Genomic DNA, 288,358 nt, shown 5'->3' with positions numbered 1-288,358 from the left:
CAAAGTGTATGAGATTTTTTTTCCTCTTAAGTTTAATATTCTTTAAGATACTAAGGGGAAGTAGATGTGACTCATGCAACTGAGCTCCCACCTACCACATGAGCGGTCCTGGGAGTGGTTCTCAGTGCCTCCTAAAAAGAAGGCCAGCTCACAACAAACAGATACAGCAAATACAGAACAACGAGGGGGTGGGGAGAAGTAAATAAAATAAATCTTAAGGAAAAAAGATACTATGCTGTTTTGCTCCAATGTGAGACTATTCCTCAAAAGATACTAAACATAGGATTTTAAACAATACACTGTTCTCTGAAATACTTTTAAATATTTTTGAGACTTAAAAACCATTATAGGATAAGTTGTTTCAGACAATAACAGACCAAAGTTACTTATAATTAGAATATAAGACCAAAATGTTTGGTAATCCAGTATTAGCTATTGCACTGATTACTCTTATTTGATAGAAGTATAATTTATAACATGACTATTTAGATTAATTATGGCTTTTTCATGTTTTATTGTCTAATTTCCTCAGCTAATAAAGCCATAGATAATGAAGCTGGCAGACAAGATCAATTTCTAGAGTATTCAAGGTCAATATGTCAATTAAGATTGTGGACTAATTCATTAGTACTGGGGAAAAAATGAACATGCTGAGCTATAGGAGATTGCAAGTCTGGTATATCAAACATCTGTATTGAATTATGGCAGCCTGAAGTTCTCTATTTTGTGAAGTGATTTAGAGGGGCAAATTACTTTTTCACTAATTTGACAAAGATGAAAACTTTCTACAACTGTATAACATAATATGGGTTCAAAGATCGCAGCATCACATAAATCAGGGAGCTATGATTCATGTATTGAGCCAAATTCTCCAAATATATAAGTTTTCTGTATAATTTAGCAGCAGTATAAAATTATTTCATTCATTCATCCATTCATTGGACAGGAATTTATAATTTATTCAATATGTTCTCTGCATAAAGCTCTTTGTTAGCCAACTGGGATACAAAACAAAAAGTAGAGGCTGGTCTTTGCTCTCAGATTACATATAGAAAGATGTTAAGCAACCGAGTACACAATTAGTTGCAAATTACAGTTGCCATTAGTGCTACAAAAGGAAGCCCTTTATGTTATGAAAGCTTATAATTATTATTATATAGAAACTTAAAATGAAAAAAGTGTTCTGAACATTGAGTAAATTTACAGGATTTAGCTTCTTAAGTAAGAATAGTTGAAGAAATATTTATTGAGTTCCAGTTACATTCCCATTATTCTATGGATAACAAAGATACCATGTGGCTTGGGAAACAAACATATGCACAACAAATTATAAGAGGCATGGAAACACTAATAAATGTAGAGTTCCATCTAGAATTGCAAAAGAAGACTTTAGAAAGGCAATACAGTCATTCATTTATTCAAAAATTCTTATTGGATATTTACTATATTCCTAACATTGTACTTGGTAGGGGGATTTTATGTCAATAAAATACAAGCTCTGACCTTAGAGGACTCACAGTCTAGAACAGTGGTTCTTAACAAAGGGCAATTTCGCCCCTCAGAGGACATTCGGCAATTTCTGGAGATTATTTTGGCTGTCACACTGTGGGGGCTGGGGGAGTGGTAGGAGATAGTATGGTACAGGCATCTAATGGGAAGAGGCCAAAGATGCTATTAAATATCCAACAATGCAAAGGGCAACACTTTCCCACCACCCCACCCCACCACCACTCCTGCAAGAATTATCTGGTCAAAAATGTCAAAAGTATCAAATTGAGAAACCCTGTCAGAAAGCAATAGAAAAGTAAGTAAATAATTACAATGTAGGATAATTAGTATTAAAATGGGACTATGTTTCTCCAACAGCAAAGTAGAGGATGGATTGTGATGTGTTAAAGAACAAGGCAAGATTACTTGAAATGTTCTTGCAAATTAAGGTGAGATCCTAGAAGATCCAGGTCTAGGGCTATCAAACCTGAAATAGTGAGGTTATTAAAACATGGATATAGTAGAAAATTCAGAGGTAAAAGAAAGTTTCATTGACCAATTAAATGGTAAAATTTGTGGAAAGAAAGATTTGAAGTGGATGAAAGTAAATGGCTATCCTAAGATCCTTTAAGTTTAGGTGATAGGTTATGGTGTTAAATAACAAACATGGAAACAAATGAGAAGCAGCAATTTTTAAGAAGATTAATAATAATGATGAAAATAACATCTATGTATCAGACTGTGCTAATCCAGCAAATTCTGAATTTGTCACAAGCCTTGACAGGGGTGGTACTATTTGTAGTAAACACTGCTGTCCCATTTTTAAGATACAATAGATTAAAAATTTGCTCAAGGTCACATTGATTATTAGTAGCAATATCCATATTCCATCTGAAATTTATTTTATTCTAACCCAAGATTTTCAAATGCTATGGTATATTGAATAAGCAAGGTTGGGACTGAAAATCCCAGTGGGATTTTTAGACTCTGGACCCAGACAACCTGGATTCCTCAGAAAAACAGATCTTAGGGTAAAAATGTGTTTACTACTACTCTATTAGGGAATATTACCTGATAAAGCAAATATGAGGAAAGACTAGAGTGAGTCATAGAAGGAAAGCAAATATTAAGTCAAGCATGCTTGTTTGTTGATCTTGCAGGAGGGTCTTTAAGAGGTTGTATGAACTCTTGTGTTTAAGGATAACCCATGTAGAAGTAAAAAAGGAGAATGAGCAATCTCTCTCAACTCAATTAATTCAAAGAGGGACCCCAATAAGCTTTACCTCTCTTCCACTTCCTGATTGCTCATGCATGGACACCATGGCAGTCTCAGTGGAATGAGAGATATCCTGGGATAGGAGGCAAAAGAGACACACATGGACAGAAGGCATGAACTGTGCCTGTGAGAAACTAATCATAAGGCAGCTGAGGACGAAACAAGTGCCCAAAGTCCCTTGAGACAAGGGCAGTTGAGCTGATATGCAATGGTGATTGAGAAGTAGATGGGGAAGCATCATCAAAATGGCTGTATAAGACATGTCCTTAAAAACCTTACCAGAGATTCAGTGAATAAAAGTACAAATCCCACTTGCTTGGAACTCTAGAGGCGGAAGAAGCTGGGGACAGACTCCACAGCTGCTAAATCAAAGAAAAAGGAAAATATCAGATAGTGTGATAGTTAAGCACATGTGTCATTTTGGCCAGATAATGGTTCCCAGTTGTTTGGTCAAGCAAGCACTGGCAAATTGTACCGTGAAGACAATTTGTGGACTTAAATCATCAGTGAGTACATTGCATCTGTGGTTGATGGCACCTACAATCAACTGAGATTGCCTTCAGCAATAAGAGACATCTCAGCTAATTAGTTGAAGGCCTTAAAAGGGGAAGTGATTTCAGCAGTCAGAAGGGAGAATTTCCATCTCTTCAGTCAACTTCTTCTGGGTACACATGGAGGAATTTCACTGGAGTTCCTGGATTCCCAGAGTGAGGTGAGACAATTTTCTAAAATTTAGTCATATTTATAGATATCTCCTGTTGGTTGTTTCCCTGGAGAACCCTGACTAACACAGCTTGGTACTGAGTCATTCTTCAGAAACAGAATATCAAAAATTGGATTTCTAAGTTGGTTCTGGGGGTTTTGCAATTGGCTCTCTACTCTGATTAGATTGAAAGGCACTAATGATTCTCATTTTCAATAATCAAGATGCCACTGACAGTCCATGGCATGAGTTGGCAACTGAGATATGCAAAATATCACCAATGAATATGGCAACTCACATGTGAATAAGAGAAAAGACACTAGGTAAGGGTGTCTTGACATCTTAATGGAATTTTATGGAGTTAAAAGTTATGATTTTGGCCTGTTGTTCCTAAATATGCTGGATACAGTTATAAAAGAAAGGAATGAGTTAAAGGCTTCAAATTTGCACTTAAATGTCATCTGATGATGTAAATATTTGTGTGTGCCATGAAAGAAAGCTTTGTTTCTTATAGCCACAGACATGAGATTTCTAAAAACCAGACACAGAGTATCATTATCTGAGTAGCAGAGTTGCAAAGGAAATGAAAATCTCAATCTTATAGCGTGACTGTTGTTAAATTGAGGGCATTGATTAAAAAGGAATGGAATCCTGAAATTGAAATGGAGACATATGGGTTAATAATGATGGCAGTGGGGATACTGAAACCTTAAATTCTGCTGAGTCTTTGCCAGATAAATTTGTAATGGTTTGTCCTGAGGAAACAGGCACCCTATCTCCAGTCTGTCTTAAGGAATCTGCCATCCAACTTCCACCTAAAGAGTTTAATCCTGTTTTACCAGATGAAACTGCAGTGGAATACCCTAAAGTAGCTGGCTTGAAAGACACTTTTAATACTTTTCATTACTCACCCTAAACACCCCTCCTTTCTTCCAGACCTATTAACTACGCTGAAGTCCCAACAAGCCTCCAAAGGTGAAGTACAAAGAGTGACCAATGAGAAAGTATGCTAAATTCCAAAAGAACTGCATGGGTATTCCAATTAATATGCACAGAAATCAGGGGAATATGTGTGGGAATGGAAGTTAAGCATTTGGGATAATGGTGGGAGTAATATAAAGTTGGATCAGGTTGAACTTATTTCTTGATATGTGCCAATTCAGAATAGATTCTGAATTCAATAGCTAGAGGTGTTAGAAAGGGCTCTAACCATTTCTTCAGGTGGTTCCCTGAAACATGGACAAAACAGTGTCAACATTATCTAAGACCAACTATGGTAGGAAAGGCCACTGGAAGCCACTAGAACTGCCCCTACCTAGCAAAATAGTAATTCAAAAGCAATAATGGATTCTTGGAGGGACTGCAAAGATCAGTGCCATCAACAAGGACATGAAAGAAGCAGAGGTGGTGATTCCTACCATGTCACCATTCAATTTTCCTATTGGGTCTGTGCAGAAAACAAATGGATCTTGGAGGATGACAGTGGATTATTGTAAATTTAACCAGGTTGTGACTCAATTGCAGGTATCATTGTTGTGATATTATTGCTTGAGAAAATCAGCACATCCCCTGTTATAAGCAGCTACTGATTTTGGCAAATGCTTTTTTTCTCAATTTCTGCTAATAAGGACCAAGAGAAACAGTTTGCTTTCAACCGGCAAAGACAGCAATATACCTCACTGTCCTACCTAAGAGTTATATAAACTCCCCACCTGTTTGCAGGGACATTTGTCATCTCTTTCTCCCACAGGACATTAGAGATCACATTCATCCATTATATTGATGATATTATGTTGACTGGATCTAGTGAGCAAGAAGTAGCAAGAACCCTATATTTATTGGTAAGTCACTTGTATGTCATAGGATTGGAGATAAATCCAAGAAAAATAAAGGGCCTTCCACCTTGATGAAATTTCTAGGTGTCTAGTGGTATGGAGCATGTCAAGATATTCCCACCAAAGTAAAGGATAAGCTGTTGCATCTGTAGATTCCCGTATCAACCAACATATTATTCAACACAGCATTGCTTCTGATCAAGGAACCCACTTTGCAGCAAATGTGTGGGAATGAGTCCATGCTCATGGAATTGACTGTTCTTACCAATTTCCCCATCATCCTGAAGCAGCTGAATTGACAAGACAATGGAATGGCTTTTTGAAGATGCAATCACAACACCAACTAGGTGGCAATACCATGTAGGACTGGGGTAATGTTCTCAGGAGGCTGTGTATGTGCTAAATCCACTCTATGGTGCTATTTCTCCCATAGCCAGGATTCCTGTGTTCAGGAATCAAGGTGTGGAAATGGGAGTGGCACCACTCACAATTACCCCTAGTGATCAGCTAGGAAAAGTTTTGTTTCCTCTCCCTGCAACCTTAAGCTCTGTTGATCTACAGGTCTCAGTTCCAAGAGGAGGAGTGCTTTCATCAGGGAACACAATAACAATTCCATTGATCTGGAAATTAAGTCCTCTACTTTCCCATTTTGGGCTCCTCATGCCCTTGAATCAACAGGCAAAGAAGGAATTTACTGTACTGACTGGGATGGTTGATCTTGAATATCAAGGGGAAATAGGACTACAGCTACAAGAGAGGCAAAGAAGAGTTTGCCTGCAATACGGGAGTTTTCCCTAGGGCATGCCCTGTGATTAAAGTCAATGGAAAACTACAACAACCTAATCCAGGCAGGACTAACAATGATCCAGAAACCTCAGGAATGAAGGTTTGAGTCACAGCCCACTCCCCCACCTCCCTCACCCCCGCCCCAGGCAAAAAACCATGACCAGCTAAGATGCTTGCTGTGATGGTAAAGGGAGCATGGAATGGGTAATGGACTAAGGTAGTGATAAATACATACTATGATTATGTCACCAGTTTCAGAAATGAAGATTGTAATGATCATGAATATTTCTTCCTTAAGTTTGTTTATGCACACAAAACAAATATCTTTGTTTCCCATCATATTCCCTTACCATGTGACATAAGTTATAATAGTTTCACGTAGTAGCATTTAAGTTATAGGATGCTTTCCTAGTTTGTCTTTTGTGGACTTCAGGATATGCAAACAACTGGTCTCTGCTGAGAAAGCATCTCTTATGATGCTTGGATTTGGACATGTTTTCAGCCTTAGAACTATAAGCTTTTATCCCAAATAAATTCTTTTTATAAAAGCCAATCCATTTCTGGTATTTTTGCATTGGCAGCTTTGGCAAACTAAGACAGAAGTTGGTATCAGGAAAATGGGGTGCTGCTGCTTGCAATTAGTCCAAAGGTACTTGAGCTAATAATAAATGCAGCAAAGTCATAAGGACCAAGATCAATATGCAAAAATCAGTAGTGTTTCCATACAGTAGTAATTAGCAACCTGAGGAGGAAATAAAGAAAAATCCACTTTCGATAGCACCTAAAAGAATCATATCTAGGAATAAACTGAACCAAGGACATGAAGGATTTGTATACAATCCACTACAAAACAGTGCTAAAAGAAATCACAGAAGATCTAAATAAATGGAAGGGCATTCCATGTTCATGGGTTGGAAGATTAAATATTATTATGTCAATTCTTCCCAAATTGATTTACAGATTCAATGCAATTCCAATGAAAATTCTGCCTGCCTTCTTTGCAGAAATGGGAAAGCCAATTATCAAATTTATTTGGAAAGGTAAGGGGCCCCAGATAGTGGAAATCATGTTGGAGGATCCACATTTCATGACTTTAGAGTTTATTACAAAGTTTCAGGGTCAAAGCCGCATGGTATTGGGGCAAGGATAGACAAATTGATGCATGGAATTGAATTAAGAGTTTAGAAATAGACCCTTACATCTATGGCCAATTGATTTTGACAAGACTGCCAAGTTTACTCAATCGGGAAAGAATAAACCAAATGTGGCATATACATACAATGCAGTATTTTTCTGTGATAAAAAAGAATGAAGTCCTGATGCATGCTGTATCATGGATGAACATTGAGGATATTACATTGAGTAAAATAATCCAGACACAAAAGGGCAAATATCATGAGAGCTTATTGATATGAACTATTCATAATAAGTAAACACACAGAGTTATAATCTAGACCATAGGTTACTGAGGATATACTGGAATTAGAGAATGGGAAATTGATGCTTAATTTGTATAGAAGTTCTTTTTAGGTTAATTGTAAAGATGTAGAAATGGATAGTGGTGATGGTAGCACATTATTGTGAGTGTAATTAACAGCATTGAATTATATAAGTGAATGTGGTTAAAAGGAGAAACTAAGTCATATATGCTACTAGAATAAAAACTAGAAGAGAAAACATAGGACTGTATAACAGTGAACCCTATTGTAGATGAAAGACTATAGTTAAAAGTATAAGAATATTCTTTCATGAATTATAGCAAATGTACTACACTAATACAAGGTATAAATAATTGGGTGGTTTATGGGGAAAAAACACCCAGTGTAAACTATGGATGATAACAGTACTAGTTTAATAATTTTCAACAACTGTAACAATGGTAACTAATATTTTTTTAATTAGTACAATGATCAAAAAAGTGTTATCATCAATTATAAGAATCGTTTCACACCAATGCAAGGTGTTGGTGGTGGGATAGCATATGAGAATCCTGTATTTTATGCATGATTGGTCTGTAAATCCAGAACTTCTCTAATAAAATTTTTAAACAAAAAAGTAGCTGAAATAGCTGTTCTGTATAAATTACTGCCTGAATAACTTTGGGTAAATTACTTCTCCTCCCAGTGTCTTGACTACCTCATCTATATAATAGAGAAATTTATACTACCACCTCACAGTGTTGTTGTCAGGATTAAATGAGCTAATATATATCAACCATTTAAAACAATGCCTGACACAAAACATAAGCACTAAATGCATTATTTGCTATTAAATGACTATCATCATCATTGTTAAGACAATGGATGAGAGTGACACGCAAGAACTACCTAAATCTAAGAGCAAGGTCTTGGTATTGATAGCAGCTGCCTTGGCACTCATAACAGAAGCATGGTGTTCACTTGTTGAACATAAAAAATCTCACAGAATGCTCACATCTGTCAAAGTCAAGTTGTGACCATGATGAACTGAGACCAAACAAAAAATATCACTTCATAATCCTGTCTAATTACAAACAAAACAAGGTCACTGTGCTGACTACAAAGTACCAAACCTCTTCTGGTAAATATGAGGGATTGTGTTTTTTCACCATTTAGAGCTTAATCTCAGTCTAATATCATCAGCCTCAATCTAAAATCTCAGTCAGGAATCTTCTTCTAGATAAGATTTATTAAAATACTGAATCATAGAATCAGATGCTAATGGCATCCAATCCAGAGTCAAACCCTTTCTCTTTGACCCCTCTGCCAAATCACCTAACAGAAGTCCAAATCTTACAATAAGTCCTTTTTAACATTCTCTTACTAAGATGCCTCACAGCTCCCTATGGTATGTGTTCTTCTAAACTACAGAGAGCATTAAACCCAACTAATCCAACTGCAGTTGTGTTCCTGGTGATTTCTGGCTAAAGTTCCTTAGCATTATCACCATGACCATTGTAATCACCACTTTCACTATCATCACCTAAAGCTGATGACAGTAGATTTGCTACATATTTGTGAAGTTTTAGCATTAAGTTTTAACTGAAACCACAATAGTAGAAGAAATTACATAAGGAGATAATGTCAAATAGCAGAAGTAATTTGCCAGAGATTGAACGAGAGAAAACACACAGCACTGAAGGTCCAGGTTTCAAATAAGAAGGATTAATCACTTTGTTCAATGAATAAATATGAGAAGTTTGTCAGAGAAGAAGAGCGTTAAGAGTATTTGAGTAAATGGATTTAATAGAAAACAGATTAGAGTGAGTTTAGTGGTAAATGGGAGATGGAGAAATCCGTCTTTTCAAAGGTATGAATATATTGATGGTTGTACTTATGAATCTTTTCTTGTGAAATTGAAACTTAGTATGGTATTATATACTGCCTAAGAGTTACCTCCTGAAAGCCTCCTTTTACTCAAATGCAGCTTCTCTCTAAGCCAACTCTGCATATAACCTCACTACCTTCCCTCCAGCATGGGACGTGACTTCTAGGGATCAGACTCCTTGGCAGCTGGGGCTTATTAGCAAGCACCAACTAGTAAAGCATTTGGAAAAAGACCTTGCCCAAAAGGGGGAAATATTTAATACAAATGAATTTTTATGGCTAAGAGATTTCAAAGTGACTTGGGAGGTCATTCCAGAGGTTACACTTACGCACATCTCAGCAGGATTTCATTGACTGCCACAATAAACAATGTCTCAAACACTGGGCTCCTGAGGGTGCTAGAGACATCTAGACACTATAGACAGGACAGAAAATCTTAGGAATTCGGCACCCTGCCCATAGGTCTTACTTTGAAATATATGCTCCCCAAGGTAAGAGAGTTAGACTCATATATAATATCCCTACGCATGACTCTTCTGCCTCTTTTATTTGAACCTATATTTAGCTCTCTATTTGTTAAATATATGTCCCAGAGACTTAAATTTTTGGTCTGTTTGTATGCTGATTGAGCCCTGAATCTCAGCAGAGTTGAGACACCTACCCTCCAGTTCATTGGATTCACCCAGATCAACTAACAAAAGAATGATGGACAATGCCCATCCCCAAAAATAGAGTATTTACAACTGCAAGCAAGACAGTTCCACCCATCTTCCCCAAGGGATCTAAGCACACTCTCGGTCAGAAACAATCCTCAAAATTGAGGAAAGAACAACCATAAGGGGGAATGCAACTATGGATTTAAGTAGATCTGATTATTCTAGCAATGGATGAACTTGTAAAATTATATAAAGGAAGTAGCCACCAGAGGTTCCAAAGGGAAGGAGACGTGGAAATGGTTATAACATCAGGCATTTTGGGGACATTGGAATTGCATTGCATGACATTGCAATCAATGACAGATACAGGCATTATACATTTTGTCAAAACCTATAAAATTATGAGGTGCAAAGTGTAAACTTTAATGTGAACTATAGTTCATGGTTAGTAGCAATGCTTCAATATGTGTTCATCAATTGTAAAAAATGTACCACACTAATGAAAGATATTGTTAATGGGGGAAAGTGTGGGAGGGGGAGTAGGTTGGGGTATACGGGAATCCTTTATATTTTTGATGTAACATTTATGTAATCTAAAGCTTCTTCAAATAAAAAAAATTAAAAAGTATGAATATTGAGAAAAGGACAGAGAAGGGGTTTAAACTTGAGGTAAATATAGAGTTGATGGGTATTATACATGACATGGAGAAAAAAACATTTTAATTTGCTTTCAGAAAGGGTCTGTGGGAGGGGGAATTTGCAGATCCACACAATTATAGGAAATTGGGAGTATTAAGGTCATAGAGTATGTGGGTCGAGGAGAAATCTAGAAAATGCATGGAAAACTCACCCAGGAAAGAAGTAAAAGCATTTCTTTCTGTGAAAATGAGAGGAATGAAATATAGATAAGATATTAACATTGATAAATGTGAGGATTCTGTGTTAGGGGAAGAGGGAAGGCAGTTAAGGAATTTTATTACTATTGACTTCTGTTTTCTAAGTCAAGAAATAGTCCAGGCATAGGCTGAAAAGAGTGTTGTTGGGAGCTTGGTAAAACTGGGACAACAGCCACAACAACAACAAAAAAGGAAACTAGATCCAACAAGGAGAAAAGAAAAACAGACTATCAGACATTATTAAGGATGTAATTAAGGCAGAAGTTTCTATCCCAATAACCTTCTTGGGCCCAATTAGCATAACCATATAACATTTCTCTAGTAGTGCTTTGCAACTGAGATCAGAGCAAGATAAATCAAACCCCAGAACTGAGCTCTGGTGACAATGACAGGTTTTCCAAGGAAGAACATAAAGAGAAACAAGGAAATAGAAAGTCTGATAAGAGCATTTTGAAACTGGTGATTAATGGGCTCAGGCTAGGTAAAGAGGTGAAGGGAAACCAGCCACAGAATGACCAATTAAGTGATCTGCAAATCCAAAAGATCATGGGGGTGGGATTGAATGCCAACCTCCGCCGCAGTGTCAGTGAGGGAATTGGAAGGTTGGAAAGATGGAGGATTTCAGATAAGGAGATTGAGATATCAAAAATAGAAGAGGTGTGAAAAATAATAAAATGAATCTAATGATAAAGAAATTTGGCATTGGCGGGAGGAGGGGGGATGCCATTGGAGAAGAGGGTTTTAAGGAATCTAGGGGGTAGGTAAGATGTTACATGTTAGCAGAAAATAAACTTCAAAAAGATTATGAAATAGTAGTCATCCTAGTTTCACTGGGAAAATAGCATTTCTACTATATTATAACCAAGAAAAAAAAAAAAGGAAAACAAATCCCTCTAATAATTCACATTATAATTCAGAAAATTTACAATATTGTGTGACTGTAATGATATCATTAAAGTGTGAATTATTTTTAAATATTTCTTACCTTCTACACATAGACATGATCTTGTGTAGAAAGTGCCCAATAGGTTTGCTTCTATCTAGAGCAGCCACACATATGGGAAGAAGCCTCATACAGCTATTACATGTTCTAGAAAGGAGCTGATCATACTGCTGGTATTTACTGATAGAACTTTAAAACAGATTCAAACGTTTAAAGAAATTACATTGTCAGTGCAGTGGTATATGATTCTTTGGGGCTTTTCTATATTTGTGATTCTAAATAAGGAGAATGACTGGATAAATTTGGTATCCCTGTTAATATATTTCATAGGTAACCTGAAGTTTTATTTAGCCCTGTATGTAAATTCAATGTTCTCATTCTTCACGAAATTTCATTACACCTAATCATTCTTCCAGAATGTCTGGCAGTTTTAGGTAATTTGGCAGGAAAGAAAATAAACCTACACATATTTTACTTGACACAAATAAGACTGCATTCTTCATTATTATCACAAATTTTTTAAAAATTGTATTTCCAAAGAGAGGTTACCTATTAGGTCCCTGGGAAAATATGTGGGTGTTAATTCTTAACATGTTACCAATACCAGTTTGATACGGTTATGAATTCCAAAAATAGCTATTGGATTAGGTTTGTAATCTGATCTGTACCTGGGCATAATTAAGTTATGATTAGGGCTTTGACTGGTCTATGTCATTAGGGCATTGTGTCCCCATCCCTTGGTGGATGGGGACTCACAGATAAAAGATGTAGAAAAGGCCTGAGTTGAGGGTTTTTGATGTTGGAGTTTGATGCTGAAGCCTTAAGCTGAAGCCCCAGGAAGTAAGCACACAGAGGAAGCCTGAACCCAGGAAGCAAGACCCTGGGGGAGAGGAACCCAGGAAGCCTGAACCCTCACAGACGGCAGCAGCCATCTTGCTCCGACACATGTAAGTAGGCTTTGGTGAGGAAAGTAACTTGTGCTTTGTGGCCTGGTATTTGTAAGCTCCTATCCCAAATAAATACCCTTTATAAAAACCCACCAATTTCTGGTATTTTGCATCAGCACCCCTTTGGCTGACTAATACATTATCTCTACTACTTTTGGTAAGCTATTACTTTAAGATCAGCCTTTTTTTCTTGCTGCTGATCATAGGCAATAATCAGATCACTGGGATTAATCAGAACCACTAAAATGAGATGGCAAAGAAATGCCAAATACACCAACCAGAGGATATATTAATAAAACTTGAGTTTTCTGGGCAGTCCTACTGTGACATGTAGAATTTTCTTTTTAAAAGTTAGGTGATTTAAGTAGTGCATAAAGTTTAAAAATAGAACAGTCAATATTTTTGCATTTTTTTCTTCTAGAATTTCTAGATAATATTATAACCAACTCATCTAGCTCATCTCATTAGTTTTTAATATGGTATCCAAAAGTGGACCAATTTTTTCTCATTTCTCTTGGGAACTAGAGATAATAAAAGCACAATCCTCATTAACACATATATTAATTAACCCTTGGTGGGTGGGGACTCAATGCCCTAATGATATGGCCAATCAAAGCCCCAGTCATAACTCAATCATGCCCAGGTACAGACCAGATTACAGACATAATCCAGTATCTACTTTTGGAATTCATAACCATATCAAACTGCTATAACGTGTAAGTACTTTTTTTCTTAATTTGAGACTTTCATTTCTAACTAATTTTCCTTGGGCCTATATGCCATTCTGATACCCACTACTCTTCATGAGAGATTAAGATCTGTTTACTTAATTCACACTGAAAACAGACTACTTGCATTTCAAACTTCTGATTTACCTGCACATCTGACAGACTTGTCATTTATTGCCTTGGATTATACTCTTTGTTTTACCTAAAGCATTTCCTTTTTCTCAAGCTCAAACATAAATAATGAGGTTGAACCAGGTGTTCTTTGGTAGCAACCTTTTTTTAAATTTTTATGTGTTATAGATTTCAGCCCTTACTGCTGTTTCTCAATTTCCACATGCCAAAATTCAGATAATCCAAAATTATGAAGAGATCATGGGTGAGTGGCTAGAACTCTGCAAGCAAAATTATCAGCACTACTCTTAGGTAACTATTGAACACTAGAAACATGTGGCTATTCTGAATTGAAATGTCCTTTTAGTATAAAATACATGCCAGATATTGACACATTAATATGAAAAAATAACATAACATCTCATTAATATTTTATATGTACTATTAGATGCTGAAATGAAAATATTTTGTTATTCTTGAAAATATATTATTAAAATACCTTGACCTGTTTCTTTTTACCTTTTTTTAGTATGGTTATTAGAATAAAGTTGGATATGTGGCTCACAGACCCTTCTTAAGAACCCCTGCTCTAAGGAATGTTAGAGATGCAAGGAGCTAAGAGGGTTTTTTCAGCTTCATCAGCTTCAGCTTCATCAGACATATTTAATATGTTATTACTGCACAATGATACATTATGCTACAAGTAGGGGAGGGACTGTAGTCTTAAATATTGTGTTCTAATCTGAAATATTAAAAAAATTTAGCTCTTCTTAATCCATACCTTTAATGAACTCTTATCAAAATCTTGGCTACTTTCATAGAGAAAAAATAAGCAAAACTTAAGTAAATGGTGGAGTAGGCGGTAGTTTCCCTCTCTCCATTGTTTCAACATTTAATAATGACCCAACTGGTTGACACCTGAGAAGTAAGATATTGCGTTACAATAGCTTTTACTTTGTTCTCTTCTAGAGTCGCATATAGTATAACAATGGTATTAAAAACTACATTGTGTCTAATGATTCAGGGAGTTTCAGAGTTTAATTTTATAATGGTCTACATACTTGCTTTTATGGAAAATGCAGTATTTGTTGAGAGAACTAGTCTTAAACTTTCATCTAGGTTATTACTGTCCATTAGAACAATAATGTGAAAACAGTGATATGTTTTATACACTTTTGTAAATCAGAAACTTTTGGGCCACTAGATCTGCTTCTGCTAGTAGTGTGGTTAAGATAATGTGATAGGATTGCCTAAGGCAATGCCAGATTTTCCCCATAAAGGCATTTGTATCACTAGATATTGCAGGTTAGTAGAAATTTTAAAATGAAAAAAACAAATCAAACTTTACAGGCACTTTCTCAACTCATCACCATTATAACCATTTTAAAACAGAATAATCTGAGAAGACATCAAAAGAACCATCTGTTAGAATTGTTTTAGAAATGTACATTTTCTGACAGCAAAACTTCTGAGCTGACCCAACAGAATCTGAGAATGAGAGTGGCAGATGGCTCTTAGAGACTGCACTTCATATCATTTTTCCTAATCTGTGGATGTATAAGAAGTTATAAGCAGAAAAAAATAAACTCCAGGAATTGATGCCTTTATTTCTACATATAAAAGACTTAAATTATATTTTAAAAGCCTGAGTTAAACTTACACACCCTATAAGTTTTAAATTAAAGAGCACATTTGTGCCTATTACATTGTTTTGGTTTTGGGTGGCAAAAGTATCCAGTATGTGAAAGTGCCCCAATATCTTTTCTTACCCTTCTATATTAGGGCATAGTTTAGTAAAAGCTCTACATGTGTTTAGAAAGTCTCAAGTGCTTTTTGGTTTGTTTCTTTTTGGAACAGATCCATAATTTGGACAAATATATAGTATTTTGGTCTTGCCTAAGAAAATAATTATGTGATTTTTTTTTTTAGGTCAAAATTATTTGAAAACTGAAAAAGTTTTTTTCACACATTTTTAAAATTAAAGTTAATAGATCACGTAGAATGTTACATTAAAAAAATAAGAGATTCCCATATAACCCACTCCCCACCTCCATCGTTTTTGTAAATTGTATTTTTTTGAAGATACATACATTACAACAAGGATTATATTAAAAAAAAAGAGGATCCCGTATACCCCCCACCTCCCTACCCCACTCCTCATATTGAACCTATAGTTGGTACATTACTAAAGTATAATGCAAATGTGAAATTTCAGAAAATTCAGTGGCAAAAGAAAGTCCAAGAGAAGATGATTACTTTTGACCGTCCTCCCAATGATTAATGAAGACTTGTCTTCTGTACTGCCATTGATATCTGATGTTATACATCTTGGACAAGGTTAAATTTTGCAAATGATGTCTTCAAGAAGAGTAAAGTAGATACTAATCAAGAATTGGATATGAATGCCATTTAATTATCTTTTTAGTCATAGAATTCATGTAGTCGTCACAAAATCTAAAAATTCTACTAGGTATGAAAGACAAATTGGAATTGAATTTGCATTTTATCTGGGACACCAAAATCTTGCTGCAGCAAAGGAACACAGAATAGCAGCTGGTTCCAGTTTCTAGGGATGGAAAACATTTTTTACAACTTGACTCCTAGTGGTTGAATGAGGGTTGGTTTGTTTTATAGGGCAGGGGGGCTTTATTTTGTATGAGTCAAAGGTAATAAACTAGGGGCTTGATTGGCTATCTGGATCAGTTGTGGAGATTTCAAATTTCAAGGGATAAAGAGGAAACACAAAGGCATGTGTTTTTGGCTCTGAGGGACCTCCAGGGTTTTCTCTATAAAATTATATCATAGGTCTCAGGACTAACTATTGATCTGGTTTACTGTATAATTGATTCTGGAATACTGGTAAACTGAAATCCTGAAACACAATAGAAAATGGGCCAAATTACATAAACGTGCAACTAATAAAAGTCAAAATGAATAGTATACTTTAGAAAAAAATGTTCTCGTTAAAAGAGAAAAAAAAATAAGTTAAAATGAGATACAATTTTTGCCTATCCAGGTAACATATTTTAAACTGAAATTTATTTCATATAATATATGTTATATAAGTATATATTGTCAGTACGCATAATATGCTAAATAAAATAGTGTCTCTGGCAAGTATGGACCCATTCAATGTTCCTTTAAGAAACTAGATAAACTCCAATATCTCCAACCAGTTAAATCTCTAAGCCTCTACTTCCTTTACTTTTAATTTTAACCAAAAAGACAATGTTGTCCTCTTCCTTTACATTTGTTGTGAAATCTTCTGTCACTTTTATTTCTCCTTTCTTTTGGAAGTTGTCAGATTCTATAGTTCCCCTTCAGTATTTCACTCAACTGTAATGAAAATTAACCTCACAGTCAAAATAAAGGGAAAATAATGGAAGAAAAGAAGAAGGTAATAAGGTTGTAAGAAAACTGATGCCATACCTGGGAAAATCAGTGTCAAAATTGTGTTCATGTTAATCGTTTGATGATACACTATCATTAGCACAGCTGATGTAAATGTATCCTGAGTATAAGTAATTGTGCCTAAGAGAAACACAGGTGCGGAGTGTCCCTACCACCCACTTGATTGAACTTAGAGCCTTGTGAATGTCGTAAGACGTTATCACATTTCAGAACCTAATACTAAAATAGCTGTGCCTTTGATGACAAAAGGTGAGGTTGAAGCATGAATGGAAAACTGACTTATTTTATAATACCAAAAATAAAGTATTTCCATTCTAATAGAAATAATTTGTATCTCTCCTATTTGGTATATGAGGAAATTCCATTTTATGTCCCAAATGATTCTTTCCCTCTCTCTTCCTCTCCTCTATTCCCCACCCTCTTCTTTCCTCCTTAACCCCAGCCCAAAGTTTCCTTACTTAATTAATCATACCACAAGCAACAGTCTCACCTTTGCCTTAATCCAATAACACAAATCAATCAAATCAAATTTAGGCCTGAACACCAAAGTTTTATTTCATGCTCTGTAGAAAATAAGACTCAGGATACAACATCTATAATATCTCTTACATTTTTAAAGTGGCCGCCTTGAAAAATATTTCTTATAATTAGCCATATTCTCCTGCATTATTCTCAATCACCTTAAATTTAAATGTTATGCGCATGGACAACAACAAGCATTACTGAAACAAAAGTCTGTTGGGGATCTTCCCATCTGAATCATAAAAAGAGAGAAAGGGCTCACCCAAGCCAGATATCTAGTTTGTTTAATTCCTGGATTTTTCATAATAACAATATAATCCACTGAGGATAGTAGAACTCCTTAAGAATACATTGGATTTATTTTGTTATTAACTTAAGCATAATTTTATCTAAAACCAGGATAAATAATGAATTTCATACATCGGTTTCTGACATTACCTTAGCATTGGAAAGCCTTACAAAGGTCTCTCTAAGGATTGCCTCTGGTGGGGCCTATCAAGGCCAAAGATTTCCCTCTGCTAATTTATGCTGGTCTGTTTACCTGGGTATCACAGTCTTCCATGCCAGCCTGGGTTGAGGTATTACTTCTACGTATATGGTCAACATTATGAATTGTATAAATATATGTTCATATCAACAATTTGAGGCTGAGTCTTTGCCGATGGGTTTTAGCTTTTTCTAAGTTTTGCAATGTCAATCTCAGTTAATTATTACCATATAGGATTTTTTTTTCCCTAGATGCACAGCCAGGAAGGTGTTAAAAGTCTGCCTCTCACATTCTATTTATCTGGTTTTCTGCTTCCATAGTCTATCCTTTATCTGACCCTTGCTTCAGTGATATGTGACCTTTTAATTGGAAGAACCATTTCTTCCCAGATAAATGTAGATCCCACTCTGATCCAACAAAAACCTAGATATGAAGTCACTTTCTATTAATTGTATTAAATGTTTTCCCTGGCTGAAGGTACAAGGGTTTTGGTTTTATTTAATTGTCAAAAGTTTTGCTCATCAGAGTCTTGTATTTAAGATGCACTCAATAATTACTCATTGATTGAAAAGGAAAAAACTTTGATAAAGGGAATGCACACCATTCATTTTCTCCTCTAGTTTTTCAATGAAAAATTGTGGCATTCAACATAAATCCTATAATAGCACATGTGCTAAATCTAGATCTGTCTATATAGGAGTTTCTAGACTGCTAATCAGTAATTCAGTAAATTATTAAATTCAATTGAATATATCAGGATCGAATTAAAGGTCATCATTTTAACAAATATGCTACCATCTTCGCTGTGTTGTTAACAATATCTCAAAAAGCTGCTCTTCAAGTCTTAAAGTTCTGCACTGAAATTCATTTTAATCCAAGGTTAATTTAATTTTTCAAACTTTATATTTGTGTAAAACCTACTGATATCAAATAGGATTAGTGAGGCTATCATAACTCAGAAACTCTACACTGTCAAAGTGGAACCATTCTGGATTTTAATTAAAAAAAACTTTTATGTCTTATGAGGGACATGTGAAAAATTATCTCCTTACTGGCATTTTGTTTTACCAACTAATTTAATGCAACTGTTTTCCCTCAAAATCAATTTGTCACAAATTTTTATTGTATACTTGTAACATACAGCATAATACATTAGATAATAATGTTACATTATGGTAGTTTCTCCTTTTTGAGGAATTTCCAATATTATAAATATTTAAAAATCTCTAACATGCAACAGAATTTAATAATAGTTTTTTTTTTTTGGCGGGGAGGATCAAGTCTCCTAATAATCAAGTGGGACAAATAGAACTGTTGAAAAAGGCTTAAGGGAATGTTCAACAAAGGTAGAATTTGAAATTCTATGATTGATAATTTTATAAAAGGAGTGGAATAAGAGCAAAAAAAGTGATCACAGATCACATCATCACAAATCAGTCAAGAAACTAACCTTATAAAACACAGGGTCTATGGTGAGGAATACTGCAACATGATGGTGAGGTAGATGATAGAAGACATTAAAATCCAGGTATAATATTTTAAAATATTACTTTGTAAACAGAAGGCACACAGGGAAAAGCTGTATCAGGCATTATGAAAGTGAAAATTTCTTTAGAAACTCTATATTGCAGTCTAATCATGACTGTTATCATATATGTCCTCCATAATATGGAAGCCAAAATAACAATGGGTTATTAAGTAGCAAGAATTTATGGTGGAAACAGTCAAAAAGTGTTAGCTGTTTAAGTTAACAACCATAGTTAAAGGGGAAGAGAACCCAAGGTAGGCATAGAAGGAGCAGGTGAGACTTCAGAAAGAATACCACTATGCAAGACTTTTATGAAAACAGGAGCAAAAGAGGTTGTTTTCTTCTTGTGTGAGAATTTTTAATCTATGGCTTTATCATTACTATTGCTTTTATATTATGGTTCTAATGAACAAGCTAGCCAATAATTATCACACAGTGAATATAGTAGCCCTTCACATATACAGGACTCTGAAAACACATTTACCCTTAACAAGAGGTGCTTGTTTGGTAGAATGTGTTGGAAAAGCTGCAAATCTCATATAACAAATATTAGTCATTCTGTGTTGTTTTTCATCACAGATTGAAGAACCCAGGCAATTCATTAAACCACTTTTCAAGTTTTAAAATTGTTCCATGGGAGTTATGATGTATATTTCCAGAATGCCAACTTCCCAGGATTACTAGAAATACAAAAACAAATGATTAAATATTATTAAATGAACTGAAATCTTGGAAATATTTTTGGGTCAAACATCAATCTCTTAACACAAAGATTTGAGTTTTTGGAGTCAAAACGACATTGAAGAAAAAAAATTTTTTTTTTTAGTGTACTATGAACCAACCCTGAGACCAACACGGCACAAAAAGAGATTTGGTCCAGTCAAACTCACCGTCTAATGAGAAAAATAAACGAGAAATGATTAAAAACAAGGACTGATGGTACAAAATGAAAGGGAGTAAAACATTCTGAATAGACAGAGAAAAGTGACTGTTTGGGGAGATGTGAGGAAAGGCAAGTTACTAATTGACCTGGCTCTTAAGAATCAGGAAGAGTTGTTTTAATTTTTCCTTCTTGCTTTGCTTTGTTTTGTTTTTGTTGATGTTTTGGTCTGACTGGAAAGGAAAATTGCATACCAGGCAAAGGGAACAAGTAACAAGGCATGGCAAGGGATGTTTTAGTAATACCAAGTGGTTCCATGAAATGGGAATTTAGAAATTCAGAGGCTGTAGTGATTGGTAAGGATACTATACTTGAAATGGTCAGCTCATTCCCCAGATATTTCACAAAACTGTAGCTTTCTTGTCATTTGGGTCACAGCTTAAATATTAATTCCATTTATGTCTTCTTTGACCCTCTAATTTAAAGCAAGACCAGTCTTCCTCAGTCCTGTCACATCAATTTATTTACTTTCATTCAATTTTTCTTTCACCATGACACTTATGAAATTTTTATTTTATTTATGTATGTTTATTGTACGTGTCTTTCTACTAAGGATATAATCCCATGAGAGCAGGACTCCTATCATTATACTCACTGGAATATTTTCGGTGTCTAACCTAGAGATGTACCTTATATTTGCAGGAAAGCAACAGATGAACACATGAAAAGTTCATTTTCATATATCTCTATTCATTTAGAAGAGCTGCTATTTTTAAATATTCCTAAAATCAAGTCAAATGCTTAAAGAATGAAAGATATAATACCCAAAATATCACATCTCATTCAGCAAATGTCAATTTTCTACAAAAATATATATCTAGATGATTTACTTCATTAAAGAAAAATATATTTATGTTCAGAATGAATCAAGAATATGAAAAAAAAAAACTTGAGGACAATGGAAGTTGTTAAGTGAAAGCAAAAGAGACTTTATGCTGAAAACATACTAATTCTAAACCCTCTTTTTGAGTTTCAAGAATATTGGATGTTCACTAATTTCTTAATGGATCAAAGAACTTTTCTCCATGGGGAGAAAGAACTTTTAGTTCTTTCCCTACCACCCCTAAAGCCCAGTAATGTAAATCATATAATTATCAATATGTAGACTACTGCAAAACTAGCTACTCCTTCAGTATATACTGTAATAATCTAGTATGTTTTTCAGGACTCATTCTGGGGAGAGATTCCTCTCCCCCAAAGGTATGATGGTTTGAAAATATATCCACAAATTCCTTAACAATATGTCTGCAATTTCTTTGACAAGAATTTCTACCTTCAAGAAGTAGAATCTATGCCCCCTCCTCCCCTTGTATTTGGGTGGGCTTGTGATTTGCTTGCAATTAATGGATTTGGGCAGAAATGACACTGATTTCTGAGTGTGGATCATACAAGTTAATGAAGCTTCTGTCTTACTCACTGCAACATGCATTTGTGGGACCCTAATCATATAAGGGCTGGACTCTTCTGAGGAAACCAACCTTTGAGAAAGCCCAATAAATATGAAGAGATACATGTTGATGTACCAATCAAGAGTCCCAGTTAAGGTCCAAGCTGACAGCTAGCATGAACTACCAGGTTTGTGAATGAAGACACCTCTATGTGATACTCATCACTCAACCTCAAATGCTGAGCCTTTCTAGATGGGGCACCAGACAACCAATCCAATGTCCACAGAGAAAATGTGGAATGGGTATGGGAAGGGTAGCCATGGTGGCTGCTGGGTTTGGGGAATGGGAGGAAGAGATGAGATGTGGAGGCGTTTTCGGGACGTGGAGTTGTCCTGGGTGGTGCTTCACGGACAATTACAGGACATTGTAGACCCCCCCCCAGGGCCCACTGGATGGAACGGGGGAGAGTGTGGGCTATGATGTGGACCATTGACTACGGGGTGCAGTGATGTTCAGAGATACTTACTGGGTGCAATGGATGTATCACGATGATGGGAGAGAGTGTTGCTGTGGGGGGATTGGGGGTGGGGGCGGTGGAGTTGATTGGGACCTCATATTTTTTGAATGTAATTCATAAAAATAAATAATTTTAATTAAAAAAAAACAAACAAAAGGGCTTTACTTTATGCAAATAAACCACATGGTTAACATTGGTTAAAAAAAAAAAAAAGAAAAGAAACAGAGAAAAATGCTTTCTGCTGGGACCTTTCCAAATTCTTAATCCACAGAATCTGAAAGTATAATAAATTTTTTTGTTTTAAGTCCCCCGAGTATTGGTATAATTGTTTTGCAGTAATAGTAACCACAATGCAAGCTTTATCTGTATAAATGAGAGATTCATGAAAGCATGAATCTCAAGGGAAACCTCCTTCATGAGAACCTATTCCTGAATGACGAGTTACGGATTGTTGAAGAAGACACCATGTAGCCTAGAAGAACACTATCTTTTGGAAATTCTAAACAACATTTACAAGAGAGGGAATGATAATGCTCTACAAGACCAGGTACTCTTCAGAAACTTTAAGTGCTTAAGGACTTTAACGAAAACCAGATTTGTCTTTTGTACTTAGACTAAACTGATAATTGTTAACTGCCATTATTGTCACACATTTAATGTTTGACTTCTAAGTATATCTGCCTTTAAAATATGCTTCACAAGAGGGAGAAATGTATTTTTGAAACTGGCAAGCAAGTGGGCAAATAAACAAAGACAACAGTAACAGAAGATATGTTTCTCATGAGAATTGTTTCAACTAGAGTAAATGGTGTTTTTCCTATCACTCTGTATGGATAGCTGAATTACTTAAACTGAGTTTTTAGTGCAAAGGTATTTGAATTAGAATAAAAAATACCACTGCAATTCATTTATGAATGTTAACACTTCTTTTTGCCCAAATATGATCCCTGGAAAAGATAGGTAAGTATTAGTTTGGGTTCTATGTGGTTAAAAAGAATAAAAATTTTCTGTTCTACTTAATGTAGTTATTCTGAATAACATTTCAAGGCTACCAACAAATCAGAATATTCTTTTCTCTAACAGAATACAAAAATGATCAAATTATAAAGATTATTTAGTATTGGCACAACATTCCCAAATGTTAATCAATGTTAGTTAAAATAAACCATTAGTATTCTATTCTCTTTAATAAATTCTTTTTGAATTTTGCCATCAAAATTTTAAAACATTTCACCTTTCAATAGAACTTAATTTAGTAAAACAGCTATCATGTATATTCTGTGAAATATGCTTAGGTGCATTGTCAACTCTATAGAACTGTGCTGGCCAGTAGAAGTGCTATGAGAACCATAAATGAGAGCCACACATAGAATTTTTTATTTTCTAGTAGCCAGATTTTAAAAAATGAAAAGAAGTAAAATTTATTTACAATGGGATTTATTAGTTTAAAAGCTTACAGTTTCAAACCCAAGAAAAATATCCAAATCAAGCCTTCATAAGGAGATACCTTTTCCGCTAACTGCTATGGGTGATCAGGAACATGGCAGAGCACAAGGGCAATATCTACTGGTCTCTGCCTTCTCTTCTAGGCTCCTTGCCTTCGGCTTCTGGCTGCTCAGTCTGTGGCTTTCTGTTTCAGCTTCTATGAGACTGTCTCTGTTTCTGTGAACTTTTTACTCTGTATATCCATCCTTTTTACAAAGGACTCTAGTAAAAGGTTTAGGATCCACCCTGGGTCACTCAACCTAATCAAAGGCCCTTAACCAAAGTAATTTATTCAAAAGGTCCTGCCTACAATTGATTAGCTCTAAAGCCATGATCTTTTGAGGTCTATCAAGCTTCAAACTGTCACAATATCCAAAAGTTTATCATCTCAAACTGAGCCCAATATAAAAAAAAATTTTAATGACATATTTCATATTATTTTTTCTTATTATTAAGCTTTTGAAATATGATGTTTATTTTACACTTACAGCATCTATCAATGTGAGCTAGCCTTGTTTTATGTGGTCAAGAGCTATGCATGGCTAGTGGTTACCATGTTGGATAGTAGGGCTACAGAATATCCCCTAGTTTGGATAAAACCTCAGCTTTTGTGCATTTTTATCTTTATTTTCCCCCCTTATGACAAAGCACTAATTCTTTCAAATAACTCAAATAATATGTAAACATTTTATTTTGACTCAATTAAGGAAAAAAGGGAGAGGGAAGAATAGGTATAACCTGGGGGCAATTTGGGACATTGGAATTGTCCTGCTTGACATGGCAATGAGGGATACAGTTAATTATATATTTTGTCATAACCTACAAAATTGTATGAGACAGATTATAAACTATAAGGTAAACTATACTCCACAGTTAGTAGCAATGCTTCAATATGTGTTCATCGATTCTAACAAATGTATCACACTAATGAAAGATGTTGTTAATGACAGAAAGTGTGGGAGTGTGAAGGGGTAGGGAATATGGGAATGTCTTATACTTTTTATGTAACATTTATGTAATCTAAAGCTTCTTTAAAAATAAAAAAATTTAGATATTAATAATTTCTTTCAAATAAACCTTCCCATTAGCCTTAATTCGAAATTAGCATATGCTGTTTCAAATCAATATGCAGATATACCAAAAGTTTACTAAAACCAGAGAAAGAAAGACTAAAAGTAATGATTTAATGATAGGTTTGACTTAAATATCAGCTCCTTAAGGACGCATTCTCTAAATACTATTTCTTATTCTCCCCTCCTCCAACCCACCAGTCACTTTATCATGTAATCCTGTTTAACTTTTTCATGGTTCATATAACCATTTGAAAGTATGTTAATTATTTAAATCAATGTAACCATTTATTGTCTTTCTCTTTTATTATAATGTAGGCTCTGAGAAAGTTGACACATTTCTTCCCTCAAGCACTGCCACTGATTACTGACTGGAAGAGAGCATAACACATTGGAACTGCTCAATAAAGACTGGCTCATTGAATTAATAAATATCCTCCTTGCATTTTACAAACTTAGGCACTCTTCAATATTATTTATACTGAACAAATCAGCTGAAATATTATTGAGAAAATTTCACCTAAGAGTCATTTGCTTCCTAGACCCTGTCAAGGAAACAATGAAATTTGTATAGCAGTTCATATAGTAAAATGTTAATTTCCTTTAAAAGGAATAAATGCAAACAAAGAAAACTTCACATTTGTGGTTATAGGACCAAAGAAAAGCCAATCCCTTTCCTAAAAAGTATCATCTAATGCAATGCTATTACTCCAACATGCAAACATGTTTCTTGCTTCTTACTGAAAAAAAAAACTTTCAAATTTAATTAAAGTCAATGAGGAAATTAAAAGCTTAATGAAAGTAAGACTCTTCTCAGTGTGTTCATACTGTTATCAGCCTGTGATGTTGTAAAAGATAGGATTATGAGTTTATCACCTGGACAACCAAGAAAAGAGAGCAGATAATGAGGAGAGTTGTGAAAAACCTCCTGGTGAGAGAAATCTTAGAGTGAAAAACTGTTGAGCTTAATCAAGTCAATGGAGAAATTAAATACAAAAGGAATAGCTTCTGAGTATAACCACCTATTGTTTAAACCAAAGATGGAAAAATAATTTTAGAGAGACCTAAAGAAAATTCCTATTCAACATCAAACTTGGTGGGAACTCTAGGATAGTGCCCACCACCCCAGGCCATGCAATCTCTAAGTGACTAGAATTGGGTTGTGTCAGAAAATAAACAATATTTTCATTTCACTTTAAAAATCAACATTCTATGAACTAGAAATAGGGTACCCACTTCCAACCTTTCATACTCAGAATAAGAACACCCCTCACAGGTGTCAAAAGCCTTTAGGAACAGCAATCAAGAAAGTGAGGGGGATAATAGGACTGAACTTGCCTACACTTCACACCTATTTCAAAAGGAATGAAGAGTATCCCCCAGATATGCACAGACTCTCACCACTTCTACCTTTCCATACCACCACACCTGTACCCTTTGCTCTTATTATCTCAGACCACCAAAACAAGCCCCTGACTTCACCCCTCATTTCTCACATTTTACTCCATGAGCTTCTACATGTGGCCTGCTTATTCCTCATAGCCCAGTCTTTCACAATTCCTGAAACTTTGCCACTGTGCTCTATAGAACTCACAAAGGGCACCTATCTTTAAAAGTCCAGAATCTAGAAACTCTAATCTGAATGTTCCCTTATTCATCTTGCTCAAAGGAAACCTGTAACTTCTCTGAGTACAGTGCTTTCCAATTGGATGATTGTGTATTTTCTCCCTCTTAACTCATACCACTGGGCCTGTTGATGGCTATTTGTCTTCCCTACTCCTCATCTCCAGTTTCATATTAGTCCTTCTTCCTTCTCTCTGATATGTTCTATCTTTGAACCAAGCAAGGAGTCAATTTAACACACCACCCCTTTTTACAGCCACCTGCTGTCCCCTTTGGTATTGCCTCTCATTTTTCTGTCTCATTGTCACTTTCTCCAAGACCACTTCAACCTTGGTGACATTAATTTATATGAAGATGAGTCTTTCGACATTCTTACATCCCAGTATATAGAAATCTTCTCAAAGATCCTGTCCTCCACCATATGTTAGCCACAGTTCCATGGACATACACACAACATCAACCTCTCCATATTAATTACAAGGAATCACTTCCTCATTCCACTCCTTACAGCTCACTCCCTCCAGTACCTCAACTCCAACAATTCTTTCTCCACATACAATCTATTAATCCTATGATTTTTCATTTTCACCCTCTTCTATACTTACCCAATTTAAATACCACAGTTCATCATCATAATCACAGGTTAGTCTACTCCCTCAACTCTCTTCTTTGTCTCTTGATTCATTATATCAATTGAAAAAAGCCACAAGCCTAATAGTTTAATGGAATTCAATTCTATTAACTGTGCATTTGCAATCTATTAATGTACCTCTATATATTTTTTCTTTTTTAATATGTTTTTATTACAGAAGCTATGAACTTACAAAACAATCATGCACATATGTAGAATTTCCATACAACAACCCTTCATCAACACACCACACTATTGTGGAAGATTTGTTAAAGATAATATAAGATAATAATTTGTTACTGATAATATCATCAGACTGTTACCACTAATTATGGTCCATAGCATACATTTGGCATATTTTTCCATACTCTCCTACTATTAACACAGTATATCTTTGACATTGATGCAAGACTGTTACAGTATTGCTGTTAACTATAGTGCATAGATTACATTAATTGTATTTTCCCCATGCTTCTCCACCTTCCCATATGTATATATGTATGTGAAACAATACAAATATATATATATATATATATATATACACACACACACATATGTATTGTTTTCTAATCTCCTAGATAAGTGTATCATGCCTTTTCTCTCTTCAAACTTCCAATATTTCCCCTTCACATTCACTCTAAGTTGACAATTTACCTTCTCATTTTACTGAGAAAATCAAAGTAACTAGAAGGGAACTTCTAGAAATTCCCAGCCTCCTAGCAATTTCAGTACCCATTTATTCCGCCCTTCATCCAATTGGTATAGATGAAATCACACTTCCACCTAAAGCCCTCCACATATGGACAAGATCCCATGGCTTTTCACCTACTGAGAGATATCACTCTTTTTCACCATCAGCTTTACTTTCTCTGCCAAATTATTCCCATTTATATACAAACATTCATTTTCCCATCTTAAAAACAAAATGCTTTCTCTTGGCCCCATTACACCTCTAGTTCACAGCCCTTTTATAGAAAAATGCTTTGAAACAATTTACTTGCTCATTGTTTTCAATTTTTCTCCTCTTATTCTTTCTTAAGCCCAGTTTAATCAGGCTTTCCTTGCCACTAATTATGATTTCTGTGGCCTCCTATTATTTAACCCTTGAACCTAGGTGACACAGTTGATCATTCCCTCTTTTTGAAACACTTTCTTTGCTTGGTTTCCTAATTATAATTATAATTCGATGACCAACATTGTAGTATCCCAGTCTTCATTCTTAGATCTTGTCATTTCTCGTTCTGATTCACTGCCTTAGTGACTGCATCCTGTCTCTAAACTAACAACTTTCATAATTTTAAAGTAGGCCAGACATGCTTCTGATCATCTTACACATATATCTAACTGCTCACTTAACATCTCTTCTTGAGTGTTTAATGCATCTCAAGATTAACATATGCAAGAGCAAAATCTCATCTTCCCACCAAAAGTGCTTCTTCTCTTTTCCCAATTTCAGTGAAGACTACTCCAATCTTTTGGTTGTTCATAATAGAAAACTTGGGGTCATTTTTGACTTCTTACTTTATCTCATACCTTCATCTAATCCATAAACTAATCCTGTTGGGTCTTCCTTCAGATTCAGATTCTGGTCACTTGTCGCCTTTTCCATTGCTACCATCTTGCTCCAAGCTGCATTATTTCAATAGCCTCCTTACTGGTTTCCCTGTTTTGACCTTTACATTCCTATAGTATATCACCAACATGTAACAAGAATGAGTCCACTGAAATTCAAGCAATATCATGAAAACTTCAAAACTTCAATCTTTCCCCATTTCATTCAGAGAAAGAAAATGTAACTTAAAAACATCTAATATTTGCATTGCAGCTGCTATGACCAAGGCTTTGTTCCAAGTCTTTTCACATATACAAACTCATTCAGTGCCGCAGAAGCCATGTGAGGTAGGCTCAAATATTAATACCATTTAGCAGTCTAGAACTGAGGGTCAAACAGAATGACAATTTGCTCAAGGTTACAGGCCTGATAAATGATTTCACTAGGATTCAATGTTAGGAATCCTGGTTTTTGGATCCATATTTGTAGCCCTTACACTTTTTCAACAAAGTAGTTTAAATTAACAAAAAAGACCTTAAAGCTTCTATAAGTCTATGCCTGGGACACACCTCAGACCTCATTCTCTATGGTTCTCCCCTTCACTCACTCCTTCAGCCTCATTGTTATTCCTTGATTTCTTCGGTCAACCTAATAGTCATGCATTTCCCTCCCTCAACCCTATCAAACTTTCCTTTCCTCTTTGCTTACATATTATGACGGTTAATTTTTTCTGACAATTTTGCTAGATTGTCACATCCAATTGTTTGGTCAAAACTGGCCCTAGTTATTATTGTGAAGGTATTTTTAAATAGAGTTAGCATCTACGATCAGTCGACTTTAAGTAAAGAAGATAACTCTCTACAGTATGAGTGGCCCTCATTCAGTCAGTTGGAAGTCTTAAAAGCAAGAACTGTGGGTTCCAGAGTCAGGAGAATGTCTGCCTCAAGACTTCAACATCAACTCTTAGTAGGATTTCCATGCTGTCAGCTTCGCCTAAGGAATCTGGACTCAAGATTTCAACATCACTTTTACTAGAATTTCCAGCCTGTGCTACAGAATTTGGATATGCCAGTCCCACAACCATTACTCTCTCTCTCTTTTTCTTCTTCCCATCCCTCTCCCACTCCTTCCCTTCTTCTGTCTGTCCATCCATCCATCTATCCACCCATCCCTCCACCCTTGTGGTTTTGTTTCTCTGGAGAACCCCGATTATGAGTCATGGCCACCTGGTACTTCAAGATTTCTATTTTCTAGTTGTTGTGTACTGCATCATTCTATAGTTTATGACATCTTTTCCACTGCCCGTGTCTATTGTTCTCATAGTCCATTTAGTAAGTAATATCAAGGTGGTCGGGTGACATTTGAGTAGTGTTACCTGTCAGTACTTTGAGTCCAGAACTTCTATGATCAAGACAATGAAATCTACTGATCCTTCAAAATTGCCTACTTCTTTTCCATCATAGGGTCACTACATTTGCTATTACCTCCTCCTGGCATGGTTACCTCTGTATTTTTGCACTGTAGGCTCTAAGTTAGCATTCAGGTCTCTGCCTCTATGTCTTCACTTTCCCCTTCAACACTCTATCCCATTGCCTATTTTATTTTCTCCATAGCATAGTATTTGACATTTTCTTATTCATTTGACTATATGAACACTGGTTACCTCCCCTAGAATATAATTTCCATTAGCAAGGATTTTGTTAACTCCTGGTTTTCTAACCCCTAGATCAGAACTCTCTCAAAGCAGGTGATCAATAAATGTTTCTTGAATGCATGAATAAATCAATGATTTTGTTTCTCTTGATTCTAATGGGTGATAAAAGAGTAATCAGTATGGCAACCCCAGAATTTTGTCTGAATTCTGAATTTAGTAGAGAAATATTTAACTTTTCTTTAACACTGTTAGTTTGTGACCACTAAGTCTATTCCCTACTTATATGACATAAATAAGACACAAACAGTTGTAGCAATTTTACAAAAAAATGCTCAACCAACACAATCTTTCTTTTTGCTTCCAAGTCTTGCCCTTCAGTAGTACTAATTTTCTGTGATAGAGCAGTATGTTACTGTTTGCAGTCAAGTGTGTGTGTGTGTGTGTATATATATATATATATATATATGGTCACTATGTATATATACATCTATACATACATGCACACACATATATTCACATATATAATATACATATAAATTACATAAATATATGTATAAAACCTATATGAATATATATTTCATATGTGAATATATAATGTAGCAATTATATATTGCATATATTATATACTAAATATATATATATACACTAAATATATATATATATATATCTTTTGAATTACTTAGAACACTCTCCTTCCCATATGGCTATTTGGAAGAATGTTGTTCATTTTCTTACAGTGCAGGATTAGATGAATAGAGGCAAGCTGCCAGGCCAGCAACACATACACCCCACATGGGAAATGCAGATTATTAATAAATGCTATAAAACACACCCTGACACTTTGGTGTGTCATGCTTCAGCAAATTAGAAGGGCATCCTTATTTCTTAAGGGAAATACTGCAGCAACAATCCTTTACAAGTTATTCCATGAAGCTAAACCTGACACTCACTCCAATACACATGGGTGGCACAATAAACCCAAGGTTAAGGCATAGAATATAAAAATTCAAAAGAAGACACCATGATGAAGAAAACCACAGGTTTCTCAGAGAAACAGGACAAGACTAATTGTTATCAAAGATTCACTGGCCTTTATAATAATCATAATAACAGCAGCAACAGGAACAATAATAACATAATAAGTTTGCTTATAGAATCAATAAATGCAGGTCACTTATTTCCTTTTAATTTTATGTCTTCTTCTTTTCATGATTTATCTAACTCTTGTGCTATATGAGTCCTGGGTGATTGACAATTTTTAAAATTATTATTTTCTTTTGTAGATTTAAAAATTATTGTGACTTTTCCCAGATAAATTAAAATTTATGTTCACACAAAATATCTCCCCTGGAAGTTACCTTCTAGTCTTCTAGTGGGAAGGCAATAAAAGTATAAACAAATAAAATAATGAAAAAATATTAGATGGTGATTGTGTTAGTCTGCTAGGTTGCTTTAAACAATATACCAGAAATGGGTTGGCTATTACAATGGGGATTTATTATCTTACAAGTTTAGAGTTCTGAGACTATGAAAATGTCCAAACTGAGACATCATCAGGCAATATTTTCTCCCCAAAGCCTGGCTGCTGGTGACCCTGGACGCCTCTGTCACATGGCAAGGCACGTGGTGGCATCTATTCGTCTCTCCCTTCTCTTCCAGGTTTGGTTGATTTCAGCTTCTGGCTTCTGTGGCTTTCTCTTTTTTTCTCTCTTAATTACATTCTCTTATAAAGGACTTTAATAAGAGCATTAAGACCCACCTTGGGCAATGCCTTAACTGAAGTAATCCATGCAAAAGGCCTTACTTGCAATAGGTTAACACCCACAAGAATGGATTAACTTTAAGAACATAATCTTCTGGGGTCCATTTAGCTTCAAACCATCACAGTGATAAATATTTAAAAAAAAAAAAAAAGATTAATGGGGGACAAAATCAGTGCCTGTGAGAGAGACCTCTAGGGTCCTTAGTACTTTTCTTTCAATCCTTCAGTAACTACTGTTTCTGATTCTTCAGGGTGTAACATTTCAATCTATTGTCAGACATTTACATCTCAATGCCCATACAAAGCAGGTTTTTAGCATTGTGGGTAGGAGGAAAGAACATGAGACCACTGAAAACTGATCATGGAAATAATGAGAAAATTTACTATATATATATATTATGTATATAATGAATTTAGCAAGCACTGGTAAAGAAAATAAATTTCACAATTTTGCCAAGATCTCATATTGGGAACAGGAGTTTATCTACCATTTTGTGAGACATCAGTGAAATTTAAGGATACTGGTGATATAATAGGGGACCACTAGACCCCCAAGTCTCTATCGTGAGTACCCTGGTCTCTTTTGTATATGGAAAAGGTAAAACAAGTCGCAGCTGAGACCTGGCAGAAAACATGGCCTTGAGACATGTGGCCATAAAACCCCTCCTGGAAACCCCCCAGAGGAAAAAACCCACTGCCAAGAAGGCTGCCAGAAAGACCCAGCAAGACCCCAGCCACGAGATCCCATTTGGAAAAACAAGATCCCGCTGGGTCAAGGGAAAGCCGGGATACCCTCAACAGGCCTCACTATTGGCCCCTGGGAATTGACAGGTGGGTGGATGAGTCAAAACAGCAGACAGCTGGGGCCTCTCCCCCAATGTGATGAAGGGGGAGGAGGAAAGGTTTTAAAAAGCCTGACCTGGGGCCCCATGTGCCTCTCCCTGTGCAGCACGTCTCCTGTCCATGCCTTGAACTGTGTACTTTTCTTGTTTTCTTTTTTATTAATAAACTCTTTACTTCCTTGCCGACTCTCTGGTGTGTTCTTAAATTCTTTTATGTGGCATAACCAAGAACCTAGAAGCCCAGACCCAGAGCTTTCCACCAGCACAAAAGGATAGGAGGAGGGATGTTTTAATTTAGTATTAATGAAGTTGATAAAGGGATGACTCCTATGGGCTTAATTAAAAAGTACTGTCAGGAGAGGTGGAGGCAGGAATAAGTTTGCCATTTTTTTCCTTTGTTTTACTTTTCTTCTTTTTTATTTTTTGAGACATTTTCTACTTGTACTTATTTTGGTAAAAGAAATTTGTTTTTACTTAAACTCATTGTATAAGTGTGCCTTTTTATATTACTCCTCCTATTTCTTATTTTTGAGATTTATTTTCCATCCCCCATGCATATAGTCTCATTCTGCCATTAGAAACAATTCTAGTTCAAATTCAAGCACTGCTTATTGTACAATTCTCTATTCTTACCACTCTCCATTCGCCATAATAATTTTTCTTAATTTTATTGTAGCTTTTTTCATTATTTCTTCTAATGTAATTCTTTACTTTTATTATTATTAAAGAATTTATGTACTTTAGATTACATGAACTTTACATATAAAATATAGGGGATTCTTATATACCATACCCCCTCCCCATCCACACTTTCCCCCATTAACAACATTTTTCATTAATGAGGAACATAAGTTACAATCGATGAACACATATTGAAACATTGCTACTAACCATGGGCTATAGTTTATGTTATAGTTTACACTTTGCACCACACAATTGTATAGGTTTTGACAAAATGTATAACGACCTGTATCCATCATTGCAATGCATGAAGAAAAATTCCAATAGCCCAAAAATGCCCCATGTTATAACTACTCTTCCCTCTCCCTCCCTTCAGAACCTCTGGGGACCACCGCCTTTATAGCAATATTATGAGTTACTCTTTCTTAATTTTATTGTAGTGTATTTTCGTTTTAGCCTTTAATATAATTCTTATTGATATTTATTCCAAAAAGTATTCAAACTTATAAGTTTGATGGCCCGATAACCTGCTCTAATTTTACCACAAAACAATTTAAAATTCAGATATTGGTTCCTTTGTTCAGGGTGACATTACAAATTAGTTTTTAAACTCGTATTATAAGCCATTGTTTTTCTTTCTACAAACACATGTTGAATTATTTGAAAAGCAAAAATATAGGAAATGTTAGCCTTAAAAATTGCTGCAGTAAGAATTGCTCAAGCCTCAGAATTTTCCCTATACACCCTCTCATCACCACTACCCCCAAAGCATCTTAGTCATGCCTTGGTATTGCTAAGAGAGCATTCAAGTGAATTTCTGATCCCATTGTCATGAATATGGTCCACTCACAAGTCCTCTCAGGGTTTAGAGAGTTCAAAGCCTTTAAATCAGTCAATTTCTCTATCTCCCCACAAACCTTAAGCCCCCAAATATAATACATGTATGGTAAATGAGCAGGTCAAGATAATTAAAATGATTCAAAGCAAAACTAAAATCCTGATTGATTGATGTTTAAAAATGGGACCTTATTCTGAAAATTTATATTATGAGCTCATACTGACAGTTCTAACTAACTGTGCTAGCTAAAGAACTAATTGTACAGCTAAAGAATATTCAGAACCTTACTCACGGGAACAAAAAAAAAAACAAAACAACTTTGTATGCATATTTCATTAAATAACTCTACTGACCAAATTTTATATAAGGAAAACCCTATTGCTAAAACTTCCTTGCTAAAAAAGCAAGTTACCTTGAAACAAATATTTAATCATATAACTGAAGATCATCTACCCTAATTTTTATTTTTTATTTTATTTATTTTATTTATTTCTCTCCCCTTCCCTCCCCCTCCCCCTTTATCTGCTCTCTGTTTCTATTCACTGTGGGTTCTTCTGCATCCGCTTGCATTATCCCGCAGCACTGGGAAACCACGTCTCTTTTTTGTTGCGTCATCTTGCTGCGTCAGCTCTCCGTGTGTGCGGTGCCACTCCTGGGTGGGCTGTGCTTTTTTCACACGGGGTGGCTCTCCTTGTGCATTGGGCACCCCTATGCAGGGGCGCCTCTGCGTGGCACTGCACTCCTTCCCTGCGGCAGCACTGACGGTGGGCCAGCTCCACATGGGTCAGGAGGTCCTGGAGATTGAACCCTGGACCCTCCATATGGTAGACAGACACCCTAATTTTAAATTCACAAATTTATCTCCACCATTATTAACATGCTGATATTGTCAAAGCACTTAATATGAATTAATAAAAAAATGTTACCCTGTCCCAGTATTTCTCTCCTATACTTATGAATGTACTACTTTTAAGAAATTATAGGTAATTCACTTTGAATTCTTCTTTCTTACTTTTAAATTTTAATGGAACAGGTATATTAAATGAAGAACACATAAACACCACATGCACAGACATACTTAATTAGTCTCTAAATCACAAATCAGTAATATTGGTGACACAAAATTAGAATGCAGGTCCCTTTGTGCCAGACAAGTACAACATGTAAATAAACAACTTGAGCATGGGTTCCAGAATTTTATATTCCTTGTCTCTTCTTTAACAGATACTACCCTCTTGATCTAGGCAATTGTTTACTATACCACACTTTTTGACATTTATATTCATAAAATTTCTTTATGAAGAAAAAAAAAGGAAATCTTGGTATATATTTCTGCATTACCCAAAGAAAATAATTATAAACATTTATATCATAGAAAATTTTTTTTGAGTAAGCGTGACAGTAAATGAAAATGTGTTTAGTTTCTTGAGGGAATAATGTCAATATTATCCATCAGGTTGATGAACATGAAAATTTAAAATGGAAAAGAAAAATTGTATATCTCTAGATGAGAAGTTATATGGTGCTGATAAGTAAAAGATTATCTTGTGCAGATAATTAAAATATAAAAAGAAATGAATGTGTAGCTCTGTTTCAATATCTATAATTTGATTCATAGCATCAATGCAATGCTATATATTTTGTAAAACCTTTGCATATTGAATACTATATTTGAAAACACAGATAAATTACACAGTAAATAAATGATAATTTAAATAATTTTTATTTTAAATATTCTTACCATAAGATGAGATCTTCATTAGATAAGATTCCAAAAAATGACTTCCCTGGGAGAAAGAAATGAGAATAAACCATGAAAAATTAGAAAATAGTGAACATTACATCATATGATATTTAGGAGGTTTATTTTTTTCAAATTTGGATTTCTCTTTTTTTCTGGAACTTACACATATTTATTCAAAACAGACTACTGTCACTACTTAAAGAGTCAAAATACTAATATATTTTTATAAAACACTAGTGGCCTGTTACCAAGTAAAAACGATGCCATACAGGGTGTAAAACATCAGAGATTTTCCACTTTTAATTCTCGTACTAATCATTTAACTTTTATTGGCCTCACTCCCTCAATTATAAAACCATGCAATTTGTTTCAATGGAACTATCCCATATCTAAAATTCTAATTTTGTTCAAGGATAAGCCAAAGTAATTTTACCCAGTTTAAAAAAGGAGGGAAAATTAAATAAAGACAATGCTCATACACACAAAGCATATACAGACACACACTCAAAAAATCAAGTTGTAGCTCATACGTTACATGTGAATAAATGGGAAGCTGAAGATTTTCAGTATTTTGCAACTATTTAATTTCAATCAAAAGAAGTCTGAGATAAAACAGGAAAAGAAAGAACACTCTAATTTGTCCCTGAGTGGTTTAAATGCTCTTTAAAAAACATTTTGCCCATAGAAAATATTTCTTTCTCCACCATTACTTTCCCCAATCCCTACTACATTTCAATTTAAATTTGGACTACCAATTTAGGATTGAGCAAAAGCAATAGATTTCCAGAATCAGAAGGCTGCTATGAATCATTTTCAATAAGAGAAGAAAAACAAATGAATTACAGACAACATTAGGCTCTGGAATTGAAATTACCAGCACTCTGAGGAGTATTTATGGTATGTGGTCCAAGGATCCTGCTGCTCGTGACAATTACCATTGCAGACCCTGCTGAATTATGAAAACGTTCCTAAGATCTAACATTTTTACAAAAAGATACTGAAACCAAATCCCCAAATACTCCCTTGATAAATAAAAGGTTATATAAAACTCAGTATTTATATTGTAGTCTTAAGAAAAATTTAAAACATTCACATAGATTTTGCATGTTAAAGTAGTAAAATGTCTGGTACTAAAATGAATGGGCCAAGCAACCGAACACTCCATTAGATAGATTTGATTTTAAATTCCATCATCAACAGAAAATGATTCTGGTGCTCCCAAAGTAATAAAACCCAGAATTCTTTTGAGCAACTCAAGAATACAGCACTGGGCTGGTGAAAGTTACAGGAAGGTTGATTCATCCTGAGATGGAATCTCTGGTGGCTGAAAACTTTTAAACAGACGTTATGTGCCTCCTCAATGTAAGAGCATTTTAGAAGACTCCTAGACCAGAGGGTCCCTTCATTTCTTTTCTCTTTTTAAGATTATATAATTTTGTGCTTCAATGACCTTTGCAGTAACTCTACAAGATGCAAAACAAGTTTACATCAATATGCTTTAAAAATCCAGTTATCCAGTGAGCATTTCTTTGAAAACATTCCAGGTTGTTCATGAACATGCCATGTTCTTGAATTAGTAGGCCCTCGGATATTTGAAGTTTCATAAGCCTCACAGCCTCTTTTCCTCCCCCTTTCCCCATAACACCTGAGTATCTTATAGCCCTTCACTTTTGTTCTCTCCTCCAAGAATTATTCCCTGGTCCCCACAAAGAGACTGGTTAGAAGCCTTTCCAGGTGCTTCCATAGCACCTGCATTCACCTCCTGTGGTCCTGTGGCATGGCTTTTAATATTGCACTACAACTATCTACTTCACCTCTAAACCAGAGATTCCTAAAGGTAGTGGCTGTGGTTATGTTCCATTATATTAAATTTAATTACAATTAAACATTATTAAAAAATTAGTCTTATGGAGTTACTAGTTCCAGAATGTCGATGTAATACCTTAAGAAAAAAATTCCTTTTTGAGAGAAATTCAGAAAATGCTAGATGATATAGTGGGTAAGCAAATTTATTTTCTGAAAGACATCACAGAGCCAAGGAAGTGTTTTATTTTCTGTGAATTTTAAGAGGATAAGTGCATGTGGCATTTCTCAACATTATTTTGCCACACACTTTTTTTTCATGGAACATTTTATAAGACTACAGTTCCTTGCACCTTGATTTAGAGAATACTGCGTTTTGCTATACCCTTTCCTCCTCATAGTCTAGAAGAATTTAATTTCATAGAGGAGATTTCTGATGCTGAACGTATTTGCTTCTTTTAGGTTACTCTATATTCTCTCTAAAAAATTATAGGATTTTTTCCTTGTTTCCTTATTATTTAAAATAAAATCCAGATGTGTCAGTATAGGTCTTCTTTCTATCAGTTTTGGTTGCAACATAGTATTTGTATCCTTCTTGGACTTATTTTTTGTTAATATTACATTTTTTAAGAAATCATTTCATGGATTACCCAAATGTATAAAATAGGCAATGGGTTTCTTTTAGGTCTACTAATTAGAAAGCTGGATTAACATTGTGTTCATTCTATCAATACTCTGCCTTTCCAAACGTAAGGATAAAAAACATATAACTTTCATTCCTGTCATCATTTCTTAAATGCATTATTGTACCAGCAACCTAATGCATTTTGTTTCAAGCCTCTCCTTTCTCTAGTTCATCATTTACATCAGAATCTCTCAACCTCAGCACTGTCGACATTTGGAGCTGGATGCTACTTGTAGTTGTGGGTCTGTCCTGTACATTTAGCAGCATTCATGTTCTCTACCAGAAGATGCTAGTACTACCTGCCCCAAACCTGTAGTGGTAAGGAAAATTGTCTTCAGACATTGCCAGTTGTCCCATCCACTCCCACACCCTCTTCAACTTCCCATCCACTCCCGCATCCTCACTTCCTTTGAGAACCACCATCTACATTACTTTGATCTTTCTAAAACACTCATTAGATTACACCACTCTGTTGTTTAAATAATTTCTCTTAATGACTCTTCTTCACTTTCTGGATTAGTATTTCATGCAGGATTCGTACTCAGTTCTAAAATTACATCTATCATTAAGCCATGAACTTTTGCTTCAGCCACAAGAAACCAAACCATCTCTCAAAGAACACGCTTCACTCTTTTATGCCTCTGTGTTTTTGCTTATATTGGAATCTGTCCAGTATTTGCCTTTTCCACCCTTTCTACTTGGAAAATTATGACTAACTTATTAAAACCAGTTAAAACACCACCTCTGTGAAGTTTCTCTTTCATGGATTCAAATACACTGAATTTTGTATGCAGGCAGAAAATATTTCCTTCATCATTTATAGGCTCAAATGTATTTGCATTATTTCTCACCACAACAAAGTTTTGTATTTTGGGGAATATGACATAATGAAACAGACATTGTTCTATCAATTGTTAACCAGAAAAAAACGAATCCATTACTGTAAGGATGGAATCATTTCCACCTAACTTTATCACATTATACTTTCGTAGAGAGAAGCTGGTCTAATGCATCTCTGCCCCCTCATAAAGCCTCCAGGCATATTTTTCAATTTGGCATTTCCGCTCCCAGAAGAGTTTAGTTTCATCTGCACACTTGAAGATTTCACTGAGCTCTGTCTCTTCTAACTCATTTATATGCCCGTTAGATAGCACCAATCCCTAGTGAACTCGGGTAGGTAAAATTCTTTAAGATCAAGAAATACTTTACCTGAAAATGTAACTGGGGTCACTAGTTTGCATATCTGCTTTGATCAGATTCCACATACTTTCATTGGCCAGTACTATGCAACAGAACTTTCTTAAAAAAAAAAACAACAACGACAAAGTATGCTTTATTTTTTTCTTCTTCTTTATTTTCTTTTAAATGTTACATTCAAAAAATATGAGGACCCCATATGACCCCCCCCTTCACCCCACTCCTCCCACATCAACAACCTCTTCCATCATTGTGGAATATTCACTGTACATGGCGAATACATTTTGGATTTGGAGCACTGCTGCACCACATGGACAGTGGTCCACATTGTATTCTACACTATCCCCCAGTCCACTCAGTGGGCCATGACAGGGCACACAATGCCCAGCATCTGTCCCTGCAGCACAACCCAGGACAACTCCAAACCCTGAAAATGCCCCCACATGATATCTCTTCTTCTCTCTTCCTACCATGCAGCTACCATGGCCATTTTCTCCATATCAGTATTACAATTTCTTCCATTACTAATCACAATAGTTCCTCAGCAGAACACCAGTAAGTCCACTCTAACCCATACTCTATACCTCCATCTTGTGGACCCTGGGATGGTTGTGTCCAGTCCCCCTCTACATCAAGAGGGGTCTTAGTTCCACATGGATGATGGATGCAATTCTCCTGCTTGCAATTGTAGGCACTCTTGGTTCACTGGTATGGTGGTTGACCTTCTTCACCTCCCTGTTAGCTGGCCAGGGTAAGTCCAATAAACCAGAGGGTAGGAGTTGCAAGTCTGCTGAGGTTCAGGGCCTGGCTGTTATATGGACAGTCCAGAGACTGAGGTCTTTTGAGTATACACCAACCCCAATGCCAACCACAGGTCTGGTAAAAGTAACAGAAGAGACATGTGTGGAAAGGTCATATCTGATTCCAACCCCATCACACTCAGGAACACAAACTCCAAAGTAGGGCCAACTAATATGGCACTGAACTCCAGAGTCATCTGCCATGACCGTTGAATCTGTGGGTTTCTGTAACCCTTAGGAGAACCAGTACCTGGGTTTCTATCTACTCTGGCTGTCTCTGGTACCCTGCTGAGGTATGCATAAGCATTACCCGTCTGATGACCTCCTGACTCTTTTTTGGAGACTCATAGCCATATAAACTCATTTGTCCTTTCCATTTCCCCCCTTTATCCAAAGTTAAAAAGCAGTTTTTAACACCTGATAGTACATGTAGGCCAAGGTATTCTGTTGGTCTGAGTTGACCCTTTTACTCAAGGTCTTTTTCTAGTTACATCATCAGCTGATCTTGGTAGTAATCCCTTGGTGCCAGGGAGGCTCATCCCCAGGAGTCATGTCCCACACTGGAGGGAAGGTAAAGCATTTACATGCTGAGTTTGGCTTAGAGAGTGGCCACATTTGAGCAACATGGAGGCTCTCAGGAGGTAACTCTTAGGCACCCTGCAGCTCTAGACCTAGTTCATATTTCAGGCACACATGTTCATAATAGTAGTCATTAATATCAAGGGCTCATTGTTGGACCATCCATCTTTACTGGTCTTTGCCATTGCACTTGGGGGATTGTTGCTGTTCCATTGGGGAGTGTGATAGAGCTCCCCTGGCTAGGAAGTCAGCATTCCCTCAGTTGTCATTTTTAACTGAAAATCACTATGAAAATATCCAAACATTTTTATGTACCCTGTATACATGCCCTGGAGAACTCCCACCCAACCATGTGCCCCTTATCAACAACACCCCACACCAATGTTCCTCCCCTGCCATAGTTGAAACTCTCTGTGGTCCAAAACTTCTTTTTAAAAAGGAAGCCTAATATAGTGCCAGGTTCCATTAATAGTAAAATGGAATATAGTGATGGGTTTAAAGGTTAGATATAGGCTACATACTAATTTAGAAAAATTAAATAAAGTAAAAATAAATTGAGATATCAAAAAATGAAAAAATGAAAAAGTTTTGTTTTTGACATTTTGCTTTTCATCACTGCTATAGGTGTTGCCTTGTATGTACAGTGGCAAGGCAATTTCTTCCATTTCTTCCTCAGTGTCTACATCCTTTCTCTCTTTTTTTCCTAATTATTAAGTTTGTTTTCACATGAGTTTTACATTACAGTAATTCACATATACAATATATAGAATTCCCACATATCCAACATCAAACCCTTTGTCCCTTCCCAAACAATGATCTTTTTACATGTTCATATTATATTTGCTGCAGCTGATGTACAGATATTGAAACAATAGCTTTCAAACATGGTTCCATTTGGGTTTACATTATGGTTTATATTTTATACTACACAATTTTCTAAATTTTTAGTTATCTTATGTTTTACATTATGGTTTACATTTTAGCCTAAAGACTTTTATACATTTTTGGTGCAATTTAACATGTCCTATATCCATCATTGGGTAATCTTGTGGAACACTTCCATTGCCCCACAGTTAACCTGATTCCATCTATTCAACACCTCTTTCCCCCTCCCCTCAGGGCCCACCATGACAATCAATCTTCATTACTTGAAGGACCATATTCAGAGATACTTGCAATAATGTTGAGAGCTTGACCTACTCGACTGCCCTAACCCATTGGGAGCCACCTCTTCTCTCAAGAGATAGAGTTCCCTCTGTTTGAGAACATCAGTCCTCCCCAGGTTGTGGGTATACCTTCACTCTCATTGGATAGGTCTCCACCCAATGATATAACTCACATGACAAAATGAGCACTCGCACACTTCCTAGAAGCTTGCCCTGTGTCAGATGCCCCCCCTCCCCCTTAAGCGTCTTAAACAGGTAACCTTCCTTATTGTATTTTCTAAAGAGTTTTCTCTATATTATAATTTCAACCACATACCTGACAATCTCCTATGTTAAAATCCAAAAGAACTTTCTGAACTGATGGAAATGTTCTAAATTTTCACTGTTCAATGTGACTAACGTGACTTCTGAGCTCCGAAAACATGGCAAGCATGATTGATGAACTGAATTGTGAACTTTTAAATTTTAATTTAAATTCACATCTCCACATGTAGCTAAAGAGCATAGATTAGGACTATTAGCACCCTTTTTATTTTTCTGTTTTTTCACATACTCTTAAGCAGAATATTAAGAAAGGAATTTTGGATTTTTGTCAATTTCCTTCCTACTTCAGTTGAGAGTTCCCTGAGAAGATGACAATGTTACATTCCATCATCCCATCTCCTATCTGGCATTACTGAGCCCAGAAGGAGACATAAACATAAGAAAAGGTGTTTTAAGAAAGTGTACACATAATTTAATTAAAAACTATCTCAGAAAAAAAAATTGTAGATACTTGGGAGGAGTTGCAAAACAAGCAATATAGATAACAAACCCTGTATTCTTGTTAGCTTGGGCTTACTGATGCCTAAAACATCATAAGCATTCACATTTAAGTGATAGGAATCACTTGCATTAATCTAGAAAAGCAATAGAGAAAAAAGCGCATAATAAACCTTTGTAGAAGAGGGTGTCTTTACAAAGACTAAAAAGGAAGAGAATAATAAGGAAAGAAGTCCCTTTATGGTCAGCAGCAAGCACATGATAGTGATCAACAGAAAAATGTAGTATGGAGAGTCACAAAGATAGGGAGGTAATTCATAGCCCCAAAATTCCATGTTTTAGCACGATTAAAGAGAGTGTTTCCAAGCTCTGAGAAGGAAGAGAAATGAGTAAAATAGAATTTGAGATAAATGATTACTATAGCTTTCTTAACAAGACTAGAATGAAGGGGAGGAGTACAAAGCTTTCAGTAGTACAGAGTCAAGCGAACAGGGACAAAGATAAAACAGGGCAAAAAGAAAGCTGAAAAAGCAGAGTTTTATGAGTCATTTATTTCCCACAGCATACTTTCTCACTTTAAAAACGTACACCTGCTAACCACACCATGATGTGTTTTAATTTATCTCCCTTCAATTTCTCCAGCTATAATTTAAAAATTAATTATGTTCCTAATTAGACGTTTGTGCTCAAGGAGTGAGGAGTGATATTCCCCAAGAGTGGCAGAATACAATTACTCACTCAACAACTGCATATTGAGCATATTCCAGGAACTACTACTAACATTTCTTGGCCAAAAGATGACTTCCAGCTCAGTAATCAGTAAACACTTCAGAGTGGAGATGACATGGAAATTAGCCTTGGATGGAAAGAAAATAAGGCAAAATGGAATGTGTGTGCCCATCAGTGCTAACCTGGAAAATTGCCCAAGTGATACAACCAGGAATTATTTAATTCTCTAGAGTTACATCGTTGTTTGATATACTATTTATTTACTATTGATTAAGGTTCAGGCTCTGAAGTCACATAGTAACTTGCAGATTTTATCCTGTAGGACAGTTATCAGTTTTGTATCTAATTTAGCAATCTTATTCTAACATTCTTTATCCAATCCTTATACATACCTGATTCTTCAAATTGTGTTTGAATTAGCTTCACCGTCTTGTTTCCCTCATCAATAAGTTAAGTATTCTGACTCATGCTCATTTCATACTTATATGAGTCATAATTAAATATATTTTTAAATTGCAATTTGGGGTGATCATAGGAGGTGACAAAAACTGTGTTCCAGGTAGTGAGAACCGAGTGATAGAATGCAAAATCAGTAGATTGATGAAAGAGCAAAGAAAAGTCTGGTTATCTTACTAAATTGAAGCTAGTATATGCTGTTCAATCAGAAATACTTTCTCACTCAATACAATTTTTAAAAAGACCAAATAAAGTTAAAAAGAAATGTGGTTTATTCACACAGTGAAATACTCTGCAGCAATGAAACTGAATGACCTATGGTTATATGATGCAAATACTTTATAAACATAATGTTAAGAGAAAGAAGCCAAACACAAAATAATATATATAATTTGCATATATTCCAAACAGAGTCAAAGCTAATTTATGTTCACAAAAGTCTGAAGTGGTTACCCTTGCTGGGAGAGGAAGTGTTGACTGAAAGGGAGCAGGAGAACTTCTGGATGCTTTCTTTCTGATTACACAGTGGGGCTCAGTATACGGAAATTCATTGAGCTTATATGTGTACTTTTCTGAATGCAAATTATACTTAAACAAAAAATGATGATAGGGGAGTAGATGTGTCTGAAGCAGTTGACTGCTCACCTCCCACACAGGAGGTCCCAGTTTCAGTTCTCAGTGCCTCCTAAAGAAGACAATGAGCAGACAACAAGCAGACATCGAGAATAAACAAAGAGCACATGACAAGCAAAAACAAAATGAGCAGCAGTGGATGTGGCTCAAGAAGTTAAGCACCTGCCTCCTACATGAGAGGTACTGGGTTTGGTTCCCAGTACCTACTAAAGAAAAAACAGACAGACAATGAGCGGACAACTAGCAAAAACAGTGAGCAAATAGAGAGAGAAACATCTGGAGGATGAGAACCTTATAAAATTGATGATCATACCATTAACATTTTAAGTTAAAAAATAGAGTTCCATCCATTTAATAACTGAAGTATATTTCAGTTGCTTGGAAGAAGTATTACCCCTTCAATCCAGACTCCAACCATTTTTTAACCAGCCACCTTTATCTGCTTATTTGGGCTATTGGTCAATAAAATGTAAAAGTCATATCTAATACTGAAATATTGACGAGTGATATGATATCTTGGATTTATCTTTAAATATTCAAAAATAGGAAAAATTCTATGTGATGAGAAAAAATGAAGTGAAATTAGAGATTATTTTATATTGGATAGTGGGTTTCTGGGTGTTTATTATATCATTCTTTCCAATTCTGCAAATGTGTGAAAATTTTCATAATAAAAAGGTTTAAAAATCCTGTCTATGAAAGGATCAGTGTTTTTTTTTTTTCTTCCGGATTTGATACAACCTCCTCTACATCATATTTAGATCAGTCTGTTTCTGTCACTGTGTATGTGATATCTGCATCAACTATAATTCCTTTTTCAAAGGATTGTCACTATTAATCCACTACTATATATTCTTTCCCTGTAAACACGTCTCCTTCCTTATATGAACCACACCCATAATTTGTGATCTTAGAACTGCATTTTCAGTTTCTTTAAAGGGAAGTGAAAGCTTCAAGACATTTGACTGGAAATATAAATGTTGAGCCCTCATAGATTTCTATGTTCTCCTCCCAATATTTTACAAACACCTTGCCACAACTGATTGACAGCAATATTTTTAGAGACAGGAATTTATCAATTATTTTCCAAATATATAACTTAATTTCCATAGGTTAAAAAGGTTATTTTCAACTCTTATTAATCAGTCAGATATTACGTCAGTAATATGTGATTATACTAATAACTACAGACATAAATAGATTTGGGCATAACCTTCTCCTGGGAATCATATTCAACTGGTTGTTGAAGGGGGAGTGCAAATAGTCACTAGCCTACAACCTGTGTGTGAAGGACATATGACAAATTTCAGACATATATTTTAGAGGGGAAACTGGAGAGCATGGCTGAATTGGATGAATTAGTTAAGTGGAGGTAGTAGGGTCAGGACATTTCTGCCATAGTACAGTTTGGTCCTGAGGACTTTAAGAGCAGAACTAGAAATGTGGTTCATAGTTACGTTGAGTCTAGATCATGGAGGGTAATGAATCGAAAGGTTATTGAGTTTTTGCTGTATTTTATGCCATCGAGAAGCCAGTAAAGATTTTTGAGCAAGTAAATGAGATGATAAGAATTTTGCTTCACATAATCTCATCTAGAAGCATCATACAAATTGGAAAGAATAAAAATTTATCACCCTATCTTGGGCATTAGGCCATTCAGGGTGAAAGGTAAGGAAGGTTTAAATATACTTCAACAGATGTACTATTAGCAAAATGACAGAACTTTGAATCCAAATCTGCATACTTTTCATGAAAATAAGTTTTTTCTCTAACTCACCAAAGATTTCTTCTGCTATGGATAAAAATATTAATTAGTGACCAGTATTCATTCATTTCTTCAATGATATCAATAAATGTGGCAGGTCAATTATTTATTTATGTTGAGCCAAAATTGCAAATGCATTACACTACATGCTCTTTAACTTTTTTTTTTTTTAACTTTAAAACTGAGTTGTTCTGTAGACCAATATTTGTTCAAGTTGTATTTCTTTCCTGCATGTCATTGGTATGGTACACCTCCACTTGTAATGGTTTGCTTTGTTCAAGTAAAATGTGATCCCTTGAAATAGAGAAGTTACCATCACTCATGTGACCAATCAAGAATGGTAGGAAATATTTAAAAATAAAAATAAAAGCCTGGTGTGCTTTTCCAATGGTTTCAAACATGCTTTAGGACAATTAGACAATTGAAATTTCAAGTAGAGTTAAGATGGTTTAGTGTGTACAATCATTACCCCATTAACAAAAACAAAAGACACAGGATGAAGATAAAAGTGTAGAGTAGGTTTTTCAGTGTCTATTGATAGAATCTGCTTTGTTTTTGTTGTTGTTGTTGTGTTATTTTGTTTTTGTTCTTTTAAGCTTCTAAAGCTGTCTGCTGAATGAAAGAACACATAGGCAAAGTGCATTACACAAGGGTTGGCTCTCATGGGGGTACTCTATAAATAGAGTTTAAATCTATTTATCTTTCATTATCAATGTTGGTAGTAGTAGTCAATTAAACTTTTTAGAGTTGTGTCTCTGCTCAGTGGACTTTTTCAGCAAACCAAATGTGACATTTCCAAAGGAATCAATCTTAGTTCTGATGAATCACTAAGAAAAGAGATGAAGTGCTGGCACATTTAGCTACAGTGGGGGTGGGGATAGGAAGATGAAGGTAGTGTAGGGTGGGAACATTTCCTAAATTTCTTGCATAACACAATATATGAGTCTGTATAAGTTAAAAAGATGAACAGTGTTTTCCTCTCTTTGTTCATTTTAACAGGATTTTGGCTGGTTCTTAACAGTGTGACTTTCTTCCAAACTGTCAGTGTCTCACTCAGACTGAATCATGCTTCCCCAGAGCCCTGTTCTGTAAGCAGATGCTACTATTAAAAGTGACCATAATAGCTTATTTGGGTGTTTCTTACAATGCACCTGCCTCTACATAGGCCAACCGTGAGCAGCAGTGAGAAGAGGCTGGTGCTGCTGTGAGCGTTCAGGTGTCATTAAAGGATCATTGAGTCAACAGATATGACAGCTCCTTTGGAAAGCCAGAGCTTAAAGTGAGAGTGCTCTGCCCAGGGAGTTTCAGAGAGACTTTAACATCCCACGGTGTGACTTAAAGAAATTGAAGAAGAAAAAGTGAGGGTTTCAGGAAAGACTAAATATTAGGTTATTTAAGAGATAGCATATCAGTAGCAAACAGGGACCATTTGGGCATGGAAAACTATTCAAAAATACATTTTTGGGTGTTGTGATAGCCTCGAAATAGAAATGTTTATCCTTAATAAACATTAGGAATCAGTTTCCCTCTGGATGCTCAGACTACATAAACAAAGTTTCTGTTTTTGTTTTTTCCTTTACTGATTTCATTTACTTATGTCTCTTCTTCAAGAGACCACGCCACACAAATTTTAGCTCTTTGGGCCAAAAGTCTGTGTGTGGACATCTTGTTAAAACTTTAACTGCTTCTAATATATTTTTAAAATTCCCGTATGAAAAGTTTGTGATAAGCCTTCTTAGACGGGACTAATATGGAGGTTTAGTCTATTAAATAAGTCAATCATGTGTAGGTCTCCTGAATTGCCTGGATGAAAACTTGTCTTCTTCTACGTCTGCATATTAAATATAATTTCAATGACGAATATTTGGCCATAGCTGTGGTAAGGAGAACTAAAACCAGAGAACTTGATTCAAACTTCAGGAAAAGTTTATTACTCTTCTTAATCACTGGATCTATTTGTTTTCTTCTCTAATATTATTATTATTATTGGTTATACCTACTCATTATAATAGCCCACTATTTGAATGACACTCCATCAAATCTTTTGCACATGTTATTTTTATAACTGCTATAAATCTTCAAAATATTTACTGCATTATTACCGTTTGTAAATGAGAAAAACAGGAAAGTTAAAGATCCTACCTACCGTCAAACTCTTAGGAAGTTCCAGAGAAGAATTCCCAGCCTAATTTATGGTCTCAAAGTTTATGACTCTGAATTAGGATAACCAGCACAGTTTAGATTTAATCTTTTCCCTGTATCATCCCTTGAAAGCAGTAGTTCTCAAACTTGCATGTATGTTAGAATACCTGCAGACTTGTCAAACCAGACTGCTGAGTTCCAGTCCACAGTTTTTGACTCAGTAAGTCTGTAGTGAGGCCTGAGAATTTGCATTTTTAAGAAGTTGCTGCTGATGCTGTGAAACTTTGTGAATCGTTGCTTTAAAGCTATGTAAATGAGGGCACAAATATTGGATTTGATTATCATCACTCATATTATAAAAGAATGCTTGATGTTCCTAAGGATAAAAAAAAAAGCTATAATCATAGGTTTAAGCAATTCCATTAAATGTTTTCTGAAGTTCTTTTTAAAATTAACTGATGTTTGAAGTACTTTTCCTTTTTACTAGATATTGATTTTGCTATTATTTTTGGTATGCATTATTTTTATTTTTTATTTTTTATTTTTTTAAAGATTTATTTATTTACTTATTTCTTCCCCGCCCCCGGTTGTCTGTTTTCTGTGTCTATTTGCTGCGTGTTCTTTGTCCACTTCTGTTTTCAGCGGCACTGGAATCTGTGTCTCTTTGTTGCGTCATCTTGCTGTGTCAGCTCTCCGTGTGTGCGGCACCATTCCTGGGCAGGCTGCACTTTCTTTCGTGCTGGGTGGCTCTTCTTATGGGGTACACTCCTTGCACGTGGGGCTCCCCTATGCGGGGGCACTCCTGTGTGGCACAGCACTCCTTGCGCGCATCAGCACTGCATGTGGGCCAGCTCCACACGAGTCAAGGAGGCCCAGGGTTTGAACCACGGACCTCCCATGTGGTAGACAGATGCCCTAACCACTGGCCAAGTTCGCTTCCCTGTATTATTTTTTTAACTAGTTGGTACATCTTGATAAGCAGCAAGTCAAAATTTAAGGTATGCTGTTTTCAAATATGTCAGACACAAAGCACGTGTGTGTGAGTGTACATACAGATTACATGTAGACTAAAACAAAGTGATATATAGATAGATTGACTGTGAAGTAAAATTATAATTAGGTTCAAATCTACATGCCATTTTGAAGGGGATAAGTGGTCCTGTGAAAATAACATACACTACAAGTGTTGCTTGCTATGATATTCGAAACAATATTAAGTGGGTTATCTGGACATGGATTTGAAAGGTATATTTTTGGAATATTAGACACTAAATTACATAGATCACTATTAATTTTTTTTTAAGATTTATTTATTTATTTCTCTCCCCTTCCCCCCCACCCCAGTTGTCTGTTATGTGTCCATTCACTGCATCTTCTTCTTGTCCACTTCTGTTATTGTCAGTGGCATGGGATCTGTGTTTCTTTTTTGTTGCGTCATCTTGCTGTGTCAGCTCTCTGTGTGGGCAGCGCCATTCCTGGGCAGGCTGCACTTTCTTTCGCACTGGGCAGCTCTCCTTACGGGGCACACTCCTTGCACCTGGGGCTCCCCTACGCGGGGGACACCCTTGCATGGCATGGCACTCCTTGCATGCATCAGCACTGTGCATGGGCCAGGTCTACACAGGTCAAGGGGGCCCGGGATTTGAACCGCGGACCTCCCATGTGGTAGACAGATGCCCTAACCACTGGGCCAAGTCCACTTCCCAATCACTATTAATTTTTAATGATCTAACAGAGATATGCCACTGTAAAATTGTTAAGGAAAAATTGTATTGTATTGAATTTCTTTCTGTAGACTCGTTAGTGATTCTTGTTAGCAAAAAAAAAAAGTTGCCAACTAATTAATATATTTTTTGTAAACTTTAATAAAAAATAAAGCTATTTTATAGAAGGCTGCTTTGCACCATGAATAAGAAGAAATGCTGTTTTAACAAACAGGGTCCAATAGCTTGAGCATTGTCTGAGTAGACTGTAGAGTAGATTAGTTTTACCTCTTTAAATTGCACTGAAGGTTATGTGGAGAGTAACTTAAATTTTTAGATTTTCTTTTCTTATAACATTACGTTAAAATTGAAAGTTAACTTGAAATACTATTAAAGGTTTTATCTCCTATTTTATTTCTATTCATTAAGAACTTAATGGTTTGAATTTTTTCTTCAAATGACTTTCATGAAACAAGTAATATTATGAATTTGCAATAATATTATCCAATGGAATAAGGAAGTATATTTTCATTTATGTTCTTGCTTGTTTTTACTTTTAAACTTTGATCATACAAATATTATGAAATCAATTCTTTTCTCTAGAGTTCTATTTAATATTACAAGGAAATTGTGTTTTTTGCTTTCCTTATGATTTGCCTCCTCATTCTATCTCAAGTAACTAGAAAAATATTGTATATACAGTAGCTATTCATCCAGTTCTGAGACTGTTTGGAGTCTGTTGATTTTTATTTTCCACTAATTAGCTTGCCTGCCACCATTCCTCTCATTCCACTTTAAAGGAAAAATAATTTTGAGATTTTAATGGGCATGCCATTTTCTATATTGAATGGGACCAAGTTATTTTTTCTAGGAATAATTTATAATTCCTATAAAAGCACCATAAACCTTATGTGTTTAGTTTAACATGATGCCTTATGTGAGTAGGAATATATACTGACTTAAGTTCAGACCTTTCCTGTAATTGTAGATATTCTTCTAGCTTTCAGAGTTATAAGACTTCTTTAATGTTGTAGTATGAAATCTGTTGTAACATTAATTGTAAAGATTATATTTTCTAGAAAGATGGTGTTGAAGCTAATCTCTGAGAAAATTTCACCGTAGAAAATGATTTAAAATCATAGCCCATGTTTTTCCCCCTACTCACGACCATTCACTGGGTTAAGGATATACTCAGTATTTTTAAATAGCAGAAAAAAAAGGCAAGAAAATGCAAAAGAGGTAAAGGCAGGAAAAAAACTTGATAAATTTGTTTTATGGTGTAGAGTATGACTTCATGATGGTTTGAAGTTGTATGGTCCCCAGAAAATCATATACCTAAAGCTAATCCATTCCTGTGGGTGTAAACCTATAGTTAGTAGACACTTTTTGGTTAGGTTACTTCATTTAAGGTGTGGTTAAGGGTGGATCATAATCCTCTCATTGGAGTCCTTCATAAATGTGATGAATACTGACAGAGAAAGAGAGAAAGCCATGGAAGCAATAAGCTGAAAGCAATGAAACACAGAAGAGAAGGTAGAGACCAGCAGACACAGCCATGTGCCTAGCCATGTGACAGAAGAAGCCAGCAGCTGGTTTTCTGGAAGAAAGCATTGCCTTGATGGTGCCTTGATTTGGACATTTTCAAGTCTTCAGAATTTTAAGCTTGAAAGCTAATCCATTCCCACTGTTAAAAGCCAAGCCAATTCTGGTATATTGCTTTTAACAGTCTAGCAAACTAGAATAGCTCCCTTCTAAGAAGTTATGGTATCAAATCTGAGGCCACCAAGTCAAGATGTTGCTTGTGTTGATGACATGTTTCTCATATACATATAAGACCAGACATCTGTAGGGATCCAGCATAACCTGTGGAATATAATCAGGTATATCTGCAAATATTGTGATTGGAGATATGAGACAGCAGAATTCCTGGACAGTATACAGAATTTTATTGAACCTGGTAAAAGAGGAATGTGGTTGTAATGTCAGGCACTAACTAAGCTTTTCCATAGTATTGACAGGGGTGACAGAAAAGATCATGTTCTTGAAGCTAATCCATTCCTTCAGGTGTGGGACCATTTGATTGGATTGGATCAGTTGGGGGGCCTTTGAATGGATTAGTTCTGTGAGGCACGACCCAGGTTGGGTCTTGGTGCTTTTGCTGTAGTCCTTTATAAACAGAGAACTGAAAGCAGAGACACACAGGGATAAAGCCACAGAGATGGAGAGAAGGAACCCAGGAGCTTAGGGAGGATCTAGAAGAGAGGAAACCACAGATGAGCAGCCAGAAGGTAAAGCAATGAGGACCAGAAGAGAAGCAGATGCCTCCATGTGTCTTGAGATACAGAAGGAGTCCAGGATTGCCAGCAGCCAACTTTTGATGAGACATCATCTCTGATGATGCCTTGATTTGGACATTTTCACAGCCTCAGAACTGTATACTTTTAACCTAATAAATTACCATTATAAAAGCTAACATACTTCCGGTATATTTCTTGCAGCAGTCTTTAATAAACTAAAACAACCAGGAAGAACTACAGGTAGCAATCATACATTTCCAGGATGATTGAATGAGCTGGAGACATTCCTTTGTTTCCACAAGAAAGCTTGTATGGGTTATTCCAGGATTCACAGTAGCGATGGTGAGACTGAAAATCTGTATTCCTTTAGTCCATTTAATGGTGAAGTCGGGAATTTTGAATCATCCTCATCAAAAGTAACACTATACGTAACTCATTCTACCACGCAGGTGTTGGTCAGTACTTTGTTGAATACTCAGTGCTTCCCTCTGCAGATCTGTGGAGTTCTCTCATTGGCAGTTTCCTTGCCAAGTTTCCAAGTCTGTCTTGTGAACTCTAACTGCCTAGTTCTCTATACTCTTAGCTCCATCTCCCAAACTCAAGTTGTCTGCTGGGCTCTCTCTAGGTTCCTTTTCCCTGTACTATGGGGAGAAAACTGTCTCAAGGAGTAAGCAATAATTGTAAGGCACGTCTTGTTTGTTTTTCATCTCAGTAAGCATTGTTTCTCATTGCCTGACACCCAGCATCTTAAAAAAACATTGTTTCATATATTTTGTCTGTTGATTTTTTTGTTTATTTCTTTGATTTGGGGTGTTTTGGGCAGTAGAATAAATTTTGTTGCTGTCACTCCAACTTGACTGGGAAGATAAGTCTCTCAGTAATGAATTTTTAAGTTGTACTAAGAGAGGGATTCACGTTTAATCCTGATTATAATTGGTTTCTATTTTTTATCCAATTTGTATTATCCTTTAGCATTATGTTAATTAGTGACTTCTGAAATTATTGAAGAAATGTATTGAATATTCCATAAATGTAGCACTGTTTAATTTGAGGTACTGTATTAGAGAGGTGGTAGATTATCTTCTCAAATTATTCGGGATTGTCAACTTCTCAGTGCCCCTTTTCCTTCTTTATTCTTACCCAGGCAAAGGATCTTTTTTGTTGGAATGTGACATGCTTTATATGAAGGGTATGCTAACCATATAGTTGTCATGGGTTTCTATTTATTGATTAAATAACATTTTGGATTACTGTATTTATTCCACATTTCAACTCTGGTTCTATGTGCATATAATTATAGAGATAACTTTATTAGTATTTTTGAGAAAGAGCAGTTTAAATTTATCTCTCCTGGTAAGGTTCTCCCATTTATACTGATTATAATTTGTAGAAGTGAATTTCATATTGAAAATCAAGGAAACTCATATACAGTGGTTAATTGTGAAAGTTGAATTTCTAACATCTGATCATAACTGATTAGGGAGTCTGACTCTTAAAATTAGACATAAATTTGTAGCAGGAGAAACCAACAATGAGTGACAAAGAATTAGACCATTTTCCTTCCTCTTTTCTGTTTTACCTAAAGCTTACTTAGGAATCATCAGATATGATTATTATTCACATCCCTTATTTGTAGTAGTGTAAAATTATGCACATTTTATATGGTATTTTTTTATTGCATTTTTAGCAAATTAAACATTAAGTATAATATTTTCATGGAAATCACGATTTAACTGTTGCGATTTCTTAGTTGAAAAGTAAGTTTTTAGACTGGATTGAACCCCGAATTCTTGACTTTTGTTTATTATTTGGATATCTACTCTTTTTACATTCAATTTGTTGTAAAATATTGATCTTGGATGCTTTGAAAAAGGGTACTAACTTAAAATATTGCATATGTATTCCTTACAGTTCTGGAGGTCTGAACTCTAAATCCAAAATCTTTAGCAGGGCTGTATTCCTTCAGGAGCCTTCAGGGCAGAATCAGTTTCTTCACTTCATTCAGCTACGGGCCACCTGCATTCCTTGCTCATAGCCCCTTCCTCCAACTTCACGGAGCATCATTCCAACCTTTGGCTCCTTCGTCACATCACTTTTTTCTGTCTTTGACCTTTCTGCCCTGCCTTATGAAGGGATAACACTGGCCCAACAGGATAATCCAGGATACTCTCCCCATTAATCACATCTGCATAGTCTTCTTCTGCATAGTCTTCTTACCTATATCAGGTAACACAGTCACAAGTTCTAGAGGATTAGGATATATACATATTTGAGAGCACTCACCTCTTTAATGTTACCCAATGCTCTCAGGCATACTCCCACCTCAGGGACTTCATACTTACTATTCTCTCTGAGGTATCTTTCCCCTAGATAGTTACATGGATAACCTCTCTCCCTTTCATCAGGTCTTTGCTCAAAAGTCAAATTCCTTATATGGCCTTCTCTTGCCCTTATATAAAATTGTCCAAATAACCAGAAACTTTATGTACTCTCCCCTGCTTTGATGTTCATTATTAATTACTCAATGAGATGCAATTTGCATTTCTCTAACTTGTATATTGTCTGTATCTCTACAATGTGAGCTTGATGAGGAAAGTAATTTGGGACCTTTTATATATATTTTTTGTATCTGTATATTCCTGGAATTTAGACTAATACCTGGCATAGAATAAGCTCTCAGAGATCTATTAACTTTGCTGCATATATACAAAAATTAAGTGGGAAAGATGGAACACTAAGCAACTATAATTTATGCCATGAGAGTGGAAATAGATAGTAGAAATTAGGGATTTAAGTTTTTTATTGGCTTTTCTCCAAACTTTCCCATTCTGGATGGGAAGAGAAAATAGATAGGCATTTACAATACGAAATAATGAGAGGTATAGAGAAGGTAAGACTCAGATGCAGTAGGCATATGGAAGAGGATAAGGGGCACAGAATAAAGTGGTAGAAAAGCTTGGGTTGACACCCTTGCAGTAGCAATGCTTAAGCACAAAAACAGTTGACTTTGTTTTGTTTTATTCATTCATTCACTCATTTTCTCATTCATTGCCTTGGCCTAGACCTCAGTGAGATGTTCTGATAGGATGAAAGACAATCTTGGAAAGAAAATCATTAGGCAATGCTCCAGGACCTTATAAATTCTTTTTTAATTTATAAAAGTACAGGAGGATATAATAATAAATCCCCAGAATTGTTCCTAGAAACTACAAGTAGAGGCACTATACTCTGTCATGAGCAGAAAAGTAGAGAATAATTCAAATTCCTCTAGCTCAGGAGACCTGAATTCTGGGCTTAGCTCTGCCACTTACTGATTTGATTTTAACCATCTCATCTAATTTATTTAAATGTCTCATCTCTTTAGAAGGATTAACTGTGAAATTTGTTTGGAAGATCCACAGTGATGCAATATTTGTAAAATACATGTGGAATTCCTTTGTGAATCTTAAAGAGAAATGTGTTTTTGACAGGTTATGCTCCATCATTAAAATTGGATCACACTTCAAAGAATTGGATCCTGAATTCTACTTTGTTTAGAGTTCCTTTTTTACTTTCCTATAATTCTAGACCTCTGAGCATTTCTAGGAATGTACAGATTATTAAAGGTGAACCATAACTGAATATACAAATAGCCACAGATAAATGAGAAAAGAAGCCAAGATTTTCTCCCTCTATTCCCTGTCCTTTGCTCACACATGCCACTGTGAAATTATATAAATGCCAATGAATAAATAACTGCTGGGTTATTTAAATTTTAGAACAGAGGAAAACCCCAGAAGTTCTCAGATCATTCTAAAAGAGTACTGAACCCTAACACAGACTAGACAGAGATGACAGAACCCAAGAAAACCATATAGTAATATCATTTGAAAACCGACAAACTATTAGCAATTTTCAAGCACTATATTAAAATAATAATTTGCTAGGAAATTGTTCTAAGAAGTCTAATCTGTTAATAGAGTATATTAACACTAATAGGAAAATATACTCCAAATTTGAAAAGGTATATAAAAAAATTCACTATGATTGCATAACTAAAATTATACATCTATTTAGGAGAGTAAGCTAATAATCTCTCTCAAAAATGTAAACTATTTTGGGATAAACTCATATATTTTAAAGCTAGAAAATCATTAAGGGAAAGTGTATTAGTTAACCAGGCTGCTGTGACAAATACCACACAATGCATGGTTTAAACAATGGAAATTTGTTGTCTCATAGTTTTGGAGGCTAGAAGGTTTTACTTTTTCCCCAAGTAAGTAGCTTTGGTTCTGGTTTGCCATAGTCCTTTGTGTTCCTTGACTTGCATCTCTACCTCATGTCACATGGTAATTCCCTCTCCTGTCTCTTTTGGGTTCTGTTGACCTTCAGCTTCTAGCTCCTCCCCATGGTTCTTCCTCTCTCTGAATTTCTTCAGTTTATAAAGAACCCCAGTAATGCAGTATAAGGCCCAATTCAGCTGGGTCACACCTTAACTTCTTGATGAGGCCCTATTTACAATAGGTGCATACCCACAGGAATGCAGATTAAGAACATGTCTAGATTTGGGTATATGATTCAATCTACCAGAGATTATAAAAATCAATAATAAGGATTAATTTATATGGAAGGAACAAGCTACCTTTAACCTGGATTACCTCATTTAATACCCACAACCATTCCTGAAGCTGGATGCTATTAGTCTCAATCATGCAGTTAAGGAAAGCTGTGCTTAATGAAGTAAAATAACATATATACAAAGTCACACAGCTAGTTTTAGGAGAACATTAAATAGGAACCTCTTCCTCAAAATTAAGCAAGTTAGAGGAGGACATTCAATTTTATACCAGTTTTGATACTGTAACACTAACATTTGCATTGAATTTTGTAGTTATTTTTGGAGGGGCATTCCCAACATAAAAGCCTGAGATGAGTGTGCCTATGAAATTGAGATCCTCTTACTCTTTGATAACATCTGTGATCATATCAGCAGGTGTTAATTATTCTTTTGATAATACCCAAACTAATCCTATTAAGGCTAACAGGGGGGGAGTGGCCTCCTGCAACTTACTACTAAGGCCCAAAATATGAAAGAATATCTTGTGACCATTTATGCCTCCAAATTTTATACTTTTTAACTGCGGTGATATGGTCAATTCCCTAAAGGCATCCTAAACACTCGCCTGTAGTGTTAAATGAGTTATTTCTTCTATCATACCACTTAGAATAACCAAATTAATTGGAAAGGTGATTCATTATACAATATTATGTACAACTCACTGACTTTAAAAAAAAAAAAGGAAAACTTGTAAGACAAGGAAGGCTTCCCTCTTTGTGGAAAGATGGAATTTCTGTTGGTTAAAAAAGACGCAAATCAATCAGGAAAAATAAAAATGTTAATTTTTATCATTCAATGACATATTTTTAAGCAATAGACATTCAAATAGCTTCCTTCCTGCTTTTTTTTTTGGAAGCCCCAAGAAAAAGCAGATAGTAAACTTTTCCAGCAATTTTTAAGAGGGTATATGCTTTGTTTCTTTTTGCTGGACAAAAATTTGTGGAAAAGAGCATTTGGAAATCAAAATATGGAATTTGGCCAGTTATCTTGTGTATTAATCAGCCAAAGGGGTGCTAAAGCAAAATCCCAGATATCAGTTGGGTTTTGTAAAGGGTTTTTATTTGGGGTAGAAGCTTACAGTTACCAAGCCATGAAGTACAAGTTACTTCCCTCACCAAAGTCCATTACCACATGTTGGTTCAATCTGGCTGCTGATGTCTGCAAGGGTTCAAGCTTCCTGCATTCCTCTCTTCCCCAGACTCAGTTCTCTCCAGGCTCAGGGGTTCTGCTCTCTCCCATGTGTTTACTTCCTGGGCTCCAGCTCAAAACTGATTAATTCCTGTGCCTTGTCATTTTCTCTGTGTCATTTTCATCTTACTGATGTGGACCAATCAAAGCCCTAATCATAATTTAATCAAATAAATGTGAAACATCAAACAGACCAGTTTACAAACATAATCCAATATCTATTTTAGGAATTCATAAGTAATATCAAACTGTTACAGTTTGAATTAAAAAATGATGCTTTTTACAGTTTTGATAGAATTGGAAATAATGTACAACTATAGATACCTAGGTGTAGATATATATAAAGATACTACATGGAAGCAAATTACAATATGTTACTTCTGAGTTTATGGTAAAATTAGGTTCATTAAATAAATGGCAACTACATTTATTAGAAATGCATTGCTAACAAATCAAAATATCATTTGAACAAGCAAATTGACCAAAGAGCTAATCCTTTGTTTTGATGATTCCTTTTGACGTGCTAAGAGCCCCTAAAGAGGATAGTTAAAACATTAGCAGAGAACTGAAGTGTGAAAACTAGCATAATCTTCTAATTTGATGATAGACATTAATTGAGGCTGATTTTTTCAGCTAATGATTGAGAGAAATTTCCCCATCTATGTAGTCTATTAGGTGCCCACATGGTAGTTTCCAAAATTAGGTCCCAAAGAAAGGGAATTCAAGAGTAGAGTAGAAAAACAAGTACACAATTTACTGACATTGGTAGGGCAGAAAATTTTTTTTTTAATCTTCTATATATGTTAAAGAGCTTGCAACAGATTGCCAAAGGATCTGTTTGTTTGGGTTATATTCTAGGAAATAAGGCTTATATACTTCAAATTATTTTTTTTAATGTTGTTTTGTTTTTTGCAGAATTAAAATCAAATTTTTTTTCCTGATGCACTTCTGACACTGGCAACACAGATGCATATGCAAACACATGCTTACATGCTTCCCCATGTGCTCACACACCCCTACACACTCAATTTCTCTATTGCTATCCACTAACTACATATATTCTGCTTTCAAACAAGGAAAGCAATGGATACATGCATTTGTGATATTGTTTAACATTTAACTTGCATATAGGTCAAGATATTAATTCTCTCTTTTGCAGTTACTATATATAAACAAATTGGTATTTCTATCAATTTACTCTCTTTTGACATGAAGTAACTGACATAGTATTTGCTTAAACATTTTTTTAATTCAAACCACTTTCATTGACCACTTACATTTTTCTTATAATTTCTAACAAAAGTATTTTACATCTGCATAATATTATGCATAATTATATTAGCCTAATTCTTTTTTTTAATTAAAAAAATTTTTTTAATTTATTTCTGTCCCCTTCTCTCCCTCCAACCCCCATTGTCTGCTTTCTGTGTCCATTTGCTGTGTGTTCTTCTGTGTCCACTTTCATTCTTGACAGTGGCACCAGGAATCTGTATCTCTTTCTGTTGGATCATCTTGCTGCATCAGCTCTCCATGTATGCTGCTCCACTCCTAGGCAGGCTGCACTTTCTACACGCAGGGCAGCTCTCCTTGCAGGGGCACACTCCTTGCACATGGGGTTCCCCTTGTGAGGGACACCCTTGCATGGCATGGCACTCCTCGCGTGCATCAGTACTGCGCATGGGCCAGCTTACCACACAGGTGAGGAGGCCCTGGATTTGAACCCTGGGCTTCCCATATGGTAGGCAGATGCTTTATCAAGTTGAACTAAATCCATTTCCCTCTTTTTCTTTTTAAAATAAGATTCAAGAGCAACTTATATTAAGCCTCAATTACTCTTAATTCATAATGGCATTATTCACAATTACCAAAAGATGGAAATAATCCAAGTGTCCATCAACCAATGAATGGATAAACAAACTGTGGTATATACATACAATGGAATACTATGTTGCTGTAAGAAGAAATTGGAACACATATGACAAGATGGTTGAACCTTGAGAATATTATGCTGTTATATAAGCCAGACACAAAAGGACAAATATTGTATGGTCTCACTAATATGAACTAGATATGAAGAATAAATACCTTGAGTTAAAACCTAGGCTACAGATTACTAGGAGTTAGGATGAGGGCAGAGAAGGTGTACTGATGCTTAATGTATATAGAATTTTTAATTAGCTTGACTGTATAGAAATGGATAGAATTGAGGGTAATACACTATAGTGAGTATAACTAATAGGCATGGTTTATAAATGGAATTGTAGCTGAAAGGGATAGTTTAGGGATACAGATGTCAGTTGAAAGAAAATTAGAGAATAATATAGTGAACCTAGAGGTGGATGAGGATTACGGTTAATATATAAATGGAAGAATGTTCTTCTATGAACTAGAACAAATGTAGGTCATTATTACAAGGTGGTAAAAATATGGTGATGTGTGAGAAAAATGGAATTAATGTAAATGATAACTGTAATTAATAGCAATATTGTAATATTCTTATATCAATGTCAAAGCAAGTACTATATTAATGCTTAGAGTCAATAGTAGGGGTGTGTGATGGTTAGGGTAATATGTTAACTCAGCCAGGTAATGATGCCCAGTTGTTTGGTCAAGCAAGCAATGGACTAATTGTAATACAAGAGCATTTCATGGACCTTAATCATCAGTGAGTTCATTGCATAGATGGCTGGTAACATATACAATCAATCAACTGAGGAGATTGCTGCCAGCAATTAGTGACATGTCACCCAGTCAGTTGAAGACCTTAAAAGGAAGTAATTTCAGCATTTAGGGAGAGAATTCCCATCTCTATTTCAGATACCTAGCATCTCCTGGGAAATCAATGAGGACCTTCATTGGAGTCCTTGACTTGCAGACTACCTTATGGAATTTGGACTTGTGTATCCCCACAGTCACATGAGACAATTTTATAAAATCTCATACTATTTACAAATCTCTCCTATTGGTTCTGTTTCCCTAGAGAACCCTGACTAATATAGCTTGATACCAGGAGTGGTTCTAAAGAAACAGAATCTTAAAAATGGGATTTCTGAATTGGCTCTGGGGTTTCTGTATTTGGCTCTCTACTCTAATTAGATTCAAGGACACTAAGAACTGTTTCCAATTATTTAAAAGGGCACTGACAGTCTATGATGTGAGTTGGCACTAGAGATATGCAAAATATCACCACTGGATATGACTAATTCCATGCTTATAAAAGGCAAGAGTCTGGGAGAGTGGGTTTTTAAAACCTTAACAGAGCTTTGTGTAGTTAAAATGTACAGTTATGTTGGCTGGTTATTCCTAAATACACTAGTTAGAGTTACAAAAGAAAGGGATGAGCAGAAGGCTTCAAATTAACAACTTAAGCACCACATGAATGATGTGAAAGTTTTTTATGTGAGCTCTGAAAGAAAATCCTGTTTTGTGCAACTGCAGACTTGAGATCTCTGAAAACCAGACATGGAGTCTCATTTTTGAGCAGCAGAGTTATAAGGGAAACTAAATTCTCAACCTTGCATGGTGTCTGCTGTTAAAGTGAGGGTATTGATTTGAAAGAATTGAAATCCTGAGGACTGGGATGGACACATATGGGCTGATGATGATGGCAATGAGGACATTAAAACACTAAATTCTGCTTTGCCAGATAAACCTGTAATGGTCTGAGGAGACAGCCGCCTGGCCCCCTCCCTGCCTTGAGGAGATCGCCCAATGTAAAACCTTCACTAACCAATCTCTAGCCTGCCCCCAAGGAGTCTGAACTACTCCCCACATCAAGGAGAGGACCACCCAAATGTAAGCTTGCACTACCCAATCTCCAGGCTGCCCTACAGAGTCATGACCTCATCCCTGCCCTGAGGAAACAATCACACAACCTCCACCTTCCCCTAAGGAGTCTCTCTGAAGAGATTAATCCTATGAATTAATTCCAGATGAAACAGCAAGGGAAAGCCCTGAGCTAACTGACTTGTAAGACATTTCTAATGCTACTTCTTACCCACCCCCACAACGTCTTTTCTCTTCCAGATCTATACTAGGCTAAAGTAAAAAAAAAAAGCCCCTAGAGGTGAAGTAGAAAGGGTGATCCATGAGGAAGTATGCTATACTCCAAAAGAACTGCATGAGTTTTCCAATTTATATAGATAGAGATCAGGGGAATATGTGAGGTAATGGATATTAAGTGTATGGGATAATGGCAGAAAGAATGTAAAGGTGGATCAGGCTGAATTTATTAATACAGGCCCACTAAGCAGAGATTCAGGATTAAACATTGTAGCTTGAGGGATTAGAAGGGACTCTGAGAGTTTTTTTGGGGGGTGGCTGGCTGAAACATAGACAAAAGATGGCCTACAATCCCTGAGATTGAGATGCCAGATTTACCCTGACATCTGTAGATGACAGGATCCAAAGGCTTAGAGAGACTGGAATGCTAGAATGGATTTAAAATCTAAGATCTGCCACCCAATCCCAGGACTATCCAGAGTATACACATTTCACCAGCACTGTGAGGAATAAGTCCAACATAAATACAGGGGTGTTCCACCTTGGTGAAATTTCTGGGTATCCAGTGGTGTGGGGCATGCTGAGATACCCTTCTAAGGTGAAGGATAAGCTACTGAACATGGCCCCTCTTATGACCAAAAAAGAAGCACAATACTTAGTTGGTTTCATTGGAATTTGGAGATAGCAAATGACCACAAACAAGTTTGTACACTGATTCATGGGCTGTTGCTAATGGTTTGGTTAGATGGTCAGGATCTTGGAAGGAACATGATTGGAAAATTGGTGACAAAGAGGTCTGGGGAAGAGGTATGTGGAAAGACATTTCTGAGTGGGCAAAAAACATGAAAATATTTATGTACTATGTGAATGCTATCCATAGGGTGACTACAGCAGAGAAAGATTTTAATAATCATGTGGATAATATGATAGTAATCAGCTTCTTTCCCCAGACACTCCTGCCTTTGCAAATGGGCTCATGAACAAAGTTGCCATGGTGGTAGGAATGGAAGTTATGCCTGGGCTCAGCAACATGGACTTCTCACCAAGGCTGACCTGGCTACAACCACTGCTGAGTGACCAATCTGCTGGCCACGGAGACTCACACTCAGCCCCCAATATGGCACCATTCCCTGAGGTGATCAACCTGCTACCTGTTGGCCAGTTGATTACATTGGACCACTTCCTACCATGGTAGGAGCAGCAATTTGTTCTAACTAAATGGACAAAAACTCTGGATATGGTTTTGCCTTTCCTGCATGCAATGCTTCTTTAAAAACTGCAATCTATGGGCTTACCAAATATTTTATCCAACACAGTGGTATTTAACACAGCATCAAGTCTGACCAAGGAACCCACTTCACAGCAAATGACGTGCAGGAATGGGCACGTGCTCATGGAATTTGCTGTTTTTACCATGTCCCCCAACATTTTGAAGCAGTTGGATTGATAGAATGGTTAAATGGCCTTTTGACAACCCAATTATGGCACCTTCTAGGTGACAATACCTTGTAGAGCTGGGGCGATGTTCTATAGGAGGTTGTGTATGCTCCAAATCATGTTTTACTCTATGGTGCTGTTTCTCCCATAGCCAGGATTCATGGGTCCAGGATTTAAGGGGTAAAAATGGAAGTGGTGCCATTACCCCTAGTGATCCATTAGGAAAATTTTTGCTTCCTGTCCCTGCAACCTTAAGCTCTCTGCTGTCTACAGGTCTTAGTTCCCAAAGGAGGAGTGCTTCCACCAGGGAACACAATAATTGTTCTACTGAACTGAAAGTTAAGATTGTAACCTGGCCATTTTGGGCTCCTTATGCCTCTGAATCAAAAGGCAAAAAGGATTTATTATACTGACTGGGGTGAATGACCCTGACAATCAAGGGGAATTAGTTCTGTACCTAAATAATGGAGGTAAAAAAGAGTTTTCCAGAAATACAAGAGATCCTCTAGGTTGTCACTTAGTACTACCATGTCCTGTGATTAATAACCGTGGAAAATTACAACAACCCATTCTAGACAGTACTAACAATGGCCCAGAATCATCATTAATGAAGTTCTGGTCACCCCACCAGGCAAAGAAACATGGCCAGCTGAGGTGCTTGCTGAGGGTAAAAGGAACATGGAATGGAAGTAGTGAAGGAAGGTAATGTTAAATATGAACTTTGACCATATGAACAGTCACAGAAACAAAGACCATAATGATCATGAATATTTCTTCCATGTTTTAAGTATGTTTGCATATTTACATAAGACTAGTATCTTTGTTTTCTTCCCTAACTTTTCCACTTATACAACATATGTTGTATTAGTTTCATGTCATAGTATTTAAGGATGTCAAGTTTAAGAGTGAATATTACCATATTCTGGAGAAATTTAATATGTTTCATTTTTATGCAAGACAGTTGAGCATTGTTAGCTGGGAAATATATATAGGTGTGTGTATCTTTTGTTTTTATTTAAAGACTAACTATAGGTTAAGTTGATATGTATGGCTGCCAAGTTGACAAGGGGTGGACTGTGACAGTTAGGCTAACGCATCAACTCGACCAGATAACGATGTGCAGTGGTTCAGTCAAGCAAGCACTGACCTAATTGTAAAATAAGAACATTTCATGATCTTTAATCATGAGTGAGTTAGTTGCATAGATAATTGCTTACAACTACAAATCAATCAACTGAGAAGATTGCTGCCAGCAATGAGTGACATCTCACCTAATCAGTTGAAGGCCTTAAAGGGAGAAGTGATTTTAGCATTCAGGGAGAAAATTCACATCTCTATTTTAGATAGCCAGCATCTCCTGGGGAACTCAACAAGAACCTTCATGGGAGTCCCTGATTTGCAGCGTACCCTATGGAATTTGGACTTGTGCATCCCCACAGTCACATGAGACAATTTTATAAAATCTCACACTACTTAAATATCTCACATAGTTGGTTCTGTTTCCCTAGAGAACCCCTGACTAATTCAGATGATATGGCACTTTTTCTTTTAGACTAAGGAAAATATTAAACAATTTACTGAGGCAATGACTGCACAATTCTGCGATAAAAATGAAAGCTAAAGTGAACTGATGTGGCTCAGTGGTTTAGTGCCAGCTTCCCACACATGAGGCCCTGGGTTCAATCCCCAGCCCTGATACCTAAAGAAAATGGGGTGGGGGAAGCAGATGTGGCTTAGGCAGTTGAGTGCCTGCTTCCCAAATGGGAAGTCTCTGGTTCAGTTCCTGGTGCCTCCTAAAAACAAGAAAACAAAAAAGCAAGAATGAAAAAAATCAACCCAGGAGGGCTGATGTGGCTTGGTGGTTGGTATTGGCTTCCCACTTACCAGGTCCTGGGTTCAATCCCCAGCCCTGGTACATCAAAAATAAATAAACAAATAAAAAGTGAGAGCCTGTGAATGTACACTTGGATGTATTATACAAGGCATTGGACTGAGTACCACAGTTAACCATGTGGTGGATAATGGACTGTGGTTAACAGTAAAATGAGTGTGTTCTCTCATGAACTATAACAAATGTACAATACTATCACATGTTATGCAATAATAGGGAAAAATATATCAAATGTAAGCTATGGACTGTAGCTAGGTATAAGATTTTGATGAAGTTCCTTCATAATCTGTAACAAATGTTCCAAAATAATGCAAGGTGTTGGTGGAGGGATGAGGTATGGGAATTCTGCATATTATGTATGATTGTTTTGTAAGCTCATAAATTTATATACATATATATACATATATGTATGAAATTTTAAAAAGCAAATGGCCCAAAGTTGTTTGGAATACCATCTCTGAAATTCCACAATTCAGATTTTCCATGGCATTTTTAAAAAAGATAGATTTATTTATTTATTTATTTATTTATTTATTTATTTATTTATTTATTTATTTTCCCCCTTCCCCTCTGTAGCAGTTTGATATGGTTATGAATTGCCAAAATAGATATTGAATTATGTTTGTAATCTGATCTGTACCTGGGCCTGACTAAGTTGTGATTAGGGCTTTAATTGGGCCACGTCATTAGGGCATTGAGTCCCTGCCCCTTGGTGCCTCACAGAATAAAGGGCATGGCAAAGACAGAGTTGAGGGTTTTTGATGTTGGGGTTTTTGATGTTGGAGTTTTGATGTTGGAGTTTGATGCTGAAGCCTTAAGCTGGAGCCCTGGAAAGTAAGCTCACAGAGGAAACAGAAGCAAGCTCCAGGAAGAGAGAAACCCTGAGCTCAGGAAAAAGAAGCCCGAGGAAGGGAGGAACCCAGGAAGCCTGAACACTTGCAGGCACTGGCAGCCATCTTGCTCCAACACATTGAAATAGACTTTGGTGAGGGAAGTAACTTATGCTTTATGGCCAGGTATCTGTAAGCTCCTACCCCAAATAAATACCCTTTGTAAAATTCAAATGATTTCTGGTATTTTGCATCAGCACCCCTTTGGCTGACTAATACACCCTCCCCATGTCCTGCTATTTTTGCTGTCTTTGTCCATTCACTGTGTAATCTTCTATCTATTTCTCTTTTTGTCTTCTCTTTTCATTTTTTTTTCCTCTAGGATTCACTGGGATTTGATCCTGGGGACCTCTGACATGGAGAGAGTTTCTCCATCACCTGGGCCACCTCAGTTCCTGGTTTCCACTATACCTCACCTTGACTCTCCCCTTCATCCCTCCTCTGTTGCGTTATCATCTTGCTTCATGACTCACTTGTGTGGGCACTCAGCTCACTATGTGGGCACTCAGCTCACTGCATGGGCACTGGCTCACCACACAAACACCCAAGTGGGCACTTGACTCACTGCATGGGCACTGGATCACCATGCAGGCATGCTTTCTCTTCTTTTTCACCAGGAGGCCACAAGGATCAAACCTGAGTCCTCCCACATGGCAGGTGGAAGCCCCATTACCCAAACCACATCCACCTCTACCATGGCATTTTCAAATTATCAAAATCATCTTGATTCATTCTTTCAATATCATTATGAGAACCTGCTCCCAGTTATGTATCACATACTTTTCTAGACTTCAGGTATACCAAAAAGAAGAAAGGTTTGCCCTGTTTTAACGAAGCTGTAAGAACAATTGAGTGAGGACTAACCTGTAAACACCATTCATTGAAATGGAAGTATAATAGATAGGAAGGGACCTAAGAATGTAGAAGTCCTACATGACAACTCTGAACATAGAGATATGCCTAGAAGGATACAATGCTAGAAAAGCTGAAGAAGCCAGTCAAATACATAGTCTAATTTAGATCCTAGAATCCTTTGTAATCGCTTATGATAGATTGAACCAGACATTGAGTCAATGTAAGCTATGGACCACAGCTACTCATATTAAGCAAACTTGAAACATACATGTGAATGTATATGTATGCTTATTGTTATTATTTTTATTATTATATTGAACTTTTGGTTTGTCAGTTACTGTTATGGATGAAACAAATGTTTTATATGAAACTAATGTGCAAACCAGGAAAATTTATATCTAAGCATATTACAGTGTACCTCGTCTAAAAATATTAATTATAGCAAGTTCTGAGTCAGTGGGTGGGTGACTTCCCCCCATTTTTCCTGGATTTCAGGTGAACTCTTTTTCACATAAAACACTCCTGAAGAAATACAGGGAACTGGAATGTGTCTGGTTTAGATTTTACTAGTTGATGATCTTATGTAGTTAATAGTAACAATATTTCTGCATCTGAGGAAAGCAGATAGTGAAGAAAGAAATAGAGTATGACTGATTGAGGGCATGGAAAGAAAGTAATAAAAGACATATTTTGATTACTGAGACCATGTGACAAGTATATAAGTTATTTTCTAAGAGTGAATATATTAAAGTTATAGAAAGGAAGGCAAGAATGTGCTCAAAAGCTGGAGTACATCATAGACGCTACTTTTCTGATTACTTTAATGAGAAACAATTAGCATTTATAAATTAGTTTATTTTTGAGTCTTTTAATACATATTAAATTATTAAAATTAAATACTCATGAAATTTTCTGATGCAAAAAGAGCACTCAAATATAATGTTAATATTGTCCTAAATTCGTGAAAGTGGTTGGTTTTTCCAGCCGTCCTCACAGAAATAACACTGAGTATAACATCAGCACTTTCCAAAGTAAGGAGTCACTAATCTTTATCCTTAGCTTCTCCCTTCCCTATATGTACTTGACAGCACCCCCAATGAAAGGTTCAATCTACAATATCTTTTGCTCTAATTTTAATACAAATTATTTCATTGTTTCTGCATTTCTGTTAACATAGAGAACAAATTACTGTGTACTATTATGTGTGTGTGTATAATTTATGGAAATTTAAAATATTAATACTCAGTGACTTATTGGGAAAATAAATAAGAAAGCATCAATTCCCCTATATGCCTCTTCACCTTAGCCTATGGTTATTGAATTTTCTACCACTCTTATAGCAGTAAAAGGAAGAGCATTCTGTTTCTTTTACATGAATTTTTTGGGGGCCCTGAAACTACAAGTTCAATTTCTTCTCCAATACCCTCTTCTTTCCTTTCCATTAACTACTTATTTGTAATTTTCAAATATGCACAGATAACAGATATTCTTAGTTTTCTTATTAGTAAGTACATTATAAAAACCATGAAAGATCACTGAAAATTTTTGAAAAGGGAAAAATATTTTTTAAAAAATTATCAACTGATAATAGAAAAGGCATATTATAAACACAAGATTCATCTAAATGCAATTAAAATCACGTATGTCTGAATATCCTGTAAATGCTTTTTTGCCCAAGTCTAGATTCTCAGCTTTGGAAGTCCAATGTGTGAAGACCCACTTGAGAGACTTTGAGAGTAAGTGAAGATATTGTTGTATAAAAGTGATGTAAAAATACAGAACTCAGGTATATTATTGGAAGTGCAACAAGTTTCCATTTTAACAAATATTTTCTTTCTTTCAAGAATAGAAATGTCAGTTTAGTTTATTTTGTATTATGAAAGGAACCCATATTAGAAAGGGCACATTACATTGCAGATTATATGGGGCACTTTAAGTGAAGGCAGGACATTTGGGTTCCCCTATCCCCTTTAGAATGATAGGAAGTCACTAATTGGTGTTAACCTAAGGAGCGAAGTAAACCGATGGGATTTTCAAAGATCCTTATCTGATTGCTGTGGGGAAAGTGGATTAGGTAGTGAAACTGAAATCTAGGAAATAGCTAAGAAGCTGCTGATATTGTCCAGGATAGAAATAGCAAGAGTATAGTCTAGATTTCAGGCAGCCTTTAAAAAAGATAGAATTAGACATTTTGTTGGTAGTCAACTAGTCTTGCCAAAGGACTAAATGCAGTAAGTAAAAGAGGAAGAATTTAGTAAATCCTGAATTTTTGGCTTACATGCCTGTGGTGCCATTTATGAAGACAGGAGGGCTGGGGCAGGAATGAGTGTGGAAGAGCAAGCAGAACAGATTAAATGGTCATTTCTAGGAAAAAAAGGCTGTAATTTTTTGTTTGTTTTCCAGTAAAAACATTTTGTAGTAGGCTGAATAATGCCTTCCAAAAGCATTCGGCTCTAATCATTGGCACTTGTAAATGTTACTTTTTATGGAAATAGCTTCTCTGCAGATATGATTAAGTTAAGGATCTTGAGAAAGGAGATTATTCTACATTGTCCAGGTGTGACCTATATGCAGTTTTATGTTTATAAGAGGGGACAGAGGGAGATTACACACAGAGGGAAATGTGAAGGCAGTGCAGAGAGAGATAATGAAGATGCTCACCTCGAAGATGGAGTTATGTGCCCACAAACCAAGGAATGCTGACAGGCACCAGAAACTGGAAGTGGCAAGGAAGGGATACTCCTCTACCTTTTCTGGGGGGAGGATGGCCATGCTGACCCAAGTATTTTGACCTAGTAATAGTCATTTCTGACTTTTGACCTCCAGAATTGTAAGAGAATAAATCTCTGTTGTTTTAAGGTTTCAAGGGTGTGATCATTTGTTACAGCAACCACAGGAAACTGAAGTAGATTTTTGGTACCTAGAGTGGGGTGCTGCTGTAACAAATTCATAAAAACATGGAAATGGTTTTGGAATTGGGAAACTGGCTGAGGCTGAAAGATTTTCATATGCAAGTTCAAAAAATCCTAGATTACCTTGAGCATAATGTTTGTAGAAATGTGGACATTAAAGGTGTTCTGGTGAAGGTTCAGAGGAAATGAGGAAAAGGCTATGGTAATTTGGAGAAATGTGATCCTTGTTATATAAAGTCAGAAACCTAGCTAAACTATGTCCTACAGGTATGTGGAAAGTAAAACAGGTAAACAAGGAATCTGTATATTTGCTGAGGAGATTTCTAAGCAGAGTGTTCAAAGTATATCCTGGTTTCTCCTCACTGTTATAGTAAAATGCAAAAAGGAAGAGATAAATTGAGTAAAGAATTGTTAAGTCAAAGGGAAACAGAAGTTGATGTGGGAAGTTCTCAGTCTATCCAGATTGCAAAACATGTTAGAAGTAGGAGATTCACTATCGGGAAAGTGTAATCTCAGTAGAAATACAAGTATCAATAGAAATCCAAGTGTCTGGTTGGATAGCCACTGACTAGTACATTGGAAGTTTCAAAAGATCAGAATTCCCTCACACAGAAGTTTCTTTGATGCAGTTAAGGATGTGTGTGACTCACGGATCCAGTCAACTATCTCAGCAGAAGCCAGGAGTATAGATGGGACTATTCAGAAAAGATCTGTGGTGGATGCTTGTCTAATGGGAAAAATCCCCATGACACGCACAAGAGACCCATAAAGATTTGAGAAGGTCATATCAGCAGAAACACTGATAGCTTAGACTGAAAGGGAGAGAGACAGAAAGAAATGAAAGAAAGATGACTTCAAGAGCAGAGCCTTGGGCCCAAAGACCAGTCATGGACACAGGGCCAAAACTGGAGCTGGAAGAGAGGTTGGAGCCATCCATGGGTCCAGAGGCAGAGGCTAAAGCCATGGGTCCAGAAGCCTGAGTCATGAGCCACAGGGGATTATTCCCAGGTCTTGAAACCTATTAGAGTCTGCTCTCTAGGATTGCCAATGTTCCTGGGGCTGTTGACTCCTTTTACTCTTCTTTTTTTCCCCTTTTGAAGTGGAAATGTCTATAACTGTTTTCCTTTACCTATCTGCTTGTATTTTAGAAAAAGTTTTTTTTTTAGTTTCACAGACCCAGAGATACTTTGGATATGACCCAAACTTGAGTTAGATGACTTAGATGATGAGACATAGGACATTTGAGCTGATGATAATTAAATGAGATTTTGGAAATGAGAGAGGAGTAGTGGTAGTTTTATGACAGAAGAGAAGGAAATGTGACCAAGAAGGCAGATATTGGAGCGATACAACTACAAGCCAATGAATTATAGCACCAATAGAAGCTGGGCAGGAAAGGAACAGATTCTCCCGAGAGCCTCCGGAGAGAGTGGAGTTCTGCCAACATCTTGATTTTGATGCAGTGAATTGAATTTTGGGCTTCTGGACTTCAGAACAATGGAAAAATAAAGTTCTGTTGTTTTAAGCCACCCATTTTGTGGTACATTGTTACAGAAGCCACAGGAAACTAAAATAAATCCATTTATTCTTTCAACTAATATTCAAGCACTTATGAACCTATTACATTCCAGACATTGATTAGGAGGCACAGATATACCCCTGTAGAATTCTATGCCTTCATGAAGTTCACAGCTATGGGGCAGACTATCAGTAAACAAATAAACAGTAAATAAATAATGAAGTTTATTATAAGTGCTATGGGGAAAAATCAGGAGAGAGAGATAGGAGTAGAAGTGGGGGTAGAATGGGTTTTAAATTTTAAATAGGAATGAGGGAAGGAAGGCTTCATGATAAACTGATATCAGGAGATAAATTATTTGCTAGTGCTACCCTGCCTTGTTGTTCTCTGTGCATCTAATTCTGCTAAACATTTTGAAGGAGGCCATGTAATGATGTCTGACAAGGTAGTCATTTGGGGTTTTATTTGCCCGACTGAAGTATGCGGTCACCCCTCGGGCTGAAGTGTAGTTTGCTGGCCTGGCGAGGGGAGCGGCCGCGGTAGGCCTAATTCCACTGCCCCATAATAGGGTGGTTGGTCCGGCCCACCGCCACCCCTGAAGGAAGCTCGGCATGGGCGCAGAGTGCCCTTGGGTCTCCCCTTCTCAGCAGCCATGCTTCCGCGGCCGCCCCTCCTCCCGGATGGCGCCACACGATGCCTGTGGGGCGGCACCCTTCTTCTTCTTTCTCCCTGCGCAGGCGCAGGGCGGAAAATTCCAGTCTGCCCTTTCCCCTCCCCCGACAGCAGCAACAGCCAGGCGTGGGCGGAAAAATCCAGTCTGCCCTTTTCTCTCCCCCCGACAGCAGCAACAGCCAGGCGTGGGCGGGAAACTCAAGTCTGCCCTCCACCCCAGCAACAGCAGCCACCAATCCCTAAACCCTGCCCCTTCCCCCAGCAACAGCGACAGCCAATCCCTCACCACCACCCCTCCCCCGTCCAGCACCTCCCACTGACCTTTCTCCGGCAACCAATCAGAGCAGGGCGTGGCTTCAACCAATTAGCCTTCCCCAGCCCCTATAAAACTGTTGCCTCTCCCTCAATAAAGTGGACTTGCGTGTTTACCTTGTCTCTGCGGTAGTTCTTCTGCCGTGCGCCCTCCAGTCCTGAGAGCCCCCGACAAGGGCCTGGCCTCCCTTGTCCCCAGTTCGTCACCTGCTTCTCCGGGCGACCCCCTCGTCGCCGGCTTCACCAGGTGACCCCCGTCAGCCGAACCGCGCAACCCCTTGTGAGACCGATCCCTCGTCTGCTGCCGGACCGACCCCTCGTCCCAAGTGGGACCAACCCCTCGTCCCAAGCGGGACTGACCCCTCGTCCAGAGCTGGACCGACCCCTCGTCCGCAGCCAGACCCCACCTCTACCGACCGAGCAAGCCACCGCAGAAGTAGACAGCAACATTTAAAAGAGACATGGTTCTACAGTCAATATTCCTGACATAACAACAAATATAAATTTGATATTACATGTGTGACTTCTCCTCCCCAGGTAAATAAGTCTTGTTCTTCTACATAAAAAGAAGGGAATTCATTTAGAGGGATTTACTTGAATGAGATACTCCCAGTTCATCATGACTATGAAAAAGCACTATGCTTACACCCAACACACCCACCCACTGGCATAAGGAAAGTCTTGAGCTGGGTTAAATCCTCATTTACGTTCATTTGGCTGACTGGCTATACCCTAATTCCATAAAGAGGTCCTCCGACTCTACGCATAAGGCTTTGAGGACTTCCACTCCTGCTGGGAAAGCTGCAGGTCGTTACCATATAAAACTACCTCTGCTGTTACATATTTCAAATTAGTATCCTTTCTTCTCTCCCCTATATCCATTTCCAGACTACTGGTGCCCTTCCCACTGTGCATAAAATTAAGCATTAGATGGCTGCTTAGTAATCATGATGTGGTTTGTTTGTTTATTTTTGGAAGTGCATATGGGGTGTGCTCTTACAATTATCTTTATTCTCTGTAATTAATTTCTAGAGCATTAAATGTAAATTAGCCCTCTGTGTGAAGTGTCAGTGCTATCACCTAGGCAAGGAAAGTAAGAGGTTCAACTTTCCAACCTATTGGAGAATTTCCCCTACCTCATTCTGTTAACTCATTGCAGAGGGAAAAGTTAATGTGAAAAAGAAAAAAAAGGAAAACTTTTTGGAAGCTGATCTTGCTCTCTCTGGCTTCATCTCTTCAGAAGCTCATAATTGCTTTCTACAGCTTGTGGTAAATCCTTGGGGGACCAGCACAGGATGCTGCAGTACAAAATAAGCCAAGATCTAAATTTCCAATAGGTCAGAAAGTCCTGGCTTGATGACTATAAACCCCAGTGGCCAGTTTATTCAGAGCAGAGCATAGAGCAATTTCAAATGCACAATCAGCTCAGGTATCTGAATGTGTTTAGAATTCTGCTGGCATTTTAGATCAGACTCTGGTATTTTCACATGAAAATGACTTAGTTAAATGTTTTTGTAAAAACAATATGAAAAGTTTACTCACTGTCAGTGCCTTTCCTTTACCATGGACTGATCTGAATCACATACAAAGAATACTGTTAATTTACAACATATCTTGTTGGAAAATATAATGTGACATGTACGTCTGTATGACAACCTTTTCCTTTTAATCATAGAATTTATGTTTCTAAGATATGTCTGTCCGCAGGAAGTATCCAAATTAGCTACCTCCTCCCCTCTTTTCTTACCAACCTCCCGAAGACATTCTCACATTTATATTTAGCAGAGGAGATGGCCTTAAATGATATAAACATTTAACACCCACTTTTCCTGCATCCAATCATGTAATAAATGGAACTCTTTGGTCCCAATTGTAAATCAAAATAGCATGTTTAAAATCACAGGCCCAGTTTCATGAAAGTATATGACACAAATGCTACATTTGTTTTAAAGAACTTTCAAATTCTATTCTAAGTGCTTTAGAACATTTCTGTTGTGCAAGTTAATATTGAGGTTGTGACAGAATCATAACAACTGTTACACCTTTTTTTTGCTCATATTTACCAATATTTATCAATTTGTAAATCACTTGAGGCAGAAGGTTATAACCATCACTACAAAGTAAAGAACTACCTCCTCTCTGTTTCTATTCATGTATCTTCAAAATACAGGTATATTGAGAGGGTTGGTAGGGAATTATTAATCACCTATTGAAAATAGTTGCCACATCTCTAGTTTGGGGTATGAGATAGACATTTGGGTAGAGTCTAGATTCCAAAAGCCCAGAGTCCAAATCCCTGTTCTGCCATTTGCTTGCTATGTGACTTCAGGCAAATTATTTAATCTCCATGACCCTTATTTCTTCATTCATTACCAAAATAGAATGTTAGATTGATCATGTGCCTTGCATGGTACATAATAAAAACTATCAGCATTTCACATGCAAGACATTTAGATCACTCTGGAATATGTTAAACCTAGGTGTCACCTTAAAAATCATCCAGTGCAGGATTCACAAAACCCAATGTCATCAAAACCTAGACGGGTAATATAAATAGCAAAATAGCTCATATGAGAAAGAGACTCATGGAGACTGGGTCCAGTACAGACTGCCTGTTCTAGCTCAACACAGTCATATATTCCTCCTCTTCCTCCTCCACTAATATATGCCAATTAAACTGAACACAACAAAAATCCAAATTGGTACAAGGCTGCAAGCCCCAGATTTCAACTGTTCGTTTAGTATAAGATGGAGACTCAGAAAAGTGGTCTCACTCAAATTTGTACAGTCAGTTAATGGAAAGAGTTCCTATCTCCTCACTTGCAGGGCAATATTCTTCACAATGAATAACATGGAAATTCTACATAAACAAATGTATTTTTAATCTTAAAGAAAAAGTTACTACTTTATATTCTGCTTCTTTAAAGAAAGCACCCAAACCAATGCTCACAGTTTTCATAAAGTTAAGACATCTGTAACAGCAATTTAGGCAGCAATATAAGCAAACCTAAACAAGAGAAGTGGCCATCTTCTAAGACATTGTTTAATGAATTACTCACTATTAGAATCTTCAATGTATTTAATACATGGCTCTCAACTTCACTAAAGACTAGAGTTCAAACATTTGCCTGATGTTAGTGCCTTTATCTGCTTTAATTATTGAAGTCCTATCTCTTGCTCATAATAACTTTGCCACTAGGTGGAAACCTTTAAAAGATGATACTTGTATCTTTTTCTACAGTATTAAATTTAACTTGAAAATATAGACATTGTAAGATGTTTAAATATTTGTTTCCCTTGATTTTAAAAAAATGTAAAGCTTCTGACAGGCTGTAAAACAACTGACTTTTTTTCTATTTCTGTTCAAATATTCTCTGAAAATATTTTTGGAAAAAGACATCCAGAATATACATATGCTAAAGGCTTGAATTGGAGTTCAGTCCAAAAGTATTTGGAAAAGATTTGCTTTTGTTTTTGTCCATATTCCATATCTTGTGATATGCTTTAAGAGGATTTTTTGTGTGTGTTCTCAACCTAATAGCCATTTACAATAGTTAGCATATTGAAACCATCTAAAACTGGTTGAGAGCTTCATTAGGCATATAACTAGATCTTTATTTGATTGAGACCTTGCAGCACTTGGCACTCCCTCTCTCATGAAGTTGCCTGTCAATACCCTAAGCTAATTTCAACCTCAGAGAAGCAAAAATAAGGCCTTGCCAGTGGATATAGCTTCTATTACCATCATTTTAGCTAAAACTCTCCTTTGTTTCTCTAATAAAGTGAAAATAAACTTTTTTTAAAGACTTGTTTAAAAAGAATATACATGTAACCATACATTCCTACTTAGATTTATTCCATAGAGAAAATACCCAAATCTGTATATATTTTTTTAAAGTTGAAATTCACTAAAGATCTACGGTTCCAGAAGCAGGAAATAAACTGGCACAGATTCCAGAATAATTTCCTGGGATTATTGAGAACACACTGGAACATTTATCTGCTAATTGAAGCAGATAAAATAACTGTGTGATTGGGTTTTTATAACTTATTTGAAGAGAATTTGGGTGTAGCCTGTAGTTACTCACATAGCCATGAAACTGAAAGTGTAATTAAAACCAAGAGTTCATAATGCCTAAGCAGCATCTAGAGGAAGGAGGGAAAATTGCCCCCTCACCCTCAGTCGAGTTTTACAGAGCTAAGTCGCAGCATTCAGGAACGTTCCGGCCTGCCTCTCAAGCATCTGGCATTAACTTCTGCTGACAGCAGGCGAACAGATTTGATGGATCAGTATTGAATCTGGAATGGAAATGTTATTTTCCCTAATGTACCCAGATCCCTTTCAGTATGTCTGATAAGGCTTTACTTCTGAGAAGGGATATATAAACTATCTCTAACCATCCATTAATCTAATACCCCTTCAGGGAAGAATCTGTCATATTAAGTCTGTGAGCACATGTTGATTCAAATAGCCTAAGAAAGGAGAAATTTGTGAAGCCTTTGGTATTTAGAATCATGTTATTTTAAAAACTTTAACAAATTTTACAGTTAATTCAAATAGAATTACTATATTTTTGCAAATGAGGAGAAAATCTAAAATGTCAAGTTGTTTTCACAAAGTTCAGAATTAGAACCCAATTCTTTTGAATCTCAGTTCAGATAGCATTCCAATATTACTAACCACCTCACTCTACTCAGATGCTTATTTTATATACAGGAATATTTTCAACCCTGGTTAAAATTACTAATGAAAAATGCTGTTGTATAAGCCCCACCATAGACCATTTAAATGAGAATCTCTATGATAGGAGCATGGCATCAGTATGCATGTATGCATGTATGTGTGTATGTATGTGTATATATATATTTAGTTTTCAAGATGATTCTTAAATACAGCCAGGGTTGAGAAGCAGTGGTTCATGCTTTGGTGAGCTTCAGCAGAAAATAGGGAAGGATATTTTTGTGCCCTCTCCTTGTTCCTCTTAAACATGGACAGCTCCTCACCTTTAAGGTTTTCCAAATTCCTTTTCTTGAGAAATTCTCCATAGCATAATCATATTTCTTCACATAAATAAAATATTGCATAAATAAAAATATTTTGATAAAGTAATTTGTAAAATGTTCTTAGAATCTGCTAAGGTTTTAATGTCTTATGCCATTCAGTAATGTTTGCATTTAAGGAAGAGAAAAATAATGGAAATAGAACTACACATTAATGGAAGGATTTTAGGTGGAAGTTTGTCAAGATATTTTTGAGTGAAAGATCTTCCTAGAACCCTTCAAATGATACCATATTTATGAATACCTAATCCACCTGCATGTTTGTTCACTCAAATTCAGTACTGTTGTTTAACGGGCTCTCATTTTATGAATAACCTTTCACTTCATATAAACCTAGGAGAGTGATAAACTACCAATTATTAAAGCCTTATGTGCTAAGTACCATATTTAATCCTGACAATGAACTGAGGAGTGAGGTGTCATAATGCCTATTTAAGGGAGGAGGAAACTGATCAAAGGTGTCTTCGTCAAGCTCATACAACTACACTGCAGTAGAACCAGGTCTCAAAATTATTTCTGAATGACTCCAAAGCAAATGAACTTTAAAACACCATGGTTTACAAATTGCAAAATGGTCAGGGAAAAAAAAATAAAGCAAGACAAAAAAATAAGCATGGTCCCAGAAAGCTCATCTACCTGACATTTCTTCTGCTGATACTAATTTGATACATGTCTTTAGAAGTTTCTATCAAAACCTGAAACATTCATTTGGCAGTAGAAGCACAATAATCAGTACTGTGGATGAAGAGCAGTATAGTTTCTCCAAATATCTTACAAAAGTGAACTTCTGCATACTATTTTCAGAAGAACACCTTGCTTTTCATATTTAACTGTTGACATTAAGCTATTTGATTGCTATAATGGAAAATTGCATGAGAATGGAGTATTAACATAAAAATAGCGCTATATGTTTTATTCTTCAAAATTGCCTTTATAGGGTAGTATATGGAAAAAATATACCTAATGTGAACCTTGGACCATAGTTAACAGTAATATTGTAATATTTTTTAATAGTTGTAAAAAAGGTACTATGCCAATGCTAAGCATCAACAATAATAGGGGCGCATATGAGGTTTGGGGCTTTTCTTTTTGGAGCAATGGGAATGTTCTAAAATTGATTGTGATGATACATACACAACACTGTGATTATACTGATGGCCATTGATTGTACACTTTGGATGTATTTTATGGTGTGGGAATAATACAGTTCTTAAGAAATAAATAAACAAATAAATAAATAATCCATTAAAAATTGTCCTTGTAAAAGATCTATATGCTGAAAATTGCAAAAGTTAATGAATCAAATCAAAGGCGAACTAATAAAAAGAGAAAATTACCATGTTTATTGATTGGAAAACTCAACAGAGTAAAGATGCCAATTCTAGTCAAATTGATCTATAGGTTTAATGAAATCCTATCAAATTCCCAGCAAGGTTTTTTGTAGACATAGACAAGTTTATTCTAAAATGTATCTGGAAAGCCCAACGTCCTAGAATGGATTAAAAAATTGAAAACTAATAATGTGGGAGGAATTGCTCTACTTGATATTAATTCCTAGTCTAAAGCTACAGTAACCAAGATGGTGTGGTATTGGCAGAGGAATAGACATATAAACCAATGAAACATAATAAAGAGCAGAGAAATCACCTACCCAAACAAATATGCCCAAGTGAGTTTTGACAAAGGATCAAAAGGACTTCAAATTTTAAAAATGGTGCTGGAGCAATTGGATATCAGAAAAATTAACTTCAAATAAAGTCTTATACCTTGTACAAAAGTTACTCAAAATGGATCACAGACTCAAATGTAAAACTGAAATTTTAGAAGAAGAAGAGGAAAAATCTCTGGAATTGAGGGCTAAATAAATAGTTCTTAATTTGACCTAAAAAGCTGGGCACATAAAATGAAAAATCAATGCATGGACTACATCAAAATTAAACATTTTGAAAGCTTCTGGTAGACCAAGATGATGGCATGATGCTCCCAAGTACTTTCCCCCCACGTAATCTTTGAACAACTAGCAAAAACTAGCAGAGCCATCTCCCTCAAAACTCTGGAGAACAGTTAAAGGATTGCAGTAACTGAGAAAATGCTGAATAAAGAAAAAAAAAAAAAACAGCTTGAAAAATGGTAGGTGAAACTTGCAGTGCCCTTGCTAGGCTCTCTGCAAGTCCTCTCTTACACAGTATGGAGCCAGCTGTGTTCCCATTGTGTGTCCCTGGCCCTGCTCTGGAGGAAGAACCATAACCCCTATGCAAATATTTGGGTACATTTTTGTCAATGCCAATCTGGAACATTGAAAGAGTGAACTAGAAAACCTGTCTTAGTCTTCCCCTCCTAGGATTTGCCCTGAAAACAGAGAAGAAGCTTGCAGACAGCTAAAGTATTGTAAGAAATAATTAAGTTAAAGTGGCCAGGGCAAAGAACTACTTGCTTTGGACATACAAGAGAGCACACAGGGAAGGGTTAAAGTCCACTGAAAAAGTTATAGAGGGAGCATTCAAATATTTGTAAACAAGCAATTACAAGCCCAGGACAAGAAGCAGGCTCCACATGGGCTCAGACATGACAGAAATGACCATGCATTAAACATTCACCTCTGAATGATCTTCTTGATTGGAAGTAGCTATGAAGGAACCCACCAGTCAAAGCAGAATTAGTTTTCAAAGACTTTGAAAGGTGCTTTTTGCTTTGGTTTGTTTGTTTCTATGAGTTCTTGGCCTCAAGGAATTCTCTGTCATATCACTACCTGGAAAAAAAAAACTTCAGGAACTGATAGCTCAGGGACTAAATCTCAGAGTTAACACTTAAAAATATTAAAATGTACAGTGTGCAACAAAAGTTTACAAGACAAGTAAAGAAACAGGAAATGATGGTCCATCCAAAGGAAAAAGATAAAAATTTAGAAACCATCAATGAAGAGGACCATATTTGGGACATAGAGGACAAAGACTTTAAAAAATGATTATCAATATATACAAGAAAACATAAGGAATGAAAGAATAGAAGGAAAACAATGAGTGAACACTATGAGAACCTTAATAAAAAGAGAGTATAAAAGGAAAGAAACAGAATTACTGGAGTTAAAGAACACAATAACTGAAATGAAAATTCCCTACAGGGTTTCAACAGCCAATTAGAACTGGCAGAATAAAGAATCAGTGGTCTCAAAGAAAAAACAATTGAAATGATTCACACTAAGGATCAGAAGGAAAAAAAAATAAGAAAAAGCAAATGGAGTCTAAGACACTTGTGGGATGCCATCAGACATACCAATATATGCATTATAGGCATCCCAGAAGGACAAAAAGAGGAAAGGGAAAGAAGGAACATAAAAAAAAAAAAAATGGCAGTAAACTTCCAAAAATTTAGTGGAAGACATGAATATGTATATTCAAAAAGCACAATAAACTCCAAAAATGATAACAAAGAGAACCATGCCAAGACATGGAATAATAAAACTGTCCAATGCTAAGGACAAGACATGATATAAAGCAACAAGTTATGTACAATGGAATCTCAAGAAATTTGAGTGCTGATTTCTCACAAGAAACCATGGAGGAAAGAAGGCAGTAGAATGAAATTTTAAAGTACTGAAAGAAAACAATTTGTCAACCATGAATTTTATAACTGGCAAGACATTCTTCCAAAACTGATGGAGTGATCAAGGTATTCTCAGGAAAATAAAAACTGAGGTAGTTCATCAGAGCTGCTGTTCAAACAATGCTAAATGGAATTATTGAGACTGAGAGGAAACTAGACAGTGGATCAAAGCAGCATAAAAGAAACAAAGACCTCCACTGAAGGTAGCCATATGGATAACTATAAAATACCAGTAATATTATATTGTATTTTTTATTATGTAACAGCACATTTTCCTTATTACAGTTGTAAATGCAAATGCATAAAAAGTAGTGATAAATATACAGTTATAGATATGCAAAGAAAATATATGAAACTTAAGTACAGAAAGAAATGAGAAGGGACTCAAAATTATACATTATAAAAAATCAAATAAATATACAAATAGGCAGTAATGGGAGAATTGAGGGTCAAAACAATTTTAAGATTTATAAAGTCAATAGTTTAAAAATGGCAGAAGAAAGTCCTGTACTATCACAGCTACTTTAAATGTAAATGGACTAAATTTTCCAGTAAGAGGCAGAGACTGGCAGAAGGGTTATTTATATATGATATTTATAAGAGACTCACTTTAATTCAAAGACCCAAGAAGGATGAAAGTAAAAGGATGGAAAAAATTATACCAAGGAAATAGTAACCAAAAGAGAGCTGGGGTAGCTATATTACTATCAGAGAAAATAGGTTTTAAATAAAAAAACTGTCATGAGGGACAAAGAAGATCCCCATTTACTGCTAACAGGGTCAGTTCAACAAGAAGACATGACAAAATAAATATATTTGCATTTCCTGGCAGAGCCTCAAAATATATGAAGCAAATATTGACAGATTTGAATGGAGAAATAGATAGTTCCTCAATTATATAGGACATTTCAATGTACCACTTTCAATAATAGAATATCTATGAGGAAGAACAATAAGGAAACAGAAACCTTGACGAATATTATAAACCAGCTATTCCTAACAGGCATAAATAGAATACAACAGCAAACACATTCTTCTCTAATGCACATAGACCACTTTCCAGGATAGACTCTATCTTATATTACAAAACAAGCCCAATAAATTTAAAAATATTCAAATCACACAATGTATTTTTGTTAACCGCAATGGAATGAAGCTAAAAATCAATAAAAGGGAGAAGTGGAAAATTCAAATATATAGAAATTGTTTTTATTTTATTTTATTTATTTTTCTCCCCCCTGCACCCCCCCTTGTCTGCTCTCTGTGTCCATTTGCTGTGTGTTCTTCTGTATCCCCTTGCATTCTTGTCAGTGACACCAGGAATCTGTGTCTCTTTTTGTTGCATCATCTTGCTGTGTCAGCTCTCCATGTGTGCTGTGCGACTCCTGGGCATGCTGTGCTTTTTTTCACGTGAGGTGGCTCTCTTTAGAGGGTGCACTCCTTGTACATGGGGGTCCCCTACATGAGGGACACCCCTGTTTGGCAGGGCACTCCTTGTGTGCATCAGCACTGCACATGGGCCAGCTTACCACATGGGTCAGGAAGCCCTGGGTTTGAACCCTGGACCTCCCATATGGTAGGCGGAAGCTACATCAGTTGAGGCAAATCCATTTCCCCAAGTATATAGAAATTAAACAACATACTCTTAAACCAATAAGTCAGAGAAGAAATCGCAATGGAAATTAGGAAATATATTGAGGTGAATGAAAATAAAAACACAGCATCCCAAACTTCTGGGATGCAGCAAAGGCAATGCTAAGAAGGAAATTTATAGCTCTAAATACTTAAATTCAAAAGGAAGAAAGATCTCAAATCAAAGACCTTCCCTCACAAATAGGGGATATAGAAAAGAATAGCAAATTAAACCTGAAGCAAGCAGAAAGAAGGAAATAACAAAGATTAGAGTTGAAATCAATGATATAATTTTTAAAAATATAATCAGCAAAACCAAAAATTGGTTCTTTGAAAAGATCAATAAAATTGGCAAACTTTTAGCTAGACTGACAAAGAAAAATAACTAAAATCAGAAATGACCCCACAGAAATAAGAATTATAAGACGATTCTATGAACAACTGCATGCTAACAAAAAAGATAACCTAGAGAAAATGGATAAATTCCTAGAATACACAAACTCAAGAAGAAATTGAAGATTTCAACAGACCAATAATTAGTAAAGAGATTGAATAACTAATCAAAAACTTCTGAACAAAAAAAGCCTAGGACCAGATGGTATCACAGGTGAGTTTTATCAAACTCTCCTAGAAAAATTAACACCAATTCTCCTCAAATGCCTCCAAAAATTGAAGAGGAGCAGCCACTGTGGAAGACAGCTGGTGGTTGGTCAAAAAGTTAAGTATAGAATTGCCTACCAAATGACCAGAAAATCCCACTTCTATGTATATGCCTCCAAAAAATTAAAAGCAGGGACTGGAAGGGATATTTGCACAACCATGTTCACAGTGTCATTATTCACAACTCCCAGCAGATGGAAGCAACCCAAGTGTCCATCAGCCAATGAATGGATAAAAAAAATATGGCATAAACATACAATGAAATATCCTTCATCTGTAGAAAGGAGTGAAGTTCTGATACATGTGACAACATGGTTGAACCTTGAAGATATGATGTTGAGTGAAATAAGCCAGACACAAAAGGACAAATATTGTATGACCTCAAGATAGAAAACACTTACAATAAGCAATTTCACAGGATCAGAAACTAGACTTCAATTGTACATAGTATTTATGTGAGCTGATGGAAAATTTTGGTAATTGAATTGAGTGATGGTAGCACAACATTGTGAACATAATTAAGAGTTCTGAATTATATATTTGAATATGGCTAAAAGTGGAAATTTTAGATTGAATATATGTTACTAGAATACATAAAACAACACTGCAGGACTGTACAATACAAACAGTAAATCCTAATGTAAGCCATGAACTAGAGTTAACAGTACATTTAGTAATATTCTTTCATTAGTTGTAACAAACGTACCACACTAAAGCAATGTGTTAATAAAAGGAGATGGAGTATATGGAAACACTGTATTTTCTGCATGATTTTTCTGTAAAATACAATGTCTATAATTTTTTTTTTTAATTAAAGTTTTGCTCTTCAACAGACCTTGTTAAAAGGATGAAAAGATAAAACGCCAAAAAATAAGACATGCAACAGACTGGGAGAATATATTTGCAAACCACGTATCTGACAAAAGATTAATATCTAAAATATGTAAAGATTTCTCAATACTCCACAGTAAGAAAACAAACAATCCAGTAAGAAAATGGGTAATCAGACAAATAAGTATCTGCAAAGATGATTGACATCATCAACCATTAAATAAATTTGAATTAAGACAACGATGTGATATTATTGCACACATCAGAATACCTAAAATTTAAAAAATAATAATAATGATATCACCAAATGTTAGAGAAGATTCAGAGATACTGGATTACTCCTATATTGACAGTGAGAATATAAAATGATACAGCCACTCTGGAAAATAATTTGGCAGTTTCTTATAAAACTAAACATTCAAGAACCATTTGACCCAGCAATTGCACACTTGAAAATTTATCCCAGAGAAATGAATATTTATGTTTATGCAAAAATGTGTGCACAAATGTTTTTGGCACTTAAGTTATAATTCCCCAAACTGGAAACAACCTAGATGTTCTTCAATAAGTGAAGGACTAATCAAATTGTCACATGCTTTCCATGGAATACTATCCTGCAATATAAAGGAATGAACTGTTGATACACACAACAACTTAGATGAATCTCCAGAGAATTATGCTGAGCAAAAAAGAAAGTAATGCCAAAAGATTACATACTTTATCATTTCATTTGTATAATATTCCTAAAATGATAAAGTTATAGAAATGCAGAAAAGATTGTGGTTGCCAGGGGTTAGGGATGGGGTAGGGAAAGGAAGAGTAGGAAAAAAGTAATGATGATGATGAAACCTGTGATGATGAAATTGTATATTTGTAATGTACCAAGATAACATACCCTATGTAGCAGTTTCATATTTATGAATTCCAAAAGTAGATATTGGATTACTTTGGGAATTGGCCTGTCCCTCTGGGCATATTAAATTGGATTGGGTTCAGAGGTTTCACTTTTACTTGATTAAATAATGATTAAGGCTTTGATTGGGCCATGTCAGTAGGATGTTGAGTCTCCACTCCCTTGGTGAGTGGGGTCTCATGGAGAAACTGCACCACAGAGAAAGGAGGTTGGAGTTGAGCTGGAGCCTAGGATGTCAACTCAACATACAGGATAAAGCAGAGCAGCTGAGCCTGGAGAGAAACAAGGCCCAGGAGAGAGCTGAGAGTTACCCCAACCTACAAATGATAATTGGAAGAAGCTGGGACCATGGAGCTTTAAGAGGAAGAGGAAGGCTGAATGTCAGCAGCCATCTTGCTCCAACATGTAGCAACAAACTTTGGCAAGGGAAGTATCTTATAGTTTTGGCCTTGTAATTGTAAATTTCTACCCCAAATAAATACCCTTTATAAAAGCCAACAGATTTCTGGTATATTGCTTCAGCACCCCTTTGGCTGACTAATATACTATAGTTTTGCCATGTTATCATGGGGTATAACTGGGTAAAGTATACAAGATATATCTCTGTATATTAAAAACTTCTTACAACTGCATGTGAATCTACAATTACCTCAAAACAAAATTTTAGCTTAAAATGTGTTTTTTGTCTATTAAAAAAGCAAGCATCATCAAATTCTAACTTTGTTAAAAATAAAAACATAACCAAAGTGTTGAAGAATTTAAATCCTCTTTTTTGATTTTATATGTGGCTTAAAACTATGTATTAAAATCATTTATGAACACATTGAGAATTGGAGAGGATTAGTAAGTGTCAAATAAAATACAATGGGCACCTGCATGGGAGTTGCCAGGAGTAAACCCTTTTCCAAGAAATGGCAATGACTTTCCAGAAGATAAAAACGACTAAGAACAGGACTCTCTGTATTAGTCGGTCAAGGGGATGCTGATGCAAAGTAAAAGAAATCTATTGGCTTTTATAAAAGGTATTTATTTGGGACAAAAGCTTATAGTTACAAGACCTTAAAGAATCCAACTTAAGGCTGCTTTCTCACCAAAGTCAGTTGCCACATGTTGAAGCAAGATGGCAGGCAATATCTACCTGGGCTCTCGGCCCTTCTCAGCTGCTCAGCTGCTCTATTCTCTTTGACTGCAAACTGGCAGGCAGATGGCTTAGCTCTCCTCCTGGGGTTTAGCTGTTTGAGCCTTCTCCTTTCTGTCACATGGCAGGACTGAAATGACCAAGTTCTCTCCTCTTCCTTGAGTCTTCTTGCATGACTATCCTTTCATATAGAGGATAGAAATTTAACCCTGAGTCATGCCCTACTGACGTGGTACAATCAAAACCCTATTCTTAACAGGTAATTTAATCAAAGACATTTCAGGTGAATCTAATACAATCAAAGGCGCTTACACACAGAAGAACAGACCAGTTTGCAAACATAATCCTTCTCTTTTTTAGGAATTCACAAAATTAAACTCAAACTGCCACAGTCTCTGAGAAAGCAGAACACTCCTGACAAAACTGCAAATTTGTCTGCAACATTTAACACTAAGCTTGTCTTGGTCTGTTAAGGATAGCTTACTAAAAATGGACAAGCATACTATACTAACCAATGTATATCTGTTACCCATTTTCTAAGACTCTCCTATGTAATGAAAAATTTAAATATCAACCAATCATTGTAACTTGCCTCTTGCAATTTCGTAATTGTCATTAAAACTGTTGTAATCTGCAAACCATTTTGAGACGCTCATGCCCCACCCCCACCCCGTCTGCTCCCACAAATATGTTTCTTATATTGGTGACTTTGTTTCTTTCAACATAAGAAAATTTTTTTGCTAAGGGAAAACAGACTGAAATTGTAGTCAAGAACAACCTTTTATTGGTACTATGGTCTCAGTTAAGTGTTTGACCCATGATATACATTCAATTATTTGAGGAAAAGTTGCTAGTGAGAAGGAAATAGTGGTAGTGATAATGTGATGATGGTAATGACCATGGGCTAAAATTGGGGATTTTCTAAGTCAACGCTATTCCAGTGTATGGCAATGAGGTGATTAGAATCTACCATAAGCTTATATCTAATTGTGTCTTTATTTTTATTTTATATAAAGATGCCCTTGTCTTGAAATCTTGATCCTTCCTTAAATTAGAAAGATTTTGGTGGTGGTGGTATAGGGTGTTTTTCTCCTCTTTTTTATTTTAAAGGTAACGTTTCCTAACTCTCCTTAAACATTGTGGAGTTACCCTAAAGCCCCGGTAGCAGTTTGATAATATTGATGAATTCCAAAAAGAAATATTGTATTATGTTTGTAAACTGATCTTTTCCTCTGGGCATATTAGATTATATTTGATTCATAGGTTTACTTGGTTAAATGATTACATAAACCTCTTGTACCAGTAGGAGGTTGAGTATTTACCCTTTGGTGGGTGGGGACTCACAGATAAAAGGTATGACAAAGGACAGAGTTAGGGGATTTTGATGTTGGAGTTTTGATGTTGGAGTTTGATGCTGAAGCCTTGAGCTGGAGCCATGGGAAGTAAACTCACAGAGGAAACAGAAGTAAGCCTCAGGAAGAAAGAAATACTGAACCCAGGAAAAAGAAGAACTGAAAAGGGAGGAACCCAGGAAGCCTGAACCCTTGCAGACGTTGACAGCCATCTTGCTCCAACACATGAAAAGAGACTTTGGTGAGGGAAGTAACTTAAGATTATGGCCTGGTAGCTATAAGCTCCCACCCCAAATAAATACCCTTTATAAAAACCAACCAATTTCAGGTATTTTGCATCAGCATCCCTTTGGCTGACTTAATACAGCCCCTTTAAAATATTGACAAGTTTTATGAATTAAAATTTTAAGCAAGCAATAGAAGTTCATTTGACCCTTGTATTTATAGTTTATGTAATGAGTTCTCATGGAATTACATTATTAACATATTTTGCCAATCTCTATCCTAGGATCGGACTTTCTTAAAATTAAAAAAAACCAACAAAACAGAATTAGCTAGGAACAGTTGAACCTGTGCTGTTTCAACCTGTTTAACAATGTGAAATAAACACTGCATCTTTTGAAATAAGCTTCTGTTTTAAACAGGGTGATAGTACATTATTTCCCCTTTCATAAAATCATTACCACAGAAGTTTCTCAGGTAGCAAAATGTATAATTTATGTTGTATGCTAATTGAGACTATCAGCCTATCAGAAGTGACGGAAGTATTCCCAAAGTTCATACTAATTACAGCAAAATTACACGTAAACATAGTTATCCTTTTCACTGGTATCTGATTTTCACCTGCTGCATTTTCTTGATATCTGAGACATGAACCAATACATGATGTGTTGTAAATTTGATTCACAAACATGTACCTAAAGTGGGAAACCCAGGAAGTGTTGATAAAAAAGATTGCTTTCATCTAAGAGTGTGTATTTTATGTTGCTATTTAGCACAACATGAAATGTCCATGTGGTACCCTTAGGCAGTAAATCTTTGTTAACAAGCTATTAAACTTAATTGGGATAACCTGTAGGAAAACTTTACTAAACAATAAGTGTCCAATTAATTTTTGAGAGATTTTTGTACATATCATCATGACAGCATCATCATTTTTAGACTAATCCTTAAATTACAGCTAGTTGTCTGATTGCTGAGTCAGTTCAAATGTTACAAAACATCCACTTGTCTTATTCTAAAACTAATGTTCTTATCCATATTTGATTTTTTTAAATTTTATATAAAAACCAGTCTCCTTTGATTTTAACATAAAAGCTATGTGCTCTCAGAGTTCATTAGTTTGAATTAGAAAAACATCGAAGAATTGCAGCTAACTTTCAAAAATCTCTGAATGATAGAATCATGTTGGCCCAAAGGCTATAGAAAAAATGAGAGAATATTGATCATCTATTTGTTTATCTGCCATCTGGTGTCTTGGGATTCCTGGAAAACCTGCCCCTGGGATAAAAGTTGGGGTGGCAGTAGTTGGTCCCACTTTTGGGTAAGGGGTGCATAAATTGCTGACCTTTCTTCTTTTTTCTGAACGTCATTATAAAGTGTAAAATAGCAGAGTCTCCACACTGTTGGAGTTGCCCTGGAACTGTACCCTTCAAGGGATACCTGCTTAAGAAAATTGCTAATCACTCTTATAGTTATCAGATACTCCTCCTCCCAACCCTGGCACATACTCCGTAAAAATGCCTATGATGGGATTCTATCTAATACTTGCAAATTTCTGGAGAATGACTTCCCTTTTGAGATTCTCTCTTGTGGTCCCATAATGTAATTTTCATGAATATCACAATGACCATAATCTAATTCCAAGCATCTCCAAATGCCTTTTGATTTAATGCTCCTTTCACTTGATGAAGCTATAGATAGAAAAACTGTCTTTATTTCTATAGAGTATATAGATCTTGTAGCAGTGTGATAGTTATGAATTCAAAAATAGATATTAGATTATGTTTGTAAACTGGTCTATCTGAAGTTTCACTTTTAATTAATAAAACTATGATTAGGGCTTTGATTGGGCCACATCAGTAAGGTGTTGAGTCCCTACTCCTTGGACAAAGCAAAGGACAGAGTTGGAGTTTTAAAGTTGGAGCTTTGATGTTAGTTTTGATGTTGGAGTCTTGAGCTGGAGCCCCAGGAAATAAACACACAGAGGAGTTTAGTTGTGAGGAAAGAGAAACAAGCCCCAGGAAGAGAGGAACCCAGGAAGACTGACCCCTGGCAAATGTTGGAGCCATTTTGCTCCAACACATGGCAAAAGACTTCAGTGAGGGGAGTAAATTATGCTTAATGGCCTGGTAATTGTAAGCTTCTACCCCAAATAAATTCCCTTTATAAAAACCAACCAATTTCTGATATTTTGCATCAGCACCCCTTTGGTTGGCTAATACAGATCTATATAATTCAAAATAGATATGCTGGAAAATTTAATACGCATTAAATATTTTTGACCCAGTTGTCTACTATCTTGTAGAAAAATTTATAGCTCTGTACTTTTCAGAACCTAAAAAACACACATACTTTTCATTTTGTTCACTTCTTCCAGAAATTTGAAAAGTGACTATGCCAGCTAGCCTTTTCTTTTAATGGAAAGATGTCATTCTTAATCTTGGGAATATGAGTTTTAATGGAATTGACCTAAGTAAATATTTCTATGATCTTTATTTTATTGCAAGTAAACAAGATTCATAAAGTAATATAATAATATAATTATATCATAAGTATCACTCCAGAGTATTTTTGGAAGACAAAGAAATATAAATACAGTTTGAACTTCTTAGAGTAATTTAGAACCATATTAAATTCATATTCTGAGAGAAATGGTGCTGGAGAATATCAATAACCTGGTCTCAGTAGAATATCAAGTCTGCAAAACAGATGTGCTTTCCCAGTTGGAACAAGAAGAAGTATGGAGGGAAGGAATAGGATTTCTTCAATACCAGAATAAAGGGTGAAAAAGTGCCTTTAAAATATAGGAAATGATAGAAATGGTATTCACTCAACACATTTGTAAGAAAGACATGTCTAAAATGATGGCATTGAGCACCTATGTGCATGTGTACAGCCTCAGGATCTGCCTGGAGCTTATGGATGATGGGGGCCTTATCTGCTCTCTACTGCCCTGCATGGAGCCACATCTGGACTTGTGCTTCCTTACAACACATCCCTAGGCCTTCTCCAATTTCCTGTCTCTGAGATTGTCACTTCAACTGATTATGCTGCTAGGAATGGATGTGCCTGCTGCTCCATATTTAATGAGCCCCACCTTTTTGGATATTGGGACCTCATATATGGGAGGGAGGCACTCAACCACTGAGCTTAATCTGCACCCAGTGAAACCTTTTTGACTGTGTGGGAGGTGCTCCTGCTCTCATTGCCTATCCTGGTTGGCAGCACCTCTACAATGACCAAGCTGGAGTGGGGAAGGGAATGGGAAAAAATGCAGATGCTACAGATTCAAGTCCACTTTTTAAAAAATAATGAGATAACAATGGATATAAAATTTAATAAGAAAAATAAGTATAAAATCTGAAAGATGGTAGAAAAAGGAAACAAAAAAATGAGACAGATACATGACAGATTTTTCTTGGGAAGCATTAAACCCAACTATACCATTAGTCACATTAGATGTAAAAGGTGAAACAACCCAACTATAAGGCAGAGATTGACAGAGTTGATTTTTTAAAAATCAAAGTCCAAGTATGGGTTTACTATAATTATCTTTTTTATATTTTTAAAAATTTTTGAAGATGCTTTGATTTCATAAATGTTACGTGTGGAATGTAGGGATTCCAGTGTGCCCTGCCCCTCATACCTCCCACATTTTCCCACATAGACGACATCCTTCATTAGTGTGATAAATTCATTGAGGTTGACGGATACATTTTGGGACATTGTTGCTGAGCATGGATTGTGGTTTGCATTGTGGTTTACACTCTCTCCCACACAATTCTGTGGTTTATGGGAAGATATATGGTCGTCTGTATCTGTAATTGCAATGTTGTTCAGGATGATTCCCAAGTCTCGAGGATGCCCCATGTTGCATCTGTTTTTCCCTCCCCTTGCCCTCAGATCATCCAGTGGCCATTGCCTCCACATTGGTATTGTAGTTTATTCCATTGCTAGGGTCACAGTAGATCTGTGGTGAAGTGCCAGTGAGTCCACTCCAGTCCACAGCTTGTTTCCCAATCCTGGGGATTCTGGGATGGTGATGTCCACTTCATCTGTAATTGAGGGGAAGCTTTGGTCCCATATGCCCACCTGATGGATGGGACTCTCTTGCTTGCAGTTGTGGGCTCCTCCATTTCCTTGGTGTGATGGTTGTCCATCCTCACCTCCTTGTTGTTTGTCCTGGGTGAGTCCAGTGTGCTGGAGAGTGGGTATTGTGGCTCTGCTAGGTCTCATACCCAAGTGTTGTATGGACGGCCCAGGGATTTAAGTCTCTTGGTTGTACTCCTACCAACTCCACCACCAACTATAGTTTCAAATGGAAGGTATGGATGAACCATGTGTGGGGAAGTCATAATTGAGTCTGGCTGTGTTACAGTCAGGAGTACAGGCTCCAGGGTAGGACCTGCTGTCAGGGTGCTGATCTCCAGAGCTACCTGCTCTGACAATGGTACCTGGGTGTCTCCAGAACCCTTGGGGGCCCCAATATTTGGGGTGGTATCTACTTTGGCAATCTATGAGATCTTGCTGAGATGTGCATAGGTGTTACCTCTGAGGTGCCCTCCTGACTCACTTTGGGGTCTCTTAGTCATGTGGGCTCATTTGTCTTTGCATTTTCCCCCTTTTGTTCAAGGTCTTTTTCCAGTTGCTTTGCTAGTTGGTGCTTTGTGGTGGACTCTTGGTGCCAGGGAGGCTTATACCTGGGGGTTGTGTCCCACATTCAGGCAAAGGTGGTGCATTTGTGTGTTGAGTTTGGCTTGGAGAGAGGTCACATGTGAGTGATGGGGAGGTTCTTGAGTGGTGGCTCTTGGGCACCCTACAACACCGTGCTAAGTTTCATTTTCAGGAGTAGGGGCCCATGGGCATGGTCATTGGTGTCAGGGTTCCATCAGTGGATGGTCCTCCTTTGCTGGTCATTGCCCCTGTAAATTGGGAAATTGTTGCTGTTCCATTGGAGAGTGTAGCAGGACACTTCGGGATGGGAAGTCAATATTCTTTCAGTTGTTGCATGGATCTCCGCCCACTGTGATAGTGCCCCATGAATGTTTGTATGCATTTATATGCCTTGTGTGTATACTCAGGTGAACTTCCTTCCATGTATCCCATATTGCTAATGCTCCATGCCAGTGATCCTCCCCTGCCCCAGTTGTAGCCTGTCTGTGGTCCAGAGCTTCTTCAAAAATGAGAACAATGAAATAGCTTGGTGTACTTGGATGGAGGATAAGGTAATAATGATGTGTTTGAATATGGAATACATAAGCATTTTAAATGGCCAAAAATGAAATAAAATTTTAAACTTGGAGTATTAAAAAATATGGAAAAATATTTTTAAAAATTCATATTCTGAAGATTACAGATATCTATAATTTACTTGGAGTCATTTAAAAGCTGTTGCATTTATTATATTAAATGATTACAGCTATGTTTTTATTATCTTTTAAGTTACAAGATTATAAAATTTCTAAATTGAAAGCTAAACTTGCTAGTTACAGCCATGAAAGTCTATTACTTATCCAAATGACTGAATTTTCTCATAGTGGTGAAAGAGGAGGCAAAGTTTTAAGGTGATCTTCAAAATATTCAATGTGTAGTTATCAGTGCTGAAGTGTGAGTGTGAACATAGTTGAAAGGGGAAGTTTTGGGCCATCCAGAAGGAAAGTTAGAGGATAAAGCTGATGATTGTATAACTCAGTGAACTATGGTGATCAAGGATTGTGGTTAAGAATACAAATAAAATATGTTCTTTCAGGATCTATAACCAGGGTACATTACTAGAACATGGTGTTGAGAGTGGGGTGATAAATGGGGAAATGCACCTAAAGCATACTTCTATGGGATATGAATATATTCATTTTTTCACAGGTGTGTTTTCTCAATAGATAGAGGCCTATACAATAGCTAACAGAATATTAAATTGTCATCTTGGAGAATTCCTGCTACTTCCTCAAACAAAATGGCAAAAAATCTCTGGAATATATAAACCATGCCTAACAAAAGAAAACAGGACAATATGCCAAGTCCTTGATCTTAATGCTTATACTTATGAACTTTATTCCTATAAAAATGAAGCAACCTAATTATAATTAATGTGCCTAAGAGTTAACTTCCTTGTTACTCCAATATGGCCTCTCTAAGCCAAACTCAGCAAATGAACTCACTGTTATCCCTCCAATGTGGGAAATGAGCCCTGGGGATTATTGTCAAGCTCTAACCAGAGATGCATTTGGAAAAAGACCATGACCAAAAGGGGGGGAACATTAAATTAAAAAACATAAAAAAACCTTTTATGGTTCAAAGTGAGTCTGGAGGTCGAACTGAAGGTTACACTTGTGCAGGTCTCAGGCAGATTTCACTATGTGCCACAGTAAACAGAATTTCAAGTAAGAGTACTCCCAGGGGCTCTAGGGACATCTGGACACCATAGACAAGTGAAGGAATATTTGATAATCTATTTCCCCAATATAACATTGTTATTCTCATTTGTATTTCCATTACTCATGGTTTTTCTACTCTTTTTATTGAACCTGTAATTTTCAATATAACATTAAATATATGTCCCAGAGACTTAAATCTTCGAATATTTCACAGGTCAGTTGAGCCTTGAATTTCAGCAGAAGCACAGCCAACACCTACTCTCCATTTCTTCAGGCTTGCCCTGGTCAACCAACAAAATGACAATGATGGACAAGTCCTATCCCCCCAAAACAAGGAGTATCTACAAATGCAAGCAAAACAATTCCTTCCATCTGCCACTTAATATCTATATCCCTCTCAGCCTGGAGTAATCAGAGCAGACATTATCCCAAATCCCTCATGATTGAGGAATGAACAAACATGAGAGAGGCATGTAACCATAAACCAAAGTACATTTATTGTTATTGTAATTATTATTTCGTGTTAACAAAGGAACTTGTAGCATTGATATAAAGATAGTGGTTGCCTAGTGTTCAGATGGGAGGGAGGAAAATGAGGAGTTGGAACAAAGGGTATTTTTGGGGCAGTGAAATTGTTCTGTATGATACTGCAATGACGGACACATGATATTATACATTTTTCAAAGCCTTTGAAAGTATACAGCACAAAGTACAAATCATCATGTAAACTATAGACTTTTGTAGGAATGCTTCAATATAAGTTCATCAACTGTAACAAAAATTCCACCCTAATGTAAGATGGTAATAATAGGGGAAATTATGTGTGTTGGTGTGTGGTGGCTTATATGATAATTCCTTATACTTTCAGCCTAATTTTTCTGTAAATCAAAAACGTCTTTAAAAATAAAGTTTGTCTACAATGAGATACCATCTTACACCCATAAGATTGGCAGCTATGAAAAAAACAGAAGAATACAAGTGCTGGAGAGGATGTGAAGGAAGGGGAACACTCATCCACTGCTGGTGGGAATGCAGAAGGATCCAACCATTCTGGAGGACAGTATGGCGGTTTCTCAAAAAACTAGCCATAGATTTGCCATATGACCCAGCAATACCACTACTGGGTATATACCCAGCAGAACTGAAAACAAGGACACAAACCGATATATGTACACCAATGTTCATAGCAGCATTGTTCACTATTGCCAAAAGTTGGAATCAACCCAAATGCCCATCAACAGATGAGTGGATCAATAAAATGTGGTATATACACACAATGGAATACTACTCGGCTGTAAGAACAAACACACTACAAACACATGTGATAACATGGATGAATCTTGAGAACCTTATGTTGAGTGAAGCAACCCAGACATTGAAGGACAAATACTACATGACCTCAATGATATGAAATAACCAAGCTGCCCTAGATAGCAAGAGACTGAACGATAGGCTTACAGGAAATCGGAGGGTGGAGGAAGGATATGAGCCGATGTCTGCAGGGGTGCAATTTAAGACGAGAGGGTGGTAAGTATGAACACAAAGAAGAGATAAAATGGGGGCAAGGGGTTACCTTTTGTTGGGGCTTTACGGGTTTGAGGGTGGCTGGGGAGGGACGGTTGGGTAATGGTGCCCAAAAGTGGGGGGAGGGAGGGGTAGCATACGAACACAGGAGAGGGACAGGAGGTGGTGGAGAGTAAAATGCCGAGAAAATCATAACAAAATATAATAAAGAGGGTTACCTGTTTAGAATGCTCGGAGGGGAGGGTCTGAAGCAGGACGGGCTCCTGGGGAATGTCTAAATGCTCATTCTGCCAGAGTGGGTGACACCATGGGGTAGAATCCCAAGTAGTGAGAGTGGGGGTGGACCCACATCCTGGGGAGGACTGATGCCACCAAATAGAGGGAACTCTATCCCTCGAGAGAAAGGGTGGCCCCCAGGGCATTGGGGCAGTTGAGCAGGTTAGGCCCTGAACACTATTCCATCTATCTCTGGAAGTGGCTCCTCAGGAAACGGAGGTTGGCTGTCACTGTGGGCACCAAGGTGGAAGGGAAAATGGACGCTAAATGTGTGGAACCAAAGTAAATGGGGGGCAAGAGAGGAGTTTCTTGAGAGTACACAAGGATGGATATAAAACATGTAATATTACACCATAACATATAGGAGATGATAGACTGATAATGTAAACCATAATGTAAAACATAGGATAACTAAAAATGTAAAGAACTGTGTATCCTAAAGTATGCACCATAATGTAAGCACAGATATTACCTTGTTAGAAAGCTAATGTCTCAGACTCTGTACATCACTTTAAGTAAATATGATGTGAATGGGGTGTAAGAGTATCGCTGTGGAAGGGAAAAGGTTTTGTGATGGATGTATGGGAGTGCTGTATATTGTATATATACATTGCTGTGGTCTAGGACTCCTATGAAGAAATGCTGAATAATTAGGGGGGGGAAAAAAAAAAAAAAAAAAAGGATAGGATGTGGAAATTTTTTCAAGTCAACATTCTTTATCTAAGTTCTTTATTTAACTTTATCCAAGTTCTTTATCTATCCTTTAAACCCATCGCTATATGCCATTCCCTAGTAAGGGACCATGACATTATATTGGGCCTCAAATTTCGGGGAGTTCTGGATCACAGAGTGTTTCAACAATGGCAAAGGAGGAATACTGGTATGGGATACCAATGACAGGTGATATATGGCTGACAGGGAGCTATACAGAACATATGTCCAGGGTGCATGGTAATGATTGGATATACTCATGGTGGCAACAATTGGAAACCACAGCAGGGGAGGTACTGGGTTCCTGGCCAGTGGTGCTCTGTCGTGGTCCCTAGGGGAGCAGCGACAGTCTCCCAGGTACAGCGGCGGGGACCGGGAGGGAGTGAGGGTTCAACGGTGAGCCCCTGATGCTAATGACTATGCTTGTGAGCTGATAAACCTAAAATAAGAACAAGGCCTAGAGCAACATTGTGCCTGGGAATTTCCTCCTGTCAGCCTTCATGTTACTCAAATGTGGCCAGTCTCGAAGCCAAACTCAGCAGGTAAATGCAATGCCTTCCCTCCAGCGTGGGACATGACACCCGGGGATGAGCCTCCCTGGCAACGAGGGACCACTATCAAATACCAACTGATGATGCAACTGGAAAAGGACCTTATACGGAAGGTTCAATGCGGATCAGCAGAATATCCATGTCTACATAAAATACCATGACTTTAAAATGCTGTTTGACCTAAAGTAAGGGGGAAATGGAAAGGAGAAATGAGTTTATATGGCTACGAGTTTCTAAAAAAGAGTCTGGAGGCTGGCAGAAGGATTGCCCTCATGCACAACTGAGCAGAGTCAGAGAGACAGATAAAGCAGATACAACCCCCAGATAATGGTTCCTTTGAAGGCTAAAGAGACCCATGAGAGTTATGGTCATGGCCGATGGGGTTAACTATCAGGGCAGATGGCCCCTCTTTGGAAATGGTGTGTATGTGTGATGAATCTGGACTCAGATGGGATCTCCCTTCATAAGTCTTTCATGCTAATGTGCCGGAGGTGCAGTTAACGTTGGGGTTTAAGATATATTTAGGGGATTTGAATCTCTGGACCGACAATGTGATAGCCAGGTCCTGAGCCTCAACAGACTCCAGCACCTACAATCTGATTTATTGGACTTACCACACTCAGCTAAGATGGAGTTGAAGAAGGACAATCACCACACCGTGGAGCCTAGAGTGATTACAACTGAAAATGGGAGGACTGCATCCAGCATCCATGTGGAATCTGAGCCTCCTCTTGACATAGAGGTGCAATGGACACAACCAATCCAATGTCCACATAGAAGAGGTGGCATGGAATTGGGAAAAGTGGACATGGTGGACGATGGGTATGGGGAAGGGCAGGAGGAGATGAGAGATGGAGGCGTCTTTGGGACATGGAGCTGCCCTGGATGGTGCCTCAGAGGTAATCACCGGACATTGTAAATCCTCATAGGGCCCACTGGATGGAATGGAGGAGAGTGGGGGCCATGATGTGGACCATTGTCTATAAGGTGCAGAGGTGCCCAAAGATGTACTTACCAAATCCAATGGATGTGTCATGATGATGGAAACGAGTGTTGTTGGGGGGGGGAGAGGGGGGTTGGGGGGGTGGGGATGAATGGGACCTCACATATATATTTTTAATGTAACATTATTACAAAGTCAATAAAAAAAAATTAATTTAAAAAAAAAATAAAGTTTGTTATTCACCAAAGCTATTTTCAAGATTATTAAAAATGCTAAATATAATTTTATTATCCACTGTAATTCCTGAATTCAGGAAAAAAAATGTGAATAAGAGCAAACCAATGTTGATTGTATGTATGTGTGTACATATATATTGGAAAATTGGCCAGGTAAAACATTAGTAAATAATCAGGTTGTAAATAGTAAATTAGTAAATAATCAGTATAATAATATAGGTTACTAATAATTAGTAAAAGATCAGGTTGAACTTTTATAAATCAGTAAACAATTAGTTAACACAAATTATTTTGTTACTGGAATAAACAATTGATATCTTTCTTATACTCAGTCTGTTATTCAGTGGAGATTTGGACAGTCATATTTCCCTTAGTAATATCTTACTGAATCTAATCTAAATTTATTTTTTCCAAAGAAAAGTATTTGAACCGTAATCATTAAATGTCCATCATTATTAAAGAATGAAAGTAACATTACTTTTACAATGACTCAATTACAGTTATAACACCCCAAATATTAGAAGGTAGGAGTGAAACATTCCATATAAGGTAAAAATTGTAATGAGATAAAAAATTGATGTTTTCTCCAGAAGATTTTCTTAAAATCTCCATTGGAATTTCAACTTTTCTAGTTTTTTGTCCAGAATAAATTGATGCATATAGAAGATCATGGCTGGTTAACAAACTCTCAATGGAGAAAATGGAGTATTTCCTCCATTGAGTAGTGCACATAAACCTCAGACAAACCATATAATCATAACTATAATTTAATGTTGTCTGTGATTTGGATTCAGAAGCAGATATTAATATTTCTAGACTACAGACAGCTATAATACAGTTTTGCCCATAGTTTATGAATAACTCATTTGGCACTAGTTGATCTTCGACTCTGACATTGGGTTCCATCCTCAAGAGGTTTAACAGTAACCTTTTCAGAAGTCCCCAGTGAGCTATCAGAGCACGGATTTCTGATTCACACAATTTGACATTTCACACAAATATTTATTGAATCCTTTGTCCATGACTGGTATGAGTCTAGGCCTAAAGGTATTTTAGGGAAGACTTTTCCTACCCTTTTGAAGTTTTCACTTTCAAAAGGAAGGCAGGCTTTAAACAGTCACACAAATAACAGTCACCATATTTTGTAAGCATATTTACGAACTAAAACTTGAGGCTTAATGAGAAAGCATAACAGGGACATTGATGTTGGTTTGGAAGCCTGAGGAAGGGAACCTGATGATGTATAGTGACTACGGCCAGCTTGAGTCTGGGGATGAGCATCTCAGGCAGAGGGAATGGCATATCAGGGTTCCTTGAGTCAGTAAAGTGCTATGACCACATTGAAAATCCAAGAGAAGAGCAGCGTTTGTAAATGAAGATGTGAGAAAGATGACACTAGCAAGCTAAGGAAAGGCCAGAACATGCCTATTTCCCGAGCATAATGGCAGTTATGTGCAGAGACTCAGTGGGTTTATATTTTAAGTTATATTTTATTCTTCTGCTCTATCAAATTTAGTTATCTGCTCCCCGTTTCACTTCTTCCCTATAATTCCTCTAAGGAGCAAATCTAAGAAACCCATAGAAAGGAAAGGAACTAGAGCCCAGAAGTGGCCTTTGGGTTACTAGGTGTTATGACAAAGTTGGTGAATGTCCTTTTCTCACTTTGGGGTGGGTGGTGGGCAGAGATTTGACATTTGGGATACAGTTTTTCGGTAATCATATTTTTGCAAAAGAATCATTAAATTACTGTGGAGAAACATTACTTTTCTGCTCCAGGCTGGATAACTTAAGTGTGCATCTGTATTAAAAGTTGACCCTAAAAACTGCTATGTTGAACTGTAATTCTTAAGGTTAGAGGAAAGCATATTTTCTAATACATCTTCTATTATCATGGAAAAAATCAAACAACAACCTGGGATCTCCGACTGAAGACTTATGCAATATGTCACTGAAAGTGGAGTACAAATACAACATTACTGTGTACATCAAATGATTAAATAGATGTTATTTAAATGGATGACTATTATTTTAAGCTACTATAAGGCATCATTTCTCGTCTACTATAAGCAATAGTACATTCAATTATTTCTTATTGAAATGTTTCATCTTGAATGAAATGGTAGTCTTTTGACTGATACAGGGGTATTTACTCAGAAAGTTTAGTTTCTACAATATATAAGTTTGGTACTAAATAGATTGCTTCAAATTTAATGTAAAGATAATAATGAATGTAGTATATCTAATTTGCTTTCTATCTCTGTGAATTTGCTATTTCTGGTCATATCTTACAAGTGATATCATACAATATTTGTCCTTATGTGCTTTGCTTATTTCACTGAGTGTAATGTTTTCAAGGTCCTTCAATTGGGCAGTATGTCTCATAATTTCAGTATTCCTTATGGCCAAATAATATTCCATTGTATGTATATACTACATTTTATTTATCCTTTCATTTGTTGGTGGGTACTTGGGTTTTTTCTAACTTTGGGTTATTGTGAACAATGCTAATGTAAACAAGAGTGTACAAATATCTGTTTGAAACCCTATTTTCACTTTCTTTGGATATATATCTACAAGTGGGGCTACTATATATTTGGGACATTTTTAATTAAAATCTTATTCATTTTTCTTATGTAAAACAACATTATTCTTTTTAATTTAGTACCTTAATCTTTATATTGAAAGGGTACTTAAGAGGACTTGGGACCTTTTTTCACTTTTCAAATTAGCCATCAGCATTTTAAAAATTTAACTTAGTAGAAAAAACTCATCCTAACAAATTAATTGCTGTCATTCTTCAGTGTCCAGTCCTTGTTCATGAACATCTATAATTTTCCACATATAATTATGCTATAGAAACATTTTGTCTCTCCTCTTTTTTGTGACCTAACGAAATAGCTTTGGTTTTGAATTAAAACTGAGGTTGAAACCTTGACACGCTCCTTAACTATCTGTGTGAATGTCAGTAAGTTTTTGACCCATTTCAAAGCTTACATTTATTATTAAAATGGCGCTAATAACCTACCTCAAAGAGTTGTTATGGTAACTGGATAGCCATGAACCAACCTGGCCCATTAGGGACACAATTAACTATAATAATAATATTATATTATAAATAATAATAATCTGGGCATCTGCATCTTAAACACCCTGGTTGATTTTATGCTCACTAAAGTTTGAGAATCACTGTTTGGAGTGATCCCACAATTACTATTAAAGGAAAAAAGACATTCACTGATACAGAGGATGATAAGAACCTAGACCTCACATTCATTGCTGGTGACCATGTAAAATGGTACAGCCTTTGTGGTAAGCAGTTTGGTAGTTGTTGTTTTTTTTTTATAAACTAAGCGTATACTTACATGCTTCTAAGTATTTGTCCTAGATCAGTGTAACAGTTTGAGATTATTTATGAATTCCAAAAAGGAATGTTGGGTTATGTTTGTAAACTGGTCTGTTCTGGGCATTTTAGATTGTATTAAATTAAGGCGTTTCACTTTTGCTTGATTAAATTAAGATTAGGGCTTTGATTTGGCCATGTCAGTAGGACATTTAGTCTCTGTCCCCTTGATGGACAGATACTCACACAGAGAAGAAGAAAACAGAGGAAGAAAGACAGCTGTATAGACTTTAGTGGCCCAGAAAGAGAGATAAGACTGATAGTCTACAGCTGACCTTGTGGAGAGAACACAGCAGCTGAGCCCAGAAAGAAATGCACCCTGGGGAAAGTGACCAGCCTTAAGCCAGCCTACAGCTGAAATCAGAAGGTGGGACCACAGAGCCTTAAGAGGAAGGAGGAAGGAGGCAGATGTGGCTCAAGCAGTTGGGTGCCTGCCTACTACATGGGAGGTCCTGGATTCAGTTTCCAGTGCCTCTTATTTAAGAAAAGAAGAAGAAAAAAGAGGAAGTTTGAACCCTCGTAGACATCACCGGCCATCTTGCATCAACATGTGGCAACAGACTTTGGGTGAGAAAGTACCTCATGCTACTTTGAGTTGGACTTTTTAGGGCCTGGTAACTGTAAGGGTCTACTCCAAATAAATACTCTTTATAAAAGCCAAGAGAGTTCTGGTACTTTACATCAGTACCCCTTTTGCTGACTAATACAAGCCGTGAAAATTTATGCTGATACAAAAACCTATATGTAAATGTTCATAGCAAATGCTCTTCAACAGGTTAATGGTTAAACTACTGTGAATCTGTACAATGAGATACTACTTAGCAATAAAAAGCAACAAATTATTGATTCATGAAACAACTTGGATGGATCTCAAGGGGATTATGCTGAATGAGAAAGTTAATCTCAAAGAGTTTACCTAGCATATGATTTCATTTTTATTACATTCTCAAAGTGATGAAGTCATAAGGATGGAGAACAAATTAATGATTGCCAGGAATTAGGGTTGGATATGATTTGTGAGTGGTAACTTGAAAGGGTTTCTCTATGATAGTGTAACTTATGCTTCTGTTTCCTGATGGTGTTGATGATTACTCCAAGGTACTCATGTAATATTCTGGGGACATATAAAAATATTATCTTCTGTTTTCTTTATGTTTCACATTTTTAAGAGTTGAAACATTAAAAATCTGTTTTTGATATAGACTGAAGAATTTATATTCTCTTAAGCATTGTTTTGTTTTTTTAAATCGGAAAATTCTAAGAGATATTTAAGTTTAACCATTTGTAGCAACTGAAAGCTTGGGCTCTGAAGGAAACCAGGCTGGTCTGAACCTTATCTCAGCCTATTGTAGCTGTGTGACCTTGTACACTTTCCTTCAGCCCTTAGATTCAGAAAGATGGATGATGTTTCTTCTTTATTGCATATCTGCTACATCTTTTATTGTTCATGGTGGTGGTGGTGGTTGAATTTGACACAGATATTGTTATATGATGTTCTATTATTTCACTCTGTAAAATGCATCCATATCTGTTGCTTTAGTCAATCAACAAATAATTTCTCATTGCTTGATATTATAAGGAATAAAGTCAAGAAATGTGGTTTCCAGTAAGCAGAAGCATTTAAAATATCCAGATGGAAATAGGTAAATCAACAGGAATTGGCAGGTCTCATATTCATATCTGTTTAGAGTCCAAATAAAGTAATATACCATCGTGAAAATTAATGAATTTTCTACCCTCTATACATTTAGAGGGTTAATAACATAAATAGGTTATAGTATTTCCAAAGCTAGGGCTAGCACTTCTTACCAAATGTCAGGCTGCATGCATAAATTAAGTTAATCCATGTGAAAATATAAACTGTTAATGATTTGAAATGCAATATAATGACTCACTAAATACAAAAGATTCATTTTAATATGCTTATTTGAAAGACTAAAGATGTCAAAATATTTTATTTAAAAAAAAAACAACCTGAAAACAATAGTTGAAACACCATTCAACTGAGTTAGTGAGTAAAGAAGGCCTTATATTAAAAGTAAGTCAGAATCACAAATATAAGAAAATAAGATACAGAAATTGTTATTTCCAAGATTGAATGATTAATTAATTGATTATAAAAGGAAAGATAGACAGCACATTTTCTAATACAATGGAAAGCTCAAATATATTTTTAAAAAGCTAATGTGGTTGAATGAGGAGAGAAGAGAAGAGGAAAATAATGCAAAGAAAAAATATTCCTCTGCCCCATTATACCTTCCTTCATATTTTAATGACCAACTTAAAGTGAGACAAACAGAAGGAAATGTGGAATTACTTTACACATAAATGAATGTTGCCATTCAAATATCCATTATCCAAATTGGAAAGGAAGAAGTAAAACCTTCACTATTTGCAGATGACATGATCCTATATGTAGAAAATCCCAAAATATCTACAACAAAATAAATAGGGCCAATACATGAACTCAGTAAAGTGGCAGGGTACAAGATGAACATGCAAAAATCAGTAGTGTTTCCCTACACTAGTAATGAGCAATCTGAGGTGGAAATCACAAGAAATTCCATTTACAATAGCAACTAAAAGAATCAAATATCTAGGAATAAATTTAACAAGGAATGTGAAGGACTTATACATGGAAAACTACCAAACTTTGTTAAAGAAATCAAAGAAGATCTAAATAAATGGAAAGATGTTCCCTGTTCATGGATTGGAAGACTAAATATTGTTCAGATGTCAATTCTACACAAAATGATGTACAGAATCAGTGTATTTTTCCCTAAGAAAATTACTTGTTGAAAAAAACTCCATAAATCTAGCTAAAACTACTGAAAGACAGGTTCAGCCACAGAACTTTAAAAGTCAAACTTAAACATGGTAACTATAATATAAGGGAAAAAATCAAACTACTGTGAAAAGGTGAGAAAACAGACTGCCTATATTTAGGAGAAAATGGTTCATTACATTTTAATTTATCTTATGATATTTGTTAAAATTTCACTTTGGCACAGCTGATGTAAAATGAAAGTAGACTTTTGACAAATTACTATAAAAGAGATAATGGATCACATTTTGATTTAACTGGAATTTATCGTGCCTTCAATGATAATCTAATATTCATATTTTAATTTGTGGGTATGATTAGGACATATCTTTGTTAAGGCTTTCATTTTCTACAAAAGTAAAAGACAAGACATGGAATTTAAAGAAGAATTATTATGGCTGGAATGCTTGTCTTCAGAAGATGAATACAACGTGCCTTTTGATTTTTTGGCAGTGTTATTTTAAATTTCTCTTGTAAGTCATTACTTATTCCAGAGTTGGATCAATCAAAGGGAAGTGAATCAGCAAGGTGCAAAGAAGAAACCACCTTGAAATGGATTAAGTGAAATAATTGAGTGAACATATGGCCTAGAAATTAAATTGATTCAGCTAAACAAGTTATATTAAATAGAGTAGGTAATGTTCAGTCATCTGGTCAGATGATAACATTTTAAAGCATTTATGTAATTTGAGACTTTAAGAAAGAGAGAGGGATCTATTATTCTGTTTTCAAGATAGAGAAAGAAAACAATATAAGATTCAGTTTGTCAGTGATATTTTAAGAGTTTTTCCTTTAAAAAACGGTGCATGTAAAGGTAAATTGCTTGAAATGAGGTGTTTAGAAAGTTTTTGAGTTAGATTGTTTACTTGCTTTCTAAGTGGAATTTTCCAGATCATCAGATTAGATAGGCAGAGCTCAACACTCATGCAAAAACAATGGAGAAAGGGCAAAAAGTTGTCTAAGGGGACTCCTTTGGGGATCTGCAGACAAGGAGAGTATTGCATTTCCTCCAGGATGATGAAGGACAGAGAGACGACGAAGCCAAAAGGAAAACCATGAGTTGCTAACCCCTACAACCAGAAATGGAATCTGTGATGGTTAGGCTAATGTGTCAACTCAGCCATGTAATTGTGCCCAGTTGTTTGGTCAAGCAAGCACTGAGCTAATTGTAATACAAGGATATTTATGGACTTTAGTCACCAGTGACTTTACAGCATATATAGCTGATTGCAATTACAACAATCAGGGAGATTGCCATCAGAAATGAGTGATACTTTATTCAATCAGTTGAACTAAGTCAACTAAGGGAAAGTGATTCTAGCATTTAGGAAGAATTTCCCAGCTCATCTTTGGACAGCCAACATCTCCCAGAAACTCATCAAGGACCTTCATTAGACTTTCAGTGGAGTCCCTGGTTGCAGTCTCCCTGCAGAACCTGGACTTGTGCGTCTCCACGGTCACATGAGAGACTCTGTTAAAATCTCTTACTATTGACAGACATTGCTTATTGATTCTGTTTCCCTAGAGAATCCTGACTAATACAGCATCCATCTCCTACCCTTGAGGCAAACAGCTGGAAAACACCCATGGCTCACTGCAGCCATCTGAGAAGGGAACAGATGTCTTCCTCTCTGGGAAGAGGGAGAATGTGGTAGAGGGTGTAGAGTGGATTCTCCTCAGTAGATTTGGCCAGCAGAGAATGCATTCAATGTCAGCTCTGTAATTTGAGACTTTAAGAAAGAGAGAGGGATCTATTATTCTGTTTTCAAGATAGAGAAAGAAAACAAAATAAGATTCAGAGACCAGAATCACTGTCAAGGAAGGCTGAAAGAGTCACCTCCATTGAAAGATTTGCCGATGAGCACCAACTTTTGCACCCCAGGAAACTGCAAGGAGAAAAACTGCTTTTAGGACTCTCCTCTCAGAGAGGATCTGCACCCATTGGTAAGTTCCTGGCTCGATTTTTATACCTAAACTAGACAATTTCATGACTTAGAAAAAGTTGAACTAAAAGTCAAAGAATAGCTATGAACCAAAACCACAAATCAAGAGAAAGAAATTGATAGTTAAAGTAAATTCACCAACATTTACAGATACCTAGACAGTCTAAGAGAGAAAAACTGCCAGCTAAGCATTCTGTATTTGGCAAAACCATCCTTCAAAAATGAGGGTCAGTTTAAAGTCAAGAGCAAACAAAAATTGAGAGAGTATGTTTCCAAAAACCAGAATTACAAGAGATACTAAAGGGAGTGCTACAGCCTAAAAGGAAAAAAAAAAAACGAAGGCAAGAGATTGGAAGAGTGTAGAAATGAAGATTATTAAGAATGGTAATTTAAAGGGTGAAAAAGCACACAATAGAAAGATGTGACAACAGAAAGCCAAAGGATAAAATGGACAAAGTAAGTAATGCCTTTATACTAATAATATTGAATGCTAATCAATTGAATTTCCCAATCAAATGAAATAGATTGGGAGAATGGATGAAAAAATATGAGCCATCTAAATGTTGTCTACAAAAGATTCATGTCAGACATAAGGACACACTCAGGTTGAAAGTGAAAGGTTGGAAAAAGATATTCCATGCAAATAATAACCAAAAAGATCTACAGTAGTGATACTAATATTGGACAAAATAAATTTAAAATGCAAATTGTTATGAGGTGAAGAAGGTAATTATATATTAATAAAAGGGAGAATTTATCAAGAAGAAATAACTGTAATAAATTATGCACCTAACCTGGGTACCCAAAGATACATGAGACCCATGCTGGCAAAATTGAAGGGAGAAATAATCATCTCTACAATGATAGTTGGAGTCATCTATACACCACGCTCAACATTGAATAGAACATCTGAACAAGGATAAATAATACCTTGAATAATATGGTAAATGAACTAGACCTAACAGACATTTATATAGCATTAAACCCAAAACATCAAGAAATACATTTTTAAGTATTCATGGATCCTTCTCTAGGATAGAGCATATGTTGAGTTACAAAACAGGTATCAATAAATTTTAAAAGACTGAAATTATACAAAGCACTTTCTCTGATCATAGTTGAATGGAACTGGAGAAAAATAACAGACAGAAAAAGGGAAATTTCACAGATATATGGAGATTAAACAAAGCACTCTCAAATAACCAGTAGATTAAAAAGAAATTACAAGAGGAATCAGTATATATCATGAGATGAATGTAAACAAGAAAACAACATCAAAAACCTGTGGGAAAAAACTAAGGCAATGATGATAGGGAAATTTATAAATTTCAATGTTTAAGTAAAAAGAAGAAAGAGCTAAAATCAAATACCTAACTGCACACCTGGAGGAAATAGAAAAAGGAAATACACACAAACCAAGCTGAAAGAAAGAAATAATAAAGATTTGAGCAAAAATAAATGAAATTGAGAACAAAAAACAATAGAGAGGGAAAATAAAACTAAAAGTTGGTTCATCAAGAAGATCAATAAAATCTACAAACGCTTAGCTAGACTGACAAAAAAAAGAGAGAAGATGAAAATAAATAAAATCAGAAATGAGATGGGGAACATTACAACTGACCCCACAGAAATATAAGAGATTATACGAAAATATTATAAACAACTGTATGCCAACAAACTAGGAAACAAAGACAAAATGGACAAATTCCTAGAAACACAACTTTACACTGACCATAGAAGAAAAGAAGACCTCAACAAACCAATCATGAGTAAAGAGATTGAAGCAGTCATTAAAAATCTCCTGAAAACGAAAAGTCCAGGACCAGATGGCTTCACAGGTTAGTTCTACCAATCATTCAAAGATTAGCTGATATCAATATTGCTCAAGCTCTTTGAAGAAATTGAATAAGAAGGAATGCTACCAAACTCATTCTATGAAGCCAAAATCACCCCTAATACTACAAAAAAAACGACAATTACAGACCAATTTCTCTAATGAATACAGATGCAAAAATCCTCAGCAAAATACTTACAAACCTAATCCAAAACACGTTAAAAGAATTATACACCATGATCAAATGAATTTTATCCCAGGTATGCAAGGGTGGTACAACAAAGAAAATCAATTAATGTAATGAACCATGTTAATAAATTGAAGAAGAGAACTCACATGATCCTTGTGATGGTTAAACTAATGTGTCAACTCAGTCAGATAATTGTGCCCAGTTGTGTGGTCAAACAAGCACTGGGATCATTGTAATATGAGGACATTTATGGACTTTAGTTATCAGTGAGTTTAATTCATAGATGACTGATTACATCTACATCAACTAGGGAGATTGCCATCAGCAATGAGTGACATTTAATCCAGTCAGTTTAATTCCTTAATAGTGGAAGTGATTTCAGCATTCAGAATTTTCTACCTTGTCTTTGGACAGCCAACATCTCCTGGAAACTCATCAAGGAATTTCATTGGACTTTCATGAAAGTACCTGGTTTGCCACCTGCCTGTAGAATCTAGACTTGTTCATCCCCATGGTCACGTGAGAGAATTTTTTAAAATCTCATACTATTTACAGGTGTAGATACCTGTAATAGTTCATTCTGTTTCCCTAGAAAACCCTGACTAAGACAGCTTGGTATCAGGAGTGGTTCTTGAGGAACAGAATCTTAAATAAGGGATGTCTGAAGTGGTTCTGGGAGTTTTGCAATTAACTCTCTACTCTAATTAGACTCAAGGGTACTAATTACTCCCTTTCTAATAATGAAAAGGCCACTAATAGTCCATGACATGAGTTGGCAATGAAGATACACAAAATATCATCACTAGATTCTCTCCTATTTCCACACTTATAAGAGGCAAGGATTTAGGTGAGAGTGTTTTCAACACCTTAACAGAGTTTTGTGGAATCAAAAGGTGCAATGGTGTTGGCTGACTCCTAGATACTCTGAATACCACTACAAAAGAAGACCTAAAGGCTTTAAATTTGCAACTTAAACATTGCAAGAATGATGTGAAAGTTTCTATATGTGCTCTGAAAGAAAATCTTGTTTCCTGCAGTCACAGGGCTGTTATATCTGAAAATCAGACTCAGATTCTCATTGTACAAGTAGCACAGTTATAAAGGAAATTAAACTCAACCTCATAGTGTGTCTGCAGTTAAAGTGAAGGCATTGATTAGAAAGGTATGTAATTCTGATGATTGGGATAGAGACATATGAGATGTTGATATTACTGGTAGGGACATTGGAACCCTAAATTCTGCTGAGACTTTACCAGATAAACATATGATGGCATGCCCTGTGAAGACCACACTTTGTCGACCTTGTATCAACCTGCCCTAGGGAGTTTGGACCTTCTGGCAGCCCTGAGGCAGGTACCAGCCTGCATATAATGCCCAGCATATAATGCCACCATATAACTCCAGCATATAATGCCCAACCTCCATCCTGCCCTGAGGACTCTGCCTTCCATCCCCACATTGGATCCCTGACTTGTGGAGTGAGAGCTATTGTAGTTGGAAAGGCCAAGTAGAAGCCACTAGAACTGTACATCAAAAGCAATACCAGATTCCTGGAGGGAGTGCAGAGATTAGTGCCACCATCAGTGATCTGAAGGATGCAGGGGTGGCGATTTCTACCACATCCCTACTCAACTCTCCAATTTTCCCTGTGCAGAGAACAGATGGATCTTAGAGGATGATAGTAGATTATTGTAAACTTAATCAGGTGGTGACTCCAATGGCAGATGCTGTCCTAGATGTGGTATCATTGCTTGAGTAAATCAACACATCCCTGGTACCTGGTATGCAGCTATTGATCTGGTAAATGTCTTTTTCTCAATTGCCACTGGTAAGGACCACCAGAAACTGTTTGCTTTCAGCTGGCAAGGGCAGCAATATACCTTCACTGACCTGCCTCAGGGGTACATCGACTCTCTAGCCCTATGTCATAATATTGTCTACAGAGGCCTTGATCATCATTCCCTACCATAAAACATCACACTGGCCCATTATATTGATGATATCATGTTGATAGGACCAAGGAGCAAGAAGTAGCGGAGTCTAGACTTACTGGTAAGGCATTTGCGTAAGAAAGGATGGGAGATAAATCCAACAAAAATACAGGGGCCTTCCACCTCAGTGAAATTTCTAGATGTCCAATGATGTGGGACATGTGGAGATATCCCTTCTAAAGCAAAGGATAAGTTATTGCATTTGTCTCCTCTTATGACCAAAAAATGAGGCCTGAGGCTTAGATGGTCTCTTCAGACTTTGGAGACAACACATTCCTCATTTGGGTGTGCTACTCTGGTCCACACCTAGGTTTGACTCCTAGGTTTGACTGAGCTCCTAGGTTTGACTGAGAACAAGAAGAGGCTTTGTGACACAGCCAGGCTGCTATGCAAGCTGCACTACCACTGGGGCCATATGATCTGGCAGACCAATGTCGCTGCAAGTTTCAGTGTCAAACAAAGTTGCTGTCTGGAGACTTTGGCAGACCCCTACAGGGGAATCACAGTGCAGACCCCTAGAATTTTGGTGCAGCACTGCAGCCCTTTTCTGGTACATCCCTGAAGGACAGTGGTGAGGGCATACCTTCCCACTGGACAGAAAACTGCATCTGGTTGTCCATTTTTCTTGGAAGAAGAAATGGCCAGAAGTGTATTTGTACACCAATTCATTTTGCCAATGGTTTGGCTGGATGGTCAAGGACTCGGAAGAACAGGATTGGAAAATTGGTGCAAAGAGGTCTGGGGAAGAGGTATGTGATTAGACCTTTCTGAGTGGGCCAAAAACATGAAAATATTTGTGTCCCACATGAATGTTTACCAGAGGATGATTTCAGCAGAGAAAGATTTTAATAATCAAGTAGATAAGATGGCCTCTTTCCCCAGCCATTCCTGTCATTGCCCAATGAGCTCATGAACAAAGTAGCCACGGAGGTAGGAATGGAGGTTATGCATGGGGTCAGCAACATGGATTTCCCCTCACAAAGGCTGACATGGCTACAGCCACTGCTGACTACCCAATCTGCCAGCAGCAGAAACCCACACTCAGCCCCCAAAATGGCATCATTTCCCAAGGTGATCAGCCTGTTAGCTGGTGGCAGGTTGATTTCATTGGACCACTTCCTCCATGGAAGGGGCAATGATTTGTTTTAACTGGAATGGACACATACCCTGGATATGGACTTGCATTTCCTGCATGCAGTGCTTCTTCCAAAACTACCATCTGTGGACTTACCAAATGTCTTGTCTACCACAGTGGAATTCCACACAGCATTTCTTCTGATCAAGGAACCCATTTCACAGCAAATGATGTGCAGGCATGGGCAGGTGCCCAGGTAATTAAAAATATTTTGTGAACTTATACTTCATTTAGATCAGAATAATCGGTACTTTCAACTAATTTTTCTCACAGAAACCCTCTTTGCCATGAAGACATTTTATCTTGGTCATTGTCTTGTCATTAGGTTCACTGTAAAAATATGTTTAGATACTGTATCTCTTCTCTTTGCCTATTGTGTCTGAATGCATAATTATGTAAAGATTACATGAATGTAGTCACAAAATGACTTGTAAACATTGGAAATGTGGGCTGTATTCATAGGAAATGTATGAACACTTTGATACAGTTTTTCAAATTCAATTTATATATATATATAGTAATACAATTTTTGTTGTGAAATTTTGTATGAAAGCAAGTAACTTAAAAAATCTTTTTAAAACTCTACATTAGCCTATAGGTACAGATAACTTTTAAGTTTTGAATTATGTGAAACAATTATCATTGATTTTTATTATCTTAAATTTGTTCAAAATTGAGATTGTAACTGTGCTAGTATGAGAAATACTTTAATCTCTCAATTATATATAGTTCACTCATCAGAAAACTCTGTGTAATTCTTGGTGGTAATATATTCCTATGATTACAATAAAAATGAGGCAAATAGTATGATTTTTTTCTAATATAATAGGCCACTCCTATTGGTTTGGTTTATAGAATATAAATTATTATATATAAAATAAAAGGATTTTAACCATTCCAGGCAATGATAGGTATAAGAATTTAATAAAGAGACTAATATTTATAAAATGACCTCTCAGATCTCTCAGAAATATTCTCATTGAGCCTTAAAAATACCAGACGATGAAACAATGGTAACCTGCATAGAAGCGAACAACTTGAGAGATAGAAATCTTTGATTTTCCCAGTGAGGTACAAGTAAATAGAACAGATAGAACAGAAATAATCATTTACAGTCATCAATAGTACCATGTCACATAAATCCACAAAAATCAATCATAAAAATTGAGGATTGATTTATTGTAAAGCTTTGTCTTTGTAGGCAAGAAGTAAAAATGGGTTTTGAATAAAATTTGTGAATCAATAGTAGTTTTATGGTTTTATCTCAACCTATAGTCTGGCTTTACTATAGTATTTCTCTAGAGTGTATGCATACCCTCATTAGAATCTCTTGGAGAGACTGAATGCTATAAAGAATAGGAGTTGAGGAAGGGGAGAAGTATGGTGAGAAGAGGAACTAGAAAGGAAAAGTAAGCTAAGGTCATCTTACATAGATGTTACTAGAGTTAAGAAGTTTGGATTTTTCCTGAGGGCGTTGTAGATACACTGAAGTGTTTGAGCAAGAGTGTCATTATGATAAGATTTTCATCTCATTTTGTCATAGCTTGAAAAGTGTATTATAAAAGATGTAAAGGGACTAGACAATGACCAGTTGAATGGCTGTTGTATATTCCAATTAAAGGTAATGGAAGCCAAAATGTAGGTAGTAGCAATGTGTTGAAGAAGAATATATTAATTCATACATATTCATTGAGACTTAATGACTGAATAAATATTTAGATGAAACCATACAAAATTGAAAATATTAAACTGTTTTTAAGAAAAAAGTCAATTTTTTATCATTTAATCTCATAGAAGTAAAACTAAGTGTCACAATACAAGATTCACATGTTTCTAGCTTGAGCAGCTGAGTCATGGGTGGAATCCTTCATTATTATAGCAAACACAAGAAAGGGAAGAAAGAATATCTGGGGAAGTGGATGTGACTCAACTGACAGAGCATCCACCAACCATATAGGAAGTCCAGGGTTTGGTACCCAGGGCCTCCTAGCCCATGTTGTAAGCTGACCCACATGCAGTGCTGCCACATGCAAGGAGTGCCGTGCCACACAGGAGCACTCCCCACATAGGGGTGCCCCACATAGAAGGAATGCATCCTGCAAGGAGAACCACCCCATGCAAAAAAAGAGTAGCCCACCCAGGAGTGGCACTGTACACATGGAGAGCTGACTCAGCAAGACGACACAAAGAGACATAGATCCCTAGTGCCACCTGACAAGAATGCAAGCAGTCACAGAAGAATACACAGCAAATGGACACAAAGAGTACACAATGGTGGGAGGGAGGGAGACAAATAAATAAAATCTTTAAAAAAAAAGTCTGTATCCTGAATTTACAATATTTTAAATGTTTTTTTAAAGGTTAAATATTCAGTCAGAATAATTAGATAAGCACACACACAAGACAAACAAAAATCCTCAAAGTTAATCATAGGTCTAAGTATAAAACCTAAACTATTAACTGATTAGAAGAAATGGAAGGAAAATGTAGATAAAATTTCTTAGTTATGACTCCAAAAAGCATGATCCATTAAAAAATACATTGGAATAATGGACTCCAGAAAAGTTGGAAACTTCTACTCTTAGAGCAACTGTTAAGATAATGAAAAAAAAAACAAGACATACATTAGGAGAAAGTATTTGGAAATCACATATCTGATAAAGGTTTTCTATCCAGACTACATCAAGAACTCTCAAAACTCTGATAAGAATGCAAACAATTCAATTTTCACAAAGGAAGAAAATATTTGAATAGTCGCTTTGTTAAGAAAACACTCAGATGGTAAATAAGAAAATAAAATATGTTCAGCCTCATGGCTGAAATCCCTAAAATCCCTCATAGATTTTAGGGATTTCAAGTTAAAACAAAAATGAGGTATTACTATACACCATATTAGAATGAATAAATAAAGGAAGAAAAGAAATTGGCAATATTAAATAAGAGTGAGGATTTGGAGTAACTAGAACTCTCATAATTTGCTGGTGGAAACACAAAATTGTATTTCAAACTTTGGAAAAAGTTTGATAGTGTTATATAATTTTAAATATTTGAAATTTAAACATTTGCCGTATGATCCAGCTTTCCAAATCCCTGGGAAATTATCTGGTAAATATGAAAACTTATGTTTACACAAACACTGGACCCAGATATTTACATAGACTTTAGTGAAAATCACCGAAACACAGAAACAATACAAATATCCTTAAACCAGTGAATAATTAAATAAACCATGGTATATCCACACAATGAAACACTATTCAGTAATAAAAAGGAATGTACCACAGACACACATCACAACACTATAGTGAAGTGCATACAAAATCCAAATGCATTCTTAAGTGCAAGAAGTTGGACTAAAAAGGCCACATGGGGTATGATCCCAATTCATATCACATTTTGGAAAAGGCAAATTTATAGATGAAGAAAACAGATCAGTGGTTATAAGGGCCTTGAGTAGAGGGAGAGGTTGATTACAAATAGCAAAACGGAAATTTGGGGAGTGTGGTAGTTTTAGATGGTATGTACCCCCAAAAAACCATGCTCTTAAAGCTGGTCCATTCCTGTGGGTATGAACCTATTGTGGGTGGGAGCTTTTGATTATTTTACTTTAATTAGGGTCAAGGGTGGGTTTTAATCTTTTTCCTGGGGTCTTTTATAAATGGGATGAATATGAAGAGAGAGACAGAGAGAGTGCCACAGAAGCAGAGAGACAGCCATGGACACCAGAAGCTGAAAGCAATGAAATCCAAAATAGTGAGAGATGGACAAATGTCACCATGTACTTTGCCATGTGGCAGAGGATCCAGGATCACTGGCAGACAGTTTTCAGGAAGAAAGCATTGCCTGATAATGCCTTGATTTGGATACTTTCATGCCCTCACAACTACAAGCTTGTAAATTAATAAATTTCCATTGTTAAAAGCCAACCCATTTCTGGTATATTGCATTTCAGTAGCCTACCAGATTAAAACAGGAGTAACAGAACTATTCTGTACCTTGATTTTAATGGCGATTATATGTTGTATGCTTTTGTCAAAAGTGTCAGAACCATACACTAAATGCATCAATTTTTGTATGTAAATTATATACTGGTAATTATTTAAAACTTGTAACACTTTGTAACACTTCTAAGACATCATGTAAGCAAAGCAAAATACATTGTCTATTGGACAAAGAATTTAGAAATAAGGAATGACCTTGTTGACAACAGCTTAGTGTTGGAAGGCATAAAGACCATTTTCAGTGGTTCCCAAGGCCAAGCAATTGCATTTGAAAAATGAGGGACAGCCAGCATAGTGGTTGAAAATTTGTGGAAGGAACTTGAATAAAAACAGGAAGAGAGAGAAAGTGTTTTTTAGGGTATGACTATGAAATTGGGTGTGCATTTTTTTTAAAGATGAAAGAAATATTTATTTGTATATGGAGAAAAGACAATAGAGTAGTAATTTTGAAGATGCAGAAAAAGTAGGAAAGTTGACAAACTGAAGTTCTGAGGAGGCAAGAGTGGATGGGTTGAAGCACAGGATGGAGTTTTGCGTCCAATGAGGGAAGGCACCACTTCAATCTCACTTGGAAAAGGAGAGAGACAAGTATAACTAGGAAAATTTGGAGAAAGTGTTGCAGAAAGATCAGGAGTTCATAACTTACGATTTCTAATTTTTTCTTTGTGAATAAGAAGGCCATATCTTCTGAGAATAGGGGAATATGGTAGGGCAAGAGAATTGGCATTATTTAAGAAGGTTTGTTTGTAATAGCCAGTTTTTGAGTAGAATTAATTATATATTATATATATTAATATATATAATATATATAAATTATATATTAATTCATATATATGAAACTGAAAGATATCTGAGTAGTAATAAGTAGTAATATAGTTATAATAGAGTATAGTAACTACAGATAAAACCATTAAAACACTGTAATTTTCTCTAAGAACATTGAGCACCCCAAATGCAGTTCAGAAGAACATGAACAGTTGAGCCCATCCACATTTCCAAAAATCTCAGGCTGATGAGGTGGAAAAACATGAGGCACAGGAACTAGTGTTACTCCCAAAACATACATATCCTAGGCTATTATAAGCATTTTAAGAATGAAATTAAAACAGGGTGAAGAAGAGAAGTCAAGGAGACTGGTGGTCTCAGGGACGTTGAACAGTTGTGGTAGGTGAAATGAAGCAAATGAAAATGAAATAGGGCTATAGCCAGAGTGGGATTTGGGGCCCTGAAGATTTCAAGAGTGGAGTAAGGATAAAATTCATCATGTGGCAATGGGAAGGGAAATGGATGAAGAAAGGCAGCAACAACATATGATGTCAAATGCTAAAATATGAGGTGGATTTCCTATAACCATATTAAAAACATTGAGAACACTGGAATGATTTAAAAAGTATTATATGATAAGTAAACTCATGGATGTAAATTCTAGAGCAGGGATCCTTAACCGTTTTTGTTCCACAGACCCCTTTGTTAGTCAGGTGAAAACTATAGATCCCTTACTAACTCCACATTATACTGTGTATTATTTAATAAATATATCACACCTGCACATCCCCACAAGAATGTTTTTTTTGAATTTCAAAAATTCAAGCTTATGGACCCCTGTTTAAGAACTTCTGCTCTAGAGTATAGGTAACTAGGAGATAGAATGTGTATTGAGAGTGCGAGCTGAGGCTTAATGTATGTAAATTTTAATAAGGTTTATTTTTAAAGTGTGGAAATGAATAGAGATGATGGTAAAACATTATAGTTAGTATAACTAACACTGCTGATTTATAAATGTGATTTGCTGAAGGGGGTAGTATGGGCATATAAATGTCAATTGAAAGAAACCTAGAGAATAACCTAGGGACTATATAACATAATGATTTTGGTAGTGGATGAAGACTGTGGTTAATAGTATAACTATAAGAATGTTCTTTTACATGTTAAGAATGTTAATAATATGGTGGTACATGGGAAAATTACAACTAATGTAACTTATTGATGATAGCTAACAGTAATATTGTAATATTTTTGCAGCAATGACAAAGAAGATATTATCAATTCAATGGCCAACAATAGGGAGATATAAGAGGGTGGAGCAGTTTGATATTATTTGTGAATTCAAAAAATTATGTTCATAAACTGATCTTTTCCTCTGGGCATGATACCCTTGATGGTGTTAGATTCAGCTGAGATGTCTTTGATTAAATTATGTCAAGATTAGGGCTTTGATTTGACCATGTCATTATAAGGTAACTCAGTTTGGGTCCCTGCCCACTTTGTGGGCTATATAAAATGGATGCTCAATCAAGGAGACACAGAAGAAGATACAAAAGAAGATACACAAGAAAAGAGAGAGCTCCATAGACATGAAAGAGAATCCTGTGGCCCTGGAGAGAGAAGAGCCATTTGCCTGACAGTTTACAGGTGACCTTCTGAAGAGAATAGAGCAGCTGAGACTGGAAAGACATGAGCCCTATGCCAGCCTACAGCTGAGATCAGAAGGAGCTGGACCTACAGAAGCTTAGGAGGAAAGAGGAAGGTGGAACCTTCATATGACACATGCCATTTTACTTTAACATGTGGCAACAGAGCTTGGTAAGGAAGTAATCTAGAGTTGGACTCTTTAGGGCCTTGTAACTGTAAGCTTTTATCCCAAATAAATACCCTTTATAAAAGCCAACAGATTTCTGGTACTTTGCATCAGCACCCATTTGGCTGACTAATACAGAAGGTATGGGATTTTTCCTTTTGAAGTAATACAAATGTTCTGAAATTGAATGGATTGCACAAGGTGTAGTACTGTATAACAGTGAATCCTGTGGTAGAAAATGGACTGTAGTTAACAGAAAATGGAAATGTTCTCCAATGAACTATAACAAATATGTATTACTAATACAGGGTATAATAACCATATGGGTTGGGGGAAATAGACCAAATATAATGTATGGACAAAAAACTTAACCAAATATCCTGAAGAGATACAGGATTTAAGACAATCAGTGATAATCAAAAAATTCTAGTAAATTACTTCAAATAATTTAAATAAAATATGACTAAAGAACTAAAGGATATTAAGAAGATACTGGGTGAGCATAAAGAACAATTTGAAAGCCTGCAAAGAAAAGTAACAGACCCTATGGGAATGAAAGACATGATGGATTAGATTAAAAATATATTAGAGGCACATAAGAGCAGATTTGAATTGCTTGAAGTCAAAATTAGTGATTGTGAAGACAGAACATCTGAACTGGAATAGACAAGAGAATAGAAGAGAAAAGAATGGAAAAAATTGAAGAGTCTCAGGGAATTGAAAGAAAATGTGAAGCATACAAACATTTACATTATCAGTGTCCCTGAAGGAGAAGAAAATGATAAAAAAGGGCAGAAAGAATATTTGATGAAATAATGACCAAAAACTTCCCAACCCTTATGAAAGACATAAATATCAATATCCAAGAAGGATAACTCACAGAATATATCCAAATAGAATATATCCAAATAGACCTATTAATTTCATCTAAGAATAAAAAATATCAGAGAAAAAGAGAGGATTCTGAAAGTGGCAAGACAAAAGTAAAACATCACATAAAAGGGAAACTCAACAAGATTAAGTGCCAACTTCTCATCAGAAACTGTGGAGGAGAGAAGAAAGTGACATGATGTACTTAAGAAACTGAAAGAGAAAAACTGCCAGCTAAGAATTCTGTGTCCAGCAAAACTGTCCTTCAAAAATGAAGGTTAAGTTCAAAGTCTTCAATGACAAACAAAACCTGATAGAATAGGTTAGAAAAAGACCACCCTTACAAGAAATACTAAAGAGAGTGCTACTTGAAACAGTCTCCTGGATTAACTGTTTAAGTGCAGGTTTTAGAAACAATGTAAGAGTCTTGCTTTAAAGATAGAAAACAGAAAAAGAGAACCCCAGCTTCCCTTATTTAAGGAGTTGAAGGGCCTTAGAAGATGAAGAATATGTGGCACTGAGAGAAAAGGGGACTGGGCATGCACTGTACTTTGTTAGGGAGGGAGAGCTGCTTCCAGTGGTACAGGACTCACTGCAGAATCCCAAATAATACGAGGCCAAGGGGGTAGTTAGGAAACTTCATCTAAAGCTTGAAACCTACCTCCTCAGGGCACAAATGCCCAATGGAAATACCTTCCTACACATTGTTTTGCATTTCCCTATAGTTAGAAGGAAGGAGAGCATAAAAGCTGGAAACGCATCACCCTTTTTAGGATCAAGACTAGAAATTTTGAGCCAGTTTGCAAAGTACTTTTGATGTGGGCTATGGGTGGAAGGCTCTTTGTCTCTTCAGAGATAACCCAAGCTGTTTGACTTGTGGGTGTGGAACGGTAAGAGGCTGCAGTCATGCCCTTAGGGACAATGGCAACTGCTCCAGTCCCAGGAAACAGTTTAACAATGCAAGGGCTATAAACTTTAAGTATTTAGGGGAAATGCAAACCAAATATGCTGAAGGCTTATCTAGAATGTCTGGAGTCCATGCTAAAAGCTTACCTAAGATGTGGAAGATATATATGCTAATTGAAGCCTATTGAGAACTGAAACAAAGCGACCATTTGGCTTTTCCTCTTTCCTCGAGGTATAAAAGACATTTGAAAATCTTGTTCAGGGCTCGGGATTCAAACTGAAAGCTCCCTAGTCCGGCCGGCCGTCAATAAACCATTTTTCCTTCTCAAAATCATTCCTGAGTCCTGGCCTCTCTATACACAAATAATTGAGCCTCTCTCAAATTCTACAACACTTTCTTTAAGACTTGGGTGAGGGAAAAAGTTTTCTACAGTCAAACCCAAGATACTTGGAAAATTAGACCCTAATTCCTAAACATTAAACATTAAACTGTTACCTTCCCTGGAGTGCAGTGTAAGTATATATGTGAAAGTCATAGTGCAGCCTATGCAGAATAGAATTTATCATAGGCTTACAGTAACTGCTGAGAAAGAAACTATTTACTGACTGATTTAAAGAGAGCAAAAGTTATCCAAGGCTAGGATGTTCACTATTTCCATTCCTCTTTCATGTAATCCAAGCCACTGGAAGTCTTTAGAGGTATTTTGATTTAAAGTTACTTAAATTAAAATTTCCTCAAGTAAACATGGAAAGAAAACTTTGCATGTAATCAAAAGCTGCCTTTCCTGTGATTTATTTTGAATCATTCATTCAGGGGAGAGGCACAACTATTTTTCACTCAACTCAAACAACTGATATTCAATCCCACTATTTAATAAACTTTCTAACTTGCAAATTTGAAAATAGTTAATATTAAAAGACTTGTTAGGATCATTCAGAGATCTATGTCTCTGTCATAACCAGTTTCTATTGGAAATGAAACATACTTCTACTAATGGAGGGTGCAAGGGGGAGAGACAAACAAACACAAGTTGTATCCTAGGAACATACTTTTCATCTTTTCATAAGATTGCATGTAGGAGCTTTTTAATTCCCCATCCCTGCCATTAATACAGAAAATCCAAAATTTGTTTGTCTCCTCTCCTACCTCTCCTATTTGAAATCATGTTTGCTGTCCTCTTCTTTTCTCTCCTGCCCTCTCTGAGGTTTGCTTGTCTAAATCAGTCATAAAAGTCATAATCTCTGGATTCATTAGCAGATTTATTATTCTTTTTAGGTAGCCCTGGAGGGTTCTGTGAGATTATTTTTATATGAAGGAATAGCTTGAATTCAAACAGCTGGAATAGTAAGAACACCTTATTATGGTGATTGTGTCAACCTGACATCACTGTACACACAGTATTCTGGAAGGAGATTTGGGGCTTAATTTACATTTTCTTAAAGGGACAGATTGGTTGAGTTAAAAATATAAGATACATGGGTCATGAAATAAATTTTTTGCAGTGTTCAGCAAAAACTAGGGTTATAAGACAGGTGTGGCTGGCTGTCCAACCACTGATAAAAGGGTAAGAAACTGTTTCTACCCCCCAAGAATGATTAGAAACTTTCCAAAGGAGCCTCCAGGTTTCTGGAGAAAGTGGAGTTTCTTGTTATCCTTTTCTCAGTGTGTGTATGGTAGTCAGTGTAATCAATATCCTAGGTTATGCTTCTTTATATAATATTCATCTGTGAATATTACTGGTTTTGTAATTTTTGTTATATAAGAAGATGTTTAGACTGTACATACTGGGGTAGAATATTGCCTGCCCCCTATACATAGGAATATGTTGCATAATTGTGCATTAACTTCCATCTCCTTTACTGGCTTGTAGATGGAGGAAACTATATATGTTTCTGCCTTGCAATTTTCTCGTACACCAAAAAAATAAAAAAATAAAATAAAATGAAATAAAATAAATAAATAAATAAAGGGAGTGCTACAGCTTGAAAGAAAAAACAAGGATGAGAGTATGGAGAAGAGTTTAGAAATGATTATTAGGAAGGGTAAACTAAAGAATAAGACATAAATGGAACAGTATGACAACAGAAAGCTGAAAGACAAAATAGATGAAGTAAGTAATGCCTTTACATTGAATGGTAATAGATTGAACTCTCCAATCAAAAGACATAGATTGATAGATTGGATTAAAAATAGGTTTCAAGTGCAAAACTGATGTAAGTGATGAAGAAGGTGATTGTATATTAATAAAAGGGGTAATCCACCAAGAATAAATAACTATACCAAATATTTATGCACCTGATATAAGTGCCCCAAGATACATGAGGTAAGCAACTGGCAAAACTGAAGGGAGAAATAGATGTCTCTTAAATAATAGTTCAAGTCTTCAGTATACCACTCTCAGCATTGGATAGAACAACTGGACAGAAGATAAATAAATAAACAAAGAACTCAATAATATGATAAATGAACTAGACCTAACAGACATCTATAGAGCATTGTAGCCATAAACAGCAGGATATACTTCCTTTTTAAATGCTCATGAGTCCTTCTCCAAGATAGAGCATATGTTGGGTTGTGAATCTCAATACATTTTAAAAGACTGAAATTATGCAAAACACTTTCTCTGATCATAATGGAATGAAGCTTGAAATCAAGAATGGATGGAAAAAAGGGAAAATTCATAAATACATAGAGATTAAACAACACACTCTTAAATTATCAGTGAGTCAAAGAAGAAATTGCAAGAGAATTCAGCAAATATCTTAAGACAAATGAAAATGAGAACACAACATATCAAAACCTATGGAACACTACAAAAGCAGGGCTGAGAGGGAAAATACAGCCCTCAATGTTTACATTAAAAAAGAAGCAAGAGGTAAAATTGAAGATCTAACTGTGCAATGGGAGGAACTAGAAAAAGAACAGCAAAAAATCCCAAACCAAGGTTAAGGAAAGAAATAGGAAAATCAGAACAAAAATAAATGAAATGGAGAACAACAACAACAACAAAAAACAATGGAGAGAATCAGCAACACCAAAGATTGGTTCTTTGAGAAGATCAACAAAATAGGCAAACCCTTAGCTAGACTGACAAATAAAAAAAGAGAGAAGATGCAAATAAATATAATCAGGAATGAGAGGGGGTACATTACAACTACTCCACTGAAATAAAAGAGATCATAAGAGGATACTATGAACAAGTTTATGCCAAAACTCTAGACAATGTAGGGGAAATGGACAGATTCCTAGAAACATATAAACCACTTACACTAATCCTCAACAAAACAATCACAACTAAAGAGATCGAAACGTCATTAAAATCCTCCCAAAGGGGAAACAGACTTGGTCCAGTGGTTAGGGCGTGGGTCTACCACATGGGAGGTCCGCGGTTCAAACCCCGGGCCTCCTTGACCCGTGTGGAGCTGGCCCATGTGCAGTGCTGATGCGCGCAAGGAGTGCTGTGCCACGCAGGGGTGTCCCCCACGTAGGGGAGCCCCACGCGCAAGGAGTGCGCCCCATAAGGAGAGCCGCCCAGCGCGAAAGAAAGTGCAGCCTGCCCAGGAATGGCGCCGCCCACACTTCCCATGCCACTGACGACAACAGAAGCGAACAAAGAAACAAGATGCAGCAAATAGACACAGAGAACAGACAACGGGGGGGGGGGGGGGGGGGGGGCGGGGCAGGTCCCGAATCCTCCCAAAGATGAAAAGCCTGGGAAAAGAAGATGGCTTCACAGGTGAATTTTACCAATCATTCAAAAGACTGTCTAACACCAACCTTGCTCAAGCTCTTCCAAAATTTGAACAGAAAAGAATGCTACCAAACTTATTCTATGAAGCCATCACCTTAATACCAAAACAAAAACACAAAAAAAGAAAATTACAGACCAGTATATCTAATGAATATAGATGCAAAACTCCTCAACAAAATATTTTCAAACAGTATCCAAAACACACTAAAAGAATTACACACCATGATTAAATGGGTTTTATCCCAGGTATGCAAGGGTAGTTCAACACAAGAAAATCAATTAGTGTAATAAACCACAATGATAAACTGAAGAAACAAAATCACAGGATCCTCTTGATTGATGCAGAAAAAGGTATTTGACAAAATTTATCACACTTTCTTGATAAAACCAATTCAAAAGATAGGAGCAAAAGGAAGATTTCTCAATATGGTAAAGTGCATATATGAAAAACTTACAGAAAGCATTATAGTCAATGGTGAAAGACTGAAAGCTTTCCCACTGAGAATAGGAAAAAGACAAGGATGCCACTGTCATCATTGTTATTCATTATTGTGCTAGAGGTTCTAGCTAGAGTAATTAACCTAGATAAAGAAATAAAAGGCATCCAAAGAGGAAAAAAAGAAGTAAAACTTTCACTATTTGCTGGTGATATGATCCTAGATCTAGAATCTCCTGAAAAATCCACAATAAACTACTAGAACTAATTGCTGAGTTCAGCAAAGGGGCAGGATACAAAATTAATATTTAAAAATCAATAGCATTTCTATATACTACTGATGTGCATGTGAAAAGAAAATCAGAAAAAAAATTCCATTTATAATATCAAATATTTTGATGTGCATGTGAAAAGAAAATCAGAAAAAAAAATCCATTTATAATATCAAATATTTTGGAATAAACTTAACCAAAGACATAAAGGATCTGAATTCAGAAAACTGCAAAATATTTTGAAAAGAAATTTAAGAAGTCTTAAATAAAGGGAAGGACGTCATGTGTACATGGATTGAAAAACTAAATATTGTTAAGATGTCAATTCTACCCAAACTGATTTACAGATTCAATGCAATTCCAATAAAAATACCAACAGCCTTTCTCACAGAAATGAAAAAACCAATTATCAAATGTATTTTGAAGGGTAAGGGGCCCTGAATAGCCAAAACGATCTTAAAAAGAAGACCGAAGTTGGAGGTCTCTCACTTCCTTATTTTAAAGCATATTACCTAGCACGGTACTGGCATAAAGACAAAATATTGACCAATGGAACCAAACCAACAACTCAGAAATAGAACTGTCACATCTACAGTCAAGTGATTTTTGACAAGGCTATCAAGCCCACCCAGCTGGGATAGAACTGTCTATTCAACAATAGACAGATAGCCATACCCAAAAAAAGACAGAAGACCCCTATTTCATACCTTATACAAAAATTAACTCAAAATGGATCAAGTACCTAAATATGAAAGCAAAGACCATAAAATTCCTAGAGGAAAATGTAGGAAAACATCCTCAAGATCTTGTAGTAGGCAACAGCTTCTTAAAACTTACACCCAAAGCATGAGCAATGAAATAAAAAATAGATAAATAGGACCTCCTAAAAATTAAACACTTTTGTACCTCAAGGGACTTTGCCAAAAGGATGAAAAGGCTGCCAACCCAATGGGAGAAAATTTTGGCAATCACATATCTGGTAAGAGTTCAATATCCATTATATACAAAGAGATCATACAAATCAACAATAAAAAGACAAACTGCCTGATTAAAAATTAGGCAAAAGCACAATTGTCCCAAGAAGAAATACATATGGTGAAGAAACACATGAAAAAATATTCAACATCACTAGTATTTAGGGAAATGCAAATCAAAACTAGAATGAGATATCATTTCACAGCTGTTAGACTGGCTGCTATCAAAAATTCGGAAAACTGTAAATGTTGGAGAGGGTGTGGAGAAATAGGAAAGCTTATTCACTGTTGGTGGGAATGTAGAATGGATGGTACAGTCACTGTGGAGGATTGTTTGGAAGTTCCTAAAAAAAATTTAATGTGGACTTGCCATGTGACCTGGAAATACCATTACTAGGGATATACCCAAGAACTGAGAGCACAGACACAAATAGACATCTGCACGCCAATATTCATAGCAGCCTTATTCATGCTTGCCAAAAACTGGAAACAGCTCAGGTGTCCATTAACTGAAGAATGGATAAACAAATTGTGGTACATACACATAATGGACTATTATGCAGTTTTAAGAAGAAATGAAGTCATGAAACTTATGAAAATATGGATGAACATGGAGAACATTATATTGCGTGAAGCATGCAGGCACAAAAAGACAAATGCTCTCCACATAATTGCACTATTATGAACTAAATCTATTATGTAAACTCATGGAGCTGATAATTAGACTATAGGTCACCAGAATATAGAACAAGGGTAGAGATTGGAAAGATGAGGGTTAATCTGCATAGAACTGGTAAAAATGTTGTTTGTAAATCTTTGGAAGTGAATAGAAATGGTTAAACTATATTGTATGGGTATGGCAGTGGTTGAAAGGGAAAGTTTAAAGTAATGTGTATTACTAGAAAGAAAGGTGAAAAATGTTACAATGGACTGTATGAAATAGTAAAACCTCATGTTAAACATGAATATGGTTGATACTGCATATATAAGACTTTACAAACTATAAATACAAACATACTAGTGAGAAAGAAAATGAATAGCAGCTGCTTACAGCAGGCAAAGCATAGAAAGATTGAGAGGTGGTGAGTTTTGTTTTTTATTTATTATTATTGGAATAATGAAAGTGCTCTGGGAATGAATGACTGGGGTAATGAATGCCCAAATATGTGATTACACTGAATACCATTCATTGTACTCTTCGGATGAATTTATGCTTTATTAATATGTAACAATAAACTTGATTTGTTAAATTAAAAAAAGGATAGACATATATACCAATGGGAATAGAACTGAGGTTCAGAAGTAATCCCATATATTAAGGCCAAATGATTTTCACCAAGAGTGTCAAGACCACTCAAAAAGGAAAATTTCATCTTTTCCATAAATAGCATTGGGACAACTGGATAGCCACATGCAAAATAATGAAGTAGACCCTACTCACACTATATAAAAAATTAACTATAAGTGGATCAAGGAAAAAACAAGATCTGAAACCATAAAGCCCTTAGAAGAAAGCATAAGACATACACTTCATAACCTTGAATTTGGTAGTGGTGTCTTAGATATTATAGAAAATTATGAGTAATAAAAGAAAATATAAAGTGGACTTCATCACAATTTAAAACTTTTGCATGGAAAATGGACATTACAAAATGAAAACACACTACAGAATGGTTGAAAATAATTGCTGACCCTATATCTGATAAGGATTAAATATTTAGAATATTTTAAAAACTGCTACAAGTCACAACACAAGGTCAAAAAGACAAACAACCCAATATAAAATGAACAAAGAAATTAAATGAAGTATATAAATGGTGAATAAGCTCATGAAAAGATGTTCAATGTCATCGGTCCTCAGGGAATTGCAATTACAAACTACAATAAGAAACCATTTCATATTCATTAGATTGGCTATTATAGAAAGAAAGAGAAAGAAAAAGAGAAAAAGAGTAAGAGAGAAAGAAAGAAAGGGAAAGGAAGAAAAGGAAAGGAAAAGAAAAGAAAAGAGCAAGTGTTGAGAATGTGGAGAAATTGGAATCCTACATATTGTTAATAAAATGTATGAGTGTAGCTACTGTGGAAATCAGTATGATGGCTCTTCAGAAAGTTGAATGTGGAATTAGAGTACGACCCAGCAGTCCTACTTCTAGGTATATACCCAAAAGAATTGAAAGCAGGAACTAGAATACATATTTGTATATCAATGTTCATAGCATCATTATTCATAATAGCCAAATGTTTGTAGCTACTCAAGGGTTCATCAACAGATAAACAAAATGTGGTATATGCATACAATGGAAGTTCTGATACATGCGGCAATACTGATGAAATTTGAAGATATCATGTTGAGTAAAATAAGCCTACAAAAAAAAAAAGGCAAATTCCATATGATTTCACTTACATGAAACACCTAGGATAAGTAAATTCTTAAAGAAAGAATGTAGATTACAGGTTATCAGGGAATGGGGATAAGGGAATGGAGAGTTATTGCTTAATGGTGACAGGGTTTCTGCTTTAGGTGATAAAATGTTTGAGTAATGCATGTTGTTCATGGTAGCACAATATTTGGAAGATAATTAACGTAACTGAATTTTCCACTTGAACATGGTTAAAATGGGAAATTTTAAGTTGAATATATGTTACTACAATAAAAAGTAATTTAAAAAATAGTAGGAAATAAGCATCATGGGGGAGACGATGTAGCTCAGTGTTTGAGTGCCTGCTTCCCATGTCTGAGTTCCTGGGTTTAATCCCCAGTACCTTCTTAAAAAAAAAAAAAAAAGTCTTGTGGACTAACCAAATATTCAGTGAATGCATAAGAATGAATGATTATAAACATATTATATCAAAAAGGGCATAAATAGGAGTGCATGGTGTGGCTGTCACAGGACAAAGTGTTTATGTGAGGATATCAATGTGAAGGTTTTGAAATGGCATTAAGAGTGAGGAGCGTGCTGATTCTACTAATAGCTTCTCCTCAGCTATATGGTCCATGGGAGAAGGCAAGGTTCTCCTGAAGACTAAATGGAAAAAAATGTCCTAGGGAAGAGTCAGGATTCAGTAAACGTAAAAATATATACACCCTTATATAGATACAGTTTATTGTGAAAAAAAGGTATTCCAAATACACAGTAGAAAAGATGATTGTTTGGTTTGCATATGTGTGTATGTATGTGTTTGTGGGAATCATGGGGATGCTTTTTAAGAAGTAAAGGAACACTGGGTAGGCAGGTCAGAATATGAAGGTAAAACTCTTAAAGAAGACTGTTAAGCTTTGGTGAACAAGAATGTTAGGTATGGGAGGTCTTTTCTTAACGTTATTTCATAATGACCCTGCAAATATTGGGAAAGTAAAAGCAATAATAATTATCCTAGTATTTCACAGAAAGTCAGATGAGGTTGGACTAGATCGTACTTTATTGAGCAATGGCAAATACAGAGGACATATGCTGCTCCTGAAGATAAGCATGACTAACTGATTATGGCACTCTTTCTTGCTAACACAAGATTCAGCTCTAGAGTCATTCTCAATACACAAATTCAGATAGTTACTTCCAATTGTTCAAAAATAGCATAGTAATTAAATTCATTTTTTTATCTTTGTCATATGTTTTCCATGATTTTTATTTGAAATGTCTTATGGGAGACCTATAGCCCACGTTATGAAAAGAAGAAAGATCAATATTTTGTTTTACCTTAAGATTTCTTTCTCTCTCTCTATCAAAAAAAAATGGTTTCTATTCTCTATTCTCTCATACTTTCAGGAATACAGGTCATGTCACAGAATTAAAGGGGACCCTTAAAATCCCTCTATACTTTAAAGAGACTATATTATGCTTTAGGAGACACTATAGGTAGTTATCCCCCCAAATTAATATTTTTGCTCTATTTTAGAGGAGGAATACATATATAATACTTACTGACCTCTACTAAGGTTTCCATGATGTAAAAAAAGTCCTTTGCTTTGGTGAAATCCAGCTTGGATATACTTTTTAAATTTCATTACATACTTAGATGGTAATTTATAAAAGTGAGTCCATGTATGCTATTGTAGTGTTTAACAGTTCAGTCTATGGGGTCAGATGACCAAATTTCCACTCTTACTGGCTATGCAATTTGGGTCAAGCTACTAACCATTCTTTGCTTTGTTTCCACAAGGGTTAATTCAAATTAAGTGTGGGAGGGATGATGATGTCACCCACTTCATAGGGTTGTGTTTAGTATAATTTCTGGTTCAGGGATGGTAGCAGAAACCTCAATGGGGAAGGATACGAAAACTGCTTTCCTTTAAGGGGAAAGCAAAGAGATATATGTTTAGCCTGGAAATGAGATGATTTAGAAGAGGGGTAATCTTACATTTATGTGGGATGATAGGTTGAATAAAGGTAAATAGAGCTGTGCTCTCTTTAGGTAAACAAATATCAAATAACTAGAGCTGCATCAAATTGGATGTCATGCCTCTGAATTGGTGAGTTGCTTATTGATGGCCTGTGAAAAGCAGAGACTGAATGAGCAATGTAATAGATCCTATAAACTGAGTTTCTATAATGAAGTAGAGGATCGACTTCAGGCTATCTAAGATCCTTATGACTCTGATTTGGAGTTTATTTCACTGCGAGTAGGATTTACTCTGAAATTGTTTAACTCTAAAGACCCTAGTGAAAAGGAAAAAAGATAAAAGAAATTAAAAAAGAGAAAAAAGTAAAAGAAAGAAAATAAAGATTTCAGAGATAATAGGTTATTTGGTCAGAATAGCATTTAGGAGTCAAAATCTAAACCTTGTATTAAATGGACAATATAATTCTTTGATTTTTATTGAGTATAATAATTAAAATCATATCATAAAGAGTAGAGAATAATAAATGGATGGCACTAGATTTTGTCTTATATATATATGTATTGTTCTTTCTAATGAAGTTTTTTGTAATAATAAACTTTATTTTTAAAGAGTTTTAGATTTTCAGAAAACTTACACCAAAATATAGGGAATTCTCAAGTAAGCCCCCTCCATACACACACCCCCACACATGTAGTTTCCCCTGTTACTAACATCTTACATTCATTTGATACACTTGTTACAATTGATGAACCAATATTGAAGCATTGCTACTAACCGAAGTCCATAGTTTACATTATGGTTTACACTTTGTGTTGTACAGTTTTATAGGCTTTGACAAATGTGTAATGTCATGTCTGTCATTGTAGTATCATACAGAAAAATTTCACTGCCCTAAAAATGTCCTGTGTTCCAACTGTTCATCCCTTCCATTCCCTTCTGATTCCCTGAAAACCACTATCTTTATATAAAAGTTACAAATTCTTCTATTAACACAAGATAATAACTACAATAATAAGAAATCTACTTTGGTCCATGGTTACACTCCCTCCTTATGTTTGTTCATTCCCTGTCTTGAGGGATTTGGGATGATGTCTGCTCTATTTCAGGCTGAGAGAGAACTGATGGTCAGATGGAATGAGTTGTTTTGCTTGCACTTGTAGATGCTCCCTGTTTTTTGTTAGATGGGATTTGTGTATCACTATTGTTTCATTGGTTGTCCAGGGCAAGCCTGAAGAACTGGAGAGTAGGAGTTGGCTGCAACTCTGCTGGGTTTCAGGGCTCAACAGACATATAAACTACCCAAAGATTTAAGTCTCTGAGAGATATACTTAATAGGTATATTGAAAATTATATTTTCAAATAAAAGGAGTACAAGAATCATGAGTAGGTGAATTATAAATGATCATAACTATTATATTGGGGAAATAGATTACCATATATTCTCAAAGTGGCTACACCAAGAGGGTAATGATTTCTTGAGGCTATATACTTTGCCTCTGGTTTCTGGACATCCCTAGAGCCCTTGAGAGCACTCTTGTTTGAAGTTTTGTTTATTACAGTAGTTAGTGAAATCTACATGAGACCTGCATGAAGATATCCTCAGGAATGACCTCCCAACTCACTTTGAAATCTCTTAGCCATAAGAGCTCCTTTTTATTTAATGTTTCCCCTTTTTGGTCAAGGTCTTTTTCTAAATGTATCCCTGGTTAGAGTTTGGTAATAAACCCTCGATGCCAGAGAGGTTCATCCCCAGGAGTCATGTCCTACACTGGGGGGAGAGTAATGAGTTTATATGCTGAGTTTGGCTCAGAAAGAGACCACATTTGTGTACATGGAGTTTTCAGTAGATAACTCTAAGGCACTAATGATAATTCAGCTAAGTTTCGTTTTTACAGGAATAAGTTTCAAAAGTACAAGCATTAAGATCAAGGGTTTGGCATACTGGCCAGTTTTCTTTTCTTAAGCATATACACTCTAGAGATTTTTGCCATTTTATTTGAGAAAATAGCAGGATAAAAGTTTAATTTTTTTTTTAGCTACTGTGTACACCTTTATCTTTTGAGTAAACATCCCTATGATAACACAAATACATTCATATCCAATAGAAGTATGCTTTAGTTGTATTTTCCCATATATCACTCCACTATCAATGCCCTGTACTAGTGATGCACATTTGCTATAGATCCTGAAAGAACATTCTTAAATTTGTCTTCTTAACCACAATCCTCAGAGACCCCAGTGTTCACTGAGTTATACAGTCACCAATTTTATCCTTTAGCTTTCTTTCCAGCAACATGGATGGCCCAAAACTAACTTCACATTATCATAATATCTGACATGGTCACCACTTTACAAATGGTGAAATTGAGGCTCAGAAAATTTATTTAGTTAAGATTGATAATTAGCTGTGAGTCAAACCCATATCTCTGCTAAATTTTATGCTTTTTAACACTATGGCATACTCACGTATGTGAATACACACACACTCACATACACACACATCCCACTCATTCTGTTATATATAATATGGGAGTAACAGTTTCCAAAGGCTAACTACATAAATTATCTTCATATGTGATAATAGTTGATCATTTACAATGTACATACTCAGTAATGAAGCATGAAATAAAATCTACTCAGCCTTCCAAAGTATCCTCCCATTAAAGGTTAACATGACAAATTAGAACAATTTGTAAACCTGAAAGACTTCTGAAATGTTAAACAATGCTTTGCTAAATAATACAGAATTCTTTTATTATCACTGATTTTTCAATAAATAGTTTGATATTTTTAAAGGAAGGAGTTTGACTTTCTTTTACTTCTAAGAATAGTAGATTTATTGATAACTGTATCCAATTTATTGGGAAACTATAACTGAAGACATCCATCTCATGGAAAGCAATTGGAAAGAAATATTTTCAAAATAAAATGATTTTCTTTAACTCTAAGCACATTGATACTTTTCATATGAAGAAAATACAGAAATGAATTAATTTAATTTTATTATTTTATCACATCTTTCATTCTCTCCCTGCCAAACCAAATGTTTTTGTTTTTGTTTTTTAATCTCCCAGAAATAGATTTGTAGAATGAGAAAAAAAAAACCTGATACATAGATTTAATAAAGAAATCCATTACTATACATTTGTGACTGATAACCAGGGTCAAGAAAGAAACTTCTATATAGTATCTTATTGTCAACTAGGGAAGGAAAAATAACAGCTAATTCATCCTTGAAAATCTATCTCCAAAGCCAAATAAAACAAGGTACATTATTAAATCATAGTAATCTCAGGCATTATTTCTATAGAAACCTAATTAATTCTAGATGATGAATGAACGTGAATGTAGAACATTAAAAAAAGTAAATTTGTTTCTCTACCTAAAGGGTAATAATTTCCAGAAAAGTTAAATGATGTTGTCCTGAGGAAAAAAAAAAACACAAAAACTTGTAATTAGGCATTTAGAAATGGTCAAACCATAAATTTGATTAAGTACAGCCTCAATGCTATATTTGTTTGCATTTATTGATTAAGATATATAAATAGAATGGTCTATTATCTATCTACAAGTATGTAAACACACATAAACACACATATATATAAGCAGACTATATACAGACTGCTTTAGTACTTGTGTGCTGATGTGTGTGTGTGCGTGCATGTATACATATACTTGGGCAACTTGAGATGTAAAAGAAATCTTGAGAGAGAAACTAAAAGAATTGTGAACTATAATTTAGAGTTCTTGGCTTGAGGATTTTAATTTGATGATGGTCTTGGTCTACTTGGCAAGAGTTTTACAATTGTTAATGGAAAATCTGCCAGTTCATAGAAGAATGAACAATAATTTTATCATGTGTCGTTCTAACCTACACATAATATTTTTTTTATCATTTCATGCAGGTATGAACCTGCAAAGCACAAAATATGCTTTGGTTAAAATGAATTCATTAAGGTTAATTTTTTTTAGCAAACTTAAAATAAATTGCTTTAATGTGAATTGCTTACTTACCCTCATATTGAGGAGAATATAATAGTAAATCTATTTATTAATTTATCACGGTAAAGTGATCATATGCAGATAGAATTTTCCCCTTAAGTATACTGAAGCACCTAAATTGTTACAGAAGTGCAGGGGGAATAAATCTCTTAGCTAGGTTTATTTATTTTAATGTTATCCAAGTCCTATTTCTACGGTATAGTAGAGGTAATTTTCTATAAATATTAAATTTTGCTTCTCAATTTATTTTTATCCATAACCTTTCTCTACCATTCAAGAAACAGTAAGGTTTTTCTTGATCTTCTATCCTCAAGGTAGGACTAATAAAGAGAATGAAGACAAATTCTTGGCTATTTGAGCCCTTAAGTGGATTTTTGTTAATGTATTACAGAAATAATATTCTTAAAAGCCAAGGCTTTAAATTGTAAGAGTCAGTCATTTAATAGAGAAAAATTTTGTTCTATTTTGTTTTGTTTCCATTCCAAAAATGTATCTTTACATACAAAGAACGAAAGCTTTGAGGACTCAGAGTAAAACTTTTATAGCAGGGATTGGCAGACTCTTTCTGTAAAGGACTAGATAGTAAATATTTTAGAATTTGCAGGCCTTATGCTCTTGGTTGCTACTACTTAACTCAGCTATTGTACCATGAAAGCAAATATACAAATATCCTAATGAATGAGTCTCAATGTTTCAATAAAACTTGATGGACACTGATTTTTTAAATTCAAAGACATGCTTTCTGTCATGAAATATTCTTTTTATCTTAGTTTTCCAACCATCTAAAATATGTAAAAACCATTCTTAGCTCGAGATCCAAAAAAAAAAAACAAAAAAAAAACCACAGGGGACTAAACGTGGCCTATGGGCCATGATTTTTTATTATTAGTTCATATTATAAACTATGCAGAAGAGAAAATTACACAAATGCCATTTCCATCTCAAAGCTAAGTAAGAATTCTGAGCTCTAGTTAGTTCAGGGAAGGAGTCCATCACCTTACCTAACTAGGGAAATCTGAAAGGTACAAGAGGATTGGTCTGAGTGATAAAGTTATCACAGAAATCCCAAAAAAATTTGTGTAGAATGCCAGAACAGAAGAGATCACTTATTAGGCTTCTCAGAATATATATACTGGAAAACACCAGTCCTCAGAGAAAACTTGAAATTTTCCTATTGGAAAACCACCTATCTCACTGCAAGAAGTACTCAGAAGTGGTTTAAAAACAACATGATAGAGTCAAGAAGTCTAGGTTGAGGACAAACAATATAGACTGCAGAGATCTCAAGGTTTGTATTCATCAGTAGATGTAGGCATGGGATGTATAATTACCATAGCAGCAAGTTATACCTCTATGGAGGCTAGAGGAGCAAAGCAAAGACTCGGAAGTCAGTGAACCCCATTTCCAGCTGGACATCAGAAAGACACTTGTTTCTACTTGTAAAAGGGACTATAGGGAATTTTGAAAATACTAAATAGTTACAACAAAAAAAGATGAACTTATAAACTAGTTGTGACTCTTACCTAAGATTGAAAACATTATTTACATTAAGTGAAAATGTAGTCTTGTAAGAAAGTTTAGTTCAGGTATAAGAAAATGAAAAATGTTTCCTCTTTTCACAACTGAGCCTAACAGGGAACTTCATGAGAGAAAAGCTAAGAATTTTTATGATTTTATGCATTAAGTAAAGCAATGCACTATAAAATTTAATGTCAAATATGGATGATCTTGATTATGTTAATCACCATATATATTGACTTAAATATGAATCATTAACTTCTCATGAAAGGTTTCTGAGGAATATGTCAAATTATAATGACACAAGGATGAAGCTAAAACTAGATCTGCTCTTTTAAAATGTTGGCTTTAAAGTCTGTAAAGCAATTAGCATAATGCTTTTCATGTACCAAGAACTCATTAATGTGAATTGTTATTAAAAATGTTGTCTTGATCAGTCAAAATAGATATGATCAAATCAATGATTTTAAATGGAAGGTACTTGTGGTTGGCTGAATAATGACCCTCAAAAGATAGCCAAATCCTGATCTGTGAAATATGTGAATGCCACCTTGTATGGAAAAAATATTTTGAGGTATTACTAAGTTAAGCGTCTTGAGATGTAAACACTATGCTTGGATTGTCCTAGTGGGCCCTAAATGTAGTCACAAGTGTCCATATACGGGAGTTAGAAGATGATTTAATGACAGAAAAGGAAAAGACAGTGTGAACAAGGAGACAGAGAGTAGAAAGATGCAGCTGCAAACCAAGGAATGCTGATCACTATTAGAAATTGGAAGAGGAAATTGGAAAGGATTCTTCTTGAATGTGATCCTATTGACACCTTGATTTTAGCCCACTGAAACTGATTTCAAACTTCTAGATTATGAAAGCATGAGTGAAAAACTTTGTTATTTTAAGCCACTCAATTCATGGATATTTATAGTAGCCATTAGAAACTAATATAGATTTGAATATCTGGAAGTGTGGTGCTGCTGTAAGAAAATACCTAAAAATGTGGAAATTACTTTGGTATTGGATAATGGGTAGAGGCTGGAAGAATTTAATACATATGATGGAAAAGTTCTAGATTTCCTTAAACATATTACTGGTAGAAATAAAGATGTTAAAACCATATGGGTCTGGATGTGGCTCAAGTGGTTGAGCGCCTGCTTCCCACATGGGAGGTCCTGGGTTTGATCCCTGGTACCTCCTAAAAACAAAAAGTAAAAGAAAACAAACAACAAGCAAACAAATGAATAAACCCACTCAGGGGAGCCATTGTGCCTCAGTGATTAAGTGCCGGCATCCCACATATGAGGTCCTGGCACTCTCCAGCGTCCTGGTACCTCAGAAAAAAAAAAAAAAAAAACATTGCTGGTGAGGACTCAGTAGGAAATGAGGATCATGACAAAGAAAGTTTTGGAAGCGGACTGGCTCAACTGATAGACTGCCGCCTACCATATGGGAGGGTCCAGGGTTCAATACCTAGGGTCTCCTGACCTGTGTGGTGAGCTGGCCCATGCACAGAACTGCCGTGCACAAGGAGTGCCCTGCCACGCAGCAGCTCGCCCAGGAGTGCCACTGCACACATGGAGAGCTGATGCAGCAAGACGATGTAACAAAAAAAGAGACGCAGTTTCCTGGTGCTACCGAAGGTGCAAGCAGACACAGAAGAACACACAGCAAATGAACACAGAGAACAGACAACGGTGGGGGGCGGGGGGCAGGGAGGAAGGGGAATAAATAAAATAAATCTTTAAAAAAGAAAGTCTTAGAGAATATATATATCATAAACAGAACATTGGTAAAAAGATGAATGTTAAGGGTGCTGCTTGTAAAGATTCAGAAGGAAATGACGAACATACTATTAGAAAATGCAGAAACTTAACTGAATTATGCACTACAGTTGTGTTGAAAGCAGAATTTATAAACAATGAGCTTGGATATTCAGCTGATGAAATTTCTAAAATCAGTGTTGAACACGCAGCCTGGTTTTTCTTCCTGCTTATAGTAAAATGCAAGAGGAAAGAGATACTTAGAAGGAAGAGCTGTTGATCTAAAAGGAACCGGGACTGAGTGATGCTATCAGCATGGCAGTGTAAGATATCCCTGGAAAAAATATTGCCTCAGAGTCAACAAATAAAAGGACAAATCTCACTTGATTAGAATGCTGGAGCAAAATAGAGCCTGGAGAAGGACACCACAAATACTGAATCAAAGTCAAAGAAGAATAATTTCCAAGACAAGGTAAGAAATTACCCTCCCAGGCTCGCCACCTTACCCTCACTTTGTAGACACACAGCTCGGGGGTCATGCAGAAGCAGCATGGCCTGTGTTCCGCTTGCCATGGAAGAAGACTATGGAGTCATGCACCGAAGTGAGTTAAAACTCCATGAATAACCAGGCAGAGGGACCCACTCTGCAGATTCCTACTGCAGAGACCCAGGGCAGAACACAAGCCAATTAGAAGTGCCATATCCAAAAGGGCCCCCAGAGAAAAGGAAAAAGTGAGAGAGAGAGACCATGAAAGAACTTTTGGCAAGAGGTGTACACACTCAGCCCAGTCTATGTTTGTTGGATCATCAATACACAAAATGGACTTTCCATACTGACCCCATCTGGGTCCCTGGGCAAGGATCCTTACAGGGAAGAAAATGAAGAAAGAAAAGACTTACAAAAAAAGAAGGGGAGTAGGGGTGACCTGAGTTGCTGTAAGTCAGGATGGGTTCTAGAGCTAAAAGTATAAGGAAAAGAGGGCACCAAGGGAAGGGAGACATTTTAAACAAATCATAGGAGCTGGGGGGCGGGGGGCAGATTCTGTACAAAAACAAACAGAACAGATCAAGATTTGGGGAAAGGAACAGAAAAAAGGACACTTTCTCCTTGAGGTGAAACAATTGCACAAAAAATACAATCTTAAAAATTGTACCACATATCTAAGTCAAGAAACAGATGAAGAACTGAGAAAATCTGAACAGTTAGCACAGACTACTCTAAACACTAAAAAGAAAAGGCTTGAAAGTATCAGAGTCTTAACACAAAGCTAATAAACAAATAATCTTAAACAAGAAACTGACCTTCAGAGTTAACACATCAACATAATCAGATGCCCGAATGTTGAATAAAAATTACAAACCATACTAAGAAAGAGGAAGATATGGTTCAAAGAAACAAATTAAAATTTCAGAAGAAACAGAATTTGGAACAACTCATCAAAGAATTTCAAACAAATCTCTTAAACCAAAGTCAAGGTGATGAAGGAAAATATGGATATAGAGCTAAAGGATATTAAGAAGACAATGTCTAAGCATAAAGAAGAATTTGAAAGTTTAAAAAGAGGGAAACAGACTTGGCCCAGTGGTTAGGGCATCCGTCTACCACATGGGAGGTCCGCGGTTCAAACCCCGGGCCTCCTTGACCCATGTGGAGCTGGCCCATGAGCAGTGCTGATGCGTGCAAGGAGTGCCCTGCCACACAGGGGTGTCCCCCGCATAGGGGAGCCCCACGTGCAAGGAGTGCGCCCTGTAAGGAGAGCTACCCAGCGCGAAAGAAAGTGCAGCCTGCCCAGGAATGGTGCTGCACACATGGAGAGCTGATGCAACAAGATGACGCAACAAAAAGAAACACAGATTCCCGTGCCACTGACAACAACAGAAGCGGACAAAGAAGGTGCAGCAAATAGACACAGAACAGACAACTGGAGTGGGGGTGGTGGGGAAATAAATAAATTAATTTAAAAAAAAACAATAAAGGAAGATGCCTATCTCATACCATATACAAAATTTGACTCAAAATGGATCAAAAACCTAAATATAAGATCTGGTACTACAAAACTCCCAGAAGAAAATGTACGGAAGCACTTTAGGGATCTTGTGTTGGGCAATGGTTTCTTGGACTTTATACCCAGAGCACAAATAACAAAAGAAAAAATAGTTAAATGGGACTTTCTCAAAATTAAAAACTTTTGTGCGTCAAAAGACTTTGTCACAAAAGTGAAAATGCAACCTATCAATGACAGAAAATATTTGGAACCATATATCCAATAAGTGTTTAATAGCCGGAATGTATAAAGAAATCCTAAAACTCAACAATAAAATGACAAAACAAAAATTAAAAATGGACCAAAGAACTGAATAAACATTTTTCCAAAGAGCGTATACAAATGACTAAAAAATACAAGAAAAGATGCTCACCATCACTAGCTATTAGGGAAATGCAAATCAAACCTCAATGAGATATCATTCACACCCGCATGAATGGCTACTCTTGAAAAACAAACAAACAAACAAAAACAAACATAAAGCTGCCAGTGTTGGAGAGGATGTGAAGAAACAAAAACACTCATTCATTGCTTGTAGGAATGTAAAATGGTGCAGCTGCTGTGAAAGACAGTTTGGCCACTTCTCAAGAAGCTATAGAATTACCATATGACCTGGCAATCCTGCTACTAGGTGTAATGTATAATATGTAATTGTTTGTAATTATATATGTTAATGGAGCTAAAGGGAGATATTTTAGGTTGTATATATTTTACTAGTATAAAAATTAAAAGATAAAAAATAACTATCAGATGATTCTTGGTTACACTAAAGATCTGTTTCAATCATTGAAACATATGAGACTATACTCACATTTCCACCCACAGTTCCAAGGCTGTATCTAACTGATAGATTATCATTCCCTCAAAAGTTCAAGGTTATGTTTACACAATGGTGGATGAGTGTTTTAAATCATGAATGGGTATTGAATTTTATTTAGTACTTTTTGGACATTTATTGAGGTCATTATAATTTTGAATTACATTAATATGTTTTCTTGATAAAAAAGAACCAGGAATTTCCGATTTGGGAAATTATCAGCCTATCCAGATAGCAATATTAGCAGATTCACTATTAAGAAAGCATACATCTTCTAGAGATAAAGTCAAGGGTGTGATTCTGCAGTTTTAGTAGTTCTGAAGACATTAACCAAGTGTCTCATGGATTTCCTTAGCCATCTCAGTAGAAGGCAGTAATAGAAATTGGATTATACTGGAAAGATCTATGGAGGACCTTCTTGTCCAATGTTGTGAATCCCCATGACATAATTGGGGAACCACAAGGTTTTTGATAATGTTATATCACCATAAACTGCTGGCTTAGGACTGAAAGGGGCAGAGGATGAAATGAAAGAGAACTATCAGACTCCCAAAGTCCTACAGTCTTGAGTGAAGCCAATAAAAACACCCAGCAATTTATCCTCCTGGATTTCTAAGTTACTTGTGACCTGTGACTCCTTTTTCTTCCACTTTTTTCCCTTTTGAAAAGGAAATGTCTATAACTGTTATCCTATGCCTGTCCTAGCACTGTATTTTAGAAATAGAGCATATGTTTTCGATTTTAACAGTCTAGAGTTAGAAAGGAATTTTGCCCCCAGATAAATCATATCAAGTCTCATCCTTAATAATTTAGATGGTATAAAATAAGATTTGGGACTTTTGAGCTGATAATATTTTAGGCAAGATTTTGGATTTTAGTTGGTGATATAATGGTTTGAAATTTAGGGAAATGTTGGAGTTGGGCAAATATATTTTGTATTTTATATGATTGTAATCTTTGAGTGTCAGAAGTTAGCTGAATAATGGCATCCCCAAAAGACACCCATGTCCTAATCCCTGGAACCTGTGAATGTTAACTTCTACAACAAATATGTAAAAGAACTTGCAAGTGTTGCTACTGTGGTTAAGGGTCCTGAGATGAGGCAATTATCGGGGATTATCCAGGTGAACCCTACATTCAATCACATACGTCCTTTAAAGAGAAAAGCAGGGATGATTTTATGGCAGAGAATGAGAACACTATGTGATCAAAAAGGCAGAGAGTAAAGGGATATGACAACAAACCAAGAAATTTGGGAGCCATTAGAGGCTGGCAGGGAAAAAGAACAAGTTCTCAGTGCCTCTGGAGGGAGCACAGCCCTGCCAAACCTTGATTTCATCCCAATGACACTCATTTCAGATTGCGGGCCTCTAGAACTATGATAGAATACATTTCTGTTGTTTTTAGTCATGAAGTTTGTGTCACTTGTTACAGCAGTCATAAGAAACTAATACAGTGCCCTAAGCCTTAAGAATACATAACTTTATTTGCATAAACTTATTATGTTAAGTTTTATATCTTTGCTTTGCTTCATAACATTATACATTAAAGAAAGAAAAGGATATAGAGGTGAGTTATTACCCATGTTGGGATCTATATCCAATAACCCTAGTATTTGTTATGCCAATTTTGTTGTAGTCTTTTTAGTTGCAAAATATTCTCTTTTATGAAATAAATCATTGTAAATTTGGACAGAAAGTTAATTAGAAAATTACTTTTTATTCTATTCTTAATTTTTCTCTCATGTAATCTCCATCGACTGGTTCTCGTTTTGCTCTTTCAGTCAACCCCAAATGATTCTAACCTTTCCACCACATCATAAGACTTCTATTTGTTTTTTTTTTTTTGAAAAAAACATGTCCATTCCCAGACCCTTCACCCCAGAATACCTCCTAACCTAGAAATCTTCTCTAAGCAAATCTATTTAGCACCTTAAATAATCTTTCAGGTGACAATGATTTCTATAACCCTCAGTTTCTGAAATCTAGAAAATAGGAGGTGATCATAAAGCTATAATAATAGCTCTTTTCTTCTGGGCTTACCACATGCTAGGCCCCATACTAAGAGAGGGATGTGCCTTTTCCACAATGTTATTATCCACCTTTTGTAAATTAGAAAACTGAGACAAGGTGAATTTAACTTACTTGTCCAATATATCTAATAAATAGTTGATGTCAAGATTCAAATTCACATTTTTCTAACATCAAAGCATACATTGTTTACACAACTATTCCTGATACTTACTTAGCTGAGATTTAATATCCTTAGAAGATGGACCTTGCTTAAGAAGTGTTATAAACCTTTGATTTCACAGAATTCCCATGAACTTTTTTCATGGCTAGAATATATGATTTGCTCACATCGAGCTGATGATAATTTCTTTTTTAAAACAAAGATGCTTGTTAAGCCAGAGCCCCTATTTCTGTGTTTATAGAGATGCTTTGCAAAAACGAGGTCCAATATAAGTTTGAGATCTATTAATTTTTAAGTGCCAAGGTTCACAGATTAGATTAATTATAATCCTGATTTACAGCACATTCTCATTATAATTTAATTGGTTGGTTACTTTTAATGTAATAAGCACCTGTGATGATGTTCTATAATATAAAATCTCATTTGTCATTTTGTCCTTTCCATTTAATATAGCTTTATTGCATTAATATGTATTCCTTAAGTTTTATTTGAATTTTAGTTAAAAATTTTTCTTTTATATAAGGGGTACCATGCATGCTGTCTGTAGTTGTTTGGGACTTCTTTTATTTAATATTATAGTGATAAGATTCATCCACTTCTGTGAGATATTATGACTTATTTAATTTGTCTGCTGGAAATAATCTATTGATGGATATTACAGTACATTCATCTGTTTTCCCATTTGTGGTTGTATGCCTTGGAAATGAGTTCAAGTTTCTGATTTTGTTTTTAGCAGTGTTACTTGTTTAAAACTTTCTTAAGGTGCCTGAGGAACAAAAACTCTTGATTTTAATGTAGCCATGTTTTGTCTTTTAAGAAATTTCTTCCTACCCAAAAACTAAAAGATAATTAACTATATTTTCTACAATAAGTTTGCTTTCTTTTTGCATTTAACACCTTGAAAAATACTGAGTTAATTTTCTGTAGGAGGATCCAATTTCAACATGTTTTTCCAGGGTTTGTTTGAGGTTCTTTATTCTATTTCACTGGTTTTTTGGTCCACTCTGTGTGAATACCATATTGTCTTAATTACAATACCTTCATAATGAGACCTTATGCCATGCAGGGAAAATTTCTTTGACTAATATTCTCTTCTCCCGTCCTACACAAACAGAATATTTGACTTCTCAGCCCTCTGCCATTTGGGAAGACCCATGTGACCGATTTTAGCAAATGAAATGAGATTTGAAATGATGCGTGTCACTTCCAGACAAAGGCAGCAAAAAGCCCATCTTCCTGTCTCTCTTTTCATGTCTCACGATGTCCAATTATATCTATGTTTCATAAAAAGATATGGTGGAGGCTTTAGAAGCCTGGATCTGGGAGTGATTTTATGTCTCAGATCCCTCAAGGGATTCATAAGGTGAATGGAAAATAAATTTTGTTCAAATAAGTCATTTCTGTTTTGGAGTTGTTTGTCACTGCATTTTGTAAGGTAGTATCATTATGAATTTGAGTCTTTAGATATGCATTTAACTATGTCTTAAAAAGTCAACTCATTTTTTTTTTCTAAGTGTCTCAACACACCTTACTAATATAGGAGTAAAATATAAGGGTTCTTTCTACCTGTATTGCTTATTTATGTACTGGGCTTAAGATTATTTTTCATACCTAGGAGCTTCATGTTGAGAGAATTTGTATTCAAGAAATATGATTGTAAGAGAGAGTGAGGCAGCAGATGCTGAAATTGAGAATCTGATTCTGTCCACATAAATAATCAGTACGTCTCTTGCCTGGCAAGAGCTTTGCTTTCCAAGAACATGAGGCTGAATGTTCAAAGATCTGTGAGCTGTATCCTGAACCAAGAAATCCAAAAATGTAGGAATAAAGGGCAAGAAGGACATTCTCAATAGTGAAAGATTAAAACATGTCACACAGAAGAGACTATACCCTAATATTATGAAAGGAGTTAGCATGTTTCTTTGGGCTTACTTTTTTCTCTCTACCAAATCATCTGTTAAAAACTTGGCTGTGATTTAACTAGGGAGAGGAAGGAATATTTTGTGAACTTTAGCTCTGAAAAGAGTAGAGTAGGAGTTAAACTTTGAGCTGTGTAATTCATTAAAAAACTCACATGCTTGACATGGTTTCACAGGATATGTGATCAACTAAATTGGTAAAATTTGGATAATTACTGTGTACTTTGGCTTTTAAACTGAATACATATATATACTTATGAATACCTCTAATATTGTCATTATTGACAAAATTCACTTTTATGAGAAAACTACTTTAATTTTATTTTAAAGAATCCTTTTACTTGGAAGATGTTTTTACTGAGTTAAAACTTTTTGCACTTCAGGATTTGTACTGTAAAAATCCTTTTGCCATAATACTTGCCTGCAGCTAGATACTTAAGTTACACAAAAGATTGATTTAAATTGAATATAATTATCTGCCTGGAATCTTTTAAATATTTTCCCTCTTCTTTAGCCATTAATTTTCAAAACCTTAATTATCTACAATAAGTTTAGTTGGTGGCCCTGACTCAGTGTCTATTAAATGAAATCTATATGCTGTTTAAATTAATATGGTTAGAGGAGAATCAGGTGCATAGTCACTGACAAATTGAGCAATTCTGTGAATCTGAAATATGGTATCTTAACTTTTACAGCTGAGAGATGTGCTTAGTTATCCACATTAAAATGTTGCTAAAATTCTCATAATCACCTATTAACCTGGCACTTTAAAAGAATTAATGAGATTCTGCTTTCTACCTATTAGACTGAAAAAAATCAAGTTTGAAAAGTTTGAAAATACAGTGTTAGCAAAGGTGTGAAAAAACAGGCATTTTCATGCTTATTGTAGTACTAACTGGGGCAATTTTTTCCACTGTTTTATAGTATATTTCAAAAATTTAAATCATCAAAACATTGACCAGTAATTTTATTTCTAGGAATTAATCCAACAGATTTTCCTCTTTAAATGTCCAGAGGTTGTACCAGATTATTCCATTTTAGCAGTGTGAATAATAATTGTCCTTAAAGGCACTGTGAGCTTATAGCAAATCCTTATAATGGAATATTATCCTTCTCTTTAGTCATTGAAAAGAACTCCAGACACCCATTTGTCTGGTATGCACAATTTCCACAATTAAAGATAAAACTTTGTATACTCTGATTTTATCTGTTTCTAAAAGGATGTTTGTCTCTGTGTAATGTATACATACTTATGTTTGTTTATACATGTAGACAGTCTTAAAATATTTAAATAATTGTTTAAAATATTTGTTATAGGCAATGAGAATTGGAATTCTTGGATGGGAGGAAGATATTGGATTTTTTCCATATGCATGAATTAGTTTTGATTTTAAATTATTTTAAAAATCATTATGAAAGTAAAGGGAAAGGACTTTCAGGGGTTTTTTTTTAGCATGCAGCACTGAGATATAACACTTATATGAAGACTGTCCAGTGCATCCTGCTGGGTGATACAAAGATTCTCTGTCCTCTGGCATATGGATTCCATCTAGTTTTCAATTACTTAGCAGGCACCTCAATTCCAGAATGCATATCTGAAATAAAGTCTGGATAAAAAGAGTCATGGTTCTCTATAGAAAGCTATTTTTTTTTAATGTGTTAAGCATCTCAAGTTATTCTAGACAAGGCATCAGCTTTTATTCTTTAGCAATTACATAAATTTGTTTACCCCAGAGCAATTCCCATCTTCCCAACTTCTCCCAGGTATCTGACCAGCCACCATTGATCTACATCCCCAGGGTTTATTTCTTTTTATTCTACAAAAGAATATGAAAGAGTTTTGCTCTTTTTTTTTTTTTTTGCCAAACAATATTACAGCCAGGAACTGATGCTGTGAGACTGGAAGCTTGCCTCGTGCTGAAAAAAAAATAAGATTGTGTCATTAAATCGGGCTCTCAGGTATTCGCCAACCTGGGTAATGATGTCTCTCTGGGATACCTGCCCTTTTGGCAGCCTCCCATCCAGGAGCAAGCCAGCAATCACAATTAGCATGGAGTGGTGTAGAGTGCCAGGTCTGCAGAAATGAATGCAGAGGAAATGCAGCGAAGTCTGCAGTGCAACTCAGTGAGCAGTCACAATCCTCAAGGCAAAAAATTACTCCATTCTTAAAAGGGAAGCGAGCAATGATGGATTGACTGCCAAGCTATATTCTTTGCATAGATAGTCTGCCATAGATTCTCTGCCTGATAGTCCTGTCATTCTTTCAGACATTTCAGAGAGTATCCAGTGTGGTTCCCTTTTCCCAAACACATTCCAGTTCTCACCAGGCAGAGAGAAGTAATGCAGGGTTAAGGAATCTTGTGGAGGACAGCTAGAATGGAGTTTATCATTTATTGAAAGGGTCAGTAAAAAAGCTGAATAAATAGAGAGCTTGGACTAAAAGGGTTAGAACTGTTTGAGTAAGCGCATGCAATGGATTTACCAGGTGAGAAATATCTTTAAGATTCTAGAGTACTGTTGCAGAGGAGGTAGGGTGGCAAAATTTCAAATCAATACTTTTCTTCTTTCATTTACGCTGTCCCTGCAAGCCAGTCGCCTTGAAGATACATCTCTGATGATGTATGACTTTCAAATTCACAAGTATTTGTGCTGTAAATATTTGACTATCTCTTATGGTTGTCTTCCCATGGCAGCTAGTGATGATAGGTGTGCAGTGAAGGGTGAGTGGGCAAGTTTAGTCTTATTTCTTGATAAGTTATCACTTACCCTAACCACATTTGGGGCTGTGTAAAGCTATAGCGTGTTCTGATTTACATCTGTGAACTGGATGACCCACAATATAATTTGGAAATATCTTTCAAAGAGCTAGTATAATGCAAAGACAAACACAGAATCGTGATGTCTCTACTTTGCCTCTGTTTTCCTTCAGTGACTTAAGATGGATTGTATGGAGTCACCTGGCAGTCACAATTGTACTGCCAATTAATAGTTAATTTAGATAAGGACTTTCTCTCCATCCCTTCTGAATAAAATGTATAGTAATTCTGCTACTCCAAGTCATAATGGCTTTTAAGTTCTGGCAAATTAGTCTCCAGCTGAATGTAAATGTAGTTTGTTTCTTACCACATAAGTGTCATTATTGAAACTTCTTAAATTTACAGACACCAAAACCATCAATGAAAAAAAATCTTGTCAAAGCGGACTTACAGGTGGACATTCTACTTACTCTCTCATGCATTTAATTGAATTTCGTGCAGTTTCATGTGCATTAAAATAGACTTCTTTTACACCATCAGGAAACAAGTTTTAAAACATGTGCTGTGCATTAAACATCACATAAATATTCAGCAAGGGAAAGAAAAACAGTTCTGAAGGAGTATAGTAATTTTACAGTCTCTGGTTTCTAATAAATTTTAACAGCAATCCTAAACTGCATTAGCAAGTCCCGGTTTATTGTCAGGCTTCTGCACAACATCCCTCAATGACATGTCAAATCTTTACCACAGCAGTTGAACTCCTAAAGCTGTCCTCATTGGCAAGAATCTTGTCAGATTAAATTGCCAGTTCTTGTCAAGTTAAGATATATGATCTGATCGCGTTCTCCTGATGATGACATGACTTCTTTTACTGTGACCGGATTGTAAATTCCGAGGACATTCCAATAACCATCGATTTTGATAATAAAATGAGAATTTATTGGCCTTTCAAAACAATGCTTCTCACCTAAATAAAAGATCTACTCATTTAACAATAATACTCTTATTTTTGTATGTCACTTATCAACACATTTACTCTTCAACTTAGGAACTTGCACATGCTTTATTTTCTGCCTCTCTACACTTTCTTGTCATTTTCCAAATTAAATGTCATGAATGTGTAGCTCTCAAAAAATTATTTTCTATTTTAGGTATTCAGGATTTTATACATACAGAAGAACTTCTGGATTCTCTTTGGTACTTTTGATTTTGGTATAAAAACTTCTTTAAAAATGTTGGCAGCAGGCTGCAAACACAATCCTTTAATAAAAAGTTTAAAACTTTTAAACACCTAAAATAAATAAATTCCATTCTTCATATGGAGTATGTTATTGCCCACTTCAGAACTATTAAATACATCAAGAGACAGGATGGGATATTAACTCTTAAAATCAGTGTATTGCAAACTTCTTGAAATAAATAAATTGAGTATATACCTCAATTACGAAAAAGAGCTTGGCTCTTTGAAGCATCCAGGATTACAGCTAGGTGCTCAAAGGTAGCAGGAATTCAGCAGTTGAAACCCATTTTTGTGGTAAATCAGCAATCATTAGCCTCAATATTTATGAGATATCTAGATTTACATTTTAAGTGGTAACTTGAATACATAGGGAGAAAAAAACTTCTCTATTAAAGTAAGTATGAATGAGGTCTTGTGCGAATGCAAATATGTTCTCTGTTAAAACTGTACTCAGGTCCAAAATAATGCATGAAACAATGCATGCTGCCCCCATATCAAGATAATCTGATAATCTGATCCATCAGTTAAATAGGCTCACTTATTAACCGTTGAATTAGTATTTTCTTCAGAGTTAATCTAGGTATATTTATGTCAAAATTCCACATATTATCAAGTAATAAAGGTCTTCATTACAAACGCATGCATTTTAAAGCCATGTTTATGTGAATCTACACCACAAAAGAGATTTCCCTTGCATCAAAACGAATCCAAAAGATTGAAAATAACTTGCTGAAATTTTGATTTATCCATAAATTTAGGGAATTAGGCACTTAGTTTCCCCCAAGTCCATAACAGTGTTGGTCCCTTACCAACGTCTATCACTTGCCTACAAAAATGTCATTTATAAGTTTGAATCACTAAAGGCTTGCTTTACTGTTGGAGATTGACTTTATACTGGATAAAATTCCATTAATTCCTCATCTCAGAATTACAGGTTTTTAAGATCTAACTTGATTGTGATTGAGTTCATAGTTACACAAGTAAAAATCTCACCTTTTAAAAAGTGTCTGTTTATCACAATAAATCATTGTTTTTAAGTGGTTAAATGCTAGAAGTAATTACATTCCCAGTCTCCTCCACATCCAGGTAAAAGACCAAAGCAATTTTATTATGGGGTGAAATATAGGTGACTTTTGTTTTCTATTTTAATTGTCCTTAAATATTGGAATATATGTTAAATATCATACAGTATAATTTATAAAGTAATTTAAAATAACAATAAAAATAACTGTTAATAATTTATTATTAATACGGCAAATATCCAAATAGTATCAAATAGTCCATTTGATATCTCCCTTCAGAATGTTAATGTAACTCTAATGTAACTCTGAATAAAGTTGTAAATTTCTTCCATTACATTTAATCTATTAAGATCTCAGATGTTATATTTCTAATCTCAAAACTCTAATGCTAATAAAAAATAAACTAGATGTTTCTTTATGCTTTTCCTTAAAGGCAGATGATGTAAGTCATTACAATTCAAATACAAAAGAATTCCATTAATAAAAATAATGACCACTTAATATTTTAACTTCTAAAATATAAGAAATGTATACACACTTGTAACAGGGCCCAAAATAAATACCTACTTTGGGGAATTGTCCACAAGTCTATTTTGCTTGCCCAATTGATAACTACTTAGCTGAAATATAGCTTGGTTTATTTTCTCCACTGATACTATTTAGTACCTTGTTTATTGCTTTTTATAATTCTGCTTAAATTTGAGCAAGAAGACATGTTTAGATAAATTCTTACAGTTTCTTAATGGAAGAGATATTCTATTTTCAACATGTTTTAAAGATTTAAGTGAGTTGTTTCTCCTCACTCTCCTAAAAGAGGACTTTTTGAGCAAAGTCTAAACTACCTACATTGATTTCATGCAAAAAGAGGGTAAAGTGATATATCAGAAAACCAAAGCAACAACGGATTAATGTAAGTGTATTAAAATCCTATTTACATAAAATTAACATAAATATGAGTTAGTAAGCCATATGCTACAGCATCTGCTCTTCACTATATTAATAACAAGGCTGTCCCCTACAGGAATATTAAAATTAAGACATATTTAAGTTGTGTGATAATATATATAAAATTCTGACAATATGATATATATGAAACTTTGACAATTGCACAATATTAATTAATGCAGGAATCCCATTGTCATTAGCTGGGCTTTGATCATGGTTTATGATTGGTGCCTTTCGACTCACTCTACAGCTATTCTTGGAAGGCTTACTTAATTACTTTGGTGTTAAATAAATCCTTTATTCCAAAAATAATTGTACTTGTCATTTCTTGATTCCTCATTCCATCTTACTTGGAGGGTCAGAACAACTAGCCAATGAGTAATAGCTCATCATATTAGAAGATGCTCAGTAAACTTATGCTTCACTTTTTGTTGCTGATTTTTTGTTTTGCTATTCCCAAAACAAACATTCTCAGCTCTTTTGACAGATATTTCTTCTAACTTCCAGGGGACAAAATAAAATGAATTTCTTATTTTAAAAATTGTAGAACCATCAAGAAGAATAAAATGGAAATGTGCTTTTTGAAATTTAGAATATTGTGATAGTGCCTTTTTCTTACTAATTTTTCTGACTTAGTAGAATCATAAGTTCTGAACTATATTTTTGCTTGTTTTTCCATATTATTTTCTGTTGGTACAAATTAAAATATAATTATTTTCAAAATTATACATTTAACTATACATCCTATAGTTATAATTCAAGAGCAATGTGGATAAGATCATATAAGTAATTGCCATAACTATTTCCTGTCCCAGATAGTTTGAATTAAAGCTAGAGAGCATTCTTCTCTCAGAGTGCAACTCTCATTGTACTTTCTTTTCCACTACAGAAGAGACTAAAAAGAAAAAAATATTTGCCCCTTAAAAATAGAATAAATGAGCTCCTTTAAGTACGTGAGCAAAATATGTACTGTGTACATATTTGTGCCTATATCCATGTGTGTGTTTTTATAAGTGTATATGTATGTATCGAAGTATATATAAAGATATGGATGCAGAAGCAGATACAGATAAAGATGTGAATTTCTTGCTGCAGTCACTTGTTTTCTTCCAAAAGTTGATGACTGAGGAATTCACAACCTTTCCAGACTCTTCCTCTTATAACCATTTGGAATCTGTGGTCTCCTCCCCTGAAAAAAATTGTACTTAAGCGCTCTATGCAATTCTTCAAATATTTCTGAGAGGGTTACAGAAACCTTGAAGTCCATCTTTGGGCCCAGATTAAGAAGAATGACTCATACAAAATGCAAATATCAGATGCCTCACCCTTCAAGAAGTCAGCAAACATTTGTCTTCACTTTTTATTCTATACAATTATTGACTAGCCATTCAGTAGCATATTAAGGATGATGTATAGCTTACTCTTTAAATGTTGTTACACTCTGTATATGCTGTGGCTCTAAAATTTTGTAACACTTTGTATTGTTTTATTGTTTTCAATTTAGCTAGTTATGAGTTTTGTACCTAATGTTGTGTTTGATACCCAAAGTCTTTGAGTTCTCTGGCTGTGCTCTAAGATCAGCTACCTAAAATGTCCACAGATCAACAGCATCGGCAGCAGAATTTGTTCAAATCTCCAGCTCCAACTCAGACCTACTAAATCAGAATCTGTGGGAATCGAATTCACATTAAATTTTAAGCCGTCCTGATTTAAGAGTTGTCTTAGAATAACAAATATTAGAATTTTTCATTAATTGTTCTTTGGGGTATTTAGCTTGATGTATGATTAAGATTTACATTATTTTATAATGTTAAAGAATTAACATAGTAAATATTATAATATTTTATCTTCAATTTTCTGATTACTTACATTTAGGCATATCATCATTTTCCTCTTATTTGTGAAGCCCTTTGTCAACAAATATCTGCTGTCTTGTCCCATATAATATTGTTACATTTCCACTAAAATAAAAATCAACACAAATGATGAATGTTATTGTGTTTGTTTTCCTCTATTGGAAGCTGTCATTTATCCGAAAGGGATAATAAACCACAACTTAAGTTATTCAAAGGAAAAATTATCAGAAAAAACAGCACTTAATAATTCTTTTCTTTTGGACAATATCTTGATAATATAAGCTAAAAACATTTTATGAATACCTCGGTCCACTAAAATTAATGAAGGTAAGCTGTAACTATAAATGGTAATTGATCCAAAGCAGAAAAATATCTCTAGGTTTCTAGTCATACCAGGGAATAGAATTAGGGATTCATTGCTTTCTACATTCATAACTTTGATCAGTGAATAGTTTTGGTTCCCACCACAAAATTAACATTTGTCTAAAAGACTTTTACACATTTTAGTGCATGGCAAGGCTATAGAATGTATTTCTAAAAATAGCATCATGGTTTAGGGAAGAGGAGCTTTATCTTCATGTGCAAATATTAAAGAACACATAGAACACTAAAATATTACTTTTTAAAAATAGAAAGAATTGTGTGGGCTCAATGTTGTTGAGTAACACCCGCACTCAGTGTTTTTCATTATAATTAATAAGCAGTGTATTAAAAATTCCACAAATTTTCAAGTTATATGTTTTATAAGCAATAAATCAAAATTTATTTTCTATTTTTTCAGTGAGTAATTGAAAAAAGAAAAGGAGTACATTGCAAAAGAGAAAAATAAATTGTACAAAATTATCCTAATGAAATTATAGTAAAAAAAAAATTTTATTACATGCTCAGTTTGAGCCAGAATACAATGTCATTGAAATTTTGAAGTAAATTGAACAAATTAGATGTTTCTGCCTGGTTTCTCAAATTTAGGGTAAACTCAGACCTATTCTGGCAATGAGAAGAAAGAAAATATGTATATTATCCATAACAACCAAGATGAAATTTAAAATGATGGTGTTTCTAAAACATTGGAAATCTTCCTGGTCATAGTAAAGATTCTCTTTTACCTTAGCAATGAGGGGCTGTAACCTGTTTGAATCTCTGCAAAATATTCTCAATAGGCAAGACTATCTGAAAGTCTAGCTGATATCAAAATGCTATACTTGACAGCGATATGTGCACAGGTAAACAGGATCTGAAGGATGATTCTAGAATGCATATACAGATGTTGAAATTGTTTGATTTTCATTTATTTGTTTTTTTTTTTTATCTTTGAAAAAGTGCCTGGGATTAATTAGAGAATCTGGAATTGTTCCATCAAATTAATACCGAAACAAAACAACATACAATCTGGCCTCCTGTGTTAACCTGAGCGCCCACAGATTTAATTCTTCTCTGGAAATAAGTCTAGCGGAATTCCATCATTTTCAACGATCAAGTAAATATCCCCATGATAGCAACCCAGTGACGATTACTTTTTTAAAAAATCATTTATTCACTTACAATTTACTGAGCATCCACTATGCACCTAGGAAGAGAGGATTATTCAGACTCCTGATTTCCAGCTCAGTCTCCTTATCTTTCTCTTTTACAAGAGTTCAGGATTCTTAGAATAGGGGGAAGCCAACTCTAAGGGACTTTCAGTAACTACTTAAATAGGAGCTACTAGGAGAGAGAATCCAGGGCAACAGAAAGCTGAGACAAACATGTAAAGCTGATAGGACTTGAGGAACCGATACTTCCCAGGGAAATCATGTCTGCTATTAGCACAGTGTTTTCAGGAGTCCTCCCTCTAAGCAAGGACACACACAACAACTGTCCTGGCAATTCCAGAAGCGAAATAGTCTCACATATTGGTTTTCCAGTTTCCACTTTGAATCACATCCCTTTTCCTACACATTCAACCATGATGCTCATACTCCCCCAGGGGAGACAGGTTCTCCCTCTTCAGGCCGCTTCCCACCATGTTAACTGAAATTGTTGTTACTGTCTTTTCTTTTTTTTAACATGGGGCCTTTATTGATCTGGGATTCTCATTAATTCTATTAATTCTTGTTTCTCTAAGCCTAGACTTTTTTATTATTATCATTTTTTTGGATTATAGGTAGATCTTTCAATAAACACAATTTTTCCAAATTGATTAAAACCGTATATTTGCAGTCATCTGCATATGTTTTTCCCCTTAAGATTTCCTAGTTATTTTGGAACACTGAAATAATGAAATGGGAAGATAAAGGAAAACTTACAGTTGATGTCATTTAAGTTGAACTGTTGACTGAGAAAGATATTTGACAAGTTAATATTGAAGCTTTTAGTGTATACTAAGCACCCAAGATAGTTTATTATTGAGAATATAATTGACACAATTACAAAGCAATGTGCAAATGCTGTGGAAATACCTTGAAGAGAAATAAATTCAATAGAATTATATTAGAAGTACACAGATGGTTTTTATATTGTTCCCTTTTCATGCTAGTTTTCTAAATTATTATTTATTTGACTTAATATAGCTTACAGAATTTACCTGAAATAATGCAAAATGTCCAGTGATGGCTGTGTCAAGTTATATTGAAAAAATTACCCTATAACTGCAGAGCTTAAAGTGCTCAGAAATAAGTCAAGGAATACACCTGAATAATTTAATATAGTCACAGTGACTCAGTGGTATTGGGGAAAATGGCTTCTAAAGGTTTCATCCCAAAATGGTCTACATTGTTGAAACTAAATATATTTTCATTGATTTATTTAATTAGTAGGTCAATAATCATGACCTTCCAAACTTGGTAAAACAATAGAAAATTGTTCAAATTGCATATGTAATTATTCTACTGGCCTGTAGGTATTTTCATAATACCTGTATTAGCTTTTGCCCATACATTTTTAATGCTGCCCATGTATCCTAGATTGAGAAATACTTTTGTATCTGTCATGAAATTGTAGAAATGTGGCCATCTGGTGAAGATTTCAGAGAACACTAAACATATTTTTGAAACGTGCTACTTTCTTATGCAGTGTTGTGTTTTAATGTTTTAATAATTAGTTTTGTTTGTTTCATGGCATGTGGCTTTGCTGTTCACATTGGTAGCAGTGCCACTGACCTCCTGCCACTAAAAAGTGTTAAATCAAAGTCTCCAATTTATTGTGCCATTGACCCTTTATTTGAATGTGATCTGGATCTAATTATTATAAACATAATATTTACCTACCATATGCTCACTCATCTGTTCTTTATTGTATTAATGTGTCCCCTAAAGGACTCCCAAATTAATGTATAGCAGACATGGGGATCTTAATAACGAGTAGCTAACAGGTACTTGTCTTACTTTTGAAATGTGAATAATAAAGTACACAGAAGATGATAAAAACCTTAACTGGATTCTTTCTAAAACTAGTGTCAAATTAGACTTCTAAAGAATTGACTTTCAGATGACTGCAAAATAACTCTAAACTTAATACATTTTTCTAGAGATTGCTTGTTTCTTAATTTCCTGCTATCATAACTCTTATGTACTAGGTGGTCTGGATATATTTTTCTATTTAGGTTTCACATATTCTCCCACTTATTCTTTATATTGTGGTCTTTCATTTCTCTTAAAACCACTATCATTTTCTTTCAATGATTCTTCTCTGAAGGGAAAGTCTTGATTCTTAAATAATATTTAGGGTACAAGTGGGAATCACACAATGGACTTCATCAATAGCTAGTAGTAAAACCAAAGCAAAGCAAACAGAATCCATCTCACTTGAACATTTCCTTCCTGATGATAGTTTCAGAAATTGACTCAGACTCCTCCATGAATTCAAATGTTGTTTTTTAATGGGGGCTTTTATTCAGTAGATAATACAAGTCATAACATTTCTTTACTTTTTAAATCTGCAAGTCCTTTCATTCTTCAGTCTCAGGTTATTAACTTTAACATAATAACAGGTGGCCAACATGAGAGAATGAGCAGATTCTTCATTTTCCAACATCCTAACATACTACCTGCTACAAAGGATTACACTGTCTGTGATGTACTATATCACCTTACCGCTTGTGATAACCTAATAATATGAAACGAGGACATAAATATGAAGCTCTCTATGCTTACTCTATACTTGAACATTTTTGTTTTCAAAAATAGTTGAGTGAAACATCGTAAATAGGGCCCATTATAAATAGGCAATTAATTTTATATGTGGGATGTTTATTTTATTATACCTCATTTCTTAGATATACATGTTCATGCAACAGAACACACATACGGAGAATAATTCCAAACTATTAAAGTGAACGAACTGAGAAGCAGACTGATAATAATCTACTGGTGGACTTCAGATTATCAAATATTCAACCTACTCAAATTCAACCCAAGGCAAATTGTTCCATAAGGCACATAACTACGTTTTAGGGAAATGACAGTTCCAGAAACATCAGTAGTCTTGAGATATAAAGGGCCATGAATACTGTTCAGCACTTACCAGAGTTTTCAATAGTATTTATTAATACTGAAATTTATACTCCATAATTTTATATCGGGGTAATATATAGAATAATATATAGTAGAAAATATGTACTCAAGTTTTTTTAATTAGATTTGTATATTGCAGCAAATACTATAGATGTCATCTTCAAAATGCATTCCCAGCTTTCTTCCCACTTGTCATCTATAATCAAAACAAGAAAGCAAAGTATTCATTCTCCACTTTTCTTATCGTTAGGGGAAACCATGTGAAAGGTTAGTAGTCAATGAGATTTAAGCTAACATTGTGTATGTGCGGAGGAGCTTCCTGAATGAAAGGCAAATATTTGATGGAGAAACTCCTTCACCATTTGCCCCTCTTCCTTTATTTCTGGATTAAGGACATGATGTCTGGAGATGAAACAGCCATTTTATGGTCATAAAGCAACAAGCAAAAGTCCCAAATTCTATGCTAAGAATAGCAGAGCACAGTAACATAAAAATCCAGGGTGTTTACTTGCATCTTTTTGAACAGCTCCATCCCACCTGGAATTCTTATATCTTTACTGCCTAATATGTGAGAAAATAAAGCCTTATTTGCTTAAACCACCGGGTAGTCAGACTTCCTCTTTATTGCAGTTAAATGCATTCCTAACTGACACACAAAGATATTTAGGGATTGACTTTGTACATGAAGCATTTCTTCTCATATCATATCTGACATGAAGTCTCAACCACCACATAGCTATTTACTTCGACATTTGAGGGTCTCAGCTATTTTACTTTGACATTTAAAGGTCTCACAATGTCAAGTTTATTTGGGTTTCCTGTTTCCCAACTTTTTACACAGATCTGGGCTACCCTCAAAATACTATATGGTGGAAACAATTTCATAAAAAGACCGTGCGCATTTTAAGGGGCTTATAAGGAAGAAGAAAGAGGTTTCAGAATTAGCTCCAGCATTCCTAATGGACATATGACGCTACCTTACCTTAAGACAATTCATTTTATTTTATTGTTTGCATTTTTTAGTTCTAGTTCATGGAAGATATCCACTCATTTGCTATATTCTCTGAGAAGTTTTCCTACTTCCTAGACATTATAGCAAGATGGGTCGCACAATGTATAGTCTTAGCCACCCAAAAAATTAGGTACAGGGAGAATGAATTGTTTACTCAAGATCATAGAAATACCAAATGGCAGACCAGAGCCTCAAATGCAGGTCTGTTTCCAATGTCTTTTGATTTTCTGTTTTTCTAGGTGACCTTTGTTCTACTACTTTTCCATATAATTCTAATTAAATTCATGGAGATTTCCCTACCTATGGACACAATGTCTTCATTAAGGTCTTTTCAAAATATTTGAAATGTACAATGTTTTTAAGTTCAAGCATATTTAAAGAGTTTTGTTTTGCAGTGAAAAAAATTGAATAAATTATTCAGAATCAGCTACTTAGCCACAATTGCTTTATTTTAAAATCAGACTATGGGGTAGTTTACCAATTATTATGCAGACAAGGTTTATTTTAATTTACTGAGTTTAAATGAGGAAGAATGCCAATATGTACAATTACTTTACTATATTAGCTTCAAGATGAAAGTTGTATTATATTTATGGTATTTTTTGGAATGCATGTCATAGCCAAAGGGATTTACATAGGCACATAATCATGAATAGCTCATATAAACTCAGCTCATCTGGATGTTTTCCTAAATATCACACCATATATCAAACTTATTCTTTTATATCCCCACTTGGGTTTTCATTAAGCATCTTAAATGTAACATGCCCAAAACTGAGCTTCTGTTATCCATCTCCCCTCTTCCAGTTATAAATGAGCAGTAAACTCATCCTTCCAGACTTAAAACTTTGACATCATTCTTGATTATCTTTCTTTCACACTTTACATACAATCTATCAGAAAATCCATTTGATTCTTGCTTCTAAATAATCCAGTTATTTCTTACTAATATTCTGCTAACCTCCTGCCCAAGACTACCTGGTTTCTCTTACCTAAATTATTGCTTAAACTTCCTAACCATTCTCCCTGCTTTTGTCCTTGCCTCCTACAGTGCACTGTCAACAGAACAGCCCAAGTGGTCCTCTTAAAGCATAAGCAAGATTATGCCATTCCTTGCTTAAATATCCCCAGTTGCTTCTTCTCATCTCTAGGTGCTGCCTACAAGGCTCTGTATGTTTTCTTTCCCTCTCCATTTCCCCCTGACAACATGTTCTCATACTTTCCCTGTTTGTTTTGCTCTGTTGACAGCAGCTTCTATTTCATTCCTTGACCTTGCTTTTCTCTCAGGGTCTTTGTACTTGATGTTGCTTCTGGCCGGGATACTTTTCCTTCAGATATCCTCATAGCTAACTCCCTCAGTTCCTTCAGATTTTTATTCAAAAGTCACATTCTCAGAGAGACCTTGCCTGAACATTCTAACTCACCCCAATTTCCACATGGGTACACATGTACCAACATATTATATCACTCTTCACTACTTTATTTTTTTTCTTTTAAGACTTATCTCTATGTAATATAAAATATATTATCTTATTTATCTTTTCTTTGTTTCCCCAGTAGAATGAACGTAAGTCCGTTAAGATCAAGGATACTTATCAATTTTTTATCATTACTGTATCCCAATACCCAGAACATAGTAGGTGAACAATAAATATTTGTTGAGTGACTTTTTAAAAACTGTGAAGAAAGTAAGGATAAACTACCTCAAACCTACACCTGTAAAGATTTTTCACAAATGGCTCAAAAATGTCTATATGTTCAAGTAAAACAAGACAAACTAAAGAAAATGTATCTCAAAGGATGTTTATCAGAATACTCCTTCGAGTTATTTTTTAAGGCTATCTGGCTGTGGTAAAGGCAGGTTAGCAAAAGAATTCATTTCAAGTGTGTATGTTTATTACGTTGATTTGTAATCATGCCTAGGTATAAAAACAATTAACTAGCCACTTACTCAATATTATATATGAATTATAAATTCACCATAGTTTGGCCAAAATTATCAACTCATTCCACTCAGTGGAAGCATCCAGGTAATTGATGCAAGTTAAAACACTGATTATAACATTGATAAAAGATAATAGATACCAAATTAAGTTTTCAATGCAGATGCTCATATAGCACATCACTTAATCAACCTTTTGGCACCAGAAGCACATTTTCTGTCTCCATTACAGAAAGGAGGGAACTGAGGCTCAGAAAGTTTGTCTGTTGGTCAGTGTATCAGCTAGTTGTCATTAGAGCCAGATCTGCTAATCTTGAAATCTTAAATCAAGTCCTTTATGAGCTATATCATGGAATTCCTGGGCTGAAACTTTTCTTATAATTTTGCCTGTTAGAAAAACTGTAATATTTCCTGTTTACAAATTTGTGTAGACTTTATGAGTTAACCATTGATACCATTTATTTTAAAAAACGTGGGTTTTATTCTGTCTCCTTATTACTGCTTTGTACTGAAATCCACAGAAAGCACTCAGAAAGCTGAAGATAAGTCTATAGTAAAATGATATAGATAACAAGTCATTGAGAGTTACATTCACACCCTAATGCACTTCAACGCCAAGACTCAGAGGTAAAATCTAGGATCTCTGAAAACCTACCTTCCAAAAGATTAATAGAAATTATGCTTGTCGTTTTACATTGCAACTTCTGATGTCCTTATTTTCACAATACCAATATATTAGAATTCCCCAATGCTTTTTTGTACCTATTGTTATTGTTAAAATATTTTAAATGTTAAAAGGGAAATGCTGGTATCTCATTTGGTAAACTATAAAGTACATATCCTTTCCCTTCTGTCTTCCCTGTTTTTGTCCCTAACCATCGAATATGGGAATTTTGACTTGAGAGGCTGTGCACTATAATGTTGGGATCAAAAGTACCTACTAATATCAGTGCATAATATCATAAAAATATATGTTCTATAACTAAATAACATTGACAACTGGTAAGAAATATCCTAAGTATAAACTGAGGTGACTTTTTCTTCATCCATAACATTCTAAATCCCATAGAGAAATACAGTTTCAATATTCGGGTTCAAACAACTCCAGCAGGTTAAAAAGCTCCTTTGGGTTGAGTTTACTGATTGAAATGTCTCATCTCAATTGCCAGTCCCTCTGTTGTGCTTTCTCCAGATGACATAAGGAAACTTCTCTTCCTGACAAGAGACAAAACATTTCTGCTAGCCGAGGTGACATTGTGTTCACTCAATAATGATACAAGGCCCTGAGGTCTTTCAGCAAGAAAGATAACAAAGAAATCCTCATTAGCTAACTGAGGAAGAAGGAAGGTCATCCCACAGAGAGAATGTCACGCTTCCACGTCACCTAGAACATTTGTTCTTCATTAATTCTGTAAGCCCAAGCTGGGTAATCATCTAGTAGCATTTTAATACTCTGTCCTCTGTCAGAAATAACAGTTAGGGGGTTTGTTTCCTCTGTACTGTACTTAAGGAATATTTTATGATCATTTGCCTTCACATCAATGGATTCAAATAATGTTTTAGGACATAATATGATTAAATTTAATATTGGTAATAACAGTTTGGATTTCTCAGATGAAGTAAATGAGGACTGTTGTCATCTATCCTAAGGAGTTCATTATACAGAATCATAAAACTACTATCATTCCTAGTGATGATACTGCACAAAGCACTGATTTAGTTACAGCCTTGTATTTAAAAAGTGCTAATTTATAAGAGGAGACCTCTAAGTCATTTCGCCTACATTCCTTTATGGTGCAATGTAATTTAATTAGCCCCTCAGTTATATGGTAGACATATATTCTCAACTTCCTTCTACTTAAGTCCGGAATTTTCTCATTATTGGATATAAAACAGTAAAAGTGGATTTCTTCCCAAAGAGTGTTGTAAAAATAACCTTTCTAAAAGGATGCATATTGTTTCTTCTGTTGTAATTATTTGGTATTTTACTTAGGTTTGTGTGGACAAATCATTTCTACAACCTGAGATGATGTTGTCTTTGGCAATGACACAAAGCCCTGAAGTTTTTAGTAAGAAGTATTGGGTTTTTTTCAATAAAAAATGAAAAAGTTATTAAATAGATGTTGTTTCTCTTCATGATAACATAGCTTTTCACAATTTTAAAAATAATCGTAATTATAAAGTGTGTTTACTGGGCCTAGAGTGCCATGTTTCTGTACAACAATATGATCTTAGGAGTAAGTGCTGCAAAAGTCACATTCTTGAAGCGAAGTAACTATGGTATCACCATGTATAATAAGAACCATGCGTGCCTAATCAGGTAATAAAATAAGCTTTAAATTGATTATTAATTCATTAACTCATTAATCTAAGTGCATTAAAGGTTTAAGACAGCAGACAAGTAACAATTCAATAAAATTTGATATCCAAGTATTCATAGTTAATGTAACCACTTTTTAAGCATTTACTTCTTTGAGCTTTAATTTTTTGAGAAACACAAGAGGGTAAATAGATAAGGACATAAGCATGTCAGCATGAGGAGCTAAATTAGGTCAAATTTTGAGAGAAAATATTTGCCAGCCAATTCTGCAAAAGTGTCTTTAAAAAAGTATTTGTAAATTAACTTGAATTACATTAATTTAAAATAGCATAATAAAAAATGTATGTGAAAACTCATTTTATGAGTAAAATCTGAAATAATAAAAAGTATGTGGCTCTTTGGTAGGTGAATAGCTATATCTACCATTTGTTGTCAGCATTTATCTTGTTTCATGCAAGATTTGAATTATAAATGTACTTCAGGAGCATATCCTCTCATAAAACTTCAGGGTCCAGATTCAAAGGCAAAGAATACCTATGGGAAAAGAGAGCAAAAAATGCCTAAATATCAATCTTTTCACTGAAGATGATTTTTTTCCCTACTCAGACATTGCTAGACATCTTCAGGAATATAGTTTTGGGAATTTTGGTATCCTTCCCTTATTTGCTAAACTTGAGTTGTAAAGAATGGTTTACAGAAAAATTAGCGCTATCAGTTTTTAATCATTTTCCTAATGTGATGTACCTGAGTTCCCCTTTCCTGCTAGTTTTCCCTGAAAATAGATGAGGCCCAATCCTGCAGCACAGTCTTCCTTCTCATGTATGAACCTGCATTTCTAGTGAAAGTCAATAACAAATGTCCATTTGCTGTGGTTTTTCATTGAATTCCACTTGCAGGTGATGCATGTGTAAGTCAATGACAAAGCCAGACTCATTTTCCTATTCTATGTCATATGTTGAAATATATTGGCTGAGAGATGAATTGAAACAGGACAGAATCATATGTGCTAAAGTTGTGGCTTTCCTATTATGCTGTGTTATTATTGCTATTTTGAAAAATTCACTAAAAAGGATCAGGATCAGTCCCCTCAACTTACTACATAGTTGCTTAATTCTAATATTTTATGGAAAAACAGTGTAAAGAAGTAAAAGGAGAACTTAACACCGCACAAGAAATTCTCTGAGAGAAAAAAAATCACACCAAAGATTTATTCAACTACTGTTACCAGTTAGACTTGTCAAAAAGAGTTTTGTGGTTTTTGTTAAGGAACAATTTTTTTAAAGATTTATTTATTTATTATTTATTTATTTATCCCCTTTTCCCCCCTCCCCACCCCCTGCTGTTTTTGCTATCTGTCTTGTCTTCTCTTCTCATTTTCTCTCCTGGATTTGATCCTGGAGACCTCTGGTGTGGAGAGAGGTTCCCTGTCAATTGTACCACCTCCTAGCTTCTGCTGCATTTCACTTTGAGTCTCCCTTGTCTCTCTTTTGATGTGTCATCATCTTGCTACATGACTCACTTGCGCAGGCACTGGCTCACCACGCAGGCATTCACTCAGGCACTGGCTCACTATGCAGGTACTTGCATGGGCACTGGCTCGCCACACAGGCATGCTTTCTCTTCTTCTTTTTCACCAGGAGGCCCCTTGCATATGGTAGGCAGAAGCTCTATCACCTGACCCACATCTGCTTCCCGTTAAGGAACATTTTAATGAAAATTATACATATATGTATATTCACAATTATTTGATTCAAAGGAGCAACATAAACTTATAACACATTTTCACATTACAATTTGACTTCTGACCTGTGTCAGAAGAGCAGATATGTTAGACCAAAGTAATACAATATTAATATTCTTCAAATCTCCTTGCTTCCTCCCTTCGAGAATTTAAAGTGTGTAGATTATAAAGAGTTTGTATTTGAAAAGGTTGCATTAAATTACGTTTTTATTACTTTTCTCAGTTTTCTCTATTTTCAACTTTAGTATTGTTCTTTCCCAAACAAACTTGACAACATTGCCCCAAACAGCTCTACTTAATTTTAGTATGAAAATATCCTTCATTTAACCAGCAATCCATCCAACCAACCAAAAACAAAACTTCTTCCATTCCAAAACTTATTCCTATATTCTCTCCCACCACTTCCTCCCATACATGCACACTTGTATAATCACACAATTGCTGCCTTCCTTAGTAATATCAATTGCCCAAACCCAGGCTAATTTCATGCCTCAGTTTACCTATATTTTCAAATGCTTTTCATGACCTGGAATGTTCTTTCTTCTCTTGGTGGGAATGGAGAAGGATGGTATTTCAGAATGGGGCACTTTTGCATCCTGTATTATTAAGTTGGTGAAAAGGAATTGTGGTTTCAGACCATGAATTTTAAATCATTATAATTAGGCTCAAACACTTTATTAATCAAAATAGGAACCATTACAATCAACACATTTTTGCCAAAGAGAAATAAGTTAATATACTCCTGTAATTTAAAAACCCATGCTTCGGGATTCGACAACTCTTGGAAAGCATTTCTGTATCCTGATGGTTGTGGAAGCATTTTTCCTGCAAAAAAGTTGTCAATTCTTAAAGAAGTAGTAGTTGGTTGGTGAGAGGTCAAGGGAATATGGCAGATGAGGCAAAACGTCATAACCCAATGTATTCAACTTTTGAAGCATTGGTTGTGTGGTATGCAGTCAGGCATTGTCATGGAGAAGAATTTGGGCCCTTTCTGTTGACCAAGGCCGGCTTCAGACGGTTCAGTTTTTGATGCCTCTCACCAATTTGCTGAGCATACTTCTCAGATGTAATAGTTTGCCAGGATTCAGAAAGCTACAGTGGAGTAGACAGGCAGCAGACCACCAACAAGTGACAAAATCCCTTTTTTTGGTGCAAGTTTGGCTTTGAGGAGTGCTTTGGAACTTCTTCTCGGTCCAACCACTGAGTTGCTCTTTGCTGATTGTCATATAAAATCCACTGTTCATAGTACATCACAATCCGATAGAGAAATGGTCCATTGTTGCTGTGTAGAATAAGAGAAGATGACACTTCCAAACAACGATTTTTAAAAAATTTTTGATCAGTTCACGAGGCACCCACTTATTGAGCCTTCTCACCTTTCCAATTTGCTTCAACTGCCGAGTGACCATAGAATGGTTAACATTGAGTTCTTCGGCAACTTCTCATGTAATTTAAGAGGATCAGCTTCAATGATTGCTCTAAATTGGTCGTCATCAACTTCCAATGGCTGGCCACTCCACTCCTTATCTTCAAGGCTCTCATCTCCTTTGCAAAACTTCTTAAACCACCACTGCACTGAACATTCTTTAGCAGTTCCTGGGCCAAACGCGTTGTTGATGTTATGAGTTGTCTCCGCTGCTTTACATGCATGTTGAACTCAAATAAGAAAATTGCTTGAATTTACTTTTTGTCTAACATCACATCTATAGTCTAAAATAAATGTAAAATAAACAGCAAGTAATAAGTAATTTAGCAAAAAAAAATCTAAAGGGAGAAATGTACATTAAAATTATGAACGACATAGCCACATTTATTTAAGAATGTATGTCAATAATAAATGGCATATTTCAACAATGCAAAACCACAATTACTTTTGCACCAGCCTAATAGCACAAATATTTTCTCCTTGTTAGCTTTCTCATGTATGTCCCTCACCAGTCATTCTAAAATATTTGTTTCATATGTTCAATAGCACAATTTATTGCAATTTTCACTTACATGTATGTCTACCCAAATAAACTATATACTTCTCAACATCTTATTCAATTTTCTATCCCATAAACTAGTAAAATGCCTGGTCTATAATAATACCTTAATATGTATTGAACAAATGAATTTGGATGTCTATCCCTCTCATAGGTATAGTTTCCCCAATTTTCCTGCCCTGTTGTTCTACTTTGAATTCTTTTTCTCATTCCTCTTCATGCGCTTTAAACTCTCGGGGTTTTTCTAACTTTGGTGAAGTGAATTTTGATTCCTTTTCTGAAAATCTTCTGTTTTCTGCTATCCTCTAGTTCTTTCTTATTAATTTTAGATTTTCACCCCTGCCATTTTGCAAATGGGATCTTTTGATTGTATTCAAGTTCCCCAAAGCAGGTGCTTCATTTGATCATCTTATTACTGAATCCTCAGTATTTTATCAAAAACATTTTTGGGGCTAAGCTTTAGCTTATAGTTTGGTAGTTTTATTCAAATGTCTTTCTTTTTCCTAAATGCAAAAGTTCTACACAGATACATTACAAAGGGAAGGGGGCTGTCAGTTTCCTTACTATTAGAATGATTCTTCTTTCTTTTCTTCTTCCTCTTCCCCTTCCATTTCCCCTTCCCCTCTTCTTCTGGAATTTTCTCCTTCACCACCTCCTCTTCCATATTTTTCTACTTCAACCTTTTCTTTATAACTTTACCTTGAGGAAATAACTATAGACGATGAAATGCAAAACTGTGTAAAATGATTTTATTCAATGTGTTCTCCATGGGCCAGTAGCATTGATATCGCCTGGGAGCTTATTAGCAATACAGAATCTCAGGCACTGCCCCAGACCTACTGAATCAGATTCTAAATTTTAACATTTCCCATGATATGTTTATGCACATTAAATTCTGAAAAGTGCTGATCTAGACTACATTAATTAGTACAAGGAATGCACAGAAGAGTGAAACTTCATAGCACTATTTTAAAATGTGTCTATGTGTGTTTCTTCCCTCAATGGCTGTGCTTTAAATGTTGATAAACACAAATTAGATTTTCTAAATGTCAAATTTGGGAAATTCTGTGTTCAAATACAGGATGGATGTTTCTGTTCAGAGAAGATTAACAACATTCTACAATAAATATGTATGTGCATCAGCTATGAGGGAAGAACCTCATAAGGGACTAGCATGTAACTAAAAGATAGAGAGCCTGCTGTTATTGAGCCATCAGATCAAGTGAGGAGACATGCAATATATTAACTGATGATCACAATACAGTATGATGTCTGCTGGTGAGACCTGAAGGAGAAGTTCAATGAGTTATGGAAATACAGAGGAATATTAGCATAAAATGTTCTGGGAAGTCTTCCTGGAGGAATTTCTAATTAAGCTGAGAACTGAAAGTGTAACACTATGTAAATCTGGAAAACAAGGTAAGAGTTAGAGAACGTCCCATACAGAAGAAACAGCATATGTGAATGGTAGCAGGTGAATGCTGCAGATTCCTGTGCTCATGGTAAAGTACTGATAACTGGAGAGTTGCAAGTCAAACTTAATTTTACCATAGCAAGGGACAAGTCTCAACAATTCTACCTAGTATCGCAAATACTTATATCCACTAAAACTTCAGCAATCCAATTACAGAAGGGAATCTTTCTATTAAACTAGGTTTTCCAACCAGATGTATAACTGGTAATAGAATCTTGCACTGTGTGAGACTTTGGAGGTGGGCCAGGAAAATGTGGGGGCATTTTCATGGCTATATAGGGATGCCAAACAATGTTGGGATTATATCTACCTTCTTTGAGAGGGGTAAGTGCCATTTTAGGATTATGTACATTGCTAATGCAAATTAAGTTTTAACCCTTTCTATTAAAAAAACTCCCTTACCAGATGACTATGCCTTTGTTCCTTATATACGAATAAAATACAGTAGAAATGATTGTGTCTTTCCTAGAAAATCATGACAGTAACATCATTCATTAAATTGAAAGTATGAATCAAGTTTTCCATAAAGTGAATATATATATTTTTAGGTCAAATTGTGGATACTGGTGTTCATCTAATCACTATTCTTCAGTTTATGATAAATATCATATTTTATATATATCCTTTGGTAAATACTTTAAAATAAAGTAATCAAAATAAGAAAAATGCACTTCTCAGTCATTATATTTTAAGTGGAAAAGATTAAGTTTGTAGTACAGCTTTTTAAATAGGATCATATATTTTTGTCTGTATTACTTTTTTTTTTCTGAAATAAAGAGTATATTTAGAATTGAGGGAAGGAGAAGATAAAGATCTTAGTTCTCTTGGTGATCCCCCGACCCCATTTTTCCTTTCAAGGTCCTTGGCCCAGTTTGGCATTTTAATGCTTTATTTCTTCTCTTGCCAGGCTCCTATTCCCTTGATTGAACCTTTCTTTGTCAACACCTAATAGCCAAATAAAATTGATCACACGGAAAGAGGATTTCCCTCGGGGATGTGGCTTTAAACTTATTTCATTTCAAATTTTGAAATTTCTCAAATTCTTGAAGTAGAAATTAATAATTGTATAAACTTCTAGCATGGGATCACCTCCTGAAACTTTCATGAAATTGGAAGAAAATTTACATTGGCAGAGCTATTCAAGTTATCCTCTATTATGTGTTATCTTCCTACATAAATATCTAGTTATTTTTAGTTAATGAATTAATGAGCTGCTCCTTGAAATATGATAATTAACAACCCATTTGACTGATAGAAGAAACAAATTCTCTGACGGGGAAATGAGAGGCTTTCAGGAATTCTAATCCCTCATGCAAAGCGTATTTGAGGCAAATATTACTGCCCTGCACGCATTCCCTTGTTAGAGAAAACGGTTTTCAGTTCCATCAATCTCAGTCTATTTATTTAGAAATTACTGAGTTATTAGAGCTGCTGTCTGGTCTCTTGTGTTTAATTTTCACTCAGCATCACATTCAGAAATCCTAGCTGCTGACGAAGTGCTGTGTGGTTCCATTTCCGCATCTTCCAGTCCTACAAAATGAATCTTGCTGTGAAAAATGAAGATTAATGGGCTTCATAATGACTCTCCCCTACCAAAGCCATCCTGAATGAATAGAAAGAGAGTGTGTGTGTGTGTGTGTGTGTGCACGCGTGTGCTTCAAACTGCTGGTGTGAGTGTGATGAAGACAAAAACAAACAAAAAACATTATGAATTCCTTTGGACAAAAATAAGCCCTGAGACAGCACCAAATAGCCATTTACTGAAACTGTGACATTTCAGAACTTAAGGAATGATGGTTCCATGTATTTGTTTCCTTCTTAAACCTGTTAATAGTTTATCAAAGGCTCCGAAGATAAGTGCTACTCACCAGAACATTTGAACAATTCCCTCAGTGACTAACCAACCACATTAATTCTGTTGAGACTTTTATTTGAAAGCAAATATCCCAGTCTGCTGATGTCTCAGAAAACACGGGTATGGCATTTTTTGAATTTGGGGAGGAAAGCAGCGACACAGGCAGGGTTTATGTATTAAATGGTTGGCACAATTTAGAGAGTTGGGAAATAGGGTGGGCGTGGGCTGGATCAACTTGCAGATTCCCAATCATTCTCCCTCCTTCAAGCTGATCATAGCATCATCATTACCCAGTTTCTTTTGCAAATATCAACTTCAACTGCACACTCTAGAGTGTTTGAGAAGCATCTTTTCTGTGGAACAGTGACAAATCACCAGACTGAGGTTAGATATTAATCTTTATATCCAGGTACAAAGCTACAATTGGGAAGTCATAAATATTTGTGGTTACTTACTTACAAAGTACTAGCAGTCTGAATGAACTATTTTCTAGGGACAGTAACCATATTTGATCCCACTCCATAGGGGCAACAGTTTTATTCACATTAGTGTTTCCCAAAGCATGGGGCATTTTTAGCAACGCCTAACCATTACTGAATGTGTGACATGGGCCAGGACTGATCTAAGCATTCTACAAGCCCACTTGGTGTTTTAGCACCCAAGATGATATTAGGGGCAACCCAGGCAAGCCATTAAGCTAAATAGTATCACACAGAAAGAGGGTGCCAACTCAGTGCTCTTTCCATTCTGACTGAATCAAGGAGAAAGGAATCATTTGATGGTAATCTATCTCTAATACCTCTCTAACTGTTGGTAATCATCCCCTTTAACAGAGAGAGAAGGGACCTTAGGCATAGCTGATATTTACCTAAATTTTATTACACTTTTTACTTTCATAGTATTTATGTTCAGTAATTAGGAGTGATAATGTAAAATGTCCATTCTAAATGAATGAAGTAGAAATAAAAACAGGTGATGTAAAAAGCAATATTATTTAATTAGAGAATAATATAGGAGTATTCAGATATGGCAAAATCAAGATGGTAGTAAAAGACCAACAAAAGTAAGTGAAACTGCATTAGAGAACATGGTGCCTAAAGAGCTAAAACCATCAGGATTGATATAAACTCCTTCTGAAAAGGAATGGGACAATTGTTGATTCAAAGTATATTACTGAGGACATAGGATATGCCATGCTGCAGATATTACAGTGGCATACGTGACAGTCATCATCCCTGTAGCAGTTTGATATTGTTTATGAGTTCCAACAATAGCTATTGGATTGTGTTTGTAAACTGGTCTGTTCCTCTAGGTGAATCAGATTGTATTAGATTCTGAGGTTTCACTTTTACTTTATTAAATTAAGATTTGACCACATCATTAGGGCATGCAGGGTTGAGTAACCTCCGCCGAGGGAAATAAACAGTCTTTCACATGAAAGTAGATATATAGAGAATCTAATATGTGAGGAAAGAGAGAAGGCTACATTAGACATGGCAGAGGCCCCGGGAAGAGAGATGAGTCCGATAGTCTACAGCTGACTTTGTGAAGAGAGCAGAGCAACTGAGACCAGAAAGGAACTAGCCCTGGTGAGAGAGATGAGCCTTATGCCAGCCTATAGCTGAGTTTGAAGAAGTTGGAACCATGGAGCCTTAAAAGGAAGAAAGAAGACTGAAACCTCACAGACATTGCCCGCCATCTTGCCTCAACATATGGCAAATGACTTTGGGTAAGCAAGTACTTCTTATCATACCTTGAGTTAGACTCTTTTTGGCCCTGTGACTGTAAGCTTCTAGCCCTTTATGAAAGCCAAAAGAGTTCTGGGGTTTTGTATCAGCATTCCTTTGGTTGACTAATCTAATCCCCAATAAAGCTTATCATTTCAGGGTAGAGGGACATTAAATAAAGTGTGATGACCTTTATTATTTAAAAAAATATATATCCACAGGCTCTGAACTATTTCTTAAAAATTGCATATTCAGAGAACTGAATAGTTATAGAAACAGATGAAATGGAAAAAAGTAACAGCAACCAAGCACTTATTTGTTTATTCATTTAATCAACAAGGTTCATTCACTAATAGTAAAAAGGAATGGAGGACTATTACAAACAGAAGACATGGAATCCATGAGCCCCTTTGAGGACACCGTGCAAAGTCACGCATAGCTTCTATATGGTGGTATGTGATGGGCAATGAGGTTACAAAGCTAAAATATGTAGCAAGATAAGGAGATTTGAATACTTTTAGTTAAGTGGCCTTTGTGTTTTTTGGTTGCATAAACTTTAAAATTAGATTGATATTTTTAAAGTTTCATTTTAAAATTAAATTTCTAGGGATTTATAAATGGAACTATATTTGAAAATAAAGCTCAAATATCGAATAAAGTCTACTACAGTTAGATGAAATCGTCATCAATCATTTTCAAAATCTTTGGACAAATTCTTTAACAGGTAATTTTATATCATGAATTTTTTTCTCTTGGATTTATATTTCTATTCAATTTGCTTTATGGAATTATTTTCCTAGTATTGTATTTTTAGCCCTAAATGCTTCCTATTGGCTATTCTATCACAATTATGTACAAAATAATGATAAAAAACGGTTTTTAAAAATTCCCTATGACTATAAAGCTCTAGATGTTAAGTTTTCTTCTGGATAGAATTTTCAGTATGATTATTAGTATATAATATAAAATATAAATTCAATCAAGAATTATTCAATATAAAATTTTAATTAGAGCTGCATTGCTTAATATATTTGATGACTTTTAAAATTAATTCATATATACATGAATAAATTATTTTATTGTCAGAATAGCCATGAAATCTATTGAGTTTCCTTTTATAGAAGTAAGTCTTAGAATACAGTCATTAAATATGTACATGATATGGAAAGAATTATGATTCTATAATAGCATTCAATTCTTAAAACTCCAAGTTTTATGTCAAAAATATATTAATATATCTAAAAAAAAAGAAAAGAAAAAGAAAAAACCAGCATGGTACTGACATAAAGAGAGATATAATGACCAATGGAACAGAATTGAGAACTCATAAATAGACTTTCACACCTACAGTCAAGTGATTTTTGACAAAGTTGTGAAACTCTCCAGCTAGACCAGAACATCCTTCAACAAATGATGCTGGGAAAAATGGGTGTCCATATCCAAAAGAAAGAAAGAGGACCCCTATCTCACATCTTATACAAAAATTAACTCAAAATGGATTAAGGACCTAAATATAAAAGCCATAACCATAAAACTCCTGGAAGAAAATGAAGGAACACATCTTCAAGATCTTGTGGTAGGCAGTAGTTCCTTAAGCCTCACACCCAAAGCAGAAGCAACAAAAGAAAAAATAGATAAATTGGACTTACTCAAAATCAAACACTTTTGCACTTCAAAGGATTTTGCCAAAAGGGTGAAAAGGCAACCAAATCAATAGGAGAAAATATTTGACAATCACATATTTTATAAGGGTTTAATATCCATGATATATAAAGATATCATACAACTCAACAATAAAAAGACAAACTAAAAAATGGGCAAAAGACTTGAAAAGACAATTGTCCAAAGAAGAAATACAAATGGCAAAAAAACATGAAAAAATGTTCGCCATTACTAGTAATTAGGGAAATGCAAATCAAAACCACAATGGAATATTTCACACCCATTCAACTGACCGTTATTAAAAAGTTGGAAAACTGTAAATGTTGGAGAGGATGTGGAAAGATAGATATGCTTATTCACTGTTGGTGGGAGGTAGAATGGTATAGCTACTCCGGAGGACTGCTTGGCAGTTAAGGGAATACAGACTTGCCATGAGACCCGGCAATACCATTGCTACATATATACACAGAAGAACTGAGAGAAGTGACACAAATAGACATCTACACACCAATATTCATAGTGGTATTACTCATGTTAGCCAAAAGTTGTAACAACCTAGGTATCTAGCAACTGATGAATAGATAAATAAATTGTGGTGTATACACACTATGGAATATTATGCAGCAGTAAGAAGAAATGAAGTTTTGAAGCATATGACAGCATGGATGAACCTGGAGGACATTATGTTGAATGAACCAAGCAAGACACAAAAGGACAGATACTATATGATTGCACTATTATGAACTAAATATAATATGTAAACTCATAGAATTAATAATTAGAATATAGTTCACCAGAAAATAGAGTGAGAGTAGAGAATGGAGACCTGAGGGTTAATCTGTGCAGAACTGGTAAAAATGTTTGGAAATCTTTGGAAATGAATAGAAATGGTGAAAGCACATCATAGTGTTTTTACCTAGCAGAGCTAGTCAGTTGTTGAAAGGGACAGTCTACAGTCATTTAAATTACTAGAAAGAAAGTTAAAAAATGTAACATGGTACTGTATAACCTAGTGAAACTGCATGTTAAACGAGAATATGGGTAATATTGCATAATAGGACTGGTTTCACAAAACATAAATACAAATATAATAGAGAGAAGGAAACAGAATAGCAACTGTGTTTGGCAGGGGAAGCACAAATAGATTGAGAGGTGATGCGTTGGTTTTTTTTTTTTTCTTTTTGTTTTATTATTATTATTGGAATAATGAAATGTTCTAAAATAATTGAAGTGATGAATGCACAACTATGTGATTATACTGAACACCATTGATAGTACACTTTGGATGGATTTATGCTTTATTAAAAGCTATCAATAAATTTGTTTGTTAAAAAAGCACAATAGGGAAACGGACTTTGGCCCAGTGGTTAGGGCGTCCGTCTACCACATGGTAGGTCCAAGGTTCAAACCCCGGGCCTCCTTGACCCGTGTGGAGCTGGCCCAGACGCAGTGCTGATGCGCGCAAGGAGTGCCGTGCCACGCAGGGGTGTCCCCCGCATGGGGGAGCCCCACGCGCAAGGAGTGCGCCCGTGAGGAGAGCCGCCCAGCGTGAAAAGAAAGAGCAGCCTGCCCAGGAATGGCGCCGCCCACACTTCCCGTGCCGCTGACGACAACAGAAGCGGACAAAGAAACAAGACGCAGCAAATAGACACCAAGAACAGACAACCAGGGGAGGGGGGGAAATTAAATAAATAAATAAATAAATAAATAAATCTTTAAAAAAAAAAAAAAAGCACAATATATATCAAAAATTATTTTTAGTGATCTACCAGCTACATTGTGTTGAAACCAAAAACTGGAAACCATGTAACTCCTAAATATACTTTCTATATAATCATTATGTTCATTCACTTATTCAAATGAACACCAACATTTTGAGGGCGCCTTTGTTTAGCACCAAACGTTTTTATGCTCTCTTGTGCAATGTGACACAAAAAGTGCAATGTAAGCTCATCTTTGTAAAATGGGAGAAAGGTCAAGAAGCATGATACCTAAACTGTAGGTGCTAGGTTCATTTAGCAAAGTGTATGGTGACATGGCTGATATTGATGCTCTGCCAAAACTTTATTAAGTCTTACCTCCAGTAAATCCAATACCACAATTATCTGAGAATATGTTCTGACTGATTTATTGTAGTTATCATTCTAGTGGTGATAGTGTTTTTGTTAACTCAGAGATACACAAAAAGTTCTTTTTCTGAAATATTTTAATGACTTTTTTCTTTCATGATAAATTCAGCATGTTAATATAATTGACCCTTTATAATTTTCTTAATTTGCATTAAGTTTCTATGCCTTACTATTAGTGAACATTACAAAGTAATTTAGAGTGAATTATTTGGCTAATTGGACTGAACAGATAGTCAGTAAAGACATACTCTTAAAGCTGTTGATTTCTTAGTTTATCAGTCATATTTCATATGATATTTCTTGTTTTGATGTCCATAATTCTTTTCTTACCACTACCCACTCAAACAGAAAGAGAACACAAGGATTTTGCCTCATTCCAGTGTTCTGGAGGCAATCTGGTAGATATGATTTAGATGTCCAAGTAGTATACTTTTCAAAACATTCTTATTGAATTAACAGAATGTGGGAAATCTATTTCTAATTCAAAGTTACTGGTAATTTCTGAATGGATTTTATACTTTGTATATGATGACTCCATCCTTCTCTATCTTTCCCAAATCTTCAGAGATGATGGAAATCCCAACTCACAAACACACACATAACTCTCAGATAAAATGCAAGATACATCTGTTAAAATCTAAATTTCAGATCAACAATGAATAATTTTTCAGTATACTATGTCCCAAATTTTGCACTGGATGTATTTACAGTTAAAAGAAAAAATTAAATAAAAGCTATTTTGTTGTTTATCTGTAAATAAAATTTAATTTAAAATAAAATTTAATTGAAAATAAAATAAAATTTCTCAGTAGGTAAGTTTGCTGCCTCTGTGACTGATAAATTAGAAATGCTGTACAATGTTATTCATCTGCTTTGCTCCATTATCCAGTATTTGTATATGCAATTATTAGTAGAAAGTAAGCTATTGTTGAATATGCTAGAGATATCATTCTTCCTATAAATGTTTTGTATATCTCTTAAAATTGTCTTGGCTCAACTTTTAATAATTATTTTTTTTTAATTTACCCTAATTTTAGTTATCCATTCACTTTCTTTTAGCCACAGTGATTTAAAATTTGAGATAGAGGCCATCTGACATGATTTTTCCTATGCTAATGAAAAAGACATGCTTTACAAATTTGGAATTAATCCAGTTACTTAGGAGTTAAAATATGGCTGTATGTAAGAAGCAATGTTTCCACATATTGTTTCTCTTCCACTTTGATGAGATATAACACAGCATCTTACATATTAAAAAGATTAAACATCCAAGATATCTTAAAACATTAAAAATTAGTTATCACTGAAGAGTTTTTCTTAAAAGTACATCGTTACCTTCTGTTAAAAAAGAATAATAAAGACAAGAAAAAATTTTTCCCTCTGAATTGATCTTCTAAGTGAGACAAATAATTTATTTGAAATAAGGTAAATATGGTACATAATTACAAAAAGAAAAGTCAAAATTCTATAAGTAAAAGGAAGTTCAGAAAGCAATTCTTCAAGTTTCATATTCAATAAATTTTAATTTTCTATTAAAAAATCCACCATCATAAAATTTTCTACATTAAATTTCTATAAATGACAAATGGCACTCTGTTCTTTGCCAAAACAATTTTATAATATACTCATGCAGAGTCAGACTTAAAATGTTTTCCTATCACTAGGGTTATTTCTGAAAATGATGAGGATTTCTCTATGTCTAAAACATTTAGTCTAAGAAGAAAAGCAAAGAAGCATATGAAATAGACAATTTTGACAATGATCATAGTACATGTTTTGAGTAACTAATTATTTTGAATGACTTTCTGTATGTTGTAATTTTTTCTTTACATCATTTGTGTTACCTTTTCTTCTATCTTAGTTTTTTATCTTCTGTAGTAGGTAGTGCAGTTTCAGTGTTATTCTTGAATTCAGTATATTGAAATTTAGAAACGATATGAACTGGGTGAAAGAAAGACATTTCTTTTTTTTTTTTTTTTTTAATTGACTTTGTAATAATATTACATTAAAAATATATATGTGAAGTCCCATTCAACCCCACCCCCCCACCCCCCCTCTCCCCCCCCAACAACACTCGTTCCCATCATCATGACACATCCACTGGATTTGGTAAGTACATCTCTGGGCACCTCTGCACCTCATAGACAATGGTTCACATCATGGCCCATACTCTCCTCCATTCCATCCAGTGGGCCCTGTGAGGATTTACAATGTCCGGTGATTACCTCTGAAGCACCATCCAGGGCAGCTCCATGCCCCAAAGACGCCTCCACCTCTCATCTCTTCCTGCCTTTCCCCATACCCATCGTCCACCATGTCCACTTTTCCCAATCCAATGCCACCTCTTCTATGTGGACATTGGATTGGTTGTGTCCATTGCACCTCTATGTCAAGAGGAGGCTCAGATTCCACATGGATGCTGGATGCAATCCTCCCATTTTCAGTTGTAATCACTCTAGGCTCCATGGTGTGGTGGTTGTCCTTCTTCAACTCCATCTTAGCTGAGTGTGGTAAGTCCAATAAATCAGATTGTAGGTGCTGGAGTCTGTTGAGGCTCAGGACCTGGCTATCACATTGTCAGTCCAGAGATTCAATTCCCCTAAATATATCTTAAACCCCAACGTTAACTGCACCTCCAGCATATTAGCATGAAAGTCTTATGAAGGGAGATCCCATCTGAGTCCAGATTCATCACACATAAACACCATTTCCAAAGAGGGGCCATCTGCCCTGGTAGTTAACCCCATCGGCCATGACCATAACTCTCATGGGTCTCTTTAGCCTTCAAAGGAACCAATATCTGGGGGTTGTATCTGCTTTATCTGTCTCTCTGACTCTGCTCAGTTGTGCATGAGGGCAATCCTTCTGCCAGCCTCCAGACTCTTTTTTAGAAACTCGTAGCCATATAAACTCATTTCTCCTTTCCATTTCCCCCTTACTATAGGTCAAACAGCATTTTAAAGTCATGATATTTTCTGTAGACATGGATATTCTGCTGATCCGCATTGAACCTTCCGTATAAGGTCCTTTTCCAGTTGCATCATCAGTTGGTATTTGATAGTGGTCCCTCGTTGCCAGGGAGGCTCATCCCCGGGTGTCATGTCCCACGCTGGAGGGAAGGCATTGCATTTACATGCTGAGTTTGGCTTCGAGACTGGCCACATTTGAGTAACATGAAGGCTGACAGGAGGAAATTCCCAGGCACAATGTTGCTCTAGGCCTTGTTCTTATTTTAGGTTTATCAGCTCACAAGCATAGTCATTAGCATCAGGGGCTCACTGTTGAACCCTCACTCCCTCCCGGTCCCCGCCGCTGTACCTGGGAGTCTGTCACTGCTCCCCTAGGGACCACGACAGAGCACCACTGGCCAGGAACCCAGTACCCCCCCTGCTGTGGTTTTTAATTGTTGCCACTATGAGTATATCCAATCATTACCATGCACCCTGGACATATGTTCTGTACAGCTCCCTGAGAAAGACATTTCTTGAAACAAGAGTCAACTCTTTCAAATTATTTGTACAAATAGATTCCTCTTTTCCATATTTTCCCATTATATCTGTGCACATTTCTTATTTATTAAGCACAAGAGTTCTGGAAATAGATTTACAATTTGGCCTACTGCTTACTAGTCAGTTGACTTGGGGCAATTCCTTATCACTTTGAATACAGGAATAAAATTTATGCTGAACGTACATCACATAAATTTGGGGGTCTGATCATAATATCTAGTAGTATTCAAAGTTGACAATATTCCCTTTTAAAGGAATATTTACAAGTATTGCTTTTATTGTATGAACTAATTAACTTCATTTTTTTTGTTGTTTTTGTTTTTGTTTTTATTTTTTAGAGGGTACCAGGAACCAAATCCAGGACCTCGTTCATGGGAAGCAGGTGCTCAACCACTGAGCCACATCCATTCCCCAAATTCAGTTAGAATGAAGTCTTTATGTGTAGGACTTGTGTACTAATATAATCAATACAGTTACAAAATAAATACAAAAAAATAACAATACCAATTGTGTTCAAATCAACAATACTAATTTCTTATTACAGATAGAGTTGTTTTCCTGAAACTATATCACAACTTGGAATGCAATCCTACAAATAACTTTCAAGAAGTTGCCTTTGCGTTCAGATTGCTGATGCAACTGGGCATACCATGATGACTGTTTCCCCACTGCCTTTTCCTATGAAACCTACTGTATGGTGCTTATGTAGTTGACTTCCATATCATGTTACTATGTTTTAAGTCCAATTCTCTTCTTTTTAGTAATATGCTGAAAAAATACAATAATATGTCTCCATAATCATAAATACATACAAGCACAGATTATGAAATGATGAGTTACAAGAGTTCTTGACAAAAAAAGTCAATTCACACTATGATATGTCCACTGTCCCAATCAAATAAAAATTATATATAAAATAGAAAAAAAGAAAACCATAAAGAGAGCTGACCTTACACACTGGACTGACATTTTGTTAGACCATAAATATAAAATAATGAATAGCACTGCATCCTCAAGTCTTCTGGGATTGAAATCCCAAGGCAAGCAGTGACAACAGGTGATCCTATGAGATGAGTTTATAGAATCAGACCTACTGCTGCATGCAGAGATTGGACATCTGATACTCCTAGCCCTAGGGCTGCAGCTTACATAGAGTTGTGAGATTGTGAAAACAGGAGGATATATCATCATAGAATGGAAATGAATCAAGTTCCCTACTATCTGGGTGAACATTTCTTCTACTTGTCTCTGAGTGCTGTACCAAAAATAATACTTTAAGCCTTAATATTTGAATAAGAACCTAGAGGCAAGATGGAGGCAACAGGCAAAGTATCCAATATGAGAGGTAAAACATATATATAAAACCTCCCACTGAAACCAAGCCTGGTAACAAAAGTGCTAAAACAGATGAAGAAATATAATTTTAAGAATAGATCTCAAAATAAAAAATCAGAACTTGAATTTACTCACGATGATATGTTTGTTTGGATAAGACTGTAAAACAATGAATACAATGCTCAGAGAGACAAATGACAATCCATCTATCAAAAACAGTGGAACATTCAAATTAAGAAAAGAGAAAAGGGGATGAATATGAAAGGGACCCATAAAGAATCTTGACCTGTGTGCCTGAAATTTGAACTAGGTTTAGAGTTGCAGGGTGCCTAAGAGTTACCTCCTGAGAGTCTCCATGTAGAAATGCTCAAATGTGGCCACTCTCAAAGCCAAACTCAGCATGTAAATTTATTACCTTCCCCCCAACGTGGGACATGACTCCTGGAGATGAGCCTCCCTGGCACTGAGGGATTACTACCAATCACTAACTAGTGATGCAACTAGGTTGTAAAGAGAAATGAGTTTATATGGCTAAAAGTCTTCAGAAAAGAGTTGGGAGGTCATCAGAGGGGTTGCACTTACACACAGCTCAGAAGGATCCCAGAGACAGCCAAAGTAGAAACAACCCCAGGTACTGGTGTTCCTGAGGGCTATGGAGATACACAGGTTCTATGGTCATGGCAGCTGGCTCTGGAGTTCAGTGCCTTGTCAGTGGACCCCACTTTGGAATCTGTGTTCCTGAATGTGATGGAGTTGAACTCAGATGTGATCTTTCTACACATTCCTCTTCTGTCACTTTTACTGAACCTGTGACTGGTGCTGGGGTTGGTGTATACTCAGAAGACTTGAATCTCTGGACTGGCCATATACCAGCTAGGCCCTGAACCTCAGCAGAGCTGCAATTCCTACTCTCTAGTTCGTTGAACTTACCCAGGTCAGTTAACAGGGGGCGAAGATGGTTAACCATGACAACAGGGAAATGAGAGTGCCTACAACTCCAAGCAGGAGAATCAATCCATCAACCATGTGGCATCTAAGCCCCCTCTCAATATAGAGGTGGAGTGGACATCACCATCCCCGGGTCCACAGGATGGAGGAATAAAATATGAATTAGAGTGGATTTACTGATTTTCTACTATAGAACTATCTTGACTAGTAATGGAAGAAACTGTAGCATTGATCTGGAGAAAGTGGCCATGGTAGTTGCTGAGGGCAGGGAGAAGGAAGAAGAGATGTGATGTGGGGGCATTTTCGGGACTTGGAGTTGTCCTAAATGATATTGCAGGGACAGATGCTGGCATTATATACCCTGTCATAAGCCACTGAATGTACTGGGGGAGAGTGTAAATTACAGTGTGAACTATAACCCATGCGGTGCAGCAATGCTCCAAGATATATTCACCAAATGCAATGGATGTCCACAATAATGAAGGAGCTTGTTGATATGGGAATAGTGGAGGTGGGGTATGTGGGAACCTCTGATAATTTTTAATGTAGCATTTTTTTGTGATCTATGTATTTTTTAAAACATACAATTAAAAAATGGAAAAAAAAATCTCGTCCAAGAAACAAGTAGCGCGTGCGTGCGCACGCACACACACACACACACAAAACCTCAGTAGGTGGATTAAACTCCAGACACAGTTGATAGCTGGAGAAAGACTTATGGAATTGAAAAATGGTATGGAGGAATTTTCTCAAAACCCAGCAAAAAACACCTGTAGATAAATATTATGAAAAAAGGTAAAGAGATATGAAGTACAAATTAGGAGACAACAGCATATATTTGATGTCATAGAAGAAGATTGTAGAGAGAATGGGCTGGAAGTCACATTTGAAAAAATGGTGATAATTTTTCAGAATCAAGAAAAGGCATGCATATTCTGATTCAGATGTTATTTCAGGCAATGAAAAGAATAAATAAATATAAATTGCCACCTAAACAGAACATAAAAAATTGCAAGTCTTAAAATGTAGAAAGAAGTGGCATTATCTAAGAATAAAGAAGAATTAACACCTCCCCTAAAAAATCATATATATATATAACTAAAAATAGATGCAGGAAATGCTTTCAAAATCTTGAGGGAAAAGTAAGTCTAAAAAAAGTAAATCATACAAAAAGATTAATAATTCATAACATACATTCTCAATAAAGAATATGCACATACTTTAAAAAAGAAAAGTGAAACAAACCGGAGAAAAGCCATTGAATATAAAGATAATAATGAAGAATATCATTTTTAGAATTTGTAGAATATGTAGACTGGTTAACTAATGAATTTTATATATTATATAAATATGCACAGGTGTATATATCTATATCTGTGTAAATGTGTATATATACATATAAATAGGGTGCTTAAAGGAAAAGTAAACAATAAGTTGTTGAGAATGGTTAATATTAGTTAACACATACTGAAGTCTTTATAGTCAAGAGGAGATGTAAATATCACATGATTTATAGTTTGTTAGATCACGGACTTTGGCCCAGTGGTTAGGGCGTCCGTCTACCTTATGGGAGGTCCGCGGTTCAAACCCCGGGCCTCCTTGACCCGTGTGGAGCTGGCCATGCGCAGTGCTGATGCGCGCAAGGAGTGCCGTGCCACGCAAGGGTGTCCCCCGCGTGGGGGAGCCCCACGCGCAAGGAGTGCGCCCGTGAGGAAAGCCGCCCAGCCTGAAAAGAAAGAGCAGCCTGCCCAGGAATGGCGCCGCCCACACTTCCCGTGCCGCTGACGACAACAGAAGCGGACAAAGAAACAAGACGCAGCAAATAGACACCAAGAACAGACAACCAGGGGAGGGGGGGAATTAAATAAATAAATAAATCTTTTAAAAAAAACAAAAAAAAACAAAACATATTGTATCAATTGCATGGAAGAGATTAACTTCATTTCAAGGAATGCCTTTTTTCATCAAATATTTATATTAAGTAATTTTAAAAAACAAAGTTTTTTCATGAAAAATTTAACAATGTATTTGAATATCCTGACAATTGATTCAAAACATTTATTGCCAAACTTTTTGTGCTATTTCATCTTAAGTATTTCATTTATAAGCAGCATGTTGTTCCTTTTTTTCTTCTTTTTAACATATCCAGTGTGAATGTCTTTTTAAAATAATTTTTATAAGAGAAATTATAGGTTTACAGAAAATTCATGCAGAAAATACTTTACTCACTGTTTGCTATTTATGCTGCCCCATCCTATGCTGCTTGATTTTTAAAAATGTTATTCTGTTAACATATAATCTAAAAATTTCCTGTTAACCACATTCAAATATATAATTCTATGCTCCTAATTACATTCATAACACTGTGCTACCAAACATTAACAAAACTTTTCTTCCATGACCCCAAACAGAAATTCTGTACCAATTAAGTATTAACTCCCCATTGCCTATCTCCACTCCAGGCCCAGGCAACCTGTATTCTAGTTTCTGACTCTATGATTTACTTATCCTAATTATTTCATATCAGCAAGATTATACAATATTTGCCCTTTTGTTTCTGGCTTATTTCACTCAACATAATGTCTTAAAAGCCCATCCATGTTTTTGCCTGTATCAGAACTTCATTCCTTTTCATGGATGAATAATACTCCGTTGTATGAATATGCCACCTTTTGTTTATCCATTCATGGTTCATGGGTACTTGGGTTGTTTCCATCTTTTGGCTATTGTAAATAATGCATCCATGAGCATCAGTGTACAAATATCTAATTATTCCTTTTAATTGGTGTGTTTAATCTCTTTCCATTTATTTTCTCTATAGGTATTTTTGGCCGTATTTCTGCAATCCTATTTTCTGCATCCCATTTGCACTCTTTTTCTTGACATTTTTACCAAATCTTTTCTGCCCTTTCTTGAATTGATGAAGTGTTCCATAATCTCCATACACGTTACATATTTAGAAGGTACAGATTATGGTTTTTAGTGCTACCATTAAATGACTATACTAGAGCTCAGACATTCCTAAGATTGGGATATAGGGAGACCTCAAATTGGAAAACACTGGAATAATCATGGTAAGGCTTTAGAGGCACAACACCTAGACCTTGGTGAATATCACTTCAAAGAATAACAGCAACCATGAAACAGTCACAAAACTCAGTTCATTATTCCAATTTTTTACTTTCTTTTCTTTCTTACAGCCTAGTTACCCTATATAATCTCAAAAAAATGTGTCTCACATAAGCTCAAATATGGTTTAGAAATCATCTGATCCTCCTTCTTAATTCATGAATACATGAACTTCTATTCCTCTCCTCAAAAGTGGGCACTGCAATGATAACAACTTGCTCTGCCAGAGGGGGTCATTCAATTTTTTGACAGTGGTATTTCCTATGTTGAAGTAGAATCCATCTCTCTATAATTTATACTCATTAAGTTATGTCCTCTGGGTCATATGGAACATATCTCATTGTTTTTCCATGAGATAGTCTAAAAAAATAGTGTATGTTCTAATGTTTTTCTCATTAAGGATAACTGTGTCTTTATAAAGAACTTTTTTCTCCTTTCTTGGTAGCTTCTCCTCTGGGTACATATTTTAGCCAGGTGCTTAACACTAAATGCAATATTCCAGAATGGATCACTTTCTTCTGCAGTTGTCTATAGGACACAGTTGACCAAACAAACTCTTTTGTTAATTAAATACTTTTATTCAATAGATATTTGCGTACCAGGCACTCTTAACACTGAAGACGGGAATGTGATCACAAAGGGGACATGCCCTTAGCTCTTAGAATCTAAAAGGTGGAGGGTGAAATCAAGCAAGATGGTCAGCAATTGCAAAGCAGAGTAATCAGGGAGAGAATTAGGAAGTACAGAGTACAAAGGGAATAGAGAAGAGGGGCAATTACCTGGTCATGGGAGCTCTAAGGTGAAACCTGAAAGACTAATCCAAGAGAGAAGAAAGAATGATTCTCCGTATCTTAAATAAGAGAGCATGTTGCCTGTGAGAAACTAAATGAAGTTTTGTATGGTTAGTTCCCATACTAAATAGGTGGTGAAGGGTAAAGCCTAAAGAGTAATAAAATCAAGTGATGCAATACCTATTAAAATTTTTTCTGAATATAATATTTCCATGAATGTGAACTAAGATCAAATGAATTTCTTGGCAGTCATTTTATACATTTGACACTCTTAATTTCAGATTTCCATTCAATGAAAGGGACTCAATCTTTTTCATTTGTCCTTCTGTGTATGTTTATTAGGATTATATATGGAAAATTTTAAATTTCAGCTTGTTCCCATCATTTCTGATTTATCATTGTACATATGTCATACTCATTTAATTTTCCCATTTTATCCATGAAAATGTAGCCAACTTAGCCAATTTCCTTTGAGGGACTGAATTTGAGAAACAGCTCGTCTGTCCAGTAATCTATCCTGGTTCAGAGACATTTGAAAAGACATTTTATGTTGTCCTAAACCTACTCCAGCCTTCAGCTTTTATAAACATTAGCCTTTTGTCATTCTGTGGTTTTGGAATCTAAAGCTCCCTTTCTGAAGACAAACAACTTAATTTTATGCCTCTATTCCAATGGTGCTCATTTTTAAGAGTCAGTCTTTCTGTTTAGCTCTATTTTGTACATCCAAAGAGAAAAACCATTTAGCCTTTTATGGGAAGGCACACTAATCAATATCCTTTAACAGAACATGTTGAGTTAAATACTTCCATATTCAGATACATATTTTAAATTTATCTAATTAGTTTTTTCATTGGAAGATAGCTCATTGTTCTGTTCTCTGTGATGAAGGGGCATCTGGATGAAGACTAAGAGAGAGAGTATGAATAAGTTATTGAATTTCAAGGGAAGAATCTGGGAAGGAGAGCCTATGATTTTAGACATTTTTTTCCTGTGTGCTTTATGGCAGACCAAATTTCTTCTTTATTGCCTGGTATTTACTGCCTTTTCACTCTTAGTAGGACATTTTTTTCATCATGTTATTTTTAAGAATATTATAATCCTATGAAACTTTGGAATTTATAGCCTTTAGACAAGAACATTTCCATAAAAATACTCTATAACCATGCTGTAATTTACTGAAGAAAATAAGTATATTCATATTCTTACTTCAAGGAAATCATATATAAAAACTACATATATGAGAAAGACTGTACAGTAACTTTGACTTTGCAAAAACATTTTCCATTAATACCTCTACCAAGCTTCTCTAATACATTTAAGTATGATTCAATTCCTACCTGAATAATATTTAAGTAAATACTTAGGACATACAGTATTCACCAAAATAATTCAAAATATCTTTAAATCAATGTTAATGATATAAGAAAATACTGGGAATCATGAAAATGAATCAACTAAGGAAAGAAATCTCTACAAAAAAAGATCATTTTATTTTGTCATGCAAAGACAAAGGAAGAAAGTTAATTGAATGTCAGGAAAGTGACAAGTTTCTATCTTAACCTTGAAACTTGTGGGAATGTGGAATGCCAGATTTGTGCCATATGTTACAGCTTCTGACAGTTTATGTGTCTTTACCACAACACCATCTGTGCTGCTATACCTGAATAGGGACAGTGGCTAGAAATGGAGAAAAATAATGAACTCTTGCAACATTTTTTTTTTTTAACCTGAGCTCACACAGCTGGTAATGGATGCTTTACTTTAGTGCTAAAAAGCACAACTTGGGTCTCAAATGACAGCACATCAGAATGTTTTTGAACTCTTCCTATTGGATATATATATATCATACAAATAAGACTTATGATTCCATTTGAAAAATTAAAAATATTAAGTTAATGCTTAAAAATTTTTTAAATTGATATACATATTGATATGTATATACATACATCATGAACTTTTTTCTCTTTTCCTATGTTGTAATACCTCATACTATAATAGGGACTGCATCTATGTGATAGAAAAAATAGAAGAATAGTAGAAGTTGATTCCATTGTCTTTGGTGTGATGGAATCTCTTAGATATATAACTTAAAAAATTATTTTACAGTTTATTTCCTACATAAGTGAAGATTTAATCCTTGGTATTTGATTCTCATTTTGTTTCTCTATAAAAATGGGATACTTCATGCCTAACATTTCAGACTTGGTGCTAGGTTCAAGTTAATATATTACAGTCTAATAATTGCAGGTTCAAAGTAGGCAATTACTAATTATATCAGTAATACTAAACGCAAGCAGCCATACTTTGCAATCATCAAAGAAAACTATTCTTTTATCCCTGTGTTAAATTCACTAAAACTTCCATGTGGCATATGTGGCTGATGACTTATCAAAGAGTTGAGTGAACCTTTAATATTTTATTTCTAAGAAGGACATAAGCATCTTTATGGAAGGAAACCAAGTTTATATTACAAATAGTCTAGTATATCACTTTTTGACTCTATGACTATCACTATACCAAGTGTCCTGGAATAATATAAAGGAAGTAAGGGATGTCATCCTCAACCCTTATATTTCTTACACTTTAGGCAAAAAAGATATAACTATTTCCTGAGTTAGGTAATGAACAATCGCTGTCCAGGTAAATATGTAAGAAGAAGGGAACTGAGGTGCATAGGCAGTTAAGTAAGTTGGAATAAGGGAATGAGGGGAGAAAAAAGAGGAAGGAAGAAAGGAAGATGCTCATATAATTAACAAGCAGTTTCTGGTGGACAACAAAAAACTTTCACTCATGATCAGAGAATTTTAGGCATTAACAAACAAGTAAGGGGATATTTTTTGTTCCAAGGGATGAAACCTCTTACCAACAGTACCAGAAGCATCAGGTTTTATCCATTCACCACCTCCCATGTCCCAGGATTATCAGGAGATCCATGGAGTCCTGCTAATGCTATCTGTTGGCCCCTCCCTCTTAAACTATTTCCCAATCCTCCTACTTTTCACCTTGAACACAGAATTACAGCATTCTGATTACTTTACTTTAATTATTCCCTACCAGTTCTCTTAGCCTCAAGAGGGCACTAATTTTATATTTACATCTGGGGCATGTTTTTAGTTAGCAATCTGTGATACTTCTATATCACAACACACTTCTCTGTTTTCTGAAATGCAAAACTATGTTACTTTTTGTGTGAGATGCTAAGTATCTGACACAAGCAGCATCAAGGCATGTATTTTTCTCCAACACAATACTCTGCTTAAAACAGTGTTATTATTGTGCCCAAGGTAAACAGAAAAACATGAAACTGAACTTGGAATCCCAGTCTTGTGTTCCACACTGTCTTCATTTCCCAGATGTTAAAATGAATACCATACAATGCATTGGTTTAAATAATGGGAACTTATTGGCTCACAGTTTTGAGGTTAAGAGCACTCCATAATAAGGTGACAGGCAAGGTAATACATTGTCCCCAAAGTCTGTGGCATTCTAGAGTTGGCTGCTAGCATCCCTTGGGCTCTGGGCTTTTCTGCCAAATGGCAATGTACATGGCAATGTCCTCTCCTTTCTTGTTCAGTTTCCATTGACTCCAGGTTTTTTCCACTGGTTTCACTCTGTCTCAATTTTACTCTGCTTATAAAGGACTCCAGTAATCCAGATTAAAGCCAACCTGATACAGCTCGGCCACACCTTAACTGCAGGAACACTGTGAAGAGATCTTACTTACAATGGGTCCACACACCAGAATAAAGACCAGGAATATGTACAAACTGGCACACACAATTCAATCTACCACACACACCAGGAACATGATGTTAAAAAAGAATAACAGCTTTTATTGGTTACCACCCTACAGTATGCTTGGCAATGGGAGTAAGACACTTACATGCGTTATTTCTATCCTGGATAAAAATTTAAAATTGTTGTGGGTACTAATATACCAATTTTATGAATAGGAAACATTCAGTTTTAGAAACTATCTCTCTGGTCATAAGGATAGTGTTGGATATTGAATCATGTACCCCACAAATGCATATTCAGGTCCCATTCCTGGTACGGTGTATGTAAACCCACATGTAAAATGAAACTTTGAAGACGTTATTAGTTAAGGTGTGCCCAAAAGGCATGAGTGTGGGCCTTAATTCAATATGGTTGAAGTCCTTATAAGACAAGGAAATTGAACATAGAAGGAGTAAGCCATAGGGAGCTGCCAGATCCTGGAAGTCAACAGAAACCAGAAGAGAAAGGAGAAGGGGCCACTATGTGTTCTGGTTTGTTTTTTGTTTTGTTTTCTTGGACCCCAGAAAATTGTGTTCTTAAGCTAACTCATTCCTGTGCCTGTAATTGCAGTGCAGATGGGGTCTTTTTATTAGATGAGGTTAAGGGACCTTGATCACATTAATTGATAAGATTGCTCATGATTGGACTACATCAGTGAGGCATGACATAGTTTGGGTTTCTGCTCTCTTTTTGGGTCTTCCATAAACTGAGAACACAGATACACACAGAGAAAGAGAATGACACCATTTCTGACCCTGCCACGTGAGAGAAGTCTCAAGACTCACTAGCAACCAATGCTGAAGCATGAAGTCTCCAAGAGTTTGGGCCCCTGGAGCAGCTCAAGACTGAAGAGAGGAGCCATTTTCCTGAGCACAAGTGAGTTTCAAGAGATGGTGAGTCTTGTGGGGAAGGCAGGGACATAGGAAGAGATTGACCACCATCTTGCCTCACCAATTAGCAAGGACACCAGGATCACCATTAGCTAACTTTAGTGAGAAAGCATCCCTGATGGTGTCTTGATTTGGACATTTTCACAACCTTGGAACTGTAAGCTTTTACACTAATAAAATTCCTATTATAAAAGCCAACATATTTCTGTTACTTTACAATCACAGCCCTGTGACAAACTAAGATATCAAGTGATGGAGAAGCCAAGGCTCAAAGATTATGGGCCAGCCAGAAGAAAGTGAAGGAAGCAAGCCTTTTAGCCTCTGAAACCATAAGCCAATAAATTCCTGTTGTTAAGCCTACCCATTGCATGGTATTTGCTTTAGCAGCCAGGAAGCTAATACAGAAAATTTGGGGCAGAGCCATCATTCAAACCAAGGTCTGTGTGACAACAAACCTTTATAGAAAACTTCAAGCAGAGTTATCAAGCAAAGCTTTGATTGGTGCTCTAATACTCTAATATGCAAGCAACCCAATACCTACCTGCCACAAATTGTGCTGTATTAATTCCTCTTAAAATAAAGAAACTAATCACATATAGATGATAATCTTTCCAACTTAAAATAAAATCAATGAAAATGCTTCAGATTAAATGAATGATTTTTGGCGTGATTATATATAAAAGCTTCTTCAGAAGCACTGAGATTCTTTTTATTATATTCGTAATGGGATGCTGTACTCATAAAGTCACTCTCTGTGAGGAACACATAGATCAGATGTAGCAAAAATCATTTAAGAGCTCCCTTAAAAGCCAATAATCTATCCACTAATAATAGCTTTGATAGAAGATATTATATACATATGTGTACATACATTTACAGATGAAGTGTGAATTTTTATATTAGGTACTTACTGTGTATTAGCAAATGAAAACACTTACATGCAGTGTTTTTGTAGGCAAGCTTTTCTGGACTAAGCGATTTTCAGCTTAGTTAAATCTTTCCCTCCCCATGACTGTGAATCCCACTGACTCTTGCTGGAAAACAGTATCAGACTGAAAAGGTATATGTGCCTAATGTAATTTCTATCCTTGTAAAAAGCAGTTATTGCACATCTTAAATTGCTACTTTTCCTCTCTAATATTACTGTCATTTGATGGTGTGCTGTATAATTAAGTTTATTGCAACACAGAGGTATTTGGTAGAGTTTCCGTTTCCTACCTATGGCTTATTTTTACTCCATATGATAAATTAACAGACTGCAAAATAGAATTTTAAAGCTCAGTTATTTTTAGTGAATCTTTTCCTCCTCTGGGGTTTTATTATTCTCTAAAAGGTAATGTTAAGGTATATGATGACCACATGTTATATTAACCCAGATATTACCATGTATCTGTCTCTATTTTTAAAGTTTAAAAAGAAGAAGCAATTTAAACAAATACTTTAGGAAAATTCCACCAGGATAAGAAAATTCTAATAAAAATGCTACTAAGATCCCAGGTAAAACTATAGCCATCATAGATTTCTATAGCATTATGATTATAGAGAATCTGTGATAATACCTTTGTAAGAGACATGGGGAAATAAAAGAAAGCTATTCAAATTTAAAAGTTTGAATAAAGGAGAAGCTAGGATTATTATAATATACATACTTGATGTAACATGACAGTATTTTAAGATAGAATGATGCCACGCTTTGCCTTCTAGCTTTACCTATATGCTTTAGTCTTAATCGTATTAATGTCTTTGAGTCAGAATTTAATTTTAAATGTAGTCTGTGGTCTCCTTCAGTTCTTTTCCCCTTTATATAGTCTTTGAAATATCTTTTTTTTTACTCTTTTATCAAGTAAAAAGTCACCCACTAATACTTGGGATGATGGTAGAAGTGTGAAGGTTGCTCTTCAGTAACTCATTTTTGGAGCTGATTATTATATTGAGATGTCCTATGTTTCTACTGTTTTATTATAACCTCCTTCAGTAGCCCAGTGAGAATACCCACCAAATCCCCTCCTTTCATGGATGAGGAAACTGTTAACTGAATGGTTCACCTGAGATTAAAGTGAAGGTCAGGATCATGGTAGAATTTTAAAACTAAACTTCTTGCCTTGTACAAGAATAAAAGAATCCATCCACCCTGCTCATAGAAATTACAAACACCAGGAATATCTAGTTTATTTATTTATTAACAACATAAGGCACTGTAGAGAAAAGGAGAAATGATAGAGATAGCAAATATATGACAGGCTTGTTATCTAAGATGCTTTCCCCTGTGATTCTTAAAGTGTTTGTGATGATTTGAAGTTCTTTTATGAATCCCCAAAAGAGAAAGACTATGTTTTGAACTAAACCAGTCCTGTGGGTGTGAGACCCTTTTGATTGAATTACATTAGTGAGGCATTACTCAGGTTGAGTCTCCAACCTCTTGCTGGGTCTTGTATAAATGGAGACACAGAAAGAGAGAGAGAAAAAGAGGAAACTACCATATTATATTGATCCTGCCATATGAGAGAGAGGACTGCAGGAAAAATGAAGCCCCGAAAGACTGAGAGAGGTCCTACAGTCTAGAACTAAGAGAGCAAAGAGGTACCGAAAGAGGCCGCTGAGGGGCTAGGCCCACAGAGCAGCTCAAGAGGAGATCAACCATATGCCTGAGAGCTCACAGCTGAAGTCAGGAAGAGGAGCAGCTGAGGTTGAGAGAGGCGGCCCTGTAAGAGACAGGTCATATACCTGGCTGCCCACAGCTGACTCCAGGAGACAATAAATTCCAGAGGGGAAGGCAGAGACCTCAGTAGATATCGGGGGCTATCTTGCTTCACTACATGGCAGGACCCTGAAAAGACATCTCTGCTAATGCCTTGATTTGGATGTTCACAGCCTTGAAATTGTTAGCTTTTACCCTAAATAAAACCTCCATTATAGAATTCACCCCATTTCTGGTACTTTGCATTAGCATCCCTGTAGCAAAATAAGACAGTGTTCCTCTTTCAAACTTTCAATTTGAAGGGAGAATATGATTATCCCAAAAGAGCTTGGGCATGGGTCAAGTGTTCCAAATACAATGCTTCCTTAATGTTTCTTGCTTTTTTTTTTTTTTTTTGGTGTATGCAAAATTTGGACTCGGCAACATAATATATTCTTGATTATTTTATTTGAGAAATAGCATTTTCCTTCTGATGCAAATCAATGGACTGAGCTAATTTGTGAATTTTAATCTGTCATCAGGGGAAGTAATTAAGAGTACTTGAAGAGTTGTACAACCCCGTGAGTCTGAGTAACTTGCACTGGAGTTTTGCCATCATAAAGCTATAAATACTGCTTCTTAAAAATAGTAATTTGGGAAAATGTATAAATTTGTACCAATAGATTTAGCAATATAGATTAAATGAATGATATGAATAAACAGTTTCTCGGAATATATCAGTCAAAAAACTAACTTAAGAAATAAAATTCTGTTACATGTCAAATGTGGTAACAGGATTAGACATTATTACAGATAAAAAACTTTAAAATTCATGTGATTAAATGGGAATAAAATAATGGACAACTTCTCTCTTCCTTTTGGGAAAATAAAATTCAAAGGAAATGCATACGAGCACACAAACACAAAAATATATGAACTAAACAGATTCAAGTATTGGTAAATTTTGTACAATAGAATAGACACAAATACAAATTAGAGCTTATTCCAGGAATTAAGACATGAGTCAACATTTGGAACTCAATGAATGGAATTTACTTTCTTAAGAGATTAAAGGAGGAAAAAGCCTTACAATTGTCTCTCTAGATGCAGAAAAAGACACTCATTAGTATTCAACACATATACTTAATTTTTTAATTTAATAAGCATAAAATAAAAAGAGTATTTTAACATGTTAAATGCCATCTATCAGAAATCTCCAGTAAATATAAAATATGATTAAACCCTAAGGTCATTTCTATTAAAACAGTGTTAAGACAAGTACATTTGATATCATTTAAAATTATTCTAGATGTATTAAAACTTGAAGAATAATTAGAATTATAAATAGAAGAAAAAATTTTCATTTGCTAATATGAGTTTTTAACTAAATTTGAGAGAATCACATTTTAAAACTACAATATAAACTATGTGCTATAGTTAATAGTATAATTTTTATAATATTTTTTCATCAGTGGTAACAAAGGTACTGTATTTTGAAAATTGTTGATAATAGAGAAAACCATGTGTATGAGAGGAAGCACATGGGAACTCTGTACTTTCTGCATGATTTTTCCATAAACTTACAACTGTTCTAATTAATAAAAAACTAGAATTAATAAATATCAGAATATTTGCTACATGCAACCCAACATACGCAACTTTCTATGTACAAGGATGGTCATTATAGTATTCATTATAATAGCAAGAAAATATGAACAAAATTTTCAATAAGCAAGTAACTAAATAATTTTATATAATGGGCCATGGATTATCACATAGTTTTTAATAGAGTATATTAGATTTGCATTTATAAACATGGACAGTTGTCCATATTTATGTGTGCATGCTTCTATATATTTATATTTATATGGGCGGGTATATATGGCTATGTAAATGTGTGTAAACAGGAAAAGCATAATCACATTTTTTTAATTTAAAAAATAAAACTAGCACCACAGATAAGAGAAGCTATAATTAAAGAATATTCTCAAATTATGATTCAAATTGACATCTGAGAACTACTGTAAGGGTATCAAGGTTTTTTATTCATATGTCATACATTCCTGCTACTTATTGGATTTTTACTTTATTGAGTATATCTTGCAAACTTTAATATGCAATAAACATGTTTTAGGTCACTTACCTTATACATATCTTCACTTTTTTTCAGTGAAATGGGTTCTCTAGATTAGAGAACCATTTTGATACTACTACTTTTTGTTGTATGGCACCCAGTAAAGTCCCACCCCAAACTCAATTTCAAGGTTGTCTGAATTTTCTGACCATGACCCTTTTTCTGGTAAATTCTCCAGATAGATATGCAGACTGGTAGAAGCTATTTCTTAGGCATAAAGAAATGTGTATTTTTAACTGGCCTCCAGGAAGTCCAAGTGTTCTTCCTGCTGCTTATCCCCTTCTAATGAATAATTCACTTCTCCCTATTAAGTAAACTGTCTTAGAGCAGTGCACAACTCAGTGCAAAGCCTACTTGCAATCTGTTTTCCTTTCTAACTTCTCCATTTCTAACTAATACTTAAGCTTCTTTTTCTACTTCCCTTTAGTTAAACAATGATTTCTGTTCATTCCTCAGAAAACTGAATCATTATTTTATTTTTATTTTTCTACTTGTTGTAATTCTGGTCTTTAAGGCCAATCTCAAATGACAACTGCTTTCTGAAAGCCTCTTAATCATCCTCAACCCAGCTGAAATATCAGCTTTATTCTCTGTCCAGTGTTAGTAATTTGTTTATACTGGTGAGCACTTAAAGTACTAGGTTCTATTTATTGTGTGTCTGTTTCTCCCTTAAATGGTAAATTTAGTTTTACTCCCAATTTCCTCTGTCCATAGTTGGTGCCTGAAACATAGTAGGAGGTGGCCAGCAATTTTGTACTGTCAATACTTGAACATATAGTTCATGGTATACACATGGTTTTACTTCATGCTAAATTCAAATGCTGAATTGTGAAGCAAAATCATCACCTACTTAATAATTATTATCCACTATTAAATGTAGGTCAAATTATCACATTTACCAGAAAATTATCAGATAATTGGCAACACTGTAAAAAACTCTAACCGCATAACATTTAGCATGGTACTAATATGAATGCTGATCCTTCATTTAAAAACAACTTGATTTCCTAGTCTGTCACCTACGCATTCTTCAGTGTTCCCCTAACCCTTTAATATCATTTATTAGTCAGTCACTGTGCTGATGCAAAGTACTAGAAATTTGTTGGCTTTTATAAAGGGTATTTATTTGAGGTAAAAGCTTATAGTTAGAAGGCCCTAAAGAGTTCAACTCGAGGTCAGTTCCTCACCCAAGTCTGTTGCCATGTGTTGAAGCAAGATGGTGGGCAACATCTGCGAGAGTTCAGCCTTCCTTCTTCCTCTTATGGCTCCATGGTCACAGCTTCTCCTAATCTTAGATGGAGGCTGGAGGGCTGGGTTCTTTCCAGACCTGCTCAGCTGTTCAGTGCTCTGGTCTCTTTAGCTGCAAACTTTCAGATAAATGGCTCATCTCTTTACAGAGCCACAGGATCAAAGTCTTCTCTCTCTTTTCTTGAGTATCTGCTTCCATGTGTCTCCTCGATTGAGTGTTCATTTATATAGCCCACCAAGGGGGTGGGGACTCGAACTGAGTTGCCTAATGACATGGTTGAATCAAAGCCCTAATCTTAACATAATTTAATCAAAGGCATTTCAGCTGAATCTAATACAATCAAAAGGTATCACCCCCAGAGGAACAGACCACCTTACAAGTATACTCTATATCTCTTTTTTTTTTTAAGATTTATTTATTTATTTCTCTCCCCTTCCCTCCCCCCGACCCTGGTTGTCTGTTCTCTGTGTCTATTTGCTGTGTCTTCTTTGTCCGCTTCTGTTGTTGTCAGCGGCACAGGAATCTGTGTTTCTTTTTGTTGCATCATCTTGCTGTGTCAGCTCTCCGTGTGTGTGGCGCCATTCCTGGGCAGGCTGCACTTTCTTTCGCACTGGGCGGCACTCCTTACAGGGCACACTCCTTGCGCGTGGGGCTCCCCTACTCAGCAGACACCCTTGCAAGGCACGGGACTCCTTGCACGCATCAGAACTGCATGTGGACCAGCTCCACACAGGTCAAGGAGGCCTGGGGTTTGAACCTTGAACCTCCCATGTGGTAGACAAATGCCCTAACCACTGGGCCAAGTCCACTGCCTCTATATCTCTTTTCGTAATTTATAATATCAAACTGCCACATATCACAATGGCAAAATTGTTGCTACTACATTTAACAGGATCTAAGAAAAACAAGCCTAATACACTACCTTAAATATATCATATTCCTTCCGATTCAACTAGATTCTCCTGTACCACTTTTACCCATTTTTCTAAGTTTTTCTTAAAACCGTAGTTATCTTCTCTCACTCCCTCTCTCTCTCTCTTTCTCCCCATCTAATCTGACTCTCAGTCTTTCTAGACTTGTATATCAACCTGAGTCCAATTTATGGAGATATTGCTCCAGTGAATTTTTGGCTGCACAGGTCTCATCGTTTTCATCACCACTGGCACAACCATTCACTTCATCTTCCAAAGCCATTCTTGATTTCTTCATTCACTATTGATTTTTTATATCCTAAGCACTTATCTTTACTTTTCATGTTGCATGCATAACATAACACTATAGTTTATTGGTTAAGTCACCTATGTATTTTAAATTCTTGAGGACAAAGTATAATTTTCAGTTCATAATTTATATCCCTCCCATAGAAATTAGCACATTCCTCTGCACAGCGTTCAATAGATGTTTTCAGGGGATTTTTGTATGTCTTCAAAAAATTGAATAATCTATCTTATAGAAGCGATGTTTAACATTGCATTAAATTTCAAGATAGATCGGGCTATAGGTAGATACTTATTGAGCACCTACTGCATCCCAGATGTTGATGCTGGGGCTGAAGAAACAGCAGTTTATATGAAAAATGCAGTCTCCAAACTCAGGAAACTTACTGAAAAAAATACTGACGGTAAAGAAAAATTAAATTTCAGGTAAGTTCTAGAAAAGATAAGCAAAAGGTACTTTTCATGCACTTGGAAAACAAAGTCTTTTGTCAGTTATTTTCTACATTATCCACCTAATTTCTTCACTTAGCAACAAATGTGAATCTAGAAATAGACTAATATTCACTAGTTAATCACAGTGACATTACACAACATCCTTCAGATATTCCATTTGACTTTGGTAAATGAGGATGATTGTTTTCATAATTGACTAATTCCATTATATGGATGGTAGTAAATGCGTTGTTTTAGCTCTTTTATGTGACTTCAAATTTCAAGTGGTGGTGTTTTGTTACACAGATGTTCTAGTTAGTCCCTGAATTATTCAAACAAAAACAATAGCATGTATCTAATGGGACCTTAGTGTATTTATAAAAATGAGAGAGAAATGGTTATTTTTCTTTCTTATTTCAAATTAAAAAGAGTCCTGTGATCAATGCAGTAGTTCACTCATCAGCAAAACAGAAGCCCCTTATTTTCATTTCCCTCCCCAAACTAACAATCACAACTGATGGATTAAAAAAATGATTTTATATTGCCAGCTTCTTAAAGTATTGAGCTTTAGGTAAGAAGGGAGACTTTATCCCTCAACCTAAGTAGATATCAATACATGTAAATAAAACAAACTGTTTATTCTTACCCCAATGTATTACATGGAAATGGGCTCTTTGTAGTTAAGTATCATTTCCCATGTGTCTTACCAAAATTACTGTCTACTACTCGAGAATGTATTATTTCCAAACAATGTGCCAAATACTTTAAATGAGCTATCTCATTTATTCCTTATAGTAATCCTTTGTGTTAGAAATTGCTATACCTTCTATTTTATAAATGAAGAAGCTCAGGCTTAGAGAGTATGAGTAGCTTAAGGTCAGAAATCAATCAAGTGGATGAACTGTGAGGTCTTTGTGACTCCAAAGCCTAATTATTCATTGTATCACCTTTCACTGGGTTAGAACAAGTCTTAGGAGTAAAGTCTACCTAAAGAATTTGAGGATTAAACTATATAGAAGGAACCTGTCTCCGCTCCTTTTACTGATTGATGCCTTAGAGATTAACTGTCAAATGGTTTTGGGGCAATGCAATAGCTGTCCTTCTTGGATGGTTGGTTGGTTTTACAAATTCTGAAGAATATCTACTGCTGGTTGGGATCTTTTCTCCCAATTTGTTTACTGTAAGCTACAATAGCTACAATCAAAAAATATCTGCTTGAAAACAGAGTTGAAACTCATGCAAGGAGTAACTCAGAAAAGTAGACATGGTGGAGGTAAAACTGAAAATATTATTTTTACCTTGGATCAAAAATATCAAAAGCACTATCTGACTTCAATTAACTTCAAGTTAAAAAATAAAATCAAATAATAACTCTGACCAAATTTCATATGACTTTCTGAGTCAATGTTAATAGCTCTTATTTTAAATAATAAAATTCTTACTAATCTAGAAATATCTTTTAAGAGTATTTACTTAACCATTCCTTTTATAGTGGCAGTTTCCTTTCTGTAAGGGATTTCAGAATGGATAAGAAATCATCACTCATAGCCCTGCTAATAATTTCAGAACATAGGGATTTCTTTGAAGCTTGAATGCAGGTTGCTGAGCTGTATACAGCAAAACAAGAAAATATGACTTTTAGAGTCTTCGTTAGGTAAAATGATTTCTCTGCCACACTCAATGGAGAAAAGCCAATTCATAAATGGACACAGTTTTAAAAAATCTGGTGTAATGGTGTTTGGATCAGTTTTGTGATTCACTTTACTCGATATTTTATTACAAGAATTATTCTCTCTGTATATGTATAATTTTAGACTTTACTTTTTGATTTTAGAGAAAAGTGGAAAAATATAACTACTCAAGAACAAGTCCTATTGTCATTTTAGTGTGCTGCAGGACCCAAAACAGTCAAATATTTCATGTAAAACAACCTAAAAATCATTTGGATGTTTTTGCTGAATTTTCTAAGAATGCGGTAAGACTTTTGGCAAAGGCTCTTTGTCAATTATTGTGGACTTTTGTTACTATGATTTAACAAAATAAATGCAATGCAGTGGCTGCTTTGTCATTCCAGAGTAGAGAAATGGTTCCTGCCTAGGCGATGCTCAATTTGGAGTCTTTCTTCATTTAAGGTAATTTTGCATCTTCTCCAAGGTTCCTATTGATTTAGTTATAATGAAATAAACAGGTTGTCCCTGAAACATATTTTACATATTTTAGGCAAATATCAAAAAGAAAGCAATAAACTCATAAAGCACTATTTCAATTCACATGGATTTAATACTGAGTTTCTAAACTAGTTTCTAAGCTTGTGTTTTTTTTCCTGCTTGTGAAGTAATTGGTGAGAAGATCTCCCATTGTTAATTATGTCCCTTCTTGATTGTTAAAGGTGACCGAATGGATATCAGCACCATAATCAGGGCTGGAAGAAAAATCCTACTTTTCTTCTTCATTAGTGACTTGCTCAGTGAGCTATGGAGACTCAATGAACTTTTACTATGTCCCTGAGGGCTGCAATTCAGATAATGATATTATACATGCATATTGTTGACACTTGCTTTCAAATTACCCTATGGTTTTTATAAAGAAAAAGTACAGCATGTTAGAAAATGAGATAGAATGTAAATCATTATTTCTGGAATATATTGTAATGCCCTCAAAAAAAGGAAATTATGATATGTGTGTAGGTTGATTTTACTTTCTCTGAAATAAACAAAAAATAACAGTATGGTAGAATGTCTAAGGATTTGGTTTGTTATATTTCTAGTGGATTTCTAAAATTTGTACCGTCTTGCTACATGTCCCTACTAAATAGCAATTAAAATCTTTCAGTTTGTGTGGAAATTCTATATAAGGGTTTGGTAAGAATTTACTTTAACATGTACATTTCTACTTTTAAATTGCCCTCCTAGGGGTTTGACGCAACACCTTCTGTACTATCAATTGTAGCAGGTGACCTGAGGGATGAGGATGGTTAAATCCCCTTGCAACGGGTTAGCTTTCCATGCATTTCATTTTTGAGCACATGTAACTCTTTGAGAGTCACTGGAGAAATATAGACATATAATTGAAATCAGAAGATAAAAACCTGTGATCTGGAGCTTGGAAGATGAGAAAGAGTACCAAGTGGAGAACATGTTGCAAATAGATGGTATAACTTGTATAACATTAGAGAAGGGGAAAAGCAAAACAGCCCCTAACAGCAACTGGGTTGTAGTGGCATATAGTCTGCAAGATCTGATTTAGTAGATAATGAATTAGGAAAGGTAAAATTGCACATATCTTATCAGAGTTTCAAAGTAAATATGAACATTTGCTAATATGACTATTTGAATTCACATGAGAAATAAATTTAAAAACTACTTACTTGTCTGATGTAGGACACAAATTGAAAAATTTCAGAGCCTGTGGAAAGAACTTTTTATTTTCTAATTTTTACCTTTTAGTGTTTTTAAACAATAACATTGGAAAATTCAGGGAACCGGAAACGTTACAATGATAAAACAATGATCATTGCAAATTAGCCAAATAAAGGAACTCATAAATCTGTGTTGGGAGGTTGCCATTGCATGAATGGTCTATTTTTGTGTTTTTATTAATGCTGCTGACTAGCTACAACAGGTGACATTTTTATCCCCTTAGGCTGTCCATTAGCCAAATGAAGGGCCATCTGGAAAGGAATTCTGTTCTTTGAAAAATGTGACAGGGTTGATGGCTTTTTAACTGCTAGTCATCTATGATTGCTGGTAAACACTGGAAATTAGTGTTGATCCCTCAGAATTAAGAAGTTAGTCAACTACTTAGAGCTGAAGCTGGGGAAATGCCTTGTAACCAGATGTGCAGACCAATTCAGAGTTTAAAAACAAACAAACAAACAACACCTGCCTTATATTCATTACTTTAAAAAGCATATCTCAACAACAGTGTGAAAAAATAAGACAATTATTCCTGGTAACTTTAATTTGACAGCAGATGTAAACAAATCTGTGACCATAAAATACAAAGGATATATAATTTGAAATATGCCAACCTGCATGACTGATATTTTACGGGGAAAAGAATGTATTCATAATGAAACAGTTGGTTGGCAATTTCCCCAAGTGCTATAATATTGGTGCCCAGATGAAAAGGAGATGGTTTTGATGGCTGTCTCCCCATAGTAGCTCAAGTCTTTTCATCATCAAATTGAAAGGACCTCTAACAGCACCAAATTAGAGGAACCTACATGGTCTTTTCCAATCAACCCACTCATTTTTCAGATGAGGATTCTGCAATGCAGAGATGTTGGGTAACTTGCTCAAGTTTACACAGTTTTTAGTGGCCAGAATGGAGATTTCTGCCATCTCTTCTAGAATTGGAGGTCATGGGAATCTATGTTTCTTTGGAGTTGCTCAAGAGGATCATGAATTCATATAGATTCAGCATTCAATATAGCATTAACAGATTAAATAATACTTCTTATCCGCAGATGCATCTCTTTTCTTATCATTTTAAATTACAAATACAGATTCATTTAAACATCACTTTAGAGTTGCTTTTTCATCAGAATGCATTTTCATAATTAACAAAAGTACAACTACTATGGTGTTAGAGTATAAGAATTGTTTTTCCTTAGAAAGGATGTTAGACATAAAGTAAACGCAAGGCCCATCTCAGGGAACATTAGCTGAAAAATCCGTCCTAACAGGTCACTGCTTGTGTCAGTCATGTTGACACATAATTGACAATCGTATCTATGTTAGTCCAATCTCCAGTTCTTAAAATCTTAAGAAAAAAAAAAGTACATGGAAACAAATAAAATTCTTTTCAAAATGTGGTGATGATTATGATAAGGAGCCCAACTAGCATTGGGGATCTTTGAAAAATTACGGTGCCTTTTCAGGTCCTTCACCTTCACCATTATTCATACTGGTCTCTTCTAATGACGTGTGCTATGGGTGGGAGGCTCTTTGTCTCTTCAGAGATAACCTAAACTATCTGTGACTTGTGGGTGTGGGATGATAAAAGGTTGCAGTCCTGCCCTTGGTGAGCAGGAAACAGTTTAACAATGCAAGGTCTATAAACTTTAAGTATTCAGGGGAAATGCAAACCAAATATGCTAAAAGCTTATCGAATGCCTGAGGTCCATGCTAAAAGCTTACCTAAGATGTGGAAATATATGCTAATTCAAGCCTATTGAGAACTGAAACAAAAGGACCATTTGGCCTTTCCTCTCTGTATAAAAGGGACTAAAAAATCTTGCTCGGGGCTTGGGATTGAAACAGAAAGTTTCCGAGTCCCGCTGGCCTCAATAAACCATTTTTCCTTCTCAAAATCATTCCTGAGTCCTGGCCTCTCTATACTCAAATAATTGAACCTCTCAAATTCTACAACACTAAGAGTGGAATGGAAACTACTGTCTCACCTCCTAAATCCCTTCAAAGACTTAGCATGAAGGGATAAGGAAAAAAATATCTGTACAATGTTACCGTGTGTGGTCCTCTACAATGTTCTCACTACTCTATACTGTTAGTTTTTCCTTTCAGCATCCCTGCCCCTCACATACAAAGGGCCATTACATATCAAGTTGGGACATTCTTTCCTCCCTTATTTGCCTAGATCATTCAATCAGGCTGTAGCACAATAGCTTTATCCTGATAGAAATATTCTCTCACCTCCTGACAGTAGTACCTCAGTACTCATCGTTAATTGGTTCCAGGAGGCACAGTAGGTACCAAAAAATGATGAGTATCTCTTCCCATAAGGAATAATGTAAATAAATTTAATGTGTTTCCAAACCAAAGACAATGCACATTTTAAGGCAATATACAAAAAGATAGGATTGTGTATCATTACTTTACATGAGAAATAAACCTAAAAATTAATAAACACTTAGATAGTATGTATCTAAGGAAAGTCCCCCTCTAATAGAAGTATTTATCTATTGGTTCTTTTTTTTGCTCAGTGGTGGTGCCAAGTAATTTTCTTTTAAGCTCAGCACTATCACTGCTCATTTTCTTAGGCCCCATGATGAGAAAAAAAAAAAAAGGCAAAAAGTATACAAAATGACCACACAAGCTAAAATAAGACTGCAATGGGATGTGCACAGGGCAAGAGCTACCGCGTGACTAATGCATGACACTTTGATTCGGCTAGAAAGAGTAGTGAGTAAAGAGGCAATCAAAATCGGAAAGTTCTAGCTTGTGCATTGAGTACTAAACAAATGAGCACTGGGACAAAATTTCTGCATCGAAATGTGTTGAGTACCAAATTCGACAAGTCAAAGCAGCCCTGTACCAAGGTTTGGCTGTAATTATAGCCTCACCTAAGTCTCCTGGAACCATGTTGCTCTTCTTCACAATTTTACATTGATGTCTATATGGATTTGATTATGTTTTCATTCCTCCACTAGAATGTAAGCCCCCTGAGGAAAGAGACCATGCCTCTTTCTGTCCATCAGTGTCAGTGAAGAACTAGGCACAAGTTAAATGGAATGCTCTAACTTTATCTGCAAAACTACACTTGTGTAGCCATTGTAGTCCCATTTAAAAAACAAAACAAAACAAGCAACTGAACTTAGAAAGTGTGAAATGCTCATGGTCACAAAATGGGAGTACACTGGCCATTAAGCTTTAATTTTAAATCTATTTACATGAGTGCTCATTTTGTTTCACACTTACCCTTTAGAAATACCCCCATTGCCTCCCTTACCCTACATTTTCCATCAAATTTCTTATTAACTTGATTTTTACATTTCCTAGGTTCCTGTCTCACAAGTGCTCAAAAATTAGAAGGCTTATTATTTAATGATTTTAATATTACAGTATTTTACCCTTCCCCCCCAAATAATGAAAACATTTTTGATCACTGTGTTCACTGTCTCTGCTTATATGATCATTGCAAAATAGCATTCAAATAGTACAGAAGTTACTACCTAACATTCGGATATAGGTTTTTGAGTAAGTTAGTTGAAATGTAACTTTAAACACCCAATTCAGTGATTATCAGTTTAAAAATGAATTACCTGTAGTTTTGCCATGTTTCCACAGCATGAAAAATATTTTCCTACCATCCTATGTTTTCCGTCTACCTCTGAATAGATACACTAGACAGAACTAGACATATTATACCAGTGTGCTCTGAAAAGCAGTCTTATTGATGTTGAAGCTTTTTAAGAAGTTCAAAAAAATGAACGTAATGGGCTTTTTCATGCCACCAGAAACAAAGTGGTTTTAGTTCTTAAAGAACTGCTTAGAACAACATGGCAAGCAGTACAATCAAATTATTTTGTCTGCTTGTCTAACATGAAGGCAACATTATCAACTGACATCCTGCAGCTCTGAGATAAGACTCTGGAGAAAGGCCTGGGAAAACTGTGTTTATCTTACAGGAGACAATGATTAGGTAATTTGGACATTTCATATTTAATAAGAACTATTTAAATCAGAAACCATCAGACCTGCACTGATGGGACTTACATTTATATTGTACTGACTGTCTGTCTCCAAAAAGTGATTGGATCCTTTTCATTTTTAAGATGTACTCTTTAAAATGAAAGAAGCATGTTAAATGCTTGGAATTACTTTTAAATTAAACCATACAGCTGACATGAATAAAAGGGGACCTCCTAAAGTGCTTTGTAATGATAGGGAGAACAACCAGCTAGAGGAACACTTGAGTTGTTTTTCCATAGTAGCTTTGATCTGCACTGCAATGAAAATACCAAAAATGATTTCTACCAGATATCCTCATGGATATCACAAATCATAACTTGCATAAAGCCATAAGAATAATCAAAGTTCCATTTGCGTGGTAATTCTTATATGCATGTGCCCATGCAGGTAATGCTTGCTGTTCTATAATCAGGCCCTCAAATGTTTTTCACTCATCTCCCATGTTATTAAAGCTGTGAAAAGGAGGAAAAGATGGCATCAAATGTAAAAAACAATGAGGTTAGAAAGCGAGGCAGGTTCACTTTTTAAAGTAAAATATTTACTTGCTATATATACTGAATTTTCAAGTGAACTGTATTTCATAAAGTAATCATAAAAATGGCTTTTCTCACAGTAAAGGGCTTTTGGAATTTTCAAATCAAAATGTAAAATGCACAACTTTGCACTCCTATGCTGAATAAATCATAATAATTAAGATCTCATTCTTCAAGAAATCACATTATACAGGTGAATAGAAACCACCGAAAACTGTTTTTAGTATTTCTAATAAGATAGATTTGCTTCATCTCTGATTTAGTTAAACACTGAGAAGTTCCCTGTGTGTGTGTGTGTGTGTGTATAAACACCAAGATATATATGAAATTGAAAACAGTTTTCATCGGTAAAAAAGGCATATTTCCAAAACCATATGAGTATTATGCAAAAGTGATACGAGTTTGTTAAGGATTTGAGCTTCATTTTAGGAGTGTCCCATAAGAATTTTCTGGCATAAAATTCTAACTGAATGTATGAGAGCAATTACAGCTGGCCCTTAGGCAGAAAAACACACATACACTCCTCAAATAAAATTCAGTCTCAGCCTCTGACATTGGTATGTGTTGATCCAAGTTCTCTGCACTTGCTTTAGAATTCTAATCTTTTTTTTACATTAATTAATTTTTTTTAAATTAAAGAAGCTTTAGAGTACATAACATTACATTAAAAAATATATAGTGTATATTCCCATATGCCCCACTCCCTCCTTCTTCTATACTTTCCCACATTAACAACATCCTACATTAGAGGGGTACATTTGTTACAACTGATGAACTTACACTGAAACATTGCTACTAGCCATGGATTATAGTTTACATTATAGCTTACACTCAGACCCACACAATGTTGTAGACTATGAAAAAATATATAATGGCCTGTGTCTGTCATTGCAATATCATGCAAGACAATTCCAATGTCCCCAAAATGCCCCTATATTACACCTATTCTTCCCTCTCCCATCCCTCATTAATTCTGGTGGCCACTGCCTTTATAGCAATGATAAATGTTCTTCCATTGCTAGAATAATAAGTCTATAGTAGAATATTAATAAGTCTACTTTAGTCCATTGTTCATTCCCCAGTCTTGAGGATTTGGAGATGGTGATACCCAGTCTTCTTCTAATTGAGAGGAGGCTTAGATCCCATGGGGTAGCTGGATGGAAATAGTTAGCTTGAAGTTGCAGACTATCTCTATTCTTTGGGATGAGTTTTGTCCATTGTCATCTTCTTGTTAGTTGTCCTTGGTGAGTCTAATGAACTGGGAAGTAGGTGTTGAAACTCTGATAAAATTCAGGGCTCAACTGGCACATGGATGGACCAAAGAGTTAAGTCTCTGGGACATATTTATCAAGTATAGAATTCTAATCTTTTTACATTGATTACCATTCTTTTTTTTCCCCTAATCATTGTATTTTCCTATTATACTGAGAAGCAAATTCCCAGTATGAGCTCTGAGTAGAATTTTAGATGCAATTTTTAAGAACTAGAACACTTTTTCTAATTTAAAAGAGCTATTCTAAAAAATCAGTTTACACATATTATATATATTCTTTTTGGTATACCAGCTTGACAGCAATAATGAGAAAGCAAAGAAGGATGTGGAGAGTTGTGAATTGCTGGTGGTACTTTCTCCTTTAAGATTTTTAGCCCTTATAATCATATTTAATGGTCAATCTTAAATGTTCTGGTAGCTTTCTTGTCATTTTCATTAGTTTTGACATGCAACTGAAAAATTCACAATTATAGTGTTAGATGCTGTTGGCCCATACTTGCTGCAATTTTTAGGTTTTCCTTCAAAGAAGTGGGGTTATTTAGAAAACAACATTGCTAAAACATACTTAATAAAATAGTTATCCAAACAATGAATTCAAATAAAGTCCTAAAGAATGAAGAAGACATTGTAAAAGGATTGGTGGTACCTATAAAATAATTTAAACAGAGAATTAAACCTCCTAAAAAATGTATATCCTAATTACAAAATGCAATAAAAATGGTTGAAACCTTAACAATTGGGAGTGTAATAATAGAAGAATAGGTCATGGATGCAGAGAGCTGGGAAGAGGTAAGAGTGTTATTTGACTATCTTGCATTTAAGGACATTATAAATCTGATATTACACTGAAAATGTAGTTAAAATACTGCATTCTTTTAATATTTTTAAAATATTTTAATCTGATAATGATTTTTTTAAAAGATATGTTTTATTTATTTATTTCTTCCCACCCCTCATTGTTAGCACTTGCTGTGGGCTGTGTCTTTAGGAGACACTGGGAACTGAACCCAGGACCTCCAATGTGCAAGGGAGTCACCTAATTCCTTGAGCCACATCCGTTCCTTGCTTTGTTGTGTCTCTCATGTTTTTCTTCTTGTGTCTCTTTACACATCATCTTATTGCATCAGCTTGCCACACCTGTCGTTCATGCTAGCACTCTATTTTCTTTAGGAGGCACCAGAAACCAAACCACAGACCTCCCATGTGGTAGGCAGAAGCTCAGTCATCTGAGTCACATCTGCTTCCCTGATAATGATCTTTTAATGAACTAGTGCCTCTTAAAAATACATGTAACTTAACAATTCCTTCAATTTCCCCTCAAATTCTATTTCTTCTGTTAGATTTAAGAGTAATAAATTTAATTTAAATATGAAAAACATAGCAGCTTCCCATTTTTTCTGTAATTATTCCACGTGGGTGACTTTTCTTTAACTACATATATTCTAAGATTTTGCAAATGGTGTTCCCCTAACTTTGGCAATGAGTCTATGTGACTTGATATTGTGTGACATTTTCTTTCTTCTTACATATTTTTTTCTTTTTGTATTGTTTTAATGTTTAATTCAAAAATATCTTTTTCAAAGCATTTGTTTTTATTTTAAAATATATATTATCCATTATTTTGTAAACCTAAAATAAAGGATAGCTATAAAAATTAAAAGCTTCAAAGTTCCTTGAACACTAGCAAGACTGAGTTTTTTGTTTTTTTGTTGTTTTTTTTTGGTCTGGAATTTTTAAATTTTTTTAGTATCTTTATCTGGTTTTGCTATTAGGGTGTGGTTTTATGGAATGGGGTTGATAGTATTCTTTCCTTCTCAAGTTTTTGGGCTTTTTTTGTTTTGCTTTGTTTTTTAATTTTTCTAAATTAATAGATCACAAGGAATGTCACATTAAAAAAACATAAAAAAAAAAACATGAGTTTCCCATATAATCCACTCCCCACTCCCCACCACATCATTTTTGTAAATTGTATTTTTTAAAGATATATACATTTAAGAAATTCTCTAAAATGCTCATGGCTCATTTTCATATACCCTAGAAACCATGTAAACACTGTTGTTACCAGTGAGGCCATTTCTCTTGGAAAGTCTCAGTGTCCCTGTAGATCATAACTGCTGACCATGAGGTTTTTAATTGTAAATGTATTTTAGTTTGCTTCCATTCCTTTACTTATTACCATACATTTTACAACATTGCTATATCTGATAACTATATGTTTATTCTAGGTAGCTTTTGTCAGATCTTACAACCCATTGTTTAGCTTGGTTTCCTTACTTATTATTTTATGTTAATCAAACTATTCAAGACTCTGCTATAACCTGTAACTATATGTTTGCCCCAGTCAGATTCTGTCAGTTCTTAATGGTCTATTTGTTTAGTTCAGTTCATTCCTTTACTTGATGCCTTATGTTAATTGATTTACAACCCTGTTGTAACCTGTAAACTAATGCTTACCCCACCAGTCTTTTGTCAATCTTCAAGTGCTTCTTGAATCTGCTTTTACATACTTCCAATGAAATATAACCAATCAATATCTACCAATGTCACCATCTCTACCTTCCTTTGTCAAAATCCCATAGAAACCCTGAACTCCTTAGACTCATAGAGACAGATATGAACTTGTTCTTTTGGTTCCTGTCTCCTTACTGACAAGCCATGTAATAAATCTCTTTCTCTCTTTGAGACCTTGGTATCATTGAACTGATTTTTGTTCATATTGGGCAGAGAGCCCATTTTGTACAGCAACACTGGGCTCACAAAAGTGAACTGGTACCACCCTTACAGAAAGCAATTTAGCAACAATTTGTCACAATATAAAATTGGTAAACTTTGACCCAGTAATCCAAATCCAAGTGATTTACCCTATGAATGCATTTGCAAAGTGTCACCAAATTTTATGTAAAACTATACTAATGACAGCATTGTTTCAAGAAAAAAGAAAACCTGCCTACAGCCAAAATGTTCATATACAGAGAAGTGATTAGTTTATGTTCATATGGAGAATACTATACTATTGTTCTCAAAAAGTAGATCTATACAAACTGATACAGAATGAGCTGCAAGATATATATGGGGATAATGTGTACAGACTGATCCACTTCATGTAAATAAAATATGTATGTATATTCAGAAAGAGAAAGAAAACAGAAATATGATGTAATAGGGGATATAATATTCTGCCTTGAAGAAATGACAGTGAAATTTAACAGTAGATAATTTTGGAGTAAGGACTAGAAAAAACAGTAGATGGGAGTTTATTATAATTATTTTAATACTGTATTTCTCTTTAAAATATAATATACATAATGTATATACAAATTAAGTGAAAGGTTCAATAAATTATAAAATACAAATGTCCTCATCACTAAAATAAAAAATATTAAAGGCACTAGTATCTCAGAAGACACCATCTCACCTTTCTTCATTAAAATCTCTAGTTCTCTGATAGAAGCATCAGCTAGCCTAATTATAATAACAATTTCTTTAATTTCTTTATAATTTTAGTAATTCATAATATATTATTTGGTCTTGCTTCTTTTATACATCATTCATATAATATTTTATCATGTTTCTTTTATTCAGCCCAACTTTTGCAAGATGAATCCCTATTGTTTGCACAAAGATAGTGTTCACTCATTTTTATTTCTGTTCATCATGCATGACTATTGTACAATTTATATATCCATTCAACCATTGAGGGACATCTGTGTTGTTTTAAATTTGGGGGTATTATTAATGCCTCTGTAACTATTATTGTACACGAATACTTGTGTGCATTTCTCTAGTCTAGGATATATATCTCTAGTGATAGAAGTGTTGAGATATGTATATATCTACCTTTACCAAATAGCTTAAAGTTTGTCAATGATGTTGTATTAATTTACATTTGTACCAACAAAATATGAGCATTCCTATTGATTCATGTCCTCACCAACATTTGGTGTTGTCTGACCTAACTCTTCTGTGTCTCTCTTTCATAAGTCTAGTGGGAGTTTTGCATTAGTTCATTATGGTTTTTATTTTCACTTTCTGATTATTAATAATGTGGAGGAGTTTTGCACATATTTAAAACAAAAGAGGAAAGTTAAACATCTATTCAGGTTGTTTGCATAGGTCTTTTTTTTTCTCTTTTATTGTCATTCTATTTATGATTTGTTCACATTTTTAAAATTAAATTCTGGGAGGATGGTATTGGAGTAAGAAGACAAGGCTCAGTTCTCTTAGAAACACAACGGGGGGGGGGGGGAGCAAACACATGACAGAGGGAGCTTCTTTGGAGATCTGCAGACTAGGAGAGTACTACATATCATCCAGGAAGGTAAGGGATGGAGAGATGAAGAATCCAAAATGAAAACCATGAGTTAATAGCCCCTGAGGTAGGGAATGGTACCTATTACCCACCCTCCAGGCAAACAACCTGTGTAAAACCCATGGCTCACTGCAGCCAACTGAGAGGGGAACAGGCATCTTCCTCTCTGGAAAGAGGGGGTAAGTGCGGTAGAGGGCAGACAGTGGTTTCTCTTCAGTGAGTTTGTCCAACAGAACCTGCACTGAGTCTCCACTTTGGCCAGACCAGAATCACAGGAAGTAGAGGTGGAAAAGACAACTCCATGGAAAGATTTTCCAAAAAGCACCATTGACTGGCAGGCAGAGAAACTGCAGGAAGAGAAAATGCTTTTTGTAGTTTCTTATACCCCAGGCCCCTTGGATCTGATCTGTACTGTAATAGTCGGTCTCTCGCCCTATTTGGATAACATAAGATGGGCAATCTTAAAGACTTAAAATAACGAGTTAAAAATCAAAGAAGAGCTGTGAAACAAAACCAAAAGGCAAAAGAGAGAAATTGACCTTCAGAGTAAATTTACCAACATAATGAGATACCTAGAAACTAACAAAAATTATAAGTCATACTAAGAAACAGGAAGAGATGGTCCAGCCAAAGGAACACACCAAAAATCCTGATAAGAAACAATATTTAAGACAATTAATCAATAATACTCACAAAATCTCCTAAATCAATTCAAGGACTTGAAGGAAAATATGGCTAAATAGACAATGGGTATTAAGAAGATACTAGGTGTACATAAAGAACAATTTAAAAGTTTGCAAATAAAAGTAATGGAGCTTATAGGAATGAAAGACACAAAAGCATTTTAAAATGCTTTAGAGGTACAGAGAAGAAGATTTTAAAGAGCAAATAGGAAAAATTGAGGACAGAATATCTGACCTTGAAAAGACAGGCAAAAGACAGAAAAAAGAATGGAAAAAAAATGGAACAGGGTCTCAAGGAATTGAATGACAACAAGTAATGCACAAACATATTTGTTATAAATGTCTAAGAAGGAGAAGAGAACAGAAAAGGAAAAGAAAAAATATTTGAGGAACTAATGACCAAAAATTTCCTACCCCTTATGAAAGGCATAAATATCAACATCCAAGGACAACACACCCCACACAGAATAATTCCCAACAGACCTACTCCAAGACACCTACTATTCGGAATAACAAATACCACAGCCATCTTCCTCCCTGGAAAGAGGGAAGGTGCCTCAGAGGGCAGACAGGTGTTTTCTATGGACCTTGGTTGTTTTGCTTGTTTGTTTTTTTCTTTTCTTTTCTTTCTTTCTTTCTTGGTTTTTTGTTTGGGGTTACACTTTTTAAAATTGTAAGGCTGTTAAAATGTTGGTTATTTCAATCCTCCTGAAATATTATCTTTATTTCCTTTCATTTAGGATGCCAAATACATTCCCCAAGGGAATAAGGGTTTGCAGCTATTAATTCCAGTGTCCATATCTAAAAGAAAAAGGTTTACAGGAATGTGTGCAAATACTTAATACCTCTCACTCTCTCTCTGACTCTGATCTTCACCTTTCCCTATCTTGAATGGCACATTAATTTGAAGCTGATATGCATAAGAATTAGCATTGTATAACATTTTATATGGGATAATGCTTTAAAGGTTAAATATATGATCTAACAACTTATTTCAAGTCTTTAACCCAGATTTCCTGTTATGAATAAGTTGAAGAAATGTTACTTGGTGAGAAAATCCAAAGCACAAATATAATCTTTTTTTCTCGTCTTTTCTCATATTTATAAACTACATAGGACAGTTACTTGAACTTTATAAATGTGTTAAAAATATAATTGTTTATAATACTAGCCAAGCTTCCACTGCTGTTTAAAAAAAAAAAGACTTAAAAAGACTATTGCAGCTTAGCTATAATTCTGATAGTCTTTGGTAGTTAAAATTGAAACTCACGGGGCATGACCTGTCATCTCTCTGTCATGAATCTTTGTTACTACTAATTTTCTGCAAGTGATATAGCGACCTTAGGGCTGATTAATTAGGGCTGTTGGTTTATGTATTTTACAACATTAATTGTGAAAGCCCTCACTGTTACTTCTTGGTTAGATTAACCTTGTAAGTATGTAGAAAGAGAAATGGAAAAGCCTCATTAGATAATCACCCTGGCATTTTGAAAGGGGTTTAACTCACTAGAAACTAGAACTTCCATACTGTTTTAGAAGCTGACTGTCGACCATATCAACAGATATTGGACTAGCTTTTTGATCTCTTTTCCGTGATAGACATTGCTCTCCTGCCTGCTCCTGGGCAATTTCTCTTTTGCTTTGACCAGAGATTTTCTTTCACGTTGGTTGTAAAATGTTTACCTACTACAGTAAGTTTTAAGGTTTGTATTGAGTCACCAGCAATTCAAGCTTTTAAAAAAAGACTAGATTCTAAGCGCTGGTCTATCTTAGCTTATTCTCAAAGGCGGTCCTAATGTACTTTGAGAAAAAAACAGTCTAAACCAAATAAGCTGGATCATTTCAATGGCTAAATCATTTCCTAATTGTTAAATATCTTTAGAAATTACATTATCTCAAGCCACCAAAAACAATGTCTATTTATTTATAAAGGCCTCTCTTCTGGGTGCTAGTGCTTACAAGAGAAATTTGAACTTCCCAAATAATTGAAATTGATTACAGTAACTGATATAACTTGACTAAAAAAGAAAATAATTCAAAAAATATCTGCTTAATTTCCTTCTCAGCTGCTGGAGTTTGTAGACTTTATTATTCTTCCTTATCTTCTGAAAAGTTTATCTTTTTTTTTTTTTTAGAAAAGTCAAATACTTAATTACTCAGACATGAAAGAAAGTGGTCTCTTCTACCAAAAAAAAAAGTTTTCCGTAAGATCACATACCAAGACACTTGACGATTAATATTATTCTAACTTATGAGAGCTCACCAAAAGAATATATTTGCTTAGAGGTCTAATTAAAAGGATATAAAAATATTCTCAGGTCAAAATTAACATTTAAGGTTTTAATGAGATTTTTCACTTAATAAATACGTGTTGATTGATCAAGGCTTCTTTTTCTTTCTAGACTTAAAAGGAAAGTCAAGATTGATCTTGTGGTTTGTTTTGCAGCCCTCACATAGCTTCCCTTTACTTTGATTTCTCTCCCTAACCTGACTAGTTACTACATGAAAGTAACACGAGACCTCTGTGTAGTTGAATGGAGATGCTGTGCCCATATTTTATGAGAGAAGCAAGATGCCAGGTTAGTGAATTGATTAAGGCATTGCTGGTGCCATTTCTATCATGGTACCTACAATCTTACATCACATAAGTTAATGTTAGCTTTTCTTGTGTGCTCGTTTTTATGTATGGACATATATGTGTATGTAATTTATATCTGATATGTCTATGTGTATGCTTGTGCATAGGTATCTCAGCAAGCACATTCAGTTCTGGATGCTTCTAGATAAGGGCTATTTTATACCCTAAAACTCTTTCTTATGCCCTTTCCTTTAACTTAAGCCTAATACTGTTCTTCATTACTTTTTCCATTGTCTTTCTGATCTTGAATGTGAAGAGAAGTTTTGTTTCATCTTGTCACCCTTTCACAATGTGATCACTCTCTTCCCCACTAGCAACCATCTTCAAAAAGATCCCAGAGTATCTTAACTTCTAATCTCTCCCTGCTTATGTCTCAGTCAAGAATTAGCTATATATTTCACTCATATAAAAGGTAAAGAAAATTATAATACAGCTTCCCTGCTAATTTTTTCCTAGATATTGTTGATTTAGTATAAACTAAATATCCATTCCTAAAATGTCCTTAGCATCTGTCTAACTAGAAATTATAAATGTACCATGATATTATTTTTACTATTCACTAGGCATTTATTAAGCTTAACAATATACCAGGTACAATGTTGGGAGACAGAAATAGAAAGACATACATTTACATCTTCATAAATGAAGAGATGCCATTTACATCTTAAATGATGATTTAAGTTTGCAAAAGATGATTTATTTGAGTTTGTAAAAGATAACTTGAGTTTGTAAAAAAAATTGTTCACCATTACTGGAGATTATTTTTTTTCTTAAGTGCCACTCTCCTTGTAAATGATAGATAGATGTTTACTCAATATTTGAGAAAGACATTTGGGGAAATTATGTACAATTAACTGATCCAAATATGACATAAAAATTATTTACTATACAATGTGTTTGTGGTTACTTTTCTATTCTTTGAAGCCTGTTCATTTCATCCAAATTCAAGTTTTAGAAATAACAACATTTGTGTGGTCATAGAACTGTGTCCATAGTCTAATGAAAAATAATTTCCTTGTGAAAAGTCTTCCAGTACTGAAATTGCTAACTGTGTAGAGTGGGATTATTTTTACTCTTATTTTTCTTGGGGACAAAAGATTTTATGCTTGTCATATGAACTGAAAAAATAGTAGACTTTTATACTGTATAAACAAGTTTGTAACTTGAAGATAGATCCTCCATGCTTAAATGTGAATCAGTAAAGGAAAAAAAATTGCCATTTGGATTAATTCCAAAGTCTTATAACTTTCTGACTGTATTTCTGCAAAGATGAGCTCTTATAAGGAAATAATTTTATATAGGTGAAATACATTAGCAATATCATCATAAACCAATTTTTCTCAAACCAGAATTAGCTAAAATTAGAACCAAAAAAGCAAAAATTATAACACCATTTTTAATTATACCAAATGCTATTCGACCTTATCTCTGACATATGCATTTTAGGCTCTCAGCCATTCTTATTTATAAGAAATTAATAAAATTTTCATTTTCCAAACATTTAAAAATTTTATCAATTTTGAGATTGTATGCTGAAACTGTGCTTGTTACCACCACATGGTAAGGGCACGACTGCCTCAGTGAAGATTTCAATTATTTACAGATTTGTATACCAGATTCTATCCAAATGCCTCAATCTTGACACTTTTTCTCCTACCTTTCTAAAACTTTATCATCCTAATTTTCAATCATCTTGTCAGACCAGATGCTATAAGAAGGCTGACTGTATAGGAGTTTATGTGCTTTCAATTATTCAGTGGTCTGCCAACTGATACGGATTCTGCACAACCCAGATCAGATGAAATGCAATAATAAGTATCAGCAAGTAAGCCCACCCCCATGACAGGCATAGAACAGAAAAGGGTGTTAGAAGCATGCAACTGTATTAGGAGACGCACACTAACTCACAATCTCAGGATACAGTGTTTTCAAATGGAGTAGATGAATTTAGAACTTCAGTAATGAATTCTACTAATTGCATTTGTTACCTGCTGTATCCCTGCAACAGTAGGTTTTGAAGTCTTGGTATATTTCTAGTAATCATGCAAAGATTGACACTTCAGAACTGTCTGAATTTACAGCACAACCAAAGGAATAGCATATGAAGCAAGACTGTGGAAACTACACATTTGGGGGCAGGGGGTAGTGGAGAGGTTCTTTTCTCTTTCTTGAGATAGTCTAATGATTTTACTTCAATGACAAAGCTTTTTTTTTTTTTTTTTTTTTTTTTTTTTTTTTTTTTTTTTTTTTTTGTGGTCCTCTTGTCTTTCTGGCTCTTCTCTATTTCCTTCACAAGTTCGACTGCTTCTATGAAGGTGCTAATGTTGCAATTTCTCAATGCTCTATCCTAGGTCAGGTCTGATATTCTATTCTGGAACTGTTGTGATTAGTAATGGAAGTAAATGTAGTATTGAGATGGAGAAAGTGGCCATGGTAGCTGCTGAGGGTGGGGAGTGGGAAGAAGAGATGTGATGTGGGGGCATTTTCAGGACTTGGAGTTGTCCTGGGTGGTACTGCAGGGACAGTTACTGGATTTTGGATGTCCTCCCATGGCCCAATGGGTGGACTGGCGGAGAGTGTAAACTATAACGTGGACCATTGACCATATGGTGCAGCAGTGCTTAGAGATGTATTCACCAAGTGCAATGAATGGCCCATGATGTTGGAGGAGGTTGTTGTTATGGGAGGAGTGGGGTGAGGGGGGTGGGGGGTATATGGGGACCTCATTTTTTTTTAATGTAACATTAAAAAAGAAATAAAGACAAACAAATTTAAAAATAAAAGAAATAGAGAGGGATTAATAGTTAAACCAAAACCAGTGGACATTTACAAATACACAAAGACACAAGCTACAAGTAGATGGGGGAAAAAAAACACAGGAGGACCGCAGTGATTTCAAGGACTACAGAAAAAAGCAGAAAGAAATGATGGAGTGACTGAAAGCCCAAGAATGGAGGTTTTTACTCATCATGGGGTAATCCAAGAACTCAGAATGGAAGGATCTTTGGCAAATTTTACAATTTTAAAAGTCAGGGCTTCCTTCTATAACTGAGCTACATGGCAAGGAGAAACTGATGGGAAAACTGTCCAATAACAGGGAACAGACAATAAATATGCAGAAAAGAAAAGGTTTAGAGAAATGGGGGAAGAGGAAAGAACCAGAAAAATCTCAGAAAGTAAGTTACCATTCTTTTTTAGCCCTTCACTAAAACAATAGAAGAGGGAGAGCTCTGTGAAGAAAGAAAAGCTAAACCAACTGATACTTTCTAAAATTTCAGGAAAAGTAATTTTATTTTAAAATGAGCTACAGAAAAGTATCATGGCTAAATCCAATACAGAGATACTATAAGGTAAAAGAGTGCTAAGTAGAATAGTATCTATTCAGAAAATGAACTAATCAGAAACAAAATTGCTCATAAAACAGAGGGAGTAAAAGCAAAACTACCTTAAAATGAAGAGAAGGCTTTAAGAAAACATAAAACAAGATTTTTTTTTACTATAAGTAAAATTTTCAGGAATGTGAAAAAACTCAGGAAATAATTATAAATATAAATAAAAAAACATTTCAGAACTAAAGTCTAAATCAAAAGGACAGAAACAAACAGCAGCAATAACAACAAAAGAAACAGTGACAAAAATGCCTTAAAAGAAGTAGAATTTGAAAAGGTTGAAAAGTGTAAAATTTGAAATATAAAAATTGAAAATTAGTAAAGAGCTAAAAAGTATTTAAGAAAGGTAGAAAATGCTGAAGACAGAAAAAAGAGTTCCAATACAGAATGCATACTAAACCTACAAGAAAACTTTCCTGAAATAAACCATGAAACTACTACATATTGAAGGAGCACATCATGTGCCTATTAATTTTGACCCATAATATCCAACATTAAGATATCTTCTGGTAAAGTTGCTATAAAAAAAAAAAAAAGAAGGATTAAAAAAAATGGGGGACATCCAGTCAAAAGAGCATGTGGAAATTAGACTCTCCTGACTTTTTGACAGCAGTATTTTACAAAAGAGGAAAATGAGCAATATGCTTAAGATACTCTAAGAAAGAAAATGTGAGCCAAATAGTTGATAACCAACAAAACCCATTTTAAATTTAAAGGCACAAACTGTTATCACTATGCACGAATTCAGGTAACATTAGTTTCATGAGTATCCTAAGGAATTCACTAAAGAATGAACTACAAACAAGCTTCGTGACCAGAACGACAGCAATAGAAGGACTGGTAGTAAGGATTAACTATATAATTCCTTGCAGAGCTAAAACTAAATGAGAGTTTAAATTTCTGAGTACAGTTATAATGGCTATATAGTAGATATGGGAAGAAAATATGCACCAAAACAGTATTAACCATTTTCAACCATTGTAATTAGTGGTTATAATATTAGAACTATAACATCAGTTTTGTGATTCTGAGCATGTTATGAGAAAAATATGAGATAAAGCAATTAAGTAATTGAGAGATAACCTAACTCTATCATTCACTATGACTGAGGACCAGGAATCTTGGTATGGAAGAATAAAGAAACAAATGTAAATAGAGGAGGTAAAATAAAAACACTGTAATCCTGAATTTGGTTTCAAAGCATCAGTAAGAAGGCTATGAATCTTAGGAACTATGACCAATCCTAGTGGCAATTCAGCATCCATACTGTGGCTTGAAATATTCTCCTCTACCAAAGGAATAAGGGAGAAATGGCTGGTTCTGGGTCTGGACCAGAAAATGTTCATGATGATCCAGGAAAAATGTGGAATACCAGATATCAGGGAAGCTGCCAAACAGGATAGGGACATACCCAAAGGTCTTCAGATCCAATAGGAAGAGGCTCTCCCTAGTCAAAGATGGTACAATTGAAGTTTCAAGGAGATTAAAAAGTTAATAATTTACATCCCCTCAGACAGGTTTGTCTTAGTTTCTTGGCTACTATACAAATACCACACAATGGTTTGACTAAGAAAAGGGGAATATATTGACTCACAGTTTCAGATCCAGAAGGCTTGCTTCCTCCCCAGATTGGTAGCTATATGGCTGACCAGTACTCCTTGAATTCCTGGGTTTTCCATTTTGTGGTGATGTTCTCTCCTTTGTCTTTCAAGTTCTCATTGTTTTACAGCTTCCAGTTTGTTCCTGGGGCTTCCTTTTACAAGGCCTCCATAATTGGATTAATACCTATCCTGATTCAGCTGGCAACACCTTAACAAAAATAAGATCTTCAAAAGGCGCCATTTACAATGGGTTTCCACCCATAGGGATGGGATTAAGATTAAGAACACATGTTTTTCCTGAGATACATAACTCAACCTACCATAAGGTTTAATAATTTAAGTTCAAAATGTTATTTAATGAGGAGGAAAAAATATTTCTCAGATTCAGAGGATGATAGGAAACCAATTCATTATTTCAAAAGTGGTAGATAAGGAAAAGTATCAATCATTCCTCTTGCTTTAAATGAAAAAGAAATCATAGAAATAAATAACAACATTTAGCAATCTCTGGTTAATTGACCTAGCCACTGAACATCCAAAACTGCCAACATCACAGAAAGATAGACAGATAATACGTGCCTCCTGTTGAAAGAACAAATCAACACCTGTGGTGTGGAAAAGGCAATCAAACCTGATTCTGATTGAGCCTCTGGATTCAGCTGCCAATTTTCAGGAAAAAAAGAGGATGAGGACAGGGGATTATGCTAACTACACCATGTGTTTGCAATCAACAACATCCAGCGTATGGGAGAGTGTACAGATTAAATGGCTAGTGTTGTCAACAGAAAAAATTAAAGGAAGAAAAGGGTGCTAGAGAACCTGTAGAATTTTTAAAAGCATAAAAGAATTATCACATTTTAAATCAAGAAAACTAAATAACACTCTCTTGAGATGTACACTTGAATGACAAAATAATAAATGCTAGGAAGTCATCACAATAAAAGTCGAAATAATGGTTGATTTTGTTATGGAGACACAAGAAAGGTCTTCTGAGGTAGCTGACAAAGTACTATATCTTGACCCAGGTGTTTGCCTTGTAATAATTTGTTAAGCTATATAAAAAATTAGTATTTCTATAAGGATTGCTGTTTCTTAAAAGTAAGTGTAAATAAACAAATGTAAAAGTTGGAATTTACAGTTTTATCTTACAGCTTATAATTATAATTTTAAATTTCTGACAATGTCCAAAGAAATACATTACAATTGAAAATAAAATACTTAAACATAGTGATTGTCTTTCCAAGTAAGGAAGTATCTCCTAAGTGTAAGCCTTTTTTTATTTTAAATTTCTCTCCAAAACTTAAATAATTTTGAAAATCACTTTGTCCCTTGACATCTACTTGCCCTGGAGCTGCAATGTGAGTTTTCTCTATTTCTACAAATGTGTAGGCATGATCCGCATGATTCACCTATTATGGTGACCTTTAAGTAGGAAAGAAGAATTAAAAATTAAAAGAATATAAGCTTGAAAAGTTAAAGAGATACTGCTTTGAAGAAAGGTAGTTGTTCCCTGAATCATCAAGATTACAGCACATTATTTGCATGAGATTATTTAGATTAGAACTACCCAATCCATTGGACAATTGTTGGCTGTCCATGACATGTTCTGTTGGGTAGGACTGACCTCCTTCCACCTAAATTCTCTGATTGGGATTCTTTTACATTTTATGGTATGTTTTTGTTTCTATCTTTTCAATAAAAGAAGAAAAAAATGTAATTTCCAAAAATGAGTAAGTACCCATGTTTACTTTTTAAACTTTTCTGAAGGGCAAGCCCGCTTGTGAATGAACTTTCTGTAGGGCAAACAATGTCTTTTCTTTTTTTTTACTTTATTTTTTTTATTGATTTTGTAAAAATATTACATTAAAAAAATATATGAAATATGAGGTCCCATTCAACCCCACCACTCCCACCCCACCACTCCCCACTCCCCCCCCAGCAACATTCACTCCCATCATCATGATACATCCATTGCATTTGGTAAGTACATCTCTGGGCATCTCTGCACCTCATGGTCAATGGTCCACATTTCTTGATCACTACTGCTGCGTCTCAGCTCATTATTTGTTTCAACTCTGATTTCACTCACTTGAAAATTTTCTTTTTTCCTCACAGAAAGTAACAGCATATAACCTCATAATTCAGATGATTTCAAACACTATAGCAGTTTGATATTATTTATGAATTCCAAAAATAAGTATTGGATTTTGTTTATAAATTGGTCTTTCCCTCTAGGTACATTAGATTGTATTGGATTCAGAGGTTTCACTCTTACTTGATTAAAGTCTGATTAAGGTTTTGATTGGACCGCATCAGTAGAAATTTGAGTTCCCGCCTGCTTGGCAGGTGGGGACGCACAGAGGAAATTACATGGCAGAAGAGTTAGCAGAGTTTTGAGCTGGATACCCAGGAAGTAAACACTCAGGAGAAGAACACAGAGGAATAGTGATGGCTCAAAAGACATGGCAGAGTCCTGGGAAAAGGGAGAGCCTGACAGTCTACAGCTGACCTTATAGAGAGATTAGAGCAGCTGAGCCTGGAGAGAAATGATCCCGGGGAGAAAGACAAGACTTATTCCAGTCTATAATTGGAAGAAGCTGGGACCACGGAGCCTTCAGAAGAAGAGGAAGGCTGAACCCTTGCAGACATCAGAAGCCATCTTGCTCCAACACATGGCAACAGACTTTGGTGAGGAAGTAACTTTGAGGAGGACTCCTTAGGGCCTTGTAACTATACACTTCTACACTAAATAAATTCCCTTTATAAAAACCAACCAATTTCTGGTATTTTGCATCTTCACCCCTTTGGCTGACTAATATGTACTGTAAGCTCCTTTTTAATATCTACTATCTTTTTAAAGTTTTGCTCTTAAAAGTTGTTACATTATTCTTTGAAAATGACTTTTTGAAATAATTTCTAAAATAAAGCCAAAGCCATAGGGCATGAATGCATTGTTTATATCCCTATGTTCATGTTTATATTTAGCAAAGGAGTGTCATAGGGCTTTAAGTCATTTGGATGGTTGACCATTAAAGATAGAAATCAATTGTGTGCTTCTCCTACCTGCCACTCTGGTAAATAGATGCATTTAACCTGCAGGAAAGTCTTATATCAAATCTTGGATAGAGAGTTTTTTTCTCTGTTGCAGTGTTTCTCACTTGTGTTTACAAACTTGATTTCCAGAAAAATTTTAAATATAAAGCTTTGAACAATGTGTACCCTAAACCTTGCCTATACTTTCAAACTACTTTTATCTTCCAATATGATAAAGGAGTCTGCTATGAAAGGGCAGATGTGCTCCATCATGGAGGATTGATCCTCTAATAATTTATACTGAAAACTCATGATTATTGTATAACTTATATGGATTTATTATTCAACAAAAGGAATCAGACACATACCTCCTGACTGACCCTCATTGTGTGAGGCATCCCTCATTTTAAAGTCCAATCCATCTCCTTCCCATAACCAACTTGCCATCTGGTCAGTTTATTGATGGGAATTGCTATTTTAATACGACATCCAATTGAAGCTTAATATTAGCCAGATGTTTTACATGCCTTCAATTAAAATCAAAATTAGATATTGCTCAGATGTGATAGATAAAAGCTGCTATCACTGCCTTTAAATGGTTAAAAAATTAAAAGCGAAATCTTAATAATAGGAAGTAGTTTGTTATCACATTCATAACCAAACTATACTAAAAGAGAAGTGTGAAGTTGGAACTTGGCTTTTATAAACTTGAATTGTGCTCTTTCCCTGACAAGAATTAATTCAAGATTGTGTATCACTTTAGGGACAGCAGGAATTTAACATAATATTAACAAATCCAGCATCATATAACTACCTCCACAAAGGAGCCAATGGCATATACTACAACAGAGCTTCAGTCAGTATGCAATAAATGTTGGTGAAATGAATAAAATAAGTAAATAAATAAATAAAGACTACATTGGCTTTATGAGTCTAAATTAGCATTTGTTTGTGAGTAATTTGCAATGCTTGATTTACAAATCTATTTTTAGATCTTTGCCTTTTACTGACTTTTGAGGGGAAAAAATGGCATGGAGGCTTGGTTGGCAAGTAGTATTGCATAGTACTTAGTTCATTGACTTTGGAACTCAGTAGAACCTGTATAGAATAGCTGTCACATGTCAATTCTTAACCTAATCTCCCTAAGACTCAATTTTGTCAACTATATCAACTATATTGTGGCTCTCTAATAAGCTTTGACTAAAGGTTAAAATGACAACATGTGTAAAGTTGCTTAGTTTGTTATCTGACTCATGGCATATATGGTGGAGGATAGGGAGCAGTTGAAAACCCTGATAACATATTTTTTATTATTAAATACAAGATTTAACAACTGGTAAATAGGGGAAATAATCTTACATTCCAGCTGGAATCTGCAATTTTTGTCTAGAATAACTTCAGAATGATCAATTTTCCCTTACTATTAAAGTTGCATTAATTAATCAAAGTGGAAAATTCCAGTATGTGGACACTACAAAATTAATTTATGGCTTACTGTAAGTATAAATTGGATGGTATTTATGAAAGGATGGAGTGTGGTATGTTTTACCTTGGAATGTATTAACCATTGGTATTCCTGTCCTCAAGTTTCTGCCCTAAACTCTATAGTGCTATATTTTCCATTTTGTTTATTTCTTTTAAATTGATTTGATACACTTTCACCACATAGCTTTCCTTTCTTGCATTTGTTTTACTTGAAGCCCAGTACTTTAGGTTATTTCATAAAATCACTCTGAGATGTTTTCTTAAAAGCATTGATATAAATGTCTACTCTTGGCTTTTCCCTTTGATTAATAGAAAATAATCGCTTTCTTACTTTCTCATGTGGTTTGGTTAATTAACTGATATAGGCAGCACAAATAATTTCTGCAGTAGTGTACTTATTGTTTTAAGAATTATGTGAAAATTAGTCTGTTACTACATGATTAGATTTTTAGACCTGGTAATGAACAAAAATAGTCTTTCTGTGCCATCTTTTAATGTGTTTTTAATCACCAGCTAAATAACAAAGAATTGTCTTTTAAAATAATTAAGACTACATATCGAGTCTCCATAGGATGTCAACAATAAAGGGATTAATGAAGCATCCAATCATCATGGAAACCTTCAAAAAATATCTCACTTTAAACAACCCAAAGCATTTTCCACAATCTAAATGCATCTGTGCTAGAATAATTTCCATAGTATCAGACCATTTTTCATCCTGCAGAGATTACAAGACGAAAAAAAAGGAAGCTTACAAATGATGGCAACCTCCTATGTTAGTGGAGCCAAATATTTAAATGAAAAATCTGTCAAAAAAGCCAAGCTATTACAGTTTCACAAACCATGCTAAACATCATAGCATGACCTCTGTCGTGGCACCATTTAGAGCCATGAAAGTATGCTACACTAAGATTTTCCATTCACACTCTGTACATAGCTTCTCTGCATATTAATAAACCCTCCATTATATGTTAAGCAACACACATTCTCCCACACCCTTTAAAGTCCAGTATCAATTCAAGGCTCAAGTCAATTACCAATTCATTGCATCTTCTGGAAATCTCACTTATAACTAGGATTGGAAATAAGTTATACTCTAAATCAAATGAAATGTAGGCTTATTTAAAAATAGAATTGCCAAGGTAATTCCACATAGAGTTTTCTGTGGATTTTCTTTAAGTAATATTTATATCCACAGGTTATAGTGTAGAAGTACATTAGTTGGAGGCTGAGTTCAAGTACTTACTATCTCTATTATTGAACATGTTTTTTAATCAACTGTCATTAGGCTCAAGGAGATGAAGAATTACAACAAACTTACTTGCTTTTATAGCCCTAATTTATTTCAAAGTAAATAATATTGGCATAATAGTGCTTAATAATCATTTACTAAATTAAAAAATATGTAAAGAGCTTTTCTGTTATTCAGTTTTCCATCTGTTAAATGGGCTTAATGATACATATGTTGCTGTATGAATTGATGAAATTATAGATATTGCAAATAAAAGTATTCTAGGAACATAGGTGTTCACTAAATGGTAACTACTATTATTAGCATTCACTAAAGAAGGTTTACAATAAACATATTAAGTGTTTATTTAAGAAAAGAGAATTTGTTCAGCATAATGGACAAGAAATGATATACCTGCCACTGATGTAAAAATGCAGTGTAAATTTACATTTGAATTTTTATCACACATTTAGATGAAGTAAGATCAAATAATAATGTTGAATACAAAATAATGCATTTGTCCTTTTTGGTCTTACATACTTGTTGACACTTCAGATACTTCATTTAATAATCTCTCTCCTTGGAAAAGAAAATACACTTTAGCACTAGCTTCATTTATTTTCTTGCTCTTTCAATAAGGGTTGGTAAAATTCCACTTATTATCAGGAGGGGACTAGAGAACCATTAAACATGGAAATTGAAGCTGTTCCTATTTAATGTGAATATAATCAACATGGAAAACCAATTTTCAGACCCAAATGATTGTCTTTGCCTTATAAATGAGTTGTTTTGGCTGAGTACACTGTATAACTGTTCTACTTCATAGACTTGGTGCCAGTCAGTTTGCATTTATACTGGGAATGGAATCCAGATTTCTCACAAAGAGCATTTCCACAGAGCCAAGAGTGATATGAAGAGATGCTGTTTCCTAGTAAATTGTTCAAGAAACAGTTAAGTGTTACAAAAACTCTTGCTAACAATGTAGGAAATCCACAGCACATACAAGCTAGATATTTGATTTTACATCAAAATTAATCTAGATCACATGCATTCTACCTGACATCATTCTTAAATGTTGCTTATGCTCAGCACTCATGGGATCATTGGAATTTCATAGAATGTACCTAATAGACTAAATTGAAAAAAGCAGTGAAAACCAAGGAATGATTCTGTGAATATCTGGTCTCTACAACAAAACTTCACCTAGGCCCAGATGCACATGTGAAGAAATGTATTTATGTACCTGGGTTATAAGATCAACATATTTCCATATTTTAATGTTTCTGAAATCAAAATACATACAACTAGTGTATCGCCCCAAATTTGTTATTAGTTGACCAGTATCATAAACAGAAGAAATAAGATACATTGTAAGTTTACAGATATACATATTCTAAACATCAAATTTATAATATATATTGCATGTAAGTAAGATATAGAATGTATATTGTGTACATCTTTAAAGTTATGTTGGAAATTAATTTTGGTAGTATTGAAGGTCTAGATATTATGATTATTTGATATCATAATAGTATGCTTGAAAGAACCAAGATTCATAGCTTAGGTTTTCTAGAAATACACTCACACACTCAACATTGATATTCAGCTAGCTCACAGCAGTAAATTCTCATCAATAATGACTGAAGAGTTTGATGATTTGGCTTTTAGGTGCATTTTTACTATATAATTTATTTTAATCAATGAAATATTTTGTTAAATTACTTGTAAAGCCCAGTACAAATGTAAAATATAGACTTATTATTAGGATATCAAGATATAAAATAAAAGCATAAAATATTGCTTCAGCCATTCAAGTTTCAGAAGGCTTAAGAAGAATTAAAATAATTGTTATTAATAGAAGTTAGGATTAAAATATTACTTCTTTATACTCAGTTGTCTGTGTTTAAACCACTCATTTCTTAACACATTTTCAAATTTCCAACACACAAGCATGCCTGGTTTTATTGTGCTTCACTTTATTGCACTTTGTAGATATTGTATATTTTATTAATTGAAAGGTTTGTGAGAACATGCATCAAGCAAGCCTATCGGTGCCATTTTTCCAACAGCATATGCTCACTTCATGTCTCTGTGTCACATTTTGGTACTTCTTGATATTTCAAACTTTTTCGTTATTGTGTCTGTTATAGCGATTGGTGATTACTGGTTTTTTTAAATTTATGTAATTTAATATAAAGCACAATTACACATTTTAAAAAGATAAAACAATTTTCATTTCTATGTCTATGGAATATGCTAGGCAGAATCAAATATATACTCCCTTGATGAAATGGCTCAAGGAATATTTGTAAATGGTATCGACTTGCCTCTTAAAGTCAAGATGACAACTGAAACTATGGCCAGGAATATGCCTCACAAGTTGGTTTATTTGGAAACAGCTGCAGACAAGGAAACCAAGCATTTGCCAATGGCAATATGAAAATCTTTGAACATAAAAATGGGAGAGACCCTTTGCTGGAGTCATCAACCGAAAAAATAGTAAACCAGGACACTAATGTCATGAAGTGAATGAAGTCAACTGCTCAGAAGGACCTTCAGAGGGTCTAAATGTGAGACCACAGGTGTCGATCTGCAATAAAAATCATTGACATCTTAGGCCATGCAGAGCCTGATCAGTGATTTTTGATATTACTCTTGTAATTGTTTGGGAGCCCCATGAACAGCACCCTTATAAGACTGCAAATTTAACCTGTGAATGTGTGTGTTTTGACTGCTCCACAGACTGCCCCTTACTCTCTCTCCCTGTCCTCAGGACTACCTATTCCCTGAAACACAAGGATTTTGAAATTAATGCCCCTACAATGATCTCTAAGAGTTTAAGTGAAAGAGTCACAGATCTCTCACTTTAAGTCAAAACCTAAAAATGATTAAACTTCATGAGGAAGGCATGTCAAAAGTCAAGAGAGATCAAAAGTTAGCCCTCTTGCAGCAAACAGCTAACTAAGTTGTGAGTGCACAGGAAAGGTTCTTGAAGGAAATTAAAAATGCTAAATAACCTTATGGCTGATATGGAGAGAATTTTAATGGTCTGAATAGAAAGGCAAACCAACCACATTCCCTTAAGACAAAGTCTAAGCCAAAGCAAGGCCCTAACTCTCCTCAATTTTGTGAAGCTGAGAGAGGTGAGGAAGATGCAGAGAAAAGTTTGCAGCTAGCAAGGGTTGGTTCATGGGATTTAAGGAAAGAAAAAGTGCAAGGTGAAGCAGCAAGTGTTGATGTAGAAGCTACAGCCAATTATCAAGAAAATCTGGTTAAGATAACTGATGAAGGTGTCTACACTAAATAAGACACTTTCAGTGTAGATGAAATAGCCCTACATTAGGAGAAAATGCCATCTAGGACTTTCATACCTAGAGTGCAGACTTCAATGTCAGGCTTCAAAATTTCAAAGACTGACACTCTTGTTGACAGCTAATGCAGCTGGTGACTGTAAGTTGTTGCATATTTAACATTCTGAAAACCCTAGGGCCCTTAAGAATTATGTTAAATGTATTCTTCCTATGCTCTATAAATGCGATAACAAAGCCAGGATGATAGCACATCTGTTTACAGTATGGCTTATTGAATATTTTAATCTCACTCTTGAGACCTACTACTCAGAAAAAAAAAAAAGACTACTTTCAAAATACTGCTGCTCATCAACAATGCACCTGGTCATCCAAGAGCTCTGATAGAGTTGTACAATGAGATTAATGTTGTTTTCTTGCCTGCTAAAGCAACATCCTTCTGAAGCCCGTGGATCAAGGAGTCATTTCAACTTTCAAGTCTTATCATTTAAGATATCTGTTTCATAAGGCGCTAGCTGCTATAGATATTCTTCTGATGGATCTGGGCAAAGTCGACTGAAAACCTTCTGGAAAGGATGCATCATTCTAGATGCCATTAAGAATAGTCATGGGAAGCAGACTTGGCCCAGTGGTTAGGGCATCTGTCTACCACGTGGAGGTCTACGGTTCAAACCCCGGGCTTCCTTGACCCATGTGGAGCTGGCCCATGGGCAGTGCTGATGTACACAAGGAGTGCCGTGCCACGCAGGGGTGTCCCCCACATAGGGGAGTCACACACACAAGGAGTGCGCCCCGTAAGGAGAGCCGCCCGGGACGAAAGAAAGTGCAGCCTGCCCAAGAATGGGGGTGCACACACGGAGAGCGAGCACAGCAGGATGATGCAACAAAGAGAAACACAGATTCCCAGTGCCACTGATAAGGATGGAGGCGGTCACAGAAGAAAACACAGCAAATGGACACAGACAGCAGACAGCTGGGGGAGGGAGGGTGTGGAGTGAGAGAAAAGAATAAAAAATAAATCTTTAAAAAAAAAAAAGAATAGTCATGATTTATGGGAGGAGGTCAAAATATCAACATTAACAGGAGTTTGGAAAAAGTTGATTCTAACCCTCATGGATGACTTTGAAGGGTCCAAGTCTTCAGTGGAGAATGTAAATACAGATATAGTGGAAACAGCCAGACAACAGGAATCTTAAGATGAAGCCTACTCTTTGTCAAGATGCTGTGAACATTGTTAAAATGAAAACAAAGAATTTAGAATATTACATCAGCTTAGCTGATAAAGCAGTGACAAGGGTTTGAAAGGATTAACTCCAATTTTGAAGAAGCTCTACTCTGGATAAAATATTAAGCAGCATTTCATGCTACGGAGAAATCTTTCATCAAAGGAAGAGTCAATCAATGTAGCCAATTTCATTGTTGCCTTATTTTGAGAAATTGCCATAGCCAACCCAGCCTTCAGCAACCACCAACATTGAAGCAAAACCCTCCTCCAGTATGACTCAGTGAAGTCTCAGATGATGGTTAGCATTTTTCTAATAAGAAAGTACTTTTTAATTAAGGTATGTATATTTTTTTAGTCATAAGCTGTTGCACATTTTCTAGACTACAGTATAGTATAAAGATATCTTTTACATGCACTGGGAAATAAAAAATTTCATGTGACTCACTTTATTGTATCAAACCCACAATACTTATGAGGTATGCCTATATGAGGTATATTTGACCTCTTTAGTCATTTTACAGCTTATACATCAATTAAACCAATGCAAAAATACTTCAATTAACATATCTGTAGTTATGCTAAGTTATAATTTCTGAAGATGATTTAATGTATAGGCAGGTGTAGGTCTTGGATATTAACTGGTGTAGCAGTTTGATATTATTGATGAATTCCAAAAAGAAATATTGGATTATGTCTCTAAATAGGTCTTTTCCTCTATATGTATTTGAATGTACTGGATTCAGAGGTTTTAGTTTTACTTGATTAAATAATGATTAAGGTTTCGATTGGGCCACATCAGTAGGACATTGAGTCCCCACCAACCAAGGGAGACTGCACTGCAGAGAAGGGAGGTTGGAGTCTTGAGCTGGAGCCCCTGGAGGTAAACACACATAGGAGCTTGGTCATGAGGAAAGAATGAAGGCCCTGGGAAACAAGTCACTTGCCTAATAGTCTACAGCTGGCCTTGTGGAGTTAAAAAAGCAGCTGAGCCCAGAGAGAGGCAAGCCTCAGGAAGAGGGGAATGCAGGAAGCCTAAACCCTTACAGAAGTCAGCAGCCATCTTGCTCCAACATGTGGCAATAAACTTTGGTGAGGGAGGTAACTTATATGGCCTGGTAACTGTAAGCTTCTATACCAAATAAATGCTCTTTATAAAAACCAACTGATTGCTGGTATTTTGCATCAGCACCCCTTTGGTTGATTAATACAACTGGCATAATACTTACTAGCATTATGCTAAAGATTATTTTAATAATTCTTATTTTAATGAATAATTGAAGAATCACAGCAAATTATAATGTTTACAGGCTTTAATCAGTAATTAGAGCAAATATGAGTTTCAAGTATACGGAATTTGGACATGTGCTCTAATTATCTGAGTTTTTTAAACATGTACTTTTATAGATTTCCGTGAGTTTGTTCATGTGTAAAATATATGTGTAAATATATTTATATACATAAATAACAAAATGTGGTTAAAAAGGGAAACACTGGGGATCGTGGGTTAGGAAGATAAGTCTCAACTCTCACTAAAACAACAGAGAAAGAGCCAAAGGCTGCCTTTGGGACCTGCTTTGGGGTATAGCAGACCAGGACACTGCTTCATAGCACCCAAGAGAGTAAGGGACAATGAAATGAAAAAGCCAAAACAACAAGTGGTGAGTTGTTGAACCTCCCAGCTGCTGGGAAGGGTATCCCTCCCCCACCCCCGAGATACTGAGCAAGGGTAAAGAAAGCTTCTGGTGAATTGCATCTAACTAAAAGGAGAGCAGAAGTCTTCCTTCCTGCCAGCTGCTTTGGATATATATAGAATGGCAGGGTGCTCTGAGCCATCTAGGAGGGTACTTGAGGGATGGAGAAGCCAAGGGAAAACCATGAGTTTCTTACCCCTGGCGGGAAGTGGCACATATACCCCACCCTCAGAGCAAATAGTCTATGTGGGGCTGCTGACTCCCTCTCCCAGGGGTGTAAGGGCAGATTCCCTGGGAGCAGAAGGGGTCTGGGAGGGGGGAGGGTAATTTCTTCATAGTGTGTTTGACCAGCTGAGTCCCCTTTGAATATCAGAAGGGACCCTGACTCCACAGGGAATGGGAAGGGGATATCCTCAGACAGGCTGTCACGGTCAGCCACCCAGATAAAGAGAGGAATTTCATTAGAGAGGAAACAGGGACAGTCAACTAATCAGCAGGACTCTGCCAAACTGCAAGGAAGCTAACCTTGCAGGAAAGGGGGTGGAAAGCCTTCAGAAAGGATAACTGACCTAACAAGACAGGTTAGCACAGTGGAATAACTCTTGCCTTATATATATACCTGGTTCGATGCCTAGTTCTTCTTAGAGAAGTGATATACCAGGCTATCAGGCATCCAGCTGAAGCTTTATGACAAGGAACATACAGACATTCTCTTTGTATTAGCTTTTCTTTGATCTCTTACTTTTTAAAAAATGGTTCCTTTTTAAATATTTCCTTATTTTACTCACTAAAACCTGGTTCAGAACCTGCAGAGGACAGGCTGCAGGGTGACTGATTGATGTACACCAGCAGCCTGAGAAAATCCTTAGAGATCTAAGAGGGAAGGCTGTTTTTCCATGTTTATTTTTGAATTTCGTTTTCCCCCCGTTTTCTTTTTTGAGATAAGTTGCTCCTGTATTGTTTCCTGTTTTTTGTGTTTCTCCTTCCTTTACTTCCCTGTTTGTTTTTTCATTTACTGATTTTTTTCTATGTGCCGTATTTCTTTTCTCTCCTTCATCTTTCAATCTTCTGTTTTCTGTTGTTGTTCTTTCATTCCACCTCTTTTTATTTGGACTTCAATTTTTCTCATTTTTACTACTCTCTGTCTCCTTTTTTCTGTTTTCTTTCACTCTTTTTTAAATTTTCCTCTCTTCTCAACATTGACTTTAATTCTTTCTGCATGTTTTTCTCTATTCTGTTTCTCATTTCATTGTTTCTATCCCACTTCTTAAATCTTATTTCACTATACGTCTTACTTGTGTTAATTATACATTTTCCTAGGTCTTGTATGGTCCTTCTCCTACCTTTTATAATTATTATTACTATTAATCTTTTTCTTTTCATATCTCTTTCCTTTTATCTGTCCTAATTTTTTTCCAAGGGAACATAGACAACAACAAGGAAATAGAATAAGAGAAATGAAATGTCAAAGTGAAACCTTACCATACTCACAAAAACAATAACAAAATAAAACCTTAGAATAGAGAGAGAAGCTAATCAACTAAATAAACTATGAAGATAAATAGATGCCTAAACACCAGCAAAAAAATTACAAGCCATACTAAGAAACAGGAGGACGTGGCCCAGTCCAATGAACAAACTAAAAGCCAGGAAGAGATGCAGAACATGGAACAACTAATCCATGTTCAAACAAACATCATGAACCAACTTAATGACATGAAGGAAGAGATTAAGGATATTAAGAAGACACTAGGAGGGAAGCAGACTTGGCCCAGTGGTTAGGGCGTCCGTCTACCACATGGGAGGTCCACGGTTCAAACCCTGGGCCTCCTTGACCCATGTGGAGTTGGCGGCCCATATGCAGTGCTGATGCACACAAGGAGTGCCCTGCCATGCAGGGGTGTCCCCTGCATAGGGGAGCCCCACATGCAAGGAGTGTGCCCCATAAGGAGAGCTGCCCAGTGTGAAAGAAAGTGCAGCCTGCCCAGGAATGGTGCCACACACACGGAGAGCTGACACAACAAGATGATGCAACAAAAAGAAACACAGCTTCCCATGCCACTGACAACAACAGAAGCGGACAAAGAAGAAGATGCAGCAAATAGATACAGAGAAGAGACAACCAGGGTGGCGGGGGGGGAGAGGAAGGGGAGAGAAATAAATAAGGAAATAAATCTTAAAAAAAAAAAAAGACACTAGGAGAACATTCTGAAGAAACTGTAAATATACATAAATAGATAACAGATAGAATGGTGATGAATGGCACAATCCAAGAAATCAAAAATACACTGGAAGCAAGCACATAAGAGCAGATTTGAACAGGCAGAGCAATGACTCAGCATGTGAAAGACAGTAAATCTGAAATCAAACAGATAGTAGAAAAGATAGATTAAAAAAATAGAACAAATCCAGCAGGGACATAGGGACTTGAATGACAACATGAAATGCATGAACATAGGTATCCTAGAGGGAGAAGATAAGGGAAATGGGACAGAAAGTGTGTTGGAAGAAATAATGGCTGAAAAATTCCCAACCCTATTGAGAGAAATGGATATACATATCCAGGAAATGCAGCATACCCCAAACAATATAAATCCTGTTCCAAGATATATACTGATCAAATGGTCCAATTCTCAAGATAAAGAGAGAATACTGAAAGCAGCAACAGAAAAGAGATCCATCACATACAAAGAAAGCTTGATAAGATCAAGTGCTGATTTCTCATCTGAAACCAGGGAGACAAGAAGCCAGTGGTATGACATAGTTAAGGTGCTAAAAGAAAAAAACTCCCATCCAAGAATTCTCTTTCCAGCAAAGCTGGCATTGAAAAATGAGAGAGTGCTCAACATATTCATGAAAAACAGATATTAAGACATTATGTCTTCTTTATCTAAGTTCTTTATCTAACTTTATCCAAGTTCTTTATCTAACCTTTAAATCCATCGCTATATGCCATTCCCTGGTAAGGGACCATGACATTATATTGGGCTTCAAATTTCGGGGAGTTCTGGATCACAGAGTGTTTCAACAATGGCAATGGAGGGATACTGGTATGGGATACCAATGACAGGTAATATATGGCTGACAGGGAGCTGTACAGAACATATGTCCAGGGTGCATGGTAATGTTTGGATATACTCATAGTGGCAACAATTAAAAACCACAGCAGGGGGGGTACTGGATTCCTGGCCAATGGTGTTCTGTCATGGTCCCTAGGGGATCAGCGATAGTCTCCCAGGTACAGCGGCGGGGACCGGGAGGGAGTGAGGGTTCAACAGTGAGCCCCTGATGCTAATGACTATGCTTGTGAGCCAATAAGCCTAAAATAAGAACAAGGCCTAGAGCAACATTGTGCCTGGGAATTTCCTCCTGTCAGCCTTCATGTTACTCAAATGTGGCCAGTCTCGAAGCCAAACTCAGCATGTAAATGCAATGCCTTCCCCCCATCGTGGGACATGACACCCGGGGATGAGCCTCCCTGGCACCGAGGGACCACTATCAACTACCAACTGATGATGCAACTGGAAAATGACCTTATACGGAAGGTTCAATGTGGATCAGCAGAATATCCCTGTCTACATAAAATAACATGACTTTAAAATGCTGTTTGACCTAAAGTAAGGGGGAAATGGAAAAGAGAAATGAGTTTATATGGCTACGAGTTTCTAAAAAAGAGTCTGGAGGCTGGCAGAAGGATTGCCCTCATGCACAACTGAGCAGAGTCAGAGAGACAGATAAAGCAGATACAACCCCCAGATATCGGTTCCTTTGAGGGCTAAAGAGACCCATGGGAGTTATGGTCATGGCCGATGGGGTTAACTACCAGGTCAGATGGCCCCTTTTTGGAACTGGTGTTTATGTGTGATGAATCTGGACTCAGATGGGATCTTCCTTCATAAGACTTTCATGCTAAGGTGATGGAGGTGCAGTTAATGTTGGGGTTTAAGATATATTTAGCGGATTTGAATCTCTGGACTGACAATGTGATAGCCAGGTCCTGAGCCTCAACAGACTCCAGCACCTACAATATGATTTATTGGACTTATCACACTCAGCTAAGATGGAGTTGAAGAAGGACAACCACCACACCATGGAGCCTAGAGTGATTACAACTGAAAGTGGGAGGATTGCATCCAACATCCATGTGGAATCTGAGCCTCCTCTTGACATAGAGGTGCAATGGACACAACCAATCCAATGTCCACATAGAAGAGGTGGCATTGGATTGGGAAAAGTGGTCATGGTGGCTGATGGGTATGGGGAAAGGCAGGAAGAGATGAGAGGAGGAGGCGTCTTCGGGACATGGAGCTGCCCTGGATGGTGCTTCAGAGGCAATCACCGGACATTGTAAATCCTCACAGGGCGCACTGGATGGAATGGAGGAGAGTATGGGCCATGATGTGGACCATTGACTATGAGGTGCAGAGGTGACCAAAGATGTACTTACCAAATCCAATGGATGTGTCATGATGATGGGAACGAGTGTTGCTGGGGGGGGGGGGAGAGGTGGGGTGGGGGGGGTGGGGTTGAATGGGACCTCACATATATATTTTTAATGTAATATTATTACAAAATCAATAAAAAAATAAAAAAATAAATAAATAAAAAAAGACATTATGTCATTAAGAAACCAGCCCTTCAAGAAATGCTAAAGGGATTTCTGCCCGTTAAAAGGAAAAAGCAGGAGAGAGAAAGTCGTAGGACAGTGTAAGAACAACTAAAAAGATAAAAAGAGAAATTAAAAAAAAAAAAAACTTATGGCATATATACACCTAAAGAAAATATTACTAATGTAAGTAATTCCTTGAGGGTAATAATGTTGAATGGTAATGGATTAAACTCACCAGTCAAGAGACACAGATTGGCAGAATGGATAAGGAAGTATGACACATCTATATGCTGTGTATAGGAAACTCACATTTAGACCCACTGATGCAAGGAGGCTGAAAGTGAGTGGTTGGAAAAAAATTTTACAAGCAAACAGTGACCAAAAAACGGTGGAAGTAGCTATACTAATATTGGACGAAATAGACTTTAAATTCAAAACAATTATAAGAGACAAAAATTGGCATTGTATATTAATAAAAGGGGTAATCTATCAAGAAGAAAAAACAATCATAAACATTTATGCACCTAACCAGGATGCCTCAAAAGACATGAGGCAAACACTGGAAAACTAAGTGAAAACTGGAGAAATAGATGTCTCTACATTTATAGTGGGGGACTTCAATATACTGTTACCACCATTAGACAGAACATCTCAACAAAGAATCAATAAAGAAACAAAGATTTGAATAATACATTGAGGATCTGGACCTAATAGACATATACAGAACATTGCACCCAAATACAATGGGATATATAATCTTCTTGAGTGCATAGAGATCATTCTCCAGGATAGACCACATGCTGGGTCAGAGAACAACTCTAAATGAATTCAAAAAGACTTAAATTATACAAAATAGTTTCTATGGCCACAATGGAATGAAGCTGGAAATCAGTAAGGGACAGAGAACCAGATTAGGCACAAAGATATGGAAGTTAAACAACGCACTCTTAGACCACTAGTGAGTTAAGGAGGAAATCAGGGAAGCGGACTTGACCCAGTGGATAGGGCATCCGTCTACCACATGGGAGGTCCGCGGTTCAAACCCTGGGCCTTCTTGACCCATGTGGAGCTGGCCCACGCACAGTGCTGATGCATGAAAGGAATGCCGTGCCAAGCAGGGGTGTCCCTCGTGTAGGGGAGCCCCATGTGCAAGGAGTGTGCCCCATAAGGAGAGCCGCCCAGCGTGAAAGAAAGTTCAGCCTGCCCAGGAATGGTGCCACACACACGGAAAGCTGACACAGAAGATGACACAACAAAAAGAAACCCAGATTCCCATTCCACTGACAAAAACAGAAGCAGACAAAGAAGAACACACAGCAAATAGACACAGAGAGCAGACAATGGGGGGTTGGAGGGGGGAAGGGGAGAGAAATAAATAAAAATCAATTAATTAAAAAGGAGGAAATCACAAAAGAAAACAGTAACTACCTTGAAAACAATGACAATAACAAGGCAACATATCAAAACCTATGCGATGCAGTAAAAACTGTACTAAGAGGGAAATTCATTGCCATAAATGCCTATATTTAAAAAGAACAAAGAGCTAAAATCAAAGACCTAACTGCACACCTGGAAGAATTAGAAAAAGAACAACAAACAAACCCCAAACAAAGTAGAAAGAAGGAAATAACAAAGATTAGAGAAGAGCTAAATAAAATAGAAAATAAGAAAGCATTAGAAAAAATAAAACCAAAAGCTGCTTGTTTGTAAAGATTAATAAAATTGGTAAACTCTTAGCTAGACTAGCAAAGAAAAAAAGAGAGATGACGCAAATGCATAAAATAAGAAACAAGGAACTGATCCCCAGAGAAATAAAGAGCATCATAAGAGGATACCTTGAAAAATTGTGTGCCGACAAGATAGATAACTTTAGAGGAAACTGACAAATTACTAAAAATACATAAATACGCTACACTGACAAAAGAAGAAATTGATAAACTCAACTGACCAATCGCAAGTAATGAGATAGAATTAGTCATCAAAACCTCTGAACTAAGAAGAGCCCAGGACCAGATGGCTTCACAGGTGAATTCTACCAACATTCCAGAAAGAACTAATAACTATCCTGCTTAAATTCTTACAAAAAATAAAAGTGGATGGAACATTGCCTAACTCATTCTATGATGCCAACATCACCCTAATACCAAAGCCAAACAAAGATGCCACAAGAAAGGAAAACTGTAGACCAATCATTCTAATGAATCCAGGTGCTAAAATCCTCAAAAAAAAAAAAAAAACAAACTTACTAATTGTATTCAACAACACATCAAACGAATTATATTCCATGACTAAGTGGGTTTCATCCCTGGTATGCTAGTGTGGTTCAACACAGGGAAGCCAACCTATGCAATGCACCACATAAAGAGACAGAAAGAAAAAAATCACACACTCATCAGTATAGAGGCAGAAAAAGTGTTTGACAAAATACAGGACCCCTTTCTGATAGAAACACTGCAAACTATTGGAATAAGAGGAAACTTTCTCAACTTGATAAAGGGTATATAGAAAAACCCATAGCTAACATCAATGTCAGCGATGATATCCTAAAAGCTTTCCCTCTAAGTTCATGAACAAGACAAGGATGCCCACTGTCACTGCTCTTATTTACCATTGGGTTAGAAGTACTTGCTTGAGCACTTAGGCAAGAAAAAGATATAAAAGGAATACAAATTGGAAAGGAAGAAATAATAATTTCACTATTTACAGATGACAAGATCCTACACATAAAAAGCCCTGAAAAATTTACAACAAAGCTTCAAGAGCTTATAAATGAATTCAGTAAACTCACAGGTTATAAGATCAATGTGTGAAAATCAGTAGCATTTCTGTACACCAATAATGAGCAATCTGAGGAGAAAACTTTTTAAAACCCCATTTACAATGGCAACTAAAAGAATCAAATATCTAGGAATAAACTTAATTGAAAATGTAAATGACTTATATGCAGAAAACTATACAACAGTGTTAAAAGAAATCAAAGAAGACATAAATAAATGGAAGAATATTCCCTGTTCATGGATAGGAGGACTAAACATCATTAAGATGTCTATCCTACCCAAACTGATTTACATATTTAATGCAATCCCAATAAAAATTACCGCAGCATTTTTTTTTTCACTGAATTGGAAAAACTAACTATAAAATTTATTTGGAAGGGCAAGGGGCCCTGAATAGCCAAAGATACATTGAAAATAAAAATGAAATTGGAGGAATATCACTGCCTGGCTATAGTGGTCAAACCTACATGGTATTGGCATAAGGACAGGGATACTGATCAATGGAACTGAATTGAGAGTTCTGATATAGATCCCCACATATACAATCAACTGATATTTGACAAGACCACCAAGCCCACTCAACTGGGAGAGAATCGCTTCTTCAACAAATGTTGCTTGGAGAACCAGATATCCATATCCAAAAGAATGAGAGAGGATTACCATCTCACACCTTATGCAAAAATTAACTCAAGATGGACCAGAGATCTAAATATAAGAGCTAAAACCATAAAGCTCCTAGAATATAATGTAGGGAAGCATCTATAGGATCTTGTATTAGAAAATTATTTCATGAATTTTATACCAAAAATAAGAGCAATGAAAGGAAAAATAGATAAATGGGGCCTCCTCAAAATTAAAATCTTTTGCACCTCAAAGGAGTTTGCCAAGAAAATTAAAAGGCAGTCTACTCAATGGGAAAAATATTTGGAAACTATATATCTGAAAAGGCCTAATATCCTGCTTATATGAGAAATCTTATAAAATAAGATTTAAATAAAATAAAAAGACAAACACCCATTTTTTTAAAATGAGCAAGAAATTTGAATAGACACTTCTCCAAAGAAGAAATACAAATGACTAAAAAGCACATGAAGAGATGCTCAACATCACTAGCTATTAAGGAAATACAAATCAAAATTACAATGAGATATCAACTTATACATACCCATTAGACTGGTGGCTATTAAAAAAAAAAAACAGAACTACAAGTGTTGGAGAGGATGTGGAGGAATAGGAACATTTATCCACTGCTGGTTGGAATGTATAATGGTGCAGCCACTGTGGAGGACAGTTTAGCTGTTCCTCAGGAAGCTAACTGTAGAACTGCCATGTGATCCCACTGCTGGATATATACCCAGAATAACTGAAAGCAGGGACATGAACAGATATATGCACACCAGTATTCATAGCAGTATTATTCACTATTTCCAAAAGTTGGAAACAACCCAAATGTCCATCAACAGATGAATGGATAAAAAATTATGGCACATACACGCAATGGAATATTACTCAGCTGTAAGAAGGAATGCAGTAATAACACATGGGACAACATGGATGAATCTTGAAGACCTTATGTTGAGTGAAGCAAGCCAGGCACTTAAGGACAAATATTATATGACCTCACTGATATAAATTAAGCAAATCAAGCAGGCTCACAGAGCTAGAGCCTGGAAGATGGGTTTGCAGAAGACAGAAAAGGAGAAGAAGGTTGTGAGTCAATGCCCGTAAGGGCAAAATCTATAAAGTGGAAGGGTGTAGTTGTGTAGTGGATGGGCATACCAGTGGTGCAGTGATGCTATTGGACTAGGTGGTGCTGGTCTATAAGGGGGATAAGGTGGGAAGGGTGGGTTAAACTGCCTATGGAATTGGGGGGAGGACTGGGGGGAGGGAGCATGTGAATTCTAAGGATTTGCAAGTATATGATAAAAACAACAATGTTGGGAATATTCTTCTGGCAAAGATGGTAGGAGAGGGTTACTGGTTTAAGGTGTTGGATGTGGGGGGCCTGCAGGACAGGTCATACCTGGGATAGGCTTCTAGGGAGTGAGTAGCATTCATCTTGTCATAATGTGTAGTATCACTCACATAATGAGCAGGAAAGTGTTGGACTCCCATCCTGGGGAGTGTGGCCATGATCTCAAATAGAGGGGCAAGATTCTCTTGAGAGCTTAGGCAGTGCCTAATAAGGAAGGACAGGCCAGTATGTTAAGTCCTGAGTATTGTTGCAAGTAACTATTAGCCTGGTCCTTCAATGAGTTAATGTTGGTGATTACCATGAGTCCCAAGGGGGGAGGGAGGCAGGAACAGAATAGATGGAACATGGGACATTTTGGGGGCAATGGAATTGTTCTACATGATCCCGCAAGGATGGATACAGACCACATCAAAGTTTATCAAAATCTTAAAAACTGTATGGTCCAAAATGTAAACCACAATGTAAATCATTGACCATGGTTAGCAATGTTTCAATATTTGTACATCAAGTGTACAAATGTACCCCCTACATGTAAAATGTTAAAATAGGGGAAAGGGGAAAAGGAAGAGGACTTTGGGTATATGGGAATCACCTATATTCTGTATGTGACTTTTCTGTAACCTAAAGCTTCTTTGAAGACAAAATAAAAAAACAAGACACTGGACAAATAAATGGAAGCAAATGTCACTGTATATCCAAGACAAAAGATATTACAGTGATGGAAAACATAATGTAAATTTTTAAAAATTATTTATTTTTTATTTTTATTTCTTCATTATTTCAAACTTTAAACAAATTTTTGTGTTTTATTCCTTATTTTTCAAACCATCATTATTATATCATTTTCCTATTAGCTATATTTGGTTATTTCATTGGCTTCAGTTTTGAAGAAATTTGGGATCACAGAAGGGTTATAACTGTGGCAGGAGAGGATCATTAGTGTAGTGTCAGAGAGGGGGTTTCATGGGAGGAGGTTCACCTGGGGCACATCTATAAGGCATATGAATGGACTCAGGTATTCAAAGGGCATTGCCACAATGAGTGGATATTCACACAATAACCAAAGGAATATTTAATTCCCATTTTGGGGAGCTCAGCCACATTCTCTATTGGGATAGCAAGAATTCCCTGAGTACAAAGGCAGAGACTGACAAAGAGGGATGGACCATTGTTGGCTCTTGATTGTAATGACTGTACTTATGAACCTTTACTTCTGAAATTGAAACTTAGCATAGTATTATATTATAGGTGCCTAAGCATTATCTCCTCGGAGTCTCCTTGTTGCTCAAATGTGCCTTCTCTCTAAGCCAAAACTCAGCATATAAATGCATTACCTTCCCCCCAGCATGAGATATGGCTCCATGGAATGAGGCTCCCTGGCACCAAGGGATTCCTACCAAGCACCAACTGGCAATGCAACTGGAAAAAGACCTTGACCAAAAAGTGGAAAGGGTAAAAAAAAATGAATTTATTTGCCTAAGAGACTTCAAAGTGATTCGGGAGGTCATTTCAGAGGTTACGCTTGGCTACACCTTAGAAATGCATAGGCTGCCAAAGTAAATATTCCCTCAAATAGCAGGTCTCCTGAGGACTCTGGAGACATTCAGATGCTGTAGGCAGGGCAGACAGCTCAGGAGTTTGGTACCCTGCCAGTAGGCCCTACTTTGGAATTTATGCTTCCCAGTGTGATGCAGTTTGGCTCAGTCGTGTTTTCCCTACACATGGCTCTGCTGCCCCTCTATTCAAAACTATAGTTAATACAAGAGTTGATAGCTGTAAGTCCAAGAAACTTAAATCTTTGGGCTTTCCATGCTAGTTGGGCCCTGAATCTCAACAGATTGCAACATCCACTCTCCAGTTCATTAGACTCACCCAGGAAAACTAACAAGGAGAAGAAGACTGACAATGACCATCTCAAGGAACAGAGAGTCTGCAACTGCAAGAAAGCAAGTCCCATCCATCTGCCCCATGGGACCTAAGCCCCCTTTCAGTTAGAGGGGGAGTAGGCATCATCATCACAGAATCCTCAGGATTGGGGAGTGAATGATGGACTAGAGTAGAGTTACAGTTGTTCTACTGTAGACTTGTTGTGATCCTAGGAATGGAAGAACTGTTATCATGGATGTGGAGGCAGTGGCCACTGAAGGTTCTAAGGGGAGGGAGAGGGAAAAATATGCGTAATTTGGGGGCATTTTTGAGACTTGGGAATTATCCTGAATGACATTTCAATGACAGATACAAGCCATTGTATATCATGTAATAATTTGCAAAAATATGCAGGAGAGAGTGTAAACTACAATGTAAACTATAATCATCACTTAGTGGCAATGCTCCAAGATGTGTTCATCAATTGTGACAAATGCACCACTCTAATGAAGGATGTTGCTGATGTGGGAAAATGTGGAAGGGCTAGGGAGCGAGACATATGGGAATCCCCTATAATTTTTTTGTAACATTTATGTAATCTAAGTTTCTTTTTAAAAAAATAGATAAAACAAAATAAAATAATAAAAAAGTATTTTTTAAAAAGGGAAACACTGTATAAATGTTTCCATCAAATAATAAACCATAATCAAAAAATAATAATAATAATAATAAACCAATAGAATGCCAGAAAATATTCACTTAAATTTTAAATAATGGACTCATTATTTATAGTCATTGCTATTCATTTTTATCTGTATAAATCAGTGGTACAGTCCCCCTTACCCCAAGATTTAATGATGAGGTTTTTGAATAATTGACTAGATTGCTCAAAGAGTACAAAAAATCTCTAGGTAAATAAAAATAAAGCAGCATTTAAAGAAACTTTTAAATTTCAAATCATCAGAAAAATATTTTAATATTAGCGAAAGTCAAATAATCTATATGGAAGAAAGGACAAAGTTAGGAATGAAGGCTCTGATGATCATCTGGCATGGGACTTTGGACAGTTGCTTTATTTATCTGCATTTGTTTCCTCATCTGTAAAATCTTGGTATAAATGAATAAAACTTATAGGATAGTTTTGTAAACTCTATTTCAGAAAAGTGTGTATATTGTAAATTCCTAATAAATTCCAGCCATTATTATTATTTTGGTAATTAATTCATCATGACTAAATTCTAACACTATTACTAAAGCCACTTCTCTTTGCTCTCTGAAGATGATGATGATGGTGTTTATTATATGTAAAATGATTGGAAATATCATTTTTCCAATATCCTTGAATTATTATAGGAATCAATAAGTAAAATTTCCTTTTAATTTAATATAATACTAGAAACATTAACTAGCCAATTTTCATTTCACTCATGTTTCTACTTTATTTCTCTCAAGTTCTGGATGCATAACATACAAAAATAAATGACCAAAAGACAAATAGCAAAATAAAAAGAAAACAGGATCAGAGTTCTATGGATATCTACATCCTAAAATAAATGGACAGATCTAGCATAATTAAGATTTATTTCTATTTTTCTAGAATATTTTCTTTTAAAATATCTAAAATTAAAGGTCAGAAATTAGTAGATTTTAAAATATTATTGTGATCATCCATCTTTTGGATATCTGTTGATTTTAGTTCTTGACCTTTACATTTTCCATTATTTAGAAGTTTTATTTCTGAAGATATCAAAATATGACATGGCAGCAGAACCTGGCATAAGAATTATCTTTTATAATATTTAAAGTAGCTACTTATTTAGAATACAATAATAAAGTCATTGAGACACATCTGTAATAGTCTGCCAAAGGGGTGCTGATGGAAAGTACCAAAACTCTGTTGTTTTTATAAAGGATATTTATTTGAGGTAAAAACTTACAGTTACAAGGTCCTAAAGAGTCAAACTCAAGATTGTTTTCTCACCAAAGACAGTTGCCATATGTTTAAGCAAGATGGTTGCCAATCTCTGCCTGGTCTCTCCTTCCTGGGCTTCCTCTTCCTCTTAATGCTCCATGGGTCCAGCTTCTTCCAGAAATAGGGCTTGTTTCTTAGGGCTTCCTGTGTCAGCTCCAAGCTATGAGGTGAATGGCTCATCTTTTCCCGGGGCCCCAGGATCAAAACCAAGAGAGGTCTCTCTCTCCCTGTGTCTTCTTGAGTGAGTCTCCATTTATATCAGCCCATCAAGAGGGCAGGGACACAATCTGAGTCACGCCTTACTGACCTTATGGAATCAAAGGTAATTTAATCAAGGGCCCCTCAAATAAATCCAATATAATCAAGGAGAATAGATTAGTTTACAAATATAATCTTTCTCTTTTTGTAATTCATAAATAATCTCTTACTGCCACGACATCCACCTAAGAATCCTTGCTTTAAAAAAAAAGGTAGATAAAAGTTGGAGCAACTTGTCACCATATTTTCTCTGTGCAAAACAGTGGTTCAATTCTTATAACAATATGGCTCATGAGTATTAAAGAGATTTCAAAATGTGGAACAGAAAACATGTGTTATAGTATGGCCCTTTCATACCTCTGAGGTACAAAGCAAATCAGGCTGAAATCATCAGAAAACTGTGATGACAGGTATTTGACCAGTCTCAACATGATCAAGGTATTCCAAGCCAATGGCATTTGAAAGGAAATTAATATTTTCTCTAACAAGATTTTGCCATTCTTATAAACAGAATAAATGCAAGAACACTGAAATACATGGATGTGTTAAGTACAAGTAGAGTTCCACCAAACCATCATAATGGTGCTTCTTCTGTTAAAGCTGTGTTCACCATGTCCATTTAAATACTATGGAACTGTTCCTTCAAAAGCTTTTATTGCATTTTTTATTCCTCATAATATACTCTGAAATGAGAAAATTACCCACTGAAAATATTATTTGTTTGTCATAGTGTAGCTTAGGGATCATTATGAAATCATAAGGGCAGAGTTATAAGGATTGATCTTTTATTTCCAGTGTTGCAAAAAGTCTGATAAACTAATGTAACTCTAATGAGAACTGCTGTGATGAAATATAATGCCTCAACTTAGTCTAATGATTCAAATGACGGCTATTTCTTATCTTGGACAATAACTGAAGTGATAAAATGCATTGTTACTACTGACATGATCAGAGGTTAAAAGGGGAGATTGTAAACTGAAAGTTGGCATTTGCTTTGGAAAGCATTTCTTTAAGTATTCTTTAATATTCTAAAATTCCATTCATTCTGAGAGAAACTAAGCAGTGAGATATTCTCAGTGTAGACCACATTGCTTGTTTTAGAAATGGTGAACAATGCAAGGAATATTATATAAAATGTGTCTGAGAATTACTTAATTTTACCTATTCAAAAATAATTATATAATGTAATAAGGTTGTTCTAATTTATATTTGCAGATAGCCATTCACTGAAGGCAAGTAGTTTGTGTATCAAGCATATATACAAGAATTCTGTTTTAATGCATTTAAATATTTTAGTGCCTCTTGAAGTAGTTACATGTTTTTATACTATTCAGCATGCTTTCATTTTAAAAACCATATAGTGCAGAATTCTCCAATAAAAATATCATAGGCATTCTAAAATGAGCAAAAGGAGGTCCCTCCTTAAGAACTTTTATTCTAATGGGGAGGAGGGGCACATAAGTGGAAAAACCCATGATATGGGATGACAGAAGATCATACAGAATTCTATGGCTTGAATATGTCCTCATATTAGAAGTGTGAGACATAACAGTAACAAAATAGTGATCAGTACTAAAAATATATGAAGTGCTCCCATGTGCCAGTTACTTCTGTCCTGAAAGACCACAATAAATGAAAACACACGTACACATACAGCCATGCTTGTGAACCATGATAAAGACCTTGAGAACCACAGTTTAGTTTTCTAGTTTTATTTTATTGATTTTGTGGAAGGAAGGATGTTATCATGGTTAATGTCCCAGACTATCTTGGTTCAAATTTTGTCTCTCTACTTTCTGTGTAAGCTTGGAAAATAGAAATAATAGTCTTTAACTCATGGAGTAGTAAGATCTAAAGTGATCATAGATATAAAGCCTGATACATGTTAAGTATCCAATAAATATTTGTAATTGCCATTAATATTGTTATTATCACTACTATTATTTTATGTTTTCATATAGATGAATTTTGTTCAATCTGTAATTTTTTTAACTTGGACTTTGGTAGGCAGTATTTTCTAAAAGTGATACAAGGGCTTAATCACTTTTGTTGTCTGGGTCAAATAAAGTGGCAGTGCTGCTTGGGCTGGTGACAATATTAAGTCAGGATCCATCTTGGACTGTGTATGGTTCAAATAAACAAGTTCTTAAGGAATTCAGTCCCCAAGTAAAATTCAAAAATGACTCTGTGGTATCATTGATTTGTTTCTTTGCCAAACGAAAGCAGCTCAGAGAGGTTCATGATTGAGAAAAAGTCGCACAGGTAAGAAATGGAAAACCCAGGTCTAAGACAGATTTTCTCTCATTCCAGATACTTCTTACTTCCATATTCTCTCTACTCTCTAGCTTAAGGTGTTCAAATATTGTACTTCTTTTAAAACTATCTTTGTAGCAGCAATAAAGTGAATAGCTTGCTGATCCATATGTCTTGTCAGCTGTCAGTCTTTCCAATTTCCTTTTAAATATTTTATTGAAATTGTGATTGTAACAAACAATCTTTTTTGAAACTGAAAAAGAAGTAAATGTCATTCATAGTTTGGTAGTTGTCAGACATTTGAGGTTTCTCTTAGTAAAGATTTTTGGGGGGCTTTATCTATATATCCTAAAATGACTATTTTTTAATCTTTTAATTCAAACTATTTCAAATTCAAACAAAATAACAGAAAAAGGCAGCTCAACAAGTTATGAAAGCATTACTCCTAAAAACTTCTGTCCAGGCACTTTTATCTCATCTAATTCCAATTACTAACTCAATTGTTCCTCTAGTGTTCATAAAGATATTCAAATGAACACAGATTAGTTAAATGACGTTGTCAAGGTCTCATTAAAAAAATGAAGAAAAGAAAAAAATGCTTAAGTCATATTCATATCTCACAAATCCAAATCCCAAATTCTTTTTTTGACCTTTAGCATTAATATAGTACCAACTTTGCTTTTGCTACAAAACATAACAATGTCAATAGCTATAATCAGTAAATTTCAGGTGTAATATTTTCCCATGTATCATCAAAGCCTTAACATCTTATAGAAGAACTTCCCTGTATTTATATTATTAACCACAATCCTCATCTACTGCCAAAATCATTGTTATACTTTCCCTATATTACTCTCCAGCTACCATGATACATGACAACATGGAGGAACCTTGAGGATATTATGTTAAGGGAAATAAGCCAGATGCAAAAGAATGACTATTGTATGGTCTCATTGATATGAACTAAATACAATGAGTAGACTTATGGATTTGGACTATAAAATGTAGTTTAGTGGGAGATAGAATGTGGGATGAGAAGGGGGCAATGATGTTGGATGCATGTAGAATGTTTAATAAGAGGTCAAATGCACATATGCTGTAATAGACTAGATAGTAACACACTATAATGAGTGTAACAAATACTGTTGATTGATGAATATGATTGTTGCTAAAACAAATAGTCTAAGGAGATTAATGTTGGTTTAAGGACATCTGTGGCTATTTTTTTAAAGACTCGTTGGACTTATGCTTGAAGAGTCTACCAACTCAATATATCTTAATATCACGAATAGATTTTGCTATCTTTGGTACATTTTCAACTGTGTTATTTTTATATAAATCCTAAAATTGTATTTTAGTTGAATTCAGTAATAAAATACTTCGTGTAAGACAAACCTTCCTAGATAGAAGACAAAGAAACACAGGTAGAAATTCTGTAACCCCAGGTTCAGTTTCCTCATGAGTAAAGCAGATGTAATCATATTATGACTATTAGAATCTCCATGCCAGTTGTTATTTTAATGATAACAAATGGTTTGGTGTTATATTTTTGCCCCCTGCTAAATAAATTTGGTAAACTCTGCCTCATGTGTCATGGGAATTTCTTAACCATTTGCCATGTGCAATTATTTGCTTCATCTAGAAAAGGATGACTAAATAAATTGTCACTAGAATGCAGTACTATAGATGTGGGGCATCTTATTTATGAGAGATTATTTAAATATTAAGGTCCCAACAAGGAATAAAAGCATAGTATTTTTACAGTCTTAATATCTCACTCTAGAGCTAAGACATTTTGCATTTATGTTGCTTGTTACATATTTATTTGAAACCAGAGGAAAGGACTCTCTTTCAGTAGTTCTGAGGAGAGTAAACATGTTATATAGAGGGCATTTGTTAGCCATTTTAGGCATAAAGAAGGATTCAGAACACCTTGCCCTAAGGAACCAATATCTAGATAATGTCCACAGAGCTTGATAGTAGAGGAAATGTACTATGTACACCCATCTTAAATGAAGGTGGCCAGGGATGGTGAGCCAAAACCATTAACATTTGAACTTTCAGAACATTGTTATTAACAAAGATGGGAAAACCGGTGTGATAAATTTCCATCAATATTTAGAAAATAAAAAGAACTTTCTTGGAAAAATGGATTGAGGAATGTCTTGTGCTTGAGAGTCTGACTCTTATAGGGGAAAAAAAGCATTAATTAATTTAGAACGTGGCAGGGAGAAGGAAGTCTCTCATAACCTTAAGCCAATAATATTCATAAAAGAGAAATATTATAGCTATAACCCATTAAAATTAGTTTCAACTATTCTGAAAATTAGTTAAAATATTAATATTGAAATCATAACAAAAGAAATATTGTTGTTTGTATGGAAATGATGGCTCATTGAATTGTATATGAATCATAGCTATAAGCTTGTAAAAGGATACATATACACAGATCTTTATTGCACAGAATTACCAAGTTTTATCACTAATTTAGAAAATTATTATTCTGGAGCCAAAAATTATATAATGCTATATTGTGCTACATATTTTTTTAAAATTCCTCATTCTAGAGTTCATAAGAGCATACACAGGAAGTGAAAATAACATAAAGCATAGTGGAAAAATATAAATTGAAGAAAACTTCCTGGTGTTGGTGATTTGTGTAAAAATATATATGTTACCTAAGGGACTCATTGTTCTCTGTGATCAGCCAGTTCAAATTCTTTCAAACTGGTCATTTATAATTTTTTGAGTTTGGAATGACCCAGCACATTCAGAACATATAAGTAAACAATATAAAAGGTACATCTGGCTATCTGGTGGTTCATAACTTAGCAATTAAATGAGCCACTGAGTACATGTGATTAAAACTGTTGAAAAATGCTAACAGAAATGCCTCTAGACCAAACATATATATCATGTTGCTGTCTGGTTCAAAGATGTTCACATTTGTTTAGAAAGAGATGAGGTTGCTGTCCTTTAATTAAATAATCATACATTTGCTATAAAATATGATTGGTTATAGATGTTTGCCCTTTGGCAACCATTCTTACTCTACTTCATCTTTTGATTTTAAGTGGTTTTCCTTGTTGAATGCATGTATTTTACATCTTACCTTATTGTGTGTGCTTCTGCATGATATATATTCATATGAAATACTAAAAATAAACTTGTATTTTACATTCTTTGTAAGTAAATGAACAATTTATACCAAAAGACATATTTATTCTGAGCCAATTTTATCAACTATAATTTCACTTCTCATTAGAGTTCTCAGTAATTCAAGTGTTACTCAAAACTAATAACTCCTCACTAAGCTGTAAAATTTTTAATGCAGAACCTATGTCCAATGCTGCGTTAACCCAGTGCTTACCCACCTTATGCATTCCATAAATGCTGCTGTTTAGGGTACAATGTTAGCTTACAAGGACTGGCTACAAATGTGTCCAATCCATCTGTTTATTGTTAGTTAAAATGCTATAGTTGATTGATTTTCCCAGAAACTAACTGTAGTGAGTGTACAGAAACTAACTTTAGTCAATGGTTGAATGGTGACATTTCAAACGTGGGCACAAATGGAAAGAATGTGTCTCCAATTCTTCGAGACTTACATTTTCATATATTTCAATATGCTTATCACGGAAAGGTAAAACTGACAAAGAAATATTTCCGAGTCATCAGCATTTTAAAATTCACATCTTTTAAAGATAAACACAAGTAAGTTAATGGGAAATTTTCAGAATAACTGGCCAGCCCAGTTACCACTTTGTAGGAATTTCCCCTCCTCTTCTTCCACTCTCCATGTTTTAACTACATGAGCCCACCTTCTAGGCCAAAAGTAGTGGGGTGGAGTAGATATCTAACACTCGCTGGGATGAGCACTCCCCTTGAAATGGATAACTCTCATCATCTTGTTCTGTGCTTACCCCTGGATTTAATCAGATGGAGGCCATTAACAAAAAAACATCTATCCTTTATTTGTGAAGCACTGATAATCAGCTTATTGAAGTAATTAAATAACCACTAGATTTTCCATCCATGGGAAAATAAAAGAAATCTTCAGATACCAGGGCTTTTGTCTAATACTTAACGTCCATTTGTGATTTTTGAAGACATTTACTTACACAAAGATTAGTAAAAATTAAATTATTTATTTAAAAATCTTTCTTGAGTGGCTGACTCATGTTTATATTCTATGCAATAAAAAGAGTGATCCTTGAGAAGATGATTGAAATCCTCAAATGGTTTTTGCAATAATAACAGTTTTATGATCATACAGAAATTTGAACATGAAGCAAGGCATGCCTTACTAGCATATAATGCTACTATATCAGTTTGTAAACAAAGCAATACAATCAAGAAATTTACAATTGAGTTATTCTTCTGAAAAATAGACCACAATTACTTTTTTGACCTATATTTTAAAATATGAACAGTAGCATTTTTTCACAGCTTTTTATTTTATTTTTCAAGGTGTAAATTGCATCAAAATATTTTTCCCACTGTTTGAATTTACTTTTTATTTTACTTGTCCTTGCTACCAATTATATTCATAATACAAGGATTCCTCTGTCATGTTGTGTGTCACCCCACTCAATTACATATGCAAGTGAAAAACACATATTTACAGTTTTTTCTCTGACTCTTCCATAATAAAAATATGAGTATGGTTTATTTACCACTGGGAAAATCAATAAATCCACGATAAATTGGACAAAATTAATGTCAATCAACAGGTAGACACTATTTCTAATTCTATGGATATTTCACTAGCATTACCTCATTTGGTAATGTCCTCATGGATGATTTATTTCATAAATTAAGGCAACTTGAAATCAGGCCTGAGTGAGATTACTTTGACCTTGTGATATTGGACCTTAGATTTCTCTAATTTGAATGTGATATATTTAAGAAAATAGTTATATTTTTCCAATTCTTCTAGTTTAGTATTTTTAATTTTATATTATGTAAATTATGCATGACTTATGTTATTAGTGAAGATCATTTAAAAGCTGAGTAACCCACTTGCTTGAATCTACAGCACTTGAAACCTTCCTGCAAATAATAATAATGTCTTGCACATCCGCAAAGCATTTTTCTTTCAAATCATTTTCATGTTTATTTTGTTTCTTCTCTGTATATTCTTGGGAGAGCGACGGATCATGGGGGCATTACCTTTATTTCATTAGAGGGAAGACTGATCTCCAGTGAGGTTCAATGACATTTGAAGGTTGCCCATCTAGTCACAAATGAAACATTGAATATTTCAGTTCTCTACTTGAAAACCTTGCCAGTTCCCCAGAATCTATCTAAATTTAGTAGGACATGCTTAGCTTGGCAAGCAACTTTTGGGAGAGTCATTGGGTCTCTGTCCAAAACACATCACAGAGCCATTCCTCTCATTCTCTACTGTCACTCCGATTCATTCTCCCATATTTCACTGGGCTCAAAGTTGGCCTCTATTCTTTCATTATTTTATTCCTCCAATCTATAGAGTTTCGTTATATGTCAATCATATGCCTAAACTCTCCTTAATAAGTGACTTTCCTACTCTCACACAGCTAGTCAAATGCAGAAGTTAAAGATGATCATGCATCACTGCTGTACCCAGCAGAGTGTCGTAAGCACAACAGGCGTGCCATAAATATTGTTTAAATTAAGGTCAATACTGAGACTAGCATCTTTGTTAAGTCATCAATATCATGCCCCGACAATAACCAGCAAAGGCCCAAATATCTATCACTAAATACAGGTTACTTGTTGAGTTACTTTCAGAGGTGCAGCTTTGAACTTGCAGTCAGAAAGGGACAGCTTCTTCATATGCTTTCTTTTTGTGCTATTTCCTAGTGTATTAGGCAAACTTCTTCAGGCAGAGATAGGGCAAATATATAGAAGTAAAAACAGGTTTTTTGCTTTCACATTAATTGATGCTCTAAGGCCAAATAAACCCTTCAGCAATAAGGACCCTGAGCTAGATAAACTGCTGTGTCACCGAAGCCCCTGAACTCCTCTTCTTCTGATCTTCCTCCACCCTAGCCAGCTGCTGCCTGGCAGTTCAAGAAGACAGTGCTTAAAAGGACTTGCAAGTTTGACAAAAAAAGTTGGAGAAATTGATTGGTATTTAGAGTTTAGTGGTCTCCTATGAGTATTCCTGGGTTTCTGTGACTGATTTTGATGAAGTGCTTTTATTTGTCTCTCTACCCAGAGACTGCAGATGAATTTGCAATAGAGCAGCATGCCTCCTGTTTAGCTTTGTCAAGCACCACTTAGACATGTTATAATTTATTTTCCAGGAAAAATATTTCTCATGAGGGCTTCTGGCTAACACAGTTATAAAGCAGCTGGCTACCGTTCAGCCTGTTGTCTGCTGGCAGCTGGGTTTCCCTGTACAGGCTAAAAAGAAACACAAGGAGAGAGCAAAGTTGTGGAAGACGGGGGCAGGGACCAAGTGTCCAACTCACACATGCCTGAATCTCCTCTTCCTGGCTGCTTTGGCAGTTTGCAACTTTGCAAGCATCGTATTAAGTCTGGCGGAGAGTGCTGTTATTTCTTTTGTGTGCTGTTGTTTGTAAAGCGGTATCACATCTTAAACAGGCATTGGTTTGATCTAGTCACTGTGGAGGATCAGAACTGCCCTTGAAAATTCATTAAATCACCCAGCGCATTTTTTTCTAACATAGAGCACTAGACAGAGCTCCAGATAACTACTTTGCTAATTTTAATGGAACATGTTTTTTAAAAAAATCTTGAACACTGAAATCACACACTCCATTGGGAAATTTCCACATTATGAGAGGTGTACAGGACTGAAATTACTGATAGTAATGTTCCTGATTTCATCCTCACTCTTGGGAACATGCTGACTGAGTGAAATAGCAAGCAGAATAGACAAAGGGTGTACCTTATTTTTCTTTTTGACTGGTGCATATACCAAACAGCATCAAATCTCAGACATTATCACATATTTTTATGTACCACTAAGAAATTAAAAATGCTGTAAAATAAACAATACCATCCTGCTTTTTATCATTTGTAATTTTTTATTTTTACTGAAAGACTTCTTTTTAGACTTATCTATACCTAGATTATCATAACATTCTTGGGCATAAAAAGAAAAAAATGAAGGTAAATAGTTTCATTAAGATAGTCTTTAACTTCTTCACCCTGAATCTAATTTTTCTGAGTCACTTGTTGATTCAGAATTGTTAATGTCTGAGTTTTGTGACAGAGCATCATCCTCTTTGCTACCAAATCTAGTGGTGATACAATATATCTTAAAAGAGAATCCACTATTGCCTCCCAGACTTTTTTCTGAAGTTTTCTGACAATTTTGCAAAACTCGATGCTTCTATTTTCTTACTTGTATTTGAAGATGTCAATAGACTTCAGGCCTTATAACCTTTCTTCATTTGAACCTGAAATACTTTACCAATGAAAACACCGACAGGCTACAGTTCTCCAGTTGTGTCTTCAGAACAACAAACTAAGTCCACGAATGCACAGACATTGAAAATTATGTCACCATTTTAAGATGTCATCATTTGTAAGCTATAACGGGATCTTTGAGACGTTAAAATGTGGGAAAACATACATCGTAGAATGGAAAAAAAACTTTGAAGGTTGAATAGGGTAAATGTGTATATGGGCAATTTCACTGTAGACAGAATTCAGAGATAAGTGAACTACTCTAATTTTGAGTTTATTGATGTGGTCATCACTAAGGACCTAAAACTGTTGACAGTCTAACCATTTAGGAAGTGAGGCTTGGTTATCACCCAAATAGTCCAGGTGTTTCTGATGCAAAATCAGGTTAGGGAACCACTTTTGTGGAAAACCTGGAGTTCACTGACTATGTCTTGCTATCCATCACATTTTATATAGAATATGCAAATATGCAGGTTTGCCAATAACAGTCCTGGTTTATGCCTTTTGTCCTGTTATGATAGGATTCTTTCAATTTCAATTTACTTCAGTTTTTGCCCTTTCAATTTCAACTGTCCAGTATGGAGATATTTTATATGGTCCTCCTAAATTTCTGTGAATATTCTGTAAATATATAATCACAACTATTAGGAATCCCCTTATGTGGCATTTTTTCCTGCAGCATAAAGAGATCCTGTTCCTAAAATGGATGTTGAAAATCCACTGAAGAGTTTGCTCTCAGGCCACCTGGTAAAAGTTCACTGTGCCTGGAAGTTCACAATTTGTCTTCAGGGGAAAAAAAAAAACAGAAACATAACAAAAAAACTAAAGAGAAATGTGCTATGCTTTTAGAAGTCTATTAGGCCCAAACAAACTCTTAAAAAGACTATAACTAATGCTGCTAATCCTAGGAGAACAGCTTTAGCTTAACGTGTGGGATTTTTGAATGTATATGCTTCACTGTTCTCATAGTCATTGTTCAGAAGTTATATCACACCATCAGAAGCAGTAAACTTTTCAGATTGACACCATCCATAAATTATTGCCAGGTTGGGTAGTTTTATAGATGATATGTTGAAGTATTGCCTTTTACATGGCATTGATAAAGAGAGTCTGGAGCCTTTTCCCTGCTCTCAATTTAATATTAAAATGGCACAAGAGCAAACCTTCACCTTCAAGACAGAATCAGTTAATGACATGGAAATGAAGGAACACATTTTACTATAGGTTTATCAATACAGGGAGGGGATGAGTGATATGCGACTCAATCGAGAGGTAAAGAGATGTGAGTTTCAGAATATCCATTGGTTAGTTCAAAAGATCTACCCTGGAGAATTACAAAATTGTTCTACTGGTTATTTTGATGGTTAAACAGAGTTTGTGAACAAATTGTCATTTAATACTAGCATATCATTTACACTCAATTGGAAAATTATTTTGGAAAATAATAAAAACAGATCTGTTCATATAATGTCTAAAAACTGTTTTAGCTATTTAAATCATGATCCAATGTGAATGATATGCATTTGCAAATGCAAAATGAAGTAAGTAAGGGACTTTCATTCCATGCATGTTACATTTTTTTTTTACCTAGGACTAGTGAGTGAAAATTATAAGCACATAGATTTTGGATAAATCTTAGGATTAAATTTCTAGTAGTTAGAGCTTTTCAAAATTGTTATAACAATTTTCTTTCTTAGAGGTGAATCCCCCATCTCTGTAGACATTACACATTATTCTAGAACAGAACTCTCCTAAGCAGAATGTGCATGCTCCCGGGGATACTAACAGGTGAGCAAAAACAAAATATTAGAGAACATAACCCAAAAATAGGAAAGATGGCTTTGCTGATATTGAATATATGGAATAACTCTGGCCATCTCATATGGTCTATATAGTAGAGCATCATATGTGATATGCTGTTTAGTTATCCTCAGGGAAGAAGGGGGATTTTACAAAAGAGAGTGATGAGAAACACCCTTACTTCACTGTTCACTTTCTAGCACACTGAAACATAAAAGTTAATGTGAGCCATGCTAAGTGTTTTTATAAGAACCACCTGTAAGAACTATCCACCCAACTTCTCTCTTCCTCTGTTAGGCCCTGTTAAGCTGATCTTAGTCTCGCAGCAATAACTAACCAACCGAGAGTACAGGACAGTTAATAGCTGCGGTCAGAAGCTAACTCAAAATCTAGATACTCACAGACCAGGCCTTTCCAGTTTTTAGTGGACTCAGTAGGGTAATAGAAGGAACTTAGCAGAATTTTAGTTCATTATAATAGTAAACTCTCCACCTCTGGGCAGGATTTAGACATCACTTTCTGTACATTCAATGAATCACCAAGCATGTTAAAGCATGCAGTGCTATAGAGCACACACAAGATGCAACCCCTCCCCACCTGTCAATCTTGTAACCCAACCCTTTGAATTCCTCTCCTACACAAGTCAAAATAACACTGATATTTCTGCTGTTCAATGTGGAAAATTTAAGATTACTCTCCTGACCTCTGCTGACTTAGTAAAATTCTTTCCCTTGCATGATCATACTTTGGTATGGACTCCAATTCTCTATGCCAGGCAAAGAAACCCAGGGGACGCTCATAGGTCCCCTTCAGATTTATGTATTATACAGTTTCAACCAAACTAATCTTCCTAGCCCAGTGATGTGGTTTGGAATGATTATTGCATATAAATCTCAAGTTCAAGATAACACTAATAATGGAAACCTAAATCTGGAAGAAGAAAATGGCCAGGCTAATATATTTTCTACTCTTTATTATGTACAAACTCTTCATTAATCACATTACTAGATTAAAAAATATATTTTTGGGGAGGGGAAGTGGCTCAAGCAGTTGAGTGACTGTCTCCCACATGGGAGGTCCCCAGGTTTGGTTCCTGGTTCCCCCATGAAAAAAACAAAAACAAACAACAAGCAAATCAAAAGAAAACATCTACTTAGGGAAGCTGATGTAGCTCAGCTGATGTAGCTCAGTGGTTGAGTGCCAGCTTCCAACATACAAAGTCCTGGATTCAATCCCTGGCCCTGGTACCTCAAAAATATATACATTATACGTTTTATATATTATAGATATTTATATATCCTATCAGATCTAATAAGAAATTGGTGATTTTTAAAAAATTATCAACATTATTTGACATAGGGATTTTCAATGAAATTTGCTTTGTGTATAATTTGCTTTTAGGTGTGAGAAATAAGGTTAAAATACAGCCATCAAAATTAACAAGATATTTTAAACTAAACATTCGGAGTTTCTTTTGAAGTCTTTTCTTTATAAAAGACAAAAACATTCCCCTTTGAGGAAGCACTAATTCTTCCTGACAATAAATGACTGAGATAATGTATGGTAAATGATTTGGTGAAAAAATGTCTTCTTTTGCTTTCAAATATTGTTGTCGGATACATTGCTGAAATTTTGAAGAACTGAGAGACAGGGAGAAAAGATTCCAGAATGTGTCTGAAGATCTAACACCACACTTGAAATTTACTCACTAAGTCTTTACAGTCAAGCAATTGCAGCAAATAAGTTGAAATCAGAAATAGATACTATAGATAATTATCATAAGGTTTATTTAATAATGATTACAAAAATATATTTTGAATTGAGGAGTCACCACAAGAATCTTATATATGATAGAAGGTTCACATTTCATCATACCATAAAAACAACACAACAAAAAATAAGAGTGATTAAAATTTAATTATGCACTGTATTTTTTAAGGACTTTCTTTTAAAATGGAAAGAATTTAAGAAGGGTGCCTGATCAAGTTCGCAGAATGAGAGGCTTCAGAACTCCATAACCCCCACCCCAGAAGCTTTAACCAATCAGCAAGAACTGGCAGCAACACCTTTCTCAAAACTCCTGAAAACAGTTCCAGGACTGCAGTAACAGGGTGAGTGATGAATTAAGAAAAAGGTTACTTAAAAGCTGTAGGTTCTCCTGATACCCTGGCTGGCCCTTACTACAACCCTCACCAGCTCAGCATGGAGCTGACCCTTGCTCCCATTGCAATGGCCCTGGTTCCAAAGGGAGCAGAGTAACCCTTCCGCACATACTGGTATTTATGTCTGGACAAATCTGTCTAGTGGTGACCTGATAGACTCACTGTTCCATAGATTGCCATGCATGTAGAAGGCAGCTCATGGAACTCTCCTATAGGAAACAGTGGGAGAACAGCCAAATCATGATGCCTGGTGCAAGGGATTCTGGCTGTAAGACATATAGTGTAATACCCAGGATCATGACAAAACTATTTCCTAGAGAAGAGGTGACATATATATCTGTTAAATGGAGGAATTCCTACACCTACATATGCAAGCCTAGTAAGGAATGCCTCTACAGTAATAGCATTGACCATTATTAGTAGATTGAACTCCCCAATCAGAAGATATAGACTGACAGAAAGGATTTAAAAAATTATATGAGCAATCTCTATGCTGTCTACAAGAAATTCACCTCAGGCATAAAGACACAACCAGGTTGAAAGCGAAAGGTTAGAAAAAGATATCCCATGCAAATAGTAATCAAAATAGACCTGGAGTAGCAATATTAATATTGGACAAAATAGATTTTAAATGCAAAATTGTTATATGAGATGAAGAAGGTCATTATAAATTAATAAAAGGAACAATTCACCAAGAAGAAATAACTAAAATAAGTATTTGTGCGCCTATTCAAGATGCCCCAAGATATATGAGGCACACACTGGCAAATTTGAAAGGAGGAATAGAAGTCTACAATAATAGTTGGAGACATCAATGCACCACTGTCAGCATTAGAGTGAACATTGAACAGAGGGTAAAAAAAGGAAACAGAAAAACCAAAAGTTGGTTCATTGAGATCAAACAAACTGTCAAACCTTTAGCTAGACTGCAAAGAAAAAAAAGAGAAGATGCAAACAAAATAAAAAATGAGAGGGAGGATGTGATGGTTAGGCTATTGTGTCAACTTGGCCAAGTAATTGTGCCCAGTTGTTTGATCAAGCAAGGACTGGGATATGTAATGCAAGGGCATTTATGGACTTCAGTCACTGACTTTACTGCAGTGGTAAATCATAGATAGCTGGTTATAATTACATCAATCAGGGAGATTAACATCCGTAGTGAGTGATGCTTAACCCAATCAGTTGAATCCTTAAAAGGGGAAGTGATTCCAGCATTGAGAGGGAATTTCCCAGCTCATCTTTGGACAGCCAGCATTGCCCAAAACTCGTCAAGAATCTTCACTGGACTTTCATTGGAGCTCCTGGTTGCAGCCTGCCTGCTGAACCTGGACTTGTGCATCCCCACAGTTGTGTGAGAGACTCTGCTAAATATCCTACTATCGACGGATATCCCTTGTTGATTCTGTTTCCATAGAGAACCCTGACTAATACAGAGGACATTACCAATGATCCTGCAGAAATAAAAGAGATCATAAGAGGATACTATGAACAACTGTATGCCAACAAACTAGACAACACAGACAAAATGGACAAAGTCCTAGAAAGACATGAACAACCTGCACCAACCCTAGAAGACATAGAAGACCTCACAAACCAATCACAAGTAAAGAGATTGACACAGTCATCAAAAGCCTACCAAAAATGAAAAGCCCAGGACCACATGGTATCACAGTTGAGTTCTCCCAATGATTCAAAGATGATCTAATATCAATCTTCCTCTAGCTCCTCCAAATAATTGAACAGGAAGGAACATTACCAAACTCATTCTATGACACCAACATTACCCTAACACCAAAACTAGATAATATACCATGAAAGAAGAAAATACAGACCAATTTCTCTAATGAATATAGATGCAAAAATCCTCAACAAAGTGTTTGCAAAGTGAATCCAAAAGCTCATTAAAAGAATTATGCACTCAGTCAAGTGGGTTTTATCTCAGGTATGCAAGGGTGTTTCAACAAAAGAAAATCAATAAGTGTAATGAATCATATTAGTAAATTGAAGAAAAAAATCACATGATCCTCTCAAGTGACACAGGAAAGGCATTTGACAAAATTTATCAAGAAAGCATTCTTTCTTGATAAAAAACAAAAAACAAACAAAAAAACCCCACATACACCAAGAGATAGGAATAGAAGGATGCCTTCTCAACATGGTAAAGAGCATGTATGAGAAACACGTAGCGAATATTGTACTCAACAGTGAAAGATGGAAAAAGACAAGGATACCCACTGTAAGTACTGTTATTCAATATTATGCTAGAAGTTCTAACTAGAACAATTAGACAAGAAAAAGAAATAAAAGGCACCCAAATGGAAAGGAAGAAGTGAAGTCTTGCTATTCACTGATGATATGAGCCTATATCTACAAGATCCTGAAAATTCCACTAATCTACTAGAAATAATAGACAAGTTCAGCAAAGTGGTGGGATATAAGATAATAAGCAAAAATCATTAGAGTTTCTATACACTAGTGATGAGCAATATAAGGAGGAAATTTTTTAAAATCAATTTATAATATTGACTAAAAGAATCAAATATTTAAGAATAACCTTAGCCAAGGAAATAGAGGACCTGTATTCCAAAAACTATGTTCCTAAAAGACACCAAAGAAGTCCCAAATAAATGGAAAGACATTCCATGATTTTGGATTAGAAGACCAAATATTAAGATGTCAATTCTAATCAAACTGGTTTACACATTCAGTGCAGTCCCAATAAAAATCCCAAGAAGCCTTTTTTTGCAGAAATGGAAAAGCCAATTATCAGATTTATTTGGAAGGGTAAAAGGCCCCAAATTACCTAAAATGTCTTTAGAAAGAAGAATGCAGTTTGACAACTCTGACTTCCTGACTTTAAATCATATTACTTATTTAATGTAGCATTCTAATTTAAAAAAGAAAAGGAAAAAAATAGATCAAAACTAGAAACATCCTAAATGCCCATCAGGAGTAGAATGGGATAAATTGGCTATATTCACACAATGTAATGCTAGAGAGAGATAATTAAAGGACTAAAGCTTCATGCAATGTGCATAAATTACACAAACATAAAATTGAGTGAAATACACAAAACAGCATACAGCATACCATATGATTTTAAGAACAGGCAAAATTAATATTTAGTGTTAGAAATCAGGATAATGGCTCTACTTCAGATGAATAGTGACTGAGTATGGACACAGGAGGAGTTTCTGGAGTGTTAATAATGTTTCTTCATATGTACTTGTTACATGGTGGTGTTCACTTTGAGAAAGTTTATCATACTGAACACTTATGATTTGTCCACTCTTTCATATTTATGTTATACTGCAATATAAAGTTTACTTAATTTTTTAAAAAAGCTTTAAAAAAATCATATTACTTAGCTACAGTTTTAAAAACATCATAAAGATAGACATAATGACCAAAATGCAACTGAATCAAGAACTCAGAAGTAGACCATCATCACATCTATGGTCAAGTGATTTTTTTCTTTCTTTTTTTTCTTTCTTTTTTTTTTTTTTGAGGTACTGAGACCAGGGATTGAACCCAGGACCTAGTGCATGGGAACCTTATGCTCAACTACTGAGCCACACTGACAACCCTGAATTGGTTTATCACTTGTTTGGCTCTTGTTTGTCTTTTGTTTGTGTTTAGGAGGCACCAGGAACTGAACCTGGGACTCTCACTAGGTAGCAGGTGCTCAACTGCTTGAGCTACATCTGCTCCCTCAAGAGATTTTTGACAAGGCTTGAAGCCCCTTATCTAGGCCAGAACGTTCTATTCAGCAAGTGGTGCTGGGAGAACTGGATATTCATATCCAACAGAAAGAAAGAGAACCCCAATCTTATATCAATGTCTTAAACAAAAATTAGCTCATAAGGGATGAAAGACTTAAATGAAGAAAGCTACTACCATAAAACTTCTAGAAGAACATATAGGGAAACATCTTCAAGATCTTGTGGTAGGTAATAGTTTCTTAAACCATTTACTCAAAGCATGAGTGATGAAAGAAAAAAGATAAAAGGGACCTCCTCAAAATTAAACACTTCTGTTCTTCAAAAGACAGTAAAAAGGTATCTATTCAATGGGAGAAAATATTTGGAAACCACCTATCTGATAAGACTTTGATATCCATGTTATATAAAGAGATGCTACAACTCAGTGGTAAAAAAAGACAAGCAACCCAATTAGAAAATGGGCAAAAGACTTGAGTAGACATTTTTTCAAAGAGGAAATAAAAATGGCCAAAAAGCACATAAAAAATGTTCAACATCACTAGCTGTTAGGGAAATTCAGATCATAACTATAATGAGACACAATTTCGTACTTTATAGAATGGCCATTATTAAAAAAAAAAAAAAAGAATACTACAAGTGCTGGAGAGGATGTAGGGAAATAGGAACATTCCTTCACTGTCAGTGGGAATATAGGATAGTGCAGCCTATATGGAAGACAGTTTGGCAGAATCTCAAGAAGCTAAATATAGAACAATCCAAATATAGAATGATCTAAATATGAATGATCCAGTGTGACGGTTAGGTTAATGTGTCAATTTGGTCAAGTAATGGTATCCAGTTGTGTTGCCAAGCAAGCACTGGGTTAATTGTAATATAAGGGCATTTCATGGACTTTAATCAGTGAGTTGATTGCACATATGGTTGATTGCATCTACAATCAACTGAAGAGGTTGCAGTCATCAATGAGTGACATCTTATCCAACTAAGTGAAAGCCTTAAAAGGAGAAGTGATTTCAGCATTCAGAGAGAATTCCCGTCTTTATTCAGACAGCTGGCATCTCCTGGGGAACTCATCAAGGACCTTCATTGGAATCCCTGGCTTGAAGGCTGCCCTATGGAATTTGGACTTCTGCATCTCTATGGTCACATAAACAATTTTATATAATCTCATACTATTTACAGATCTCGTCTGTGAGTTTTGTTTCCCTAGAGATCCCTGATTAATACATCCATCAATCCTGTTACTAAGAATATATTCAGAAGAACTGAAAGCAAGGATGTGAACTGACATTTGCACACCGATGTTCATAGCAGGATTATCTACATTTGCTAAAACATGGAACCAGCCCAAGTGCCCATCAGCCAATGAACGAATGAACAAAATGTGGTAAAAACATACACTGGGATACTATTAAGCTATAAGAAGAAATGAAATTGGGATGCATATGACAATATGGGTGAATCTTGAGGAATTATGTTTAGTAAAATAAGCCTGACACAAAAGGAAAAATATTGTATGGTCTCACTAATGTGAACTGAATATGATGAGCAAACTCATGGAAGTAAACTCTAGCATAAAGTTACTAGGAAATGGAATGTGGGTTAAGAATGAGATCTGGCACTTAATGTATGTAGTTCTTCAAATAAGGTTTATTGTAAAAGTTTGGAAATGACTAGAATTGATGGTGACATTATAGTGAGTATAACTAACACTGCTGATTTATAAATGTGATTGTGGCTGAAAGGAGTAGTCTGTGGACTTAAATGTTAATTGAGAGGAGGCTAGAGAATAATCTAGGGACTGTATAACAGTGATTTTGGTGGTGGATGAAAATTTTGGTTAAAGTATAAATATAAAAACATTTTTTTACAAAGTGATAAGAATATGGTAATATAGAGGAAACTTACAACTAATGTAAATTATGGATAATAGTCAACAGTAATATCACAATATTTTAACAGCAATGGCAAAGAAGACATTATATCAATTCTAAGGGATAGCAATATGTGGATAGAGGGGGATATGGGAGTTTTCATTTTGGAATAATAAAAAGTTCTGAAATGAACTGAGGTGATGATAGCAAAATTCTGCTGAGGATACACTTTGCATGGATTGTATAAGGCAAGGGACCATATAACACAGTAAAACCCATGATGAATGATGGCCTGTGGTTAAAACAAATATGAGAACATTCTCTCAAAAACTACAAAAACATATAATACTAATATAGGATATTAGTAATCAGGTGGGTTGGGGGGAAATACACCAAATATGGGCTATAGTTAGTAGTAATATTTTTACAAAGTTCTTTCATAGTTTGGAACAAATATTTAACAATAATGCAAGTTGCTGTTGGTGGGATGATATATGGGAGCCCTGTATTATTCATGTTTGTACTGTAAGATCACAGCTGTGACTATACACTTATTGTTTATATATGTTCATGTGTGAATGATATGCTTCAATAAAATATTTAAATGGAAAAACAAAAAGATTCATGCAGAAAGGGGAACAGAAAGACCCCTATGCTTTTGTCTAGAGCTATTCTCCAAACTCTTTGTATGTACAGATACATACAAAGATACATACTCTATGGATGGATGGGTAAGCCCTAGAGGAGAACACCAACAAATCTCAATCTGCAAAGCTACAAAGACTGAGAAAGGTGTAGGTGTCATAGCTCTGGCTGTATACAAGCTTAAGGAACAGACACCACAGAGTCTAAATTCCAGGAATAATATAGAAAAATATCAAAAACATTCAGGTTTAAACAAATGATTACAAAACATAAAATGAAAAATATATAAGAACCAGGAAGTGACAGCCCAGGCAAAGGATAAAATTAAACCATCAGAAAGCATCAATGAGGAACACCAGACTTGGGTCATTCCAAAGACTTTTTAAAAATGGTCCTAATTCCTCTCAAGAAATATTGAAAAACTGGACAAAGAACTAAAGGAAATCAAGAAAACAATAGATGAAAACAAAGAGAATATTAAAAGAGAGCGGGAAATAATGAAAGGAATGAAATAGAGCTGAAGACCATAGTAACAGAAATGAAAAATTCTCTAGAGTACTTCAACAGATGATTGGAGCTTGCAGAAGAAAGAATTAATGAATTTGAAGATAAGAAAACTGAAATCATACGTTCTGAGGAGCAGAGGGAATAAGGAATGAAGAAAAGTAAACAGAGCCTGAGGAAACTGAAAGATACCATATAGTCTGCCAATAAAGACTCTGTGGGAGTCCCAGAAGGAGAAGAAAAAGACAAAAGGGCAAAGAGAAAATATTCAAAGAAATAATGGTTGACAGCTTCCAAAAGTTAGTGAAAGACATTAATATAACCATCCAAGATACTCAATGACCTTCAAACACAATAAACCCAAATATATCCACACCATAGCATATTTTAATCACACTGTAAAATTCCACACATAAAAAAACAATTCTATAAGCCAGTAGAGAGAAACAACATGACACATTTAAGGGAACCTCAATAAGATAAAGTGCTACTTATTCATAGGAAACCCTGGAGCAAGAAGGCAGTAGATGACATACTTAAAGTGCTGAAAGCAAAGAAACTTGCCAACCAAGATTTCTATATCCTGTAAAAGTCTTTCGAAAATGAGGGAGAGATGAAGACATTCCCAGATAAACAAAAGCTGAGGGAGTTAATCTGCACTAGAGAATCCCTACAAGAGATACTAAAGAGAGTTCTGCAGGTTGAAACAAAGAACCATAGACAATAGATAGAAACTACATGAAGAAGTAAAGATTTCTGGTAAGGCAACAATTGGTGTAAATATAAATGCCACTATCACTGGAATTTGGTTTGTAACTCCATAGTTTACTCCCTACAAGATCTAAAAGGAAGAAGGATAAAATGTAACAATAAATCCATGCTTTTGGACTCATGCATAAACTATATATAAACAAGTAATTTTTTACAAGAACTACAAAAAGGGACAGAGGGGTATAGGAACATTGTTTGTATATAATATTGACGTTAAGTTGGTATCAAAGCAAAGGAGATTGTTAAAGATTTAGGATGTTAAACATAAGCCCATGGTAACTACAACTATGAAAGTATGCAAGCTCATGGGAAATATAAATTAGAGCACAGGTTTACAGGGGGAATGGGAAATTAACACAAAAATGGCTGTAAAGTTCTGTTTGGGGAGATGGGAAAGTTTTAATAATGGAAGTAGAGCATGCTGAAACATATCAAATGTGATTGATCCCACAGAGTATTATGCATGGGAGTGGCTAAGATGGGGAAATGTATTTTGTACATAAGTTCACACAATAAAAAAATAATAGTGTAGCAGTTTGATACTATTTATGAATTCCAAAAATAGATATTGGATTATATTTGTAAACTGGTCTGTTCCTCTGGGTGTATTAGATTGTATTAGATTCAGACATTTCATTTTTATTCAATTAAATTAAGATTGGTGTTTTGATTCAGCTACATAAGTAGGACATTGAGTCCCTACTCCCTTGGTGGGCAGGGACTCAGAGAAAATGACATGGCAGAGGAGAGAGTTTTGAGTTTTGATGCTGTAGCCCTGGGAATTAAACCCACAGGAGAAGAACACAGAGGAATAGAAATGGCTCCCTAGACATGGCAGAGGCCCCAGGAAGAGGCTGATCTATAGCTGACCTTGTGGAGAGAACAGACAGGTTGAGTGTGGAAGAAATGAGTCCTGGGGAGGGAGAAGAGCCTTATATCAACCGACAGCAGAGACCACAAGAAGCTGGGATCACAGAGCCTGAAAGGGAAAGTAGAACCCCGTCAGAAACCAACAGTCATCATGTTCTAACACATGGCAACAAACTTTGGTGAGGGAAGTAATTTACTCTTTATGGCCTTGTGACTATAGGCTTCTACCCCAAATAATACCCTTTATAATAGCCAACAGATTTCTGGTACTTTGCATCAGCACTGCTTTGGCTGACTAAAGCAGATAGATAGAGAGATTAGATAGATAGATAGATAGATAGATAGATAGATAGATAGATAGATAGATAGATAGATGACAGATACATACATACATGCATGCATGCATACATACATGGATACATAGATAGTAACTAAATAGACAGTGACAGTTAAAGGCAAAACATGATTCTAGATAGACTAACACAGGAGTAGAAAAGGCTCAAAGTATGTAATTGAGACATGAAAAAATGAAAGATAGACTGTAAGCTTTATATCAATGTTAAATTTCTTGAACTTGATAACTGTACTTAAGGTGGATGCATAGTGAATGTCCTTTTCTTAGGAAATGTAGGTAGAGTATTAAGGGTTTCAGGAACACTATACATACAACCTGTGCTCAAGTGTTCAGAAAATGGATTGATAAAGAGATGGATGAGCATACAGATAAATGGATGGATAAATAGATGGACTGATAGATAAAATGATATGGCAGATGTGGCAAAAGTGTTAAAATTGGTGGAACTGGGTATCTGAAGGGATAGGTGTATGTTGGAGTTCTCTGTATGGGATCTGTATTATTTTTGTAAACATCCTGTAAATTTGAAGTATTTCAAAATAAAATTTATAAAAAACAAGTAAAAACACACAAGTATTTAATATTTGTTATGATGGCCGACTGTCAAACGTATGCAACTTAGAAAATAATTTTTAAAAATGACCAATTAATCTTCTTCATGTCAAATGATTTGTTTTAACAAGGAGTGAGAAAAATAACTGCCGTTCTGAAAGAAATTTATGTCAGGAAAAAGTATTTAGAACATGGATATTTGGAAGTGTTTTCATCATTCAGTGATTTGTTACCAAATAAACTCATATATACACTAAAATTTTTACAAACAGAAAATCTATGACAAGGAAGATTTTCAGTGGGTCTGAAATCCATTTGTTAAAATACGTTAAAATGTAACCCTTTCCAATTCGTTTATGAGAACAACTGATATATATAAGAGAAGGCAGAAATTTTAAAGATAAAAATCAATAAAAAACTGTTGCATAATTATTAGATGTGTTTAAAAATTTTTATAATGATTTAATAATGTAATAAGAACAATTGACCATCAACTTCTTCCATTTATGCGCATGTACTTTTGTGAGTTACATTTTCAGCATAAAATTAATTAATATCAAGTATAAAAATAAGTTAAACTTAAATCCAGATATCCAATCATTGTATCACAGAGATATATCTCAAGATTTTTTAAGAAATACATACAAAAATTCAGTTGCCTTACATTCACTAAGAAGATATTAACATTTTAGTGAGGTGGAATAATGTTTTGTACCATTAAATAAATCAAATTTCAAATATTATTTTTTGAAATATTATTCATTTTCTCTTTTTATAATTTAAAATATATTTTAGATTTTGTTATTTTAGTTGAGTATATAATTCATTTATTAGTAAATATACAAATTATCAAAATATTAAATGCAGTTTTCCTTGTTGGCTTAAGATTTTGTCTTAGGATCAAAAAATAGATTCTACATTATATATCTATGAAAGACATGTTAAGAGATTATGAATCCAGTCAAGTAACAATTAGCTCATTATGGTGGTTGGAAGCTTCATGTACCCCAGAAAAGTATAAAAATGTTCTTACATTTACTCTGTGGTCATGGGTGTAAAAACCTATTGTAAGGAGGACCTTTTAAGGAGGTTACTGTGATGGTCAGGCTCATGTGTCAACTTGGCCAGGTAATGGTGCCCTGTTGTTTGGGTAAGTGAGCACTGGCCTAATTATTACTTTGCAGATATTTCATGACTTAAATCATTAGTAAGTTGGTTGCATCTTTGTCTGATTATATATAAAATCAAGTGAGGAGATTACCTTCAGCAATGAGAGATGGCTCATCCAATCAGCTGAAGGCCTTAAAAGAAGTAATAATTTCAGCAGTCAGAAAAGAGAATTCCCATGTCTACTTTGGCCAGCCAGCTTCTCCTGAAGAATTCATCAGAAATCTTCATGGAGTTCCCAGCTTGCAGCCAGAATGTGGACTCATGCATTCCCATTGTCAGGTGAGACAATGTTATAAAATCTTAGACTTTTATAGATATCTCCTCTTATTACTGTTTTCCTAGAGAACCCTGACTAATACAGTTACCTTAGTTAAGGTGTGGCTCACCTCTATCAGGAAGGGTTGTAATCTGATTATTTCACTCCTTGATAAGTGGAGTGAAATTCAGACAGACATCGAGAAAGCCATGGAAGCAAGAAGAGCACCCAGGAGAGAAGGAAGAGGCCAGGAGAGGAGCTAAGGACCAAAGATTTCCAGAAGCCAGCCCCAGAACACCACAGTCTTCAGGAAGAAAGCATTGCCTTGATGACACTTTGATTTGGAATTTTTCCTAGCCTCAAACCATGACCTAATAAATTCCCATTGTTTCACTCAACCCATTTCATGGTAATTGTTTTAGAAGCCTAGGAAGCTAAAACACCTGTTAATGAGGAGAAAAATTGATGAGTGGGAGGTAAGAAATCCATCAAAGTGTTTGTAGAGAGGATTTCTTCAGGGATAAAAGTTTTGGAAGACTATGGTGTCATCCTGCATTCTTCCAGGTCCTCTCTCAATCACCTAGGAGGGTTTCAAATAACCACACTCAGATTGCTGGGCCTCTCCAGTATTTTGAGGGATTTAGGGACTCAGGCCAGAAAAGTTCTAAAAGGATGGAGCATGGCTGCAGTGGACAGTGTTGACAGAATGGTAAGAGAGTCCTGCAGCTGGAATGAGCCACAATACCACTAATGGCAGGCCAAAAGTGAGTTTTCCCTCCAACCTTTGTTAGGGAGCCTTGAAATGCATTTTGCCTGCATGGTCATCAGGAAGGGTAATGATTCTACTGGGGGAAAGTCAAGCAGACAATAAAAGGAGATATGGCCTGTGCTAGTAAACTGTACTCAAAGAGCCCTAGAGGAAGGAAACTCCAGGTAAGCCCAGAAGTATCCCAAAAGATTCAAATTATAAAATGCTGAAGTATGTTTCAACCAGAAAGCATGATGAAAGTAGCATCTCCCCAGTCAAGATCTGAATTTGATCCTGCTGCCATTGAAGGATACCAAGCAATAAGTGACATAACCAACTGTGCTTTCCAGGAAGATTTTTCTTACATTATAGATAATTAAAGACAACAGAGGCAGGGAGGCCAGTCAAGGGACTTTGGAATAATCCAGGCAAACAATAATGATCACCCAAACCAATAAAATCCTACAATTGCAGAGGGCTTAAAGGATTCTGTAGAAAAACAAAAAGACAAAGTCAGCTAGACTTGTAGTTTACCTGAAAATCAGGGCTAAGAGATAGAGAGAGAGGAGTAAGGGGAAAAAAATGTTTATTCCTACTGGGCATCTTGTTAAATGTTACTGCCAAAACTCTTACAGGAGAACAATAGAAGAAGCACTTAGATAATAGGCTATTAACATGACTAGTTTGTAGCTAATATTTTATTTGATGAGTTCGGTAAAAGAGAGCCCACTCATTCACTGATGAATTCCATCCATTCATTCATGTGTTCATTTGTTCATCTCAGATTTGCTGCACACATTCTATTTCATTAGATCCTGTGGATACAGAGATGAGTTTGTCCTATCTCTTGTCCTCAAATCTTGTTGGTTAGGTAAATCAAAATGCAAAGACAAGTTTACTGAATATGTCGACCTTCATTCTGGTGACACAAAGAAGATGTGATTGAAATATATAGGAGGACACCCAACAAAGCTTGGGTTATTGGAGAGGGGTCTACCATATAAAGGTTTCCTGAAAGGATGACACAGGCAGTGTGATTCAATACATTATGTGTCAGTGCAGAGAGGTGGGGAGAGAGAACCTTGTGAGGTTCAGACAGAAATGTAGAGAAGTAGACAGGAAATAAGTCATTGTTTTTGTTTTGTTTTGTTTTACATCTGCCTACCTTGCAGGTAACATTATAGAACTAACTTTATTATGGTGAAATATTTTATCATAGCCGAAAAATATATATATAAAACAGTGATTACTTCCTCTTTTCTGGGCCTCAGTATGCACCTTTGAAAAGTGTGCGGGTTGGACCGAGGTGACTTTACACTTTTTTAATTCATGGAATTCTTTCATTCTAAGGAGAACAATAAATAAATATGAAGCTGGTATAGATGAAGCAAGCATGGGAAATCTAGAACATCCCCTTCCACCACAACCATTCCAAAGCCCTGATGAACTTTTTCATACCTCCCACCCAAATATGCCAATAAGTATATTCTTCAGTCTGTTGGACTAGATGATTCTAAAGTTTTAAGTGTTAATGTCCTCAGAGTCTGTTTTCCTCATTCATTTTTCTCTTTCTCCTAAAAATATGATGTTGTTTTCACAACATCCGCAACATTCACAATCCACAATTAGAGTAAGTTTTGCAAGTCACCTAAGTAAGAGGGGAAACAAATCAGTTGAATGGTAGTGCCAAACACTCCGATAAGAAAACACTGGAGTCATGTCAGCCTTTACCCTATAAGAAACAGCTCTAAAATGTAGAGGCTAAAGCAACAATTCATCCTTTCTCTCAATTCTGATGGTTGGCTGGGCAGTCGTCTGTGCCTGGGCTCGCTCACTTGGCTGGATTCAGCTGGTGGGCAGCGAGACTGCAGGTTCACCGGGCCTCGCTCGCAGTTGGTGCTGGCGTTACTGTGGTGACTGGGCTCTCCTGCACCTGGCTTCTCATCCTTCATATGCTGCTCTGGCTTCTTTACACAGCAATCTCTGGCTCATATTCCAAGGTCTCTTAAAGCTTAGCCTCCAAAGTCAAATATAACATCTTGTATACCATATTGGTCAAAGCAACAAGGGCAGCCCAAATTCACAGGGTAGGAATTGAGACCCCCTCCCTTAGTGGAAGGAGTGACAAAGTCGCACTGCAAAGGAACATACACTTAGGCCATATTTTACAATCTACCCTATAGGCGTATATAAGTCAACAGTTCCCAGAAAGTGGCCACCCCTGCTATGCTTTCGTACTACAAAATAGCATTGGAACCCTCAGATTTCAAAACTTTCAGTAACCTATTTTAATATAGCTGTCGCCTTTTATTTGTGTATTGGAACATAACACACAACTGCATGTATTTGCAGAAACAGGCTTATTACTGAAACAACTCAAGAGAATCTTCTGAATGGAAGAAAAACATTTACATTGGAACAAATTACATTTTACTGAAAACCTAATTGTTACACTGAGAGTTGTACATGGTTGTAATTGCACACTCCTAATTACACACACTGCATTATTTAAAAAAGAGTGGCATTGTTTATTTGTGATATTCTCTCCTTATTTACACTTGCGTATTTGAACGAGGAGCAAGGAGTTGTTTCTACCATGCGGCAGAGATGGTTATCTGTTCACAAACACAAAATTAATTCAGCAGAGGGAAGCAGCTCTCAGACAGGAAGAGAGAAATTTCTCCTGAGGCAAGACAGTCTACAATTGTTTCTAAATTCCTGTATAATTAACAAAGCACTTACCATCTGCGGTGATTGACCTGTCAGAGCTGCTCCTCTGAGATAATTTTGGTGACATTAAAAAAATGAATATCCAAAAGCCACATTTGATGTAAATGAATTAGCCTATTCTTGTAAATAGATGTAATGCTCAAGATAGAATATTCTATGAGATGCCGCTTAACATGGCTAACCTTAACCAGATTAACTCCCCGCTGGCCCTTGAGTGAGTCCCTCGCTGCCCACTGTAATGGTAACCTTGTTCTCTCTGTCTTATTGTTTTGATTTTGTAAAGGCCACTTGAACCACAAAGCCTGTAACCCAGTCAAACCTCTTACTTAACTATATAGTTAAGTGTATATTCTTTCTGAATTATAAACACATTTTCTGACAGATACATCAGGGAAAAAAAAGAGAGTAGAAATCCCTTTAAAAGTGAAAATGGAAAAAATTTTCTATGGTTCACATTTTTTTGTAGTTAAAAATGGATGTTTATAAGTTAGAAATATATTGGATCATGAGGGAAGATGTTTTAACTTCTCCTGCCACAGAATCAGAGTGATGTGTAACGGATACCTTGAGTAATCTGATTTTCACAATCTCGTGGAAATTAATACAATCAATTTATCAATGAATGAAAATTCAAAAGCAATCCTTATTAGTAAGAACTCTTTTTGCCATTACTAGTCCTTTTAAAGACTGGCACAGTATGGGGCAGTCCTTTTTATCTGAGGAGCAAGGCCAACAAACTTTTGTTGTTGTTATACGGTACAATAATGTGTGAATGCATTCAATTCTTAAGAAACTGAAAGTTCAAAGTGACCAAGACCACAGGCACAGAGATATTTAAATTTTAGTGACCAGTAGGGAATAGTCACTTACTACATAGTTCACTAAAATTGTTCCTTTACCTTAATACATGAAAGAAGAAGAGTCTAACTTTTCATCCTATTTCAGAGGAGATTCGCCCTATAGACCAGTAATAAAGTATCCCTACAAGTCCAGTCTGTGCTCCTAGCAGGGAAACTTCTAAGTGTGTAAGCTTGTGACTGATCTTTTATAGTTGATGTATTTGAAGTTCATTACTGAAGTAACAAGAACTTAAAAACATAAGAGTTAGGCTTACATGTGTCTAAAGTGTCTTACAGTGACTTTGTATGTGTATTCCAAGGACTAAAGTAGAGAGTCAACATATGTTAAGATAAATGAAAAGGATCTCTTTCTATCAGATGTCCTTACCACAGTGTATTAGTATCGTTAGTAGAACTTTTTTACTACCATTGGCTCAGATTGCATTTTCTGGAGCCCTGAAGCTGGGAAACATTTTTCCCCATAGCTTTAAAAAAAGTTGAGGTAGGGAGAAGCCTTTCTTTATGGCAAAGTTTGAAAAACCTTAAAACAAGTTTCCTGTTTTTGCTTTGGTAGAATGCAAGTTTTGGGGGATTTTTTTTTTTTTAGGTGCCAGGGCTGGGGATTGAACCCGGGACATTGTGAAGACAGCGCTCAACCACTGAACCACATTGGCTTCCCTGAGTTGGTTTTTTGTTTGTTTGTTTTGCTTGTTGTTTATTTTGTTTTTTCAGGAGACACCAGGAACCGAACCTGGAACCTCCTGTGTGGGAGGAAGGAGCTCAACCGCTTGAGCCACATCCGCTCCCATTTCTGGGATTTTTCATGCTGTGATGTCTACTTCTGTGAGGTAATGTTAACAACTACCTAATATTGTCAAGAAAGCAAAAGGATAAAATATCCTGTCATTTCACATTGGTGAGGCCAAATGAACTTTGCTATCCCAGCACCACTTCAACCAATTGAGACTAAACGTGCTTTTCAGCAAGGGCAGGATTCACTTAAATTCTCATCTTAGCAACACAGTTTAAAGACATGCTGCATATATATATATATAAATATATATAAAAAGGGTTTTATATCATGTCGCTGTGTGTTAATTGATTGCGTTGAGTCACTACATTTTATAATTCACTGCAGAGAAGAACCTACATTATTATTTTTGAAAGGTGAAATTGAACAAGGAAATCAGTTCACTTGACTTCTATTTTTATTTCCCCTATTCTTCTTAGTGTCCAAAGACCATATGTTATATTCTCCTTTGCACCTTTCAGATTTAAAGAAAGTAGAAAGAGTCTCTTTTCCAGTTTCTTAAGAAATCTCAGACTTTCTCATTGCCCATCTTCTCCTTCTCTACCTCCTAGAGAAACTAGGTCACATTCCTTCACTTCAAAAGTCTTACTATTTTTCCTTGTTTCATTCCTTTCTCCCATGTTCAAGGCCTACTTTTCAAACTCAAATAGCCCATCAACCTGATAGCTAAAGAGAAAAGTTAATTTACTCTAAGGAAAACCCATGGACTTGACAGACAGCAATGGCCATTGCAGTTTTTAAACAAATTCTTTCTTTTTTTTCTCTGCTACTCTTTAGTTAACTCAGGGAAATATTCTATGTCTGACTTGCCTGGCATACTTACTTAAATATATTAGGGCACAAAAGAAAAAATATTGGGGGACTAAAGTGAAAAGAATATGTCCTTCTATAATTTTTGTTATGATATACTAAGTTATACTTTTAAAATGTAGACACTTAGAAAAGTAGAAACTAAATTTAAAAATTAACTTTAGTACACAGAGAAATAAAATATGTCATTTGGCATATTACCTTCATCTTTTTTTCTATACATGTCTATATAAGTGACTAAAAAAAACACTATCTCAATTTTGGTCATATAGAATATATTAGGAGAGATATGTCCATTTTATTGAGTGATTTTTAATCAGTGGAACAGACTCCTGGAAGGGCAGTATGGAAAACTAAAATCTCTACTAGAATTTTTTTTTAAATCCAAGGATTGTATTTCGTCTCTGCTGATCTCCTTGTGACAACCCACCTTAAAATGAGGAGAAAACAAGCTCTGTAACTACTTTTTGCCTCATGCCCATTTGTACTTGTTGTTGAAGACTGAAAGAGAAAAGGAAAAGCCAAGGATTTAGCTGATCCTCACTCTGAGCCCTCAGTCTGATTGTCAGAAGATTTGTGTGTGAGGCCCACACTGTCCACACTCACAGTTACCCTGTTGGCTTCTTCCTGCTCATATTTCTGCAAGAGAAGCCATATCTCAGAGAGCAGAGAAGTCCCTTAGAATAAAAATGAAGATGCTTGGTCAAGGTTATATGAAAATGGTTTTTTAAGTCCAGATATAATGCACAGGCAGAAAATCCAATATGTGATCTGTTTTTGAAAGAGATCAGGAAATGGGGATGATGTGATCGTTCTACGATATTTTTAAGTAATTCTTCAGCGTATCTATGGAAAAGCCAGGACAACAGAAAAAGAACAAATAAAAAAAATCATCGTCATGACCTAATGGTTCATTACCTATTAGGGTGGAACCCACTGATTTATTTTACAAGGGAAATGCCAATTCTGCTTCTAATGGTATTAATTTAGATTGAGTATTAACTGTAATAAACATTATTAAAAAGATATAGAATTAAACATAGTCCCTGATCATTAACCCAAATTCCTGGTGGCTATTTCTATGCCCATCTTTCACGTTCACAGCTTGCCAGGTGAACAAGAACAGAGTTGAAAATGTCTCATGAGGCTGATCATTATCATTACTTCCAATTAATATTTTGAGTACATATGGGGTGCATGATGCCATACCAGCTCCCTTAAGTAGCTCAATAGAAATTAATTAAAAGCCTTGAAGGAACATCAGATGTAAAGGGCAAGTAACACCTCAAGGAAGGAAAGACATCATAAATAAATGGTTGTAATAATTTGATGTTCACGTGGCACTGTTTTCATAATTTTACTCAGGTTAAATTTTGAAGTCACAAAGAAGGAGGGAAATAGTACATGAGAGAAAAAAGGAAAAAAAGAGTAGAACAGAAAAGGATGAATTGGAAATCATTATTCACAAAAGAAAAATAGAGATACAGAAGCATCAGTTAAGAATGTTTACATTGTAAGTTATAGAAATTCAACTAAAATAAAAGCAAAATGAAATTTACTGGCTCACATAAGCCACATGGCATTTTCATGTACATCTTGATCTACAACTTTAGCCAATGTCACTGGGATTGTATTTTCTCTTTCATCATTCAACTTTCTTTCCTGTCTTCATTCTATAGCAACAAAGTTGCCAATACATCTTCAACTTCATATCCTTTCCAGTCCAACAAGATCAATGAAGCATTATGCTGAGTGAAAGAAGCCAGAATCCATACACTATCTTTTCTCCTAGCAATGCAAGTTACATGGGCTTTCCTTGGACCATATGATTTTCCCTGAGTCAGTCAGTGGGGTTTCCGTCATGTAATTATGTGACTGCCCAGGACTAAAGAGAATATCCAGTCTTGGAGTCAGGTGTGGAATTAGCATCATCCAAATCTTAAGGACTAAGACAGGTGGAGGAGTAATTCTACAGAAGGACATTGGCTGCTTTGAGGAATGCTGTCAAGAAAAAGACATAGCACAAAAACAGTAAATATCTTCTGTAAGAATGTGCAAGAGAGGAAGAAAGAAAATATAAGGGCAGGATGCGTCCCTTGCATTAAACTTTGTCATGGACTTTGTAATTGATGGAATAAAGTTTATGACAAGTCAAAATCACTAACTTTGCCATTGCCACACCCCAAACACACAGCTAAATGTCTAGTGAATTATGTTCAGTTACTCATTTGATTAGGATTGCCAAATTCTTAAACCTTCAGATGGATTGGGATGTGACTCAAACATTTGCCTGGCTCAGCAGGGTATTGAGTAACCTCATCCCATTTTGCGTTGGATCGTGGAAGCAGTTAGTGCTCACTCAGGCTTGCACAGAATCTGCACACGGAATTAGGGCTTGCTTGCTGAGACCAGAGAAGGATGGAGAAAGGAGCACCACACGCTTTTCCAAATGGATCAGTAAACAAGTATCCTCCCTGGTAACTGTCTAGAGTCATCTAAGAAGCATTTCAAAAGTCAGAACATGTGTTAGAAATAGTTACGAAAGAAATGCAGCTTTCTTGGAAACTGGACCACTCTTACTTATTTTTATCACCTTTTATTTCCTTCCACTATAATCTCTGGGTGGTTTATATTAATTTACTATAATTTTATGTTTTTTTCCTCTCTCATTTCTTTGTGAATTTCAGCATAGTAACATCTATGGGATGTACATAGTAACATCTGTAAAAAATTTTAGATAGTTAAATATTTACTTAAAATATTTAAATATTTACTTAAAATATTTAAATACTTAAAATTCATCATACATATAACATGAGATAAGGAATATCATATGGAGTGAAATCAAGGGTTCATTCAGCAAAATACTCTTCTCAAATAATTTTATACAGAATGTGGTTTTTTTTCTCTTATGTCAGGGAGAATGAGGAGCCATGGACAGTCCCAATAATACATGAATAATAAATTATGGCTCAATCAGCCATTACATTTCTTACATGCTTCTTATTAATTTTAAAGGCTTTTGGCAAAGGTGGAATTTGGTTCATTACCTCTGCTATTAGAAGAAACAATTAAATAAAGCATAATCCACTCTTTGTTTCTTTGGTGTTTTTAACGCATGATGTAGTACAATGCTAGTCCGAACTAAAAAAATGTCCTTATTACCTCACCTGCTTCATGATTGCTGGACATATTATGTATCATCTGTAAAACTTAGTTACCTCATCTATATAATGGGAGTCAAAACACCAAATCTGTTACAGGCAGGAGACGAGAGCTAAGTGAACTCTTTAGCTCCAAGATCTAGTCTAAGTGATGACATTATAGGCTGAATATTTCTTTGCAACCTCAAATTTTTTATCTCACATTTTTCATAAGTGATATTTTGATTGGAAATACATAATAATATATTAATTTTTGTACATAGGAGCTCAAAAATTATTGCAAGTACCTGAGTAAATAGAAACCTAATGAGCAGCAACAAATTACTGAACCAAGTAACTGGCAACTATCATCAATAATATACTTATTGTAACTTTCTTTAAAAATGGGCATTGTGATATAAAGTATGCCATCCTAAATATTCAATGATTTGTATTTTTCTTCATTGTTACCTGTCATCGATTAAGAGATCTAAGAGATCAAATTTCCATTGCCCACATATCATGGAGTGACTCCTTGAATAAGAGGCAATGTTTTATAATGATGACTCCTTCTACTAGCCACATTTAGAAGTACTTATTTTCAGTCTTCCTTATTCAATAATATGGACTTAATACCTTTTTCTCTCTTTCCCTATGAAATAAGTTTTAAAATGCTTGAAATCTTCAAAAGTATTCCCTGATATTTATGGATTTCGAACTTCAATATGCCATTAAAAGAATATTGCTGTGGATGTAAAAATGTGATTCATTACATATGTAGTACAACTATATTTGAACATGTACTTTCCTTAGAGCATCTCAATTTTCATTTGTTTAGCAAACTAAAACTACTCAATGTCAAAGAAGCATGACAGTATCAAATAAAAATAGACTTCCAACATAAATCTCCATCTTTTCTTTCTTTGTTGTAACTTATTTTCATTGAATTTACAATAAACATGTATAAATAGTTGCTCTTCTGTCGACAGAAACTAACTGAATATCACGTTAACCTCTTTCAGTCATAGAAATAGGGCTCACTGAAAACCTTTAGGAAGGAACCATTCAACATTTGGTTTTCCCACTTTGTTGTCTCTTTTTTTTTTAAGAGAAAATATCTATTTGCAAATGATCATCATTAGTCTACATTCTTGATCAGAAACTGGAAAACCTCTTAAAAATATTAATGGATTGATTTCTAAGTTTCACTAATAAGCAAACTTTCTTCATGGTCTCATTTTTCTTAAACATTCCATCTTCAGTGCATGAGACTATTTGCCTATTTTGAGAGAAGACTGGGGCAGATTTGGTCCAGGACATCATGCCAAGCCAATGACTGGAATCTTCTATGGTTAGAACTAGAGACAGCATACTTGGCTCTTATTTCGTTTAGTTGTTTTTGCAGAATTAAGTTGGCACTCCTTATTGCCATCAACAGCAATCTGACTGCCCCAGAGAGGCTATTTATGGAAAAATGACAGTGGGCAAGGGGTAGAAGTTGGAATGCTCCCAGATATCTACATATAATGGTGGGTGTAAGATAAGGATATAGCACAACAGGTGTGTGAAAAAGGACCCAAACAGTAACTGAGAATTCGGGAAAAGGGATATCAAAAAAACTAATATCCCATATCACTACCATCAGTGAAAGAAGGCCAAGGATTAAAATTTGTTAAATATATAAGTGCTAGTGACTCTATTTAAAAGGTTGGAAATTGTAATAACATGTTTTCCCAGAGAAGCATTAATCAACCCCTTCTTTTGGCCATAGACTCCCAATGTTCCCTTACAGTTCAGGTTGGGTTGACCCCTCCTTTGCTCGGGGTAAAAATAGGATTCTGGACAATGTTTGAATCCTAGAGTTTACCCTGGAACAGCTGAGAAAATAGAGTATTACCATCCTTAGCACATAGTAGGTTCTAAACAGATGGCACCTGATCATTTATCAGAAGGTTCATTTTTTTCTACTAAATAATGATTTACTGGCATTCCTCAGACTTTTAAAAATATATATTTATGAATTAAACTTTTTTCCTTCTCTCCCCCTCCACCACCCTGCTGTTTTTGCTGTCTGTGCCCATTCGCTGCATGATCTTCTGTATCTATTTCCCTTTTTGTCTTCTCGTCTTTCTCCTCTAGGATTCACCGGGATTCAATCCTGGGAACCTCTGATGTGGACAGAAGTTACCTGTCAATTGTGCCACTCCAGTTCCTGGTCTCTGCTGTGCTTCACTTTGACTCTCCCCTTCATTTCTCTTTTGTTGTGTTATCATCTTGCTGCATGACTCGTTTGCATGGACACTGGCTCACTGCACGGGCACTCGGCTTGCTGTGCTGTGCAGGCACTCAGCTCGCCATGTGAGCACTCACACAGGCACTCAGCTTGCTACATGGCACTCGGCTCGCCGCACAGGCGCTGGCTTGCTGTGCAGGCATGCTTTCTCTTTTCCTTCTTTTTGTTTTTGCACCAGGAGGCCCCAGGGATTGAACCCAGGTCCTCCCTTATGGTAGGCAGAGGCCCGATCACTTGAGCCACATCTGCTTCCCAAGTTAAACTTTTGAATTTAATTTTGTTCATTAGGATGAGACTAAAGCAATCAGAAAAAAATATTACTGCATTAAAAATTTTTCCAAATGCTTCATATATGCTAAATTATTTAGTAGATAATTGTATTTTGATTAGTTTTACATGATAAAATTGGTTAACATAAAATTGTTTTCTTACCACATTCATTCATTTATTTATTATGAAAATGAATGAAATGCATTTTTTTCTGTTTCAGAATAGCCTAGAATCCAGTTTTATGGTTTTATTTAACAAAGGTTTATGTAGTTTTTATAATGTACCAGTCAAGTGAATATATGTTCCCTACCATTTCATGCTTGATAAACTCTTCAGTTCTATAGTAATCCATGAAATAAATATAAATATTTTCCATTGAAATCTACTTCTTTGATTTTATTGACAATGTGTTTCTATTCTAAGTAGATTTGCTGTCAGTTGAGAGAATTTTTCTCTCCTCAGTTTTCATTGGCAAAGGTGTAAAACTAGCTCTATTTAACAAATACTTCTGTAAAGATACCTACCAAATAGAAATGGAAAAAAATATTTAGAGGAGTATCTGATGCTAAATATATTGTGAAAATAGAGAAATTTGTAGCACTGATTCACAACACAGAATGGATTCAAGTGTCTAAATTCAGGCTAAGCTATGAATTTTTACTTGAAGTTCAATGTTAACTGAAAATAAAGAGATAGCTCTATTTAAAAGAAAATAACAAATATCAATCATTTAAAATAAGACCATAAAACAAAGTGTATTTTGATTTGCAAAGACAGATGTAAACCTTGCACAACAGGCCTCGTTAGCATTGCTGCCCAGTTACTTTAGTAGGTTTTGCAATTTCAAGTTGTTTGTCTCCACGTAGATACTGAAGGAAAAAATTATTAGTGCGCTAATACATTAAGACTTCAAAAACTGCAAGTTGAAAGGTGATCTTATCTTACAGATGCAAAAATTACTGTTGTTTTCCCTGCCTCCTTTAAAATACATCTCAGCTCGAACGGTCCCAGAGCATCTTTCCTAACTGATCACTGCCAATCTTGGAAAGTTGTTACGTTCACTCTGAGGACTAAAACGTGTACATGACACAGTCTTTGCCCCATAACCATCCTATTAATAATCCTGAGGAAGCATGTTCCACAGAACACCAGTGGAGGAAAATCCTGGCCTAATTATAATGTGAGTATATTCAGTCAGGAATAAACTCTGTTAAGGCAACATGCTATGACAGGTAAAGTTTTCCTAGTTCATGTCACACTAGGAACCAGAATTTTGGCAGAAAAGTATCAGGTGAGTTCTCTGAGTCTAATAATATGTTAAAAAATTATTGAAAGATAAAATTGAGAGTGACTAAACTTACAGGATATATATATATGTATATAACATCTGGTACATAATACCAAAACAAAACAAGCAAATACAGACAAACTCAGCAGTTACAATACACACTTTACATTCTTATTCACTGTGGAATTTGTATAAGCCCTTAAGCAAGTACACTGAGAAGAAATTATCTCAACATTTGTCCATATGCTCTCTCTTATCTTCTTTATACATATAGAGTCTGAAAATTCTTTTTGTCCCCATAGTGAGCATTTTTGTCCTTTATCAGTCTGAAAGAATGGTCACTTGATTGTATCAGAACATTAACATTAATGTTAGACAATGTCATTTATGTTTAAAAAACTGCTTGTCTATACACACACCCAGAAAGAATTGTTTCATGCCATGATTGGTATAATGTGTTTTTAAATATATTTTTAAAAATCTGAAATTATATTTACCAAATTATCCACAGCAGTGCTAAGAATAAAGATGAATGAGCATAAGGACATATTGCACTCTTGAAATTTAAAGAAAAAGAGCATATATTGTCTTATAATTTTAGGAAAAACAAAAAATAAAACAAAACTGTCATTCTTTCACTATAATTATCAGGAGTTCATATTAAGTCCATCCATGCAGTAACAACTAACTGAAATCTTTCCTTTAATATGATCTGTAAAATTCAGTTGCCATGTATCTGTCTCTCTGCAGAAGCTCCTAATTTTAGTTGTTTGTCCATGAGGTTTAGGCCTCCCTTATACTCTTCTTTCCTTTGCGCTTGGCTTCCTCTCCCTTCCTTGGTCATTGGCTTTGGGTCCTGTGATCTGAAGTTGCCTGGTTCCACAGAGTGGGGCATGGCGGGGAGGAGTTCTTTAGCATGCTTGCTCCTTAAGGAGAATCATAATTTCCATATTTGGTTCAAGCTGCAAGCTTATCTCACATATTATGTTATAATGGGTGGTAGGATATCCAGGAAATTCTATTTTGCAAGCTCTTTCATAGCAGCAGGCCCAGAGTTTACTATTTAAGCAATATAGGACCACAACTCCTAAAAACTACATTAGCACAGTGCTTTGCTCAAAGGAGTCAAGCCACAAATCTGACTGGTAAATATTTATTTAAAAATTGGTGGGGAGGAGGGGGAGGAAAGGCTAATTTATAGAATGCCATCTTGAAATTAAATATTTTATACATTGCTTCCTTTGTGGCTTTGTTTTGACTTCTAGCTTAGATTATATGCTTCCTCGAATCTTATAACATAGTTATTATATCTGTCCCAAGAATTTGGTAGGGTATTTTACCAAAGCAAATGCTCACATAATGGCCATTGTTAGGGAAAATGAACATAAAACAAATCAAATATGCAATGGAAAGCTAAAGATTAAATCCTAATTCCCTTTGATTTTTATCTTGAATGGACTCCAGAAGATTAAAATAGAAAGGAACGCTTTTGCCTAATTGGGTAATAAGGGTCTGTAGTACTCTGCTCATTCATGTATTAATTCTTTCCACCACATGTAATTCATCAAATATCACTTACGCTGATGCTGAAAAGGCAAGAGGAAAATTTATTTTGCTTGCCATCATACAGCTTCTAATCCAGTGGGTATGGCATACTTTGAGGTTAACAGCTGAAAATATCAGAAGACAACTTCCAATTGGACTGTCTTAAAAAGGTTAGTTAGCAGGTCATCCATTTCTGTCAAGCTGCATCCAGGCTTCTTATCCCAAGTGTATCTGTTACTGTACCTTAGGAGAAAGTCTTTGGGATCTAGATATCACTTCGCCAACTTTCTTCAATCATCCTTAGCTTATGCTCCAGGCACTTACCAGACTGCATCTCAATTATAAATTAAATTTAAATTTAATTTTTGTCCAAGGTGACATAGAATTGACTAAAAGCAAGAAACTCCATTTCAAATACAAAAGGGAGATGTCTGTATACAGCTTTTCTCTTAACAGTCATAAAAGCACATTAAAAATATGAAAAAAAAAAAACTTCCAGTGGTAAATCAGCCCCCTTTATTTTGATAGAGTGTTCATTTGGAAGTAGGATGAATTTGCAAGTACTTACATATTGCTCTTTGGTTGTTTTCTACAGTTCTTACCAACTTTTTGCTTTTGTTCATTTTTCTTTCCAGTTGATTTAAATGATGTGTATGTGTGCATGTGTGCAGGGAGGTGTGTATGAGAGGTCTACGCTACACAAGCAAAGCCTGCATTTTAGGAGGCTGAGGATCTAAGGTGTGCTCCCAGGGTAGTTGAAATAATGTTAAAGAAAAACAGAATCATTCTAGGAACTGCCTAAGTGTGAAAGATAATATTAATATGAGAATCTCAAAAATAGACTTTAAAAATTGTCATTGGGGTGCTAAATAGCACAGAGAGGCGCGATGGAGAGTTAAGAAGCACAACTTAGATTTCAGAAACTGAAATCAGAGTGGAAGGGAAATGCATGAAATGATTTTGCCAGAGGCTGCTGAGAATATGAATTAGAACAGCAGGGGGAGCTATGGGATCGCAGTTGTCAACTCTCAGTTCTTAATAAGAGGTTACAAATTTATGGTTCTAGCAAAGAGGATGTGTTAGTGATTCTTACTTTTGTAATAAACAACCCAGCTACAGCCATTGCGGTGAGTTTTAATGATCTGTATCTTCTATAGACGCCAAAAGCATCACCAGCACATGGCCCGCCTTGGCTGGACATAATTTGCATCAGGTACTGGTTTGAATGAATTTACCCTCAGGCCAGTGTTTTTTTTCTCAGAAATTTATGGGTGTGGATTTTGAAAGAAGTCATCCGTGTGTTTGGTTAGTTGAAAGAAGAAATTCGAGCATATAAGAAAAAAATGAGCGAAGTATTAAGTAGAGCGCTGAGGAAATTTTCTAAATAGCAGACATTTCTCAGTCCTTTATGGAAGGACTCTTTTTTTTAACTCTCAGTTGGCAATGACTTAAATTCAAAGAATGGGTGAATGTGTATTTATCACCTCTTCCGTAATAACCTGCCCCATGTTTGTTTCCCTCCCATCTCCCATAAACAACCAGCACTGGGCTCCCCAAATCCTTTCCCCAGAGGCACACCCTCTGAACATCGAGGCTGTTTCCTGGGAGTCATTAGGTGTTTTATTCTTACTTTATTTATTCTTGCTTTAAAAAAACGGCCGTGATTAGGCACAGTGAATTACACCTTTGTCTCCTACAATCTTCAAGGTTTAAAAACCCTTAAGCAAGAACTCTGCCCATCTTTTACTTAAAGCTACTAAAATATTACTAAGGAGTAGGCTCTCAGTTTGCTTTATAATGGCTAAAAGGGGCAGAATCCCTTAGGAATATCATACTTTAGAGGCATTTCCCAAATGAACCAACCCTAAAGAGAAAAGATTATCATGTAATTCAGGGTACATATCAAAGACAGACAAAGATTATTTTAGCTGGTTTTGGTAGAAAAAAAAATTTTAATTATTTTCAGGATGCTAAAAGCAAAAAGTAAATAACTGGAAAAACAAGTACAAATATTCCCCAGCAAGGGCTTATTTATTATTTATTGATGTGGTGAAAAATCAAGCTAAAATTGAATGACTATTGCTACATGCATGAACTGACTTGATAACCTGACTGTTGCTTAGGTTTACCAGGCTGCTATGACAAATACCACACAATGGGTTGACTTAAACAATTTTCATTTATTGGCTCATGGTTTTGAGGTGAAGTCCAAAATCCAGGCATCAGCAAGAACATGCTCTCTCCCTAAATTCTGTAACATTCTGGTCCTGGCTGCCCCAGGTCCTTGGAGTTCTCTGTGTCTCTCCTTCCCATCACGTGGTGATGCCCTCTCGTTCTCTTCCTGGTTCCTGCAGACTTCAGTTCCTTCAGGAAGCTTTTACTCTGTCAGGCTTCCAGTAACCCAGATAAAGTTCCATTCTCATTCAGTTGGGCCACACCTTAACTAAAAATAACATCTTCAAGAAGCCCTACTTACAAGGTGTTCACACCCACAGGGACGTGGAGTAAGAGTAAGAACAGTTCTGCCTACTGGTGTTCTGCTGGGGAAATGTTGTGATTAGTAAGGGAAGGAATTGTAGTCATGATGTGGAAAGGGTGGCCACGGTGGCTGTTATGGTCAGGAGAGCAAAGAAGAGATATGGTGTGGGGGCACTTTCAGGATTTGGAGCTGTCCTAGGTGGTGCTGCAGGGATGGATGCTGGACGTTGTGTGTCCTGTCGTGGCCCACTGGGTGGACTGGGGGAGAGTGTGGACTACAATGTGGACCACTGTCCATGTGGTGCAGCGGTGCTCTAGAATGTATTCTCCAGGTGCAGTGGATGTGCCGCAATGATGGAAGAGTTTGTTGATGTGGGAGGGGTGGCATGGATGGGGTGGGGGGTATATGGGAACCTCATATTTTTTTAGTGTAACATTTTAAAGAAAATAAAGAAGAAAAAAAATAAAATGAACCACATAAATAAATAAACAGGTCTGTATTGGAGTACTTAATTCAACCTGCCACAACTGCCAAGGATCAATCCTTTTGCATGTGTAAATAAATGCATTATAATTGTACCATGTGATATAAGAAAGTTTTATGGAGGCTGAAAGTTACAGATTTGCATTCTGGTGTTCACCATACATGGGTAATACAATGTAGACTAACTATTTAACCTCTCTGGGACTTTCCTTCCTTGTTTTTAGAACTGAATAGATAATTATATTTTCAGAATTATCAGGAGATAAATGTGGAGCTAGAGGACAAAATAGGGACACCATAAATGGTAATTTACTTACCTTCTTTTCTTTCACTTCAAATACAGTCTCTTCCTCCACCATAAACTAATTCATAGTTGAAGGACACAAAAACCTGCTGATTTGTTATTTTGTACAGTGTTAATACTAGTACTTTCAGGCATTGTCACAATGATGATTTATCCTGAAATGTTGCATAGAAGTCATGGTAATAGACTTTTCAAGAAGCAAAAGAAAAAAGACCAATTTTCAGTTCTTTTCCATTTCACCAAACACCTATCTTACTGAAAAGTTTATCAATTCAAAAACTATTAAGCAGGTAAAACTGTTAGCACAGTATTTGGTGTGTGGTCATTTATTTATTCTTTCATTCAGCAAGTTTGGATTGTATGATTTCTACATGGCAATAATGTGCTGGACATGGGCTGTTTTCTTATGAACTTAGTCTGGTCAAGGAAATCGATATTATTCATTAAATAATCATACAAATGTAGAACTTGTACAAGCATGACAAGGACAGTTAAAAGAGAATTAAATGTGTTACAGAAGTAATAGATTTTGACCTTCAGAAATAGCAGAGTAAATTTTCTTAGTGAAGACAGATAAGAAACCTGAAAGATGTTGTTAATTATGTAAAGAGGGAAATAGTCATGTTATAGGTAGAAAAAAAAGAATGTATAAAGGCACTATGGCAGAAAGGAACATGGCTTATGGGAAGGAATTTTCTTTTTTAAAAAAATCATGGCTAGAGCAGGAAAAGCAAAGCCTGTTTGTGTGTGTGTGTGTGTGATATATCCTGAAGCTGGTGAGGTAGGTAGGGGCTAGATATTGTAGAATCATACCAGTGGGGTTAACAAATTTTATTTTTAACCGAAGAGCAATGTGATGTCACTAAATATTTTTAAGCAGGAGAATGCAATGCTCAAATCTGACTGTGGAACAATCACTCTTGCAATTGAGTTGGAACAAGACAGTAATAGACTTAAGCAAACCAATTTTGGAGGCTACTGGAGTAGGTCAAATGAATAGCTTGGACCGGAAAGAAGGATTTTTGGAAGGTGAGATCCACAAAATTGCACATGACTAATTAAGGAAAGAAAGGTAAAAACCAAATAACTCTAAGGTTTCTGATTTGCCCAATCGGATGATACTGCCATTTCCTAAGAAAGGAACACTGGAAGGGGACTAGTTTTGGGGGAGGATGATCATAAGTTGGGCCATGTTAAATATGATTTGTCATTGAGACATCCAAAGGTGATGTCACATTGGCATTGGTAAGGAGATCTGGAGCTCAGGAGAATTTTGGACTGGAACTATTAGGTAGGGAGTCACATTTAAGTAGAGGTAATAATTAAAGCAACAATTCTGACTGGCTTCTTTCAAGATTATATATATAGAGAAGAAAGATCCAAGTATTACTATAGGACAGATATTAAATATTGACAACTAATATGTTTATTTTTAATGCCATTTTACAAAAATATGGATTAAAATCCTGAGTTGACCTAAATTTACAGATTATGAAAATTTGAATTTTTGCAAATGAATCAATAAATGAACTAAAATTTCTCTTTAAGCTTTTGACCTTTCAAAGTTGTTCCAAGTCTTGAATTAAGTTACCTCAAATGAATGTATTCTGTACATATTTATCAAATACCCTCTCAGAGCCAAGCAATGGCAATACAGGA

The sequence above is a fragment of the Dasypus novemcinctus genome, chromosome 2, assembly GCF_030445035.2.
Source record: "Dasypus novemcinctus isolate mDasNov1 chromosome 2, mDasNov1.1.hap2, whole genome shotgun sequence".
In the NCBI taxonomy this organism is placed as follows: domain Eukaryota; kingdom Metazoa; phylum Chordata; class Mammalia; order Cingulata; family Dasypodidae; genus Dasypus; species Dasypus novemcinctus.
Note: the sequence above shows the minus strand (reverse complement) of the source record.